Raw genomic sequence first — 261,198 nt, forward strand, 5'->3', positions numbered from 1 at the left:
CACCGATGACAGGACAAATGGCTTATATTTTACTGTGTTTAATGAGGGTACTTCCTGTGAAAGTTTTTGCTGATCTTTGAAATGTGGTATTGTACATGTGTTTGTGGTTTATTAGTAGCAGTAAATCGGCAGTCAAGTTTCCAACCATCAAGGTGTCCAGGGTGAACTGGAACAACTTGTAAAGTGATTGTAATGCAGCCTGTTTTTAAGTTATGTTAACAGTAGTTGGCAATCACACCACCAGCTCCTAATACATTGCAAAATACACAAATGTTTCATAAATGTTTATAATACCATTTTATATGACATGTGGACACTGAACAGAAGCCTGCATTTTTCTGAATAATGTAAAATTTGGAATTTTCCCACTAAATCTGACCTAGTACTGCCTCTAGTCCTTTTCCAGCTGCAAAAAAATCTCAAAATCCAGCATCTGAATCGCTTTATTTGAATGAGCATTAAATATAATTTCTCTAAATCAGAAGGACTTGTCTTAAGCACAGATTAGTTTTGCCTGAGCCAAAGAAGGATCTTGATGAAAAATAGAGCGCACTCCTATAAAACTTGCAGACTTTTCCTGTGGGCTGTGCATTTTTCCCGTATTTTTCAAAACTTTTTTCCAGCCCTTTATATACGCAAATGTCACTTCTGCTCAGAAACTAACATGGCTTCTTAAATTACCTGGTTACATCTACATTGATTTTGTTCTGTGCCATGCACCTTGAAATGCCATTGGTTGTGAACCATTCAGTTCTCAAAGCAAGTGTTTTGCCAAAGGCACACATCACGGAAATGAAACAGAGTAGGTTAATCTTTTTGAGTACAAATGTCTTTTGAAACTTGCATGTTTATTAATTGCTAAAAATGATTTTTCTTTGATTCCAGATTGGCTAAAAGTGCATATTATCTCACTGTGGTTCTCCTCTCTGGTGCTCTCCCATTAACATATGTTCATTATGATTCCCTACATACAGCTCTGCTATCTTGTTTTTAGCCTTCCATTTAATTTTTTTCCCCACCGGGATTCCATTTCATAACTTTCTGTACCAAGTTTCAGTCAAGAGGGCAATATTTTCACCCAATCATTAACCTGTTAATGGATTATTAATGGGACACAACTTTTCTCATCCATAATCACCCTCATTATTTCCACAATATATGTGTCGAGGGAAATTCTCTTGTAATACGCAGTTATTCTATAGATACAGGAGCTGAACTTATTTATATAAATGGTTATATTTGATGACAAAATACTTTGATTTTTGTCATATTGTGGTTACATTCAATAATCATTTACATATAGTGAGTAGATGTAACTGTGGTTAAAGAATCAATACATTTGCTCAAATTAAAAAAAAACAGAAATGATTTAATTAAGCTATAGACCAAGCCTCCAAGAAATATCATGCAGAGGATGTTGAAATAAGAATTAGCTGTTGATTGTTAAAATATAAGTATAACCAAAAGCTGTTTAAACAGAAAAACAGTTTTAGAATCTGTTTCTAGCTACTGACATCCAAACACTTTGAATGCTCCAAATACCTGTGTAATTGTGCAATAATTGCTAGCTTGAATCATATTTATTCTTCCAAAGTTATTTCTCTATATACATAAGATACACTGCCATAATAATAGCATGGGACTGTGAATTAGTTACCACAGTCATAATTATATACATTTTACACTATGAGGCTTTCAACACCAAATGAGGTTCTACTCTTGTTTAAGTTTTCCTTCTTTATCATCTACATAAATAAGGAAGGAATAAAGAATGAGAAAGTCTCTCTGTAAAAGAAGACTAGACTTTTGAATTGAGGCATTTTTTTCAGATCCTCATTGCATTTGATGGAGAAAAATAAATTAATTAAACTTCAGCTGTTTGACGCGAGCTTTGATCACCTTTCCTTATCTGTCCATCTACGATGCCTTTTCTCTTGCATGTCTGTGAAGCTCCTCAGGTGTTCAATCCATAACTAGTTCTGTCAAGGCAAGTAGCATGTAACCTCTGTATTGCCTCATCATTTGCCTCATCTGATAGTAGTGTTCAGCCAAGTGTTATATGCGCTGCTGGCTGATTGCACATCCAACAGAGGGCAGAACAGCCTGTGGGGCTAGCATGCGCTCCAGGTAATCTCCAGCTATTAAAGGCAGCCTGTCCCTCCTAAAGGGGAGCTGCAGTGGCTGAAAGGAAGTTGCTGCTACCAGTACTGCAATTAGGTGCAATTGCAAACAAAGTAAATGGAGTTCCGGTTCAGAGAGAGGGCCTCTAGGTTCACATACATGGTGCTGGAGGCTGCAGGGAGGTCGAGAGCAGAAGAGTGGCCATTTTTCCACACTGAGGTGTTGGGAGGTGGATACAGCACGCCATCATGGAACACGTCCTGAAGGAAATAGGAGCCGCTGGTCAGGGAGATCAATGCACTGAGTCTGGCCTCAAGGACCTGGTAGCGATGCTGGAAAATATTCAATAACCCCAAACGTGTGTTTAACGTCAGTGAATGCACCTTCACATGACATCTTCCAGCTGCTGCACCTCCAACGTTTCATGCTGCTCAATGCACCACAGCACCATCATTAACCTAGGAGTCAGGACTCAGGCTTAACAGTCAGATACTTCACCTCACCCTCACACATCTTCCAAAGATGTCAGCCTCACACCCACCTCTCACTGCCCTCCACATTCCTCCAGCTATGGAGGTATGGCAGGCACAGTGCCCAAGCCCAGTGGAACACAAACACTGACCCTTCTTCCCTCTGTTGCAGGACAAGAGGGAATGCGATAGAAGGGGGCAGGGAAAAAGCAGAATAGGACAGGTGTGCCTACATGCCCTGACTCCTTCAGAGGAAATGGTACTCTGCATCATGAGGCAGGTTGTGACAGAGCCTAAGGTAGCCAGTAGATATAGGCATCGTGGTTGCTGCCAGGATATTGGGCCTTTGATGGCATAATGGTTTGTGCATGGTCACACCCCAGCTGCACATTTGCAGAATGTTAGCCCTTGCGGTTTCTCTACCTCTCCCCATTGATATGAGGGACAAACAGAGGCATGTGTTGACTCCCTAAACCAATTGGAATCCCACTACCCTGGCAAATGCACATGCACGCTCATCCTGCTTCTCTCTGCTTTGAGTCTAGTGATGAAATCATACACAGGGCCTCCGTCGCCTCACGGATACAGCGACGGACAATGTACCGGGAGATGTTTGCAATGTCACCAATTCCTGCCTGGAATGATCCAGTTGAATATAAGTTTAATGTGACTGTGACTGTGACCTTTACGGTCACTGGCAGGGCCGACCACACTCCTGGTGTGTGGCTACACATCCTCTTGAATAAGACAGCACGGTTCTATGACCACCTCCTCGTTGAATATCAGGTGCCTCAAGCGTTGCTTCTGGATGAGGTGGTGGTATGAGAAGTGCTTTCTGAAAACCCGTGGTCTGGGCCTTCTGTAGAGAAGTCTTCTTTCCCTCCCTCTTCAGGGGGCTTTCTCTCTCTGCAGCCTCTGCTCCATTTGTTGGTCATGTTACAGACTCAGAGGCACTCCAGCTACAGTCCCACTGCTTCTTGCAGGTGTTGTATGTACAATTGACCAAATGCCCTGACCTCCCTGAATGGATGCATTAATTCATCAAAAGACCTCAAAAACAAGCCACAGTGCTTCTCCAAACTTTGCCACAGCATTAGTAAATAAAAAACTCTACATCTGAAAGTTAGATGCCTGTCCTTTCTAAATAGCACTATGGTGGGTGAGGAAATGGGGCTCATCATGCAGCTGAACTCTTGTTCAGTTGAGAGTGAGTAACACAAACATTCACTGTGAAGTCCAAGATTCCACAATGTGCATCAAATTGGCTGAAACACCTAATTAGCATCATAATCCAACCACCCCCAACGCTTCTGACATGCACACAGCATGCTTCCTCTAGTACCCTTCTCAGAGTGGGGTGCTGTCCACACTGTGCTGAAAGTGGCTGGGAGTACAATGTGCACACTATTAACAGACCTTGGGGGCTTCTGTAGTACTGGCGCTAGTGCCGCTATGGGGCCCAACTTTGTAGACAAGGTGTTTTTTTTCTCCAGACCACTTTTTCAGCAAAATCAGCTTTTATTGTTTTTTTTAATTTCTTCCACAAAGACTTTTTACTAAATACAAAGCAATCATATTTAAACAATACTGAAGCAAGTAATAATAGGCAGAGTAACACATTTCAATAAAATTATTTGCAAGAAATTTGACATTGCTGCAGCAAAAGATATATATTTAAGCATAATGAAATAAATACAAGAAGTGGCCAGTTCAGTTGATTGCACAAAATGCTGCCAGCATACCCCCTGCAGCTCTTTATATTGGCAGTGCTTCTACCTCGATCATTCATTCTGTCACTGTTGATGTACTTCACCATCCTGATGAACTATTGTTAGAATAATTCCAGCTCAGCAAGGCAGCACAAAGTCTCATGGTTGTGTTCACATTGATCAGATGAAAACAGCACAGGTTTCCAGCTTATTAAGGGTTTTTCCATTTAGTTATACATTTTAAAAATAAGTAGACAATTGGCATTAATATCAACATTGGCAAAAGTGTTGACTTCACCTTATCTCCCATTTTCTTCTCATTTTAATGTACATCTTCACAACCATTGGTGCTATTCACTTTTTATTAGTTTCATCTTTCATGCCGGTGTTACCAACACTGAATGTTCTGTAATTATACTCACCTTCAATATTTGGCATTTTTCTTGACATGCTTTTTTGCACTTAATTGTTCTCAATTTCTTTTGACTAATGAAATATTTTAAATAGAAAGTTAAAAAAATAATCGGACACAAACTGCATATTTTGCCGGTTTTTAGCTGACGCAAGCCTTCTTGATCCTGGGATGTTCTCCGACAAGAGCTGCTACATGTTCCAAAGACAACACAAGCAGCAGAGTGCATGACCTCTGTGGCATACTAGATGTTTGTCTGTGCTGTGATATGATCATTTCTTTGAAGAATCAGTTCTACGTACAATGCAATATGTTTAGAGGTGGCCATTCCACTGACAATCATGATCAAGGGCTCCGTGTGAAAGATACAAATCTTTTTCAAACATTGTTAACCAAGGCCAGTAACAGCCAAGTTGGTTGGGTGTGAAGGTCCTTATGCTGACTTTCTGTTGAGTTATGAAGGTCTCAGAGGAAGTCTTTTCACTAGTGTCAAAGGCATGTCAGGGTTTGGCCCAACATCTGTTTCTCATTTCGCTCTTTTGTTTAGTCCTAAGTCTGTCCTTTAAAAACATGGTCAGAGTGAATTTGTAAGACGGCCTGATTTTGCTACCTGTTACTAAATGCTGCTTAGAGCTTTGATCTGTAAATGCATCCTTCTGCTCATTTTCTTCCCCTGCCTTGATCATCTTTTCCAAGTCACGTTCGTTTTTTTTGTGGACTTCCTTCTTTGTGGAATTGACACTTCACGTTTAGATGGATGAAACATTGACCTTGCCTGCTAGTTAAATGCCAATTAGTTTGCCTTGTGTACTAAGTGGAGCTTTTCATTAACTCTTAACAAGGTTTGATTCGCAGTGAAATTACATGCCCAATTAGACTTTGGATTTGTTCTATCAAACTGCTCAGATATCAATCAAATTCTATCGCCAAAAATGAATTCCCCAGCATCATAATTTCCATATCTTTGTCCATAAAAGTTGCAACTGCTCCAGGGAATTCCAGGCTTCTTGGGTCAGACAGTTTTATAAGTTTTCCTATTACACGTCATGAGCCTGAGGCGAACTCTAAGGCGAGAATTTTAAAAGGATGTTAAAATGTGAAGGGGAGATTCCAAATGCATTCTGGTCCCAATCTGGTCAGCTGCAATTCTAAATTCCAGGCAGTGAGGGTATTGGCCCAAAGCCACCCGGGCAATTATTTAAATATGCAGATTGCAGCTCCAATGATGTCCTCGGAACCTGACTGCTGTTCTTAACTGAAGCCTGAGCCACTGAGGGGTGGCTGTTTCCCCATCAGCCAAAGTTGCCAGAATCCAGACAGAAGGTCAGAAGAGGCCCAGAAAAACGTGATTTTGTTTTACAGGTTTCCTCACGGGCTCGAAGCCAGAGACCCAGCCAGAACTTCCCTCATCCTCTGCATACAATTCCACTCTCTAAGCCCTTCCAATCTACTCCCTGGTGCCAAGGACCACCTCCCTGGGCCTTCAGCAACAGTGTCCGAGTCACCTGATTTTATTGGCTGAGCAGCCATTTCCTGCTAACTGCCCCGCCCCTTTCCTGTAAAGTGCACAACGACAAACCCAATGGAATCCAACCACTGGAGTTGGCAGAACTGCCCTGCCACTGAGAGACAAGACAATCGCTACCTACCCATGTTTCTGTCCAGCAGCGAAACACAATCTTGAATCCTCAGAGAACGTGATTAAAACTAAAACAAAGTTGACACATTCTGCTTACACTTTCCAGATCTTCCCCCTTTCTCTTTTGCTACCTCCTCACCTTTCTCTCTGAGGGCAAAATTCTACATTTTCTGTTACCTTTTTTTTCCTTAAGCCCCATCATTCTGTCTAAGAAATTGCTCTTAATTTGTGGAAGCCCATCTGTAAGAACAGTTTTTCACCCAATCGATACTCAGGACCGTGAAGACAGCCATAACTGCATCAGAGGTGGGACCAGCTTAATCTTGGCTTTATAAAGTGTTAAATTTACAGCAGGATAATTCACCATATTATCCTTATGACACTCTCCTGCCTGGATGAGATAACACAATGCTGCTGTCCCATTGAGGGTTAACTTTAATTGTTTGTCTATACTTCTTAAAAAAACTTGAAATATCCCAAATCCTTCTTGATATAGCTGGTTAAAACAACAATCTTAATATAATGAAGTTGCCATCAACTTATTAATAAAAATCTGACCACTTGTCTTCCATTATTTAGCCCATAAGGAGCAAAGGAATGTATGTCAAAGATCAATGGAAACTGGTGCCTCCAGTCATAATGCGCATAATCTATGTCTGTGAACTTAATCTTTTAATTGCACATTTTTAATAGTATTAATTCCACATCAGCTACAGTAAACAGCTAGTGGCAAGATCACAAGCTTTTGGCGATCAGTTTCACATCAGCATTCTAGACTTCAAATTGCTGCTCTATTCACCTTAAGGCTGCCTGTTCACTGTAGCTGAATCTGAATTTCTTAATTTTTGGGTTCCATCGTACTCAATAGATGTAAAACCCTGGTCCTAGTGTGATGAAATTCCTAACAGTGAGATTTTGTCACACTAAGATTTAGAAACCAAATTAACAGAAAGAATAAGGAGGAAACTATGAAAGGATATAAATATCCTCAACTATGATTCTTTATTGTATTTTTCAAAACTATTTCTCATTTCATAGAATCATAGAACCTGAGCAGATTCTTTGAAAGAGCTGAAAGACATCATAAATTTTGTCACCATAATGTTTTCCTTTAGCAGAGGACAGCTATCCTGAAGACTTTAATTATCTGCATGCTGTCAACTTCCAAGATGTGAGACTCACATTTCCTAACACTGCAGAATGCAAACCTACCAGCCCCCTTTAGCAAAAGACAACTTTTCTTGGGGCGTTTGGATCTGCCTCCAGTGCTCGGTTTTGATCCTTGGTCTTTTAAAGGTGCTGAATGGATCCGGTATGTCAGCTTTCTTTTGTTGTAACACCAAGAGGTATCATACCACAAGTACATGTGATGTGCTGTGTTGGATCAATCCCTGTTCCTGGCTCCTAGACTGATTTTAGCCAAGCTGATTATTTTTTTTTTAATTTTAAAGGAGGAACATACAAAATAGTGCCTCACTCCTTTGTAAGGACATTTTGAGGCAGTCGGTTTAGAAAATGAATCGGGCTCCAATGGGCTGTAGCAGAGAGAAGAAAAAAAAATGACAAAGGGTTGATTTAGCACTGCTCTCCCAAAATCAACAGCAATGTCAATCTGCTTCCTGATAAGCCAAGAACTACATGTGATAGCATCCATCAGAATTTCATCACCCATGTTAGAACATACACCTTCCAGGTTATAAACCTACTTATCTCTCAGTGAGATACGTTAATAGAAAAAAGAGCATTGAATGGGACAATGGAGTGGAGAATGAGGAATAAAGTAGAAAAAGTGAAAAGAGGCCTTGAAGAGGGAGCATAAGCTAAAGATGTGAAAAATGCCTCGTGCAGCAAAACAAACATTCAGTGTGAGAAATATCTGACCAGTGCCGAACTGTACAAAACATGTAGAGGAAATTTAATTTCAAAAAATGAAATTATGTGGAACACAATGAAAAAATGTTGCAGTAATTGGTAAATTTGCATGAAAACGTATGATTAATTCACTTTGCTGTTGGTTATAAATAATTGCAATGCTTACACAAAGTGCTGCTGATTATATGTTTTTTTTTCATAAATTAAAATATTCCCATACTGATTTGCTCAGTTCTGCTTTTTCTAATACTTAGCCTGGGGATTCTCAAGCTGCAGTCATACCGGAAAAGAATCAACCAGATGTTGCAAATTATCAATGCACATCTACACCATAACGGAGGAAGAGCTGTGAACATTGGGAGTTGTAATGTGGGCCTATGGAATTTATATTAGCAATTCATTGTGAGCATAAAGGCTAGCACCAGTGGCAATTGGAGATTACTAGTCAGTAAGTTTAGGAGTCTGTTGCATCTTGCAATGCTCAACTGGCTTCTGTCTGTCCCTCAATTATTGCATCAGTTTTGAGGTTTTATATGCATTGCCTTGCATGTAAGCGTTGTTAACTTTGTTGCAATCTTTACTTTCAAGATTAGTGGTGATTAAGGAGGACGTTCACAAAATCTCACCCTTCATATACCATGTACTCCCTTCCAATTTCCACACATTACAACATACTAGTAATGGCTCAGTGATAGCACTGCTGCCTCTGAGCTAGAGGTTTGTGGGTCCAAGGCCCACTTCAGAGATATGGGGTGGAATTTTACAGCCCTGTCAAGGCAAGGGCGGGGCCATAAAATTTGGTGAGCCATTCAAACGTCCATTGATTTCGGTGGGACTATAAAATTCCACCCATAGTGCTGGATTTAATGTTGGCGACTGGGATCTCAGCCACCGGTTGGAGGACTAGTGGGAACCTTGTGTCATTTCCATGGGGAAGGCCTGACCAAATTAAGTGCCTATCAGTCACTTAACTGGCCAGTGTCGGGCCTTCCCTGGGTTCTCGGACCCTGGGAATGGAAATTCCGCCTGCTGAGAGTTACCAGTTCCAATGCCGGCAGTGCCATTGGGAGTTGTTGCTGCTGCCAGTAATGCTCCAAGGATTTCACCAGGGATTGTCATTGGATCTCTGGACGTGGGTGAGTGAGGCTGGGATAGGGATTGCGGGAGAGAAGGGGGGAGGGGAGTGGAGGACAAGGGCAGGGGGTGGGTTTCAGCACCTCCCCCATTTCTTGATGCCAGGTGTCTCGAGCGTGCATTGAGTGCCTGACACCGAGGGGCACCCCTCCCACTCCTCGTACCCAAGTGACAAACCCAACAGGGTTTACTGGGAGGCCTTCGTTGGGCACAGAAAAGCCATGCAACTCCCATTTAATCCTAAATTCCAGGAAGGCTCCACCTAATCAATATCCCAATGTGAGCAGGCAAGTTTCTCACATTGGCCCCTTCCCACCTCCGACTTAATTGAGGGATGTCTTCCCACCTCCAGCAATCTGACGGTCAACCTCACCCGTAATCAGGTGTGTCCAGCTACAATTTTCCCACCATGACAGCTTGGATTAAATTACACCCAGAAGCACATAATCCTCTAGGATGACACCTAAGTATGACACCGAGCGATTACTGTACTGTCAGCTGTGCCACCTTTAAATGAGATATTAAACCGAGGACCCCATTTTTTTCTCTCCTCTTGAACAAAGATTCCTCAGTCAACACCACCAACATGGATGAGCTGGTCAGTTATCTCAGTGCTGTCCGTGGAAACCTTGCTACATGCAAACTGGCTGCCACATTGCAACATTGACCACAATTCAAATGTGATTCACCAGCTGAAGTGCTTTGGCCATCCTAAGGACAAGCTGACCCAGTTACAGCCTCTTTTAACTTTCTGCTGTACCAGACATCTACGCTTAATTAAGGTTAGATAGACACTTGAAACAAGGTACCTCAGAGACTCTTTAACCTGATTAATGATTCCTTTGTGACAGTGACGCCAAGAACAGAGGCAAAATACAGATATAATGAGGCTTATGGAACCACAAGAATCGTTACTCTTCATATCAATGGCATCTTGTAGTATAGCTTCACAAGTCTGGATTGCTCAAGAGGTACCATCAGCAGAGCCTACTTGGGGCTCCAATGATCATTTGACAGCTGTTGCATGCTCCATAGCTTTGCTATACAAAGTAGCTGCACTATAGGAGGCCAATTCAGAATTGAGGCTAAAAAAGGCAGACACTGATTACATAGGCGAAGCTTGCAAAAGATCAGTGTGTGTGGTGTTACAGATCACCCATGGAATTTGAGTTGCATTGGCAATAAGCACTTTTATATTTTTGTTGCAGTCTGGAGCTATGGATAGTGATGGTAGAGATCCAACTTCCTTTCCATAGCGTGGCTGACCAGAAATCTCTCCCATTCTCACTGCCTGCCATTGGCATGTGTTGGACGGATTTGTCGGTTGATAACCAACCTGTGTGGCCAGGTTACGAATGCACTTTCTTGGCCATCAAGCCCTGGGGTGGAAATGTAGCCCAGAGCTTCAGGGATGCTGCCCCACTGCGCCACAAGACCTCCCAAAAGAATCGCTACAGCCAAGGAAACTGGCACATAAGTTGTTTATCCAAGATATATCCAGCAAAATGCTTGTACTGCCTGTTTTAGTTTCTTAGTAATATCATTGAGTTTGTTGTCTGGGTTTGCTTTGAAATCTAGAGCCGTATTTTACAGGACCCAATATCATGTTTTATAAATTAGACCCAGGGGACATTTGCATATCCATCTGTAGCTTGGAAAGGTTTCCTGCAGTTTATGTGGAATTTAAAAGCAACAATAGACATGAAACTTATCCTTTAAAATCTCCCAAGACTCAAAGCTAAACAGTTTACAGAACCAAAAGCTGTGGTGTAATCAATTTGCAAGATGCTCTCGTGGCACTTTGCTTGTGGCTGGTGCCAATGGCAGGATAGCAAGCCTGAAGATGATCCATGAGGGGGTGGCATTCATGCTACTTTTAATGATAAAGTATGGACATAAACAAGTGGAGGCCACTGAGGTCTGATTTCTTTTTTGGTGACTGATCATATTTTACAATACAAGTTTGTGGATGTGGTTCAGTGGGTTATTCAGATTTAAAAACCACATTTATTTCCGACAAGTTAATAAACTTTTCAAAGCAGACTTCGCAAGAATTATTGCATGACCTGAACAGCAATCTTTTATCCAAATGTCAGTAATGGAGGTAATTTACCGCCACTCCATCTCAACTCAATGTGCCTTCTCTTTGGTGAGTTCACTGCCCTCACATCCTCCTTTAGTCTCTTACTCCAGATAAACTCATCTACTCATATTCATGGCTATTCCCTCATGTCACCTCATGTGGCATCTCTACTCCCATCATGTCAATCACAAGTAAGATCATCTATAATCACTTCTTTGTATCCAGCTCCACTCACATACCTTTTCCCCTAACAACCCCACTTCTTTTTCTATCTGCTCCTGGAACAAAGTGTCACCCAAGCCACTTACACCAGCACTTTCAAACTCCCAACTGTCTAGCCTTTTGCCCTCTGTTCACCACAACATTTCTGCAGATATGAATTTGCTCAATTACACCCCTCACCTCCACCTTTGATGCCTGTGTCTCCATTAAAACCATTAGTCTTTCTCATGCTGGTCATTCCCTTGGTATGCTCTTGATGTCTAATAAATGCAGACTTGAACGTTGATGGCAGACAATTGGTTTAGCCATTTATCCACAGATCTGTCTCGACTACATAAAGCACTATCAAGTCCTGCTCTCCTCTGGCAAACTGCTCACTATTCCAGGAGCATTCTGGAATGCAAAGATAAACTCTAGTTTCCCTTTTCCATGACAGTCTTCTGAACCCAGGCCCTGACCCCTTCACCCTCAAATCCAACAACTGCCAGGAGCACATAGACATTATCGCTAAGATTGAAGTCAACTGTTCAACTGTCTCTGCCAGTTCCTAGCTTGCCCTATCCCCCAGGGCCTATGTTCCCCTAAAGTTTCTGCTGTTATTACCCTATCTCCCATCATGTCCCTTCCAAGTTCACCTGTCAATGAGACCCACCTCCTTTGCCAAGGAAACTAATGCTGAATCAAGGGCAAGGATTCACCAAAGTTAACCCAGACAAAAAAATGAAAAACATAAAGACACTAAAATATAACAAATCTCCAGGTCCAGATGGTTTGCATCCCAGGAATTAGGTGAGAACATTGCAGAAGCCCAAACTATATCTCCCAAAGTGCTCTCAATTCAGGAGTGGTTCCTTTAAATTGGAAAATTGTGCATCCCACACTACTGTTTAAGAAGGCTGAAAGAGGGGGACCAGGGAATTATAGATCAGGTAGCCTAAAATCTGTTATCAGGAAATTATTAGTGTTCAAAGAGTGACTGAACGTCTCAAAAATGTAGAGCTCATCAGAGAGCTAAGACGGATTTGGAAAAGGAGATTGTGGGCTGCATTTTAGGTTGGGGGGAGGAGGGGGTGGGTGCCACTGCTCACCCACCCCAGAAGAAAAGTCAGACAGAAACTACGTATAAAAAGGATGCCCCACCGTGATAATACGCTGCAGGTGGCCTTAACAAGCTGAGGGTTAGACTCCCGCCCTTCATTGGATCAGTTTGCTGACCAGCAGCTCCCATCAATCCCAGTGGTGCCAGAAGAGATCAGTGGATGCTACTGTTGGGCCTCTTTGAGCAGGGTGGGATCAGGCACCTCGGGAGGCATGAGGGAACTGGAGGGCAGCTTTTGAATGCCAGGCAGGGAGGGCAAGTACAATCTTAGGGCGGGGTGTGCCTGATGCACATGGGGCACCTCCTGAAGGAGGTACACAGCCTTCCTTCCTGCCCTTTCACCAACTTCGGTAAAAAAAAAGGCCTTCCAACTCTTGTGCACCTTCCATTGCCCAGTGTATTACGGCAGTGGAGGCGGAATAGGGCCTTAAGTGGCCATTAATTGGCCACTTAAGGGCCTCAGTAGGCTTGAGGGCAATCTTATGGATGCCTTAGCCATCCCCTATATTATGGGGGCTGGGATGGGGGTGGGCAGGAAGGTGGTGGAGTAGCCATGCCACATATTTTACATGACCCCCACGGAAAACACGCCCAGTGGGGGGGGATGTAAAATCCACTCCTGTGTGTGACAAATCTGAGTGAATATCTTGTAGAGGTGACTAAAGCAGTGGACAGGGGAAATCTAGGATGTTATTTATGAGGCTTTCCAGAAGGCATTTGATAAAGTCCCACCCCTCCATCATTTTCACGTGGTTCATCTCTGACAATTCCCTTCCCTTCCTTGACCTCTCTGTCTCAATCTCTGGTGATAGACTGTCCACCAATATCCATTACAAACCCACCGACTCCCACAGCTATCTCGACTACAGCTCCTCACACCCCGCTTCCTGTAAGGACTCCATCCCATTCTCTCAGTTCCTTCGCCTCCGTCGCATCTGTTCCGATGATGCTACCTTCAAAAACAGTTCCTCTGACATGTCCTCCTTCTTCCTTAACCGAGGTTTTGCACCCACGGTCGTTGATAGGGCCCTCAACCGTGTCCGGCCCATCTCCCGCGCATCCGCCCTCACGCCTTCTCCTCCCTCCCAGAAACATGATAGGGTCCCCCTTGTCCTCACTTATCACCCCACCAGCCTCCACATTCAAAGGATCATCCTCCGCCATTTCCACCAACTCCAGCATGATGCCACCACCAAACACATCTTCCCTTCACCCCCCTTATCGGCATTCCGTAGGGATCGCTCCCTCCGGGACACCCTGGTCCACTCCTCCATCACCCCCTACTCCTCAACCTCCTCCTATGGCACAACCCCATGCCCATGCAAAAGATGCAATACCTGCCCCTTCACTTCCTCTCTCCTCACCGTCCAAGGACCCAAACACTCCTTTCAAGTGAAGCAGCATTTCACTTGCATTTCCCCCAACTTCGTCTACTGCATTCGTTGCTCCCAATGTGGTCTCCTCTACATTGGAGAGCCCAAACGTAAACTGGACGACCGCTTTGCAGAACACCTGCGGTCTGTCCGCAAGAATGACCCAAACCTCCCTGTCGCTTGCCATTTTAACACTCCACCCTGCTCTCTTGCCCACATGTCTGTCCTTGGCTTGCTGCATTGTTCCAGTGAAGCCCAACGCAAACTGGAGGAACAACACCTCATCTTCCGACTAGGGACTTTACAGCCTTCCGGACTGAATATTGAATTCAACAACTTTAGGTCGTGAGCTCCCTCCCCCATCCCCACCCCCTTTCTGTTTCCCCCTTCCTTTTTTTTCCAATAAATTATAAAGATTTTCCTTTTCCCACCTATTTCCATTATAAAAAAAAAACCCCACTAGAGCTATACCTTGAGTGCCCTACCATCCATTCTCAATTAGCACATTCGTTTAGATAATATCACCAACTTTAACTTTAACACCTATGTGTTCTATTGTACTATTGTCGTTGACATCTTTTGATGATCTGCTTCTATCACTGCTTGTTTGTCCCTACAACCACACCCCCCCCTCCACCTCTCTGTCTCTCTATCTCTCCGCCCCCCACACACACACCTTAAACCAGCTTATATTTCAGCTCTTTCTTGGACTTGAACTCAAGTTCTGTTGAAGGGTCATGAGGACTCGAAACGTCAACTCTTTTCTTCTCCGCCGATGCTGCCAGACCTGCTGAGTTTTTCCAGGTAATTCTGTTTTTGTTCCACATAAGAGACTGTTAGCTAAAGCCGAAGCCTATGGAATTAAGGCTAACTATTGACGTGGTTAGGGAATTGGTTGAATGGCAGGAGACAGAGGGTAGGAATAATGACCTGATAATCAAATTGGCAGGGATGTGACTAGTGGTGTCCTGCATGGATCGATGTGGGACCTCAAATATTCACTATATTTATTAATGACTTAATTGATGGGATAGAAAGCCACATTTACAAATTTGCCAGTGGCACAAAGGTAAGAAGCATTGTAAGCAGTATAGAAGGAACCATAACTTTACAAAGAAATATTTATAGATTAAGTAAATGGGAAACACTATGGCAAATGGATTTCCATATAGCAAATGTAAGGTCATTCAGTTTGGGCCTAAAAAAGGGTGGAATAGGGTATTTTCTAAATGGTGAAAAGCTAGAAATAGTGAAGGTCCAAAGAGAATTGAGGGTCCAGGTACATAGATTCTTAAGATCTCATGAACAGGTGCAGAAAATAATCAAAAGGCTAATGAAATGTTGGCCTTTTATATATATAAAAAGCCTTGATCAGGCCACACCTGGAGCATTGTGAACAGCTCTGGGTACCACGTCTTAGGAAGGAAGTGCAGCATAGATTTAACTGTTTCTGCTGATTGGGGAGTCCAGGACTAGGAGGCATACTTTAAAAATTACAGCCAGACCTTCCAAGAATGAAATTCTACACACGAAGGGTGCTGGAAGTTCAGAATTGGTGCTGTGAGCTCCCTCTGCTCCATGGCAGCAATGATAACTGTGGACCTGAGACTCACATGGGACTGTCCTGGGATCAGCTCTGAAGCCTCTTGACATGTGCACGCACAATTGTTTACTTGCCTTGGTATGGTGGGTGTGGCCTAATGAAATCAGCTCCCAGGCCCAATCATTGCCTCCAACTGAGCCTGCAAAATAGTAGGTGAAGTAAACATTGCTGCCTCTTCTTCAACCATCCTTCCCCAGCTCTCACAGCTGTACCTCTAGCCACCTACCCCCCCTACCACCCCCCCCAGTCTCACAATGCCACCGCCAACCCGCTCTCACAAATCCACCACCCACTCTTACAAATCTTCCCACTTCCAAAAATCTCCCTCGCCCTCTCATTTCTATCCCCCTCACAACTCTACCCACCAACACCGCCCCCCTCCCCTCCCCACCCACCCGCCCAACTCACACTCAGGGGCTGCTGTATTTTCAAGCTTCAAAATGGAGTCAGAGTGGGAAAAGGTTTGGAAAACATTACATTCAGGGATGATGGGTAAAGGCGTGTGCATGGAATTTAAATCGCAGATTAACCATTGATCTCATCGAATGGGGGAACAGGCATAAAGGGATAAACGGCCTACTCCTACAACCTTTTCTGCAATTCCATGTTTCAATCAGGTTTCCGTCCTTGCTGTGGCATTGAAATAGCACTTATCAAAGTCACAAATGCCATCCTGTTTTAGTAACCATTGCACACTTCCTTTTGGCATAGTTGACCAAATCATCCTGCTCCGTTCCACCATTGACCAACTGAGTGGTTTCATTCTTATCTGTCCAGTTGTAACCTGAGAATCACCTGCAATGGTTTTTCTTCCCATTGCTGTATTGTTGTGTATGGAGTCCCTCAAGGATCAGCTCTTGTTCCCCTCCTATTTCTTGTCTACTTGTTGCTCCTGGCTCATTTAATCCAAAAACACAGGGTTCCACATGTACACTGATGGCATCCAACTCTGCCTCGCCACCATCTCTCTCAACCCTTCTACTGCCTCCAATTTGTCACATTGCTTCCCCGAACTGCAGTATTGGATAAACAGAAATTTCCTGAAACTAAATATTGGGAAGTACAAAGCCATTGACACTGATGTTCACAGGGATGTGATAGGGAAGGCTGGAAAAGGCCAAGGATCCCAGCAAGACTGGGGATACCAGAGCTCCTGTCAAATTTAACGAAAGGCCCTTTTATCATTATTGTTTTTTGCTTCCCATCCAGACAGGAAATCTGCTAGCAGAAGGCCACAACTGGGGACAATTCAGAAGGATGGAAAAGGCTTGAGCCTTGCTGGGGGAGGTTGACCTTAAATGCTGCAGGAGAAAGGCTGTGGTTGGCAGAGAGACCAAAGGCTTTCTTGACAGACCAGGTGAAACAATACTAATAAAGGGTCCTACCTTATGCAACTGATAGCTCCCACCTCCCCTTCATTGCTTGGTTTCCTGATCTTTGAGAAACATATGCAGCATTGCTAAATTTTAAGTTGCCTACCAATAGCGCTATGGAGGCCTGACTTAAGTCGATGAAAAATGGTCCCCCTTTCCATATCAGGACACTTGGATGCCAGAGAATCACCATCATGAAAATAGCAATGTGTCACAGGGCTTTTAAAGTCAAGGTCATTTTCTTCATCCCACCACAAACTCAATTCCCGAGCCACCAATCTTAAGGATTACATTTGTCTGAATAGTGCTGCCTCTAGCTAATCACATATCTATTCTATCATTTTGAAGCAATTTCACTGACCTACAATAGTCTAATTGTTCTGGGTCAATGCTGATAAAGGCTGGCAAAGGAAGGGCAGGAGTTTGGCAGGTTTCATAGTGGAGAAATTGCAGCAAGTTTCTCTCTCTCAGTGCTCACCCTTTCCATTCCTCTACCAGCTGAGCGCCACTGGGAACGTGAACTGACTCCTCATCTTCTGGTGCCCCAAAGCCAACGTTTACCAGTCTTTACACATATGCAGTTCGTCCGACTCTAAGTAATTTGCTCTCTCTTATGGGGCACAGCAGTGACAATGTAAGTTCATAGTGTCTAGAAGCTATCAGTTGTCTACTTCCAGATGCTAATACCATTTTTGGGTCTGCTTGCGCATTTTATTTGCCATTTTAAATCAATAAAATCACGAGTTATAAATCATACCTTCAGTCAAATTTAATTGTATGGCACAGGTCTTTGTAATGCATTCCTGTTCACATTAACTTTCCACACAAAGAATTAGTTGAAACAAGGTTGTTGTAACGTTTCTGTGGTGAAAACATTAGTTTGAAGATATCGATTACCATAGGTGTTGGTGTACAAGCAAACCTTTGAGGCCTCGAAAAATCACTCCAAAAACAGGCGTCGGCCTATACGATGAACATAAAAGTGAACTGCTGGCGTGGATGCTGGTTGTCCCCATTTTGAAATGTCATCAGAATTTGATACAAAGAGTGGGCATGTCTTCAACCACTGCTGATCTTCACAACAAAGTCAATTTAGCCTACTTGATCCCTTGCACAAAGTTATAAGGTACTGACAAGTACAACATGTATTTATGGGTTGAAGAATTGAGGCTGACTACTAATATGAGTGCAGCATGTCGTGGCTGAAAAAGGGAGTCAACTTGTACACTGAGTAAATGCTCAAGCGTGATTTTTGGGGCCAGAAAAATTGGGTCATCTTATATGCTGACTGGATTTATACATCTTGATTTATGGTAATCCTGACCCATTAAACCTGCTTAACTGAATGACAACATCTTTCAACTTCATCGCCTCTCCATTTAGAAAATATATTGTTTAAATAAACAACACTGGGCAAACGCTATGAGCACAATTTTACCTGCCCATAAGTGGCAGGCTAGGCAGTGGGAGGAGGCGGGGCTGATAATATGCCAGAGAGCCACAACGGGAGGGTTCCCCGATGCAGTCCCATTACTGGGCCGTTATACCAGTGGTAGGAACGGCAGCAGCTCTGCCACCCACCAACCAGAGGCAGCCAGTCCATTTAGCCCATTAAAGGCGAAGAGGCAGGCGGCAACCCAGTGGCCTGGGTGGGGGGGTGGGGGGAGGATGTTTGGGGGGAGCGGGCGTCAGTGCCATTGCCTTGGGTTCCATATCCCAAGGAGGGTGGCCCCCTTGTCTTCCCTATAATGCTGGAATGTTACCCCTCTGATTGCCAGGGCCAGCCTGCTTGGTCGCAGCAGAGAAAAATAATTCCGGACTCCCCTGCAAGGACACCACAAAATGGAGATGCCCTCTCATTCTCCTTGCAGCCTGAGCAAAGGTTGCCTCTCTTAACTGAGGCTGCAGAGCTGATGGCCCTCTTACTGGGCCGGCAGTATGGAGAGCCAGTTCATTGTCCTTAATTGCGCGGTAGGCTGGCAGCAGTCAACTAAGAGGCCACTGCTGTAAAGACTGCTGCCGCAGTCCCACTGCCTGTCCACCTGGGCTCAGTACCTGCATATGGTCCCGACATCAGGACTTACCCCCTTTCGAGGAATACTGGCCTTTAATTCAGTAACTGATGGTGATGACAGATAAGGTTATCTCCTGCAGACTCAGATGGCACTGCTTCGAGAGACCTGTGCTTCTCACAAAGGTACTGCAGTGCAGCTTCCTAAGGTCCAGAGCAAGACATATTAACTTTCCAACAACAGCGCCTCTTTTGTGCCTGCATACTAAAGGATCTTTGAACTCTCCATATGTTTCTCAAACACAGAAGGTGGTCTTTATGCTTTTTCTTTTCTATAGATGTTCAAAACATAATCTCCTTGACAGGCTGACTGATCCAAGGTAATTGATGTACTCCTTCAAATTCATCAATACATTTCAATTCTTGTGGAAAAGTTATACGTAAAAATTACACAGAAATACTTAGCTTTTTACTAGACACATTCTCGAAATATGAAACTTATAAACTTCTGGAGCTGTTCCTAAAATAGTTTTTATATAAAAGTACAAAACAGCAGGCTTCAATATTAGTTTTCAGTAATTGTATTTATTTGCTAAGTGCTACAAAATTCAAAGTAATTTAATTCCTTTAAATTATGCTGCAGTGGAAGGTTCCATGGGTCGAATTTGCCAGGTAGCTCCAATAAAGTATTAATTAAACAGGGCCAGGCATTTCCATTACATAATAGGATAACCCTTCCTTTTAACAGAGTTCTTAAGTTTGGGGAAGAGGTCTTTACCCTCCATCATTACAATGTTTGGCTGGGGGGGAATGGGACTCATTAACAAAAGGCAAATAACACCCATGTAAATTGTTACAACCCCAGGAAACAGCAATTTTGAACCCTATGGAGAAAACCAGTCACATCAAACATGGCACTTTCCAACACATTACTTTAGCACATCATTCCGTGCAACTGCAAACTTAAATGGGCAGTGCTCACTGGTAATAACAACTGCTTTTCACGCACACAGCAACTTTTAAATTCAGTTAGGCAATAATTCAGACAAAACATCTGCTTGCATTTCAGGTAATAGCCCAGCAGAATATTTACAGCACTTTAGTGGTTAAATCAGTCCCACCATTCTCTCACTCATATCCCACAATTTCTTTGCAACTGCATCATCCATTGCTTTAGGCAATAATTCCTCTTGCTTGCAGTCTCCAAAATATTTCCCCGACACCTCTTTAACTTCTGGAGAAGTAGCCAGGTAAAGTGAGGTCTGTGCTCCTTGTTCTGGTGTTTTAAAGAATGCCCAGGACACCATCTTGAAAACCGGTAGTCCAAGTAAAGGGATATTGATGTGTCTTCCCAGGTTCGTGCGTACAATGCCTGGGTGCAGCACGTTTGCAGTGACACCGGTGCCTTCCAGCTGTTTGGCTAGTTCATGAGTGAACAGGATGTTGGCCAGTTTGCTCCTGCTGTAACCAAAACTTTTGTTGTAGCTTTTTTCACTGTTCAGATCATCAAAGTTGATTTCACCATACTTGTAGAGTTTGGAGGACACCACTACTATCCTGCTTGGGGCCGAGCGTTTGAGGAGATCGAGGAGGAGATTGGTCAGAAGAAAGTGCCCCAGGTGATTCACCCCAAACTGCATTTCAAAACCATCCTCAGTTTTCATGTAAGGACACTGGAAGATTCCTGCATTATTGATTAGGACATCTAGCCTTGGTTCTTCCTTTTGGGGAGGAGAAATTTAAAAAAAAACTTTTGATCCACTGTTATGATGCATAATTCACAAACAATTAAAAACAATTGGCTGCAATAGGAATTCTCTACCTTCTGCAGGTTTATTAATAATGCTATTTAAATTAGAAATACTTTGCAGGTTGTTCTTGTATTGCACATGCATCTTTTTTTAAAATATGAAAAAAAAACAATGGAAAAGTCCTCATAAGAATGGGAATGGGAATTCACCGCACCTCCCGATACAAGCTATGTCTTACTTGGATACATTTCCAGTTTTGAACCTAGCTAAGTTCATAATCAAATAAAGCTAAAAGCGGTGGGATGGGTGTAAAATGGAAACAAACCAAAAATGAATTCTTTTTTCAAAAGCAAAAATGGAAGCTTACACAGGATGGAAACACACATATATACATTGCAAATATGACAGATTCAACAAATGGCAGCCAATTGGTGCCACTGCTGTCATCAGGTAATAAAGTTTCCTAAATTGTTTAAATGTGACCATATTACAGTTCAAATATTGCGCTACCACTCTTAATTCTGAAGTGTGTGAAACACTTGTACTAAAACCTAAGTATTCTCATTTACCTGGATCTCTCATATTTCTGCACATTTTTTGTATCATTTCACATAAAGTGAACACATGGTTGCTGGTCAGCCTGGCTACACTTTAAAGAAAAAAATGATCACATTAAAATGTATTTTAAATATTGAAAAGTGAAATTGGTTTTGCCCATTCATGTCTAAACTTCCTAGTTCACCAACAGTAAAAAAAAAGTAATTTATTCTAATCTTACCAAGACTTACTCAATCCAGACATGTTAACTCTCATGAATTTATCGTGAGAGACGTGACTTCTCTGCCAAATTCAGCCTCAATCACGGCCTTGCGAGGGGGCTCGGAAAGCTCAGGAATTTTTAGCAGTCCTTCTGTGCACGTGAACCTGATTCAGGACTGCATGCACGCACTCAACCAGTCCCTTCCTGTGCATGCACCTAGATTGCAGATAGGCAGCTGCAGCAGAAGCCAAAAAGTATCGATAGTGACTGGAGAGAGAAGAGTTACTGCCTACATGACATATATTTGAAGAGAAAGTTGCAGGGCAATGGGGCAAAGTGCAGGGGTGTGAAACAAACTGGTTAGCCCTGATCCAACTAAGATTAATAGTTAGTCTTTTGTAAAGCAGTTTCAGATGTTTTGATATAGGTTTTGAAAAGATCTCTGGCCTGCTAGGGATTAAATAAGCCATTAGGGAGGTTTATAAACCAACTGTCAACCTATATTGGTTTATGTTTGCAAATAAAACTTTATACTAAATCTTGATTTTTAAGAGTTGTCTCGTGATTTATGAAATGGTTGGGTTGGGATGACCAAGTTTTCAGGTAAAATGAAATTGGCCAAAATTGAACTGCGTGAAGCCTTACTAAGCTATACCAACCATACTCTGTACCAAAATGTAGCCTAATGGTGATCTCTCCACTGAAAGCAATTGTCTACATGTTGCAAGATCAACTGCAACTGGTAACTTCAGAAGGTGGAATATGGCACTGGGCAAAACAGAAACGCCTGTCGGTTAAGTGGAATGATGTTATGACTGGAGGGAGACATGAGATTTACAACTAGCAAGTTGGAGGTGGGGATAATACAAACTTTAACCAGGCGTGGTTAAACCATTTGACCTCCATTAAACCACCCTCTTATTATAACCCAGGGTTTAGCTGCTCCCAAAGCAGTTTACCCTCAAGAAAAAGTTTGTAGCCATGAAGAATCTCAGAAGAAATAAACATTTAAGGGACACAGAAAAATAAACTCAGAAGTGCAACAACTTTATGTACTGTTATCTTGGCTATGGATTAACAACTGATCCCTATCTTTAAACAGCTGGTACAATTGAGTCCATGTGCACAGCACTGAAGGAAGTAGAATGCCCTTCACAATTAGGACTCGGGATGAGTAATTAGTGGTTTGCTGAGTGCAGTACTGTTACTAACAGTGAACACCAACAAGAAGCAGCAGAACGTGACCATTGGAGCTGAAGTATTTAATAGAACCCTACATACCCAGCAACTGGAATGGAAAATGCTGAGAGCTGATAGAATCAAGAGTTCACACAAAGAAAAGCAGAACGAAAGGATTAAGAGGATTATTGGAAATGTTTAAAGAAAAAATTCTGCTAAATAGCAGTTCCATGCAATAGTCCCTTATTTAAATCTCAAAATCACCTTTTCAGGGCTAGTATCTGAAACATTTATTTCTGTGTAATATATTATATATACTATATATATATATATATATATATATAGATATAAAATATACCCATACACATATATAGATATACATATATAGATTAAAACAGTGTTTAACATCACAGGGCAGATTCACTAATTGATTTCAGAAATATAAAATCCTAAATTGTTAAATAATTAAGTGAGGAACGAGGTGTGCAATGCTATTTATAAACTACATAGATTTTTTATTCAAAGGGACATATGTTATAAGGTTCCTGTGAAAGCCCCTCATCTATATATATATCACTAGCTTCCTGCACTCTGGGGCAGTTCGATTAGGGCTGGAAGGAGGTTCATCCCTATCTTTAAAAACAGAGGCAAGACCTGAAAAACTCCAGGTTCATGAGCTTGACATAAGGAATAGGGAAAATCCTTGCGGGAATCCTGAGGGATGTGAGATATGACTACTTAAAAACACAATATCTTACCAATTTGATAGCACTTGTTGAGTAAGTCAACAACACAGTGGATGAGGGAAGCCTAGTAGACATTGTATACAAAAAACCTTTGGCAAAACACTTCACAAGACATCTCCCTGGAAGATCAAAGCCTCTGGTATTAGTGGTGGTTTATTAAGCTGGATTGAACATTTTGGAAATACAGATCCATCTACAACAACTTAATGTCTATGATCTTCCAACTGACGGTATTCTAGGGGGACCAATATTAGGACTGCAGCTCTTTAAAGTTTTTATGAATGATCTAGATGTCAGTATTAGAAGCATGATCTGCAAATTTGGAGATAAGATTTGTGTGAGCATCAAGATGGTAGACACTGCTGGAATGCTTCAGCTGGAACTTGGTTTATTTGGGCTCATGACTGTAATTTTGAAAAGTGCTGTTTATGTAGGTAGGTAGGCAGGACAAATAATCAACCTACACAAACCCTTCAGTGAAAAGCATGAAAGATGGAGAGAGAAAAGAGACATGGACGTGCCAGTACATAGATCTCTAACGATTCTTGAACAAACCTGTGAAGTGATAGCAAGAGTTAACAAGGTGTTGGGATGCATTCAAATATAAGTCAAAGCATACTGTTTTTGTCTTTACACAAGACCTTGGTCAGGCCTCGGTTAGAATACAGTGTTCAATTTTGATCTCCTTACAAGGTGGGTGATATTGAGGCTTTGGAAAGGGGGGCAGTTGGACTATTTCCCAGTATAAAGCATTTTAGTTCGCAAGACAGGTTAAAAGAGCTGGAACATGGCTATTTACTCCACTCGCTGGTATTTATCCAGTATTTAGCTCCAGATATTTACCCAGTATCCCCTGGGTATTTCCCCTGAATACTTGCCTGTGGGGATATTCTCCCTCCCTGGTATTTACCCAGTATTTACCTCCCCCATGTATTTACCCCCAGTATCCCCCTGGGATTTTACCCATGGGTATTTACTCCTTCCTCAGATAATTACTTGGTATCCTGCAGTATTTATCCAGCATCCTTCAGTATTTACCCAGTATTTACCATAAGGGTGTTTGCCTAGTATTCCCTGGGTATTTATTCCTATTTACCTGGTATCTACCCCTGCTGGTATTTACCCCAAGGGGATTTACTCAGAATTTACCCCTAGGTATTTATGTCGAATTTACCTCCTGCCCCAGTATTTACTCAAGCATTTACCCCATTGGTATTTACTCCCCTTCCCAGGTATTTACCCCCCAAGTATTTGCCTAACATTTACTCCTCAGGTATTTAGCCCAAGTGATAGCCCCCTCTCAGCGACGTACCACCCTCAGGTATGTACCCCCTAGATATTTACCCCACCTGGGCATTTACCCTCAGGCTCCCCCAGGTATTTACCCACAGGTACTTACCCCTCCCGGGGCATTTATTGCCCCAAGGCATTTACCTCCTCCATGGATGTTTACTCCCCCGGGTATCTATCCCTCCCCCCCCCCCGGGTATTTACCCTCCTCCCTGGACGTTTACTCCCCCCGGGTATCTATCACCTCCTCCCGGGTATTTACCCTCCCTATGGGGATTTACCTCCTCCCTGGACATTTACTCCCCCGGGTTATTACCCTCCCCCTGGGTATTTACCCCCACCCCCTGGGTATTAACCTCCTCCCTTGCGTATTTACCCCCCTCCCAGGTATTTACCCACACTCCCTGGGTATTTACCTCCCTCCCCTAGGGGATTTACTCACCCCACCCCACCCCCCCCACCCCGGTATTTAACCCCTGGGTATTTACCCCCACGGGTACATACCCCCTCCCCCTGGGTATTTACCCCACCTGGGTATTTACCCCCACCGGGTATTTACCACCTGGGTATTTACCCCCCCCCCCCGGTTATTTACCGCAACTGGGTATTTACCCCCCCCCCCCCCCCGGGTATTTACCCCCCTCCGGGTATTTACCCCAACTGGGTATTTCCCCCCCTGGGTATTTACGCCCCCTCAAGGTATTTACGCCAACTGGGTATTCCCCCCGGGTATTTACCCCCCCCCCCCCGGTATTTACCCCAACTGGGTATTTCCCCCCCTGGGTATTTACGCCCCCTCAAGGTATTTACGCCAACTGGGTATTCCCCCCGGGTATTTACCCCCCCCCGGTATTTACCCCAACTGGGTATTCCCCCCGGGTATTTAACCCCCCCCCCGGGTATTTAACCCCCCCCCCCCAGGGTATTTACCCCCCCCGGGTATTTAACCCCCCCCCAGGTATTTACCCCAACTGGGTATCCCCCCCGGGTATTTACCCCCCCCCCCCGGGTATTTACCCCCCCCCTCTCCCGGGGTATTTACCCCCCCCCCCGGGGTATTTACCCCCCCCCCCCCCCGGGTATTTACCCCCCCCCCCCCCCCCCGGGTATTTACCTCGATGATCCGCTGACAGAAGCTCCTGACCGAGCTGAGCGAGGCCAGGTCCAGCCTGCGGACCAGCAGCTCCCCGGCTCCCCCCGTCTGCTGCCGGATCTGCTGGGCCGCCCGGGCCGCCGCCTCCTCGTCCCGACAGGCGAGGATCACCCGGGCCTGGAGCCGGGCCAGACCCGCCGCCGTCGCCCGGCCGATGCCGCTGTTGGCGCCGGTGACGACGGCCGTCCGGCCCCGCATCGAGGCCGAGGCCGAGGCCGCCTCCGCCTCCGCCTCCGCCTCCGGGAGCGGGGCCGCCGCCCGCATGAGCCAGCGGAACAAGGGGACGGCGACCGAGAGACCGGCGGCCACCGACAGGCAGAGGATGAGCATCCGGGAGGCCGGTTGGCAAGCGCCGACCTTTCCCCCCCCTCCCCCTCCCCCTCCCCCTCCCCCTCCACCAATGGACAAGCTCAGCCTGGCAGCTGCAGTAGCCCCGCCTACCCGCCTGCTGGCGCCGGTCTTCAGCCGCCCCTGACCACCTCCACCAATGGACAAGCTCAGCCTGGCAGCTGCAGTACCCCCGCCTACCCGCCTGCTGGCGCCGGTCTTCAGCCGCCCCTCCCCCTCCCCCTCCACCAATGGACAAGCTCAGCCTGGCAGCTGCAGTAGCCCCGCCTACCCGCCTGCTGGCGCCGGTCTTCAGCCGCCCCTGAAGGGACGGGTCAGCAAACTGTCAATCATCACTCCAAAGCCAAGGGTGGGTCTTGGCCATCATCTCCTTGGGAGCTGAGCATCTTTGCATAGCCCTGAGGTATACGGCCCCACTCGGCGCACTTTAACACAAGGCAAGCTACCGCCGCACCCCCCCCCCGCCCCCCCGCCCCCCCCCCCCCCTTGGCCTGGCAAGCCTGCTGGTGACTGTGGACCAGGATAGACTTATCCCTTCAGATGATGAGGCTGCTGCTCAAGATGATGGGGCTGCTAGGGAATGAACACTGGCCCTTTTTGTGGGCTCCCATCCATTCATCTGGCAAAATTTTTTTTAAAGAAAGGCCAGGCTTGGGGTCTGGGCCAGCTATGCTATTCAGCAGCTTTCTTCAGCAGGGCCTGTTTTAGGGGGAAGTTTCGGCCAATCCCTAAACCTGGTTCCGTATTAAGGGGATCCCAGGCCAGAAATCTCCTTTTGCCAAGCTGGGGGAATATGTGGGCCAGTAAGTGAGGGCAGGCATGCCCGCTGGTGATTGTGACCATGATAGACTATCCCTTCTCATCCTTCCCGATCTGTCTGCAGCTTTTGACACAATTGACCCCACCGTCTTCGTCTAATGCCTCTCTGCTGTTGCCCAGGTGAGTGGAGCTGCCCCAGTTTAGTTTCAACCTTATCTTTATAATAGTTTCCAGAGAATACACTGTAATAGCTTCCCTTCCTGCTCACACTCTGTTGCCTCCAGAGCTCATCAAGGATCTACTCTCAGCCCTCTTTTAATTTTCATCTATGTGCCAGCCCTCAGCAATACTATTCAAAAACATACCAGTTTTTCATATATATGCTTGTGACACACAGCTCGCTCTCATCACCAGCTCCTTGGACTTCTCAACTGTCTCTGCTTGTCCCATTTCCAAGATTGGATAAGTAGAAATTTCCTCAAACTAAATATTAAGAAGACTGAAGCCACTGGCTTTGGTCCCTACCACAAACCCCATTTCCTGTCCACCATTTCCGCTCCCGATAATTAGCTTAAGTTTAGCAAGATTGTTTGCAACCTGGGCGTTGTGCTTGACTCCCAGTTGAGTTTGCAACTGTATATCCGCATCATTATCAAAATTGCTTACTTCCACATGAATAACATCACTCGACACAGACCTTCCATTAGATCATCTACGGTTACCCGTTGTTACATCTATACTTGACTATTCCAATGATCTTCTACCCTCCATAAATTTGTACTTATCCAAAATTCTGCTTCCCACATTCACTCCAAATCTGATTCAACTATCACACCAAAGGGCTTGACAGGGTAGATTCCGAGAGATTGTTCCCCTCATGGGGGAATTTAGAATGAGAGGGCACTGTTTAAAAATAAGGGGTCTCCCACAAGACAGAGATGAGAACCAGAGCTGGTGATGCCTTTGGGGGGAATCATAAAGTCATGAGAAATAGGAACAGGAATAGACCATTCAGCCCATCGAGCCTCAGAGTCAGTTAGACTTTGGAATTCTCATCCACGGAGAGCAGCGGAAGCTGGGTCATTGACCACATTCAGGACTGAGCTGGACAGATTTTTGATTGACAAGGAAGAATGAAGACTTATGGGGGCCAAGCAGGAAAGTGGAATTAAGGCCACAATCAGATCAGCCATGATCTTATTGAATAGCACAGCAGGCTCGATGGGCTGAATGGTCTACTCTCGATCCTATTTCTCATGATCCCCCCAAAGGCACCACCGGCTCGGGTCTGACATTGGTGGAACTAAGGAGCTGGGGATGCTGGGTGTACAGGGCTGGGTTTGAGCTGGGGCTGTAAGTAGAGGAGGATGAGCCTGGGGTGTGGCTGTGGGAGGTGAGCAAGGGGTGTGGGTTAAAAATGTAGGTGAGTCCCAGGCCGGGCAAACAGCCCAAGGTTACATGCTGACAGATCTCATTCAGAGTATTAGCGTAGGCTAACTGGAGGTTTGGGGTAAAGTCAGTTCCCTGGAACTTCTGGTTCTCTCACAGACCTAAACAGCAGCAAGTCTCTCAGTGTTCATCACTATTGGGACCAGAAGATCTGGGCCATGAGTATGTTTAGGCCTGAAAGCGAAAATCCAAGTATTCCAGGTAAAAAAAACTGATGATCAATTTTTAGGGGCTACCTGCCTGGAAAATGCTGATATTTTAAAATTAAAATGTTGCATTTTGGTTAATTTTAAGCACTTGAATTTCATAATTTTAAAATAATGAAAATCAAAGTGGTATTTCAATTTTGAAGACCAACTCAACTTCCCAAAAGTTATCTGACATGTCTCTCCCACATCCAACTCTCTTGTCTTAGGCCATCACTTGACTGAAACAAGCTCACACTTATTTCCACCCAGGTCCTGGGCTTCACAAAGATGCTCTCTTCTCCTCCGTGAACTTTCCCGGTTCCTAATGATAAGCATCTCCCTCTCCATCCTCAATTCAGACTGGCATTCTTCTCCCGTCATCTCTCCAGTCTCAACTTTCCTTCTCTCATTCCTCAATTGAAGTCCTCTCTCCCACCCATTCCACCACTCCGCCCACTTTAAAAAAATGTAAATAGCAAATATACAAGAACACAGGAAATAGAACAGGAATAGACCATCGGGACCATTGAGCCTGCTCTGCCCATGGCTGATCTTGAGCTTGAACTTCACTTTCCAGCTTGTCCCCCATGTCTTTTGATTTCCTGAGAGACCAAAAATTTGACTAGCCCAGCATGAAATATAGTCAATGATGGATCATTCACAACCCCCTGGGGTAGAGGATTCCAAAGATCCAGAACCCTTTGAGTGAAGAAATTTCTCTCTTCTCAGTCCTAAATGATTGACCTCATATCCATGGGAAACAGCCAGGGGAAACAACCTATCAGCGTCTACCCTGTCAAACCCCTTCAGGATCTTGGATGTTTCAATGCGATCACCTCTCAATCTTCTAAACTCTAGAGAATGTAGGCCAAATTTAATCAGCCCCTTGTAATAGGATAACCTTCTCATCCCAGGGGCCAATCTAGTGAACCTTCACTTTACTGCCTCCAATGCAAGTGTATCCTTCCTTAAATATGGAGACCAAACTGCATTCAGTAGCCTAGATGTAGTCTCACTGAAGCTTCGCACAATTGTAGCAAGATGCCATTCTTCTTATTCTCCAGTCCCCTTGCAATAAAGGGCAACATGCCATTTTCCTTCCTAATTGCTTGTTGTACCTGCATGCTAACTTTCTGTGTTCCTTGTATGACCACACCCAAGTCTCTGTGAACATCACATTTATAAGTTTCATGCCTTTTAAAAAATATTCGGCTTTTCTACTCTTATTACTAAAGTAAATAATCTCTCTCTCTTCCCCATAATATACTGCCACCTTGTTGCCCATTCCTTAAACTGTCTGTATCTCCTTACAGCCTCTCTGTGTCCACCTCACAACTTACATTTCTGCCTAGTTTTATATCGTCAGCAAAGTTAGATATGTTATTCTCTGTTCCTTTGTCTAAGTCATTAATATAGATTGTAAATGGCTGAGACTATAGCACCGATCCTTGTGGCACTCCACTAGTCACAGCCTGGCAACTTGAGAATGCCCCATTTTTACTTCCTGTCTGTTAACCCAATTCTCTATCCATGATAATATATTACCCCCAACTCCTTATCTTGCCTTTTAATTTCTTGTGTGAAACGTTATTGAATGCCTTTTGGAAATCCAGGTATACCACATCTACTGGTTCCTCTTTACCGAGGGAATCTAAGGAATTTTGGACATCATAGCCAGAGCATCCACTATCCCTGCCGCTGTCCTTTGAGAACCCCGGCGTATAGGCCATCGGGTTCTAAGGTTTTGATGGATTTCAGTCCCTTGAATTTCTCCAGTACCTTTTCTCTGCTAATATTGATTTCCTTAGTTTCTTTACTCTTTATGGCACCGAGGTTACCCTCCACTCCTGGTATGCAACTGGTGTCTTCTACTGTGAAGACAGACACAAAATATTTGCTCAATATTCCTGTCATTTCCTCATTCCCCATAATAGTTTCTGCTGTCTCTGCTTCTAAGGGAGTGACGTTAACTTTAGCTACTCTCTTTCTTTTTACATGCTTGGAAAAGCTTGCAAAATTAGTTTTTATATCCTTGCATAAATTCCCAGTGAGCATCACTGGTCACTCTACCTGATGTAAAGCTTTTTTTTTGCATTTTCTTTTCTTTCTGTTTCCTGTTGCCACACCAGTTTTCAATCCAACTGATTAATTATATGAACCTTGTCCCTTCACCATAATTCTGCAGGGTTCCAACCAGCTAGCTCATCAATTAACTATCCCCTCTTGTTTGACTGGGAGAAATGTATCAGAAATTGATCTTGTCAGATCAATTACATACTACATCAATCTTGAGTTCTTTACTCTTTGATTTGCTTAAAAGGCAGATCTTGGAACATACCTTCAAATGTCTTTATTCCCCAACCACAACTTGCAGACATTTTTTTTAATTCTCACTTTTCATCATAAGATTATCTTGCTCTTTGCAGCTTCTCATTTAATTTTAAATATTTTCCAATCTTGTTTCTTCTCAGTGTCATTAAAACCTTTTTATTTCACATAGTTTTCCAATCCTTTTTATTTGCTTTATACTTCTGAACGGCCAATATTAAGTTTGTAAATCTGCCAATCTATCGTCATGGAAATCCGTTTTGCTTGGTCACTGATTCCCTTCAAAATGACATCCTGTAATGACTTCGACAAGTTGAAAGGTCAGCCAAGAAGCCTGGCCCTGCTTGCGTAGACGGCAGTTGGGTCCAGGCTGGTGTGAGGCTGAGTGGCAGCTCCCTTGGGCCTGCTCCTGACCTCGCTATTGGGTTTTTGGTTCTGTTTACCCTCTTTTTTTTTCATTCTTTGGCTTCTCCTCCTCAGCCTTCTCTTGGCATGATTGGTAATGGCACAGCCAGAAGTCTCCTGCATGGGGGCAGTGGGACCAGCCAGAATAACTGCTCCAGCTTCTCTCATCACAAGTTCCCTCTCTCCTGCCCACGTTGCTCCTCCAATCATAGATCCTGGCTCTGGAGGAGCAGCAAAAGTGGGAGGGGAGGGAGCCTGTGATTGGAGGAGCTGGAGCAGCAAACATGGTCAAGACAGAATCTGTGTTTGAAGGAGCAGCTCATCACAGATTTCGTCTCTCCCAAACTCATTACTTCTCCAATCAAAATTATGCATTATTTTTCCACTCCCAGGGATACTTGCCCTTTCAATCTTTCAGCCCTGATTGGACTATGGATGAACCATTATGCAAGGTAATATATAGAGGGGCAACTTTTCTCTCATTTTTCTGCCCCTCAAGCTCTTTCGTAGGCTCTTTTGGGGCTTTTGAAAGCAAATTCACCCACCGCCCTTGTGTATTTTGAACCCTGCAGGAAACTCCAAGCAAGGCCAGTGTCAAAGTAACTGGGTCCTAGTCTATTTATGGCCCTTCTGGTGCCCTCTGCTGGAGTTATACTGGGAAGACGCTAGAAGAGCATGGATTTTTGGTTCCTCTGTCTCAGGACAAGATGTGTTAAGGGGAAAAAATAATAAGATGGTTATTTATTTTTGCAGACAAATTCTATTTTTTGATAAAGATGTTATCACAGTTCTCATTCTGCCTGATCTGTGAGGTAAACTGTAGTCATTTTCTCGGGTAGGATTTTAGTTTTCAGATACAATTATTATAGATCTCATATTTTTGCATGTCCATACTTTATCTTCCAAATTTTTAAATAGAATGAAGATCGGAATAGTTACAGAAATCTTAAGCATCCAATTACAAATCAAACTCAGCCAGTTCACATGTTACTTGATGCAACAATTGTACACATGAATTGACAGTGCTGGTTGGCTATGTTGTTACGGTAGCAAAGAAATAGTTCGAAATGGCTTCCTTTTTAATTAATATCCAGTGATGTGTTTCTCTCCAGAGATACCAGAATAATTTTCTTCCCTACTTATTGGTCATTTGAGAACTGAATGTTGATGATCTCATCACTAAACCTTATGCTGGGATACCTCCTTTGGTTCGAAAGTTGAGCTGATGCAGTGAGGGACTATCAAGTCAGTTCCAGGTAAAAATCTTAACAGGCACAAGCATCCTCTGGAGAATGCTGATTACTTTAATAACCTCCTTCTCTATGAAATAAGTTAGTGCCAATAAACAAGTTTATTGCATTATCACTCAAGGAATTATGACTGTTTCACAGACAATTTTAAAGTGTTAACTTTTATTGCCTGTGATCAAATATATTTGTATGTGGATGTGCAATTTCTTACCCTTGGAGTGAGTGAGTCAATTTTAAATAGCCCAGCAGAAGCCTTTTGTATTTAAAAAAAGAAAAAAAAAGAGATTAGTTTATTTTTTTCACACCCTTGTCCTGGAGGTTATGAAAGAAAACCACGTCTCACTCACTCTCACTAACACGCACAAAGCTAGGTACAGATGAAGATAAAATCAATACTTATAAAAATGGAATCAAGCTCAGCCTCTGTTTGGGCGCAGGCCTGTTGATTCCTTGTCTAGTTGTTATGTTGCCTGAAATGAAAACTTTGAAATTGTGGAGGTGTCTCAGCAGTTGCAGTGGTTCCTTTAGTCAATATGCTGGAGGTTGGTTTCAGAGGTAAGATGGAGCAAGGTAGCAGGGAAGAGAGGAGATACTGTATTTCTCTTTCAAGGAACTACAGTGTGGCCCTTTTTTTTTGCCTGGTTCATTACAGCAGTTCAATGGCTGCACTTGTTGGTCTCTCTCTCCCTGTGTGATGAAGTTTTGTCATGGAGTTCTGTCTGCTTGTAGCAGTTTGCTATATTTTAAACAGGGAGTAAAGATGGCCAGACCATGTAAGGATGGCAGATTTCCTTCCCTTAAGGGGCATTAGTGAACCAGATGGATTTTTACAACAATCAACAATGGTTTCATGGTCACTATTACTCAGACTGGCCACTTTATCGTGTGACCCTTTTATAAATACCAGGAGAGGTGGTAGTGAAATGGTGATGCCACTGGACTAGTAATCCAGAGGCCCTAAAGCAATGGAGACACAGGTTCAAATCCCACCATGGCAGCTGGTGGAATTTAAATTCAGTTGATAAACCTGGAATTAAAAAGATAGACTCGGTTTTGCAGGCATAGTTTTTTCAAAGCCATAAACCATCATGTGACCCTTTTGTAAACAGTCACCAGGATCAAGAGGTTTCCAGCGTCTTTAAAGCTGCTCACCTCTTTTTGTAAAATGCTGTCCTTTCCAGGAACAGCAGCAACCAGAGGCCTTGCATTAAGCCTTTAAAGGACAGTGTCTTTTAAAAACACACAAATTCTTACAGAATGTTCTTAATCCTTGAAGATAAAACATTTTCCATGATTAAAGTGTTTATGACAGCACCACAATCTGTAAGCTTATGGCCCGGCAGATCCCCCACTCTACCATTACCATCCAGCCAGGAGATCAACACTGGTTCAATGAAGAGTGCAGGAGGGCATGCCAGGAGCAGCACCAGGCACACCTAAAAACGAGGTGTCAACCTGGTGAAGCTACAACACAGGACTACTTGCACGCCAAACAGCATAAGCAGCAAATGATGGGCAGAGCTAAGTGATTCCACAACCAACGGGTCAGATCTAAGCTCTGCAGCCCTGTGAATGGTGGTGGACAATAAACAACTAACAGGAGGAGGAGGTTCCACAAATATCCCTCTCCTTAATGATGGCAGACCACAGCACATCAGTGCAAAAGATAAGGCTGAAATATTTGCAACAATCTTCAGCCAGAAGTGCAGAGTGGATGATCCACCTTGACTTCCTCCAGAAGCCCCCAGCATCACAGATGCCAGTCTTCAGCCAATTCGATTCACTCCACATGATATCAAGAAATGGCTGAAGGCACTGGATACTGCAAAGGCTATGGGCCCTGACAATATTCCAGCAATGGTACTGAAGATTTATGCTCCAGAACTTGCAGTGCCCCTAGCCAAGCTGTTCCCGTACAGCTACAACACTGGCATCTACCCAGCAATGTGGAGAACTGCAGGGGATGTCCTGTACACAAATAGCAGGACAAATCCAACCTGGCCAATAACCACCCCATCAGTGTACTCTCAATCAGCAAAGTGATGGAAAGTGTCATTGACAGCGGCACTCGCTCAGCAATAACCTGCTCACAGATGCTCAGTTTTGGTTCCCTTAGGTTCACTCAGCTCCTGCCCTCATTACGGCCTTAATCCAAACATGGATAAAAGAGCTGAACTCCCGAGCTGAGGTGAGAGTGTCTGCCTGGACATCAAGGCAGTTTTTGACTGAGTGTGGCATCAAGGAGCCCTAGCAAAACTGGAGTCAATGGGAGTCGGGGAAAACTCTCCACTGGTTGTAGTCGTACCGAGTACAAAGAAAGATGGTTATAATTGCTAGAAGTCAATCATCTCAGTCCCAGGACATCACTGCAGCAGTTCCTCAGGGTAGTGTCCTGGGCCCAACCATCTTCAGCTGCTTCATCAATTACATTCCCTCCATCATAAGGTCAGGAGTGGGGATGTTCGCTGATGATTGCACAATGTTCAGCACCATTTGCGACTCCTCAGATACTGAAGCAGTCCGTGCCCATATGCAGCAAGACCTGGACAATATTCAGGCTTGGGCTGAGAGTAGCAAGTAACATTCAAGCCATATAAGTATCAGGCAGTGACCATCTCCAGCAAGAGAGAATCCAATCATCTCCCTTTGGCATTACTATCATTGAATCTTCCACTGTCAGCATCCTGTGTGTTACCATTGACCAGAAACTGAACTGGACCACATAAATGCTGCGGCTACAACAGCAGGTCAGAGGCTGGGAATTCTGTGGAGCGTAACTCACATTCTGGCTCTCCAAATACTATCCACCATCTGCAGGGCACAAGTCAGGAGTGTGATGGAATACTCTCCACTTGCCTGGATGAGTGCAGCTCCAACAACATTCAAGAAACTTGACACCGTCCATGACAAAGCAGCCCGCTTGATTGGCAGCCCATCCACCACCTTCAACATCCAGTCCCTCTGTCACCGATGTACAATAGCCATCTACAAGATGCACTGCAGCAACTCAAAGCTGCTTCGACAGTACCTTCTAACCCCGCAACTCCTACCATCTAGAAGGACAAGGGCAGCAGATGCATGCAAGTTCCCATCAACGCCATATAGCTTCCAGACTTGGAACATTTTTGCTGTTCCTTCACTGTCATTGGATCATAATCCTGGAACCCCCTCCCTAACACTGTGGGTGTGCCTACACCACATGGACTGCAGCAGTCCAAGAAGGCAGCTCATCACCACCTTCTCAAAGGCAACTAGGGGTGGGCAATAAATGCTGGCCTAGCCAGCAAAGCCCAGATCCTGTGAAAGAATAAAGAAAGTCATGTTTCAAATAAGACATTATGATAATTTTAATCATAGTTTGACTCCTCCTCCCACATGCTGTAGTGGCTTTCCACATCTTAAGGTGTCTTATCAACAATGTCTTTGTGTGTGAAAGGAAACCATCAAAGTCAATGGCATATATACATTTGTCGAGCACTCATTAAATCCCAAATGTCTTGTATATCTGAAAAACGCTTCCTTTTGTTTCCTCGTGAGATACAGAAGAATAGTTGAAATCCACAAGAGAAGTCATGTGACATCAGACTCCATTTAAAAAAAAATCAAATCTTTAAAATACAGCTTTCACAATTTATTTTGCTGTCACGACACACTGTCATGCCAACTGTACAGCTGGATATTACTCTTGGCAAAAATATTTGCCGAATACTTTATGATCTTACATGATATGTCTGTTTGCTATGGTTACAGAGGGGCCAATCAGTTTACTAAATATCCTGGTTAAAATACAGTGACAGTGTTTGGTCCCTATCATCACAAACAGTAATTTCTCGTCTGATCTTACTTAAGGTTCTAACAATGTTGGCAGAGTGACACCAGTTCCATTTTCACCACTAACTTCTTCCACTTTGATGAGCACGGATTTTAGTACCCAAAAATTTTGCGAATTAGAAGCAACGATAAAGAACCAAGATAATAAGGAATTACTTTTTCTCTGATTTTTCTAAAATATATTTTTGTCCGTTGCTGTTAAAATCGACTGTGAAATATAATGGACACTGCATGAGGACACAGGAGTAGAGTTTTTGCATTGGATGCATAACTCACTTGAAATCACATTGGTTTTCTGAAGTGAAATTATGGTTCAAGTTTCTGCTCAAACTCAGTTGCATAAGCCAAACAAAATTTTCTGTGATCTCATGAAATCGAGCGGTGTAACAGAAGTAATTATTCTTTCTCCCCTTACGTTTCAAAATTCATTGATGTAATAGACATGCAGTTTTTTTCAATGCAGCTGAAAATGGGCTTATCACAAAAAATAAGCAGTTTTGGTAAAGGCCCAATCCACCTGATTGAGTAACTTGATTTTAAAAATGTATGAAATGGACTTTTAAAACCCACCGAACCATTTACTGAATTCATTGGTGTCCATTATCAGTTTCTTAGTGAATCACCTTCTTCCTCAATATTTAAAGATTTTAAAATGTGCCTACGCCTTGCTTTGCATCAAAATAAAAACAAGCTTAGTTTGAAGTGCCTCATCAAAAAACCTGACACTTTGGCAGAAACTTACTTTGCTCATTAACTTCAAGTGAGCATGTGCCAGTTTTGTGGTGCCTCCCAGTGCGATATTTTTAAACCGGCATTAAAGAAAATCGAAACTCAATTTACACGCAATATAATTTGCGCTTAAAATTGCAGGATTTGACTGATTCCAGGCAAATTACAGAGTAGCAGAAACTCTAGGCAACTCAGCTCCTGTGGCCTCTGTTTTGCTGAAAATTTGGGAACATTTGTTGTGCAATATCTATATATGAGAAGTATGTATTAGTCATGTACTTCCCATGATATGTCCCTTGAAGTAGCTTTAAAGAAAGTGGGATTCAATGTGAGATATCTGCTGATTTGTTTATCCATTCTACACACAAAATAGACACTAGATGGAGACTGTGGGCTAATTTTTAAAACATATTTAAGTTTTTGGTTTTAGATTCAGAATCAGTAAAAACAGCTGGTCCCCCACACTGATGAAACAGTAACTTTAAAGAAGGAAAATACTTTTAAAGTAAAATATTTAGCTACATATTTTCATGGTGCACCTACATTTTGTATGGTAAATGTGATATTACTTAACTAAAGCAAATTACAAAGTAATATTGTTTCTATCTGTGTAATAATATGATCAGCAATGAGATTTTAAAAATTACATCGTTTTTCCATTTTTAAAAAGAAAAGTAAAATGGAACAAGCAAAACATTGACTTGATGCACCCAAAAAGCTAAAAATGACCAAGAAACACTAAAAAAAATGGCAGCTAACACTAGTATTAATGTGACCTTAAATGCACAATAAAACAATAAAATCAGGAGGTTGCTGCTGGAGTTGCTCTACTTCTCCAGAAGCTTTGCTACACCGTTGTCTCACCTCATGATTTGCCATTGAGACACATGGAATACAGTATGGTAAAGTTGCAGTACTTCCTGAAACTCACAACCAGATATGTACTAACTTGCCAGAAGAAGTTAGGGTTTGGTCATTCAAGTATAAGTATATTTTTAACGCTGTGTCAAGTCTTAATTAATGCAAAATAACTTTCAGACACTGAAAATTTACTTTTTATAAGTGTGGAGTTTCAATCCTTCAGATTTTAATTATTGTTGGAGATATAATAAAATGTCATTCTTAATTTTTGTGTCCCTTATCAAATCCAATCTTTCTTTCCCTCGCTCTGTTTTGCTTTATGAGCGTGATTTGGCATTGACTTTTTTAATTCTATCTTACACTTCCCATTTCAAATTCAGCATTGCTCATTAAAAATTCTTCAGTTAGATTGGCTAATTTAATTGAACTGTTTGCACAGGTCCCAGATGTCCTGTAAAAGGTGCTGTGCATTTTGGATGGCTGGCTGACAGGAAAGTCTAGTGCAAAACCTCACAAAAATTCAAGGGCAAATGCAAATGCAAGGGAATGCCAGGAAAAGTAACGAATGGCTACTGGCATTCGTTCACCATTGACCGCATAACCTGGCTTATCAGAAACGGTCAATATATTTTGAATCTGAAACAATGGGCAGGATTTTACTGTTTAAATTTAAATTTTCAGGAAGACGGGGGTGCGGCAAAATTAGCTGTGGACCCGCCAACCTGTCAATGGCCAATTGAGGCCATTGACAGATCAAATAAAGTAATTAGTGGACCTGCCCGTCCAACCTTAACGTTGGCGGGCAGGCCAGGAGCCTTTGTGGGGAATAGAAAAAACATGAAACCTCATCTACGGGTGGGATGAGGTTTCATGTAGGGTTCTAAAAAGTTTAATAAAGTTTTCTTGGAAATTATGAACATGTCCCAACTCATTGTCACATGAGCGGACATGGAAGGGAATTTTTTTCCCCCCATTTTTAATATTTTTAAAAGTAGTGGCGATCTCCCTGAGGCTGCACTTAGCCTCAGGGAGATGAATGCGCTCTTTCATGTGCATGCACGAAAGAGCGCACTCTCGAATTTAGGGATTCCCCCCCACCCACACAGGGAGTGCATAGCGCTTCCCTGTGGACGTCACGCTGGGCGGGCCTTAATTGGCCTGCCCATGTAAAATGGCGTCGCACCCCCGATTGGGGGCACTGATCCAAAGCACACCCACACGTGCCAGCCAATCAACTTCTGCCCCCGACCCCCCCGAACGGGGTGGGGGGCGGGGGGGGGGGGGGGGTGGGGGGGCGGAATTCTGCCCAATAAATTCAGTTCTCAACAAGACCAATCTAATAATCATTGCCAATTTTAAAAAAGCTATTTGTTCTTGGGATGCGGGCAACACTGGCAAGATCACACTTATTGTCCATTTCTAGTTGTCCCAAGAAGATATTGATGGGCTTTCTCCTTGAACTGTTAATCTTCATGATAATGGTTTTGCAGCACCACAAGAGGTGATGAGAAACCTTAAAGGAGTAAAGATTCCCTTGGAGACTGCATCAAGCCTCCTACTAAAGATCTCAATTGAAGTAGGAGTTGTGACCTTCAGCAGATAATTGCTGGGCCCAGCTTAGAAAGAGGGGAGGCTGCTAAGAGGCCTTCTCCCCCCACTGGGCCTGCTTGAGGCTTTTACTGAATGTCCCCAATGTGTATTATTACCTTCCACCTGGTATTCATAGAATGTATTGTTAAATGAATTGCAGGGAAGGGAAATTCTCTAAGCATTGTCTCCTTGTCAATATTTGTGCATGATGGGCAAAGAGGACCAGCCAGGAGTGGTCCTTGTGGGAACAGGAGGAGGATAATCCTGCCCAGGGTGGTGAGATAGTGGCAGGCCTCATGGACCAAGTCGTTCCCCGTCCTCTGCTGCAATCCAGCTTGATTTTTGCTGGGATCAGGGAAGAGAATTCCATCGATTTGCTCATGTTCACCACCCCTCTGATAGTTTCAAATCCTGCAGAAAGAGCTTAAAATTACCAGAGAGTTAATACATAGTTTTACAAAAAAGGTGATTTTCACTTGCATGGATTATTAATGAAAAACTCATTGGAGATATGGTCAATTGACAGGTGAGAATTTTATTCCAGGTCAAACATTATGTCAGCTTAATAACTGGAAAAATTCCAAGTATCAATAAAACATATTGGGAATTTGGAGGCAACAGATTTAAATTCCACAGGTAACCCCATCTGCCTTCTTAAACACCTTGGGCAATATCAAGCCAGAAGTGACATCATATTTGTAAATGTGCTCACTGTTGGGTGAAGATTTTTTTAAAATTAAAATTAAAATGCTATGCAAAACGAAAATATGATGGAAATAGCTTTTGTTCCTAGAACTTCTTCGGCTTTAAGAAACACAATGTTTGAGCAGAATTTGTTTGAGGTTTCAGCAAGGTCTTGGCAGGCGTGGAGGCCTTGAAGTTTGGTTGCGCCCTCCACCATGTTGCTGCAGTGCTGCAGGAGTCCAATAAATTATTCAATTGGCTGCAAAGTCTGCATCTTCAGCCTCATGGGTTGGTTTCCTGAGGGTGGAGTGTGGTTGGCAAGCAGAATCACCAGAGTTATCTACCAAAGGGAGCTCTGGGCCTAACCACACAGTTCTTGATTGATGCTGACGCTATGTAACTGAACTTTAGTCCCTAGCACTAACATCCCTCAGCTTGATGAGGACAAGATTCCCAAAAAAAAGTGCAGCAGAAATTTACAAAAAAAAATTAATAAAATTATATTAAGATGATGAATTTTTGCAAGAATTCTCCTGATTCCTCACTGTCACTTCAGTGGAAACCACCTGGCATGGCAACATTTCTAAGATTATTTTCTGTAGCCTTCCTGCTAAATTTATGACAAAGTATAACAACTCCCATCGAAATTCAGCCCTCAAGTTTAAAACTGAAATCAAGTTCTGAATGGATATCATTTGAGCGATCCGATTTTCTTTTTTCCAAATTCAGAATGGGGTTTTATAATACCAGCAAACGTGTATGTGAAGTGGTGAGTTTGCAAAGATATCACTGGATAAGAATTCCTATGCGTAGCGACTGTATCTGGGATGTGAAGATATCCTCTGTTTGGTATTTCTAACTGTTGTGAGCACATTTTAAAATAAAGTAGCTGGAAAGACAAAATGGAATTTTCGATTCCCGGCTGTTGGAGGTGGTTATCATCAGCCTTAGCAGTGGCAGGCGTTGTTACATTAAGCAGCAATAATAGTAACAATGTTCACCTGTCTCTATTGGTGAATTGCTTTGGCCTACAGCTTTTTCAGGAATCTAGTTCACTGTTATTCCATGGAAGCTCCTTCAGAAGATTTTGCTTCTCTTTTTTTTCTAAATTGAGGGAGATCTTGCAAACAAAGTTATATTTTGGAGACACCAAACATAAACTGGGCGACCGCTTTGCAGAACACCTGCGGTCTGTCCACAAGAATGACCCAAACCTCCCTGTCGCTTGCCATTTTAACACTCCACCCTGCTCTCTTGCCCACATGTCTGTCCTTGGCTTGCTGCATTGTTCCAGTGAAGCCCAACGCAAACTGGAGGAACAACACCTCATCTTCCGACTAGGCACTTTACAGCCTTCCGGACTGAATATTGAATTCAACAACTTTAGGTCGTGAGCTCCCTCCCCCATCCCCACCCCCTTTCTGTTTCCCCCTTCCTTTTTTTTCCAATAAATTATATAGATTTTCCTTTTCCCACCTATTTCCATTATTTTAAAAAAAATTAAAAAAAACACCTCCACTAGAGCTATACCTTGAGTGCCCTACCATCCATTCTTAATTAGCACATTCGTTTAGACAATATCACCAACTTTAACTTTAACACCTATGTGTTCTTTTGTACTATTGTTGTTGACATCTTTTGATGATCTGCTTCTATCACTGCTTGTTTGTCCCTACAACCACACCCCCCCTCCACCTCTCTCTCTCTCCGCCCCCCACACACACACCTTAAACCAGCTTATATTTCAACTCTTTCTTGGACTCGAATTCAAGTTCTGTCGAAGGGTCATGAGGACTCGAAACATCAACTCTTTTCTTCTCCGCCGATGCTGCCAGACCTGCTGAGTTTTTCCAGGTAATTCTGTTTTTGTTTTTGTTTTGGATTTCCAGCATCCGCAGTTTTTTTGTTTTTATCTTAAGTTATATTTCAAGCTGGGAAAAAAATCATCGTGATGATTTTTTTAGCAACTTACAAATTAAATTAATCTCTCCATTCTAGTCGGAATGGACCATTTTCCATGTGGGAAGTCAAGACGGGATGTCCAACATTGGCAGCCTAATTAAGGAATCACAGAGTCAGCATGATGAAACTTGGTAGCCTGTTGTTAATGTCACAAATCCCTGGTCACATTCCTTCTGGCATCTCCCTGCGCTGTCTGTTAGAGGGACTTCTTGTCCTGATTCTCCGCCGTTAAGAATACTGTAAATCCCTTCATCATCCCCTCTTAAGGATCTAAAGATCCAAAGGTGAAAAACATGGCTTTCCACTACTATTACAAATACCATCAGTGGAAGACCACAAGTTTAGAAGGAATACATGAGGTAAAAATTGGTTATAGCCCAATTTTGGGCACAGATTGGCATCGTTGGAATATGTGTGAGAGTGAGATTGAGCTTCTTGGACTCGAACTCAAGTTCTGTCGAAGGGTCATGAGGACTCGAAACGTCAACTCTTTTCTTCTCCGCCGATGCTGCCAGACCTGCTGAGTTTTTCCAGGTAATTCTGTTTTTGTTTTGGAGTCCCTGCGTGCCAGGGACTGGTGATGGGGGCGTGATGCATTGAGCAGTTTTAGAGGTTGGTGAGCCTATTGCCACTGAGTCAGGCAGCACCCAAATTTGGTTCTGCCTCCTCATTTGCATGAATGTAACATTGATCTGGGGTGGGGGGGGAGCCCTGCAATTGGCTGCCTGAATGCTGAACAGCATTCACTGATAGCATGTGGTGCAGCCAGTCTGCTGCTCTTAAAGGCAGTCTGTGTTTCGTAAAAGGGATCAGCACTTTGTCAGGAAGTTGCTGCTAGATACCTGTATGGACACAGGCTGTATGTAGGAACTGGACAAAGCTGGAGCACCAGGGCTCCTAAGTCTACCATTGCAACATTGAAGGCAATAGTGGGTGCAAGAGTCTTTTAAAGAACACTCTTTGAAGAGTGAGAGCAGATGATCTGGGAGATCAATATGGTGCATCTGGTCACAAAGCAGTAGTCCAGAAGACGTTTAATGATCTCATGCGGGTGGTCAAGGCAGTGAATGCATCTTCATGTGGCATCTTCCACCCACCCCACCATCAACCTCTCACACTGCATGATGTACCACACCCTCATCACTTGCCCATCAGCACTCCCTAGCACTCAGGACACATGCCTAACATTCAAAACCTCAACCTTATCCTCATAGACATTCCAATGATGCTAGCCTCACACCTCTCAATTCCTTCACATATGCTTAGCTATTTGGTGATGGCAGGCACATCACCCAGATACAGTGCAACAAAATCACTGACATTCTGCCATCTCTCTTGCAACTCAAGGTGGAGAACAACAGAACAAGACAGAGCAGAACCTGTGTGAGATAAGAGCACCTGCACTGCCTGAGCCCTCTGGAGGAGATGAAGCTGCACATCATGTGATTGGTGGTGACCGAGCCCGAAGTACCTGGCGTCACTGAGAATATTGAGGATAACGGTATCTTTCTGTTTTATGTCCCTTCTCAACTCCCAGCTCACCATCACCCTGCTTTCTGACCTGATGTGTAAGCTGCGGATCGTATGACCATAGACAGCATACTCTTAATCCTACCCACCTTCCCTCACTTCACCCTACTCCTTTTTGATTTCCTGCTTCCAGACACCCAAGAACTTTGCTTGTACAGCCACAGGAATCCTGGGAAGGAGAGAGAGAGAGAGAGCAACAACACAACACTTAAAAAAGCCCTGTCACTTGATCTAACACTTGCAGCCAGCAGCTCAGATACTGGCTCTGCACACATCCTAGAGGGTAATACAGAGTTTGAATCAGCACATGGTGAGTCATCAGGCATGAGTGGACACATCACTAAACCTTTTACCTTCCATGTGAGGATGCAGCAACACTCCTAGCCAAATCCAGTAATTCATCACAAACCTTCCAAAAATACTCAAAGTACTTCCAGATGTTTTACAATATCAGAAGTTAATGTAAATCTCCTTACCTGGAAATTGGGCGCCCGATCATTTAAATAACACTAGTGGTGGGCCCCTCTCGCAGCTGAACACAAGTCCTATGGTGAGAGGCAAGCGAATACAATGAATCCTGCGTGGTTCCGAGTTTGGAATACATGTGCCAAATCAGCAATCTGGTCAGTTGGGAACCATCTAGTATACACACAGTGTGCCCATGTGTGTACCCTTCCCAGCATGGGGTGCCATGCGGGCTGGAGGTGATGCACAATCCAATTTGTGGGGCCTCCAGTTTCTGTAACGCTGGCTCCAGTGATGCTTTGGATCCACATTTTGCATCCTACAGGTTTCATAGCCATCCATATACTTTATTCTTATCTTGTGGATAGTTATAATACAAATGAACCCTCACAATACACAGTCTTTGTCTCCTATATGTCCAGCTAACCAATGGACAAAGGATATTCAGCCATTTTGAAATGGTTGTCAAATTAACACTAGAAACAAAATTATATGTAGGTTGTGAGAGGTTGCAGTCCCTCTTCCATTATCTAAGAGCTGCTGCTCAATTTTTGGCTACACTTCAGTCCATGCTCCTGCTCTTTGATCACCTGGTGCGGAGAGGAGCAGGCAGATCAGAGGACCTCCTTGTGGGACTGCTCCTGGGCAGCCATCAACAGGACCAGGCAGCGATGCTCAAGAGGGTTGTTTGGCCTGACTGCCTACCTCTCTTCCATGGAAACGTCTGCACCCAGGTCATCCTTGGAGAGGGAATACCCGGTGTATGCAGGTATCCTAAGGCCTTCTGTGACCAGTGAGCATCAGAGGGAGTTGAGTGTATCATCACACCAGGAATGTCATTTTTGATTTGTTAAGTTTCCTTCAGAGTTTTGCCTTTTTTTTACAGTTAACTAATATGTGCCCCTTTAAGAAGTGGGTTGTCATGACCTCTTTTAATTAGTAGAAAAATCCAATGCTTTGAATAAACAATTTAGAAACCTAGTTAACAAGCAATATGGTGGTTATATTATTGCATCCAGTTTTACTTACAGAGTTAGGCAATGTTTCATGAGTCTGGACACATTTTAACAAATCAGTAAAAGTATCTGAATTGACCTCAGCCCATTTTGGCAAAACTCCTTCAACATTCTCAAGTACAAAGTTCTTACCTCGTTGACCCTCTCACTGGTCCTTCCTAATTGACCCTCATCTTCAATTCAATGCTACTCCTCATCTGGCAGATGACGGCAGTCACAATAGAAGAACATCTGTATTGCTCTTTTTTTGCAATGATTTATGAAAAGCTTGTTCTGTTGGAATCAGCTCCAGGCTGGAACTACGCAGGCTACTTAAGTATACAATTAGATTCAGCTTCCAGTTAATGAGCTGAATTGGTATTTTGACATCAGCTTTGCTAACCTGTTGCCTGCATTAGAAACATCTGTTGTAAACTGGTAACCGTACAGCAGTATAATTTCTGGAGTCCGATACAGCATCCCCACAATCTTTTGCACCTGGAAACCCACCCCTATATTCCACACAAAGGGAATGTTGTACATGTGACATATGGGGGCTGCCAATTTTTAAATAAACCTAGATGAGAACGGAGTTGAGTCAACATCTCTATGAAATTGTAAGGAGGCATCAAAACAATTACAGAATTGGTACAGCAGTAGAACGAGGCCATTCAGCCCATCATGCCTGTGCTGGCTCTCACTGGCAGGTTCGTCTGTCACTAATTAATTATTAACATGACCACCAGCTTCCTTTCCTATAATGGATGAATGAGCTTTAAGATCATTAACAGGATATTTGGTTAAATAAATTCTCTATAAGAATTTCATCACAGTAGTCTCTTCTAATATTTTCCTTGCCTTATCTCCTCATCGTGAATCTCCTGAGTGATTCTATGCAGACAGTTTTCTGATAGACTTCATCAATATTACAAATGTAAGGGAAGAATAAGGGGTAAAGCTGAGATCAGAGTAACCAGCCTTACACACTTCCCTTAACCTAAAACCATTCCTCTTTATTTTAATATAATATTTAATGGAAAAGAAAGACCTAGTAGTTATATAGCAGTTTTTAAAACCAATAAATTTATTTTTTAAAAATGTAGTGACTGTTCTTTTGACTGAGAATATAATCTGTATTGCTGATCTTGATTGTGGATCAATGCTGGCCAATTCACGGGGAGAGCTCAGTGCATTTTGAAAAAGTGCTGTGGAATAAGGTAGGCACTGGTTCAGTTTTAACAATGCAAATGGATAATTGCACCCTCACATTGCCAGGCCTAAATTGTGAACACAAGTTCTGGAGGGTGGTTTGAACCAACAGCCTTTTGACTCAGAGACAAGAGTGCTACTAACCAAGTAATATCAACACTTGGCATTTAGTGCATGAGTAATGTTAACTTTGAAACACACTTTTTACGTGCAGGTAAAGTAATAAAAACAAAGAGCTGAATATTATAGAGGGACGGATGGCTCATACTCCCCCCCCCACCTCCCCCCTCTGGAAGCAAAGTCGGCATGGGGCCAACCCGCTCCATGCCAGTCTGCCCCGTAGCCATAATACACTGCAGACAGGCTAAACAAGGGCCAAGTGGGACTTCTGCTCCTCACTGAGGAGGGTGTCCCACTCTCAGGAGCCGCTGGCCAATCCGATCGGCCGGCAGCTCCATCAGACCTGGCAGCGCCAAGAGCGTGTGAGTGGACTCTGCCAGGATTACCACAGTGAACGAGAAGAAGGGTCAATGGATCCCTGAAAACAGGATAAATCCAGGGTGTTCGTTGGGGAGGGTTTGGGCAGGTTAGGAAGGAGAGCAGGGATGTAGGGGTAGTGGGTTTGCAGGCAGGTAGGAAGAAAGTGGGAGTTCTATCTTGGGGGGTGGGCCCACCTCCCGATTGCCAAGGGCAGTTCCCAAAGATAGAGCCCCTTCCTTTCTTCCCTATGAAGAATTTATTTAAAAGATTGGGCTGCCCACTCTCGCCCAACTACCCACGCCAAACAATTTATGGCATGGGCAGTGTATTATCAGGGTTAATTGGCTTGATAACAATCCTAACTGATTCTTGATTACCTATTTAGTTATGGCGAATGGGCTGCCAATTTCAGCACCTGCTCACCACCCACCACCCCCCATATTATGGGGGTGAGTTGGCGATAGGTGGGAAAGTGGAGGGGTGAGCACCTGCCCTAGTTTACATGCCCTTCTGCCAAGAACTCACCCAGCTGGGGCACGTGAAATGCAGCCCAAAGTTATGGTAATAGTCATAGGACATACAAGATCAACAAATAATGTTTTCTGTCTCAAATTTTCATTCAGAGGATACCATTTCAGGTCTACAGATGCTTACAATAATAAATAAAGCTCTGAAGTCTGTCAGTAAAGTTCCTTTAATTTCCATTGTCACGTACACCTTGCATTGTTCTACATAAGGGCACTACTTAAACTTCAGTATAATTTAAATTGTGAGACGTTGAGGTATTTTGAGAAGAGAAACCGTTTGAGCTCAGTTGATTATCAAAGAAAATATGAGGTTGTACGATGTCTAAGACTGGTTTTTTCGGTGTACCAGCAAGATAGAGAGTTTCATTAATCTCCAGGCCATAGTCGCTAATCATCTTCAAAACTCTTCCTACAGACTTTGTGGGTTCTCTTCCTGTGATTAAGTATGTGCGGATAGGACATTCCGAGCGTTCATTTTTGGCAAAGAACTTTCTCTGGATTTTTCCCAGTAATTTTATAAATCCTTTGATTTGGTTCTGTTTGTGAAACAGGCAAATTACTACTTCAGAAATAGTTGTTCTGTAATATCGTTATAATTAAAATTCCATATTCTTTTGTTTGAGCTAATTAATGCCAATGTCAAATTCAAAAGGAACAGCTGGCTCATTCCTCACACTGTTCCAGTTATGCTCGAATCAAAACCTAATGACAGTATACAAAAAGTTTTATTTAAATCTTTACTAGCTTCGGCTGTAAGTCACAACTCCACCTTCTTAAAAGTGTCATTTGCATTTACACACTCCTGAGAGAAAATGAAAGGCTATACAACCAAATTCCAAAGTTCAGATAACATTCGAAAACAACTTTTGCGTTATGGCCACAAGGTTATAAAGAGTAATTTGCTGATTTTGTGCTTGCAGTAGGAAGCTTTTCCTGCCAGAATCACATATCTGAAATTCTAGCACAGCACTGTGCATGGTTTTGCACCATTCTTTTAAATAGTTGGAGAATCATTTGCACTGCACAGGCAAATTTCCAATAAATTCTCTCAGCAGGTGTGCCACCCCACCAGGAGAGCCTGGTTAGAAAATTATCCCCATGATGTCATCTGAGCCCTTGTAACTCCCAATGCCCTTCTGCTGTGAGTAACCAGTATTCTTAAATTGTATATTCTTGGTTACTTAAAGCTGGAAAGCCCCATTGCCTCCAGAGTAACTCTTACTTTATTATTTACACATTAGATTGTAACTGAAGAAAATGTTTTATAAAGGGACGAAAACATATGTACACATAAATGATTCAACTGAAATAAAAAAAACAGTTAGCAAGCTCCTTATTCCACAGGAAGTACAGGAACATGGATTTTCAGAAGGAAACAAATGAAAAATTGTCAAACTAAATTTCTTAACCCTGTCGGATTTATGGGGTGAACTGTAGGGATTAAATTGCTGTTTGTGTTCCAGTGCTTTTGTGTTTTTAATTGAAGTACCCGATTGTTACAAGAAAGGAACTATATTTTGTGCAACATCCATTGTACCCTATTGTTCAGATTTTTTTTTCTGCCATTTCAAATTGGCTGCTCTGTCTTACAATGGTACATACCCTAACACGTCATGGTAGCCCATATTAACAGAAAAACATTTGACATCTGGCCATCTGCAAAATGCTTCACTGTAAATGAATTACTATTAAAGTGTAATTGCTTTGGTAGGATAAACAAAGTAGCCAATCTGTGTATGACAAATTTTCACCACCCCAAAGAAATACTTCCTTCTTTTAAAAAAATCTAATGCAAACCATAATAAATCTACAAAAAGGCAAAATATAAAGTATCAATTAAAACTGTGACGAGTTTGCCCCTGAACACAGGTGTTATCCATTTTTATTTCTGTAAATGAGTGGGACTGACCTCCATCTGTGCGTATCCCACTCATCCAATCTAGTTTTCTCCTGTTGATAACCAATCAGCTAGCTCATTTCAAGTGGCCAACAGGGGACCTGTGCAATAAAAAGCATGTGTGCTCCTCACACATTGGTCTGATAACTCAAATGCTTCTTAAAACATTGCAGCAAAGTGGTAGCATCATATGTCCAACCAGATTTCACCCAAGTTCAGGCTGCAATGGATGACACCTAGGAAACATTGCAGACTCCTATCGTAAACCCCTGCAATTTTCTTTCTAGAAACGGGTGCCATTCACTGAATGTTAATATTGAGTATGAGCAAGTGTAAAGAATCCTTCACATTCATTGCATATTTGTTGGAAGTTGCCATGAAGCCTTCACCCTTAGAAATTCTGCACCTCCACCGATGATTCAAGGAGCATCGTCAACAGATGGCTTCAAGGTGATGAGGTGTACTGCCCACTCCTGTGATTAAAATTTGCAAGAACAGTAGCTGAGGACCATTGCAATGGGGTCCAATTCACTATTGGTGAGGTCATTGAAAAAATATCAGGTTTTAAAAGGCTCTTTCATTGTCTTTGAATGTTCAGAATACCCTTCTGACGCTCTGCTTTTCGGAGTATTGTGAACCTGGAGGCCAGTGGCCTACTGGACCAATTAATAGGCCAGTTAAAGACCACTTCCAACTCCGTTAACATTTACTGACATCAGGGCAAGCCCCAGCCAGGTGAAACCATGGCGGCCTCTCAGCGGGTTCCGCACTGCTCCAGGGTCCATGGTGGGGACCCTGGCGGCAATGGCTGTCCCCATGACCCCAGTGCCGCTGCTGGAGGGTTTGCCCTCATCTCGCTGGGGCTTGCCTGCCTGGCTCTGACGCATTAAATTTTAAAAACTTACTTGACCTTCGAGGAAGCCTCAACAGAGAGCCACAATCTGCATCTTCTGGGAACCTCAGCAGTGGCCACCTCTATCAGTGGTGCCACCGACGCTGCTGAGCCGCCGGGATTCTAGCTGGGCTGGCAGTTCTGAAAGGTGGGCAGCCATCCTCAATTGGATGGCGGTCCCACCAACGGCCTCTTAATTGGCCGACGTGTGGCGTCGCAACCCGCTCTTGGCCCCTGCAGAGGGACAACCCTGCAGCTAAGAAAATTCCAGTCTTTATCCATAATAGTAAATTTAGGATTAAATAGTTATCAGAACTTGAAATCAGGAAACAAATGACTAGTATTGGTTAGGATTCCCAATATTTCAGCACTTCATTCAGTAGCAGGGTTGAAATATGACACCCTCTTGGTCTGTAAGGCTTAGTACCACAGAACATGGTGCATATACCTCTGAAGGCAATGCTGGTGGAAATGATGTTTGTAGATGAGGGGAGGTGCTGGCCTAGTGGTATTGTCACTGGGCAAGTAATCTAGAGACCCAGAGTAAATGCTCCAGGGATCTAGGTTCAAATCCTACCATGGCAGATGGTGGAACTTGAATTCAATAAAAATCTGAAATTAAAAGTCAAATGATAACCATGAAACCATTGTAAAAATCCATTGGGTTCTGCTATTCTTACCTGGCTTGGTCTTCATGTGACTCCTGACTCTTAAATGGCCTAGCAAGTCACTCAGTTGTAAGAAGCTGCTACAAATCATTTAAGGAATAGAACTGGATGGACCATTCAGTTTTGACTCAGGCAATGGCAAACCCAGCCATGGCAACCCTGCAAGTCCTTCTTACTAACATCTGGGGGCTTGTGCCAGAATTGGGAGAGGTCATAGAGGTCTACAGCACTGAAAAAGGCCCTCTGGCCCATTGAGTCTGCGCTGGTCAAACAAGTAGTATTCTAAGATAAAAGTCTTCTAATCTCATTTTCCAGCACTAGGCCCATAGCCTTGTATGCCATGGCATCGCACATCTAAATACTTCTTAGATGTTATGAGGGTTTCTGCCTCTACCACCCTTTCAGGCAGTGAGTTCCAGATTCCCACCATCCTCTGGGTGAAAAAATTCTTCCTCACATCCCCTCTAAACCTCTTGACCCCTTACCTTAACTCTATGCCCCCTGGTTATTGATCTCTCCACCAAGGGGAAAAGTTCCTTCCTGCCCCTCATAATTTTATACACCTCAATCACGTACCCCCTCAATCTCCTCTGCTCCAGGGAAAATAACCCCAGTCTATCCAATCCCTCCTCATAACTAAAACTCTCCAGCCCAGGCAACATCCTGGTAAATCTCCTCTGCACCCTCTCTCTAGTGTAATCACATACTTCCTATTATGCGGATTCCAGAACTGCACACACTACTCTAGCTGTGGCCTAACCAGCATTTTACACAGTTCCAGCATAATCTCCCTGCTCTTATATTCTATGCCTCAGCTAATAAAGGCAAGTATCCCATCTGCCTTTTTAAGCACCTGTCCCACTACCTTAAGGGACCGGTGGGCATGCACACCAAGGTCCCTCTAATCCTCGGTACTTCCCAGGGTCCTACCATTCATCTTGTATTCCCACGCCTTGTTTGTCCTGCCCAAGTGCATCACCTCACACTTATCCGGATTAAATTCCATTTGCCACTGATCAGCCCATCTGACCAGCCCGTCTGTATCCTCCTGTAATCTTACACTATCCTCCTCACTATTTACCGCCTCACCAATTTTGGTGTCATCTGCAAACTTACTGATCAACCCTCCTACACTCAAGTCAAAATCGTTTATATATACTACAAACAGGAAGGGACACAACACTGATCTCTGTGGAACCCCACTGGGAACAGGCATCCAGTCACAAAAACACCCCTCGACCATCACCCTCTGCTTCCTGCCACTCAGCCAATTCTGGACCAATTTGCCAAATTGCCTTGGATCCATGGGCTCTTACCTTCGTTATCAGTTTCCCATGTGGGACTTTATCAAAAGCCTTGCTGATGTCCAAGTAGACTATGTCAAATGCATTGCCCTCATCTACACACCTGGTCACCTCTGAAAAATTCAATCAAATTGGTCAGACATGACCTCCCCTTAACAAAACCACGCTGACTGTCCTTGATTAATCCCTGCCTCTCCAAGTGTAGACTAATTCTGTCCCTCAGAATTACTTCCAATAGTTTCCCCACCACTGAGGTTAGACTGATTGGACTGTCATTCCCTGGTTTATCCCTTCCTCCATTCTTGAATAACAGTACCACATTGGCTGTCCTGCAGTCCTCTGGCACCTCTCCTGTGGCCAGAGAGGTATTGAAAATTATTTCCAATGCCGCTGCTATTTCCTCCCTTGCCTCACTCAACGTTTCACCCAGACCTGGAGATTTATCTACTTTTAAGCCTGCCAGACCTCTTAGAACCTCCTCTCTTTCTATTTTAATTCCTTTAATTATATCACAGTCCTTCTGCTTGATTTCCATACCTATGTTGTCCATCTCACTTGTGAACACTGACACAAAGTATTCATTTAGAGCCCTAACTACAACTTCTGGCTCCACACACAAATTACCACTATGGTCCTTAATGGGTCCTACTCTTTCCCTAGTTATCCTCTTACTTTTAATGTACTTGTAAAATAACTTTGGGTTTTCCTTTATCTTACCTGCGTGTTTTTCATGCCCCCTTTTTGCTCTCCTAATTTCCTTTTTAAGATCCACCCTACACATTCTATACTCCTCTAGGGCTTCCACTGTTTTGAGCCCTTGGTATCTGCCATAAGCCTCCCTTTTTCTCTTTATTAAACCCTGTATATCCCTCAACATCTGGGGTTCCCTGGATTTGTTGGTCCCACTCTTTGTCTTTACTGGAGTATGTTGGCTCTGTAATCTTTCTATTTCCTTCTTGAATGAGTCCCACTGCTCTGACGCAGATTTACCGAAAAGTAGCTGTTCCCAGTCCACTCTGGCCAAATTATATCTGATCTTATTAAAATCGACCCTCCCCCAATTTAGAACTCCGATTTCTGGCCCATCCTTGTCCTTTTCCATAACAATCTTGAATCTAATGGAGTTATGATCACTACCTGCAAAATGCTCCCCCACTGATACCTCTACCACTTTCCCGGCTTCATTCCCTAAAATTAAGACAAGGACCTCCCACTCTCTTGTAGGACCTTCTACATACTGGCTTAAAAAGCTCTCCTGAATGCATTTTAAGAATTCTGCTCCCTCTAAACCTATCACACTATGACTAACCCAGTTAATGTTGGGGAAGTTGAAATCCCCCACTATTCCTCCCCTATTATTAGCTGCCCCACAGATTAGTCAAGCAATAGCTTGACATAGTCATACTCACAGAATCATACCTTACAAACAATGACCAAGACAGGACTATCACCATCACCATCACGGCAGCATTTGACCGAGGATGGCATCAAGGAACTCGAGCAAATAGGAATCAATCCTCAGTAGGAATCATGTGAAAACTCTCCACTGGTTGGAGTCATACCTAGCACAAAGGAAGCTGGTTGTAGTTGTTGGAGGTTCAATATCTCATTTCCAGGTCATCACTGCAGGAGTTCCTCAGGGTAGTGTCCTCGGCCCAACCATCATCAGCTGCTTCATCAATGACCTTCCTTCTATCATCAGATCAGAAGTTCGCTGATGATTGCACGATGTTCAGAATCATTCACCACTGCTGAAGCAGTCCATCTCCAAGTGCAGCAAGACCTGGACAATATCCAGTCTTGGGCTGACAAGTAGCAAGTAACATTTGCACCACACAAGTGCCAGGCAATGACCACCTCCAACAAGAGAGAATCTAACCACCACCCCACCCACCCCCCCCCCCCCCCCCCACCTTGACATTCATATGGCATTACCATCACTGAACCCCAACTATCAACATCCTTGGGGTTGCCATTGACCAGAAACTGATATGGACTAGCCATATAAATACTGTGGCTACAAGAGCAGGTCAGAGGCATGGAATCCTGTGGTGAGTAACTCATCTCCTCCCCAAAGCCTATTCACCATCTACAAGGCAGAGGTCAGATGTGTGATGGAATACTCTCCACTTGCCTGGATTAGTGTAACTCCAACAACACTCAAGAGGCTGGGCACGAACCAGGAAAAACAGCCAGCTTGATTGGCACCTCATCCACAAACATTTACTCCCTCCACCACCGATGAGCAGTAGCAGCAGCGTGTACCATCTACAAGATGCACTGCAGGAATTCACCAAGGGTCCTTAGACAGCACCTTCCAAACCCACGACTACTACCATCTAGAAAGACAAGGGCAGCAAACACATGGGAACACCGCCACCTGGAAGTTTCCCTCCAAGCCACACGCTATGTCGCTGTCCCTTCACTGTCATTGGGTCAAAACCTTGGAACTCCCTCCCTAACAACACTGTGGGTGTATCTACACCACATGGACTGTGGTGGTTGAAAAGATAGCTCACCACCACTTGCTCAAGAGCAATTAGAGATGGGCAATAAACGCTGGCCTAGCGAGCGATGCCCACATCCCGTGAATTAATAATAAAAAATGAGACTCGGGATGCAGCCTTAACAAAATAAAACTTTATAGTACATGCATTCCATAGGACTGAAATTATGGAGCAAATGATTGGAGTCCCAATCTTTAATATCTGAGCAGATATCTCAGAGAGCTGGCTGGAAAGGTCACATGAGCTGTCAACAGGACAGCCACAGAATCAGGAAGATGGATTCTATCCACACCACTTGTGCTGAATCTTTGCTCCCTATTCCCCTTCACATCGATCTGACTCCATATCCCTGGTAGGAGAGCACCCAGGTCAGAATCCCTGGTCTTCATTTGGACATATCAACCAGGTTTTTTGTTTAATGCTTTCATTGCCCTTTTAAACAGTAGCATGTTATAGATCTTTCTCTCTGTCTCTCCTCCAGCTATTCTAACACCCTCCTCCCAGCAATTAATGCACTTGGACCTAATATGAAAACAGCAGAAATGTCAAGGAAATGCCAGAAGAAATGGGAGTGCTCTGTATATTTGTTCTTGTAACATCCTAAATAATGGCGTTTATTTGGAGGTTGAGTAGTAGTGAGTGTTATCCTGGTTTACAAAAAATGTATTCTCTTACATGTTGCAACACATTTCACTGGAAACAACAGCAGTTGCTCAGGTTGAAAGTCGTTAGTCCAGCATAGATGATCGATTGAGCTGTATGGCTGAGTACTGCACTCAGCAATGCAGCATAATATTCCGATGAAAGGTTATCAACCTGAAATGTTGGCTTGAATTTTTAGGTGGATAGTGGGAATTGGGAAAATTCCCAGTTTGACCCACCTGTCTTGGCAGAAAGTGCCCACAAATGCAGGATATTCATTGCTGGGGGTGGGTGTGGGCTACAGCTAGGCCAGGCAACTCAGGAAGGAGGTCAGAGGCAGCCACATGGGCTGCCGAGTGCAGAGGAGGGTTGTTCATTTAATGTGCCTCAGTGTTGTGGGACTTTGTCCCAGTTAAAATAAAACACAAAGGCCCTCCAGTTCTCACCCCTGGCTGTTTGGGCTCTCAGCCAAGCTTCATTACGTATGCTTGGCTGAGAGCCCAGACATCCATTACACTTGTTGAAACAGCTGCAACCCAGAGAAAACATTTCTTGATTGACAGCTCAGGTTGTTTGCTCTCTGTGGTCAATTTTACAATATGTATTTACACAAGGTTAAGTGGTTTCAGGGGCTTGTGTTTTTTGTTACTATGCGTACTAATACTTTAAAGGATCTGGATGATTGGCACTTTATTGTCTTGTAGAGAAATGACTGTTCAACACAGTGGAAAGTTATGAATGAATAACTTTTAAAACACTTTTTTTACACATACTACTGTTACACTCGGGTTCATTGGTTCTAGATAGTGTACAGTGGGTCAATGTGCATCAAAGCTTGGCATGGGGGGCATGATGGGACATGGGGGTGGGTGGGAGGGAATAGCTTGGCACTGTGGGTATGAGAAGTGATGAGGCTGGTTGGAGTCATAAACTGGCATTGGTGGCATGAAGTGCCATGGGAAGGGTGGGGGCATAGCTTGGCATTGGCAGTGTGAGGGGCCATGGGGTTCCGTGGAGGGGCATGGCTTGGCGTTGGGATATGAGGAGCCATAGGGATGGGTGGGTGGTAGGGCATAGCTTGGCATGGGGCCATGAGGGGGCATAGGGAGTTGGTGGGATCATAACTTGACATTAGTGGTATGATGCTCTGTGGTGTGGTGGGGGCCATTGCTTGACACTGGGGGCATGCGGGGCCATCGAGGTGGGTGAAGTGGCATAGTTTAGCACTGGAGGCATGAAGAGAACCTTTTGAGCTCAACTTTTACAAGGTTCCCTCATGCACACTAGGATTCATGACCCCTCTGAGGGGTTGTGAACTCCAACACTTTAAAAAGCTGGCCCGACTCATGAAAATTGCGGAGGAGTAGGACATGCCTCCCTATGCAATGCAGCCAGCCAGACTGGGAGTGCAGTGTGTGGGCTTTTGACAGGAACCAGCCCGCAACTTTTAAATGCACTCCTGAAACTGGGGTGTGAAAACCCGGAACTGGGACCTTCCCGGCCATTTTTAAAGAGCACCTGTTGAAAGTTTAGCCCATGACTCTGTTTTTCTCTCCACAGATGTTGTCTGGCCTGTTGAGTATTTCCAGCATTTTCTATTTTTATTTCAGATTTCCTGTTTCTGCAATGTTTGGCAGGAGGGATATACTGACCTTGCAGGAGATACAGCACAGATTCACCAGATTATCCAGGCCTGAGGGTTTGCACAAATATTGTTTTCATTGATTTGAGCTTAGAAGGTTGAGGGATGATCTAAGCAAAGTCTTTAAAATGATAAAGGATTTGATACAGTAGATGCAGAAAAACTATTCCCTCTGGTTGGGGAATCCATTTAGGACTGAAGTCAGTAAGTACTTTGTCCCCACGAGGTATAGTGGAAATTTAGGATTGACTCCTCCAAAAGGCTGTTGGTGCTGGGTCAATTGAAATTTTCAAGACTGAGATTGATAGATTTTTGTTTGGTAAAGACATAAAGGATGAAAGGTAGATAAATGGAGTTTACAGAGATATAGATCATCCATGATCTAACTGAACGCTAGAAGAGACTTGAAGGATGGAATTGTTTAGCCCTGTTCCCATCGTATGTTATTCCTATTTTCCTTCATGTATCCTACATTTTAAAGTACTAATAGGAATAAGCCTCTAATTATCATGGAGTAATGAATTTTTTCCCACAGCTTCTGTGAGTAACAGGTTTTGAAGCTTAATGTTCAGAAGGTTCCCCCAGATGAAAATCGTTAGACTTTCCTGAAAGTTAGAGGGAACACTATAAATTAAACCGCACTAACCTCATCAATAGTCTCCCTTACACAAACATCTGATAGTATTTAGAGCCATTTCATATGTAATTGACAATGAAGTATTTCTCCAGTACTGAGAAATACAAGGACTGGAACTACAAAAGTCAAGAATCTGCTATGTCTTTTTCCAGGAGTTGGTATCCTTTTTAGCATGGGTTGAGGGAGGGGTATGGAGGAAAACACTTTTTTTCCTGGTGCCTATTCCTCATTTAGTGCTAAAGGATATAATAGCTGAGGAAGATCCAGTTGTGAACTGTGTTCAGTGGATTATCCCCTTTCAGTATACATTCAGGATAACAGTGAGGACAGAACTTGGCTAACATGCTGAGACTCATCTGGTGAAGATGGTTTGAAATATATGTTCCTAAACGCTGCACTCCAAAAAGAAATTGGTAATAAGAGCTCTGTAAAATATGACTGGTGGATAAGCCTGCTAAATTCACTAAAGCATTCTTGTTTCTTTCTTATTATGCTTTTAGTTGGACACTGAAAAACAATCCTTAGGCTGTTCAATTCAAGTGCCCAATATTGCAGCCGATGCCTGAGGCAGTTCCTGGGAGGTCAAGCACATTTCATAACCTGCTGCTCTTCTTTATGAGAAAGGATTGACATAAGTCTACACTTCTGAAAAGTAGCTACTGATGTAGAGAAATGCAACTAAGACCAAATGTGCATCATAATTGGTGAAGCAAAAGGTCTGAGATCAATTTGTGTCTGTGTCGATATCATTACAACAGCTGTTGATAGGTTGAAGCCATGGAAAGGGTGATGGGGAAGGGTCATAGGTGTCACCCTAGCAAAGGTAATCATGGCCAGGACTTTTCAGTAAGCGTGCGAGGCGGGCCGGACATGCCGGCTTGTAAAATGGCGCACGATGATGTTGGGCGTGTGTCCCGACGTCATCTTGCTGTCTCACGATGTTTTGTTCTGCGGGCACGCACCGGAGTCGGCTGCGCGCCCGCCGATAATTGATAGGCCTATTAAGTCCATTAACGAAGTCATTCATTTCAAGTTTACGCTGCCCGTCCAATCTTACGGTTGGCGGGTAGGCGAAAAGGCCAAGCGGCCTTTACATTTTTTAGGAAACCTTATCCAGGTTTCCTGAAGCGATTACAGATTAAATAAAAAGTTTCTTCTGAAAAATAAAAACATGTCCCATCTCATGTGACACAGTCACATGAGGGGACATGTTTCATTAAATTTTTATGACATTCATTTATTTTTTTCGAAAGTGCTTCAACCTCCCTGAGCAGCTCCGTGCCTCAGGGAGATTGAAGCACTCTGTTGCGTGCATGCGCTCAGTGCTACAGCTCACATATTACACTGGGCGGGCCTTAAATGGCCCGCCCGCATAAGATGGCGGTGCGGAGCCAATCACAGGAGGCAGTCTGCTCTGCAACCACCCCGGCCCTCTCCCGCTGAGCCTGCCTGACATGGGAAAAATTCTGGCCCATGGATGGAGATAAGCTTTCAAAGGCAGTAAACGTTCCCATTAAGAGTTTCCTAAAGGAAATCTCACTGACTGAAGTTCTGCTCCTTCCTTCTGGAAAGTACGCTGGTGCCACATTGTCGTGCCAATGATCTGGAATCAGCTGAAACTGATGTCAAGCTGAACAGACGTTAAATGGAAAGGCTAACTTGATTTGTGCCCAATGAGAGAAAACTGTATACGAGCTAAAGTAATCTCCCCTGATGTATATCTCAAATGCAATATTATGACAGTGAGAACATTTTGAGAACACTCCTATTTTTCACTGAATTCTCTCTGATCTATATAGGAGGAGTGCTTCTCTGTGGAACTGGACCACAAAGCCTCTTTACACCTTGAGAATGAAACTTTGACATTTCTTTATGTAGAGGCGCCTTCCAGTAATTGTTAGATTGAACCCTCTGGACTGATAAAATAACAGAAGCTTACAGCACATGAGATGGCCATTATGTCTATTGCTGAACAAGCTAAAACTAATCCGATTGCCTTCCTTTCTGCCCCACGTATTTTTCTTAGTAAAATATTTACCTATTCTGAGTTAACAAAAAGCTTCAATTTTTTGAGAAGTTGTTTGACACTGGAGAAACTAATAGATGCTGAGCACACTGGATACCAGGAAGGATCCTCAATGACACAAGCAGACAGGGAGGAGTTAGTTAGTTAAATGACTTTGAAGAAAACTGTGCATGAATTTGCAACTTAAAAAGTTAACAAGAGCTCCGGCTTGGATGATTAAGAATGTACAGTAGATGATGCTAGCTGTTTTCAGTGAGAAGATATTACACTTGCTGGGATGGGAGAGAACAGTTAAGTTTGTGCTAACAACAATGAACTAAGGGAACACTCCAGAATAAGGCTTTATATTTATGCCACTAGCACACTGCAGCCGCAGTGAATACTATCCACAGACAGAGTGCATGGCAGTGAATCACCAGGGAGAGAATTTTCATGTTGGCGTGTGTGGGACGGGCCCTGCACACCAACACGTAAAACGACGCACGGTGACATCAGACCTGCGTCCCGACATCACCGCACATCATTCCGATCTCTCGTTTGGCGGGCGCGAGCCGGAGTCGGCCTGTTAAGGCCATTAATAAACCAATTTAGGTAACTGACAAGGCTGGGATGGGGGTGGGGGGGGGGGGGGGGGGGGGGGGGGGGGTGGGGGGGTGGGGGGAGGTGGCAGGCGAAGAGCCCAAGCGGCCTTCGCATTTTTCAGGAAACCTCATCCACGGGCGGGATGGGGTTTTCTGAAGGGTTTATTAAACAAATAAAAACTTTTTTTGACAATTCATAAACACGTCTGAGCTCATGTGGCACTGTCGCATGAGGCGACATGTCTGAATAATTTTAATCTTTCCTTTTTTTCAAACTTTAAGTCTGAACTTAATCTCCCTGAGGAAGCTGTGTGCCTCAGGGAGATTTCTGGGCTCTTTCACGCACATGCACAAAAGACCACAGGCCCCGACCTTTCCCTCCTCCCCCTGCCCGCACAGAGCGCTACCGGGAGCGCGTCACGCTGGGCAGGCCTTAATTGGCTTGCTCTCGGCCAGCCTGCACAACAGGCAGAAGATTCTGCCCCAGGACTTACTTGGAAGCACATCCCGAGTCGGCAACCTTCATCATCTAGAAGAACAAGGGCAGCAGGTATCTGGGAAAGGTATCACTTCGATGTTGCCCTCCAAATTATCATGACTTGGACATCATGACATCTGTCACTCTTTCATCATCATTGCTGTGTTAAAAAAAAACCTTCAGCTCCCTGCTTAATAGCATTGAGGGAATACCTGCATCACACCCGCTGCAGCAGTTCAAGAAGGAGGCTCCCAGCAACACATTTTCAACTAGGGATGAGGGAAAACCTGACTGTCCATGATTAGAATTTCTTGAAGCTGGATTTCCCTCCGAGGATGATGCCAATGTCCTTTTTGTAAACATGAGGGCTGGACAAGTGACAAAGCATTTCAAATTCTACACAGGCCACACATGCACTTGCTAACAAGTTTGACAGACATCTTAGAGCTCCTGAATACAGAATAATGTTCCCTCATCACACAAACACATTAAAATGATAAATGCGATTAAACCATTAAAATAAACAAAAATTTGGAGCGAAAGAATTTGAAGAGACACGCTACAAATTTAACATGAATATTGCACCTGTTCCAGTGAAAATCTCAAAGGGCAGAATTTTATGGCCCCGTTTCGGTGGGGACAGGGCTGTAAAACGCGGCGAGACATTCTAAACCCCGTTGACTTCAGCGGGAACATAAAATCCCACTGCCGTAAAATTCTGCCCAGCGTTTATATTTTACGTAGAAATAGTTATCCCAGTTATGGTCCAGCTGATATTGCCCAAATTTTGCAATCAGCAGCAAATGGATGGTGCTCGCTGTTGATTCCACTTACACTCGCCCACAGACTTCCTGTGGGCTTTTGCACTGGGACTTGCTACAATGAGGAATCTAAAATAGTGCGGCTCCATCTTCAGGGGATCTGGGACCCATGTGGAGCAACAATGTGCCTCCTTAACCAATCAAATCAAAGAATGGTTAATGAACGTGCCAAGTCTGAACCAGGAAGTGTAAGTTACAATAGATAATTTAATGCAAAATCATGTGCAGAGGAAGCAATAAAGAGGGGGAAAGAAATGGGATTATGAGAGATAAAAGAGACAGAAAGAAAATGCAAAACAGAGAATGTTGGTGTTTATTGCTAGGGGAATGGAACATAGTAGTAATAAGGTTTACTGCAGTGGTACGGGACCTTGGTGAGACCACATCTGCAGTACTCTGTACAGTTTTGGTCTCCTTATTTTAAAATGATATAAATGCATTAGAAGCAGTTCAGAGAATGTTCACTTGACTCTTTCCTTGGATGAAGGTTGAAGAAAGGTTGAGCAGGTTGGGCCTATACCCATTGGAGATTAGAAGAATGAGAGCAGATCTAATTGAAACATATAAGATCCTGAGAGGGACTTGATAGGGTGGATACCAGGAGGATGGTTCCTCTTGTGGGGATGACTAAAATTAGGGGACGCAGTTTAAAAATAAGTGGTCTCCCTTTAATGACAGAGATGAGAAGATTTTTTTTCTCTCAGAGGGTCGTTAACCTGTGCAATTCTCTTTCCTAAAAAGCTGTGAAGGCTGGGTCATTGAATTTATTCAAGTTGAGTTGGATAGATTTTGGATAGACAGGAGAGTTAAGGGTTACGGGGGGAAGACAGGAAAGTGGAGTTAAGACCAACATCAGATCAACCATAATCTTATCAAATGGCAGGACAGGCTCAAAGGGCCAAATGACCTACTCCTTCTCCTAAGTCCTATGTTCTCTATAAAAATGTTAATTTTTTTAAAGATTCCAAAATTAATTAAAATCTGAAGGATTCCACGCTTGTAGAAGTTATTCTTCAAAGGTAGAGAGGTGAGGTGGCAGCAATTAAGACTCCTGCTGTTATAAATTCACTTACACTGGAGTGGACAAGCTGTAGCTTTTTCTGACGCGTCTAGGGGTTATCTATCATGTAAGTACCCCCACCTCAGGACATTACGTATGTTTCAATGTTGAGTCTCTTGTTGAAGATTCTGGTGGAGCAGATCAACTCGGATAGTACCCGCTTGATTTCTGCATTCAACTGCCCATATGTGATCCAATTTACTCTTTAATAATGGTGACTGCTGATAGTCTCACCATTATTCCTACTGCAAGAAGCAGGCCCAACTATCATAGTTCATCAAGTAACATTGCAAATGAAATGTAACCAGCATTTGATAACACGTAAAGCAAAAACAGAATTACCTGGAAAAACTCAGCAGGTCTGGCAGCATCAGCGGAGAAGAAAAGAGTTGACGTTTCGAGTCCTCATGACCCTTCAACAGAACTAGTTCTAGTTCTGTTGAAGGTCATGAGAACTCGAAACGTCAACTCTTTTCTTCTCCGCCGATGCTGCCAGACCTGCTGAGTTTTTCCAGGTAATTCTGTTTTTGTTTTGGATTTCCAGCATCCGCAGTTTTTTTGTTTTTATCTCTTTGATAACACGTACCCAGCCAGTGAAAAAGTTAAGTTTCAAGTCAGTTTTTAATCTACAGAAATACTTTTTTTAAATGCTGCCAGTATAGAGCTGGTGCAAAGTGATATTCTGTTAAAACAATTTTCCATCTGGGCTTTTTCCTCTAGAGAATATAATGTCAGTAGATTGTTGTATGCGTAGTGGAAGGTGTAGTTAGGATCCATCAGCAGTGTCTCTTTAACTTGCTTTTGCCATGCACAGCTTATATTGTTATCCAGTGCTGCAGGCATTCATTTAAGGCCTTTTTCATCCCCCTGCCCATTTTGATAATGCATGGCAGCACTCTTAATAACAAGTAATTGCGCTTTTTTAGATCGACGCAATATTAAACATAATGAGGTTGGACTTTTTATAGGAATGATTTTTTTCATTGAAACAACATGGAAGAGTGCTTCATCAGCCTCCTGGCCCCATTTACGAATTTCCTGTAAAATGTTTGCTCCAGTGCTTGTGGGACTTCTGACCATGATTAATTATGTTCAGATAGGGCATTTTGAACATTCATTTTTGGCAAAGAACTTTCGCTGGGTTCCTCCAAGTAGTCCCAGAAATTCTTTGACAGGCGCCTATTTGTGAAATTACAATTTGAGAAACAACTAACTGTGCAACAGTTCCTAGAACTTGATCATCTAGTTAAAAGCTTGCTTCGTGGTATAGTGTATTGCTTTAGGCAATGAGCATCACCAGCCAGTCAAAACAGCAGTGGTATCAGATATCTTTTCTAACTGCTCAAATCAATCACCAGTGATGCCCTATAAATAGCCCAAATGCATTGGGTCCATTTTAATGGCTCTGCCTCCATGCTAAAGAAATCTTGGTACAATTGTACAAGGCTTTGGTGGGACAACATCTGGAATACTGTGTGCAGCTTTGGTCTCCATTTTTAAGGAAGGATATACTAATTGGAGGTGGTACAGTGAAGGTTCACTAGATTGGTTCCTGGGATAAGAGATAAAAACAAAAAACTGCGGATGCTGGAAATCCAAAACAAAAACAGAATTACCTGGAAAAACTCAGCAGGTCTGGCAGCATCGGCGGAGAAGAAAAGAGTTGACGTTTCGAGTCCTCATGACCCTTCAACAGAACTAGTTCTGTTGAAGGGTCATGAGGACTCGAAACGTCAACTCTTTTCTTCTCCACCGATGCTGCCAGACCTGCTGAGTTTTTCCAGGTAATTCTGTTTTTATCCTGGGATAAGAGGTCTGTCCTACAATGAGAGGCTGAGTAAATTGGGCCTATGCTCATTGGAGTTTAGAAAAATGAGAGGTGATCTCATTGAAACATACAAGATTCTGAAGGAGATTGGCAGGGTAGACACTGTGAGATACTTCCCCTTGCTGGGGAATTTAGAACACAGGAACACAATCTCAGGATAAGGGATTGATAATTTAGCACTAAGATTAGGGGAAATCTCTGCACTCAGGAAGTTGTGAATCTTTGGAATTCTCTACCCCATAAGGTTGTGGATGCTCCATCATTGGATATATTGAAAGAAACAGATTTTTTGGTCTCTTAGGGAATTGTGGGATGTTGGAAACAGGCAGGAAAATGGAAGTGAGGCAGAGGATCACTCATGGAGGAGGAGGCTCGATGGGCCATATGATCTACTCCTGCAATTTTTTATGTCTTAATGCTTAGATAACAGGCTGGATTTTGTGGGGGGGGGGTGGCGTTGATGATGATTTGTCAGCGCTTGCCATCATGACCCCTCTGAATCTGACCACAAGCTCAGGATGTGAGGCATGCGCAGATTAGTGCAGAAATCCTGACGTTGCGATTGTCACTTAGTGCTGTGACACAGTCTGCACTGCAGAGGCCCCACTGCCTGCCAGAGTTGGCAATCATTGAAATCAGTGAGAATTTCAACTTTCCTACTGCCAAATTGCTGTCAGATAGCCCAAAAAAGGTTACATCTTGTTTAACCAGATGTAAATGGAGTTTTAACGACGATGTGATTGATAAAATTTGATGAACAACAGAACTAGCCCTGTAATGATAACTTTCTAATTTTGGCAGCTGTTAAGTCACTTCTTTCACAATAGATTTTTTTAAAAAAAAACTTTCTCAGAGTATTTTAATTTCTGCCTTGACCCCCAGGTGATTGTCCCAATCTTTAAGTAGTTCGATGTAAAACATCTGAAAAGGTTTTCTCTTCGTGCTTTTAGTTTCTGGTGTCTTTCAAGTGATTGGTTGCTTGGACAGCGTGATGACATCACTGCTGCTCCGTACTGGGAATGACCAGTAAAGAAGCTGCAGTTACTGCACAATGATGGAGATGAAGTTCTCGCCAGGTATCTCAACGGGACTAATTTCAAGGTCAGTACGAGCACTCTTGCCTCACAGCTGACCACGAGCACCCGGCTAATGTCTGTAACAATGCTGGTTCAAAATGTGCGTAAAATTACACCCACAATTTTAAGCACAGCAGGAAACAAAGCCACCTTTCAGGTGCTTATTGTGATTTTGTGAACCTCCCTACAAATGCAACCTCACTGAGGTATTTCTGTTTTTTTTTTGTTAATGCATTTCCACTCGAGGTTGAATTTATCATGACTATTAATACAATTGGGATAGATAGGGGGGGTTGGGGGGGAGATAATTGACTAGCAAAACCTCAGATCTAGATGGTACGCACACCCATACATTCTCAAGAATCCTACAAAGGAAACAGCAGAGACACTAATTCATATATACAAAAGTTCCAGAGAAGAGTGAGTGGTGCCAGAGGATAGAAAGCTAATTCTGTTCCTTTATACAAAAGTTAAGATAGAATAAAACCTTGAACTATAGACCATCAGTGATGGAAAAGATTCTGGAATCTATACTAAAGGGGGTGCCAGAAGAATATTAGAGATAGACGGTGGAATCATCCCAGATTTGCACTAAGTGCAATAGCAGGCAGGAAAAAGGAAATTTTACCCTCTGGTTGCAATGGCGAGCTTTCACACCGTATTGTCCCGTTCCTGCCTTATTAATTATGCATTCCCGGTACACACACTAGGTTGCTGGTGGGACAACCTCTGATTCGCCCACCCCACAGTCACCTCGATCATTCAGTTAACGTGGTGCCATATTTAAAGGCTGCGCCTGCAAAGAGCTAGTACTCTTCAAGGGATAGGAAGCTGCTGAGAACTGGTGGCTGCTAAAGGGGCAAAGCAAGCTGCCCCTGGATTTAGCAATGCTTTCCTCCAGCGCCTACTGGATGCAGCAGAAGCCCACCAGTAGTTCCTTCCCCTCAAGGAGTCAGGCCGGGGCCTTCCTCCAGCGCCCGAAGTGAGAAGGATTGGCAGGTAGTACCCCTGAGTCATCCGCTCAAGTGTTTCAGAGGTTGTCCTCTCCCTTCGAGCCCACTTTGCCTGTGACCCCCCTCAACCTTATCCTCTGTCACCACAGCAAGAGCAGCTGGCTCACAGGAGGACAGCCAAAGCAAGCTGGGGCCCTCAAGGCCTCAGTTCTCCAGGGTACCCCCACCAAAGTCATCAGAGGCAACAAGGCCAACCATTGCACAGGCTGTCCCTCCCTCACTGCAGATGTCAGGGTAGCACCTAGAAGCGGTAGGCCTAGGAAAATTTCTGATCACAAGTGGTTGCACGGGTAAACACATTTTGTCACTTTATAATCTGAAAATATATTCACTGTCACTGAATAATGTGTAATGGCGTCTTTCAGCTTCGTTGACAGGCTTGGCGAGTCCTCTCCCTGCATCTCCCTCCCCCCACTGCCCCCCCCACTGGCCAGCGAGTGATTCTGGAGGGGGATGTGTGTGTGTGGCAGGGCCTTTCAGAGCCTCGTGTAAGCGATCTCCCACGCACACCGAGCCTTCCTACGTCACATGCATCTCAATGTCCTGAGCATTTTCAATGCTGCCTGCTGGGGTTCTCTTTCAGTTGTCCATCTGAGCTGACCTGCATCTCCACCCGCCCACTCACTGATCATATTCCCATGCTGCACCTGTGTCCGCCCAACACTTTTGATTTTACAAGATGGTTGTTGTAAAGTATGTTTTCAGCTCCCCTGTCCTTTCTCCTCCCCCACTCACCCACGTTCTTTCCCCCATCACTGTTAAGCCCCCTGGCATCAGCTTCTACCTCCACACCGTTACCTACCAGCTAGGACCCATTTCTTTCTGGATGTCCAGGTGAACATTCATGTTCCTTATTTTCCTGAGAATCCCACCCCCATCCATGTTGACCTCCCCAACTTCCTCCTTCTCACTCCCAGGGTACATGTCTGTCTTGGAATGCCCACCAACCACCCTCGCCGTCCCTTCTACTGCTACTGTCGTACCCTCACCCTCCCACCCTACCAGCTCACTTTGTCCTCTCTCATTCTCACCATTCCCTCCGACCATGCCCACCCTCATTTCACTCCCCAGGAGCCGGTCATCGACTCCACAGGTCCCTCCCTTGCACGTTCACCTGGACATCTGCCCTCTTAATCCTTCCTCCACCCTTACTCCTCCCTCCTTTCTAACTTTCTCTTCCCCCTGCTCTCCTCCCCCCCTCCAAACTCCTTCCTCCCCCAAAGTCTTCCCCCCCGCCGAACTCCTTCTTCCCTGGGACACCTGCCTCCCTCCGAACTCTTTCCTCCCTCTGAACTCCTTCCTTTACACCATCCTCCCCCCTTACACCTACCGCCTCAGTTGCTGCATTCTCCACCATTACACCCTCTTCCCCATGTACTCCCTTACCCCTCACAACCTTACCCCACCCTGAAACATTCGTTCCATCTCTCCCAACCTCACCCCTCCCCGGCAAACCCAGACCTCTCTCTCCACCCTCTCGACAATCATCTTTAGCAGACCGTGGCCAAGACACTGATGTCCTGAAGCAGACCCCAGACATCAACGGTGACCTTCCACCTTCCGTGAGCTGCTTCGCAGCAGAGCCATGTCTATCAGAATCCACCCACCACATGTTCCTGCAGGGTCCAATAGCTGTCGGGCCGCAGTATCTTCTGCTCCTTGGATGTCCGCAATGTGAGCAAGGCCCTAACGGCCACTCCCAACTTCTGCACGTCACACTTGTAAGGATGTGTTCTGCACTGGCGTGGTTTCCCACTGACATGGGCGGTAAATTTGACATGGGGGGATAATCCCAGCGAGCAGGGCTTATAACGATATGCAGATGTATTAAAATGACATTCCTGATGTGTGGTGGTGGGGAAGACGGCCCGCCATTGACGGGCAGAGCGGACGATCGCAAACTGGTTTCATGACGTCGTGAAACCGAATTTCTAGCGCTCTCGCTACATTGTCCGCTCATGTCCGTCATGACGCCTGACATCAGTGGGCATGGAACATTCTGGCCAGAAAATATAATTAAGAATAGTCAGCATGGCTTCCAAAAGGCTCGGTCACGCTTAACTATCTGGAAAAATTATTTGAAGGGGTAGTGGAAAGAGTACACAAGGTTAATGCAACACATCGATTTTCAAAAGGCCTTTGATAAGATCCCACCCATTAGGTTCATGAAAATCTGACAGCAAATTGGGTAAAAGTTAAAAGTTAAAGCAGGGAGCAGAGTTAAAGGATAGTTATTCAAATTGGAGGGAGATAGAAAGCAGTGCCCGTAAGTATCCGTGCTGGAATCACTATTATTCATAATTTGCATTAATGATTTGGACAGGAACAAGGAACTCAATATCATATATTGTAGGTGATAGCAAACTGGAGTGAGATGGGCACACCTAACACTGAGGAAGAATGCATATTACAAGAAGACAATTAAACAGCAAATTAACAGATCTCCTATTTTTTCTCCTGGTAGCATCCTTGATTTTCAAGGGTTGCTGAACCATGGCTTATATAATGATTTTACTATGTGCCCGATAAGGAGGTAGGACCCAAATTTACCTCAGCTGGAACAGGAATCAGACCTTGCACTGTTGGCATTATTCTGAACCGTAGATAACTGCCTAGACAACTGACCTAACCACCACCACGCCTGGACCCCATCCCAAAACCCCACCCCTGGACCCCACCCCAACACCCCTGCCCCTGGACCCCACCACAAAGCCCCCGCCCCTGGACCCCACCCCAACACTCCCGCCCCTGGACCCCACCCCAACACCCCTGCCCCTGGACTCCACCCCAACACCCCCACCCCTGGACCCCACCCCAATGCCCCCACCCCAACACCCTCACCCCTGGACCCCACCACAACGCCCCTGCCCCTGGACCCCACCCCAACGCCCCCACCCCAACACCCTCACCCCTGGACCCCACACCAACACCCCCGCCCCTGGACCCCACCACAACGCCCCCGCCCCTGGACCCCACCCCAACACTCCCACCCCTGGACCCCACCCCAACACTCCCGCCCCTGGACTCCACCCCAACACCCCGCCCCTGGACCCCACCCCAATGCCCCCACCCCAACGCCCCCGCCTCTGGACCCCACCCCAACACCCCCACCCCTGGACCCCACCACAACGCCCCCACCCCAACGCCCCCGTCCCTGGACCCCACCCCAATGCCCCCGCCCCTGGGCCCCACCCCAATGCCCCCACCCCAACACTCCCACCCCTGGACCCCACCCCAATGTCCCCACCCCAACACCCCCGCCCCTGGACCCCACCCCAACACCCCCGCCCCTGGACCCCACCCCAACGTCCTCATCCCAACACCCCCACCCCTGGACCCCACCCTAACACCCCCACCCCTGGACCCCACCACAACGCCCCCACCCCTGGACCCCACCCCAACACCCCTGTCCCTGGACCCCATCTCAGCTTATCCCCACCACAAACTTTAACAGATAAATACAATAAAGATAAGTTTTGGTAAGAAAGACAGAAACATCACCTACATTTTAGGAAGTAAGAATTAGAAAGCAATAGAAGAGCAAAGAAATCTAGGGATACAGGTGAACAAATCATTAAAAGCAGCAACACAGGTCAGCAAAGTAATTAAAAATGTTAACAAAGTACTATAGAAAGGACACTGAAACACCTGAGTTAGTGCAGGGAAGATTTACAGGATGGTGCCAGAAAAGAGAATGGAGCTATCAGGGAAGATTGAAAAGATTGGAACATTTTTCTCTAGAAAAGAGAAGACATAGAAGTGACCTGATAAGGGGCATTAAAAATTATGGCTGAGTTGAACAAGTTAGAGGTGGAGAAAGTATTTCCACAATTGCATTTTTTAAACATGCTGTGCTTAATGCGCATGATTGATGGTACATGACTTGCACATGATATTGCTAAACATTTGAGTGCTCTGGATACAGCAAAGACTCTGGATCCCAACAACATTCCAGCTGTAGTGCCTAGCCAGGCTCCATTAAATCTACAAGATTGGCATCTACCCAACAATGTGAAAAATTGCCCCGGTGTGCCCTGCTACAAAAAAGCAGAACTAATCCAATCAATTATCATCAGTCTACTCTGAATCATCAGCAAAGTGATAGAAGATGTTGTTGATGGTGCTATCATGAGGCATTTACTCACCAATAACTTGGTGCTCAGTTTGGGTTCTGTCAGAGCCACTTGGCTCTAGACATCATTACAGCCTTGGCCCAAATATGAAGAAAAGAGCCAAGTTCCAGAAGTGAGGTGAAAGTGACTGCTCTTGGCAACAAGGCATCATTTGGCTGAGTGTAGCATCACCCTAGTAAAATGAAAGTCAATAGGAATCAGCTTTCCTAAGATAAAGGCAAAATACTGTGGATGCTCAAATCTGAAACAAAAACAAAAAGTGCTGGCAAAGCTCAGCAGGTCTGACAGCGTCTGTGGAGAGAAAGACAGAGTTAACATTTCGTGTCCGAATGACTGAAGAGTCTTTCTCTCTACAGATGCTGTCAAACTTGCTGAGTTTTTCCAGCACTTTTTGTTTTTGTTTGGAATCAGCTTTCCACTGGCTGAAGTCATATCTAGCACAAAGGGTAACAGATATAGTGTTGAAAGTCATTTATCTCAGTTCCAGCATGTCTCATCAGGAGTTCTTCAGGGCAGCTTTGGGAGACCTAACCACCTTCATATGCTTCATTATTGACCTTCCCTCCAGAATAAGGTCAGAAGGAAGGCTATTCACTGATGACTGCACAATATTCAATGTTAACGTCCTGAGCGTCACAACTGATAAAAACCACACCTAAATACTGTGGCTACAAGCACAAGTTACAGGCTGGGAACTCTGCAGTGTGTAACTCACCTCCTGACTCGCCAGAGCCTTTAAGCACAATGCAGGAGTGTGATAGAATACTCTCCACTTGCCTGGATGGGTGCAGCTACAAAAACACTCAAGAAGCTCAATGCTATCCAGGACAAAGCAGCCGACTTGATTTGCACCCCATCCGTTCTCATAAACATTCACTTCTCCCACTACCGGCGCACTGTGTCTACAGCGTGTACCATCTACAAAATGCAGCAACTTGCCAAGATAGTATTTTCCAGACCTACATCCTCTATCATGTAGAAGGACAAGGGCAGCAGCCACACGGAATTCCCCTCCAAGCCACTCAGCATCCTGGCTTGGAACTATATCAGAATTCCTTCACTGTTGTTGGGTTAAAACTTTGGAACTCCCTTCCAATCAGCACTGTGGGTGCTACTGCAACACAGGGGCTGCAGCAGTTCAAGAAGGGGGCTCACCACCACCTCCTCAAGCGCAGTTAGGGATGGGCAATAAATGCTGGCCCAGCCAGTGATGACCACATGCCAGAAAGAACATAAAAAAATCATTTTCATTTTCATGCCTAAAGAAGCAATGAATGGTGCGAGTTTCAGTTTTCCTCAGGTTCTCATTGTTATATTAATTTCTACTGTCCAGCGAATGCTCATAAGATTGACAGGAAATTTAGGCACAAATAAACTGTGATAAAGTGGTGCATGAATGGGCTGAATTTCAGACGTAACTTCCCAAAGACTACTGGACAGAAAAGTCCAGACCAGGGCTTCAAGCTGTTGGGCTCAGAGGGTGGGTACAATTGGACCCATGTTCAGTGGTGGAACATGATGCTGGGGGAAGAAGAGATAAAAGAGTGAAGGTTGAATGGAGTGGGTGGTGCAAAGATGCAACAGTGTGGATCAGGCAAAGGCAGAGCAGATTTTGAGATGGGGGTGTAAAGGGAACAAGATAAAGCAGGAAAGAGGGCAAGCGAAAAGCAGAGGAAGAAAGGGCTTAAGGGGAAGCTGGAAGGGGCAGGGTGGGAAGAGAAGGAGTGTTAAAAGGGAGGGAATTTTCAGGAGAGGGCTGAGAGGGATGGAGAGAGACAGGAATAAAGGGGAGATGAGTGCTGGAGTGGGGTGACACAATTTTCTGATTTTTGTTTTTCTCTTTTGCATTTACAGGTAGAATAAGAAACACAAATGATATAGCTTAAGCTTATGTTTCCATAAATTTCTTTCAAATTGTTAAGAATAAAATTCCACCAGTGTCTCGATAGGCACACAGAGGGAATGAGAGCCTTGATAGGGGTGGCTGATGTTGGTTGAGAAAGCCAGCCATTCAAGGAAGCAGCTGGAGAATGAAAAGGAGGGATGGAGGGGGAGAGAGATCACAAGAGGGTTGTGGACAAGATTGCATGGGGGTGGGGGGGGGGAAGACTGCTTTGGAGTGGTGGGGGCTTGGGGTGGTGGAGAAATCGCTGGGTGGGAGAGTTCATAGCAGGAGATCACTGGGGGGGGGGTGCGGGTACTAGAGATTGCTGGGTATTGGGGTGGGGCAGGGGGCATCTGGAGATCTGATGGTGGCATCTGGAGATTGAATCGGTGGGGGTCTGGAGAGTAGATTGCTGGGGTTGGGATTATCTTGCGATCGCTGGATTTTAGTCAATGTAACTGATTATCAGGCAATGCGTATAACGCGCAACTAATCTGATATCACCCATTTTGGGCCATTGCCTGAGATGAATTTCTCCTCATTTACTGTTGTAGTTTTTTTTTTTGCCGACAGCACTAAGGAGCTATGAGATTATATTTCGATTTATATTTAAATATCTGTCCACTGACTAATACTAAATGTTGTGGAAATGCACTTGAACTAGTTTTGCACTGACATACAATATAAACAGGCGTTTTTGTTTATACATTAAACTATAATCAACAGTAAAAGATGAGTATTCATTAAGAAACGTTTAATCTTGCAATGAAAAGTTCATGGCTATTCTGGTTTGGAGAAATATTTTGCAACCGAATGTATAATAAGCTATTTAGTACTTGTTTCATTAAATTTCAGTTTTAATCATTTTTTCTCTGCTTTCCTACCAGCATGAAATTGTTTGTGTAATGTTTATTATAGTGCATCAATATTCTTCTCCCCTCTCCTCTAATCACAGCAATTCTCATTTTTTGACTATTATTCTTTTATTTCTGGATTTGCTGTGATTTGCACTAACTGAATTTGTGAGTTTAAAGGAAAAGATATTTTCAATATTATTTAGAGTCCCATCACCGGAGAACTTTCTGATTTTTATCAATAAGTTAGCGCAGCAGCAACACCAGAAAAGGAAATTTAAAAAAAAAAACCCAGTAAGGGCATTACAACTTATTATTGCTTTTCATTTTCATTCTATGTTTAAGTCCATGCGCACCAACGTTTCTCTATATAAGCTTCTGTCCACATGTGCACTAACTGGGTGGAATTTAAATGTCCCGACTCGAGGCCCATCTACCCAGTCACAACTATTTCCAGAGCCCAGCCGGGCTTCGATCCCAATTGAGCAGCTCGCTGCCCACCATCGGGGATCCTGGATCTTATGGCGGGGGGGGGTTGAAATTTCTCACCTCCTGGAGTTTTCAGCCAATCAGAGGCCAGCGGCTGTTCAGTACCAGCAGCGTCACCGGAAGCAGTCGGCCTCAGGGGATGGGTGGAGCCCTGAAACATAGATAAGTCGCGCAGGCTCATCGAGGTCATTCAGGGATGCCCTGATGGTGGGTGGGGGTTGGAGGGGGCAGGGGGGGTGGGGGGGGTGCTGGGTGGGGGGTGGTGGGTTGTCATTGTGAAGGGCAGGGGATGTCATCCTGTCGGGGCAGCCCCTGCAGTCGGCTAGTCACTCTGTTAGACTCAGGGGTGCCCGAGGGAAAACCTCCAACCCCCTCCCACAACGGTTCACTGGCAGGCCCACCAGCATTTTACCTGGCAGCTAGTCCGCATGGTGTGCCTCCCACCTGCCGCTGGAAGAATACCGGGGGTGCTGGGGGTGAGACCCTTAAGTGGTCCTTTATGGCCTCGATCGGCCTCTGGGCTGGAAAGCCGTTCTCGACCCTTCCCATCCCAGACTTAATTGGCAGGGAGTCGGGAAAGTGACAGACTCTCTCTCCTGCCCCATTATATGACGCCCCCGCATCCCAGCCCGCTCTCACCCACCGTGTCAGCCTCTGACACCTTTCAGTGATTGGTGGATGGTTACTTTTGTTGAAATAAATTCCAGGAGTTCTCCGCCAATGTTCCCTATAGGTATCGCTTACGTGTGACCACGCAACAGCCAAATGGGAGCGTGCTGACCACTCACAGGTTGACCCTTTTGTGTTACCGTGCACTTTGCATTCAAATGATCAGACTGCACACAATAAAAACTGGAGGGCCATTGTCCCCCACCCCACTCAGTTTCTTCACAAGTACAATCTTTGCAAACTGTCTTCTCTCATATTTCCTAAACGATTGAAGATCATTTACAGTTATGAATATCTGCAGCATCTGTGAACCTCTATGTATTCCAAGCAAGAATATTTTCTTGTCCATTATATTGTTGGTATTTCCTAATCTCCACTTTTTAAAGAGTTGGATTACTTCGGATATTTCCCTCAGGAAAAGAAATTAATCACAATTCACATTCAGATTATTCTTATTTCCTTAATTGATTGTGGTCACAACCAGTTACCTAAATTCTTCCAATTCTGGCCTCTTTAAACCCAATTTTCACTGTTCCACCACTGGCTGCCTTGTCTTCAGCTGCCAAGGCCCTAAACTCTGGAGTTCCCTCCCTAAACCTCTCTGCCTCGCTATTTAATATATTGCTTGAAACTTACCTCTTCAGCCAAGCTTTTAGTCATCTGCCCTAATTTCTCATTTTGTGGTTTGGTGTCAAATTGTGTTCAGTAATACATTTGTTTAGCTCTCTACAATATTTTTCAACATTAAAGGCACTGTATAATTACAAAGCTGGGGTATTTGGCTAGTAATCCAGATCTAGGTGGATGAGAAATCTGCAAACATTTTACTAAAAAAAAACTGTTGCCAATGGAATAATGGTGCCATCAGGTCAAAGCCAATGACACTTCAACTCTTTCTTCTGTCTTTTTATTGGCCTCCCCAAAACAATCTTGTTACATTGCTACATGCTAACATACATACATGTTTTAAATTAGTTGCTTGTAAAGGTCTCTTGACGTTTATAAATGTATGATGATTCTCTGTGGAATAAATAGAAAAGATCCAAACTGGCAAACCACTAACTTATAGGGTATTATTATATTTCCATTCTACAAAATTTCTCTTTGTCTGCGAAAATGCAAGTACAGAATCATGGTGGAGAATTTTCAGCATGTCGGGCTGGCTGTGTGGGGGCAGGAGTGGGAGCGGGCGGGTGCGGAGCTGATTGCCCCTGTGATTGACTCTGCGCTGCCATTTTACACAGGTGGGCCAATTCAGGCCTATCCGGTGTGAATCACGGCTCCTGAGGACAGCAGGAGGGGGCGGGTGGCGGTGGGATCCAATGACTGCCGGGTCCAATGGCTAACCAGCTAACCTGTTTAAAAACGGCGCAGGCAGCATTCCAAAGGCTGGCAACGATGGCGCACAGAGGAGTTCTCGAGAGCGCTCTCGGGGAGCAGACCAGGCAGGAGGGCAGGTCGGCGGGGCATTGTGCCCCTAGATTCTCAGATCGGTGCCTCGCTGCCATCTTCAAGGAGGTGGCAGCATGGCGCGACATCCTTGTGCCAAGGGACGGGAGGAGACGCCCCCCCCCCCCCCCACCACATGACGAAACGTGCCTGGGAAGAGGTGGCAGAAGGGGTCACTGCACATGATGTGGTGCGTCGCACCTGGGTTCAGTGCCGCAAGCGGTTCAACGACCTCTTGCGATCAGGAAGGGTGAGTACCGTGTTGGCATGGGCCACAACACGGCAGTTAGGTTGGCAACCCCCCACCCCACCAACTCTGAATGTAGTTCCTGCATTGAATCATTCACGGGGATGTGGCCTTCGCTGGGTAGGCCAGCATTTATTGCCCATGCCTAGTTGCCCCTGAGAGGTTGGTGCTCAGCTGGCATCCGCTGCACGTGGTACACTTACACCCACAGTGCTGTTTTGGGGGAGAGCTCCAGGATCTGTTACCCAAGCACAGCGCTGGAACACCGAAACATTTCAAAGTCAGGCTGCTGAGTGACTGGGAGGGGCACTTCCAGGTGGTGGTGCAGCCGTCCATCTGCTGGCCTTGTCCTTCTAGGTGGTAGTGCTCCTTGCTTTGGAAGGTCATACAGTGTGAGTGGCAAGTGTGATGGAGGCAGCACCCAGGCAAGGGGGTCAGCCCTGGCTGCTTGGAGTGAGTGTACGGCGGCTCCAGAGTCACGAATCTGATGAGCCCTACAATGTTTCACTCAGATGGGGTCGGCCAGGCTGCAATGGTAATGCAGGTACAGGGTGGACGAATCAATGCTCCTCTCTCCTTTCAGGAGAAAACAGCCCACAATATTGCAGAATAGATACAGACTGGCAGAGGGCAGGCCCACATACTCATACTCACCAGATACCAGCAGATAGCTCTCAAGCTGGTGAGGCGCCATGTGCCCAGGTCTACCAGCAGCAGATGGTTGGGGTGCCAGTGGGAGGTAAGAGTGCTGTGCACTGAGGTCACAATATCTATCATTGCAACCATTCCACTGTTGACTTTTTATTGAATTCAGCCTCCAACATGGGATCCCCATTGATAATGGAAGGAGGAGCGCAGTCTGATCTGGGGGCCAGACGTGCACAATAACAGTGTAACAACTTCAACTAATCACATGTCCTTGTTCTTCCTTTCAGCCTCACTGGAGCACGCCCGGACTGAGGAGGCAAGGGACCACCACTGACATCTGTGGGCCCTGAAGACATACACGCACCATCGTCGCACCTTCTCAGCCAGGCAGGCACCAGCGCAGATACCAGCACCTCGGTGGGGATAAGATCATCTGCTAGTGTCCCGGTGCACAGCGGCGAGGCCACTTCATACTCGTTTGAGGTGCAGGCGGAGACAGAGAGTGCCCAGGGCGCTGGCAGTCGGTGGAATGCGGGGGATCAGGAACATGCTCAGTCGGTGGCTGATGATGTGCCTCTGGAGTTGTCCCTGAGGCAGCAGATGCTGGAAGTCCAGCAGGGTCTGCAGGAGGATCTGGCGGAGATGCATGAGGCAATGCGTGGCATGGTCTCTGTGGTGGAGGAATCCACGTGGAGCATCAGCAATGCATTGGACCTCATGGCCAAGCGCTCTGCTTCCTCCACGGAGAGAGTGGCGACTCTCGTGGAGAGGCTCCTCCAGGAGAACAATCAAGGCTTCCTGGGAATGTGTTCAGACCTGCAAGCCCTCACAGCAGCATTGACCTCAGGTGGTCAGTGCCAGTGTGGGAGATGGATCGGGCACCTAGCTGGGATACTGGCCAGCACAGGCTCCATGGGCCAGAGGACGCCTGCCAAGGTCATCAAGGCCAACAGGACATCGGAGTGAGCAGGCTGTCTCCAATGCTGGTGCCAGCGAAGGGGGAGCACTTCAATGTAGCACCCACAACATAAGCGTAAGGCACACCACGTGCTTTTCACTGGTGGTTTTTTGTTTCCCCCTGTATTAGTTGCTTATTAGTCGATGTGCAGCTCAACACCTCTGAATGAACTTTCATTTCTGTTTTGTTGTATAAAATCATTAAACGATTTAGTTCTGAACAAGGCTCAGGGTGTTTCATTACGTCTGTGATGGACAGGAACCCATGATGTTATGAGTGACTTGTTTGTCATTGAGCTTTATTGACAAGTCACATAGTTAATGTTCCTAACCAGGCAGATGTTGCTCTCAGATATCGAGAATGGAGCCTGCGTTGAAGGTCCATCTTTGGTGGGCTAGCTGAAGGAGCATTGGATCAAAGCCCCCTGGGTGCCCTGCCTCCCTGGAGGTTGCCCAGGTCAGTGTCTACCCCCTCAGTGTTCTCCTGAGCATGCCATCCTCAGACTCACTATTGAACTCATTGTCTGCATCCAGAGCATCTGCATCAACATCTTTTTCCTCCACTGTGTCCCTCCTTTCCAGTGCCAGATTGTGGAGAGCACAGCATGCAACCACTGTCAGCAACACATGATCTGGGGGGTGTTGCAGAGCGCCCCCTGAGTGGTCCAGGCATCGGAAGTGCATCTTGAGAAGACCAATGGTTTTCTCTATCACAACCCTTGTGGATGCACGGCTCCTATTGTACCGCTGCGCAGCCTCTGTTCTTGGATGACGGAGAGGCGTCATGAACCACCTTCTGAGGGGATAGCCCTTGTCACCAGAAGCCATCTATCCAACTAGGCTGGAGCGCTGAAGAGCCCCGGCACCTGGGAGTATCTGAGGATGTAGGCGTCGTGGGAGTTGCCTGGGTACCTTGCACAGACTTGTAGAATCAGCATCCTGTGATCACACACTATCTGCACATTCATGGAGTGGAAGCCCTTCCTGTTGATGAAGGCACCGGGCTCACCTGCTGGCGCCTTGATGGCCACATGTGTACATTCTATAGCACCCTGGACACGGGGGAAGCCAGCAATGGCCGCGAAGCCTCTGGCTCACTGTGTTTGGCTGGTATTGTCCCAGTGGTAGTGGATGAAGGTCAATGCCCGCCTGAACAGAGCGTCTGTCACCTGCTTGACACAACTGTGAACAACTGACTGGGAGACTCTGCAAAGATCACCCACCGAGCCCTGGAAAGAGCCGGAAGCATAGAAGTTGAGGGCAGCTGTGACCTTTAGAGCCACCGGCATGGGGTGTCCACCCACACAGTCAGAGCTAATCTCAAGGCCAATCACCTGACAGATGGAGGTGACTGTCTCCCTTGAGAGATGGAGCCTCCTTCGGCACTGCACCTTGGACATATTGAGGTAGCTGCATTGCAGCCTGTAAATCCTGGCAGCAGGTTGGTGGCTTCAACTGCAGCCTTGCACTTCCTGTTGGCCCTGCGCCACTTGTGCCTGCACCTGTCCTCCCAAAGGTTGCTCCCCTGGAGGCTGAATATGGACTCCTGGCCTCCTCCCACTTCTGGCTTTCTCTTCCTCCACAGAGGAGGTGCATCCAGTGGAGAGCACAAAACCCCCCCCACCCCCCAACCCCCCCACCCCCCCGGGTTCCCAGTGTAAGGGAAGGCTGCCTGAAGCCTGCAAGGCCCCAAGAATGATGTTTACTCCAGAGTCCTGACCTGAAGCCTGTTATTCCTGTACAAGCAGCTCTGAAGAGGTTTGAAGTTCTCCTGTTCACACAAGCAAGTAGCAGTAAGCTTAAAGAAAAGGAGCTGACCAATAGCATTCGCAAGCTCACTCACCTCATATCCCGCCCCGCGGATGAGGTTTTTGAAAATGTGACCTACCTGCCTGCCCGTTGTGCCTGTGAGACACTCTGGAAAATTGCACGGGCTCTGAAAAATCTTGGTGTATTAAGTGGCCCATTAATTAACGGCGGGCACGCATCAGAACTCCTAGTGCGCCCGGCAACCAAAATACCGCGATGGCGCACCGTGACATTGGGAGCATGCCTGACACCTTCGAGCGTCATTTTACTCGTCAGCGTGTCGGGCCCACCCCCACATGCCGTATCAAAATTCTGCCCAGAATTTCTAACGCACATATCCGATCAATTGCTTTAATTAACCAGCTAGGAGTAACATAGTAGGTTCCCTGAACCATAATACTGAATTCTGAAAACCCCAAAGGGATAATGTTAGAATTCAACGCAAGTACCAGCTAATCTTTATTTCTCAATAAAGGTATTATTCGGCCATCTAGCTCATCGCTGTTTGTGGGATCTTGCTGTGCGCAAAATGGCTGTCATAGTTGCTGCATTACAACAGCAAACATTTCAAGAGTACTTCACTAGCTGTGAAGCACTTTGGGGCATTGAAATCTGAAAAGATGCTATTAAAATGCAAGTTTCTTCTCTCTTATAAGTTCAGACAATGTCAGACAAGAGGCAACCAATGCAGAAGTAGAGAGCTGATCCAGTTGCTGGCTGGTGCAGATCTGTCAAGGGCTTTGCACAGATAGACGGGCATCCTATCTTGCCAGATAAGGTATGTGTGGGGGTCTCCTTGAGGAAAGGTCTTTCAGATAATGCATGGTGATATAAGATTGAGAGAAAGGAGTTGAGAATCTTCCCTGACAGGCTGCCTTTCAGATCAGACCCTGACAAGCATCTGTTAGTTGCGAATGACACATAAAAGTAATCCACATAGTCGGGTACGTCACCTTAGTTGTTCATATACCAACTAAATGGGAAATGGGGCTTACATAATGTAATTAAAGATATAAAAGATTTGTACTTTTGTCACCCAAAAACAGGGAGGGTGTGCTGTGAAAGTTTCACCTGGAAGGATTTTGGGAAGTTTCAGAAGGGTTAGGCAGATGCCAGAGAGCTTCTGAAGCAAGTCTCCCGAGAGAAACGCGGAACTTAGCAATGTTTCATCAGAAAGAGTCAAACTGTGAAAGTTTACCAGATTGGAATGTAACAATTCCAGTCTTTGAGAAGGGAAAGGGATAGTAAATAAAACAATGATCTAAAATATGGCTATATATACACACAAAATTAACTTCAAAAGGTTGAGAAGATATTTGAGGAGGGAAAGAAAACATTTACTGCAGATGGAAATGATTGGCACATGGCTGGAATTTATGCTTCTCTGCCAGCAGGTTTGAAGGCGGAGACATATTAAATCCAGTAGGATCCACCCACCCCCAACCTGTCTAGAATGTTAGGGCGGGCAGAGAAGGCATCATGCAGCCTGTCTACCCCTAGGCCTATTGAGGCCCTCAAATGGCCAGTTAATGGCCACTTCAGAGCCTCTTTCCACAGTCGCTGGTTATTTTATCTGCAGCAAGGGGAGGCCCAAACCATGCGGGAAGCCCAGTTTTAGCTGCACAGGCTGGTGTCATGCAAGGGGGGTGGGGGTGGGATCTTCTTTGCAGGACCCCTGGGCCCATTAGAGGCAACCCCTACAAAGGCCATCCCCACCTTTAATGGTCATTGCCCGGCCTCTTGGCTCAGGTCCCTCACAACTCCACTCCCACCCCCCCATTACCTGCTCGCCCAGACCCCAATCCTGGATTTACATGGGTCTCTCAGCATGATGGGACTGCCTGTAATCCCAGCAATGGCTAGTGGCCACTAGTGGTGGTACCACAGAGATGCTGGCCAATGCGATTGGTAGACAGCGCTCCAACGCAAGTCTTCCTCCTGAGATAGTGGTGGAAGTCTCACCCTAAAGCAATTAACGCTGCTTGGTGGTGGGGTTGGGGGAGAACTTTGGCACCCTGTAAAATCCAGGCCAACAGAATTTCTAAAGCTCAAACTGCATTTCCCAAATGGAGACAAAACCCTGTCTAATTCTAACAAACTTGCCCTTGAAAGAACAAAGAGTTATGTCTGGGTTTGGTTGGTTTCTGCGGGATGATGGGAATGCAGCCTCAGAACTTTGGTGGCTTCCTGTTAATAAGTGGTCCTCCGTAGTTCCTGTGTGTTGTATAAATTGATCATAAATGCATAAATTATTGTGAATTCTACAATGAAATCAAAGCAACATTTTTGAAAGCAATACAAGAGCAGTGATGTCCATTCAATGTAGTCATGACATGTGGTTGGCAATTTTGTTATTAGGTTATTAGCAAGTCAATGATAATGGGCAATCTCAAAGGTGAAAGGACAACAGAGAGAGCAATAATTACACAGAAAAAATAACCAAAATGGCACAAAAGCCAGAAATTCTTGGAGCGTTGCGCCATTGCGATGGTACATCATTATCATTGAGAGCTTGTATGATGCAAGGGAAAGGGGAAGTTATGGAGTAAATGAATAATGGGGAGAATTTTCTCCATGTCAGACGGGCCGGTTGGGAGCGGGCGCAGACCTGATCACTGCCCGCAAACGGGTCCACGCTGCAATTTTACGCGGGCAGGCCAATTAAGGCCCGTCCAGTTTAGCTCATGACTCCCGTGCATAGCGGGACTGGGCGGGTAACGGTGGGAATGCTCAGACCATCAGGTCCAATGGTGACATGTGGCCTGTATAAATGAAGGCCTGGCAGCCTTGGAGAAGCTGCTCGCAATGGCTGGGCAAAGGGTTCAGCTGAGGGGTAATGTTGGTGATGCAAGTCCGTAGGGTAGGCCATGGGGGCAGGCCAGGCCGGAGGGTAGGCCAGCGGGGCAGCGAGCCCCTCGTTTTTCAGACGAGTGCCCAGCTGCCCTCCTGCAGGAGGTGGCAGTGCAGCCGGAGGTCCTTCTTCCCAGGGACAAGAGGCGGAGGCCTCCCCACCTGACCAAACGTGCGTGTGGGAGGAGGTGGCTGAGAGTTTGAGCTCCCATGATGTGGTGCGGCACACATGGCTCCAGTGCCGAAAAAGATTCAGAGGGATCCCCTGCGCTCGGGAAGGGTGAGTACCATGTTGCCTCATGTCATTTAATGCAGCTGTCACCCTTTCCCCCAAACCACCCCCGTCAAACCCAACCCCCCACCCCCCCCCGCCCCCCCTCCCTCCCCAACCCCCCCCCCGCCCCCCCTCCCTCCCCAACCCCCACCCCCCGCAACTCTGAGCACAGTAACATCATTGAATCCCTCACGGCATGGATCCCTCGCCGGGTGTGACAGCAGAGATTGTCCATGCCCAGTTCACCCTGAGAGGGTTAAGTTAAGATGTGTTCTGCATCTGCAGCATGTGTGACACTGACACCCAGAGTGCAGAATGGGGGTGAAACTCAAGGGTCTGCACCTAGGCAGAGTGCTGGAACCATGAAGCATGTCAGAGTCAGGGTGCCAACATGCTGGGAGGGCAGATTCCAGCCAGCAGGGCACCAATCCATCTGCTGGTCTTTGCGCTTCACATGCTTGCGCCTCCTTAGTAGCAAAGAGACACCTTGTGGTGCCACATGTGAAGGAGGCAGCATTTGGGCAATGGGGGGGGTGGTTGGTCAGCCCTGGTTTGTTTGGGTGAGTGTGAGGCAGCTGCGGGGTGACGAAGAACTGGAGTCCTGCAATGTCCCACTCTGGCTGGGGTGACAGGGATGCGACGGGAATTCAGGTGCAGTCCGGACTAATCAATGCTCCTCTCTCCTTTTCAGGAGAAGACTGCGCACGTCGGAACGAATGCGGACTGGCAGAGGACAGGCCCAGTTGACCATCCTAACGGCTTTCGAGCAGCAGGCCATGGATCTGGAGAGGCGCCATGCCCCCAGGTATACCTGTGGCAGTGAGGCTGGAGTGCCGCGGGGAGGTATGTTTGCTGAGCACTCAGATCACCATGTGTGTCCCAGCAGCCATGGCACTGCTGAATGCTCAGTGATTGAAGTTTGCAACATGGGTTTACCCTTGATTATGGAAGGATGAGTGCATAAAGATCTGGGGGAGCGGCATGCACATTGACATTATCTGCACTGTAACTAATCAAATGTCCTTTTTCTTCCTTTCAGCATCACTGGAGCAGGGCCCGGAGGAGGAGGCAGAGGGCCCAACAGTCACTCCTGAAGCCCCCGGAGCAAATCCACTCACCAGCATCACACTATCTCAGCCAGGCAGGCACCGGTGCAGGTACTAGCACCTCAGTTGGAATTAGAACTTTGGCTAGTGTCCTGGGGCACAGCGGCGAGGGCACTTAACACTCGCTTGAGGTGCGGGCAGAGACAGAGAGTACCCAGGGCGCCAGCAGTCAGAGGAATGTGGGGACCAGGTACATGCTCAGTCGGTGGCTGATGATGTGCCTCTGGAGTCGTCCGTGTGGCAGTGAACTCTGGTAGTGCAGCAGGGTACGTGGGACGATCTGGCGGAGATACATGAGGCTATGGTGCCCATGCTGGAGGAGTGAACGCGGAGCATCACCGATGCAATGAACCTCACAGCTGAGCGCCATGCTTCCTCCATGGAGAGAGTGGCAACTCTTGTGGAGAGGCTCCTCCAGGTTGCGCTCGGACCTGCAAGCCCTCACAGTGGCATTGGACACAGCTGGTCAGTGCCAGTGTGGGAGGTGGTTTGGGTGCCAAATATCCCAGCTCGGTGCCCATTCATCCACGGTGAGCAGGGAGGTCCGAAGCGACCTCACGTCGGCGCAGCAGCTGCCTGTCGTCTCAGGGCGCTCCGGATGAGGGCAGCAGCTCCTCCGCCCCTCTCCCAGTGACCGTGGCATCTGGTGAGGCTGCAGTGACTGGGGAGATGCCAGCTGTGGAACTGGCCGCTCCCTCCCAGGCGGGGCCATCAAATGCTCCATGGGCCAGAGGTCGTCCGCCAAGGTCATTGAGGTCAATAGGACAGCAGAGCGTGCTGGCTGTCTCAGGTGCCAGTGCCAGTGAGGGGACAGCACCTAGGCGTAGCACCCGTAATCGGAAATTTAAGGCACCTTATGTACACCACGGGTTTCTCACTGGTGCTTTTATGTTGGCCCATAATACTTAGTGCAAGACTTGGTGTGATGTCCAACACCTTTTGGTTTTGCTTTATGAAGTTACTTTTGTTTACTCAATAAATTTTGACGTAGCCATGCCTCAGGGTGATTCCTTATTTCTGCAAATGGACAGGAACCCATGATGTTATGAGTGAGTTGTTTAACATTGAGATTTATTGACAAGGGCCTCAGTTAATATTGGCCTCCAGTCTGATTTAGCACTCAGGTGTCGAGTGTGGACTCTGCAGCCCTGGCATGTGTTGAAGGTCCATCTGTGGTGGGCTAAGTGAAGATTCTTTGGATTAAAGCAGGGTGTCTCTGCCTCCCTGGGGTATGCCCGGGTCAGTGTCTACCCCCTCAGTGTTCTCTTGTACATGCTCCTCCTCAGACTCACTGCTGCACTCATTATGTGCATCCGGAGCATCTGCATCTACGTCCTCCTCATCCACTGTGTCCCCCCTTTCCAGTATGAGATTGGGGAGAATGCAGCATGCAACCACTATCAGTCACACATGATCTGGGGCATATTGTAGTGCACCCCCTGTGCGGTCCAGGCATCGGAAGCGCATAAGACCATAAGACCATAAGACATAGGAGCAGAAATTAGGCCATTCGGCCCATTGAGTATGCTCCGCCATTCAATCATGGCTGATAAGTTTCTCAACCCCATTCTCCCGCCTTCTCCCCGTAATCTTTGATCCCCTTTCCAATCAAGAACCAACTATCTCGGTCTTTAATACACTCAATGACCTCCACAGCCTTCTGTGGCAATGAATTCCATAGATTCACCACTCTCTGGCTAAAGAAGTTTCTCTTCATCTCCGTTCTAAAAGGTCTTCCCATTACTCTGAGGCTCTGCCCTCGGGTCCTAGTCTCTCCTACTAATGGAAACATCTTCCTCACGTCCACTCTATCCAGGCCTTTCAGTATTCTGTAAGTTTCAATCAGATCCCCCCTCATCCTTCTAAACTCCATCAAGTATAGACCCAGAGTCCTCAAACGTTCCTCATATGTTAAGCCTTTCACTCCTGGGATCGTTCTCGTGAACCTCTTCTGGACCCTCTCCAGGGCCGGAACATCCATCCTGAGATACGGGGCCCAGAATTGCTCACAATGTTCTAAATGTGGTCTGACCAGAGCCTTATAAAGCCTCAGAAGCACATCCCTGCTTTTATATTCTAGTCCTTTCGAAATAAATGCCAACATTGCATTTGCCTTCCTAACTACCGACTCAACCTGCAAGTTAACCTTAAGAGAATCCTGGACTAGGACTCCCATGTCCCTTTGCACTCCAGATTTCTGAATTCTCTCCCCATTTAGAAAATAGTCTATGCCTCTATTCTTCCTACCAAAGTGCATGACCTCACACTTCCCCACATTGTATTCCATCTGCCACTTCTTTGCCCATTCTCCTAACCTGTCCAAATCCTTCTGCAGCCTTTTGAGATGACCGATGGCTCTCTCCACCACAGCCCGTGTGGAGCCGTGGCTCCTATTGTACCGCTGCTCAGCTTCTGTTCTTGGATGGCAGAGAGGTGTCATGACCACCTTCTGAGGGGATAGCCTTGTCACCCAGCAGCCAACCATCCAGCCGGGCTGGAGCACTGAAGAGGCCCAGCACCTGGAAGTGTCTCAGGATGTAGGTGTTATGGGAGCTCCCTGGGTACCTTGCACAGACTTGCAGAATCAGCATCCTGTGATCACACACTATCTGCACGTTCATGGAGTGGAAGCCCTTCCTGTTGATGAAGGCAACAGGCTCACTTGCTGGCGCCTTGATGGCCACATGTGTACAGTCTATAGCACCCTGGACACGGGGGAAGCCAGCAATGGCCGCAAAGCCTCTGACTCGCTCTGTCCGACTGGCATTGTCCCAGTGGTAGTGGATGGAAGTCAATGCATGCCTGAATAGACACCTGCTTGACACAAGTATGGACAGCTGATTGGGAGACATCACAAAGATCACCCACCAAGCCAGAGTCATAGAAACGTAGGGCAGCTGTGACCTTTAGAGCCACTGGCATGGGGTGTCCGCCCACACAGTTAGCAAAGATCTCAGGGCCTATCATCTGAGAAATGGAGGTGACTATCTCCCTTCAGAGAGGAAGCCTCCTTCGGCACTGCACCTCAGTCACATTGAGGTGGCTGCTTCACCACCTGTAAACCCTGACAGCTGTCTTGCACTGTCTGTTGGCCCTGCACCCCTTGTGCCTGCTCCTCTCCTCCCAAAGGTGGCTCCCCTGGAGGCTGATTGTACACTCCTGGCCTCCTCGCCCTTCTGGCCCTCCCTTCCTCCTCAGAGGAGGTGCCTCCAATGGAGAGCACAACTCCCATTCCCAGTTTAAGGGAAGGCTTCCTGAAAGCTGCAGGCCCTGGGAATGATCTCCACTGCAGAGTCCTGACCAGGGCTTTTACTCCTGTGCTAGCAGCTGGTATGAGTTTTGAAGTCTTCCTGCTCACTCAGGTAAGTATAAGTTACTTTCACAGTTAAATACCCCAAACGTCACATTTACAACCCCACTCACCCCTCTTATTCCGCCCGCGGATGAGGTTTATACAAATGTCTCCTACCCGCCTGCCCATCGAGCCCGTGCAATGTCCTGAAGATTGCACGGGCTGTGAAAAATCAAGATCAATTGCTGCGTCAAGGGCCTTAACTGGCTCGTTAATTGATGACGGGTGCACATCCCAACTCATAGCGCGCCCACCTTCCCAAATATCGCGATGGTGCACGATGACATCGGGACACTCATCCGACATCCGGCCAATGATATTGTTTACAACTAACCATCATTTCCTGGGTTGCACTGCTTACACCCCTCACCAGAAACTGTCAGAGGTCAATTATCATGGCTCTTCTGTCACTCCTACTAAAATCAATGGCAGCGGCCAATTTCCTGAGTTAACTCATTTTCTTATCACTGCCATTCAGGTTCAAAAAGCAGGCAGTTGGTGACCTGGCAGCAGCAGGATTGATGTAATAAAGCTGATTTCAGTTTTGTTCGTGTAAAGGTTCACTTCACAGAATCCTGCAGCCACCTCAATATGTCAGTGCTGCACCACCAGATTGATCGTTAATGGGTCAGAATTTGCTGTAACAGGGCATCCGTCTGCCATTTGTTAAGATTTGCACACTTTGCTCACAAAGCTGCTGGTAATGAGCTGATAACAGCACCGCAAGGAAAACAGGGTCTTTGTGACCAGAACATGCAAGAGGCTATCTCCTTAAATCGATGAGATTTAATCGTTCAGAAAGAAACACAGGAGGGATGAGGAGAGTGAATTAAAATCAGATACAGGAAGAGAAATAAAGAAAGGGAATGAAGTATTGATTTAAGAGGAGGGATAAAAAGACAGAAAGGAAAAAAAAAAGACATTTTTAAAAACCTTCCCAAAACATTCAAAACCTGATTTGTTTGATATTCCAAATTGAAATACAATTTTTGAGAGGTTGATTGGTAACAATTAACAGTTAGTGCATTATTAAAAGGTTACTTATATTTGTCATTGCAGAAGTTAAGGGCTGAATTTTTCGAGTCGGCGAGCGGGGGCGGGGCCCACTCACTGACGCGCGGTGATGTCAGGTGGAACTCACGACATCACCGCACCCCATTTAAATTTTTGGGTAGGCGGGAGTGCATGAAATCAGCTGTGCGCCCGCCAGCCTGTCAATGGCCAATTGAGGCCATTGACAGAGTCAATTAAGCAATTAAAGGACCTGCCCGTCCAACCTTAAGGTTGTCGGGCAGGCCAAGAGCCCCGGCACGAATTAGAAAAAACATGAAACCTCATCCACCGACGGGATGCGGTTTCATGTAGACTTTAAAAAATTTTAATAAAGATTTCGCAAAACTTATGGACATGTCCCAACACTTTGTCACATGAGGGGACATGTAAGGGAACTTTTTCTCTTCTATTTTTAATATTTTTGAAAGTAGAGCCGATCTCCCTGAGGCTGCACTTAGCCTCAGGGAGATGAGTGCACTCTTTCGTGCGCATGCGCAAAAGAGCGCACTTTCGATTTTGGGAATCCCCCCCCGTCTGCACCGGGAGCAGATGTCATGCCGATGTCACGTAAAATTGCACCATGCCTCTGATCGGGGGCGCCAATCAGAAGCACGCCCGTATGCGCCCACCCATTAACATCCCCCCCAACGGGGGGAAAATTCAGCCCATAGTTTCTGTGATGATTTATGGGCATTTTTCGGTAAATGCAGCAAGTTCTTAAAAATAAGGACAAAGATGCCATTTCTCTGAAGCTAACAGGGGAGCAGCAAAACTCAGGCATCAACTTTTGGATATTCATATATCATGGCGCATCTACCCTGTGGTCTGAAGTCTCTATAATATTTACCCATGAACAACATGACTGTCATTATCCTTGCTGTTACTTTGACAGCAAATTTTGGCTCAGGACAAGGAAACAAACTAAGGCACGTTGCACAATTTTTAAAACTTACTAATATACGTTAAGGAAATGTGCGGAGCTGCAACACGTTTCCTCACTGGCAACATGATCAAAATGAGCCGAAACATGTGATTGTGTGCTTTTGTTAATTTGTGTGGAAAGCAAGATTGGCCAAATCGGAATAGTTTGAGGATTTGAGTGGAGTTAGTTAGGAGCAGGAGCAAGAACTGGCCAGCTGCATGGTTTAAATGTGGAGCCGGAAGGAGCACTCCTGCTTTTCCTGTCACCAGAATAAGGTAAGTTAGGAACCTTAGACTGAGTTTTTGGATGGCAGCCTCCAATAGTCTCTAAACACCTGAAGAAACTGACCACAATATGCACAGCAAAATCCAACTTGGCAAAGGAGCCTGAAATATATATTAGGCTCCCAATTTGAACACAATAATAATCCTAATGATGATTACAGGCCACACTTTGTATTACAACAATGCAGCCCTAATAGATGTAAGAGGAGTACTGTAATGAGTGGGTGCTGCTGTCTGCACAATGGACCCTTGGGTGCCTGTAAAATGGATGCAGTGCCATCCAATTTCTAGATCCCCCTTTTTGCGAGTAGATATTTTATGAATTTATCATGTCGCAATTCCATGGAGATGATTATTTTTCAAAAAGAAATTTGAACTTCTAGTTAATAGCTGAATAGATGATACAAGAAGATTTTGCATTTTAACAGACAAAGCACTATTGACTAAACACTATTTTTGTACACAACTTACATTTTTAAACTACAGAACATAACTTTAAACACAACTGAAAAAATCCCACTATCAGGTGTACATTACACTGCCCTTTAAGTAGACATTCAATTCTCCTGGAACCAGTCCAAATGATTTTTTATCTCCTGAAGGTTTAATCCCAATCTCTTCCTTTTCCAGCCTGGAAAAAGTTAACTCCAGAACTGTCTTTCTCCTGGAGACTTCTCCCTTTAGCTAAAGCAAGGCAACTTTTCCAGCCTCATTAAACTCCTGTCGATTTTGGTCTTTCCAATTTGAATGTGATCACCCAACTACATTCCTGCACAGCGGACCATAGAAACTTTCAGTCTGCAGCTGCTTTCTCTCTCCCCGACCCAGACACTGTCTTTCTGTGAGTTTTCAGGGACATCTCAGGAACCCTTCCCCTCTCAAAGCCCATTTCCATGGCAATAAGAGTCCCACGTATCCAGGTGGAAATGTTGATTAGCTATTCTTCAGGCCCTAATTCTATTCTAACTTTGAATTAAATGTACAGCGTAAAGCATGACTGTTTACAACCTGACATTCTCAACACCTCTCTGGGACTTTGGAGACTACCAGACTAACCACTGTAAATGCTGCTGTCATTGCCTCCAAGGGCAGGATTTGCCCCTCGTCGGGCGGGCGCGCACCTGACACGAACAGGAGTGAAATAATGCGTGTTGATGTCGGGCGAGCGTCCACATGTCATCGCGCACCCCCACAACTAAAAGGCCTATTTAGGTTCTTAATCAATTAAGTAAATTTACGTCCAACCACGGGCGGGATGAGGTTTCAGCCAGTGATTTTAAAAAAAACTTTTAAAACTCATCTTTAACATGTCCCTTGTTCGTCTGACAGAGTCACACGAGGGGCCACGTTTTCCTCATTTTTAATAGTTCGGTTTTCATTGTTAAAAATCTTCAGCTCCCCGAGGCAGCCCTGTGCCTTCATGGAGCTTTCACTGCACGCACCCCATGCACTCGCTTCAGAGCTCGCGCTCATCCCCACCCCCACCCCAGCAGCGCTGATGCTCCTGGTGTGCATTTCACACTGGCTGGCCGGCAATTGGCCAGTCGGGGCCAGATTGTGGTGGCAGTCGGTTTCCCCCCTGCTCCTGGGCCCGCCCATCAAACCCGCCCGATGAGGTAAAAATCCTGCCCCAATTGTGAACACCTTACACCTCCTTCCCAGCATAACAATATTGGCCTTCCTTTAATCTTTAACTATCAAAGCACCCAGTCTTGCAGTTATTAGGCAGACTTCAGAACAGGTCACATTCTACCTTAAATTAAAGACACAGTCCAAGAATATGACAGTCATGGATAAACCTCATCACTGGAACATCAAGAGAATACCAGCAATTTCAGCATGCAGTTCTCAATCCGACTTTCCTTATATTATTTGTATCTTACATCTATGATCATTGTGTTACTAAGTACACTTCAAATATAATTATATTGGTATGTCTTGCTATTTCCCCTGGAGAGCTGGAAAGATTTTTTTTTGTTGAAATTACATGAGAATAAGAGTGTAGTTTAAAATACAAGTTGCCTCGGACTGATTCTCTTAGAAACCCTGGTAATTGACTGCATCACTTCTGGTTGGCTGCTATCTCTGCTGTGGCAACTCCCAATCAGCTATCCAGGGTACTTTGTAGGAACTTGACCATGGCAAGATTGACATGCTAAACGACCAAATTTGTGACGTACATCGTATTTAAGTGACTCTTCAATGTTTTGCAGGCTTATGAGCATAAAATGTAGTTCTTGAAAGAAATTCTACACTTGGAAAGAGTGCAACTTACTCTAATTTGGGTGAACTGTGATATCCTAGAAGATAATTTAGTTTGCTTTAACAGTCAAAACTTCCGTCTTCCCATCTGACACATGCAAACTCCCCAACAGTTGCCCACTGAACATTAAAAATAACATCAAAACAAGCACTGACATTTGAGAAACTGTTACAGTAAATCTAATTTCAGCAAAAAAATAAATACTTAAAACAAGTCTTTTGTATCAATGTTGTTTAATATTAAGTCTTAGGGCGGAATTGTCCCAGATTTGCACTAAGTGTGGTAGTGGGCGGGTAAAACAGTGTTTTACCTGCCAGCCATGATGGCGGGTTTTCACGCCATTTCGTCCCAAACCAGTATTACATATGCCTTTCCAGGAAATATGACGTTTCCATGGCGGGCTCTCATTCGCCCGGCACACCATCACGCCGGGCGCCATATTTAAAGTCCAGCCGCGCGCACACATCTCAGTGCTTCCAGCCCACGACTACTGCAGGGAAGATGTCCACAAAAAGCAAAAAGACTGCAGCCCCCAGGTTTAATGATGCGTCACTGGAATGCCCTTTGGCCCACCGTGATACCCTCTACCCCTGTTTTGGACGCAGGATGGGCAGCGGCATCACCAATCCAGCATGGCAGGTGGTGGCAGCAGTGGTCAGCGCCAGTGCCCTGCAAAGGGGGGCAGTCACCCGGTGCTGCTACAGGATGAATTGTCTCATTCGTTCCGCCAGGGTACCTCAGTCTTCTCATCTCACAACTCACGCACTGACAAACCCATCCACAGGGATCTCACACCCCAAGGGACAACACCACTAACTCTCACACACACCCTCACATCTCCATCGGGCTCATTTCCTCTGGAGCTCGTGTCCTCATCCTGTCCATGGCTCCGCTCAGCACACAAACATTCCATGTAGTGCCAAGTGTTTTGCTCACACTCTCTCCATCTGTTTTCATGCAAGAGAAGCTGGCTCACATCAGCAGGGATAGGTCCCAGACCGGGGGTGGAGTGGCCCACATTAGGCCTCTCACTCACTTTGAGGAGCATGCCACTGCGCTGACTGCAGAGGATGTGGACCGTGCCTGCGGCGACAGTGATGTAGCCGCGAACATCCACCTGAGGATCCTACACCACATCATCTCTCTCTCAACACAACTGTGAGTGCTCTCTCTCCTGCTTTTGACTCTGCTGCCATGCACTAATGATCTCTACTCTGGTTCACAGGGAGCTCTGCCAAGAGACTGACACCCTCAGCCAGCCAGTCCCTCAGCTCCATCCAAGTCCTCATCTGTAGCCAAGCGGACTCCTCCTCCAATGAAGAGGTGGAAATAAGCAGCCCCGAAGGCCCGTCACAGCGCTTACCCACACCCTCCACCACCGCAGAGACATACACCTCGGTGGGGCCTGGATCTAGAGCAGGTTTGGGTTCACAATCTGGTGGTCACCGTATGGACATGTGTCTGCAGCAGGAGGAGGCAGGTTCAGCTGAGCTCCCCGGCACTCGGAGGACTGCTGGGGAGGAGGCATCTGTGAGGTCTGAGTCAAAATGATGAACCTCTGGATTTGGCCTTCCAACTCATCCTGGAGAATCAGCAGAAGGCAGGGCAGCATCACACAGAGCTGCTGGAAGCCCTCAACAGAGTGGCTTGCGAGTCAGAGCAGTGCGTCTGCCTGCTCTCTGATGAAGTGGTGCCCATATGTGCGCATCATGGAGGTCTCCATGGGGAGGATGGTGGACGCCATGGAGACCCTGGTATAACAGAATGCAGGATACTTGCAGACCTGCACTCCATCGTGGGAGCCATGGGTGAGTTGCTGCAGTGGCAATGTGAGAGGGAAGCAGGGCACCTTGATATTCCTCCAGGTGCTCCTTCCCCTCAAGGAGTCAGGCTGGGTCCCTTGGGCACCCGAGGGGAGGAGGAGCAATAGCTGGACACTCCTAGGTCATCCACTCAGGAATCCCAAAGGCTGTCCTCTCCCTCCAAGTCCCCTTTGCCTGTGACCCCCTCAAACTCTTCCTTTGTCACCGCAGAGGGAGCAGCCGGCCCATGAGAGATTGTGTGTGTTAGGGTCTCTCAGAGCCCCATGTGAGCACTCTCCCACACACATGGATCCTTCATGTTTCACACTCATCTCCTGAGCACTTTCAATGCTGCCTGCTGGGGTTTGCTTTCAGTTGTCCATCTGAGCTGAACTGCATCTCCACCCACCCAATGATCACACTCCCATGCAGCCCCTGACCTCGCCCACTACAGCTCTTGTTTCACTTTCGATTTAGCAAGCGTGGTCTGGTTTCACAGCATTACGCACTCGCCCGTCTTTTCCCCTCCCCCAGTCAACTGTTTCCTTCCACCTCCCCTCAGTTACCTACCAGCCACAATCCTTTTCCTTTGGGGATATCCAGGTGAACATACATATTCTCTTCCTTCCTGAAAATCTCAACCCCATCCACATTCACCTCCCTGACCTCCTCTTTCCCACCTCCAGAGTCCTTGTCTGCCTCCTGGTCCCCACTAACCGCCCTCACCTTCCCTTCTATTGCTACTATCGAACCCTCACCCTCCTGCCTCACTCTACCCCCAGTCATTCTCACCCTTTCTCCACACCATACCCACCCTTAGTTTGCTCCCCTGGAGGCAGAAACGGACTTATCTGACCCCTCCTGTGCACGTTCACCTGCACATCCCGCCTCCACATTCCTTCCCCCACCTTTGCACCCCTTCCCCCCTTCCACACCCCTTCCCCCCTTTGCACCCCTTTCCACCTCACACCCCTCCCCCCCCGGAACCCCTATCCTGCTCCCCAGTTCTCCCACCTCCCCGCCAGACTGCACTCCCACCCCCGCTTAGTCCCTCCCTCTCCCTGACTCCTTCCTTCACCTTTCCTCTTCTGCTACCCTTAGTAACTCTTCCTCCCGACTCCTTCCTCCAGCTTTACCTCTTCCTCCAGGCTCACTTTTTCCTCCACCCTTACCCCCTCCCCACTCCACACTCCTTCCCTTACACCTTCAACCCCCCTTACACCTTACTCCCCCGTTGCTGAACTTTCCCCCATTAACCCCTCCACCCCCCATTCTACCTCCCTCCAACCTCACCCCCCGAAACCTTCATTCCCCCCTCCCAAATTCACCCCCCGACACCTTCATTTCCCCTCCCAACCTCGCCCCATCATGACATCTTCATTCCCCCTCCCAACCTCACCGCCCCAACACCTCTTCCTCTCCCACCTCCTCGACCATTATCCATTGTGAGTATAAATGGTGACTTTCCAACTGCTGTGCACTGCTTCACAGCAGAGCCATGTCCATGAGAATCCACCCAGCGTGCCTTGGACATCCCTCCAGTGTGTCGTTGCTGCCGAGCTCCAGCATCTTGTGCTCCTCGGATGTCCGCAATGTAAGCAAGGCCCCGGAGGGTAAGTCCTGACTTCTGTCCATCTCACTTGTCAAGATGTGTTGTACCCAGGTGTGTTTGCCCAGCAACGTGGACGGACAATCCAGCGGGGTGGGGGTGTGTGGGGATGAGTCCTGCGGGCAGGGCTAATAATGAAATGCTGATGTATTTCAATGAGGTTCCCAAGGTCTGATGGTCAGAGAATGTGGCCCGCTATTGAAGGGCTGAGCGGACGATCGCGCCACCGAACATGCCTGACCCCGGCGAGCATGGAAAACCCCAGCCCTAAGATTAAAATTACGGATATTAACATTTCGTGTAAAAAGTATTTTTCCAATCATTTCAGAAATGATCCATACTTCACAAATAACGGTGAGAGTAAGATTCACCTTATGTAAGAAAAGCCATCCAGTAAATGAGAAATGCAAATACACTGATTAAATATTTTTTTTTAAATAAAACTAGGAGTTATTGAAGATGACATCCTCCTGAATGAATACTTGTTACTTACTGGGTTTTTTCCTTTGAGGGATTTCACTATCGCCAGATATAATTCAGAATAAAACACACAGCTTTTCATTATTTCAGTAACATAACTTTAATTTTCCTTGCAGTGTACAGTTGGTACTCTTAAAAGCTACAGCAAAAGGATTTTAAAAGGATCACCCCACCCCCTTAACGTGATTTGCATTGTGCGATGGCTGCCGACGTTGGTGTCTGGTCATCAAAGTAAATATGAGGGCTTATTTTGTTTAAAAGTTCCTCAGCCGATAAGCCAGAAAGAATGAATGCCTCGTCAACATCCAGCCCCCAGGAACGAATTGTCTTCAAAGCTTTTACTCCAACAGCTGAACCGCCCTTTTTTACGATCAAGTATATTCGGATTGGGCAATTCAAACGTTCATTTTTGGCATAGAACTTTTTCTGGAGTCTTCCGAGTGATTCCAGAAATCCTACGAGGGTGGCCTATTTGTGAAACAGGTGAATTACAACTTCAGAAACAATTCGCGTGCAACATTTCCAAAATCTGATCATACACTTCAAGTGTTGCTAATTTTATACACTGTCATTTTAGGTAATCAGCCCCAAAAGGCCATTCATCCTTTAGTTTATATTTAGTCTCCACCCTTTTAGGTAATCCTAAACCACATGGCGGGTGGAATCTTGTGAGGCTCCCAGGAGTGGGAAATGATGTGGGCAGGGGCACTTAATTGAGTGTCAGCTTCCCAATGACAGGATGAAAGTTGGTTATTAAATTGGGAATGGATTGGGCGGATCATGCTTTCTGATGACAAGCGATGGAAACCTGTTTCTAATATATTAGCATGTCATGCATGCTCATTAAAACACAACCTGGCAAGATGAAATTATACCTTTGGAATTAAGTATGCAACAAAGGAGAAACACATGCCTTCAGATTCACGACTGGTTAAAGGTTGCATGGAGCAGGCGTTGTAATATTCTTGCTGGACTTGGAATGAGTAGGAGCTGCTTTTCTTGTGTGGGGAGCTTTGGTGAACCGGGGAGAGGGAACATTGATGCATTGAGATTGGGTGGTGGCTGTGAAAGGGGAAAGGAGCATGGGAAGGAGGAAGGTGGCGGACCTATGAAGGCTCATGGGGGACAAAGGGAGGAAGCTGGACTCCAATCTCCACAGATGGGAGGTCAAGCACGATCGTGGGGAGATCAAAGGCAATACAGAGAAGGCCAATGGTGTGGTCCTGAGAGTCGATGGTAACAGAGGGCATATCAAGGTTGATAGAGGGAGGGTTGAGGATGACAGATGGAGTGTCAAAGGGGGCAGTTCCAGTGTGCTGGGGGGGCTGATCGATGGGGATGGGGATAAGCTCTAAGGTGAATGACAGTTGGTCAAGAGGGATGGGGTTGGGTCGAGGGTTATCAAAGGGAGGGCAACGGTGATGGAGCAATGTGCCAGACAGAACCATAACACCCTCATTGCATCCAGATTCCAGCTGAATGACAAGGTATAATTGCTTGTCTGGTGCCATTCAAATATGGCGAGTGGACCTTCAACCCAGTGAGGTAACGGTGGGTCCAACGACTTATTGCCTGTACCGCTGCATGATTGGCCGGGGTCCTCACTTCTGCATATCTAATTGGCTGGCTGCCACGCGATTGCCCGTGCTCAGCCGCTCTGCCATTGAGCCCACCGTCGGGACCCTTGATGCAAGAAAAAAATTCTTCTCATTGTTTCCCATTCATAATTCCCGACAGGGTTCTTCAAGGCTTCTTTCAATGCCAATCCAAACTGTTTTTTAATAGGGGTATAGTAAAGCCCTAGACTGCCTCCTTACAAAATATTTCCTTTTCCTTGTAAACAAGCACTTCACCTCAACACAGTCCCTGCAATAAAGCTCTTCGAGCTGAGAATGGGAGCTGACTGTGGAAAACCAGCAGACCCAGGTTGTAGGAAGGCTCCTATTGCACTGCAGGATTCATTCCCTATTTTAATATACTTACATCATTTCTGTGGCATGTATTTTTCTGCAGAAAAGATCAGAACATTTTCTGGCATTTACCGCAAAGGAAATGCTACTGGGAACAGGGGCTACAGGTCACGAGACTTAAATTTATTTTAGGTAAAATATTTACTATATCCATTGAGCTTTTCCAGTAACATGGCTTCGACCTTTGAAAATATTACACAAAGACAAATCTTCCATAAAGTTACTTGTAGCGCAAGAATGTTCTGAAAATAGCTTTTGTAAAGACACAAAGGGGCTGAAATTCTACGGCACTTCTGAATTGGATGTCAAAGCAAGAGGCCTGACAGACATGGGAGTTGTGACAAGACCTAGGGATGTCAGTCTCCACTCACGATCCCACCCTCTGTTAAATTGAGCAGAAGAGGCTGAGCTTCCGATTGCCCTAAATACAGTCCCGAATGTTAAGAGTGTGTGAGCCTTGGAGAAAGAATGGAATTTCTTTGGCCTTAAACTTTTCACTGTGCAGTTTCATTTGAGTGGCCCAAATGGGGCCCATCTGGGCATGAAATCTGCATTCTCCATCGGTTTGCTGGTAGAACCAGAAAAACCAACCGACCAGTTAACAAGAAGCTTCCCAATGCCAATTTTCACGCTCTCCTCCCAACCCTACGGGGCCTCCAATTCACCATCACTTTTGCCCACTCTGTTGAGTGGAGCGGTGCTCTGAAACCTCGGCCCTGGTTTTTTTTTCAAATGGTTACCTTTTAAATGTGAGTTAAAGCATCTAAATAATCAACTCAAACAACTTTATCTTTTTCTCAGTTACTCACTGTGGTTCATTATCTTTATGCTCTAACAATTTTTCAACAATATTTTTCAATTTAATATTTAGTATAGTACTCTTCTAAATTGCACACAAGGAATCCTGTTGGTGGTGTCTTTGATTCGTCAAGATAAAAACTAGAAATAGCACACACCTAAACTTGTTATCTCACATTCTACTGATACAGGCCATGTTTAGTAATGATGGCAAGGTAGTGATTTTCACTTTTTTTTGTATGGAAGGCACCCTGCTTACATTGAAGCACTCCAGGAGATTCCAACTCTACTAATCCTAGGGACCACCAAGCTCAATTTCCAAATGATAGTGTCAACTATCTAAAGGAAAATAAAGCTATCAGTTCAGAGGGCACTTTTAGCAGCATACAGCAACAGAAATAATGGTCTAGAAATTGGATCATAAATGGTCTTTGATCATGCATGAAACATGGGACTTTGGAGTGGACCTTGTGGACCCCAAACATCTATAAAATGGAATCATTATTCATATCTGATTGACACCTATTTCAATCAGGGCTTTAGAAATCAATAAAAAATCTGGCAGGCTTTCCTATACCTCCTTTAACAACTCAGTATTATTAAAGGGCAGACAGGTAACTTTTGACTGGTCCTGCTTGATAGGAAAGCTTGGCAGTCTCCACTTTGGGGCAGAACTATGTCCTCTCTGCTGAAATCCTGACTCACCTGCCACTGGGCCAAATAAAATGAATAAACGTGATGAGACCATGCCATCTGCATGTGCAGTTAGTGGTGAATTAACGGTATTTGCTCTTTGTTACATTCACAACTGCCCACAGACTTGCTATGGGTTTTTTGCATGTCAATTTATGTTAATTAAAGATCCATTTCAGCACAGCTTCCTCTACAGGGGACTGTGTGAAGATGGCAAGCAAAAACCTGTCTCTTCAGCCACTCAGGCTCAAGAATCCTGAGGCACAAAGAGTCTGAAGTAGGAAGTGTCAGTTAAATATTTAATTCTATGTAAAATCGCGTTCAGGAAGAAAAGTAGAGATAGGAAAGAAAGATGGGATTAAGAGAAAGATAAAAAAGAGATAAAGTAAAACAATTTAACAGATATATTAAAATCTCCATTAATAATCAAAATCTGAAGGCATTACACTCCACACTTAAAAAGTTTAATTTTCAGCACCAGAGGGATTGTTTGTCAATAATTAAGACTTAACACACCATTAAAAATTCACTTATACTTCAATGGACAAGTACTAAGCTATTGTGGCTTATTTAGTGGGTACCTGGTGGTTTAGTATAGAAACTTTACATCTTTCTCATGTTTCAATGCCAAAACTCTCAGCTAGGTACCAGTGTACTGAAACTTGTGGAGGGGCAGAATAACTAATGAGAAACCTCCTGATTTCCTCCTTTAACTGACCAATTGCAAATGCCGAAATGGAGCTGTCCATCTTAATCCATATTAAAGGCGTGTGCTGATAGTCTCAACCACTATTCCAACTGCAAATTGGAAGTTTTATGCTGAGGCATAAAATGAAGTGGGGTGATGTCGGGCACGCGTCCCAACATCACTGCATGTCATTTAGATTTTCATTTGAGAGGAGATTTATAGAGGTGTTCAAAATCATGAGGGCTTAGAGTAGGCAGAGAGAAATTATTTCCATTGGCAGAAGGGGGCAAGAACCAGAGGAAACTGATTTAAGGTGATTGACTAAAGAATCAATGATGGCAAGAGGAAAACCTTTTTTACACAACGAGTGGTTAGGTTCTGGAATGCACTTCCTGAAAGGGTGGGTGAGGCAGAATCAATCATGTCTTTCAAAAGGGAATTGGATAAACTCCCAAAGAGATAAGAAAATGCAGAGCTACGGGGAAAGGGTGAGGGGGTGGGACTAGATAAACTGCACCTGCAGGATGCCAGCACAGGCTTGATATGCCAAATTGCAGGCTGCACACCTACTGAATTGTAAAAGGCCTATTCAGGCCATTAATTAACTAATTAAGGCTATTGAGAAAGCTGCCCGTCCAACCTGGAGATTGGCGGGCAGGCATAGAGCCCAGGTGACTCTGTCACATGAGGGGACATGTCTTAATTTTTTTTTTCTTTATTAAAATTTTTAAAACTTTAAAACTTATCTCCCTGAGGCACCTCTGCATGCGCAAGAGAACGCACTCCTGACTCAGCGAACTCCCCTCCCCCCTTCCGCACAGGGTGCGCACAGCACTTCCGGGCGTGTGTCACGCTGGGCGGGCCTTAATTGGCCCACTCACGTAAAATGGCAGCGCGGACCCAATCGGAGATGCCAGTCAGGTCCGCGCCTGCCCCCGCACAACCCCTCCGATGGGGGGGAAGGTTCTCTCCAATACATTTATTTAAGTTATGTTTCTCTATCAAATGCCTGACTGATGCTTGCCAAGTTGAAGAGCGCACATCACGAGTCTTGGACCTCTTAAAGTTTTGTGGATGTTGGAGGCTCTGCAAAAGCCGTTTTTATATATTCTGGCAACGTTACTGCATTTTGCCCCATGTATTACTATTTTTGGGGAACTCTGTCATTTTCTTTGTTTGATGTCATTGCATTTCTTCAATATTCTTAGTTTATTGCAGGTGTTTAAATTGCATCATCCAAATTTATAGAATCATAGGCTGGTTTCAGCATAGAGTGAGGCAATTTGGCATCTCAATCCTGTGCTGGCTTTCTGCAGGTGCAGTTTATCTAGTCCCACTCCCTCATTCTTTCCCCGTAGCTCTGCATTTTCTTATCTCTTTGGGAGTTTACCCAATTCCCTTTTGAAAGACATGATTGATTCTGCCTCTCCCACCCTTTCAGGAAGTGCATTCCAGAACCTAACCACTCGTTGTGTAAAAAAGGTTTTCTTCTTGCCATCATTGATTCTTTAGTCAATCACCTTAACTCAGTTGCCTCTGGTTCTCACCCCCTTCTGCCAATGGAAACAATTCCTCTCTGTCTACTCTCGGCCCTCATGATTTTGAACAACTCTATGAATCTCCTCTCATTCTTCTCTTCACTAAGGAGAACAAACCCAGCTTCTCCAATCTATCCAAGTAGCTAAAGCGTTCATCCCTGGAACCATTCCTGTAAATCTTTTCTGCATTCTCTGTCACGACTCACTGGGGATAGCGCGCTGTAAGATCAAGGCCCACTGCTCCCCGAGCCACGACAAATGTGGAAAGTTTGATCAAACCACCAGATTGCCCCAATTCTACCCAACTGTTTAATGTGGGTTAACAGAATACAAGCATGAGGTTTGTAAACTTAATAAGTAAATAACTGTTTATTGAACAAACTGTCGTTAACCAGTGGCAAAAGAAAGAAATATGAACTGCTAATTTCTAACTCTATAACCTAAACTTTATCCCTTTTTAAATCCCTATACACGCACACATACAAGACACAAAAGACACACAAAAACATGGATTTTAAGGATGGGATAAAACAATTCAATAGCACCAATTCCGGAGTACAGGATTCGATGTGTTAACTTTGATCGATGTCTTCCAAATTCCATTCAGTTCTTATAGATGACACGAGGTGGTCTTCCAGCACTTTCAGTATTTATTTCACTGGTTGAGCACTTGTCTTTCAATGTCTCCAACAGTGATTTTACCCTTTGCCTCTTGACAGGAGTTTTTAGAGAGACAGAGCAGGTCATAGAGATATGAGGAGAAAAAACCAGCTAGCTATTATTGTGGAATTACTGGAATCTTCCACACACACGAGCAAGAGGTCTTAGGTATTTTTCCTTTCAGGCTAGGAGCTATTCTCTTGCACTGCTCTCACACAAAATATGGTCACCTGGTCACCTGGTCAGCAGCCAATTAAAATGTTGTTGCCAGGCAGCTCCCTTTGTCCAGGACTCCTTTCTGGCACCATCCTGCCTTTCATGGCATGCTATTCCAGAATTGCAACATTATATTTATATATATATATATATATATATATATATATCATCTCATCCTATTCCAATGGACATGTCTTTCAAACTGCAGCCATTGTAATTTTAATCCACGGTCCAACAGAAAATAAAAAGATTTGTTCTTTACAACAGTCCAACAGAAATAAAAAGAGGTGTTCTTTACACCTTTCTAACACCTTCACATCTTTTTTAAAGTGTGGAGCCCAGAATCAGACAGAATACTCCAGTTGAAGCTGAATCAGTGTTTTATAAAGATTCACCATAACTTCCTTTCTTTTGCCTATATTTATAAAGCCCTGGATCCTGTATGTTGTGTTAACCACTTTCTCAACCTACTTGGCAACCTTCAATGATTTGTGCACATATACCTCTTGGTCTCTCTGCTCCTGCACCCCATTTAGTGTTATACCCTTTGGTTTATATTGCCTCTCCACGTTCTTACTGCCAAAGTATATCACTTCACATTTCTCTGCATTAAATTTAATCTGCCACAGGTCCACCCATTTTACTTAAGTCCTCTTGAAGTCTATCACTAATCTTTCTCACAGTTCACAATACTTCCAAGTTTTGTCACATGCAAATTTTGAAATTCTGCCCTGTGCACCCTAGTCTAGCTCATTACTATATATCAAGAAAAGCAGTGGTCCTGATACTGACTTCTGGACCAACTATGTACCTTCCTCTAATCCAAAAAACAATCTTTCACCACTCCATCGGTTTCCTTTCACTCAGCCAATTTTGATTCCACGCTGCCAGTATGCCTTTTATTCCATGGGCTTCAAGTTTTCTGGCAAGACTTTTATGTGATACTTTATCAAATGTCAACTCATGACCTCCACCCATCTCCACATCCCATCACACATCCCCTGCCCCTTACCTCATACCCACATACTTGCCTTGCAGCCACTCACCCAATTTCTACAATGGACTGTTCTCAGAAGCCATGCGGAGATGACAAAAAAAATTTCTAACAATCTAATAGAGCTCTCACTCATGCACACTTGATACAGAAAAAAACCTCTCATTCGTGAAACCCATTTATAGATTTTAAGTCCACTCACATGGACAATCTGTTCTAAAAAAAAACAAACCTTTCAATAACTAGATCAGCGACAGCGATCCTTTAATAACATAGGAACAAGGAGCAGGAGTAGGCCATTCATCCCCTTGAGCCTGCTCTGCCATTTAATGAGATCATGGCTGATCTGATAGTAACCTGAAATCTGCATCCCATCTATCCCCGATAACCTATCACGCCTTTGCTTGACAAGAATCTATCCACCTCCGCCTTAAAAATATTCAAAGACTCTGCTTCCACCACCTTTTCAGGAAGAGAGTTCCAAAGACTCATGACCTTCCAAGTGAAAAAATTTTGCCTCATCTCTGTTTTAAGTGGGTGGCCCCTTATTTTTAAACAGTGACCCCTAGTTCTAGTTTTTCCACACGAGGAAACATCCTCTCCACATCTACCCTGTCAAGATCTCTCAGGATCTTACATGTTTCAATCACGTCTTCTCTTACTCTTCTAAACTCCAGCCTAGTCTGCCCAATCTTTCCTCATAAGACAACCCACCCAATCCAGGTATTAGTCTGGTAAACCTTCTCCGACCTGTTTCCAACACATTTACATCCTTCCATAAATAAGGTGACCAATACCGTAGAAAGTATTCCAAATGTGGTCTCACTAGTGCCCTGTACAACTGAAGCATAACCTCCCTCCCTTTGTATTCAATTCCCCTCGAAAGTAATAATAACATTCTATTAGCTTTCCTAACTACTTGCTGTACTTGCATACTAACCTTTTGTGATTCATGCACTCGGACACCCAAATCCCTCTGCACCCTCTCACCATTTAGGTAATATGCTTCTCTTTTATTCTTCCTGCCAAAATGGTCAATTTCACATTTTCACACATTGTACTCCATTTGTCAGACCTTTGCCCACTCACTTAACTTAGTTATCTTTTGTAGCCTCCTAATGTCCTCTTGACAGCTTACTTTCCTCCCTCTCTTTATGTCATCAGCAAATTTGACAATGACCTCTTCAATCCATTCATCCAAGTCATTTATATAAATTGTAAACAGTTGAGGTTCCAGCAGTGATTCCTGTGGCACAGCACTCAATACGTCTTACAAACCTGAAAAATACCCATTTATGCCAACTATCTGCATCCTGTTAGCTAGCTAATCTTCTATCCATGCCAATATGTTACCCTCTGCACCATGAGCTTTTATTTTCCGCAATAACCTTTGATGTGGTACCTTATCAAATGCCTTCTGGAAATTTAGCTACAGTACATTCACTGGTTCCCCTTTATCCACAGCACATTACTTTCTCAAAGAGTTCCAATAAGTTGGTTAAACACGATTTCCGTTTCGCAAAACCTCTTTAAACTGTCAACCAAAATGTAAACTCAGCATCCGCACTGAGATAAGTGCTTTTGTAGCTTTTGAAATTCAGCCAAACATTCATGATGACCTCAGCGGTAATAACAACCCTTGGGAAATGTCAACAACGAACTCTGTTGAAACTGCAGGAACAGATGGTAATTTATTTTTAGATGTCCTGTCAATCAATGCACTCCAGCAGCTGCTTTTTTTTAACTCTTAGACAGATTCAGCAATGGAATTTTATGGTCCCTCACCAGTAGGTTTTGAAGGTGGTGGGGGCTTGTAAAATCCAGACCATTAGAGCTGGGTCCTGGGTGTTGCTGGTGTATGGCAGAGGAAGGGGGATCTGGGAAGAACTGAGGTGGGTGGGGGGGGGTGGGAGGGCTGCACTTGAAGATTATGGTTTTTAGCCATGCATTGGGCGATGTATTGTTTTCTTTAAAACATTTTTATTCTGATTATATTTTTAACTTTTTCTGATATTTCACTTTTAGGCATAAACCTTGCAGGGATGTGCAGTCTTCTTGGGCAGGCACAGCCTGGGTGTTGGGGATGGAACCCACCCTGGGCTATGGTCGCTCCTCCTGGCTGTTTGCTGAGCTCCTCATTGTTGCTGATGGTGAACTGCAGGTGGTGGAGACTGATGAGGACCTTCTTGTTGTCCCCGGCCATATTGCCCGTCAGCTCCCGGATCTCAGCAATCAGGTACTCAAGAACAGCGGCCAAGTAGGTAGTGGCTGTTAGGAAGGGAGTTCCAGGATTTTGACTCAGTGACAGTAAAGGAACGGTGAGTCAAGATGGTGTGTGGCTTGGAGAAGAGCTTGCGGGTGGTATTGTTTCAATCCATCCATCTGCTGCCCTTGTCCTTCTAAGCGGTAGAGGTCTCAGGTTTGGAAGATGCTGTCATGGAGCCTTGGTGAATTGCTAGCTTTCTTAATTCATTATATACTTTTAAATTTAATTCCATTGCCCTGTTACTCCTGAATAGGTGCCACATTGACCTTGTTACTTACATTGTTGACTCTTTCTTTACAACACCACCTCCCCCATCCCTGGGGATGTGTCCTTTGCTTTTCCCCAGAGTTGGTGATAGCATTATTCCCTTGAATTCCCAAGTGCTTCCAATTACTAATGATCGCCTCCGAATGCAGAAGATCGCTTCCACAACCGTGACAAGCTGCACAAACCTTGAATTCTGTAGGATGGATCTTGTTTTTAAGCGCTTCAATACTCATTACAAATAATACCATTTGAAGTCAGATCAGCAGTGATTGCTTACGAATTTTTATAAACGCTCAATCGATGTCAGATTTTTCAGGTAGGTATGTGCATTACATTTTACTATTGCTGCCTGCTGGCAGCACAGGATCAGTGAATTTATGTTAATACTAAGGCATTTATTCGATAAATTAACTTTACTTGTTATTAATCACTTTAAATACAGCTAGACATTGGATTATATAAAACAGATTGTACATACTACTTTTACATGGGTAATGTGACATTAATGGTCTACAGTAACAATAATCAATTTTACTTTAGCTTGTGGTAGAAATAATTAAAGGTAAAACAGGTAGACCTGGCTGACCAGAGTTGGTTATATCATTCAGTCCTGAGGCTGAGAGTTGTTTGGTGTCTGTTATAGTATTATTTGCATTATTTACATAATTCGAAAGAATTAGGAACTATATTGTTATCCGCATGTATACATTATGTATCTAAGATACCACATCGCTCACTACTGAATTACAGACTGTGTAAAAATGTATCATTCCACAGCACATGGTGAGATCTGAGAAATACATTCAATCTCAGCTTCAGTATTTAGTGTCCAACAGTGGGATTATTTCAAATTTCTGGGAGCCATAAGACATAATATGGTGACAGCAGGTGTCTGAGTAAAATCCAAGCATTATAAAGGAAGTAAATGCTGAATTAGATTGAGAAAAATCAACCTAAATTCATGCCAGAGAAAAAGAAAAAAACCGAGTGAATCATGCAAAAACAAAATGGCCACCACCACAGCAATGAACATACATCTCCAGCTCAGGATGAATTGGGAGGCTTATGATGTGGTAGAGGCATTTGACAAGTTTAAACTGAAGTGCAGATTGACATTCAGTAGTTTTCTAAAAGGCACTGGTGAAGAGGAAAGGGTCAGCAACATTCTTTTGTGAACAGGAAAGGTTTAGATATTTTCAATAGCTGGGAGATGAGCGAGGACAACAGCAAAAATCCAGGCAAATGTTTTGAGAAGTTTAGCACACATCTCCAGCCAGAGTCAAACCATCAGATCCACTGATATGAATTTCAAAGCCTGAGGCAGGAACCAAAGAGCCAATGTTGATGATTTCTTTCCGATATTGAGAAATGTAGCCAGCAAATGTAAATTCAGAGAAACAGATGGAAAGCTGGTGGATCAGCTAATCTGGGGCTCTGCACACCCTAACGTACACAAAATGGGCTTGAAGAGGACAAACGCACAATATCACAGGCTGTTGACACTGCCAGAGCACATGAAACCACAGTTTGACAGATGAAGATGCTGACCACCCAAACAGCCAGCCTTCAGTTAAGTCAAGAGAAAGGCAGTAGGGTTGATGCAGTGATACATCAATAGAGGAATGCACACCAGACAGAGGGATGTTCAAGACTTGTGGACAACTACATAAGTTCACAGACAGAAGGACATGTCTTGCATATGGATCAAACTGCAGAGCTTGTGCAAATCTCAGTCACTGGGAAAATATCTACAGAGCAAAGAAAGAAGGTGGTAAAGGAAGCAGAGCAACAGGGTAAATGAGAAGGAAAAGAAACCAAACCACCCATTCCCTAGAAGATGATGATGGCTCGTAGGATGTTGTAACTGGGGGGGGCACCCCAAAATATACTGGGGAACCACCCACCCCTCCCTGGGCACCCCAAAATATACTGGGGAACCACCCACTCCTCCCTGGGCACCCCAAAATATACCGGGGAACCACCCACCCCTCCCCGGGTACCCCAAGGTATACTAGGGAACCACCACCCTTCCCCGGGCACCCCAAAATATACTGGGGAACCCCCCACCCCTCCCTGGAAGTCCCCACATTAGGATTACACGGCAATCATCAGGGAAGTTCAGACTCCTTTTGGGTAATTGTCTTGCACTGGGAACCATTCGATACTAAGGAAATCGCCCTGATTCCTGCTATTACTGTCTTGCAGTGATAGTTACCCTGAAAAAGTTAGAAGCATTAAAAAACCACTTCTAACTATTGAGTAACTTCAGTAGTGACCCCCATTCCCTGACCCTCCATGGGACTCCCTCCACACCCCTGACCCCTTACAGAACCCCTTGACTGCTCCCCGACTACCCAGTAGGATCCCTGTGACTACAGCTTCATTTACAGGTAAGTAAGTAGGAGCAGAGTGGCAGTTCGACTCTGATTGCCACTCCAAGGAAGTTACAGGACGATGAGTTTGAGGAGACAAGAGATATAGGAACCACACAACTGCATGAAAGATCTGGATGTGGCAGTTCCCAGAAAAATAAATTCACCAACCTTTCAGATCAAGAGGTGGGTGAGAAAAAAGCAGCAATAAACTTGAAGATAAAGATTGGTAAAGGAGCACGAGTAACATCATCCCTGCTCAGACAATAGCAAAAGATCTTTCCTGAAAATTTGAAAGAAAAAGGTTTTCCAAAGAAAGATGCTCTGAATCCAAGCATGTTAACAACATACAGGGGAACTAAGACTCGACAGCTAGGAACAACCCAAACCAGAGGGACACAAAGGAAAAAGATGTTAACTGTATGCTCCATGTCACTGAGATAGATGGTCCTGCTCTCCTGGAGTTGAGCAGCTGATCTCAGTAAACTATGAAATGAAGGAGGTGTCACTGAAGGTTGAAGGTAGAACATCCATTGAGAACCTCCCTCCGAGGTCTGGCCCAAATGTACCCAGAGTGTTTTGAAGAGACAGTTCGATACTTTGAAGACTTTGAGTACCACATTACCATTGATCTAGAGAAGAAACCAATAATTCATTGGGTAAATTCCTTCATTGTATGAGAGAAGCCAAATAGATGGCCATGAACTTACCTGGATCTCAAAGATCTTAATCGGGCAATAAAGAGGAACGATTACCCTACTCCTACTCTAGAAGAAATCATGCCTGTACAGGCAGAGGCAAAAGTTTTCAGCAAGCTTGATGCCAGAAATGGCTATTACAATGTGAAGATATATGAGGAAGCTGTGCTGTTAATGACATTCAACACACCCTTTGGACTGTACTAAATTTCTGCATCTACCTTTTGGGCTTAAAGTGAGCCAGGATGTGTTTCAGCAGAAAGTAATGTTACAACGTGGCTGATGACGTGTGCCAGGTGGACTGAATCCATGAGGGAAACTTGGTTGCGCTCTCACAACAGTTTTACAATTTGTATTTATTACGAGATACATGCACTGAATTCAGAGGCACTATGTCCACCAAGACATTTGGAGATTTTAAAAAATATATATATTTATTAACAAAATAAAAGGTGTCAAACACATACATAAGACTACAATTACTACTATAATAACCCCTAAAATTCCTAATTAACCTGATTCCCAGTTACACTCCCTTTAAGGCAATGGTCGGAAATAGATTTTAGATTTCAAACAGACTCAACAAGTTAATACAACTCCCTGGACAGTGGTCTTCCAAATGACTTTTCTCCAGCTTCAGTTCTGTTAGACAGCAGACTTATGCACAAATGCTGGAGGCTTCATTAAGGCTATTTCACACACTCCTGTTAGATCTTACATGGCCTTCTCCTGACACACAGCCTTTCATTCTCCTTTATATATGTTTCCCTCTTTTTAATATGTAAATTCTATCATTCCATACGTCTTTGAAATTGTATCGCCCTCATAATATAAAAATTTAATTTTGTCACTATGTATTGTCAGTAACCTTCGGGAAAAATAAATACATTCCTTAGCTTTGCTTATCTGGCTTGTTGTAAACAGACTGATATCCCTTTAAAATCCAAATATCCCTTCATTTATCGAAAAATGCAAAATTCCCTTCATACCTGACATGCTAAGCTAGCATCAATATTTACTTGTTAGCATGTCAAGCACCTAGCTTCTTTTGATGATTGAAACTTGCAGTCTACTTGACTCCAAATGTAAGTAAATCACACAGACAGACCCAACTATACTTACCCCCATAAACCTACTTCACGATAAACCAGAAAAATATTATGAAAATTATTATAGTTTCATGACAGTGGATGAGACATACAAGGGATGCAAAGCAGTGATTGGCATAGCTGATGGTATCCAGGTCCACAGTGCAGCTGAAAAAAGACCATGACCACCATCTACATGAAGCCATGGAGAGAACCAGGAAATGCAGACAAATGGATTGTGACGGTGACAGGTTGCCAATTCTTTGGAATGGTTTGTACATCTGGCGTGGTCATGCTAAGTTCCAAAACAGTCACAGCACTCTCTGAGATGGAAGATCCGAAAGAGAAGAACTGAGAAGTATCCTTGGCTTGATCCAATACATGAGTTCTTTCTTACCTCACATGTCAGAACAAACACTAAACCTATCAGAACTAATGAAAGAAGATGATGAGTGCCAGTGGTCAGAATCACAAGAGAGGAGCTTCAGCTGTGATAAGGTTCACGATTGGCAGGAAGTGGGCCCGGGACTGTAGTGCTGCTGGTGGATGTGGTGCCCAGCTACGATGGGGGCTGAAGTCAGGCATTGCCAGGATGTTGGTGCAACCTCTCAAAGGATCCAAAACAGGCCTATGTAACCTTGACCCAGCACCATCTGGAGCATGTGTGTGCTGCAGGGGTTGTACAGTTCCCACGGTGACTGGGCAGGATAGCAGCCTCATTATCTTGGCGAGTGCTATACTAAGGAAGCACTGTCTTTGTTTTTTAATCTCCCCCGTTTCCATGCTGCGATGATCCTCAATGTTCCTGGGTATTTGTTATGTAGTATTGGAGGAAATTCTGGAGTAGCGTGTCAATCAGGCAGCAGCTGAAATGCAGCAAAGTACACTGGAGGAGGCAGAGCACTAAATACAGCACAAAAACCTGCAGTCACATGAGCCCAGAGTGCAACGTAAGCAGGTAAGGTGACAGGTCTGCTGAAGAAGATAAGAAGGTTGTGGCACAGTTAATAAAGAATACTAAGAAGGCTGGATCCAGAAGCAAGCTGTAAAGCGTCTGGAGAAGTGTGCTATTTGGTGAAGATTATGCACATGGAGTAGAGCTGTTGACAGATGAGAATTAATGCCTAACTCCTCAAAGAAAAGAAGTTGGAATTTTAAATTGAGGACATTCAGGGTTTTGAAATAGCTTTTTGAAAGCTATTGAAAGCTTGTGGCTGGAATTCGTACCATATATGTTAAGTGGACTGCCTGATAAATCCATGAGATCTATTGTTGTTGTAACAGCTATCTAATGCTTAATTCATAGTTGACATTGACCACACTTTGACTGTTAATTTATGTTTACTTTACGTTGATTTTGGTTTGATTGTTAAAAAGTTAGAAAAAATGAAATCTCATACATTGGTTTTCTCATTGGGGTTGTTAAGTAAATTAGGTTCTTTTAATTTGTTGGTCTCCATGGGGATCAGAACACAGCCAAGCAAGTAATATGCAAGGAGACAAATCTGTCATATTACAACAGAGAGAATCCTATCACCATGCAAGTAGGACTACAAAAGGACTGGGAGTGACCCTAGTCCAAGACTGAAAGCCGATAGCATTAGCATCCAAAGTCCTAACATCAGCTGAGACCAGATATGCCAACAAAGAGAGAGAACTTCTGGCAGTCATGTATGGATGTGAGAAACCCCATAGTATGTATAAGGGAGAAGCTTCATAGTGGATGGTGGTTACCATCAACTAGAGCAGATCTAGAAGAAAAATCTGTGTGGAACACCAGCAATACTGCAAATGTTACTCTTGAAACTTCAGAGTTATGATTTCACTCTGAAATACAAGCCAGGAAGGGAAATGGTGCTAGCAGATGTCCTATCTCATTTGTCGCTGCACCAGATACACGAGATAAAAGATCTAGGCATATAGATCCATCACCCAGTGAATGTAACATCACCGAAATGGAGTCAAATTAGCAAACATGGAAAGTTATAGATGTTCTCCCAGCAAATGATCCAGGGATGGCTTGATGAAGTGCAGCAAACACAGCGAGCAATACGGCAGCATTGGTCAATCACAGATGACATCTCAGTAGAAAATGTCCTTCTGCTGGCTAGTTCCAGAATTATTGTACCCAAAACAATGCAGACAGAACTTCTCCAGAGGATATATGAAGGCCACAGGGAATGGAGAAGTGTAAGCTCAGAGACAGATCAGTTGTGTACTGGATAGGCATCTACAAAGACATGAATAGTATCAACATGCAGTATATGCCAGAAGTATAGAAATTGACAGCAGAAATAAGAGATAATAGCTCCTGGAGTACTACCCACACCATGGAATACTGTGAGAGCATGTCACAGTAGCAGACTAATACTCAAAAGCCCCTTTTATCAGAAAGGTGAAAGATTTGAGAGCTACAACAATCATCTCAGCAGTACAAGCTATGTTTGCTGAGCAAGGGATATCTGAAAGAATAATATGCAATAATGGAACCCAATTCACCTCCAGAGGGTTTAAAGATTTTGCTGAACAGTATGGGTTCAACATTATCAACTCATCACCACATTACCCAAAGGTACATGGTTTTATAGAAAGACATCTCCAGATGGTCAAGGGACCATCAACCTTCATGAAATACCAAGAAGACCCAAACCTTGCTTTATTGTTACTCCAATCTATATCTCTCAAGGCTGACATGAAATCACACACAGAGTTGCTCAATGACAGAAAGTATAAGACTACTCTGCCAAGCAAAATACATCCTCCACATGATCAGGAGGAAGGAAGATGCCAATTCACTGATACACAGGTAGAAAGAATTCAACACTTCAATGAGCATGCTAAACCCTTGCCTGAGTTGTTGAGAGGACAAACAGTACATGTATAGGACCCTATCCTGATAACCTGTAGCCCAGTTGGTGAAGCAGAGATTCCGAAGGCTTACATTATTGAGACCAAAACTGTTAAGGAAATGAGAAGAAATCTGAGCAGGAAAAGCAGAAAACATTATCAACAACACCAGCAACATCACTAACAAGTAAAACAACACCAACAACAGGTGGTGAGACATTAACAACTTCATTGACAAGCAACACAACATTAGAAAGAGCGAGTGCAACTCCTACTACACCAGGAGCAACACACATAGTATTGCCAGTGCATCACTGAGAACAATGATAACCAAATCCACAAGATGGAGACACAACTTCCTACCAGCTAATCAATACCTTGAAAAATGTTTTTGGGAAAAGAAAACAAGCAAGAAAAAACCATTAGGATGTTCAGTTTAATCATGAAAGTCAATTGTTAATTTTCTTTAGTTTAGACATAGTATAAAAAAACTTGATTGGAACACTTATATTCATATAAAGAGGCACTATATTTTCTTAAAGAAAGAGGTTGTTATATTATGTGCACAAAGATTTGCGAACAGTATTGTTATGTAAATGCATACATAAGTGTCCAGGATGCCACATCACTCAATACTGCACTACAGCCTGTGTACTGAACTAACGACGTATCATTCCGCAGCATGTGGAGTGATCTGAGAAAAATACATTCAACATCAGCTCCAGCATTTATATTTAAAAGTGTGACTATTACAAATTTCTGGGAACCAGAAGACATAACAATATTTTGTAAACGTGTAGTTGAGATACCAGACATTCCAGTTTCAAGTACACTTAAGAGTTTTAATAATCAGTGTCTGTTTCAATGACCAAACACAACATTTTCAATTCCACAATCAAGTTTCTTCGAAAGAATCCAGAAATGCTGAAAAGGCAAGTTGGAGGTTGCAACTATTGAGAAGGTTGCCCTTGTCCCTAGAGATGACCGGAGGAAGTCACCAAGAGGGCATGGGAGGAGGCAGCAGCCCTGGTTAAAAGCCATGACATGGTGCGGCAGACATGGGTGCAGCGCTGGAAGCGCTTCAATGCCCTGCTGTGCTCAGGAGGGTAAGTACTGTGTTGGCATGGGTGAGTGTGCAGAAATGTTAGGGTGTGGCAGTCCTCCCGTGGACCTCAGGAGTGCTAGAGTCTGAGTGCCAACTGTCAATCATGCCGGAGTTTGCCAATGGGGTGAGCTCTGGCTGCTTGGACTGAGTGCCTGAGCTACAACTCGGATGTGCCCTGTGAGGTGTTCCACAGCTGGGGTTGGCCAGGCTGCAATGGCACTGCAGGTAGACAGTGGACTAATCAATGCTCCTCTGTCCTTTCAGGGGAAGGCAAGCCATAACCAAACCAAGAGGGCATGTACAGGCGGAGGCCAAACCAACCTGCTGATGCTCTCCTGGTTCAAGCAAAATGCCCTGGAGCTGGTGAGCTGGTATGCTCCCCGTGCAACCAGGCGGGGGTGCCAGGCGCAGTGCACAGAGGTGAGACTCTCGGATTACGCAATCATTCTAGTGTAGTCTCCTCATTGATGTGAGCCTCAACCCTTGGGGCACCATGATGCAGATCTCCATTGTCCCACCGTCAGGGTGCCTGACATGCACAGTGACAGTGTGATGACTTTAACTAATGACATGTCCTTGTTCTCCCCTTTAGGTTCACCAGCAGACGTCTCATCCACAGACCTCGAAGGACCATTCCTGACGCCGGAAGACCACCGGGCATCACTGTCACCTGCGTCACACCCGCTCTCTGAAGCAAGCACCAGCACAAATACCAGCACCTCAGTGGGCATTAGATGGGCAACTAATATCTTGGTGCAAGTGGGTGAGGGCACTTCACACTTGCTTGAGGTGCAGGTGGAGGCTGCGACTGCCCAGGGTATCGGCAGTAGCAGGAGTGCTGGGCAACAAGACGATACTCAGTCGATGGCTGATGATGAGCCTCTGGAGCCGTCCATTAGGCGACAGATGCTGGATATGCGGGAGGATCTGGTGGAGATCCATGAGGGTGCGCATGCCATGGTCTCTGTGATGAAGGAGTCCATGTGGAGTGTGAGCACTGCGCTGACTGTCAAGGGCAAGTGCAATGCCTCCTGCATTGAGAAAGTGGCAACTCTCATGGAGAGGAAGCTCCAGGGACAGAATTAGGGGTTCCTGGTGTTGCACTCGGGCCTGCAAGCCCTCACACAGGCACTGACTTCGGGCAATCAGTGTCAGTGTGGGAGATGGGTGAGGCACCCAGTATCCCAGCTAGGTGCACGTCCATCAGTGGGGTGCAGGGAGGTCCACAGTGACCTCACATTGGCAGACCAGCTGCCTGTTGTTCCTCTCAGGGCGCTCTGGATGATGGCAGCAGCTCCTCCCCAACTCCGCCAGTGACCATAGCATCTGATGAGGCTGCAGCGACTGGGAGGATGCCAGCAGTGGCACTGGCTGCTCCCTCCCAGGTGGGGTCAGCACAGGCTCCATTGGCCAGAGGGTGACGGCCAAGGTCATCATGACCAGTCAGACAGCAGGGTCAGCAGGCTGTCTCTAATGCCAGTGCCAGTGGAGGGAGCACCTAGACCTAGCACTCGCTAGAGTAAGTTAAAGGCACCATGAGCACAAGAGGGACAGGTCATGGGTGATTTTATGTTAATTTATATTTAATTAATGTATACTGGTCTGGGAATGAAGACCAGAGAAGTTGATGTAAATAGTCTAATTGCCAAAATAATAAATTTTGTTTCTGTTGTCATGGCCTGAGTATGCTTCACCTTTTTATTTTATTGGTGCAGGGTACGCCAGTCTGTAATGCTGGACGGAAGTGGCTCTGAACTTTATTCCACTGGCACAGAGTGCTCTTTGTGTTCAAATGAAAGGGTCCTTTCAGATATCCAGGATGGAGGCATCAGCCCCGGCATGTGGCTGAAGCTGATCTTTGGCAGCCTAGCTGAAGGAGCGTTGGATCAAGGCATCTCTGGTGTCCCTGCCTCCCTGGAGGTTACTGAGGTCTGCCTCCATGCCCTCAGCGTTCTCCTGACCATGTTCATCTTCGGACTCACCACTGGACTCATCATCTGTGGCCTGTGCAGCTGTGTCAAGATCCTCTTCCTCCAGTGGGTCCCCCCTTGCTAGTGTCAGATTGTGGAGAATGCAGCTTGCAACCATGATCAGTGACACTTGTGCTGGGGGTACTGTAATGCACTCCCTGAATGGTCTAGGCATCGGAAGCGCATTTTGAGAAGACTTATGATCCTCTCTACCACCGCTCTTGTGAAGGCATGACTCATATTGTAATGCTTCTCTGCCTCTGTTCTTGGGTGACGGAGAGGCATCATAAACCACCTCTTCAATGGATAGCCCTTGTTACCCAGCAGCCATCCATTCAATTGGGCTGGATCACTGAAGAATCTCAGCACCTAGGAGTGCCTGAGGATGTAAGTGTCATGGGACCTGCCTTGCACAGACTTGTAGAATCAGCATCCTGTGATCACACACTATCTGCACATTCATGGAGTGGAAGCCCTTCCTGTTGATGAAGGCACCGGACTCACCCGCTGGTGCCTTGATGGCCACATGTGTACAGTCTATTACACCCTGGACGTGGGGTAACCCAGCAATCACTGCAAAGCCTCTGGCTTGCTCCGCTTGGCTGACCTCGTCCATACGGTAAAGAATAAAGGTCAGTATCCGCATGAACAGAGCTTCTGTCACCAGCTTGATTCAACGGTGGACAGCTGATTGGGAGACTCCACAAAGATACCCCACTGACCCCTGGAAAGAGCTGGAGGCATAGAAGCTGAGGGCCACTGTGACCTTCAGAGCCACTGGCACGGGGTGTCCACCCACACAGTTGGAGCTGATCTCAGGCCCGATCATCTGACAAATAGAGGTCACGGTCTCCCCGGAGAGATGGAGCCTCCTTCGGCATTGCACCTTGACAATATCGAGGCAGCTGCATTGTCGCCTGTAAACACTGGCAGCAGGATAATGGTGTCATCTGTGACTCCTTCTGCCTTGGACTTCCTGCTGGCCCTGCGCCTCTTGTGCCTGCACCTCTCCTCCCACAGCTCCCTCCCCAGGAAGCTGCACTGGGACACATGGCTTCCTCTCCCTTCAACCCCTCTCTTCCTCCTCAGAGGAGGTGCTACTGACGGACACCGCAATCCCCGTTCCCAGGGTAAGGGAAGGCTGTCTGATACCTGGGAGAGTCCACACGTTCTCAATCCTCCGAGGGCCTTGGAGACAGCAATGAGTCCTGAAATGAAGCCTGGAAATGCTAGGAATGAAGCCCCGAACAGAGATGAAGCTGCCAAGAACCAATAAGAAATCAGCTGCAAACTATCTTCAAACCTATTCACACTGGCAATGCTGCTGACCATTTTTATCCCGCCCTTGGATGAGGTTTGTGAAAATGTCAGCAGGTCGCCTGCCTGTCTTGCCTGTGCGATGAGCAAAAAATCGCACGGGCAATGAAAAATCACATATAATGTGATTGTTAATGGCCGAAAGTGGCCTGTTAATTAATGGCGCGCGCCCGATGAGTGAAATATAGCGTGAGTGCGCGATGACGTTGGGATGCTCTCCTGTTCGGGTCCGGCACGCTCCTGCCTGCGGGATGAAAAATTCAGCCCATAGGTTTTCCTTTAGGACCCAAAGAACATTTTGATTTCCTCTTGCTCTATGCCAAACCCGTATGCTCTAGTCTGCACTGGTTCAGAGATTTGTCCAGAAGATATAAGGATGGAAGAACACTGGTATTTCATCACTGGAAGATGGCACATAACCATGTAAGTCACAAACTGTACTGCTTTCTGTGCTGCTGTGGAGATGGGGACCTGTCTTGTTCACAGCGGTAACTGCTATTGGTGTGAAATAAAATTTCGGCCCACTCCACCAGTGGAAGTAGAGTGGAATATAACCCCCGTGTGCCTGGAGCTAAAGTTGAAGGACAGGTCCTAAATCATGGCAACTTGTTTAGTAGGGTAGGAACACCTGCAAAGATGCATTACCCAATCTACTGACTGATGCCGGAGCACTATACAACCATAGGGGGGCACTGAGGATCTTCCAAAGCCAAAGAAATGCTGCCTGTTACATTGACCTTTCTCTCCTAATATGTGGATTTTTTAAAGTTTTCTCCTGGGAGCTTCTGAAGCATGTCTTGATTCCTTCAATGCTGTTTAGGCCAGCACCCAACTTTTGAAAGCCCTGCTTGGTTCTGTTAAGGGCAGAGTGAATGGAATTTCACAAGGCACCATAGCAATACACCAGATAACCCCTTTACTGGTGTCGAGGTGGAAAGGAGAAGATTTACACATACACCCCACTGGAATTTAGAAGGTCAGTGTATACAGGGTGGAATCCTGATGTAACTCCTAGGAAGGAGTGACCTCCACATGGCAGGTTTGGTGGCAGGGAAGGCATGAGACGGAAGGGTGGCAGGTGGAAACCCTGTGGACAGCCTTCCTACCCACTGCCAACTGGGGCCCTCAAAGTGGGCATTAATGGCCTTATCCCCACCCACCATGGGTATTACCCAGTGGCAGGCCGGAGGGAGCTCACCATGCAGAAAGCGCGGCAAGCAAACCTGCGCGGTCTCCAAGGGGGGTGCATCGTTCAAAGGTATTCACTGCATGATCGCAGGACCTGGCATCGGGAAAGGGGGAGCCACCCCCTGCCCTTGTTGTCAATCCCTGTAACACACCTCCCCTCTGAGCCCCACACCACAAACCCTCTCCTGCCATTACTCAGCCGTGGCCTGGGTCACTCCATGATCCTTGGCCTTGTGGTGGTGTGGTAGAGGCAGCAGCCACCGCCTCCCCGGTGGCACTACCATTCAATAGACCTGCCGGCCTCTAACTGGCCCACGGATATTGGTGGGTGTGACGCCTGCTGTCAGGGCCCTTGATCCCAGAAAAAGCTTGCTGTCGGCCTGTCAGATGCCGGAATGGCACCTGATTTGGTGGCCTTCCCTAAAAAAGATCATGTGGACCTCCTGCCGACTCTCCAGCCGGTGCGTGAATCTCCCATCACCTCCATTGTCCGCAATTTCCAGCCACCCCACACCCTCCACCCCACTGAGTTCCACCTTTTCCAGACACCAAGCCTTTCAAGTTATCACATATCTTTCCATAAGATTACATTTGTTGCAAACTTGGTTGTATATTCCCTTAATTTATGCATTATATTACATGTATAGAAGCAGAAATACAAAGGCCCAGAAACTGCTTGAAAAATAATGGTGAGCTCATGGCATCTGCCGTTATTATTGCATATAAAACCCAGCAATTGGTGGCAAAGAAAGGGTTAGCCATCAGTTCTGATTCACCACATATTACTGGATGATTTGCTCTATCATTCGCCTAGCCAATACCAAAGAAGATTACCATCTTGTCACGAGCATCCCGTGTGTCATGAAATGGTGGAATTTGCATTATTAATATGAATTAATCTTACAACCGTTTTGGTTTGTTCGTTCATACTGTAAGGACCTTGACATTGCGAAGTGGGAGATGATGGCATAATGTTAACATCACTGGACTAATAATCCAGAGACTAATGCTTTGAGGACATGGGTTCAAATCCCACCATGGCAACTGGTGGAATTAAAATGTAATTAATAAAAGCTGGTCTCAGTAATGATGACCATGAAGATTATTGTAAAAACCCAAAAATCTGCTTTCCTCACATGTGACACCAGATCCACAGAAGTGTGGTTGACTCTTTTAACTGCCCTTTGAAATAGCAGAGCAAGCCATTCAGTTCAAGGGCAATTAGGGATGGGCAATAGATGGCCTTGCCAGTAATGGCCATCTTGTATGAAAGAATAGAGTATAAAAAATGTTCCTGGCATGCCACTAAATCTTGAAGGCCCAGAAAGAAAACAATGGAACTGTGAAATCTCATTCCTGGGAGCAATAATTTAAATTTTAAATCAGAATCACAGCTGGGTTTTAGTTTGGAGGTGCATTCCATTCAGGACTGCTGTTTTGAGGTCGTCAAATAACCACCTTTAAATCTTTTTCTGTTGGTTTCCCCATCTTGGCCAGTCGTGATATCTTGAGTAATGCCATATGAAATAATCAGGTTTGCACATTTTAAAATAATGCTCCTGTATCTATAGGAATTAATGTAATACAGAGCAAAGGAATATTTGAGTTGGATGTGGGAAAGAGCGTGGTTAGTTAACTAACCAATGGAGCGTTTGTTTCCATCATTGTTTATCTGATTCCAAAATGACAGGCTTCATTTTCGAATTTAAATTCAAGTACTGTTAAATAAATTCACAGGCCAGTTCAATGTTTGACGTACAACTAATCCACAAACAAACCCTCCCCACAACAACAACAACTTGCACCTGTTGGGTGGAAAATTCTGCAACACAAGGAAGGTTGAGTGGGGATATGGGGGATATCATGCAGGAAAGTACTATCACTAGGGTGGGGTTCCGATTGTGAGTTGGGAGGGGGGGCTACAAGAATATGATGGTGGTCAACATTGTAAGGTGTTGGTCATTAAGGTAATTGTAGTCTTAGGTAGCTCAACAGTGAGTATTTATTAACAATAGAAACTATATACGTAGGTGCAGTTTAGGTCCAAGCTAGGAGCTGTCACCATGCTTGCTTCTACACACAGCTCTGTCCAACACAACACTGACCCCTAGCTGTGGGTCATGTGTTCTCTTACATCACTGTGTGGGTGGTACTATATTCAGTCCCACATTAATCCTTTTTGTGCCAGACTCTTAAACTACAGCCAGGGATGTCTGAAGGTGGACAGGGGTCTGACGGCATGGAGGAAGGGAATCCAATGGGATTGGAGGGTGGGGGGGCACGGTGGGGCACAGAAAAATAGTAGGTATGGGAAGTATCGAATACTTTGTTAAGCCTGGACAAAACATTCCTGCTCCTCCTGGCCTACAAGCAATGCTGTAAAGACACTCATGGATCTCATCCTTCATCATCAGTTAGGTTTTCTGAGCTCTAGGAAACTAGACCAACGTAAGTTAAAAATGAAGTCTTGCAGCCTCAGTACAATATTTAAATGGCCATCTCACCTCCTGTAGCAGCAGATTTGTCACCCTCCACTACCCACCCCTAAGTGCCAAGTCCTTAAAACTAAAAGTGATTGGTTTGAGTTGGGTTGGGTTCCAGTTTTAGATTTTTTTGAATTTTAACTCCTGACCCCATTCCACCCTGCCCATTTCCTGGCTTTACAATTCAGCCTATTGAATCATAGACTAATACTGCACAGAAACTGGTCAATCTGTCTACCGAGTTTGCACCATCTCTATCAAAGAGCAAAGCAAAAAACTGCGGATGCTGGAAATCCAAACCAAAAACAAAAATAAAAATACCTGGAAAACTCAGGAGGTCTGACTGCATCTGCGGAGAGGAACACAGTTAACGTTTCGTTACTGTTCTGTTGAAGAGTCATACGGATTCGAAATGTTAACTGTATTCCTCTCCAGAGATGCTGTCAGACCTGCTGAGTTTTTCCAGCTATTTCTATTTTTGTTTTTGTCTATCAAAGAGCACTCTAGTTAGTCCCAGCGTCCCAGCGTCCCAGCCCTGATATTTCCCCATTTTGCTAAAATGTTCTCCTCCTTTAAGTATTTATTCAATTGTCTTTTGAAGGCAACAATTAAAACTGTATCCACCACCCTATCAGGCTGTACATTTCAATGATGTGCTTGACAAGTTTGTGTTGACTAACTAAGCAAGCCTATTTATTCAATCAGTGGAAATCAGCAACATGATGTATAATCCAATTGCTTTTAAACTATCAATGAATGCCAATCTTAAATTCCAATTAATACTTAACTGGTGGCTGCTCCAGGAGTGAAGCCTATTTTCTTGAACATGCTGTAGCTGTTACTGTTGACAATAACAGCATATGAATACTTAATATGTTGAAATTACATTCCTTTGTGCATTATTTTAAGGAGGCATTATTTTAAATGGGTTATACGACTCTGTTACAATAACATATAAATATTTTGCAAGTACAGCGGTGAATATTTCCAGCCTTAATTTTTAATGAACTTTATTTAAATCATTATTTCACTGTTCAATTCAATTCATGAATAGATGAACTAAAAGAACTTGCATTTATATAACACCTTTCACAGCCTTGGGATTTCCAAGGCAAATTATAGCCAACTGATTACTTGAAGTGCAGTCAACTGTCCTCATGCAGATAGACACACAAACAATTTGTGCATAGCAAGGTCCCAAACAGCAATGAAGTAATGTTGGCTGAGGGAGAAACATTGGCCAGGGCACTGGCAGAACTCCCATTCACTTCTTCAAAAAGTGCCACGGGATCTCTTTCATCCAGCTGAAGGGCAGATTGAGCTTTAGTTTAACATCTCATCCAAAGGACGTAAATAATTCCTCTGTCAGGTTATATACTGATGGGATAATGATATATACAAATTCTGAATGCAGGCAGGTAATTCAATAATCTAAGTCTTTGAGAAAATGTCCACATACATAAACAATAACCTTGAAAAAGATCTTAATATCTGAATAAAATTGTGGGACATTTATTGGTATTTAAAGCATTTAAAGAAGCACCAAACAAAAAAAAAACCACATGCATTTTGCCCAAATTCTCATTCATATAATGTTTTCTCCACCACTTCTATTGTTGAAGTAAGAATTTGTAAATCTAATTATCTTCAAGTGCATCACTTTTAAGTTAATTGAAGTTCAGGTTAGTTGCTTGCTTTAGACAATTCACCTTGAATGTCTGGACCTTATATGGAGAAAATTGGTTGGACATTATGGTTTCCTGGGCTCATTATAATCCTTCATTTTGGATCTTTAAGAAGATTAGGAAACAGTCTGGAAGATAATAATGAGGAAGCAGTGATGACCATTTCGTTTGTCTTCTCCTGAGCCATGGGCTTTAAATACACTAGCCCTGGTGCTCTTTTTATTCTTCTTCAAACACTATCATTGTCCTCACCACCTTCTTTAGTTGAGGGTAGATAAGTCTGAGAATTCTCAACTGTCCTCCTGACAATTCATTGTTTATGGCACATGTCTCCCCAAAGCTGATGCTGAGAATGTGATGGTCAATTAATATTTCTCCATCTGTTGACAGATTTATAGGAGAAATCAATCTGTTGGACTACAATATAATTAACTTCACAATACAGTTAAATCCTCAATGTATGTTCAGATTTTGTAACTATATCTGACTGACTTTCAATTAATATTGCAGATTGCACACAACGTTCTACTAAATAAATTACTTGCTACATCTGTCCTATAAGTTTTGAGTTTCAAGGTAGACAGTTCAACTATTTTTTTCTCAAAATGTAAAAATAGAAAAATTACTGTCAAAATGTCAGAAAAGGTTAGAGATGAGATTAAACTTGCTATGAAGAGGATTAAGTGCATTCACATTAAAGTAAACCATGGCAAAAATAATTTATGACTGACCTGTCTACTGAGCCCTTCTTTGAAGGGCTGCGATGACATCCCGATACATCACAAGCTACCAAATCAGGAAGCAGAAGTGATCCAGAGCTCTGAGATGACATTGTCTGGAAATAGTCTGTCTTCACTTTCCTTGCAGTTCTTTTCCTATGAAAGAGCCTATGGTTCTCATGCCCGCAGAAGGCATCTGACAGCCCTAGTTAGTCCTCTTGACCTGGAAAGTGACATTCACTTTAGAGGCCATCACCTTCCATTTCCTCTTCCTCACTGTTTGATGAGGCAATTTATGGTGTTCCAAATAAATTTCATGATACACTTCGAAACCTCATTCGTCAGGATAACAGTTTGCGCTTTCTTGAATTTGGATTTGTAGTGAAGAGCAAAATTTTACTTTACTTCCCATGGCATTTCTTTCCTTTTGCGAAGCATTTTGCTTTTAATATGAATTCAAATAAATCATGTGCAATTACGGTATACTTTAAATACAAATGAATCCACGGCTTGAAGGATACTAGCCAGCAATAGACTGCTAAATAAGTTTCTCCAAAGCCAGAGTGGAAAGTAATATTTGATTCAGAAAAATCTAAAGGCAAAATCACTTTCTTGTGTTTGTGCATTAAGATTTTTATTTCTACAATTTTGTCAAAAAATCTCTTAAAACTTAAATAGGTTTGAGCTATGGAAGAAAATTTTAAATTCCTAAAAATGTGAAATTCATCCCCAACCCACCACAATAGTTTCTCCTATTCTATTAATCAGATCAACAGCAATTCTACCAATTAGCTAATTCAAACATTATTATATTTTATAATGAAAAGTTGTCCACTATTTCTGTTAGAAAACACCTAGAAAATGCATGGAACAGCCTAATGCCAGTTGTGAAGAGCATATTTAGATAAACGTAAAGGAAAGCTAGTATTCACAGTATATAAGTATATTCAAAAAGAATCTAAAACAAAGACTTGCATTTATTTAGATAGTGCTTTCCTGGCCTCAGGACATCCCAAAGCCCCTGACAGCCAATGAAGCAGAGCCATTGTTGTAAACGTGGCAGCCGATTTCCAAATCCCACAAACAGTAATGTGATAATGACTAGATTATCTGCTTTTGTGATGTTGATTGAGGAATAAATATTGGCCAAAATGCCAGGGAGAACTCCCCTGCTCTTCTTTGAAATAGGGCCATGGGATCTTTTACGCCCAAGCAGGCAGATGCGGCCTTTGTTTAACATTTCATCCAAACAACAACATTTGCAACAATGCAACGCTCCCTCAGCACTGCACTGGCATGTTAGCCTTGATGTTTGTGCTCAATTCCTGGACAATCACTCAAACATGGAACCTTGCGATTCAGAGGCGAGAGTGCTACCAACTCTGCCACAGCTGGCATTCAATTAAAAAATCTAGGTTTAGGACTGGACTGGAAAAAATACCAAAAATGATCTCTGAAAGTAAAAGACACTGCAAAAGTTTATCTCAACCCAAATAAATAATCTGATACAGAAGGTATTCATGACACACCATAAAATATGGCAGAAGGCTGAGAATCTTTCAGTATTCAGATACTGAAGCAGACTATGTCCAAATGCAGCAAGACCTGGATAATATCCAGGCTTGGGCTGACAAGTGGCAAGTAACACTCATGCCACACAAGTGTCAGGCAATGACCATCTCCAACAAGAGAGAATCCAACCATCGCCCCTTGATGTTCAATGGCATTACCATCACTGAATCCCCCCACTATCAACATCCGGGGAGGTTACCATTGACCAGAAACTGAACTGGACTAGCTATAAATACTGTGTCTCCAAGAGCAGGTCAAAGGCTAGGAATCCTGTGATAAATAACTCACTTCCTGGCTCCCTAAAGTCTGTCCACCATCTACAAGACACAAGTCAGGAGTGTAATGGAACACTCCCCACTTGCCTGGATGAGTGCAGCTCCCACAACACACCAGAAGCTTGACACCATCAGGACAAAACAGCCCGCTTGATTGGCACCACATGCACAAACACATCACCGACGCACAGTAGCAGCAGTGTGTACCATCTACAAGATGCCCTGCAGGAATTCACCAAGGCTCCTTAGACAGCACTTTCCAAACCCACAACCACTACCATCTAGAAGGACAAGGGCAGCAGATAGATGGGAACACCACCAACTGGAAGTTCCCCTCACAACAAACCTACTTAAGCACAGAAAGTGTGGGTGTAGAGATTTCACTTGCTTGCAAAGATGGCAGGCATGGGACTTGAACCTGCCAAAATGATGCACCTTAACAATGCTCCCAATTTTCAAGCATGTGAGAGGGAAGTAGAGGGAGGTGGAGGGGAGGGGAGGGGAGGCAGGGCTTCTGCTGGGGAGCCCATCTGAGGCAGGGGTGGGAGGGCATGTAGGCACAGGTGCTGGAAGAATGGAGATAGGCCATGGAGGGCCTTGGAGAACTGCTGCAGAACAGCATGGCAGGAGTCCTCGATGCTGCTGTTACAAAATTGCAAAAATTGAAGGGGAAGAACATTGGACCTTGTTGCACCCTTTCTGGGAGAGGCAACAAATTTTGGAAGAATGGCCTTCCATTTCTGATCTCCCACAAATCTGTGGTGGTTGTCAAATTGGAGATAGGCACCTTTCAAGTATTTAAGGTGCTCCCTTTAATCAAACACAAGGCATGTGAAGTTCCAACTGGCAGCACCACTGGAGATGATGCTAAGGAAGCCTGTCACTCTCCAAGTCAAGTGTGCAGTGCCTTCAGCCATTTCCAGTGTAGCATGCAATGTTGGGTAGGGCACTCGTGGAGACTTGGTGTGGCAAATGTCTCCTAACCTACTGGCTCATTTGATGCTCTATTCACCTCTAGATCTATTTAATGCATTTCCTTGTCACTCACCAAAGTTACAAGAGGGTCCAGTGCTACTGCTATTTAAAGGGCCCGACCCCCAACTAGCAGGTAAGGTGTTTAGAATAACTTCTATCATTTCAAAGTCTCTGGAAGGACTGTGGCGTGCTTGGGAGGTATTGAGGTGAGTTCCTGGATTTGCTAGGGAATATTTCAACATCCTTACACGGAAGGAACAGAGGATTTGGTGAATGTCCACACAACAGGCATGGGATGGGGGCTGCAGCTACAGTGCCTCTGGGGCTGCAGCATGACAGGGAGACGGAGCACTGGCATCGGAGAAGGGAAGCTCTGTGTGATGTCTTCTGCTAAGTCTTTGACCGTGACAGGAGGCTGTCTAGCAGCCAAGATATATGCACCAAAAATCTCAGTGTGCATCCTAATTAGCCTCCTCCTGTGTGCTGCCCCATCAACGTCTTCATCTGAGGCCCCTGTCACAGAATTTGTCTGCAACCTCTCCCTCCAGTGGGCTGGAGAAACTGTTGTTTTACCCAGCCTGGCTGAAGCCCACTCATGCCTGGTCTCTCACCATCCGTGAATCCCTATTCTACACTAACCTTTAAGCTACATAAAAGTTCCAGCTATTTGAACTGGAGGCTCAAAGTATCAGATTAAATGACAGGGCCTCTTCATCAGTGCTGTGTTATTTTTCTCTCTCCTTTTTCTGGGGCTCCTATGGCTGGGCAGGCAATAGTTCTTGGGTGTCTGAAAGCAGGAATTCAGAAAGGGGAAGGTTGGGGTGAGAGAAGCATTGTGGATTGGGAATTATTAGGCCGATGGTCACCCTATCTGTGGCTTACACGCCATGCCAGATTACAAATTGAGGGTGTGCTGGCAGTTGAGAAGGAACATGGGGCAGAAACATCCCATCATGCACAGTGCTCTCAATGACACCAGATGCCAACGGCTCTGTCACAGCTGGTCCCATAATACTGAGAGTTATCTCTGCCTTAGGGCTCAGGAGATGCAGGGGCCCTCGTCTTCCACCAGTTCTCTCTGTTCCTGGTGGCTATAGGCCCTTTTAGCAGGATACTGGTGATCGTGTAGCACTGTGTTTGGATGAGGTGCCTACCCTAGCTGAGTAGCTGGAGGTATGCCGCTTCAGCAGGGGTGGAATGTGAGGCTGGAAGGTGTGTGAAGTTGAGGTAATGTTTCTTGATGTTAGGTGTGAGCCCTGAGTGCCAGAGATTGCTAGTAGCTGAGTGATGGGTTCTGGTGCGTTGAGCAGCATTGAAGTTTGTTGGAGCAGTGGATAGGAGATGTCATGTAAAGATGCATTCGGAGAACTTGACCAGCTATGTGAGCTCATTAAACTTTTTGTGGCCCTGGTGCCTGATGTATGGAGCCTGACTCTGTGCATTGACATCTCTGGCCACCTGCTCCCATTCCCTTCAAAGGGTGATGCTTGATGGCCTCCTGACCCCCTGCAGGAACACGGCTTCTCTTCTCTTGTGCACCTCCATGACTAAGGCCTCCAGGGGGCCCTAGGAGCCCTCTCTCTTCCTTGGTCCTCCATTTGCTTTGCTTTTGCTTCTCTCCAAATCTCCCAGACTTTGCTGCAGCTCTCTTTTGCTGTAAAAGGAGCTGACTGCCTTTAAAAACATAAGAAACAAGAGAAGTAGACCACTCGGCCCATCGAGTCTGCTCCATCATTCAATACGATCGTGACTGACCTTGGGCTTCAACTCCATTTTCCTGCCCTCTCCCCATGTCCCTTAATTCCCTAAGAGACCAATAATCCGTCTATCCCAACCTTAAATGTAGGGAACACCCACAACTGTCTAGGGTAGAGAATTCCGAAGTTTCACAACCAATTGAATGAAGTAATTTCTCCTCATCTCAGCGCTAAATGATTGGCCCCTTCTCCTTAGACTGTGCCTTTAAGACTTTAACAGGAGCAGGCTATCTGCACATGCTCTCTGTGCATGCTGCTCGCGCTCTGTTGAGTGTTCAGGCAGCCTGCCACTCAGGTACCGTTCAGACCAATGCTAAAATCCATGGCAACAGAGGCAGGCAGGTTGCGAATCCATGACCCCAGCCCCCCAAAAATGCGCAGACCAATTTTTAGCTCGGTGTGTCTTTAATAGGCCCAGCATCTGGGTCTGAACACCTGTTTTAGGATCTTTGCTTGAAATTCATCGTCAGGGACAACTGGTGAGTTCCATCAGGACATCTGCTTGGGTGTCCTCTCCTTGCCAGTTTTACACACAAGTGAAGCCTGATGCCCAATTTCCAGCAGTCTACCATTCGACATTTTTAGACATACAATCGCTTTGCGATACCGATTTCATGCAAATACCGTTTCAGGCATTACTCCGATTTCTCAGCCAATTTTTTTAAGAACTGGTCTAACCCTATGAAATTAAATGCATTGGCTTTTTGATACTTTGTATGTTAAAGAGCCTTTCTGCCCCAGCCAGCCTCTTGCCAGGACAACATTCGACACCAGAGGAAGGGAGCATCAGCATTTGAATACCCCTGCTCGTATGTACAGAACTGTTTCAAACTTCCCAACATCACTTCCCCATGGGTAGAATTTGGAATTGGTGTGACATAGTGACAGAGTAGCTCAGGATAAAGTTTTGGCTTCATTCCACTCCCAAGTTGAACTGAGACTCCGACTGCTCATTTGGGTGGACAGAAAAAGTCCACGGCACATTTTTGGGAGTCAACAACCACCCTTAAACCAACAGCAGCAGAAACAAAAGATAAAAGCAAAATACTGCGGATGCTGGAAATCTGAAACAAAAACAGGAAATGCTGGAAAAGCTCAGCAGGTCTGACAGCGTCTGTGGAGAAAAAAAAAGTTAACGTTTCGAGTCCTGATGACTCTTCTTCAGAGCAGAAACAAATGAGCTCGTCATTTCTCTGTGGGCAATCTTGCTACGTGCAAATTGGCTGCCAGGTTCACCCATATAATCACAGTAACTACTTCAAGAGTAAATTGGGAGGCTGTGAAACATTTTGGTACATCCTGAGGATGTGCAATTTGCAAGGTAAATTGAACCTTTCTCTTTCTTTAAGGGACAGGGAATATACCTTAAATGGATTAAGATTTTGAAAAGAAGTGATAAGCAGACGCTTCTTTGGGTGCAGGTACACATAAGGTGGGATTTTCCAGGCCCGCCAGTGGCAGGCAAAGTCATGGGCAGGAGGTAAAAATTTGGAAAGCCTTTAAAATTCACTGGTTCTTCAAATTTTCCGGTCCTGTCTGTGACACTGCCTGCTAGTGCTGGGGCTGGAAAATCCCGCCCATAATTAAAGAGGACATGCCCAGATGATACAGCTATTGAAGAGGCTTCTTGAATGTTTTGATTGCGCATGTAGAGTTACAGGTAAGCAAAGTGATGTTGAACGTGCACAAGGCTTTAATTAGGCTGCAGTTAAAATGTTTTGTGACGAACTCCAAGAAGAAGGTGATGATGAAAACACAGCTCACTCACAGCTGCCAGTTCAGATACTTCCTCTCAACCTGCTCTTCTCTAAGGAGAAGAACCCCAGATTCTCCAATCTATCCTCATAACTGAAGTCCCCCATCCCTGGAACCTTTCTTGTAAATCTTTTCTGCACCACCTCTAAAGTTCATATCTCCTTCCTAAATTGTGGTGCCCAGAAACGGACACAATACTCTAGTTGAGGTTGAATCGGTGTTTTATATAGGTTCATCATATCTTCCTTGCTTTTGTACTCTATGCCTCTATTTATAAAGACCAGAATTCGGTATACCTCTCTAATACTTTCTCAACTGCCCCTACCACCATCAACAATCTGTACACATTTGTTCCTGCACCCCCTTGAGAATTGTACCCTTTATGATGTCTCTCCGTGTTCTTGCTCCCAAACTGTATCACGTCATACTTCACTGCATTAAATTTCACCTGCCACATGTCTACCTAATCCACCAGCCTGTCTGAGTCCTCTTGAAATCTATCTCTATCCTCCTCACAGTTCACAATACTTCCATTTCTTTATGTCAGCTGCAAAATTTGAAATTGTGCCCTTTACACCCAAGTCTAAGAGATTAATTTTTAAAAAAACAGTGCTGCAGCAGCAACCCGAAAGTCCCTGTGCAAGCCTCATACACGTTGTTGCTGTCCATGTATGGCCACACAAAAAATGTTTAAGTAGGTCATACACTTAGTGATCAACCATGCACTCCAAAAAAAAAATAGAGTGAACATTGCTCCTAGTACCGATTCCCGGGGGTCCCCACCGTATATCTTGTTCCCGTCTGAAAAACAACTGTTCACCGTTACTTTTTCCTGTCACTCAGCCAACTTTTATCCATGCTACCAGCGCCCCCCTTATTCCATGACTTTGCTGGCAAGCCTATATTATATGGCACTTTAGTAAATGCCTTTTGGAAGTCCATAGATACCACATCAACCACATCTCCTCCATCAACCCTCCCTGTTACCTCATCAAAAACTCAGTCAAGTTAGTTAAACACTTTTGCCTTTAACAAAAACCCTACAATCAACATCTGGGGGTCATCATTGACCAGAATTGGTCCTGGCACATAAACATTGTAGCTAGAAGAGCAGGTCAAAGGCTGGGTATTCTATGGCGTGTAACTCAGTTCCTGACTTCCCAAAACCATTCCATCATCCACAAGGCACAGTTCAAGTGTATAATGAAATATTCTCCACTTCCCTGGATGAGTGTAGCTCCAAAAACACTCAAGAAGTTCAATATCATCGAGGTCAAAGTAGCCTGCTTGGTGGCTTGTTTTTAACGCCATTTGCTAACATTTGAAGAAATTAGAAATGAAGAACTCTTCAATGTAAAAGGTTGGGCATTTCATATCCATCGTCAAAGATAGGTTTTTTTCCTAAGGATTTTAAAATTTCAGTTTTTGAGGTATTAAAATGTAATTTGACCACATACCCTCACTTATGGGTGAATGCTGCTGTTACTAATTGTTTTTTTCCAAGTAACACCACCTCCTTTCATACTGAAGTAACACCACCTCCTTTCATAGCATTGCAAAAATTAATTGTTGGACTGTTTCTAGAATTGTGTCCCACAAGTGAAAGACTTGTGGATGAGTACAAGACAGATCCCCTAGCTGTTGCCTTTCTGTGCTTTAATGAGTTTCCCAGCATAGCATCACCACAGCGACATTGCTCAAGGTCCCAGACGCACCCCATTGCTATGCCACTTTATATGGCCCCTCCAATATACTAAAGCTTCTCATCTTCCCACCACAACTCAAATGCTTCAATGCTACCACTCGAAGGAGGGTGTAATTTCTGAATGAGAAATTGGCAGACAATTTACATTATAAATGTAGGCACAGAAATTTATCATGAAAATGTGAAAATAAGGACAGAATTTAAGACTTTAAAGTGAGGACTGAATTGCACCTGCCCACCTGGACCAACTTTCTCCCATCCTCTAGCCTTGCTTACTTCATCTGAAGACGTCAGTTTGTTTTGACTCGCTGAAGCAGATTTTGACTTGGTACAATAGTGGAAAATGGTTAAAGGCAAAATACTGTGGATGCTGGAAATCTGAAACAAAAACAAAAAAATGCTGGAAAAACTCAGCAGGTCTGACAGCATCTGTGGAGAGAAAGACAGAGTTAACGTTTCGAGTTCATATGACTCTCCTTCGGAGTGGAAAATGGTTGACAGTGAATCAACATTCCATTTACATCTCTCCCAACTTTTATTCCCATTAAAATTAATGAAAATAAAAATTGGGAGAGATGTAAAAAGGGTTGAAAATTCCTCTATCACTTGTTTTACACTATTGCACGAAGTCAGAATCTATCGCTTCATGTGCAATGATAAAAGAGGTTAACTAGTCTTTAAGAAAAAAAGACAGAATATATCACTAGGTCTTTAATAGACTTCCAGAAGCCTTTCAACTTTGGATGTGAAACTGCTGCAAATAGATTAGACTACTAATAAACATAAATAAAGTTTTATAAGCCATTGCCATATTTATTCATTTGTAGCTACCTAATAAAATCAGACTCAACTATTTAAGTCCAGTAAAATACTGATTTAACTGATAACAATTCATGAAATTCATCCAATGAAAAGATTTCACATACAAAAATCAAACATAGCCCTTACAGTGACCCCAATAACTAGTTTAGCAGACTACAGTCTTGTTTACTGATTGGTCTTGAAGACATGTTTTTAACAAGAAAAAGCTGGTTGCTTCCCACTGAATGTCAAAATGTAGCAAACAGACCAGACCACCCAGGTACCAAAAATACCAACTATTGTAAAATGCATCATATCTCAGAAAATAAATCTCCATTAAAGTCATACAGTCCGTCCAAGGTTTTAAGGTGGTTTCAAGGGATATTCCTGACAAAAAGAAGCTGCTTGTTTCAATCTGGCAACAGAAGCAAAGCCCATTGGCTAGGCCACCCACAGATGGAAATAACCAAATATGGAGGAAAGTGTTATTTTTCCCTTGTGTACAGTATTCCATCAGGCTGGAATTTACCCCAATGCAGTCATTAAGGAAAATGTTATACAGAAAAATGAATTTTTAAGAATAGTTAACAAATACTCAAAGATAGAAAATGCTGACTTCCACCCTGCCCCCACCATGTCTAAAAGCAGAGGATTTTATCGGGTTTATTTGGCTTAACATTCTGATGTACTGACTTTTGTTAATTTTTATAGGAAGTCTCAGGATGGAAGGGGAGTGTTAATAATTGACTTGTTCCTTACTAGATCAACTTTTTAAAAAAAAGCAAAAGATTAATTTTGATTGAAACAGTGGCTACTTTTAAATCAGAGCTACTGTGAGCATAGCACATAGCATGAAATAAGTCCCATTATCTGTTTGCGATCAGGGGAGAGGGTCAGCTAGTTGAGTTGGCTAGATGGCTAGTGATGCTTCAGAACAATGCCTACAATGTAGGTTCAATTCCCATTCTGGTTGAGGTAGATTTAGGACCTGCCACCTCACCCTGCCTCTGAGGGTGTAAGGTTATGGAAAGCCACCACTGAAAGAAATTGCCCATTAAGTGACTCAGGATGAAGACAATGAGCCAAGGACCTGCCTTTGGGCAGAGAACTCATGGGGCCGGATTTTACCGTCGGCAGCGGGGGCAGGGCCTGCTCACCGACATGGGATGATGTCGGGCGGAACTCCCAATGTCACCCCGCCCCATTTAAATTTTCTGGAAGGCGGGGGTGCAGCAAAACCAGCTGTGCGCCCGCCGACCTGTCAACGGCCAATTGAGGCCATTGACAGGATCATTTAAACAATTAAAGGACCTGCCCGTTCAACCTTAAGGAGCCCCAGCGGCAACTAGAAAAAACATGAAACCTCATCCAGCAACATAAAGTTGTTATGGAAATTATGAACATGTCCCAACTCATGTGACATTGTCACATGAGGGAACATGTAAGGGATTCTTTTTTTCTCTATTTTTAAACTTGATGAAAGTAGAGCCGATCTCCTGGAGGCAGCACTTAGCCTCAGGGAGATGAGTGCGCTCTTTCATGCGCAAGCGCGAAAGAGCGCACTCTCGATTTTAGGGATCCCCCCCCATCCCCCCACCCCGGCCGCACAGGGAGTGCGTAGCGCTTCTGTGCGGACGCTACGCTGGGCGGACCTTACTTGACCCGCCCACGTAAAGTGGCGCCGCGCCTCCGATTGGGGGCGCCGATTGGAAGCACACCCGCCCATCAAATTCCCCCCCAACATGGGGAAAATTCTGCCCATGGAATGGGATATGGGTTTGTACTTACTGCTATGGAAGGGTTAGAGTGATTTTGCTATGAACCACCTGCCAAATAAAATTTTGAAGCAATGCATTGCAGTTTTGAGAAATATTCACCTCTTGAAGAAAACCAGTAAATGATGGTAGTGCTCAACACTGCTGTACTCAGTGAGTGTGATATGTCTAAGTATGTTGCGGCATGAATTGTCTGTTAGATAAAGATGATGGAAGAATGTACAGTCAATGGATTGAAATGAGAAGTGGGAATACATGAAGTAGACGTTTTGAACAGTTTTCAAGTACTGGATAATGATGGCTCTTTGGAGAATGCAGAAAGAGATAGGCAGAAGAGTTGTGTGTTTCGTAATGGAGATTTGAAGCCTGGGATAAAACCAGGAAAAGATCAAAGCTACAGAGCAGTGATGATTTGTGAGGCAGGGATTGAGAGAGAGAAGAGATGAAAGCTGTCATGGTGAAGAACTAGAAGCAGAGGATAAACCAGAGAAACAAAACAGTAGAGGCCAAAAATAATCTAAAAACTAATTTAAAAAAAGGATCTGTGTGTTAATGTGAATGGGCACAAAAAGAGTTTTGCATTATGTAGGCATGGCAGCGACTAATGGGGAGGCGGTGGCATAGTGGTATTGTCACCAGACTAGTTTTCCAGAGACCCCGGGGTAATGCTCTGGGAACAGGGTTCGAATCCCACCATGGCAGATGGTGAAATTTGAATTCAATAGAATCTGGAATTAAAAGTCTAATGATGACCATGAAGCTATTGTCGATTGTTGTAAAAACCCATCTGGTTCACTAATGGGAAGGAAATCTGCTGTCCTTACCTGGTCTGGCCTACGTGTGACTCCAGACCCACAGCAATGTGGTTAACTCTTAAATGTCCTCTGAACAAGGGCAATTAGGGATAGGCAATAAACATCGGTCAGCGGTTCCCCACATCATGAACGAATATAAAAAATGCAAGGCATGCAGTGCTCATAAACAGAAAGCAAGACGTTACAGTATGAAACTGTCCGAAATTAAAGCCTGAGGACCAGGGGGTTATTATGGGATGATATCCACTTCCTGACTGGAAGTCACTTGGAGCAAGCAGCCACCAACCCAAAGTTTTACGTTCAGAGGCATAGTGAAGAAGGGTGGAGCCAGAAGCTCTTAGAGGAACCAAGTGTAAACTGAGGGGCTGGTGGAAGCTATCTAATGGATTCAGAACTGAATATGAACAGCTCTGCAAAGGTTGATTCTCAGGTCCAGCAGATCGGTATACTGGCCTCAGGTGTGGGCAGAACTTGCAGCAGATCCAGTGAAAAGCAAAAAGGGAGGTGAAAATTGAGAAATCCACAAAAGTGTAAATTCAAGGGATCAGTGAGGATGTAACTTTTAGCAAGTATTAGAAGAACACTTTTCACAATTTGCACTCCTTGTGTGGAATCTGCCTATCAAGAATGCCTGTTGGAACTTCACGCACAGGATTTCCTGACCATTTGATGACACTCACCATTGAGAGCATAGTTAGAAAATTAGCCCTTAGGTTTATAGGTAATTGGGACTATTTGGGGATGAATAAATTTGGTACAGGAATTTTGGACAGCAGCACCTCAACCAGGCAGAAGTAGGTAGACCAGCTACTGATGTAGAAAATTGACCAACGCACTTCATTTTTAATATGAATGTATGGAATACAGTAATACAATAGGGAGAGGACTCAAAACGTCAACTGTGCTCTCCTCTGCCAATGCTGCCAGGCCTGCTGAGTTCTTCCAGGTATTTCTGTTTTTGTTTTGGATTTCCAGCATCTGCAGTTTTTTGCTTTTATCAATAGGGAGAGGTCTGGACTGTAAAGTACTGACAAATGAAAATGGTAGAATAATGAACTAAGTCACTGAGAGCAATGGCTGCTGCTGGTTATTCAGTGAGGCTTTCATTAGGGATCATTGCTGGATCACTGGAGACAGGTGAGTGTGGGCGGGTTGGGGGTCACAAAGAGGGAGGGAAGGGGTTACATGGGTTTGTCGCCTAGCCCACTCTGGCGGGCTCCATTAAATCCCAACCATAAAAACAGGCTTGAAAATATATTTGTTAAAAGCAGAGTATGTTTCAATAGGATTAACCAAGATAAACCAAAATATGTAACAGGGAGATTAAAATACCAGAGTCTACTGAAGAGGCAGGCATTACAAAGTAACAGGAGAGATAACACACACAGAGAGAATCAATGTGGATTACCACTGAGGATAATAAAGGAAAGAAGATTGTTGTTACAGATGTCCTAAACAAGAGGAAAATATAAACAGGGAAATGTCTTCACAAAGGGAGATCTGTACATGTAGAATATAGTATCGTGGGGGTTTTAAATTACCAGATGTCAGTGAGAAAACAGCAGAGGAAAATCTAAATATCCAGAAACAGTAGAGCAAACAGAAATGATTTGGGATTGTTCTATATGTCAGGGGCTCCTTACAGTTTAATAAGATTGATCCTTTGGGAACTGCCAAAAGTTACAAGGGTCTGAAATTCTGAAATAGGATTCAGCAGCTGTACAAATGCTTTTTCTGCGTGGATTGGGTACCTACCCATGTCTTCCAAAGTTTCCTCATTTACATACTGTTGGTGGGTGGGCCCGTTGTTTGCAAATTACATTCTGGGAATGTGGGTGTCGAGACTACTTGGGCAGAAAATGAAATGTGTAGCTCTTTAAATCAGCACCTGCGCTTCACATTGGTTGCAACTTGTCTAATTCTGATCTTTTTCGATGTTTACTCTGATGAGATGAGTCAGGATTCTGCCTATTCCCAGGGAGAGGTAGGACCGGTCAATTTACTTGTGCGTGCCCAGCAGGTCACCCTGAAAATATTTCCAGCCTGGCAATGTATCATTTCTGGATTTGAGGATTATCCAACTGAGCGATTTGCAAACCGAGTTACTCAGGAAAAAGCACATCAATGCAGGTTCTGGAAGTGGCATGGGTATCCGAGTAAATGAGAAAGACATTTAACACCCTGAAGAAGTTTGTCAAGATAGAGGACTGTGCTGTTATGTTCTAACAGTGTACTTAAATGGCACAGCTACAACACGCTGGATGGAATGATCCCAGGTTTGGCACTAATTGTGGTAGCAGGCAGGTATTTACGTGCCAGCTGCGAAGGTGGGTTTTCACACCGTATCGTCCCAAACCTGCCATATTATTTGTGCATTCCTAGGAAACACGCCATTTCCGTGGTGGGGGGGTTCTCATACGCCCGCCTGTCATCACCTCACTGCTCCATCACGCCAGGTGTAATATTTGAAGTCCAGCCGCGCGCGCGCACACGTCTCCGTGCTTCCAGGTGACAACTACTGCAGGGAAAACGTCCACGAAAGCCAGGGACTGCAGACCCCAGCTTTAGCGACGCATCACCGGAACGCCTTTCGAATGCCGTGGATGCCCACCGCGAGGACCTCAACCCCCACCCTGGCCGCAGAATGGGTAGCGGTATTACTGACTAGACTTGGGAGGCGGTGGTAGCAGTGGTCAGCGTCAATGCCCTGCTAAAGAGGACAGCCACCCAGTGCCACTACAGGATGAATGGTCTCATCCGGTCCACCAGGGTAAGTCACTCTTCTCGTCCCTCTCAACTCAAACGCTCCCAAACCCGTCTCACTTCCACAGGGATCTCACACCTCAAGGGACAACACCACTAACTCTCACACACATCCTCACATCTCCGTCAGGCTCACTTCCTCTGGAGCTCATGACCAGAATCTTCGGGTCGGCGTGCGGGGGTGGGACCCGCTCGCCGATGTGTAAAATGACGCACGGTGACATCGGGCGTGTGTCCCGACATCACCGTGCGTCATTCGGAATTTCAGTTCGGCTGCCACGCACCAGAGTCGGCTGCGCACCTGCCGAACTGCCAAAGGCCTATTAAGGCCCTTTAAATACTAATTAACTCAATTAGCTGAGCTGCCCCGTCCAACCTTCAGGTCGGTGGGAGCGGGACAGGTGAAGAGCCCAGGCATTTTTCATGGAACCTCATCCTCATTCATGAAGTCTTTATAAATTGAATAAAACTTTTTATTACAGTTCATTGACATGTCACATGAGGGGACATATCCTAAAAAAATTTTTTTTTTCTTTATTAAAATTTTTGACGTCAAACTAATCTCCCTGAGGCAGCTGCACAGGGAGCACTTAGCACTTCCGGCTGCGCGTGACACTGGGAGGGCCTTAATTGGCCTGCCCACGTAAAATGGTGGCGCGTAGCCCATCGTGACGATTGGCTGCGCTCTGCCCACCCTCTGATCACATTCTCATGCAGCACCTGATCTCGCCCAACACGACTCTCGTTTCACTTTCGATTTGGACAGCCTGATGCTGATTCAGTTTTACTTTCACTCCCCCAGTCACCCATTTCCTTTCCCCCATCTTAGTTGATTTCCCCGCACCCCACCCCCCCCACCACCCCCACCCCGACCCCCCACCCCCACCTGCATCACATTCCACCTCCCCTCAGTTACCTACCAGCCACAACCTTTTCCTTCGGGGATGTCCAGCCGAACATACACGTTCCCTTCCTTCCTGCAATATCTGCCCCCATCCACATTCACCTCCCCCGGCTTCCTCCTTCCCATCCCCAGGGTCCATGTCTGCCTCCGGGTCTCCACCAACCACCCTCGCCATCCCTTCTATTGCTACCGCGAACCCTCCCCTTTCCACCCTACCGCCTCACTCTGCCCTCGGTCATTCTCACCCTTCCTCCATACCATGCCCACCCTCAGTTCGCTACCCAGGAGGCAGACATGGACCTATCCGACCCCACCCGTGCACGTTCACCTGCACATCCCTCCCTATGCACCCTTTCCCTCCTTTGTATCTCTTGTCCCTTTCGCACCCCTTACCCACCCACCCCCCACCCTGCTCAGACCCTCCCCCTCCCGACTCCTTCATCCAGCCTCTCTTCTTCCTCCAGCCTTACTCCTACCCCCTTCCTGACTCTTTCTTCCACTCTTACTTCTTCCTCCACTCTTACTCCCTCCCCTCTCCTCACCCCTTCCTCCCCTTGGACACCCTTCCATCTCTGCACTCCTTCCCTTGCACCTTCCATTCCCCTTACACCAACCCCGCAGTTGCTGCCTTCTCTCCTGAATCTAAACATCGCCCCTTGATGTTCAATGGTATTGCCACCACTGAATCCCCCACTATCAACATCCTGCGGGTTACCATTGACCAGAAACTGAACTGGACCAGCCATATAAATACTGTGTCTACAAGAGCAGGTCAGAGACTAGGAATCGTGTGATGAGTAGCTCATCTCCTGACTCCCCAAAGCCTGTCCACCATCTACAAGACACAAATCGGGAGTGTCTTGGAATACTCCCCACTTGCCTGGATGAGTGCAACTTCCACAACACTCAAGAAGCTTGACACCATCTAGGACAAAGCAGCCCACTTGATTGGCACCACATCCACAAATATTCACTCCCTTCACCACCGACGAACAGTAGCAGCAGTGTGTACCATAAAGATGCACTCCAGGAACTCACCAAGGCTCCTTAGACAGCACCTTCCAAACCCACGACAACTACCATCTGGAAGGACAAGGGCAGCAGACACATGGGAACACCACCACCTGGAAGTTCCCCTCCAAGTCACTCACCATCCTGACTTGGAAATATATCACCATTCCTTCACTGTCGCTGGGTCAAAATCCTGGAACTCTCTTCCTAACTGCACTGTGGATGTACCTACACCACATGGACTGCAGCAGTTTAAAAAGGCACCACCTTCTCAAGGGCAACTAGGAATGAGCAATAAATGCTGGTCTAACCAGCAAAGCCCACATCCCGTGAATGAATTAAAAACAAAATTATGCTATATGTGCAAATCTGGATGGTGTATGACTTGGAGAGGAACTTACAGATGTTCCCATGATCCTGCAACTCTTATCCTTCTTGCTGGGAGAGTTTGTGGGATTGAGAAGTACTTTTGAAGTAAGCCTGGTGAATGACAGCAGTAATGCAGATATGTAAATACTACAGCAACATAACTGGCTATTCCTTGCAAGTGAGGGTGATTGTCTTCCATAAGTCCACAGATGAGGCCAATTCGGGATTGGCAGACTTAATAGCAGTTGTTGTCATGTAACATGTCTGGTCGTGTGTTATAAGTTCGGTTCATGGTGTATTAATTCTGCTGCTCTCATTTTTATTCTTCATTAGGCCATTGTTGGAACTCAAAGGTTTGCGATCTTTCCCACAGACTCTGCTGCCATCAGATTCGATCCAGGAATTAATGTCAATGTTACATTTCTTCATATTTTCTTTCAGCACACCTTTGAAGTGCTTCTTCTGTCCTCCTCTGGTGCATCTGCCCTGACTGAACTGGGAGAAGTAGGTCTGCTTTGGGAGCCTGGTACCTGACATCCGAACTAGGTGACCAATCCACTGAAGCAGATGGTGAATACTCATAGCCTCAATGATTGTGGTGCCTGCATGTGAGAGAGCACTGATATGTGCCAGTCTTCCCGCTTAATATAGCCAGAGGGTGGTGGAAGGGGTCAACATTGAGTTGGTTGGTAAAGGTGCTAGTCAAGTGCTCTGCTTGATTCTGGATGGTGCTAAGCTTGTTGACTGTTATCACACTTGCACCAAACGAGAAACATAGTGAGTATTTCATCACTTCAGCTTCAGCTTTGTAAATAGTGAAGCCTGTTAAAGGTTGATTATGGTGTTAAAGATACACAGGGGTGATGCGTGTTGTTTGATTAAGGACTAAGAGCACATATAAAGAGAGCCAGCCTGCTTAAGGAGGATGGTCAGGCACATGGTGTGCCTTTGCACCAGAGGGTGGCTTTCCACCTCCAGACCCTGCAGCAATATCTTTACATCGAGCCCCCTCTCAGGTGCCATGCACGAGTGACATATTTCTTCCAGCAGGTGCACGGCCTAAACTATCACCTGACCATCTGAACTGACCCCCATTCAGACGGAATTTCAAATTGGCCCAGGGCTCTGAAACCTCTCTCAGGTAACTAAGCCCACAATCTGAGCCTTCTCGCGGAAATTCCCTCCACACCACTGCACTCGGCATGGAAGGGTTTCCTGTACCAGGCCTCCACTTCCTCACCCTCATTAACAACCCAGACATGTCATGGTGTTCCATCCTGCCATCCAGAAGTGATGGGGGTCCCGGTGGGAGGCTCCCTCATGGAAGTCCTCCCTTTTCCATCGGGTATCCGGAGGTTGGAAGGTGTTGCAGAGCCACAGTAGAGCCGTGCAACAGAAGATTACGATGGCTCACAGACTCCCAGGCCTCTTGTATAATAAAAGCAAAATACAAACGGAAAATGATGGAAAAACTCAGCAGGTCTGGCCCGCATCTGTGAAGAGAGAAACAGGGTTAGCGTTTCAGCCTGCTGAGTTTTGCCAGCATTTTCTGTTTTTGTTTACCCCAGGCTCCCTGTATCTTCTGCGGCCTTGAGGGGTCCGTGTTCCCCGTCTATAAAAGATGGTGTGAGGGTGCAGCCCCTTTTTTTTATTATTTGAAGGGGCTGCTCCTCAATTGTTGGTTGCACTCCAGCCCCAACGCTCCTGATCTTTGGCCGCCTGGTGCAGAGGGGAGGGCAGGCAGAGCGGAAGACGGCCTCGTTAGCCTGCTCCTGGGTCTTGCCGAGGTGGCCATTAACAGGTCCGGGCAGCGGGCAGCTGTGGGGGTCGCTCAGACCAACTGCCTGTCCCTTCTCTGTGGCTATGTTTGTGCCTGTGTGTCCTGGGAGAGGGAGCACGTGGTGTCCACCCATATGCCTTAGGCCTTCCACATCTGGTGGGCATCAGAGGGGCTGGAGTGCACCATCAGCCCCCAAAACAACATTTTAATTTAATTTTGGTGTTTCCTTTGTAGTTTTGCTTCACATTACCCCTTTAAGGGTTTGATCATTTGAGTGTTTACTCAGTTGTTGTTTTGATTGGTCAAGAGTGCAGAAGCAGACTCCAGGGCATCATCAGCCCAAGAAATGTTTTTTTTTAATTTAATAAGTTTCTGTTCTAGTTGCAATAATGTGGGTGTGCCCCTTTAAAAGGGGGGTGTTCACTTGCTTATTTTCATTGGTTTACTGATTTCATCAAAAGAGTATGAAGAGAGTCAGCTGCAATATCGGGTTAGTTGTTCGAAAGTCGAGATCTGTAAAACTGCATTCTGCGAATAAATCCACTACAAAGGAAAAGACTTGTGTCTTGCTTCGTCCTTCACCATCTGCTTGCATCCATTTAACAGAGCCTCTGAGTGGTCAGGAGGCAAGCTACTCCTTGCAAAGTATCCAGCCTCCGCCCTGATCCTGTAACCATATTGTCAACAAAATTGGTCTAGTTAAGCTTCTGAGCAATGTTGACAATGGTGATCTGTATGATATTAGTGTTGGTGGGCCTAGTGATGGTGGTGCCATGAATAGTGAAGGCGGTGTTTGGACCAGAATGTTGTCTGGTACGGGCTGCTTTATTATTAGAGGAATTGTGAATGAATTGAACGCTAGAATCATCAGTGAACAGACCCATTCCTAACTATACAATAGAGGAAAGGTCTTTGATGAAGCAGCTGAAGTGCTGTCTCTCAGCTGTGATATTAATCCACAACAAACACAATTATTTGCCTTAGTATCAAGTATAACTCCAGTCACCGGATGTATTTTTCACTGTCCAACAATGACTTCAGTTTTGGTATGGATTTTTGGTGCTAGGACCAGTTGAATGTTGCTGTGATATGGAGGAAATCTGCATTCCCCACACCTCTGGAATTCTGTTTGTGTCCATGTCTGAATCAGAGCTGTGACAAGGTCTGCAGCTTTGTCTTTGTGTGTCTATAAACAGGTTATTGGTGAATAAATGTAGCTTGACGGCAATACTGTGACTCCTTATACTTTATTGATGATTGAGATTTTAAGCTGATAGATTTAACGTAGGCTGATAATTGGCTCATTTTGTGGATAGCACATATTTTAAATTGATAGGGAAATACCAGTGTCATAGCTAAGGTCTGGCTTGTGGCTGGTTCAGGCATGCTGGTCTTCAGTAATAGAGACAGGATGTTGCTATGATGCACAGTTTCTGCTGCATCCAGGGATCCCAAAAGGTGTCTTGCAGGTTCAAAAATATTTCCTAGGGTGACCCAAGGTACAGCAGCTCTCAGGGTCAGACGTAGATGGCCTGTCCATTTCACATCACACTGCATTACTCACCTCCGCAAACATCAATCGAGGAATAGCCTCCCCAGGAGGCAGAAAGGAGCGTGATATTGAGCAAAGGACGGTAAACGAAACATAACATGAGAGAAAATTAGTGAGCACGGAGGTGGCAGTGGGGCAGCAAGAAGTAGATCTAAGGATCTGTTCCTGGGTAGCTTCAGATGCTGAGCTCTGGAACTGGCGCGATCCAAGGCCCATCCTGAAAAGAAGTTGCTCTTTGGGCACAATTACTTCATTGAGTCACAGAATCACAGCGCAGAAGAGGCCCTTCGGCCCATCGAGTCTGCACCGACACGTGAGAAACACCTGACCTACCTACCTAATCCCATTTACCAGCACTTGGTCCATAGCCTTGAATGTTATGACGTGCCAAGTGCTCATCCAGGTACTTTTTAAAGGATGTGAGGCAACCCACCTCCACCACCCTCCCAGGCAGCGCATTCCAGACCGTCACCATCCTCTGGGTAAAAAAGTTTTTTCTCACATCCCCCCTAAACCTCCTGACAGTCATTTAAGAATGTGCAAGAAAAAAAAAACCTTGCTACATAGGCCGGCTAGCATGGAGGAGTCCACTCACAGAGCTGCAGTCAGCCCAGGAGCATGTGGCATTTCCCGAGCACCCTCCAGCTTAAAGGTCCTATACGTTGTTATGGACCTTCTAAGGAAAGCCATGACTGATACTATGGAGACCTCTGACTCCAATCTCCATAAGACAACGGTTTATTGGATTCTCAATGCTGAGGAATCACCAGGAGTGTACATTGGCACAGGAATTTCACAACAACAGCCGCCTTGTGGTCACGGAGTGACTGCTCACCATTGGCAGCATGACAAGCGAATACAGACACGCTATAAAGGAGTTTCCCATTACAGCTCATAGCCCACGCCACACAGCCACTTCACTCAAAAGAACTGAAGAGCAATCAGAAGATGAGCAGAGCAAGCCAGCGAGCATAATGCAGTAGCAGAAAATCTCCCAGCACTGCTGAAGGATGTAGGAATCACTGACCCCACCCCACCTCACCCCACTTCCAGGAGATCCTCAGAAAAGAAGATAACCCCTTCACTTCATTCTTTCATGATCATTTAGAAACAACACTCAGGATTTAGCAACAGCACCTCATCTTACATTGTCACCAGGGGATGCACTGAGGTTAAAAAAAATCCCCAAAGACCACAGAAGAAGCATTTATATTTCAGGAACATGTTATGCATGTTTGCACTTGAACTTGATGTTAAGAAGCCCTCAGGGTAGGATGTTCCCTTTGTCGGGTGGGACTGGGAACAGCCGTGAAACGGGCCGCCACCCACAATCAGGCCCCCGTCTGCGATTTCACACTGGCTGACCAATTAACAGGCCAGCCAGGGTGAAAGGCGCGCTGAAACACTCAGCACTGCCAGGGTGGGGGGAGGCGGGAGGAGGGCGAGCGTGCGTGGGGGGAGCGCATGCCGAGAGCTCCCTGAGGGCATTGAGCTTCTTCAGGGAGCTGAAGAATCGGACACAGACCGACGAAGATCTTAAAGGTGAAATAAACATGTCCGCGCATGTGACTGAGTCACGTTTGAAATGAAGTTGAAATTTTTTTTTAACTGGTTTAATATTTGCCATCGGAAACCTCATCCCACCTGTGGATGAGGTTTCATGAAAAATGCAAAGGCCGTCCGGCCTATTTGCCTGTCCCACCGAACAGCTGAGGGGTCAGCAAAAAAATACAAATTAATTACCTGCTTAAGAGTCTTAATGGGCCTCTTAACTGTAGGCAGGTGCTGCCGACTCTTGCACACACCTGCCGATGGAAAGTTTTGCGAGAGTGCACGAAGACGTCGGGACGCTCGCCTGACATCACTGCGCGTGGTTTTGCACCCGATCGGGTCGGGCACCCGCCCGCCCAACAAAAGTAAAATCCTGCCCTTAGTGCTGTTGGACTTTCCTACTTCAGCGTCTAACTGAATAGTTTGATACCATGATGTTAGGTCGGACTGGCCTGACAATTCAAGGGAAACACCTATACAAATGGTTGGGCCGGGATGAGGGCTTTAAACTGCTGAGAATTGATTCTCCAGCATCCACCGGAGGGTTTTCAAACCAGGTTGATGCTCTGAGCGAAACTGGCTCAGACTGAGGTTCAGTCTCCTTTCCTGCGCGTTCATCAATGATCCTTTAGTTGCCCCTGCTCTATGGCGTTCTTTTCCAGATAGGGGGGGAAGAAAATTGCAGGGAATGCAACATTATTACGATACCTTTTCTTGGTGGTACAGTAAGAACCTTCTCAAACCCCGAACTGATTCACACAGCAGAATCTAGTTTGAGCAGGCTAATTATTTGTCCCTTTTGATTCCTTGGCGCAGATTTTCATCTTCACCACCGAGCGCAGCTCTGGTAGAGCAGATTGTCCATCCATTCTGAAACTCATCTGAATGGGCAGCCAATCAGTTCAACCAGATTAAGGTCTGTGCCTCATCATATTCAAGGATGACACAGCGGTGTCATCAGCTTGAGCTCCAGATAATCTCTGAGGATCTAGTAAGAAGGCCTAAAGGCCCTGAAACGAGGGGGGGGGATGAATGTAGGGTGGCACCTTCCAGTTACTTGGTATTTATCTACTTGATACAATTCTGACGGTTACCTACAATTGGCATGTTTATCGAATTGGACCACTTCCTCTTTACAAATGCAAACACGTTGTTGAATGGAGCCCACGTTGCTAAAAGAATTACAGTGAGGCTGCTGTGAAAAGCAAAGTGTCCCTCTCTCACCAGTTGGAAAAATGATGAATTCATAAGTTCATTGACCTGACAAGCAACACACCATCCACCTGTTGGAGATAGACAAGAGGGATTGCCAAAGTAATGCCCACAAAACCACAGGGTTCTGGTCCACACAAAACCAAGCTGATCCAAACTATCCTGAATAATAGGGTAGAAATATTAAATCAACTCCAACGGAACAAAGTTGCAATGCAAACAAAGGGAAAAGACCTAAGATATTGTAAATCACTGTCAGGCACATAAGAGGGATTGCAACAGGGCACAATCGATATTGTCAACCTTGTGGCACACACCTGCCAGGCTACTAATACTTGGCCTTGCATCCAGTTCACCACTGAGCTGCAGAATAGCTGCTCAGATGACATCAGTCTGATCACTGAAGACCTGTGGGATATTTGACTGTATTCCTGCCTGAGCCTCTTGTAAGCCTGAAGAATCGGCCCTCCCAACCTGACATCCAAGGCAGCTGTGGGTGCAGCCGTGGTAATACAGGTGAAAAATGTGACTACATTCCCTGATGGTGGACAGAAGAAGCAAGGCAATTCATTCCGGGGTTGCCACATGCTTCAGAGTTGACTGCAGCACTGAACACACATCCATCACGGTGCTACAGAGAACAATGGGTTCCTGCAATAGAAACACCTTCTGAGAAACCCTCTAGTCCTTGTATAGATGAGTGATTCTCTGCATTCATGCTTCTTTTAACTATATGACACCTTAGGTCTATACATTGAGGTTTCATAGCTGAAGGTAAACATCTGACGCTCAGGCCTGAAACGGTTGCCTCCTCATCTTCCCTCTTCAGCATCTCCAGGTCACTCGTGCTTTACATGTCATTTGTTGCATTTTTATCAGGCTCGCTGACCACTTGGCCCCTAGGTGGCTGTCTCTGGGCTGGTGCTTGCGAGGTGAGAATAAATGATAATGGTGCAAAAAAGGGTCAGCCCTTGAAGCAGGAAGGACTTGTTTGCATTTGATGCTCTTCCTCTGTTTGTTGCTGGGACACACCTGGGATGGCACAAAAGGATGCATAATGCGGGACAGATGAGATTCACAATGTCTACAGTACTTTCAGTACAAGGTGTGGCCTTTAATATTCACACTGCATCATGATTGACGGACTACAGGTGCTGGTGAGACATGAAAAGATGAATGTTCTCATCAGCCTATGGCTGCTGCCTCACCTCCTAGTTTCTTAACTCTCAATGCTTCATTTGTATGCCTGCTTGAGATTTGACAGTATTCCTCAACAGATGAAGCGACAGGAGCTAGAGACTGGGCCTATTACCAGCTGCGGTTGTTCTCTGGTATCAATTATCAGCTGCTTTCTCCTTTAAGAAGAAGGTAAATAGTCGGAAAACTTGCCACATGACATCAAATGGAATGAAACTCGGCAGTCAGTTAATAAACTTTAATGGAACAAAAACAAATGCAGGAATGATGTAGCTACATACTATGGGATGCTGTTACTGCTTCCATTTATGTTAGGCTGTGCATGAAGGTGCATTTGTAAGGTAAGAATGTGTTGTATTATCACTTTAAGAGTGATGTCCCTTTAAGGAGCTCAACCTGCAATTGAGCCATGTACCTGATGTCATCATGTAACCAGGAGCCATGGTCACACTCTGCATTGTAGTAGACTAAGCAATAGGATGTGCCTAGATAAAAGCAAACAACTGCGGATGCTGGAAATCTAAAACAAAAATAAAAATACCTGGAAAAACTCAGCAGGTCTGGCAGCATCTGCGAGGAGCAGCACAGTTAACGTTTCGAGTCATACCGGACTCGAAACGTTAACTGTGTTCCTCTCCACAGACTGCTGCCAGACCTGCTGAGTTTTTCCAGAATGTGCCTAGAGATTGCTTTACTACTTGGACTGATCTAGCTGCAAATAAACCCCACCACAGATTCTCAAGCAAATGGAATCCACATATCTCATTTGTGTTACAAATAGATTGCACAAGAATATCACTACATGATGTACAGCGGTGATTGTTCACTATGAAGTGAAAAAGCAGAACAAAGAATACAACCTTGAAGACCAAGGGGAGAAACAGCAGACAAAGTTAAAAATACACTCCAGAAATTCCCACAGTACAGAATAAAGATGAAAACAAGCACCGAAAATGGAAGAAACAAGGCTCACTTACTTCACAGACTGAGTACCTTGGGTTTGGCAAGTCCAGGCAAGCAGCCAGCTGCCTCAGAATGGTGCTATTTAAAGTAAAGCGAGGTTGAAACGGAGCTGAGGGTGCAGAGTTAAACACAAAATGAAAAATGGAAAAGGCACAGCAAATACAATGCTGTCGGCACACAAGGAGTGCATAAAGTCAATTATAAAGCAAGGGAGAAAGCAAAAAGCAGAGAGCACAGCAAGAACACTGCTGGAGGCACATAAAACATTCCTGCATACCAATAGTGTCTGAAAAAGGCTAAAAAACAGAAGGATGGATACAAAACCCTCTTGCGTGAACTGGAAAGTCACCGATGCCCTATATGAATTCAAACCTTTGAAACAAAGAATGCAGCTACGCTTCATAGACCGATCAGTTGCAGAACCGGATAAGCAAGCCGTGAAAATACTGATGGCAATTGGTAATGTGGGGTTACACAGAGTCAATATATCTGGCTTATCCGAAGAGGACCAGAGATATCCCACAAAGATATGGAAAGAGCTAGAAGATCAGCTTCAGGTAAGGGTAAATTTTAAAATTCATCACCTAGAATTGATTTCCTAGAGGCAACAGCCACAGGATCAATAGACCAATTTGTCAGCAGATGCGCAGGAGCAAGGAATGCGACTTTTCAGAGAATGACCTATCAGAGTGAATAATGGAGTCAGTGATTGCCTCAACACCTATCGAAACATTCCAAAAATACCCCTTGGGGAACAAAAGAAAGGTCACAGCAGTGATACACTGCTAGAAGATGGCAGGAAATACAAAGCCTTTGTAGCCAGGCAATAGCATCCTCAAGCACTAGGTGAAGCTAACAGTATCGGCACGATAGACAGGCCACAAAAAGCAAGCAAGCTCTGTGGTAAGTGCAGTTGGTCGTACCCACCGTGAAGCTGCCCTGCAGGATCTGTGCAAGGTGTGTGGTGCAAAAGGACGCTGTGAACCCCTGGGCAAGAAATCTGGCTCCAGAGACGCAGCCAGAGGGCACAACAGGGTGCAAACAATCAGCAGCATGGCAACGGCAGCCAGGAATGTGCAAATGCCAGCCAATACACAAAATTCACAGCAAGACAGACACAAGTCGAGACCCAGAGTGGAACAGCTTTCTATCAGACGACATGCAGACATTCCACATTGTGAATGTAACATATTCCGTGGATGAAGTTAGGCTACTAGAAGCTTTTGCCACAATCAACATCATATGCCCAAAGAAAGTTGGCAAATATGAACTCAAGACCAAGAATGACATGGAAGCTAGCACAAATATCCTAACAGTCCGAATCCTGAAGAACGTGTACCTGGACTGATGGAAATCAATGGTACAACTGATACTTGCTAAATTAACTGCATACAATGGGTTACCAATCCCTTGCATTGTTACACTAGCAATGCAATGCAGCTACAGAAATTTGACTTGGAAACCACAAATATTTCACAGGTAGACACGAGCAGGCTAGCAGTGGCAGGTTTGTCAGCATGTACAGATCTCAAACTTGTGACTATCCACGAGATCACCAAGGTACCAATGGCAGCAGAAGAGACCAAGAACACTCGCATTGAGTTGGTCCAGCAGCTACCACAATTGTACCTGGACACCATTGGAGATTTCAAAGGTGATGCTGTACTGCACCTCAAAGAAGACGCAATTTTGGACATCGGCCTTCCCAGAGAGTGCAATATTCAAATACAAGAAAAGCTTAAGGGCAGAGCTCGTCCCAGTTTTACACTAAGTGCGGTAGCGAGGGTGAGAAAAGTCGTATTACCCACGGCCGCAATGGCAGGTTTTCATGCTGTATCGTCCCATTCCCAACTTGTCCCACCTCATGAATAATGCATTCATGGGAAACGCGCTGGGTTGCTGTGGGCCAGCCTATGATTCACCTGCCCCACCCTCACCTCAGGCCTTCAGTAATCTGGGCACCCTCTCACAGAGCTAGCTCTCCCCAAGAGATCAAAAGCTGCTGGAAAGTCATGGCCGCCAAAGGAACGAAACATGCTGCCCCCAAATTTAGTGATGCCTCTCTCGAGTGCCTACTGGACGCAATGGAGGCCCGCTGTGAAGTCCTCTATCCCTGCTCTGGATGAAGACCAGCAAACAAGGTCACCAACCCAGCATGGTGGCAGTGGTGGTCAGCGTCAACGCCCTGCAAAAGAGGACAGCCACCCAGTGCTGAAAAAGGATAAATGATTTCCTCCATTCCACCAACTTAAGTCACTCTTCTCATCACTCTAACTCACACAGTCACAAACCCATCACACATCCGCAGGGATCTCACTCACTACCAATTCAAAGGACATCACCGTTCGCTCTCTCCCACGCACCTTCATCCATCCTACGGATCGTTTCCTCATCCCACCCATGACACCACTCACCACCCATGCCTGCCTGGCATCCTTCTCATCTGGCCTGGCAGGTGTCCAGGAGGTCACGGACACCATCTTCGCAAAGGCACAGAAATTTGTGCATTTCGACTGGGATCAGGAAAGCCAGGAGACAAGAGCACTGGGATTTGTGCAGTCGCTTTCACAGCCGCTGGCAGTGGATGCCCCCCAGGGCGTCCAATCCTGCAGCAGATGGCACGTGACCAGCCAGTTCCCTAGACATGCGTAGTCTTCGGCGACACTGGTTCTCAGACATCTGCAGGAAGGACAGGTGCCGTCTATAGACCCTGGGACAAGCAAAGCACCTACGAGCGATGGCTGCTGCCCCTTCATCTTGAGGGAGGTGCTCCTCCCTTTGCCAAGCCAAGCGTTTCACTGCTCTCTTCTTTTTCTTCTGCTCTGCTCCCTGTAAGCCATGAGATATGCCACTAAATCACCAGGTTCCATGATCCTGATGTTCTCCTCCTGCAGGATCAAAGAGAGAGACACGTGGGTTAGCATGGATATACTAAGAACCTTTCTCTTGGTTAAGTCTGAAAGCCCCTTCACGCATGCAGGAATGTGCTGGCCACCACTTGGATGGCCAGTGTGTAGTGTGCGCATTGGCTGTCTGAAACCCCACCTACATCTGCCCTACTCCATTTGACCGGTTGGCAGCAGCTTTGCCCATTAGATGCTGTGCTCTCAGCTCAGGTATTCTCCAAACCTGCACTGCAAGGCTGCGCTGTTAGCTTGAACCATGGGGGAGACTGGTCCAAACCTGAATAAAGACATTGCTAGGGGCTGTGAGCACCTCCACCAGTCACTGCACCATGGCCACCTTTCGCAACGGGATTGTACAACTTGCCCAGTCGGCCAATTGTTCTGCTGCCCCCTAAAATGCACATTAATTTGCAGCCTGCGCCCGTGGGGTGAAAGGTTCTGGAGCATTTGGTGGCACTTTCATGTTTTTATGTTGTTTGAGTGGGCAGAGAAGCTTCAGGGGCCCAGCTCCAAGCCTGTCAATGGAGCTGCTGCTGAACAGTCTCAGCTGTGGAAAAATGTTCACTTTTGACAAGCTTTTCCAAGCGCACAGACACTTCCCTCAACACCCCCCCGCCCCCCACCCCAACCATCACTCCAACCCCTCTCCCCACCGGCATATGCTTGTGTACTTCCTTCAGTCTGTGCTACCTCCCCTCCCTCAACCACCATCCACGCCCCTCCATTGGCAGATGGACGAAACAATCGCAAACTGGTTTGACGATGGCGTGAAACCGATTTTTGACCTTCTCGCTATATTGCACCACCACCCCCAACCCCCCCTCCCCACAAGCTATGATGCCCACCACCAATGGGACTGGATGATTCCACCCTAAATGTGAGCTTGATAACATGGAAAACAATGTCATCATCTGCCCTGTTCATCTCCACACAGACTGGTGTAGTTCAATTACTCTACAGGACAGCACAATCAGGGTATGAATGGACCCGAAATGTCTAAACCTCTCCCCAAAGAGATGCTCACACAAGATTCCAACACTTGAGGAACTGAATCCCAGGTTCACAGGAGCTAGACTCTTCTCCAAGCTGGATGCAAAACATGGGCATTGGTCGGTCCACTTATCCAAAGAGTCTCAGGAGGTCACTGCCTTCAGAATGTTATTTGGAAGATATTGTTGCCATAGACTACCCTTCGGCTTATCTGCCAGTCAAGATCTGTTCCATCAGCACATGGACAGATTCACAGGAAGTGTGCCTGGATGCATATGCATGGCCAATGATTTCGCAGTGATGGGCAAAATCAAAGAAGAGCATGATCAAAATCTTCACCTACTGATGGCAGTAACTCACCATGAGGGGCTCATCTTCAACAGCAGGAAGTGCCAGGTGAACGGAAGTCAATCAATTTCTTTGGCTCCATCCATTCAGGTTGCAGAATCTGATCGGATTCCAGGCAAATTCAAGGATGTCAGACACATGCCAACCCCTCAGGACAAAGAAGACCTACAGAGATGCCTTGGATTTTTCAACTTCTTGGCACCATATATTCTGAACTTTTCCAACAAAGCATCATTATTGAGAGAGCTACTGAAGACAGATATACCATATGTGTGGCACGAGGACCACCAACATATGTTCGAGTCTCTCAAACAATCATTGTCAGCAGATACCTGCACTCCACAGTACTGTGACCCAAGGCAGAAGACAATCTTGGAAGTTGACATCTCATAGAAAGGACTAGGAGCGTGCATCATGCAAGGTAGCAAACCAATCGCATTCGGATCCAAAAGGCCTATCTCAAGCACAATCCAGTTACTCCAGCAACATAGAGCACGAGACACTCGCTTTGGTATTTGGGATCACAAGATTTCACACTTACCTGTTTGGTAAGCAGTTTACTGTAGAAGCCGATCACAAGCCACTGGAGAAGATCTGGTACAAACCAGACAAGTGCACCACCTTGACTACAATGACTCCTCGTAAAAGTGCAGGGGTAACAACTTTGACATCTGGTGCGAGCCTGGTACCAAAATTGTCACCTCAGACACGCTGAGCAGGTTGTCAACTCCGAACAAGAATACAAACATTCCAGTAGATCTACAAGTAGACAGTATGGACATTAAGGTGAAAAATGTGCTCAAAATTAATGTTTGATCCGTACAAGTTCAGTCAGAAACAGCCAACGACCCGCAACTGAAGGTGCTGTGGAAAGCTATAATAGAAGGATGGCCCGACACAATAAAATAGGTGCTAGCCAACCTCAGATGTTTCTGGTCGTACAGGGATGAACTCAATATCTCGAGAGGCATAATTTTCAAAAGGGAAATAAGTACTTTTGCCTGAAGCTCTCTGATAAGACATATTGTCACAACTACACCAAGGGCATATGGGCATACAGCAGATGAGATAACTGGCATGTGTTACAGTCTATTGGCCAGTGAGTAATGGTGACATCGAGAAGTTAGTGAGGATGTGCAAGGCATGTCAAGCCACCGGCCACAGAAACGTAAATAACCTCTACACCCTCATGAGGTTCTGTCAGTTCCTTGGTCCAAAATTGCAAATGCCAAACTTGCTTCTCAGGCGACACTGTTACGGTGTGTAACTCACTCCTTTTACATTGGTTATGTTATTGAACAACTTCCAGCATTGAATTATGCTGTGAGTGGAGATGACAATGATTGCCAAAGCCAACTCCTATCTCTGTACCCAGACTATTCCTTGGGTTAGCCTCCTCCCTGCCATGTTACATAACTGCTATATCCTTAACCTTATTTAGGAAAGGAATAAAAGGGAGAGCCTGCTCTTTTAAACTACTGCAGTAATGCAGTTTCCCATTCTGCTTTCCAGAGATCAGTACCCAATAGCAAGCGCCAACTCCACTAGCAGCAGCCCCATATATGACAGCGATTAAAATCTCGGCACATACAATGTGCCTATCTTGGCTAGAAGTGCTGTATTAGTTAACTTTTGATCCAAAGATGTCACAGAGAAAATACAATTGAATTTTCTTTCTGAGATGAAAAAGATGGGTTACTAGTTCGTACAGAAAGAACGCCTGTCCAATATTCCTGCTGCTTTAATCTATTAATCTTCCATTGCTGGGAGAGGTACATAAACTTCAGTCTCATAGAATGAATAAATGTATGCAGGAGCTCCACCCCTCATTTACACCTTTGGCTTATACTGAGTAGTGTAGATTCCTGAAGTTGTCTCTTCATGCATTTACAATACTTTCAGTCTTCCTCATGGTCACAACTGGTCAAAATAATAATCAGTAAGTTCAACATCCACTAATGGACAGGAGATTCAACACTTAAGGCAGAAATGTTTCTGGGAATTCACTGGTGCTGAACCCTTCCATAATCTTCAGATAAAACAATTGTTTAGTATTTTTACTCAAGCTGGGTTCTTAAGTCTAAGCTTCACTGAGGGAAGTAAAGCTGTTGGACTCTACTCCCCCTAGTGTTGATTTTTATTCAGTTTGAGTAAAAGGGCGAAACTACCTTCGGTCACCTTAACATGAAGTGAAACCCAGGTGTCAACGTGGAGTCAACTGCAACCAGCAATTAGTTTCCATGCATAATAGGATGTGTGCATGGAAGGATATGAGTGGTGCGGGGTCAGTTAACTTAGTTGGCTGGATGGCCAGCATGTGGATCAAATTAGTGTCAAAAACATGGGGTTCAATCCCTGTTCCAGCTGCGGTTGATTCAAGGCCTGCCCCTTCTTTCCACCCATAGTAAAAATCATGGCACCTTGCTGTGGTTCAGTGAACTGGACTAACCATTCAAATACTGTGGCTACAACAGCAGGTCAGAGACAAGGAATCCTGTGACAAGTAACTCACCTCCTGACTGTCCGAAGTCTGTTCACCATCTACAAGACACAAGTTAGGAGTGTTACAGAATACTCCCCACTTGCCTGGATGAAGGCAGCTCCAACAACACTCAAGAAGCTTGACACTCTCCAAGACAAATCAACCCACTTGATTGGCACCCACAAACATTCACTCCCTCCACCACCGTCGAACAGTAGCAGCAGTGTGTACCATCTACAAGATACAGGAACTCACCAAGGCTCCTTAGGCAACACCTTCCAAACCTATGACCACTACCATCTAGAAGGATGGAGGCAGCAGACACATGGGAACACCACCACCTGGGAAGTTCTCCTCCAAGCCACTCACCATCCTGACTTAGAAATATATCGCTGTTCCTTCACTGTCACCGGGTCAAAATCCTGGAACACCCTTCCTAACAGCATTGTGGGTGTACCTACACCACATGGACTGCAGCAGTTCAAGAAGGCAGCTCACCACCACCTTCTCAAGGGCAATTAGGGATGGGCAATAAATGCTGGCCCAGCCAGTGAAGCCCATATCCCATGAATGAATTTTTAAAAATTGCTAAGGACAGAGAACTGAAGAAGAAGACCACCTACTTGATACAGCCCAAGTCTGGGTGGTTTCTTCGGGAAAATCAGTGTTGTCAGTTCTTATCTCAGTGAAAATCTGTAAGGATGTGAGTGAAGGAACGCTTGCAGTTGAAGGCTGCAGTACTATGCCACCTCATAGGCACTGATGGGATACAAGTATATCACTTCAATAGTGTGGGAGGAGGTCAATGTAATAAAGCTGCATAGTAAAATATATTCTTAGAAAGCATGAATGACTTCTCTTAACTTGTCTAGTCTGATAAGATCATTAAATGTCTTCCTGTGCTCAGTAGCAGTGAGTGAGTTGTGCAGAGTGCACTATCCATGACAATTATCTCTTCTGGCTCCAAGTTGCTCACTTTGGTGTCCTCTGTGGTCCATTCCAAAAAGGATTTTGTTCCCCTCACCTTTTGTAGGAATAACCCAGATCTGCACTGGGGAATAGAAATAATGATGGAGGATGGATGGGAAGTTGGGTTGTGGGATTGTGCCCTGCATTAGATATTTTCAAATATTGTACGAAGCAGATACTTATGATCACTAACATAAATTTCTCTGATAATACTCAGAACTTTAAGCTGCTGTAGGCGTTTAAGAAAGGCGATGGATTTTGCTTTTACTTTGGATCTTTCCCATTATCAAGATGTCCAAAATATGACAACCAATTTGCACAAACAATATTAAGATAATTGGCAAGACACCAGGATATAGAGAGCTCCCCAACTCTGCTTTAAACAGCGCCATGGAATATTTTACATATACCTCAGTGAGCAGACGGAATCTTGATTTAAGGCCTTATCTGAAAGGGAACACCTTCAGCAGTGCAGCGCTCTGTCAATATTGCACTGTAATTCAGTCTAGACAATGTACCACAGGTTCCTGAATGGAGCTTACATCCACAAACTTCAGACTTGGAAGTGAAAATATCAAAGGCGAAGGTTGACAATTAAATCCTGCAGTAGTGTTACTCCCTATCCTTAAAACTGGTGATCTTCCACCATTTACAACAGTGAAGCACATCAAATTATTCAAATGCAACTTTGGTGTTACTACACTGTCGGCCTCATTATACATGAATGGGCAGATGTCCTGTACTGTACCAGCACACTGCCAACAGGGGAGTAGTCCCCAGAGAAAATCTGAGCTCCCACTGTACACTGAACAATGTCCCCTTATTTACTATCCAGAAACAAACATAGAGTGACAAAATTTCAACATAGTTCTTGCCTTTGGAGGATTAATGAAAATAACAATTCATACTTCATAACTTATTGCTACAACTTCAGGCTTCTCTCTCAGTGGGTCACTTAAGCAGACTTTGTCATTTACATCTTGATGCTGAACATATTTTATATAGAATTTTGTGACTCAAAATTACATTCAATAATCTGATTACTGGATTAAATGGTCTTGTGTTACATTACCAGATACACATTGAATTGCTAGATGCTAAATGCAGGTCAGAGACTACAGTTAGCAGTTGACTGGCATTTTAATTCTCCACCTTGCCCACTTTGACATTTCATTCCATGCTGGCCCACTACAATGCTCCAGTGAAGTTCAATGTAAGTTTGAGGACCAGCAGCTCATCCTTTGATCATTAATAATAATTAATTTAATTTCTGTAATGCAGGGAAATAAGTGCAACCTTTACAAGAAAGTCCTGCGGATCAGGGACTGAAGCACCAGTCTTTCTGGCTGCGGAGCAGCAGGTCATTTATCCATTTTCCTTTTACACCTCCTCCAAGGATGAAGGACTATCTTCCTGTCATTTAGTTGAATGAATCCTCCTCTCTGAAGGGCAAAATTATGCAACACACGTTGAATGTGGGTAATGTTGACAGCCTTCCCAGAGCTACAGAGTAGAACTGCACCTAATCTATCCAGAAAACAGAATTTCTGTTCAAAAATACCAACCATATCTTTCTCAAGAATTTACACAGAGGATTATTATCTTTTCTTTCACCTTGTCATGAACCAATGTGAATAACTGGGAACAGAGGGGGTAGGTAGTTCCAGCCCCTAAGCAGCCGCTTTCTAGTCTGCTTGCTCTTTCCAATAGAGTGGGCACCATGAATAAGTGAAAGATAAAGGTACTGTGGCTGCAGTTGAATTAGTCTATAGTGACTGGAATAATTATGTTCCTGTGATCCAACATTACGTATATACTGACAGAATGGATCTTCTCAATTCATGTATGTCACAGGGCTAATGTTAGATGGCTACATTGGTGATACATAGCAGTGGGTGGAGTAAAGTTTTTCTGGGAATGTCTGCTTGAGCTACATGATCGACACATCAGTGGGGACAGCAGCTACAAAGCGCAAACAGTGCCCTGGCTTCACCATGAGACAGAGCTGATGGTACACAGTGTTTTGGCTAAGGTGGGTGAGTCAAAGGTAGGGCTTTCTCTTTGAACCTTAGGTGTACACGACTGTGTATCTAAATACTGGATAGCTAAAGATATGTTTTGGCCAATGAGGAATAGAGATCTACTTATGTGACCCATAATGCTGAACCCATAAAATCTAGAAACATAACAACCATGTTATTCACCATTACTCCAGTACCAATTTCTAAGGTCTCGCTGTCTCATTTATATCTCACACTTTCAACCAATGCGCAATACTTTATATTTATCAATATTAAAAATGATTTGCCATGCAGCTACCTACCCAATAGCATAATTAATCTAATTCTAGAGTAAATCTTTTATTTCAACATCTGTTCCTTCAACCTGGTCATTGGAATCTGTTGCAATGATCAATAAGAGCCAGAAGAATTAACAATTACATCTCAAATCATTTTTACGATTGCTAAACAACACCCTTTCAGTATATATATTTTATGCTTCTTGTCCGTTACTGTACATTTATCTGCATCAAAACTCACTTTCCATTCTTCATCTCATGTTTCATTGACTGAGATCTTTTTGGATGCTGTATATGTTATGTATGTTATTTGTTATATGTTAGTATATGTTATTTATTCTCATCATATTGCCAGATAACGATATCATCAGCAAAATGTTATAATGGACAAAAGTATTCTTCTCTAACTCATGAAAGAAAAATAAAGACTTGCATTTATATAGCATCTTGTATGACCTCGGAATGCCCCAAAGCACTTTACAGTCAATGAAGTATTTTTTGAAGTGTAGTCAATGTCGTAATGTTGGAAACATTCTAGAACATGTACGAATAATAAACAGATAGCAGGGACCCAGAACAAACCCTGTGGAACTCCATTCGCCTTTACCCTAGAGATTTTTCCATTTATCATAAACATATGCTTCTCAATGCCAAGCCAGTTTTCAAACTAGCTAGCAAATGTGCCAATAATTCCATAATCTTTTTTTTTGACATCTTAAAGGTGTAAATTTATCAAATGCCCACAAACTCCAAAACCCTTACCTATCTTCTCATTTAAATCCAGCTGATTTACAATATGACTTACTGCTTTTGGATCCTTTTGGTGCTCTTTGGATGTGAATCAACAGCATCCTGCATAATATTCTCAAGCATTAATGCCAGCACAAATACGGTTAACAATGCTTAGTTATGTTTTACTATCTCTTCAATGTTGAGGTAACATACTGTTTTCCAGCATGCAAGTAAATCCCTTAATAGTTATTCCCATTGTTAATCTTGTCTATTTTCTCCTTCATTTTCTTGAGAAATCCAAGACCATCCTAATAAGTGAAAAACACAATGTTTCCACATGTTGCTAAGCCCTTATCTTCAGCAGCAACATTAAAACTTAGAAAAAAATGTTTCCACTATTCCAACTCAATAAGGGGAATGTTCGTTCCTTGACACCAAGCCGAATTTTAACCTAGTTCACCAGGTCATTCAATCAGCAAACTAATAGTTGCTTCTTTTTAAACTTCAAATACATTTCAAAAATACAGCTAAATAAGAATCCTTTAAAAGCTTCTATGCTTCCACTTCAAAATGCTGTTTTAAAATACTGCAATCTTCACATCCCATTTATTATCTTCATGTATATTTGTGAGTAAGAGAGACAGGGCAGTGACAGACAACATAGAGAAGAAACTACTCAAAAAGCATAGAAGAGGGTCAGAATAGAAAAAGAGTGCTCACACACATCTACATAATAATTACAGCAAATAGGTTTAACGGAATTTAACTTAATCATTGAATAAACAATTGGGCTTTGGTGTTAAGTGATTATGAGTTGGAAACATAATTTGCTCCAGAGGTCAAACAAAAGGAAATCTGGAGGTTTGAAATTTGAAAAAAAATGTAGAAAGTACCCACAAAGAAAAATACTCAATATCGAATGGAAACAACAAAAATGAAAACTGCAAGAAAAAATAACATCTGTGACAAATCCCTTGGCTTTTCTTTAATAATCCCTGGAATTGGACAGTTTGCTGCTTAGTTTTTGAAATGGTTCCTGAAATCCAGACTTGGCAATCGGTTCAGTTTCTGATCTAATTAACAATATTAGATTTAAAGGTTAGCTGACCATCCATCCTAAATGATTGATAATAGATAAATTATCCTGATCTCAGTGACTACTGAGCTCATCCTAATCAAATCACGAGCTGAGTTTCCTGGATAAGAGCAGGGTTGTTTGTCTACAATGGCTTATGAATGAATTTACTTTGAAACCCTGCTAGGGATATGAACATAAAGCATTGGACTACCCGTTACTTTAAATGAGTTCCAATAGTTGAGGGGAACTTTAAACGCACTACCTGTTCAGTTATCATCCCATTACCGCAAGGCTGCTGTAACTAAATGTGATGCATAAGCTACTAAGCTCTGATAACTTGGTCATAAGTATAGGAAATGCACTAGTCTCAACATGTTCTCATCAACTATCAACAAGAAATGATGGCAGATTATTTTTCCCTGGCTAAGTCAGACATGCCACAGTTTAAATATGTAGTCATATTCCTTGGTGTGCAAGTGTAGAAAGTTCTATACAGATAATCTCTTTCATAATGGAAATTGGGTTTCATTCTTTGATACTTGAGGGCCAGTTTTATGGGCAGAATTTTTACAGCCCCATTTTGGCGGGGACAGAGCCGTAAAATGCGGCGAGACATTCTAAACCCCGCTGACTCCAGCGGGAACGTAAAATCCCGCTGCCGTAAAATTCTGCCCTATGAGCTTATAATTCTAATTGGAGGCTGCAACATTCCATTAATATGGGCAGAACATTTTGTGTTGTTTATCTGTGATTTTCTGATACATGTATCGTGCAAGAAAGGCTCTCTGCTAGCACTTATAAAGTCAGCCCTTTAAAATAAGTTTGAATTTAAGATCCCACAAATTATAAATATGTTCTACGTAAACGTAAACGAGCTTTATGTAAATCACCCAAATACATCATCTACCAAGAATTTCTGGTGTCATAGTGAATCATACCTGTGAGGCTGACTTGGACTCATGATCGTAGGGTGAATTTGACACCATATAACCCTGCATACTTTTCTCATCCTGTTCGTGCTGAACAAGGGAGTCCCCATCAAACGCCACCCTTAGCTGCTTCTCGGAAAGCTGTGCATCCTTGTCAAGATGACACATTGTTGCTGCTGCAATTCCTGGAAGGACAGTAACAAAGTTATAGTTTTGTAAATTTAGTGCTTCTCTTCCATACAAATTACCGCACCAGACAAAACTCAAACTGTTTCCCTCCTTATCATTTTGCGAGTAGTGTTTACCGAGACAAGGAATGAGTGGTGAGCAGTGTGGCAGAATAAAACATCCTTTCCATTCAGTGTCAACAGCCCTTAACTTTATTTCTAGTGCCGAGTAAATCGTTCAAAACTCTGCTTCAACCACAGAGCTGAACATAAACCCTTCTAATTCCTCCAGTTTTTTGTGAGCATAACTTACAGCTTCCTTTTCTTCTAGAAACATGCCACAAGGTTTCCCATCAGCTCCCTTAACAAGGGGGCCAAAATAAGAATAAAATAACTTTTTCAAAGGCAGGGCCACAGTCCAGTCCCCGACCCCTAGGGAGCCCTGCTTTTGTCCCTGGTACAGTTCCTTTTCACTAGGCATACCAAACAGGAGCCTGTGGAAACTGGCAAGGAAGGCTGGAATCCAGTTCCTAAATTAATTCCCAGACCATCACCACAATCCTACCAGATCCATGGTGGGAGTAGGTCAGAAGGGCTGTGGAATTTCAGGCCCCTCTTCTTTCGTGGAATGAATTCAATGGTAATTCATCTTGCATGTTTACTGCATGTGATAAGTTACACCTCAAAGTCGAGGACTGCCTGTTCTGCAGATAAGAGTAAGACTCATTTTAGTGGAATGGGCAATGTCTGCCATGCAGAGGAACCATCAAAAATTGTAACAGGGCACAAGATGTAATGAATGGCATGTAATTAACTAGAAGATTTCTCTTATTAGCTTTGATATTTTCTGTGCTACAGACTGTATAAATAGTAAGTTGCTCCTACTCATATTCTTGTCCTGTGTCAGAGTTATGCATCTATTGCATGATTGTTTTAAATGTAAATATGATACGGTCATAGCCATTTGGACAGATTCACTGAAAGATCAGGGAACCTCGTAATGCACTGGAACCCAGAAGTACTTGGAATCTATTTGTCAGTGATCCTTTGATCCAGCTATAGCATGTGGACCTGGCCTCCAGATTCCCTGAACAATTAGCTCATCCATTCACCCTTTCAGAACATTTTGTTAATCTCACTAATGGAACTCTTCTCTTCCTCCTTGCAGGACAAGAGAGCACAGAACACCAGGGAAAGGCAGAGAACTGACAGTGGCTCTCCAGCCATCCTGATTCTGACAGCCAGAGCAGGAGGCACTCAAGATAAGCTGAGTTTTGGTGATCCTGGTAATAGAATTAAATATCACACAGCTACATGGCATACAACTCTCAGTCATGTTGACCTAATGTCTGCAGTCAGTGAAATATGATCATGTGTACAATGTCTAGCTAAGTCCTTCCAACCTTTGCAGTTCTAAACCATGTTTTAATCTCCTACAGTGCCATTGAGGGTTGCACAGGAGATGGTGCAGGAGGAGGGCAAAGACTCACTCTGAGGATGCACCATCATAGGACTCATTCACACCATCCACCAAATCATATACACACACACCTTGGTGGGGCGAGTGACAAAGGTTGGGATTTCCTGGCCCTGCAATGGCATGTTCCTCCGTGGTAGATGCTGCAAGCCATTCAAACGCCTGTTGAATTCAGCGGTACCAGAAAATCCCGCCAGTAGGAGGGGCCGGAAAATTCCGGCCACAGGTAGTTGGGTGTTCACATGATGTCGCACGCATCACTGGCAAGAGCAGATGTTGGAGACAAAGACAACAGTGGAGAATCCCGATCTCAAAGGATGCAGGACACTCCAAACTCTGCTCAGATACTGAGCCTTGGGGACCAATGACAAAACTATTCCTGAGGCAGCAGCAGATATGTGTGACGTCTGATCAGATTTTCCAGAAGCAATGAGCACTCTTGCAGAGAGATTGGAGGAGTCTGTCTTAAGCATGAGTGCCACGATGTGTCAGATCCTTGCCATAATGTTTTCATTCATGAAATGTCAAATGCAGCAACGCAATGGGTGCTTGGCCAGGTATCAGCAACAGTTTGCACACCTGGAGTGTCACATTAAACAAAACTGATCAACCTCCTGCCTTGAGCCTTCAGTCCCCCACTGATGTGCAGCAGAGTGTACTCCAGATCAGTCGTGTGAGTGGAGAGAGAAAATGGAGAAACGGGGTATGGAAGTAGACGTGAGGACCCTGCTCAAAGCACTTCAGGTTCTTACTCATTGCCCCCCATCTCACTCAGCAACCCACGTGCATCACATCACGATGACTCAGTCACCCCTGTACAGTTCTGGGTGGAGCAGTTTTCAGCAGAACCTTCACAGGCTCCAAAGCGCAGAGGAAACCAGTTAAGAGCATCTCAGCAATGATAGCAGCTTATCTGAGCAGCCTGTTTCCAGTTCTGCTGAATCCACAGGGGTTGCACAATATAGGAGCAACATTAAAATGAAGAGTAACAATTTGCAGGTGCACAAGAGTGGGTGCACAACACCATGCTAGATTGTTAGGTTCCTGTTCATTTTCTTTTCAGTCACACAAGAATGACTTGTTTGCAGCATTTTCCCATCTCACCCATCTTCGCCTGCTGCCTGACACATGCGACGAATGGTAAGGCAAGACTTGGCGTTGAGCAATGGTTCTCTGGGATAGCGATGCTTTGTTGATTGCAAGACTACTTAGAGTTGGGGAAGGGTGGGGCCAAGAAGATCCAACATGTGGCTGCGCTGCAATCGAACTAAATTGTGCAAAGAAGGATGGACTATCTGTGGCTAACTAAGGAAATTAAAGGTGCTATCAAATTGAAAGAAAAAACGTACAATGCTGCAAAGATTGGGAAAGTTTTAGAAATCAGCAAAGGATGACTAAAAAAATAATAAAGAGGGTGAGATTGAAGTATGAAAGAAAACTAGTAAGAAACATAATGACAGACGGTAAAAGCTTCTACGAGAAAATAAAAAGGACAAGAGTAGCTAAAGTGAGCATTGGTTCCTTAGAGGGTGAGACTGGGGAATTAATAATGGGAAACATGGTGGAGGCTTTGAACTAGTATTTTGTATCTGTCTTCACAGTAGAAGATACAAAATGCACTCCAAGAATAGTTGAAAATCAAGATACAAAAGGGAGGGCGGAACTTAGACCAATCGCTATCACTAGAGAATAAAATAATGAGAATATGAATGGGACTTAAAGCTGACAAGTCTGATGGACTTGTTGTCCTGCATCCTAGAGTCTTAAAAGAATTGGCTGCAGAGATAGTGGATGCATTGGTTGTAATCTTCAAAAACTCTCTACATTCTGGAAAGCTCTCGGATTTTAAAACGGCAATGTAACACCTCTGATCAAGAAAGGAGGGAGACAGAAAACAGGAAACTATAGGCAAGTTAGTCCAACATCTGCCGTTGGGATAATGCTAGGACATTTAGAAAAGTGTTATACAATCAAGCCGAGTCGATATGGTATTGTGAAAGGGGAGGTGGTGGTGTAGTGGTACTGACACTGGACTAATTAATCCAGAGACCCAGGAGGATCCAAGTTCAAATCCCACCATGGCAAATGGTGAAATTTGAATTCAAATACAAAATCTGGAATAAACCATTGTTATAAAACCCATCTGGTTCACTAATGAAGGGAAAATCTGCTGTGCTTACCTAGTCTACATGTGACCCCAAACAGGCTGCCTCTGAAAGCCACTCAGTTCTCAAGGGCAACTAGGGATGGGCAATAAATGCTGGCCTAGCCAGTGATGCCCCCATCCTATGAATAAATTAAGAGTTCATTGAGAATGGATAAAGGGGAACCAGCGGATGCTGTGAATTTATATTTCCAAGAGGCATTCAATAAGGTGCCACAAGATAAGAGCATATGTTGTTAGGGATGATATGTTAGCATGGCTAGATAACTGGCTAATTAACAGAAAGTAGAGTGTTAGGATAAATGGGTCATTTTCACATCGGCAAGCTGTAACTAGTGGAGTGCCGCAGGGATCAGTGTGAGAACCTCAACTATTTACGATCTATATTCGTGTCTTGGATGAAGGCATTGGATTGTAGCAGAATTTGCCGATGGTGTGAAGATATGTCGGAAAGCGAGTTGTGAGGAGGTCACAAATGCCCAGATTTTCACCTCGATGGACAGCCTCCCCATCATGACTAAAATAGCAGAACTGCCCAAAGACCATAAGTCACACACCCAAAAAGGGCACTTCCTATTTTCACAGGGGCAGGAATGGGTGGCGGGGGGGGGGGGATGTGGTGGCGGTGTGCGCATTTCACGAAGGCAGCTGGCTATTTAAATTAGCTGTTGCTTCCACTCTAGTTGGATGTTGGTAGCCTAGGAGTGTAGATCCCGAAGTGTGCAAATTCAACCTGGTACGAGCAGGTCTGAATTTGGTGTATTTCTTTGGAGAGCCAGGGGAACCCCCTTTGGTAAGGCCCCCTGTGGAATTTGGCTTAAAGTTTTATTCAGGAAACAAATTCCAACCGCCTTCCCTTAATCCAGGGGAGTAGGAGGGTGGGGCTCCCGGTCTTGCAGGACAACTTTGTTTGCCCCCACTGATTCGCATGCCCAGATGCCAGGAGGAACTTTATGATGGAGATGGGCGTGTAACACTTTGTACGAAGGGACATAGAAGATGGGTATGGCACCCTCGCACACTGAGGCCATGGAAACCAGCCACCCTGAGCAGATGGAGGCCAGAGGGAGGGCAGAAGGTCAAGAGGAAAAGGCTATTGAATGCACACCAGGGAGGGGGAGGGGGAGGAGGAGGAGAAGCAGGACAGCCAGGTACTACCCTGTGAGAAGGGTATACAGACCTAGGACACCTTGCCTCAATATGACAGAGAGCCAGTGTTGAAGGTGACTGAGGCTAAGCTGTGAGGTGGTGACAGGTTATACGTCGCATGGTCCAGCAGCAACTCGAGCCATTATCCATCGACGCCTGTACCCTGGCGGTGGCTGTGAAGATAACCATTGCTCTCAACTCCTTTGCCTCAAGAACTTTCTAGGGATCATCCAGAGACCTGTCTGTTATATCCCAGTCAGCAGCACACAGCTTCATTAAGGCTGTAACTAATGCCCTGTCACTGGTATAGGGGCTCAGCCATAAGTGCCCTATATATTTGGTGTCTCAGATGCAGAGAGTCATGGCCTTTACCCAAATAGCTGGCTTCCCTCAGGTGCAGGGTGCTATTGGTTGCACCCATGTTGCCATAAAGATTCCAATTCGACATGCAGACACAAGTTTCAACCGGCAGTTCTTCCACCCAATGTTCAGGTGGTTTGTGACCACAACAAGGTCTTCCTTCATCTGTGTGCAGGTTCCCTGGCAGCTGCCACGACTCCTTCAAACTAAAGCGTTCCCAACCCCCTCAGCTTTTTCAGCCACCAATGAAGATCTGTGGTTGGATTCATGGGGACACGGGGGCTACCCCTTAAGAACTTGGCTATTGACGCGCTTTAGGGGCCCAGAAATGGAGACAGAGCGTAGCCACAACAGCAGCCATGTTGGCACAAGATGCACAATCAAGCAAGCAATTGGCATTTTATAAATGCACTTCAGGTGCCTCGATCCCTAAGGAGGAGCTCTGCAACATACCCCAGCAAGGGTATGAAAAATAGTATTGGTGTGCGGCATGCTGCACGACATTACACTGCAGAGGGGCATACAAATCGATGATGATGATGATGCCATGGGCAGGGTTCCAACCTCTAAGGAAGAGGAAGATGAGGAGGAGGAGGTCCCTGTCCATTCAAAAGATCCCAAAATGGCTGAGGATGAGGAGACCATCAATGGCAAAGCAGCTGCGTGGCATGGCCGCATAGCCGGGGCTGACTCTGTGCAGGAGGGGACCATTTCCAGCTGTGTCCTTGTGCAAAACAGACTTTTGTAAAGTCCTCCAATATCACAATCGCCATCAGCCAATGCCTGGTGACATATTTCCACCAAAAGACCCTTGTACATTGACTCTACAATTACTCAAGGGACTGCCCATACCTCACAAGGGAGAAAATAAACATTGATGAGTTTGACTCAGTCACATTCCTATGGCTGGAACCCTCACCATCATAACTATGGGTCCCATCATAGTGTAAACACACATGGTAATAAATCATTCACAACTTGGCCTCCTCGCATGAACACCAATGATAGTAAATGAGGGGCCCATGCAGTTTAATTGTCCATAATCAAACCATACACGCAATGCTGGGAGTGACAGAATGTCAGAATTCAAACCCTATACATGCTGATAGGACTGTATATTGTAGAATACATGCAGACAAGGCCCATAACTTTCACATGTTCTTTGCACACCTACATGAGCTGCGTACACATACAAGCCTCAGTACTGAAGCAGTGGTATGTGCCATGTCTCACACCTTAGCTACAGCATGCAGATATGACCCTTCCCTTGGAGCTCTGTGGGACAAGAAGAGCTGGATAGAGGGCCAGTGATAGGTGGAGATAACCAAAAGATGTCACAGACAAAAGGACAAAGTGGTGTTGAAGGTGGTGATATTATCAAAAGGAATGTGCTAATTAAGGGTAGAAAGCAGGACAAGCAAGGTACAGATAGCCCTCGTGGGGGTGGGGTGGGGGGAAGAGATCGAAATAGGCTAAAAGGTAGAGATAAAACAATGGACGGAAATACACTTAAAAATAATGGAAGTAGGTGGGAAAAGAAAAATCTATATAAATTATTGGAAAAAACAAAAAGGAGGGGGAAAATCGGAAAGGGGGTGGGGATGGAAGAGAGAGTTCATGATCTAAAATTGTTGAACTCAATATGCAGTCTGGAAGGCTGTAAAGTGCCTAGTCGGAAGATGAGGTGCTGTTTCTCCAGTTTGCGTTGAGCTTCACTGGAACAATGCAGCAGGCCAAGGACGGACATGTGGACATGAGAGCAGGGTGGAGTGTTGAAATGGCAAGTGACAGGGAGGTCTGGGTAATACTTGCAGACAGACTGGGTGACCGCTTTGCAGAACATGGATTGAGGATTGGTTAACACACAGAAGACAGAGAGTCAATTTAATGGGTTTCAGGTTGGAAACACATAACTTGTGGATTGCCACAATGATCAGTCCTAGGGCCTCAATTATTTACTATCTATATTAATGATTTGGAGGAGGGGGCAGAGTGTAATGTATCCAAATTTGCTGCTGATACAAAAATAGTTGGGAAGGCATGTTGTGATGAAGACATAAGGAATCTGCAAGGGGGCATAGATAGGTTGAGTGGGTGGGAAAAACTTGGCAGATGGAGTTTAATGTAGGAAAGTGTGAGGAGGCTGATCCAGGGTCTGTGTTCTTTCACGCATGCGTGCGAAAGAGCACAGAGCTGCCTCAGGGAGATTAGTTTGATTTTTGAAAATTTTAATAAGGAAAAAAGAAATTAAGACATGCGACAGTGTCATGTGACAGTGTCATGTGAGCTGGGACACGTCAATGAATTTTATTAAAAATTTTTATTAAACCTCAAAAACCTTCATGAAACCTCATGCGGCCCGTGGATGAGGTTTCATGATAAATGCGAAGGCCGCCTGGGCTCTTGGCCTGCCCCCCGCCAAGCTTAAGGTTGGACGAGCAGCTCAGTTAATTCGTTTAATTGTTGTTTAAATGGCCTTATTAGGCCTTTGGCAGTTCAGCAGGTGCACGCCCACCGAACTCAAGATCTGAATGATGCATGGTGATGTTAGGATGCCGGCCCAAGGTCACCACACGTTGTTTTACACATCGGTGAGAAGGGCCCTGCCCGGTTCGCCAACCCGAAGATTCTGGCCATAGTAACAGAATAAGGGGGCACTCATTTAAAACTGAGATGCGAAGGAATTTCTTCTCTCAGTGGGTACTGAATGTCTGAAATTCTCTACTCCAGAGAGTTGTGGATGCTAGATCACTGAAAGTATTTAAAGAGGAGGTAGAATGATTTTCGAAATACTGGAGAGTTGACGGCTCTGAGGAGCTGACACGAAAGAAGAGTTGAGGCTGGGGCAGATCAGCCATGATCTTATCGAATGCTGCGGCAGGCTTGAAGGGAAGAATTTGGCCTACTTCTGTTCTCATTTTTTATGTTCTTATGTTCATTCAATCCCTCCTATGCAGGCTAAATTAATTACTGCTCGAATGCAAAAAAAAGAGCAACAATACAGGCCAAGAAATGATAAGACTCATCTGTCTTATTTCCGTTCTGTAAACTGATTGGATTGATTATCAGATTGAACTGAAGATCATCTGTAAAATAACAATTCTAGTAAACAGTGATCATCTGTACAGTAACAATTCTAGTAAACACTTAGGCCCTGATTTTGCGGTGTTAATAATGGCAAACTGTCAGCATTCGCCAATATTAGTACTCCGAAACTGACACAACTTCTGGAGTCCGTACACACGCAGTTAAACACGGAAATCTAGAAGTTGCTATCAGTAATTCTATGCTTCTCCATAGGGTGTGTTGATGCCCCCTACCCAGACTGCAATAAAGCAGAAATCACTAAGCTGACTAGACCTGTGCTTTTTGCCATTAGTCCCATGGTAAAATCCCTTGAAAATTTTACACCTTGTTGAATAAGGGTTTTTTGAATGGTGTCTTAAGTTTATAAATACTGCCAAAGAACAGTAGTGGCCCTGAAAGAGAATTCTATTTTTGTTGAATGTCAAAATTTTCAATTATGATAAGAAATCCAGCACGCTTTTCAAATAATAATAATGTTCTTCTTTAGAAGCTCTTTTATGATACTTTAGCTTCTACCTTAATCCCACATGCACGCTCCAATCACTTATTTTGCCATCTGTAAAAACTTGAAGTTAAAAGTGAAGGCAATCAATAGTTTTTACTTCCCGATTTGCTGTCTGTGAAGATACTTCAGTATGATTGACTGCTTACCCTGCTTGATACCAGCAATGTTGCCAGCACTTAGACAGCCCTTGGACTTGGTACCAGCATTTACTGGTGTTTCAATAAGTTCACCTCTCAATTTCTCTGCTCCTCTCACCCATTCTCTCTCTCTCTGAACTTACTGCACTCCATTCTCTCAGGTCCAACCCTGACATCGTCATCAAACCCGCTGACAAGAGTGGTGCTGTTGTTGTCTGGCGCACTGACCTCTACCTCGCGGAGGCTGAGCATCAACTCGCAGACACTTCCTCCTTCCTCTCCCTGGACCATGATCCCACCATTGAACATCAAGCCATTGTTCCGAGGGCTGTCACTGACCTCATCTCCTCAGGGGATCTCCCTCCCACAGCTTCCAACCTGATAGTCGCCCAACCTCGGACGGCCCGCTTCTATCTCCTACCCAAGATCCACAAACAGAACTGTCCCGGTAGACCGATCATGTCAGCTTGCTCCTGCCCCACAGAACTCATTTCTCGTTATCTTGACTCCCTTCTCTCTCCCCTTGTCCAGTCCCTTCCCACCTACATACGTGATTCCTCTGACACCTTACGCCACATCAACAATTTCCAGTTCCCTGGCCCCAACCACTTCCTCTTCACCATGGACGTTCAATCCCTCTACACCTCCATCCCCCACCAGGATGGTCTGAGGGCCCTTAGCTTCTTCCTCGAACAGAGGCCCGAACAATCCCCATCCACTACTACTCTCCTCCGTCTGGCTAAACTTGTTCTCACACTGAACAATTGCTCCTTCAACTCCTCTCACTTCCTCCAAATAAAAGGTGTGGCTGTGGGTACCCGCATGGGCCCCAGCTATGCCTGTCTCTTTATGGGGTTTTGTGGAACATTCCTTGTTCCAGTCCTACTCCGGCCCCCTTCCACAACTCTTTCTCCGGTACATCGATGATTACTTCGGTGCTGCTTCATGCTCTCGTCTGGACTTGGAAAAGTTTATTAATTTTGCTTCCAAACTCCAACCCTCCATCATTTTCATCTCTGACACTTCCCTTCCTTGACCTCGCTGTCTCAATCTCTGGTGATAGACTGTCCACCAATATCCATTACAAGCCTACCGACTCCCACAGCTACCTTGACTACAGCTTCTCACACCCCGCTTCCTGTAAGGACTCCACCCCATTCTCTCAGTTCCTTCGCCTCCGTCGCATCTTTTCCGATGATGCTACCTTCAAAAACAGTTCCTCTGACATGTCCTCCTTCTTCTTTAACCGAGGTTTTCCACCCACGGTCGTTGACAGGGCCCTCAACCGTGTCTGGCCCATCTCCCGCGCATCCGCCCTCACGCCTTCTCCTCCCTCCCAGAAACATGATAGGGTCCCCCTTGTCCTCACTTATCACCCCACCAGCCTCCGCATTCAAAGGATCATCCTCCGCCATTTCCGCCAACTCCAGCACGATGCCACTACCAAACACATCTTCCCTTCAACCCCCACCGTCGGCATTCTGTAGGGATCGTTCCCTCCGGGACACCCTGGTCCACTCCTCCATCACCCCCTACTCCTCAACCCCCACCTATGGCACCACCCCATGCCCACGCAAAAGATGTAACATCTGCCCCTTCACTTCCTCTCTCCTCACCGTCCAAGGGCCCAAACACTCCTTCCAAGTGAAGCAGAATTTCACTTGCATTTCCCCCAACTTAGTCTACTGCATTCGTTGCTCCCAATGCGGTCTCCTCTACATTGGAGAGACCAACCGTAAACTGGGCGACCGCTTTGCAGAACACCTGCGGTCTGTCCGCAAGAATGACCCAAACCTCCCTGTCGCTTGCCATTTTAACACTCCACCCTGCTCTCTTGCCCACATGTCTGTCCTTGGCTTGCTGCATTGTTCCAGTGAAGCCCAACGCAAACTGGAGGAACAACACCTCATCTTCCGAATAGGCACTTTACAGCTTTCCGGACTGAATATTGAATTCAACAACTTTAGGTCTTGACCTCCCTCCTCCATCCCCACCTCCTTTCTGTTTCTTCCCCCTTCCTTTTGTCTTTTTTTCCAAAAAAGTATATAGATTTTTCCTTTTCCCACCTATTTCCATTATTTTTAAATATTTTTAAATCTTTTATGCTCTCCCCACCCCCACTAGAACTATACCTTGAGTGCCCTACCATCCATTCTTAATTAGCACATTCGTTTAGATATATATCACTAACTTCAACACCTATGTGTTCTTTTGTTCTGTTGTCTGTGACATCTTTTGATGATCTGCTTCTATCACTGCTTGTTTGTCCCTACAACCACAAACCCCCCCCCTCCACTTCTCTCCCCCCCACCCCCAACCCACAACCACCCCCCCCCTCCCCCCCAACACACGTACACACCTTAAACCAGCTTATATTTCACTCCTTTCCTATTTCTACTTAGTTCTGTCGAAGGGTCATGAGGACTCGAAACGTCAACTCTTTTCTTCTCCGCCGATGCTGCCAGACCTGCTGAGTTTTTCCAGGTAATTCTGTTTTTTTTTTTTGGAGTTCACCTCTCATTCCTCTGAACTCAGTGAGTATAGATCCAACCTGCTTAACCTTTCCCCATAAGACAACCACTTCAGCCCAGGAATCAGCCTAGTGAATCTTCTTTGAATTACCATCAATGCTAGTATATCCCTCCTCAAATAAGGGGACCAAAACCAAATGGAGTATTCAGATGCAGTATCATCAATTCCTTGCATAGTTCTAGCAAGACGTCTTGACTTTTTAACTTCATTTTCCTTACAGGACGGGAGGAGTGGGGTTGGTGTTTGTTTTCAAAGCAGAGGTGGCCATTGTCACAAGTAGGTCCTTGGGGCACATGGTGCCTGATCAGTAGGGACCCTAAGCCCTGCTGGAAAGCCTCCAGGGCACACCTGGCAGCCTCGTTTTGTGACACTGACCCAGAACCCTGCCCCCACCATTGACATAATTCCACTGGCAGCAGTATGAAGCTGTTAGGTGGCCATTCATTGGTCACTCAAGGGCCTCAGTTGGCCCAGGGGTGGGAAGGCTGAACTTGATCTTCCCCACCCTGTCTTAATCAGGGGGAGTTGGGAAGACAATGCGCTCTCCAACCTGCATTCCCACCCGATTATACTTTCCCCCTTCCATTTCCAAGCCAACTCCTGGGGAAGACATTAAATTCTGTCCATTACCACGGGAGTTTTATAAATTACCGAGACTCAGATATTCAAAGTAAGGTGATCAAATTTGTGGATGACATCAAGTAGGACAGCGGAATCAGTGTCAGATGTTCAGAAATTATAGAACGTTGCCATATATGTAAGCGGGTAGAAGAATGGCAGATGGAATTTAATCCCAAAGTGTGAAGTACTGCAAGTATGAAAGGAATATAGTCAACATTAATTTTCCATATCTCTGTTGAAGTAACTAATTATGAAGCCAAGAGCCCCAACATCTTAGTTGTCTTGACATGAAACTTGTCCAATTAATGCAGAGTGGCAATCAACAAAGCCAAAAGGACGTTGAACTACAGTCAAAATAGTAGAAAATAAGTCAGAGGAGATAACAATCACATTTTATAACCCTGTGGTCTGACCAGATCTAGTTCTAGTTGGTGAGAAACAAGAGAAACATTCCAGCTCTGGAGCTAGTGCAAAGAAGAACCATGAGACAGATCTAAAAAACATAGCAAAATACTGCAGGTACTGGAAATGTGAAATAAAAACAGAAAATGCTGGAAAAACTCAGCAGGTCTGACAGCATCTGTGGAGAGAGAAAAACAGAGCTAAAGTTTCGAGTCCATATGATTCTTCCTCAGGGCTCTGAAGAAGAGCCATACGGACTTGAAACATTAACTCTGTTTTTCCTTTGTGTCTTGGATCTGTGTTTGAAGACAGGCTGGAGAAATCTCGCATAAATCATGATAGGGGTATTGAAAACCTGGAATATTATTTTAAATTAAACTATAGGAATTGAACAAGCAGATACAGGTTCAAACTAGTAAGAGATAACTTTAGGACCGATATAAAGAAATTCTTCAGACAGAGTATTGCTGATGAAAAGAGACACGTGGAAGCTTTTTGTCTTGCACTCATCAGGGCACTTCACAAGAGTACCAGTATGAGGGGAAACAACAATTTATACTGTGAGAAGTGAGTGCTGATTGTTTGGCAAGTGGACTCTGCTTGGGAGAGGCATTGCCATGGAGAATGCACCAATTGCTGGTGACTGACAGAGAGAGACGAACATCAAAAATAGATTTTCAGATAGAGCAGTGGAGTAATAAAGTCTAGAATCATTTCAGAAATAACAGGATGTCACAATGCAAGGACATTCAGATTTTTCTCAGTGCATTAATTAATAAAGAATGGATGACCTGCTTCATCCATAATTATCTTGTGATTTCGTGAACAGTCTATTCTGCATAAAACTCCAGGCCCGAGCCTGCATATTCTGTATATCACTTTGATATCCAAGGGCTAATGATGATGGTTGTAGTTCCTTAACATTCAAGCTAGAGGTTGTTATCGCATTGAAACTTTAAGAGAAACAAATATAACTTATATTTCTGCAATGTATTGGTTTATTCATCCTTACCTTCACTTAATGCATTTGCAACTTTTATAGGATCTGATGAGAGGTACAAGTTGGTGTTATACGCTTTTAGATAATTGATAGGACTTGTTCCACCTGTCATACAAAATCTTTCAATTGACAAGCCTAAGAAAAGATAAAAACAATGTTTAAAATGGAATCTTCATTTTCAATTGTTCATTAAATGAACTGGTGCCACCGGTATTATCACATTCCTATGTGATACCTAATCTTTCACAAAATAACAGAAGCGAAATTTTTCCCTCTCCAATTATTGTTATATTTCTTCCATAAATATGCTGCACATGTGGAAATTAATAATTCATGCAATAAAATTAAAGAAACACAAATATGAGGTTGTCCACTTTAGTTGGAAGAATAGAAAAGGAAAATATTACTTAAATGGAGAGAGGCTACAGAATGCTGCAGTACTGAGGGACCTCGTACATGAAGCATAAAATATTAGCAGGTAGGTACAGTAAGTATCTTGGGAGGCAAATGGAATGTTGTCCTTTATTGCATCTGCACCTGTCAGAATGTTTTTATTAAGTGTACATTCCTGTTGCTTCCTTTTCTTCCTAAAATGTATTATTTCACACTTAACCAAATTAAATTGGATCTGATATCTATCTGATTCTTCTGCTAATCTATGTTTTCTGTTCATCCTTTGAGGTCCTTGCTTGCCTGCTTGCCTACTTTTGTATCGTCAAGTTAAAGCCTATATACTCAAGTCTAAATGATGCATCTCAGCCTCCTCCGGAGGTCCCCAGCATCAGATATGCCAGTCTTCAGCCAATTCAATTCGCTCCACGTGATTTCAAGAAACGGCTGAAGGTACTGGACACTGCAAAGACTATGGGCCCTGTCAATATTCTGACAATAACACTGAAGATTTGTGCTCCAGAATTTGCCGTGCCCTTGGCCAATTTGTTCCTGTACAGCTTCAACATTGGGTCTACCCAACAATGTGGAAAAATTTCCAGGTATGTCCTGTCCACAAATAAGCCAGACAAATCCAATCTGACCAATTCTCGCCCCACAAGTTTACCCTCCGTCATTTAGCAAGTTGTGGATGGTGTCGTTGACAGGGCTATCAAGCGGCACTTACTAAGCAATAATCTGGGCCAGGATTCTCCATTTGCCGGGCAGGTGTATCAGACGGGCCCAGGAAACAGCCTGCCGCCCGCGATCGGCCCCCCCGACGACAATTTCAAGCGGGTTGGCCAACTCATGGCCAGCCAGCATGAAAAGCGCACTGAGGAGCTCAGCACTGCCGGGGTGGGGGGTGGGAGGAGTGCGAGCGCTAAAGTCTGCGCCCGTGCCGGGGAGCGCGTGCTCTGAAAGCTCCCTGAAGGCACAGAGCTGAAGAATTGTGGCAACTAAAATAAAGAATTTAAAAATGAGAGAAACATGTCCCCACACGTGACTCAATCACACGAACAGGGGCATATTAAAAATGATGTTTAACAGCTTTTCAAAAAAATTGCTGTTGGAAACCTCATCCTGCCCGTGGATGTGGTTGCCTAAAAAATCCAAAGGCCGCTTGACCATTTTGCCTGCCCGCCAACCACAAGGTTGGACATGGGCAGCGAAAAAGATTGCTTAATTAATTGATAAATGGGCTTAATAGCCTTCTTAATTGTCGCGGGTGTGCAGCTGCCTCTTGCATGCACCCGCTGACCAAAATGTTGAGCCAGCGCGTGAGGACGCCTGGACGCTCGCCCGACCTTATTGCGCACTATTTTACTCCAGATCAGGTCGGGCGTGCGCCCGCCTGCAAGGCATAAAATCCTGCCCCTGCTCACTGACGTTCAGTTTGGGTTCCACACAGGGCCCTCAGCTCCTGACCTCAGTACAGCCTTGCTTCAAACCTGGACGACAAAGCTGAACTCAAGAGCTGAGATGAGAGTGACTGCCCTTGGCATCAAGGTAGCATTTGACCCAGTGTCGCATCAAGGTGTCCAGGCAAAACTGGAGCCAATGGGAATCAGGAGGAAAACTCTCTGCTGGTTGGAGTCATACCTAGCACAAAGGAAGATGGTTGTGGTTGTTGGAGGTCAATCATCTCAGCTCCAGGACATCACTGCAGGAGTTCCTCAGGGTAGTGTCCTTGGCTCAACCATCTTCAGCTGCTTCATCAATGACCTTCCTTCCATCATAAGGTCAGAAGTGAGGATATTCACTGATGATTGCACAACGTTCAGCACCATTCAAGGCTACTCAGATACTGAAGCAGTCCATGTCTGTATGCAGTAAAACCTGGATAACATTCAGACTTGGGTTGATAAGTGGCAAGTAACATTCACAAGTGCCAGGCAATCACCATCTCCAAAAAGAGAGAATCTAACCATCTCCACTTGACAATCAACGGCATTCAACATCGCTGAATCTCCCACTATCAACAACCTGGAAGTTACCATTAACCAAAAGCTGAACTGGATCATTTGTTGGGAATTCTGAGGTGAGTTACTCACCTCTTGACTCCCCAAAGCTTGTCCACCATCTACAAGGCAAAAGTAAGGAGTGTGATAATACTCCCCACTTGCCTGGATGAATGCAACTCAAACAACATACAAGAAGCTTGATACCATCCAGGACAAAGCAACCTGCTTGAATGGTACCTCATCCACCACCTTAAACGTTCACTCTTTCCACCACCGAAGCACAGTAGTAGCAGTGTGTACTATCAACCATATGCATTGCAGCAACTTACAAAGGATCATTTGATAGCACCTGCCAAATCCCCATCTCACCACCCAGAAGGACAAGGGCAGCAGATGCATGGGAAGACCATCACTTGGAAGTTCCCCTCCAAGCCACATACCATTCTGACTTGGAAATATATCGCCGTTCCTTCACTGTCATTGGATCAAAATCCTAGAATTCCCAGCCTAACAGCACTGTGGGTGTACCTACACCACAGGGACTGCAGCGGTTCAAGAAGGCAGCTCACCACCACCTTCTCAAGGGCAATTGGGAATGGGCAATAAATGTTGACCTACCCAGTGACTCCCATATCCTGTGGAAGAATAAAAATGAAATGACCCAGCATTCACCTTGGGTACAACACATCACCCACTTACACCAACTCATCTTGTTTTCAGACTATCCCTGCTCCCGCATTTTCTTTTATGTCACATGACTGAATATGTTTGCCTTGCGACATACCCTATTGAGTGCCTTCCAAAAATTCATTTACACTAGGTTTACAGCATTTATCAACCCAAAACATGACTACACTTGTCAAAACTGACTGGCTATAACAAATGTGGTGCTGGTTGTCAAGATGATTCCATGTATTTCTAAATTCTCACTCATTCTTACCTGAATTATAACCTCTAAGAATATTCTCAAATATTATTGGGCTTCTTGAAGAGAAAGTCTCATTCTATGTTTACTTTGACACTTGGAACCTTTCTGCACAATAAAACAACAAGCTCAAACGCTTATGAAAAAGCATTAACTTCATTGTGTTTCAGTACATGTGTCTAATGAATCACTTTTATCCTCTGTGCGTTTTGGACTTCTTGTTGCTTCTTGTGGTTTTATGTTACCTTAGGGCATGGTAGAGATGTATAACATAATATATGGATTGCAGGAAACCCACTATTGGTATTTATGATAAGCCTAGATACATTTACAGAAATCAGTTCCAGAGTTATCCATTGCTGGAACCAATTTGGGCTCATTGCTTTCAGAAGTACTTAAAGCCACAGTGCAAAGGGCTAGGTGATGCACAAGACTGTTGCTGACTCAAGTGCCAAGTGGAGGTTAATGTGTTTATGCCATTTGCAAACAACATTTTTTTTTACTTACTTCTGTTGAAGAGTCATACAGACTCGAAACGTTAACTGTGTTCCTCTCTGCAGATGCTGCCAGATCTGCTGAGTTTTTCCAGGCATTTTAATTTTTGTTCCAAATAACATCTCCTTATCTTGCTCATTCATTGTAAAGACTGAACATTTAGGATGCCTGTGAGTCATTGATGGTTGCCTGCATCTCTGCAGAAAAGTTGAAGCCTATAAAGATAACTTCCTGGATTTTGCATCCGAACTCTCCCATGTAACAGTGGGAGCAATCAAGAGAGATGCTCCCACTCTGCCGTATCCTGCATAAATCCTGTCCCCACTGAAGACTGCACCTCTGTGACCATCTACTCAACGGCAAATTGCAGTCTAGACACCACTCCTCAATGAAATCATTCATATAGCCCTATAAACAGACAGAATGCAACTGCGGTTGTTGGCTTAGCAGGCATTTTCTTGCAATGTGTAACTGTGTAAATAAATATAAAAGTGTGTAAATATTGGCTCCAGTTTCATTCTTCGCCAACTGGTTTTCCGGAAGAGAACAAAGAATTGCTTCATGCATTGAGGCTGCTTTCCATTCTCCATTTCAAAAGAGACCATCTAAGACTGGCATCCCCATGCAATTCTAGAAGGGCACTCAGGATGCGAAACTTCTACCCTGTAACAGCTCTTCCCTCCTGGTAACTCATCACCACCATCATTATGTAAATCATCCTCCACTCCCTCTCACCATCACCAAAGATACGTATCCTACAGCATTTGAATCTGTGATCAACAACTTCAGGTCATGAACTCTCTCCTCCATCCCCAGCCCCTTTCCGATCCCCGTTTTTCCAATAATTTATCATTTTAAAGATATTTTTCTTTTCCCACCTATTTTTAAATGTATTTCGATCCATCGTTTTATCTCCACCTTTTAGCCCATTTTGATCCCTTCTCCCCACCCCACCCCCACTAGGGCTATGTGTCACTTGCTCGTCCTGTTTTCTACCCTTAATGTCACCATTAGCACATTCCTTAGATAATATCACCACCGTCAACACCCCTTTGTCCTTTTGTCTATGACGCCTTTGGCAATCTCTTCTTTGCCTCCACCTATCACTGGCCCTCTATCCAGCTCTACCTGTCCTACCCCCCTCAACCAGCTTATATTTCACCTCCTTTCTATGCTTCCTCAGTTCTGATGAAGAGTCATACGGAATCGAAACGTTAACTGTGCTCCTCTCCGCAGATGCTGCTGAGACCTGCTGAGTTTTTCCAGCTATTTTTGATTTTGTTTCAGATTTCCAGCATCCGCAGTATTTTGCTTTTATCTTTGAATCTGTGCTGTTGCTTGGTGGAAGTAGGGTTGTGGCCTGTTGGTGCCTCAATGTTTATGGTTCTTCTGACTCCATTAATTTGGGTGCAACCACTGGGCACAATTTTACGCTCCGCTTCTGCCAAGTTTGCAGGCAGGGGGTGGAGCCACGTGGCCTTCCTGCCACCCTCCTGCCAGACTTGTCTGAAATTTTACAGGCAGCCCACATGCCCTTGCCCAAATTGAGGCCTTTTAGTGGCCAATTTTTGGCCACTGGCTTAAGGCCGTTTTCCACCTGGTTGCAATTTTTCGGCCAGCGGGACAAGTTCAGATATTGGGGGTTCGGTGGGGTGGGGGTGGTGGGGAAGGGCGGTGGAGAGACCCGACAGATCACCCTGCTGCTCGCCCCTCAGGTTGAAAAGGGAAGTGGGGCGCCTCCATCACTGGCCCCCTTTCCAGAGCGGATGCCCCCAGGAGTATGCTCCAACCTCCCCCACCCCGGGTACTTCTTTCCCACCTGACCTTGTCATCATGATCCCCACACCCCTCTCCCCTCATCCCCCAGGCCTCCCTTTCATGTCTGCCACGAGATCCCACAGCTGCCTGCTCCTGCACTTAGACTCATGGGACTGCCTGTAGTCCCAACAGTGGCCACCACTCTGGGTGGCGCCTCTGGGACCAGAGAGCTGCCAGCTAATCTGATGGCTCGTAGCTCTCTAAGGGGGGCTTCCTCCTGAGTAAGAGGGGCTGGCCCTACCTCCAGCCAACTACCACTCCTTGGAGAGTTAAATGGCTATGGGGCAGCTGGCATCGGCGGGTATGCGTTCCCTGCTGACCTTTCAGGTAGCAGACTGGGAAACCCCACCATCCAAAAAATCCTGCCCGCTGTGAATGGAAACTTTCATATTGGACTCTATTTTGTGGTTAAGATGACAGTGAAACTGTCAGCGTACACTGTCATTACTCTGTGAAACTGACAGCAACTTATAGCATCCACACATATGCATTCAAACATTCAGAAGTTACCGTCAGGCCTATCGTGCTTTTCCACAGAAAGTGCTGTTGCAGTCTTCAAAAATGCATTAAGCACAGAAATCAAATGTCCTGATTTGCTGTCTGTGAGAATTCTTCAATCTTTTTCGCTGCTCAGCTTGGATAATGATTTCACTGTTCTGGGACACCAGAGCTCCTCTATAAATGGCACCAGGATGAAACTGACATTATATTAAGGGAAATGAATGCTATAGAGCTCACTAGATCTTTGGGGTCAGTTACTTAAGATAAAAGGCACATGCCGTATCTTTACTGCTGATACCACTGATCGCAAAATCCAGGCCATTGCTGAAACAGTAGGGCATCTAATTATGCTATAAATGAGTGGTATGCTCTTCCTCAACTCTACTGATCCCAAATTCTCTATGATTAATACAATCATAGTATCCTCAAGTGCTACTAAAGGTCCCTCCTCTATGTTTACTAGCTAATATTCTTCAGACATTAATATATGTTGGCTTTGATTTTAATAAGAGCAATGAAGAAAGAGGCTACAGAGTGATACAACATTCACACCTTCCACTGCTAGTGCACAGTTGCAGCAGTGTCTACCATTTACAAATTGCTTATGTTGTTAATGTTAATTTTTTTTTAAATTTTAAGAATTTTTTGGATGGCAGTGTTTCCCGGCCTACTACCTGAAGGGTCAGCAGGGAACGCATACCCTAGAAGAGAGTGCGTGGGGAGAACCCTGGGACTGGCAGTCAGAAGCATGTAGAGGAGAGTGCAAGAGGATGACCCCAAGCCAGGCAGTCAGCAGCATCTAGAGAAGAGTGCAAGAGGGGGACACCAAGCCAGGCAAGTCAGCAGCATCTAGAGGAGAGTACAAGAAGGGGACCCTGGGGCAGGCAGTCAGCAGCACCTAGAGGAGAATGCAAGAGGACCATCCTGGGACAGGCCGTCAGCAACAACTAGAGGAGAGTGCAAGAGGAGGATCCCAAGCCAGGCAGTCAGCAGCACCTATCCCTTAACATCACAGGGGAAACATATGTTTGTCGGCTGGTGAGAAACTGCTGTTAGGGAGTGTCATCAAGTAACTGAGAGTTAGAAAAACACTTTCTTATTGAAATGAAACATAAGCAATAGGGAAATAAAGTTAAGTCAAGGCCAGGTAAAATAAAGTTGCATAAGTAAACCAAAGTCAAATAAAATTAATGCAAGGGAAGTAAACTGAAGCCGTGGCAGGACAGCTCAGTCATGTGGAATGCATGTCTTGTAATATGTGGGAAGTTGTGATCGCTACCAGTGTCCTAGATGACCACATGCGTAGGATGTGTCACCAGCTGCAGAACCTTGAGCTCTGGGTTTCAGAGCTCGAGCGGCAGCTGGAGTCACTGTGGCACATCCACGAGGCTGAGAGCTACGTGGGTTGCACCTTCAGAGAGGTGGTCATACCACAGCTTCAGAGCCTGGAGGCAGAAAGGGAATGGGTGACTGCCTGGCAGTCCAAGAGAATTAGGCAGGTAGTGCAGGAGTCCCCTAGGGTCCTGCTCACCAATGACTTTTCCGTTTTGGATACCAGTGAGGGCACTGGTTCCATGGAGAAGTGCAGCCAAAGCCAAGTTTGTGGCACAACAGCCATCTCTGCTCTACAGGAGGGGAGAAAGAAAAGGGGAAGAGCAGTAGTAATAGGGGATTCATTAGTTAAGGGAACAGACGGGTGTTTCTGTGGCCGTAGACGTGACTCCAGGATGGTATGTTGCCTCCCTGGTGCCAGGGTCAAGGATGTCATGGAGCGGCTGCAGGACATTCTTCTTGGGAGGGTGATCAGCCAGAGGTCGTGGTCCTCGTTGGTATCTATGACTTAGGTAGGAAAGAGGATGAAGTCCTGAAAGAAGACTTTAGAGAGAAAGGAAGGAGATTGAAAAGCAGGACATCTAAGGCAGTAATCTCAGAATTACTCCCAACCCCACGTGCAAGCGATTATAGAAGTAGGAGAATTGAGTGAATAAACACCTGGCTGGAAAGCTGGTACAGGAGGGAGGGCATCAGGTTTCTGAAGCATTGGGACCGATTCTGGGGAAGATGGGACCTGTACAAGCCGGGTGGTCTACTCCTTGCAGGGAAATTTACTAATGCTTTTGGGATGGTTCAAACGAGATTGACGGGGGGGGTGGGAGCCTAAGGGCAAATTCAGAGCATGGAAGGGGAGATGGAGAATTAGTAAGTGACTCTGAAAGACAGAAGAAGCACAGGTTAAAAAGTGTACAGCAGAGGAATTTGGCAGTGTTAAAAGGTATATATGTAAATTCAGGGAGCATAGTAAATAAAGCCAATGAGTTGAGGGCACAGACAGATACATGGCAGCATGGTATCTTTGCTATAATTGAAACTTGGCTTCAGGAGGGGCAAAAATGGCAGTTCAACATCCCTTGATATAGAGATTTCAGACAGGATAGGGGGCGGGGTAAAAAAGGTGGGAGTGTGGCATTATTGGTTAAAGAATCAATCACAGCTATGAGGCAGGATGATATACTAAATGTACACCTGGCCATGTGGAAAATTGGCCAGGTATGTCCTGTACACAAAAAGCAGGATAGATCCAACCCAGCCAATTACTGCCCTATCAGTCTACTCTTGATCATCAGCAAAGTAATGGAAGGGGTCATCACCTGTGCTATCAAGCAGCACTTGTTTAACAATAACCTGCTGACTGACACTCAGTTTAGGTTCCACCAAGGCCACTCGGTTCCTGACCTCATTACAGCCTTGGTTCAAACATGGACAAAAGAGCTGAACTCCCGAGGTGAGGTGAGAGTGGCTGCCCTTGACATCAAGGCAGCATTTAACCATGTGTGGCATCAAGGAACCCTAACAATACTGGAGTCAATGAGAATCGGGGGAAAACTCTCCATTGATTGGAGTCATACTTAGCACAAAGGATGGTGGTTGTGGTTGTTGGAGGTCAGTTACCTCAGCTCCAGGACATCACTGCAGGAGTTCCTCAGGGTAGTGTCCTTGGTCCAACCATCTTCAGCTGCTTCATCAATGACCTTCCTTCCATCATAAGGTCAGAAGTGGGGATGTTGGCTGATGATTGCACAATGCTCAGTACCATTCGCAACTCCTCAGATAATGAAGCAGTCCATGTCCAAATGCAGCAAGACCTGGCCAATATCCAGGCTTGAGCTGACACGTGGCAAGTAACATTCCTGCCACACAAGTATCAGGCAATGACCATCTCCAACAAGAGAGAATCCAAACATTGCCCCTTGATGTTCAATGGCATTACCATCACTGAATCCCTCACTATCAACATCTTGGGGGTTACCATTGACCAGAAACTGAACTGGACTAGCCATATAAATACTGTGGCTACAAGAGCAGGTCAGATGCTAGGAATCATCTGATGAGTAACTCACCTCCTGACTCCCCAAAGCCTGTCCACCATCTACAAGGCACATGTCAGGAATGTGATGGAATACTCCCCACTTGCCTTCATGAGTGCAGCCCACATAATACTCAAGAAGCTCAAACCTGTTCGGGACAGAGCAGCCCGCTTGATTGGCACCATATCCACAAACATTCACTCCCTCCAGCACCGACGCACAGTAGCAGCAGTGTGCACCATCTACAAGATGCACTACAGTAATTCATCAAGGCTCCTTCAACAGCACCTTCCAAACCCACGACCACTGCCACCTAGAAGGACAAGGGCAGCAGATAGATGGGAACACCACCACCTGAAGGTTTCCTCCAAGTCACTCAGCAACCTGACTTGGAAATATATCGCCGCCCCTTCACTGTTGCTGGGTCAAAATCCTGGAACTCCCTTTCTAACAGCACTGTGGGTATACCTGCACCACATGGACTGAAGCGGTTCAAGAAGGCAGCTTACTACCATCTTCTCAGGCGCAACTAGGGATGGGCAATAAACGCTGGCCCAGCCAGCGAAGCCCACATCCCGCGAATGAATTTTAAAAAATGAAGCATCAAATAAGGTCATATGGGTTAAGCCCAGAAATAAAAAAAACGGGCAGTCACACTGCTAGGAGTGCACTATGGACCCCCAAATAGTGGAAGGGAGTTGGAAGACCAAATATATAGACAGATTTCAATAGGGCAGTAATCGATGGGGACTTCAACTACTCTAATATCAATTGGGATATGAACAGTGTGAAGGGCATAGAGGGCGCAAAATTCTTGAACTGTATTCAAGAGAACTTTTTTAGTCAGCATGTAGCAAGCCCAACGAGAGGGGTGCAATTCTAGAGTTAGTCTTAGGAAGCGAAGCTAGGCAAGTGGAAAAGGTATCAGTGGGGGACCATTTTGGAGACAGTGACCAAAATATAGTTCGTTTTAGCATCATTATGGAAAAGGACTAAGATAGAACAGGAGTAAAGGTTCTAAATTGGGGAAGACAAATTTTACACAGCTGAGAGTTGAGCTGGTTAGAGTGGACTGGATACAGCTATAGAAGGAAAAATTATGTCAAATCAGTGGGAGGCATTCAAAAGCAAAATTCTACGGGCACAGTATAGACATGTCCCCACAAAGAAAAAGAGTGGCACTGCCAAATCTAGAGCCCCCTGGTTATCCAGAAGCATACAGGCCAAGACAAAGCATAAAAAAGAAAGCTTATGACAGTCACAAACAACTTAATACTGTAGAAAGTCTAGAGGAAAATACAAGGTACAGGGGTGAAGTAAAATTGGAAATTAGGAAAACAGAGAGGATATGAATAAATATTGGCAGGTAAAATCCTAAAGGCAAAGAAAATCCTAAGATGTTTTACCAGTACATTAAAAGCAAGAGAGTAACTAAGGGAAAGGTAGGGCCTGTCAGAGATGTACATAGTAAATTGTGGTTGATGTAGAAGATGTGGGCAGGGTTCTCAATCAGTACTTTGTTTCTGTCTTCACTAAGGAGAGGGATGATGCAGACATTCTAGTTAAAGAGGAGTGTGAACTATATCTACAATAAGCATAGTGTGAGAGGAAGTACTGGGGGGACTGGCATCCTTGAAAGTGGAAAAATCACCAGGGCCAGATGGATTGTATCCCAGCCTGTTGAAGGATAGGGAGGAGGTAGTGGATGGCTCAGAGGGTTATTTTCCAATCCTCACTAGATACAGGTGAGGTCCCAGAGATTGGAAGCCCGCAAATGTTGCACAATTATTTAAGAAGGGTGTGAGGGATAGGCCAGAAAATTATAGACCGGTCAATCTGACTTCAGTGGTGCGCAAATTATTGGAAACATTTCTGAGAGACAGGATGCGCTGTCACTAAGAAAGGCTCAGACTAATCAGGGATGGTCAGCATGGTTTTGTTAGGGAAAGATCATGTCTTATTAACTGCATAGAATTTTTTGAGGAAGTAACAAGGAGGATTGATGAGGGTAGTGCAGTGGATGCGGTCTACGTGGATTTCAGTAAAGCATTTGACAAGATCCCACATGGCAGACTGGTCTGAAAAGTGAGATCTCATTGGATAAAGGGGAAGGTGGCAAATTGGATCCAGAATTGGCTCAGTGACAGGAACAAAGGGTAATGTAGATGGATGTTTTTGTGAATGGAAAACAGTTTCCAGTGGTGTTCCACAGGGCTCAGTGTTGAAGCCCTTGCTGTTTGTTGCATATATTAATGATTTAGGCTGATATGTAGGTTGATATAAGCATGATTGGGAAATGTTCAGATGATACAAAAATTGGACATGCAGTTGATAGTAAAGAGGATAGTTGTCGACTCCAGAATGATAATATTGTTTGGTTAAGTGGGCAGAGAAGTAGCAAATGGAATTCAATCTGGAAAAGGTGTGAGGTAATGCATTTGGGGAGGGCAAACAAAGCAAGGGAATACTCAGTAAATGGAACATTATTGAGATGTATTGAGAAAGTGAGAGACTTTGGTGTGCTTGTCCACAGGTCCTTGAAAGTGGCAGGACAGCTGGACAAGGTGGTCCAAGAAAGCACTTGGAATGTTTTCCTTTATTGGGTGAGGTGTTGAGTACAAGAGCAGGGGTGTAATGATGGAACTGTATAAAACACTGGTTAGGCCACAGCTGGAATTTTGTGTATAGTTCTGGTCACCACATTACAGGAAGGACATAATTCCTCTGGAGAGAGTGCAGAGGAGATTTACAAGAATGTTACCAGGGCTTGAAAATTGCAACTATGAGGAGAGATTGGGTAGGCTAGGGCTGTTTTCCTTAGAACAGAGGAGGCTAAGGGGTGAGCTAATTGAGGTGTACAACATTATGAGGAGTCTGATAGGGTAGACAGGAATGACTTGTTTCCCCTAGCTGAGGGGTCAATTACTCGAGGCATAGATTTAAGGTGATTGGTAGAAGGATTAGAGAGGACATGAGGAAAGACTTTTTCACCCAGAGGGTGGTGGGCATCTAGAATTCACTGCTTAAGTTGGTGGTTGAGGCTGAAACGCTCAACTCATTTAAAAAGTACCTGGATCTACAGCTGAAGTACTGTAACCTGCAAGGCTGTGGACTAGGTGTTGGAAAATGGGATTAAAATGGGAGGCTAGCTTCTTTTTTATCTTTTAGGTCACACAGAAACAATGGGTTGTATGGCCTCTTTCTGCATCATAACATTTCTACAGTTCGATGCTTTGCAGCAACTCACCAAGGCTCTTTCGACAGCACCTTACAAATTCGCTATCTCTACCACCTATAAAAACAAGGGCAGCAGGAGAATAGGAGCACCAGCATTTGCAAGTTTTCCTTGAGGCCATAACCATCCTGACTTCGTTATTTCTTCATTGTCGCTGATCAAAATCCTGGAACTCATTCCAACTGCAACGTGGAAGTACCTTCAACCCAAGGCGACAACTCACCACCATCTTCTCAAGGGAAATTGGGGATGGACAATAAATGCTGCTCTTGCCAGCAATGCTCACATCCGTGCACGAATGAAGAATAAAGTTGAATTGCACAAACACCTTTGCGATGAGTAACAATTTTGATGCCAACAGATGGGGAAAGATTATTGTCCGCGTTCTTCTAGCTCTAATACAATTATAGGATGTCTAATAGGCTGATGGAGCCTTGAATAAACATCTCATCTGAAGGATACCAGCCCTATTAATTCAGATCTCCTTACAGAAACGTACTGGAGTTAGAACTCATAGGCCAAAATTGTGTGGCCCCGCCCATTGGCGGGATCTTCTGGTCCCAAAGCTGACTCGACACATGCACTGTGAGGGAATCCATCACAGAGGGTCTGAAAATCCCACCCATAATCTTCTGATTCAGAGATGCTACCAACAGAACTAAGCTGAAAAGTGTAATTCTGCAATTTTAACTTAATTGCTACTGTTTAATTAATAGCTCTCTATGTCAGATCATAAACCCAAGGACTATATTATTTTATACAAAAAAAATATATGGTTGCAAGATTCCAAAAGTATTGCCTCACAAGTAGTGGTGTGAATGTAATGTTACATGATATAATATTACATGACAGAGATGCTTAAAGATACCTTCTGCCATTGAGGACAAGTTCACATTTTCCCACATTATACTCCATATGCCAAATTTTTGCCCACTCCCCTAACCTTTGTCCATTTGCAGACTTCTTATGTCCTCTTCACAAGCTACTCTCCTACCTATCTGGTGTCATTAGCAAAATTAGCAACCGTACATTTGATCCCTTCATTCAAGTCATTGATATAGATTGTAAATAGTTAAGTCCTCAGCATTGATCTCTGTGGTACTCCACTCGTACCAGCTTGTCAAACCAAAAATTATGCATTTATCCATAATCTCTGTGTCCTATTAGCTAACCAATCCTTTACCCATGCTAATATGTTACCCACCACGCCATGAGATCTCAGTAACCTTTGCCGTGTTGCCTGATCAAAATCCTTTTAGAAATCCAAGAACAACATGTTTACAGGTTCCCTTTTATCTACGTTGTGTGCTACTTCCTAAAAGAACTCTAATAAATTAGTCAAACACGATTTCCCTTTCACAAAATCATGCTGGCTCTGCCTGATAGCATTAAGATATTCTAAATGCCCTGGTATAAGCCCCTTAATAATACATTATAGCATTTTCTCTATGATAGATGTCAGACTAACTAGCTGTAGTTTCCTGCTTTCTGTCTCCCTCCTTTCCTGAATATAGGAGTTATATTCACTATTTTCCAATCTGATGGGACCTTTCCAGAATCAAGGGAATTTTGGAAAAATACAACCAGTGCATCTACTATATCAGCAGCCACTTCTTTTAAGACCCCACGATGCAGACCATTAGGCTCTCGGGACTTGTCAGATTTTAGTTCCAATAGTTCTCTCATTATCCTTTCACTGATGACTGTAGTTATTTTCATTTCCTCCCTTTCTTTCAATGCTTAATTTACAAGCATTTCTGGGAGGTTATTTGTGTTTTCCACAGTGAAGGCAAACACAAAGTTTCTGGTCAACACTTTGCCATTTCTTTATTCCTCAATATTAATTCCTCATTCTCAGTCTCTAGAGGACCAACGCTCCTATTAGTTACTCTTTTCTTTTTTAAATACTTGCTGGAACTCTTACTATCTGGTTTTGTATTTCAAGATAGGTTTCTCTCGTACTCTAATTTCTCCCTCCTATTATATTTTTTAGTCATTCTTTACTGTTATTTAAACTCTCTCCAATCTTCTGACCTACCATTACTCTTCACCGTATTGCATGTTTTTTCTTTCAATTTGATACAATCTTTAACTTCCTTAGTTAGCAACATTTGATGCATCCTTCTCCTAGGGCCTTGCTTTCTCACTAGAATGTGTCTTTGCTGAGTGTTATGAAATATCTCTTTAACTGTTTGCCACCACATCTCTACTGTCCTACCCTTGAACCTAATTTTCCAGTTTGCCCTAGCCAGCTCTGTCTTAATACACTAGGAATTGTCCTTAAGTTTAAAACAGTAGTCTTAGACTCACTCTTCTCACCCCTAAACTAAATGTGAAATTCAATCATGTTATGTTCACTGCTACCGAGAGGCTCCTTCACTGTGAGTTTGTTAATTAATCCTGTCTCATTCCACAATATCAAGTCTAGAGTAGCCTGCTCTCTGGTTGGCTCTAGAAGACGTTACTCAAAGAATCTGTCCAAAAACACTGATGTTCCACCCTGCCTTTGCCAATCTGTTTCGTCCGACCAATATGTAGACTGAAATCACCCACGATTATTGCAGTACTTTCCTTATAAGGCCCCATTATTTCTTTCAGTGTATTCCATACTACAGTGTGGTTTCTGTTAGGGGACTCATAAATGACTCCCACAAGTGACTTCTTACCTTTGTTATTTCTTATCTCTACCTAAACTGATTCTACATCCTGATCATTAGAATTAAAGTCCTCTCACTACTGTACTAGTGTCATGTTTAGCTAAGAGAGCTACCTTTTCCTAGCTTCCTGTCCTTCCAAAATGTCCTCGAATATTCAGATCTCAGCTTTGGTCACCTTGCAGCCAAGTCTCTGTAATGGCTTTCAGGTCACACATTTTATTTCTATTTGAGCTGTCAATTCATCTGTTTTGCTGTGAATGCTATTCAGATACAGATACAGAACCTTTATTTCTGTCATTTTACCATTTTTGCAAACTCTGGCCTTACCTGCTGACTGACTCTTAAGTTTGTCCACTCTGTACCTTTCTGACATTCTCTGATTATCATTACCCTTATTGCGACCTTGATCTAGTGCCTTGGCCCTTCCCTTTAATCTACCACATCTTCCCTCATTTGATCTCTCCCCCCAGTATTTAGTTTAAAGCCTTCTCTACCGCCCTAGTTATACAACTCACCAGAACACTGGTCCCAGCAAGGTTTAGGTGAAAACCATCCCAACAGCACAGCTCCCACTTTCCCAAGTACTGGTGCCAATGCACCATGAATCGAAACCCGCACCAATCTTTAAGCTATGCATTCAACTCCTTAATCATATTTACCAATTTTCTTGTAGCTCAGGTAATAATCCAGAGATTGTTAGCTTTAAGGTTTTTTTAAAAAATTCAGCCCCTAGCTGCTTATATTTCTTAAGCAGAAACTCTTTCCTAGTCCTAGCTATGTCGTCGGTACTATAGCAGTAGCAGTGGAGTTTTGGAGCCTTACAGCACAGAAGGAGACCAATTAATCCATTGTGCATGTGTGGGCAAAGGTGTCCTTAATACTTCAGCGATCTACTTCAATACATGCCAATATTTTGCTAATTTATGGCTCATTTTCCACCAATCAAACAGATCATGGCCTTGTTCCATTACACTGTCTAGTAAAGCTTAGAGCAATTTGTCACTGGTATCTGTTTTCTCTACTGACACAATTGCCACTCTTTCCTAATGCTATGTACCTCATGGCTGCATTAACAAAGTTTGGAAGATTTAAACTAGTTAAGTGATTCATAAGCTCTCTGAGAGCTGGAAATGAGTTATGTCATGAATGGTTGATTTATTTTGCTGTTGCATAAACAAATTGATTTTTGCTGAAATTTCATTTATAAGTTGGGTGTTCTTCCCTTTATGTTATCTATTTATGATTTGAGAAAAGCCTTTCTTCCACCAGTTTATTGTTGAGGTTTTTATTCAAAGTCAAGACACAACTCTTCACCTTGGCATACAATCAGTAAAAATAAATCCATAGGCATTAGTTGTGACTACTAGTAAAAAGGTATATTCTATTATACATACCATAATGATTGATGCTGTTTATCAGCCTCACTCCTACTTGGGCGTGATTATTAGTCATCAGAACTATATCAAATACTTCATCACTGCCAGGATAAAGTTCAAGTAATCGGAAGTTAACTGTCTCCAGTGCCTAGAAATAGCATACAGGTTTTCTCATTATGCCAATGTACTTCAGATGGTAGATATACAAATAACATAAATCTTATGTTTACACATATTTCCTGTTTACAAAGATGTCAAGTTTTTTAGTCACATTTTTATACCAAATTTTCCTGACTGTAAATTCCTACATCCACATTTCCCATTGAATTTCCCTGTCAACTGACTCTTGTTGCTATATAGTTATTTGCCACTAGGTGATGCTGAATTATTATTTCCTTAAAGAGCTACCATCTATCAATGTAATTGCCTTTTGTGTCTCTTAATGCCTTTATTAGTGAATTAACTTGAAGGTCACAGCTTCTTCCAAAAATCTCTGCTTGGACTTGATGTTTGTGTTCTGAGCTATGACACTATCTGCTGACTTTGGGATGCACAAAATGAGCATTGGCAATTTACCCAGGTTCCCAAGATGTAACAGACAGTTGAATAGATTGAATATTTGTATTGAGCTTTAAGCAGTTTTTGATCATTTTGTTTTTATTATTTCTGTTACATACTCTCGGGGTGTGGGCTTCATTGGCAAAACTACATTTATTGGCCCTCTCCAGATAGTGTTAGAAGTTAGTGGGGGGCTGTTAGCTTGAATGACAGCAGTCTGAATGCCAAAGCTGTCATCATCATGTTACCTAAAGAAAAGCTGGAGGCAAATTTCAAAAGCTTTATGTGTGTGTTTGTGTGTGTGAGTGTGTAAAACAGAATGAAGGTGTGCACTGATTACACAACTATTAATTTTTATACACTTTGAAAAATACATGAGGCTGACAGAGCTAGAGAAGAGAGTAAGTCAACTTGCACCAATTTCTGGCACAAAATGGGTGCACGATTGAAATGCAAAACTGAAGGTGTTGGCTGAGTTGAAACCTGGTTCTCATTTGCATAAACTGGTGAATTATGGATGTCAATCAGACACCCTGACATCAAGTCAGCCTGCAAATACTGGGGCAGTATAGGGAGAGGATGGATCACGGAGTACCAAACTGAGAGGGAGGAGCCTAGGATTGCTACAGCCACAGTGTGTTTGGGGAACCAAGAGGAACAGTCTTGCTGCCCCTCATTGCACACAAATTAAAACCATTAAAAAAGCTGTTCCTAACTTTAAGAAGTGTCTAGTGATCCCTGTATGGACTGCTGATTGGCGCTTAATACCTGGAACAATTGGGAGGACCATGTGCTGGGCAAGCTCTCAGCTCTTTTGTGGGTCAATTTCAATCAGATTTCTACAACCAGCATTAGGACACCAGTTTGTATATGTAAGATGCCGACTGGAACACAGGAACAGCAGGAGGTAATTTGGTCTCCCAAACCTGTTCTGCCAGTCAATCAGAGGACGACTGATCTGCGACTAAAACCTCCATAGACCCAACTTTGCCCCACAACCCTTAATATCTTTGGCTAACAAAAATCTATCAATCTCAACTTTAAAATTAACAACTGATGATCAATTGTCATATGCAGAAGAAGTTTCCAAATTTCTACCATCCTTTGCTTGAAAGAGTTTTCCTAATTTCACTCCTGAAAGGTCTGACTCCATTTTTTAGGTTATGCCCCTTAGTCCTAGACTCTGGAATTGGCAGAAATATTCTTTTCTATTCTAACTTATCCGTTCTCCTTAATATCCTGAATACCGTGATCAAATGACCCCTTAACCTCCTAAATTCCAGGGAATGCAATTATATTTTGTTTAATCTCTTCTTATAGCTTAGCCCTGGGAATCCAGGTATCAGAATAGTAAACCTACACTGCGCTCCTTCCAAGCTCAATATATCCTTCCTAAGATGTGGTGCTCAGAAACGTTTGCGGTACTCCAGATACAGTCTGACCAGGTCTGTTTCAGGAGGGTAGTCTGCACCTGTGGAAATCGTCAACTTCCAATCTAGCAGCATTTCTGGCTGAAGGAGATTACAATACAAAATTGCTCCCTTCCCAATATTGGTATAATGCCCAAGAAATGGGTGTGATGATGTTAAGTTTCTTCTGCAGCATGTTTTTCCAAAATAAATTCTATTTAAAAATGTAGTTCAATTTGGAAGCAAATAGAAAGTCTATAATTACTGCAACTGTGTTTTTTTGCAATAAAATTGCTGAAACTTTGGCACAGAGAGGCAGATGAATTGTCGTTACTCACCTTCATATAATTTATTTTTAAAAAGGTACAATCAAGTTCAATGTTGAAAGCAAACAAAATCTTCTTTTGAGGAAAACGGATGGGAAAGGAGAGTTAGAGTGAGCACCTTTAACCCCTCAACATGTGCTCTTTGGAGAGTCAGCGGGGCATAAACATCGGCATAGACCTTTTGGGACAAGTGAGCTGTTTTTGTGCTATCAAATTGCATTCAATTCTATGCAAGAAGGGCTGAGGGTTACATTGGGAGTAAGGAGGGAGGAATGGGAGAAAAGCTGCTGAGAGCCAAATTTTCTCTGCAACTCACTAGTTCACTTAATGCACAGCACTAAACATAAGAATATAAAAATAATATTTGCTGTTGTGTATTTTCCTGGTTTCCCTTTGCACCTTTCATTTTGTAATCACCCTTTTAGCATGTTTTTTTACATTTTCTTAAATCCATTCAATGAGCCTCTTCCCCTCTCTCTCTACAATATTTGTACCTGAACTACTTCCCCTGTTTAACTTTTAAAGGGATAGTGAGATAAAGAGACGAGAGAAAACCAAGATAGATGTCACAGGAAATGTATCATCCGCTGCTCGACATAATACAAAGATGAGGATCAAGATATACAGACATAATTCAAACAGCAAGGCAGCTGTTCTTCCCCCGGGCAGCCTTCCCTCTGATTTTTTAGCCGGAATAGGGTGTCCGGGACCATGGTGCCCCTTAAAATCCAGCCTCATAGGTCCACAGGTTCCTTTTCGTTGCCAGGCATGTTACATTTACTCTGTCATGTCTCAAATTATTTTTCTACTCTATCCCAAAATATTCAGTCCACACCTTAAAATCATATAATCTGTCCTTACTTTGATATTTCCATATTGTTACAAACATGAGGTGTTATAACAGGGTTATGTTTTGAACTGTCTCTTTAATTTAAGGTAAAATGGAGTTCTGAAGCGGGTCATGTGATCTGCTATGAGTTCTACCCTGTGTGGCTTGGTTACCATGGGGACCAGGGTGCCCAGATCAGGTGCTATTGAAATACACGTGGCAGGTTTAGCACCTGAAAACAAAGGCGGAAACAGATCTTGTTATTGCTGATTGTCTGCCTCAGAGGCATTCAACAGGAACAGAGGGAGACAGAAGGGGGAAGAGGAGACAGCAAAACAGCAGTCATTGCGAGGAGCAGGGTAAAGCTGTTCTCTGCTAGCTACCAGGCAGAATGCCCGTGAATGCCTGTCCTCTGGGTAAAGGGAAAGAACCAGCAGAGATTAAAGGTCACTGGAAGCCAGGCCAGGAGAAGGAATCACCGGAATGAGCTTTGTTGTCAGCAGTCAGTTCAGGAATTCTCATAAGTCTGAGGAAATCAGTTTTTTGATGGACGCTGGACATTATAACTCGGCAAAATGGAGAGAAATGAACCCACTGGAAGCTGCGAGTGTCTTTGGACTATTTACTTAAGAGACTGCAATTCTGTGGAAAACATGATGTAAAGTTTATATGTGGCATTGGGTTACTGGTTGCATTACGGCATTAATAAGACATTAATATCTGTTCTTTAGTTTAGAGAATTAGTTGTCTACACAGTAATATTTAGTTGTTGCTTTTAGTTTGTTACAGTAAAAGCCTTAAAACTTGAAATGTTGTAGTGCAATTCCTTTAAGTTGCTCACTGAGAATTCAAATATCCTTTGAAAAGTGATTGCTGTCTTTGGGGGTCGTAACAATATAAATTCCTATGTTCATGTATCTCATGGAAATAGCCTATGCAAATTTGCTACTCTTTAATTAGACCCTCCTGTCAATGGCAGTATTGTTACACTTTGGGATGTGTACTACTGATAGGTTCCTCTGCGTTAACCAACTGAATTAGTAAATTTATTGAACAGGTATCGAACAGGTTCTCTAGGGAGACAGTGGACGCAGAGCAAATTGGATAGGTTTTTTTTGGAAAAAAAATATTTTGTGATAGAGCATAAAAATAATTTGAGACATGACAGAGTAAATGTAACATGCCTGGGAACGAAAAGTTAACTGTGGACCTATGAGGCTGGATTTTAAGGGGCACCGTGATCCTGGACACCCGACCCCAGCGAAAAATTCAGAGGGAAGGCTGCCCGGGGGATGAACAGCTGCCTTGCTGCCATCTAATGGTCAATTGGCTGTTATTAGGCTGGATTTCTGCCCCTCAGGGAGAGGAAGTCCCAGCTCAGAGAGCTGCCTGCCAATCAAATGGCCAGAAGCTCTGTGGTCTCAGCAGTACCAGGAAGGAATGGTGGCCACTGCTGGGATTACAGGTGGTCACCAATGGAGATCATCGCTGTTTCTTCAATAAAGGCATACCACATGACATCTACCCTCTACCTATCCACTTCAGAATAAAACCGCTTTGTGGCAGCCCAAGACATTCCTGGCTTGACTAAGTGGCTGATTCAAACTGCATCCTCTTCTAGCCCAGAGCTCCAACTATTGCTCAGCAACTCAAACAGCTCCAGCTATCTCTTGATCCTAAGCTCACCACAGTAACTCTAAAATATCTTTTTTCCCCTTTGGTCTCTGGTTTCACTGTTCTCACACCTCTTTGAAACTCAAAACCTTCCAAGTATAAAATCCCCCATGTCTCCATCTTGTCTTGGCTTTTGGGTCAATAAAATATAATATCCCCACCATTATTTATGGAACTCCTGCAAGATGCAAACATGTTCCATGGTTCCTCTGACTCCCCTTTGATAGTCAAACAAACTCTCAACTTATCTAAAATTACAATTGTTAGATCTAACCTGTTTACTTGTACCTGAAACTTAACACCACTCTTCTTTTCATGTTTTAAATCCCCCATACAACCTGACTCCTATTACCCTCTTGCCCAGCTTAATTAAATCACACATAGACACCCAATCTTCTTCACAGAATAACACAATATTCCCCAAAAATATTTAAAAATAACATCCATTCTCACATCTCCCTCCTTAGCAAAAAAAAATGAACCATCATAATTCCAAAAAGATGGTTTCACTTTTCAACCCATTTCTTATTCCTTGCCACATTTAACTATACAAACAAAACTATTACATTGTGGTGTAGAGGCATTAACCATGAAAATATATACATAAGTCTTTTGTAAAAATAGAGTTAATTCCTGTCCACTCTCGATTTGCCAACGCCCAACATCTTTTGAATTTCAAGCTCTTGACAACACATCTGCAATCAAATTTTCTTATCCAGCCACATGTATAATTTGTAAATTGAATGCTTGCAATAATAAACTCCACTAAAACAGGCTTGTATTTCTATCCCGAAACTTTTCCAGAAACTTTAAAGGATTGTGGTCTATAAATGTCTCTGAACAACTGTTTCCAAAATACACTTCAAAATGCTGAAAGCTAACACCAAACTTAAAGTCTCTTTCTCTATAGTTGAGTATTTCTTCTGGTGTACATTCAACTTCCATGAGAAATATCCTACCAGCTTCTCAATTCCTAGTTCATTTTTTTATAGCAATATGGCACTCACACCAACATTACTGGCATCAATAGCCAAGTTAAACTGCTTTGTATAACCAGGTGCTGATAGAACAGGTGTAGTTGTAAGTACAGCTTTCAAGCTGTCAAATGCATTCCAATACTCCTGCGTCCATTGGAATTTTCTATTCTTTTTTAATAATCTAGTCAGCGGAGCTAACAAATTGCTGAAGCTTGGCACAAATTTCCAATAAAATCCGCTCACGCCTAAAAATTTCAAGTCTCCCATTTCACTGTAGGCACTGGGAATTCCACAATAGCTTTTACTTTTGCATCTCGTGGGACCACTTGACCATGAACAACTGCGTGGCCTAAATATGTAACTTGCACTTTTGAAAATGCGCTATTAGCCAAATTCACAACCAAATTGGCTTCCTACAGTTGATCGAATAGTTCCTTTAAATAGTGTAAATGCTCCTCCCACGTTTGAATGAATATTATTAAGTCATCAACATACACTGCACAATTGTTCAATCCCTGAGTCATTTTACTTGTTAGTCTCTGAAATGTTGCTGGTACATTTTTCATACCAAAAGATATTACTTTGCATTGATGTAGACCATCCGGCGTCAAGAAAGCTGATATCTTTATTGCCCTTTCCGATAAAGGTACTTCCCAATATCCTTGCAGCAAGTCAATCTTTGTGATAAACATTGGCTATCCCACTTTCTCAATACAATCCTCCAGTCGTGGAATAGAATATGATAGTCAATAAATAAGGCGGAATCATCCCAGATTTGCACTAAGTGCGGTAGCGGGCAGGCCGGCTGACATGGCGGGTTTTCACGCTGGAGCATCCCAATGCATTCCCAGGAAACTCACTGTTTCAATGGCGGGGGGGCTCGCATTTGCTCACCCATCATCACCTCACTGTTTCATCGCGCTGGCCACTATATTTAAAGTCCAGCCACGCGCACTCATCTCAGTGCTTCCAGACCTCAACTACTGCAGGGAAGATGTCCACGAGAGGCAAGGAGATTGCAACTGCCAGGTTTAGCGACACGTCACTAGAACGCCTTCTGGATGTTGTGGAGGCACACTGCGATGCCCTCTACCACCACTCTGGCTGCAGGATGGGAAGCAGTGTGACCAACCAGGCTTGGGAGGTGGTGGCAGTGGTGGTCAGTGCCAATGTCCTGCAAAAGACGACAGCCACTTAGTGCCACAACAGGATGAATGGTCTCATCCGTTCTGCCAGGGTAACTCACTCTTCTCATCACTCTCAACTCACACACTCACAATCCCATCACGCATCAACAGGGATCTCACACCTCAAGGGACAACACTAATAACTCTCTCACGCACCCTCACATCTCCACTAGGCTCTTATCCTCTCAAGCTCCCATCCTTATTCCTGTCCATGGTTCCGTTCACCACACAAACATTCCATGCAGTGCCATGCGTCCTGCTCACAATCTCTCCATCTGTTTTCATGCAGAAGAAGCCTGATCACATCAGCTAGGAAAGATCCCAAACCAGGGGTGGAGTGGCCCACATTAGGCCTTGTAGGACTGAAATCCCCTCCAACTGGAAAATTCATTGGAACTATAAATTTCAAAAACACAAGCTGCAGTCAACAGTACGGGGCTGGGTAGCAAGGGGTTAATTCGGACATTTAGTGAAAACACAGTGACTCAGGAAAAGGGTTTCGACATTGACTAACATGATCAAGAAGCCTGATTACTCAATACAACGGCACAAAGGACATATCATCAATGCAATACACTCAAGAAATTACTCAACCACCACAGACAACAGTACTGGAATTGAAACCCTCATTAACTTTGGAGCCAGGTGCTGTTGCTGTGCTGTTACTGTGCCACCTCAAACAGCAGGAGAAATGCTCATACAGTGACAGCAGGTAATATTCACCTAGATACATCTTCCATGGAAAACCCCGTATTGTTTCAACCAGCAGGAGCTGATGACATTTGTCTGGACTTTGCGTGGAATCAACTAAACGGATATTGGAACAACAGGAAATATGTTTTGACATGTCTGAGTTAAATTTTTATAGAAGCAGAGCAGTCCTGAGCATCTGGGCTGCAGTTGGAAGAAGGGTCGAGTTTGATCAGGCCTGACTCAGGCCTACAGTCAACGTCGGACAGACCAGCCGTGTTCGGGATTGAAAGTTTCAGCCAAATCATGGTGATATTGGTTTGAGGATTTTGTGAAGGTTTAGGGTGAAAATTTGGTGTGTTTTCTTTGCTGGTACCTTGTAACTTGTTTCAGCCATACCTGGTGATATTGGTCTGAGGGCTTTTTCTTAAGGTTTCAGGACGGGACGTGCTGCTTTGTTGATGTTTTTGTAAGTTTTAATGGAGCTGTGATGACTTTGTGTCGGGTATTGGAAATAGGTTGTTTTAAATTTTGGGTTTTGTACTGTGGGGTTTTGGCTGATTCAGTAAAGTAATTGTGAATTATCAGAAGAAACTTATCTCATTGGTCATTTTGTTCAAGCCGTACACTCGTGACTCTGGTGTCACCAACCTGAGTGTGGGGAGAGCCTCTGAAGGAAAAGGGGAACCCCTACGACTCCTCATTCAGTTTGAGGAACCATCGTGCTGACTGCTGACGATGTGGACCCTGCCTGCGGCAACGATGAGTGTTGGCGGCGAACAGCCGCCTGAGAACCCTGAACCACATCATCCCTCCCTCAACGCAACTGTGAGTGCTCTCTCTCCGGCTTTTGACTCCGCTGCCCTGCACTAGTTACCTCTACTTTGGTTCACAGGGAGCTCCACCAAGGGACCAATACCCTCAGCCAGCCAGTCCCTCAACTCCATCCACGGCCTCACCTTCAGCCAAGAGGACACCTCCTCCAGTGAAGAGGTGGAAATAGGCAGCCTGGAAGACCCGTCACCGCAGAGGGAGCAGCCAGCCCACCAGTGATTCTGGAGGGAAATGTGTGTGTGTGGCAGGGCCTTTCGGAGCCTCACGCAAACACTTACCCACACATGCCGATCCTTCACGTATCATATTCATCTCAATGTCCTGTGCATTTTCAATGCTGCCTGTTGGGTTCGCTTTCAGTTGTCCATCTGAGCTGACCTGTATCTCCGCCCAACCACCGACCACACTCCCATGCAGCACCTGATCTCGCCCAACACGACTCATTTCACTTTCGATTTGATCAGCATGGCCTGGTTTCACTGCAAAGTGTCCCCCACCCCCCCCATCTTTTCCCATCCCCCAGTCACCCATTCCTCCACCCCATCACAGTTGACCCCCCAAGCATCCCACTACCCCTGGCATCACCTTCCACCTCCCCTCAGTTACCTAACAGCCCCAACCCTTTTCCTTCGGGGATGTCCAGGTGAACGTGCATGTTCCCTTCCTTCCCGAAAATCCCACTCCCATCCACATTTACCTCCTCAACCTCTTCTGTCCCACCCCCAGGGTCTGTGTCTGCCTCCGGGTCCCTACCAACTGCCCTCACCGTCCCTTCCATCACCACCAAACAGTCACCTTCCAACCCTACCGTCTCACTCTGCCCTCAGTCATTCTCACCCTTCCCCCATACCATGCCCACCCTCAATTGTCTCCCCAGGAGGCAGACATGGACCTAACCGACCCCACCCACGCATGCTCAACTGCACATCCCCCCTCCTCACCTCTTCCCCCATCCACACCCCTTCCCCCCCATGTAACCCCTTACCCCCCCCCCCCCAAGTCCTCTCAACCCCCCGGATTCCTCCCCGCTGCTTAGCTCCTCCCCATTCCTGACCTCCAGCCTCACTTCTTCCCCCATCTTTACTCCCTCCCCTCTCCACACTCCATCCCTTGCACCTTCCACCTCCCTTACACCTACCTCACCAGTTGCCATATTCTCCCCCATTACCCCCTCCTGCCCCTGTTCTCCCTCCCCCCCAAACCTTCATTCCCCACTCTTCTAACCTCACCACCCCCACCCCGAGACCTCTTCCTCTCCCAACAGCTCCTAGCCCTTCTTCTCCCACCCTCCCGACCATCACCCATCAACGGTGACTTTCCAACTCCCGTGTGTTTCTTCGCAGCAGAGCCATGTCCATGAGAATCCACCCAGCATGTCATGGACGTTCCTCCAATGTGCCGTTGTTGTTGAGCTCCAGCATCTTCTGCTCCTCGGATGTCCGTGATGTGAGCAAGGTTCTAGCGGTAAGTCCCAACTTCTGCACGACAAACCTGTCAAGACGTGTTCTACACCAGCATGCTTTGCCGCTAATGTGGACAGATGATCAAACGGTGGCGGAGCGGGGGTTGGAGGGGAGGTGGTGCAGTGGAGGACTCTGGCCAGCGGGCCTAACAAGGCTGATGCATTGCAACAAGGTTCCTGACGTCCGATGGTGTAGGACCATTGGTGGGCTGAGGGATCAATCGCAAAATTGGTTTCATGCCATTGTGAAACTGATCACGCCATAATGTCCGCTCATGCTACCAAACATGCCCGACGCCAGCTGGCATGGACAATCCCGACCATAGTCTTTGTGATCCATCTGGTTTTGGCACCATTTCAATGGATGAACTCCAATTACTGTGACTGGGCTGTATGATGTCATTTTGAAGCATAAATGTAATTTCGTTCCACACTTGAATTAATTACACTGGATTTAATCTATATGGGCTTCGCCTTATTGACTCTGAATTCCCATATCAACATCATGTACAGCTAAGTCTGTTTTTCCTAGTTTCTTTCCACACATTGCTTTGTTTGACTGTAATAGCTCTTTCAAATCGCTCTGACACTTCTTTGGAAGGTCATACAATATTGAATCTAGATTTTTAAGCACTTCCTCATTGTCCAATTTAATCAGAGGAAGATCAGTCTCAGAATCCTTGGGCTGAATTTAACATCCCGTAGGTGGGCGTGTGCCCAACCCAATCAGGTGTAAAATCGTGCAAGAAGATATCGGACAAGCATCCCGACATCATCGCGCACTTGCGCAATGTTTCACTTGGTGGGTGCGCGCAAAGTCAGAAGCGTGCCTGCCAAAGATTAAGAGGGCAATTAAGCCAGTTAACAGCGCAATTGCCTCCCATCCAACCTCATGGTTGGCAGACAGGCGAATTGGCCAGGCAGACTGCATTTTTCATCAAACCTCATCCAAGAGCGGGATGAAATTTCCATTATGAAATAAGGTAGAAATAAATAGCTGTGGGCAACATTTTTTATCAGCTATATTTTCAGGTGATTGATTGTGATGCATGGGCATTCTTTCATCGCTTTTAAAACCTTTGATGATTTTCAGGCCTGCAGCTCCCTGAAGCAGCTGCCTGCCCTCAGGGAGCTTTCTCGCAGCGCTCACCCACTCCCGCGGTGATGTCATTGCCGGCCCTCTTCCCACTCCCCACCCTGGCATTTCAGTGTGTTTCACGCTGGCTGGCCATTAATTTGGCTTTCCGCTTCCCGACTGCTCCTGGGCCTGCTGACCGGGAGCATCAACCAAAGGTAAAATTCAGGCCCTTAATTTCTACCCTGTTTCCTTACTTACTACTACCACTACCACCTCCTATTTATTCTCTCTGTCAAAGTATTTTTTGAGCATATTTACATGGCACGCTCACTGACCCTTCTATCTGGGGTATTTACTATGTAGTTTAGCTCACTCAGTCTCTTTTCAATCTGGTAAAGTCCACTAAACCTTGCCTTCAATGGTTCGCCTGACACTGGTAACAATTCTAACACTTTTTCCTCAGCCCTTTTGTCTGCCTTTGCCTTCATTACTTGTTGAGATATCTTTAAATGTTTTCTAGATAGTTCCCACGCCTTACGCGATCTCTCTCTGAATTTTATCACATAATCCAGGAGAGTTGTTTCAAAACTTTGACTCACTAATTTCTCCTGAATCAGTTTGAGTGGGCCCCTCACTTCATGGCCATAAAATAACTTGAAAGGACTGAACCCTATTGCCTCATAAGGCATGTTCCTAATAGCAAACAACAAGAATGGAATTCCTCAATCCCAATCATGTGAGTCTTGACTATATGTTCTAATCATAGTCTTTAAATTCTGATGCCACTTTTCTAATGCACCTTGTGATTCAGGATGATAGCCTAATGACCTGAATTGCTTTATGCCTAGGCTGTCCATTACTTCTTTAAACAACTGTGACATGAAGTTTGATCCCTGATCTGACTGCATTTCTTTTGATAATCATATCTTGTAAAGAATTTGGTTAATTCCGCTACAATCACCTTTGCTGTAATTTTCCTTAAAGGTTGCTTCTGGAAACCTTGATTGTCAGTAAGTACTGATTCCCTAGTCTTAGGGAGGGGTTCTACACAATCAATTCAGACTCTGTTAAAAGGTTCCTCAAACGCTGGAATTGGAATTAAAGGTACAGGTTTAATCACTGCCTGAGGTTTTCCTATTACCTGACATGCTTGACAGAATTTGACTACATCTTTATGTAGTCTAGACCAATAGAAAAGGTTTGTATCTTAGCTTCCTAATTCTTAAATGTCCAGCCATTGCAAGTTCATGAGCCAATCTCAAAATCTCATTGCAGTACTCAGACAGTATCACTTCTTGGTATGCTATCATCCACTTCACGTTTGCCGGAACATGAGGCCAGCCCCATTTCCTCATTAACACATTATTCTTAATGTAATAGCACACTGGAATGTATTCTGTTTCAGAATAAGCTGTCTGATATAATTGCTTCAAACCCCAATCCTTCTGCTGCAATTCCACTAACTTCACTGAACTAAACACCTCAACCTCATCCTCTTAAGTCTTCTCCTCGTGGGTAATCTTTTCAAAGATTGATCCCACCAACTGAATTTCAGTATCCTCCCCCTGTCTTTTAGATTCTTCCTCTTCCTGTTTAAACTTGTGCATTTGTGATCTCGTCATCACACAATCTGGAAACAATCCAGGATGCTCTTTCTGTAAAATATCTGTTGATTGCCTCTCAGCAGGCTTCTTTGATACAATAGGCATAGTCAATACCTGTGATCCAACTATATCATTCCCTAGAATAAACTGAACCCCTGCAATGGGCAATTTACTACCATCCCAACAATCACCTCTCCTGTTTTCAAATCACTTCTTAAATTTACCTTACACAATGAAATAGGTTTGACTTTGCCATGGATTGCCTTAATATTTTGTCCTGCAACAATGCTTCTGAACAACAGATAGCACTATGTAACACTAAGGACTGGCTAGCCCCAGTATTCCTTAAAATGTTGACATCCTTTCCTGCTCCTCCCTCTACACATGGATATATTTCCACTTCTCATAAAATCTTTAAACATCTCAGCAACTTGCCCTTCAGAACTCCCTTGGGTAAGTTGTGAACATTCCCACTTCTCTAGCTACCGCTGATTCTTCCTGCTCCACCTGTACAAAACCCATTGGTTTTCCGTGTCTCTGGATCTCAGAGCCCATAGCACTCACTTCCAGAGCTTTTCTAAGTTTCCTGTTTGACCTCCAAAACCTTCATCTCGTGTGTCAGCCTTATAACAATGGTAACATATCAGTTTCCTCCCTTCAACTCTACTTTCCACTTTTCCATTTTTAATAGACTGGTGTCCTTCAACTTGATCCTTATTACTGGCATTTTTACCACCACTGGGTTTTCTAAGTCTCCAACTTCTCTGCTGATTTCCATATGTCCCTTTTCCTGTGAAAGATCATGTGTATCGGCTAAAACAGCAGCTTCCCTAATCGATTTGCTTTGTCTTTCATCTAAATATGTATCAATGTTTACTGCTATTTCTAAATTCTTCCATAATCATAACCTCTTACATTTTCAAAAGTCTTATCCCTCCTTTCTTCCTTCATTCTAAGTTTCATTTTAGACACATCATACTGTCTGACTTCTTTCTCTCTCTGAAGCTCTCTATCTCTTTCTCTCCCTCTTTCCTCAATTGCTAGCTTCTCTCTCTGAAGTGCAAGTTCAAGCTTTTGCGTTTCTATCTTTTGCAATCTTTGCTTTTCCTTTTCTTGCTCCTCCTTTTCCCATTGAAGCATTGTGATTTCTATTTCTTTTGAACTGTCTTTTTTTCCAGTTCTATCATTTCTTTTTCTTTCTCCGTTCTTTCTAACTCAAGTTTTTTTTTTCCATTTCCCTTTCTTTTTCCCTTTCTTCCAACTCAAATTTTTGTCTTTCTCCATCTCTTTCTATATCAAGCTGCTCCATTTGCAACTGAAGTCTTACTGCCTCCAGCTGTGACCCACTAGTTTCAGGTATCCCTTCCTCCAACTTGAAGTGCTGGGTAAGTACTTCAACCTTATCAGCCTTACAAAATTCTGCCTTTATCTCTACTTGCACTTGATTTTCTAATTCTTTCAACTGGGTTTTAGTCAGAGATTTCAAATACTCCACAGTTACATTTTCCACTCCCAGAAAAGTTGTAGCAAGTACCAAAGCCTTTTGCATTCTAATCATTTTAAAACCTCTCAACACAAAACTCCCAAGTTCAGCACTATTCTTGTACATGTATCTCTTGGATTCACGGACCCAAGTTGATTAAGGAATTTTAATAATCCTGCAAAAAGCCCCCAAATTTGTTATGATGTCAATTGCTCGGCAAACCAAATCCCAGAGGGAAACTTGGCTTATGGGCCATACCCTTTTTTTCGTATTCTGAAACCGAGAAGAGGATATGCAGATCTCAGCAGTAAGAGGTCCAGAACTCTTTTGGGATTTAAAAAATTATAAGTAAAAGTTTTATTCACAAGAATAAAAGAAAACTTAAGCAAACAAAATTACAACTACACAATCAACGTTAGTCTTACAAACCATTACCCCAAAAAACTCTCTTAGTCAGACCCACAAGTAAACACCTCCAGGCAACACTCCCTTAAAGGTAAGGTTTAACTATGAAAGCCAGTGGTAATACACAAGGCAACTGCTGTAGATTCAATAAAGGTATGCCACATGACATCTACCCTCTTTCACTCTGTGGTGGAATCAACTTCAGAATAAAACTGTTTGTGGCAGCCCAAGACTTTTCTGGCTTGATTGGGTGGTTGATTCAAACTGCATCCTCTCCCAGCCCAGTGCTCCAGCTATAGCTCAACAGCTCAAACAGCTACAGCTATCTTTCTATCCTAAGCTCTCCACAGTAAACTATAAAATATTTTTTCCCCTTTGATCTCAAGTTCCATGATTCTCACACCTTTTTGAAACTCAAATCATTCCAAATATAAAATCCTTCATGTCACTATCTTCTCATTGCTTTAGGGTCAATAAAACATAACATCTCCATTACTATTAACATATGGAACACCTGCAAAATGCAAACATGTTCCATGATACCTCTGACACCCCTTTGATAATCAAACAAACTCTCAACTTATTTAAAATGCAAATATTACATCTAACCCATTTACTTGTACCTCTATCATTTTCATGTTTTGAACCCCCCAGACAACCGGGCTCCTAATACCTTCTTGCCCAGCTTAATTAAATCACACACAGGCACGCAGCCTTCTTTACAGAATAACACAATAATACCCCAATTTTTTTTAAATATCAATTCTCAGAACATTAAGTTGGGGGGGGGGGGGGTGGAGGGGATTTTGCCAGGGCTGAGCTGGCAGACCCTGATGATGAGTGTGATGGGGGTGGGGCCAGGTAGAGGGTAAATGGGAAGTGTGACATTGAGGGCAGGGCAGGGCGGGGCGGGGTGTGTCTCTGATGGGCACAGGGGACCAGCAAAGGAGGTTCCCCCTGCTCGCTCAACACTGGCCTACAAAACTATAACTGCTGGGCTTCCCACACAGAGTGGGTAAAATGTCATCGGGGGCAGGATGGGGCCCTTGACTGGCTATTAATTGGCCAATTAAATGTCTCAATAGGCCCAAGGTTGAGCAGACTCCCTGACTCCTCCACGGCCCTCCCCATAAGATTTCATACAGATCGAGGGTGGGTGGTAAGGCAGCTGGAAGACCAGGTGCTGGATTTTACAACCACCAGGCCTTCAAACCCACTGCCAGAGGAGAATAAAATCCAGACCGTGGTTCCCAAAGCTTCCCACTTTGGAGGTTTTCTCACTTCATATCTGGGTCTGTTGTAAATCAACTGATGGAGACTGATTGCCAGGTTTTGTCAACAACTTCATCATTGTTATATCATACCTGAAAGATTATTGCATTATTAAGACCTGAAAGATTATTGTTATATCATGTGCAGGTGAACCAGAGATAACACAGCCTGATTTGTTTAACAGTTCCTGTGCTTCTATTTCTCTGCTTCCAAAATTAAGGTAAGCTTTCCTTTTTAACCATAAATAACCAATAAGGACAGACTGTGTAATTTTAAAATGGGAATGGAATTATGTCTGTTCACCCATTTCAACTGAAGATTATGATTAATCTGGACCCTGTGTTGTGCCGATAGGCACAACAACCCCATAAAATACACAACCTGTTTCCAAAGGGCTTTCTTCAGAGTTAAAATGCACATAGTGCTGGGCAAAGAGCAAAGTGGCTACTAAATAATCAGCGATGTTTCCAATCGCAATATTTTACATTGATTCCGCTGGCATCCTATTGTTCAGAGCCAACCTATACCCTGGATGAGTCCTAAAAGGACGCTCGAGTCCTACCTTCATTAAGGCGAAGGCCAATCCTTTCTTGAGTGGCTCGTTTTCGTGATCCAGCTGGTATTTCACATAAGACTCCAACCCGTCAGACTCATAGATGGCCCGTTCATCAGCCATGTTGAAGAGGGTCCTGGAGGACACTGCGATGGTGATGGCCTGGTGAGGTTTGTCCTGAAAGCAAGAAACCGGGTTACATTTTCCTCTCCACACTCACTCTAGTTGTATTTTCTCTTGAGTTATACGCAGGTATAAAAAGTTACCCTTCCCCACCTCAAGCTGTACTTGGACTTGATTTTTCTCCCGATCCGTTGACTTGGTCGTTGCATTTGCTCCTCGGGTCTTTTTGGTTGATGAGGATCTTTCTGGAATGGGGACGGAGCAAATGTCCATGTTGTCAAGTGAATAGAGGCCGGTGTCACTCATCGTAACTGGTTCCCTTGGTTGCCTCCCAAGTCAACAACTGAGGCACTGCAGTAGTAGCGAAGATGACCAGAGGAGGGTCGGGGGTAATGTCGGAAACGCTGTCAGGGGCTGAGTCTTTGGGCTGTTCCCCCACCCACCCCTCCAACAAGTTACACACGGCAGCGTCACAAACACTTGTCCCTGTCACAAGAAGAGGCAGTGCCCACGTCTGTACTTTGTGTCACTGGGAAGAGTCTAAGGGCTGTGTGATAGGCATCATTGTCACACTCAGCTGGGGGACTGGCTGTCTGCCTACTTACTATAAGCGTTATAGCGCTTACACCGGCAGTGTCAAACACATTTTCTATTGATGGGAAAGGGTCAAAACCACAGATAAATGAATAAAAATTTTAAAAAATAAGCGGATAAAAAAATGAATGTAACTCAGTCTTCCACACCCATGGGAGAGATGCAAAGGAAGATGAGAAAATTATAGGAGCTGAAAATCGGAATATGGGGAGAAACTTGCAAGGGATATCAATAATTATGTTAGAAGAAAAATGATTGTCTGGGGTAATAGAGACTCTTTTAAAATCAGGGATATAATTTCAAATTAAAATAAAGAAATGAATTGAGATTGTGATAGTGATAAACTATTTTCGGTCTTCACAATAGAGGAAAAGGATGGATTACATAGACTAGTCCTGCATTCCTTGGACTGTAGAAAGATGGAGGTGATTCTATTTTAGCGTTTCAGGATTTAGATAGAGTAAATAGGGAGTATTGTTTTTCACTTGGCAAAAGAGTCTAGGATGAAAGGGCATAACCTTAAACTCCGAGCTAAGGCATTCAGAGAAAAAATAGAAACACCACGCAAAAAGCGGTAGAAGTTTGGAATTCTCTCCCACAAAATATAGTAGATGTTAGTTCCATTAATAATGTTAAACCTTGAGATCAACAGATTTTTACTAGCCAATGAATATGAAACCGGACAGGAGGCATGTCTGCACGAATCCTTATCCTCCAAACAGCGAATACAGGATCAGGACAACATTCCGTGTAGGGATTACATGATTGAAATTATGGTCGGTTGAACCATGGACTGGGACAATAACGGAGGTTGATATCAATTAGACCAGTTTATTGGCAGTCATTCGTCAATATAAACAAATGAAAGTGATGCTTACAGCTGCAGACCATGGTCCAGAACACAGTGATCAAATAATTGTGCTCGGAACCTGAGTAACTATCTTGGTATGGTTTTCTCCAATTCTTCGTGTTGATGGTTGATATTTTTCAGTGCTTAGCTATTCCATTCTCTTCCCCGTTTTTCTTTTATATTTGCCATTGGATTGTTGTGTCTTGCCATACATGAATCATTCTTCTGGTGCTATACAGTTATCAGTTGTTGATTGATTCAAATTAACACAATCCCATTGTCTCTGAACTTCAGCTGTTCCTGAGCAAGTCCATCATGCTCTAGCCCAACTATTCCGTGCTGATCGCTGAGAGGTCTGCACTTCCTTAAGAACGCTATCAGAGGTGTGTTGCTTCCTGCAACAATCTCCAACATACTGCATTTCCTGTTACAGTCTGGAAGGAGCCAAAGGAATAGAAGCAGAGGGCTGCGGTGACTTTAACTGTAATGGGGCTATGAGTACTATCACACATCCTGCAGTTCATTCTTGCATTTAGCAGGAGACTAATGCTGTGTTTGCAACACTTTAATCACATTCCTCATGGACATGTGGAAACAGCATAATAGGGTTCTGGTTTCCAAGGCCAGAGAGTTATTAACTGTGTCAACTTCAGACAAGCCTGCAGCTTTCATGAATCATAAAGAAGTCCACTACATTAATATGCAGCTATGATGTGACCACCAAAAGCACATCTTGCAAGTTCATGTTTCCTTGCCATTTGCAATGACTCAGTTTATCTTATGGTAATCCTCTATCCCTCCCTCTCTTTGGCTTGGAGGAGGATCTGTGTTGCAACCAGATCCACTGGCCAGTTTCCAGTGCCAGAATATATTTGGTTGCTTCCTCCAATACAACCTACATAATTTTCTTCTGGTGCGCAAATGGCCACACTTAGTTTCTTTTAGCGGAAATCCAATTTTCCTATACATTTCTGATCCTGTATCATTTTTGTACATAAAAAGCAGGACAAATCCAACCCAGCCATTTACCGCCCCATCAGTCTAATCTCCATCATTAGTAATGGAAGGGGTCATCAACAGTGCTATCAAGCGGCACTTGCTTAGCAATAACCTGCTCACTGATGCCCAGTTTGGGTTCTGCCACAGCCACTCAGCTCCTGATCTCATTACAGCCTTGATTCAAAAATGGACCAAAGGGCTGAACCCCCAAGGTGAGGTGAGAGCAACTGCCCGTGACAGCAAGGCAGCATTTGACCGAGTGTGGCATCAAGGAGCACTAGCAAAACTGGAGTCAATGGGAATCAGGGGAAAACTCTCCGCTGGTTGGAGTCATACCTAGCACAAAGGAAGATGGTTGTGGTTGTTGGAGGTCAGTCATCTCAGCTCCAGGACATCACTTCAGGAGTTCCTCAGGGTAGTGTCCTCGGCCCAACCGATCTTCAGCTGCTTCATCAATGACCTTCCTTTCATCATAAGGACAGAAGTCGGGATGTTCACTGATGATTGCACAATGTTCAGCACCATTCGTGACTCCTTAGATACTGAAGCAGCCTATGTCCAAATGCAGCAAGACCTAGACAATATCCAGGCTTGGGCTAACAAGTCGCAAGTAACAGGTGCACTACACAAGTGTCAGGCAATGACTATCCCCAACAAGAGAGAGTCCAGCCATCATCCCTTGATGTTCAATGGCATTACCATCACTGAATCCCCCACTATCAACATCCTGGGGGTTACCATTGACCCGAAACTGAACTGGGCCAGCCATATAAAGACTGTGGCTACAAGAGCAGGCCAGAGGCTAGGAATTGTGCAACGAGTAGCTCACCCGACTCCCCAAAATTTGTCCACCATCTACAAGGCACAAGTCAGGAGCTTGATGGAATACTCCCCACTTACCTGGATGAATGCAGCTCCCACAACACTGAAGAAGCTTGACACCATCCGGGACAAAGCAGTCCGCTTGATTGGCACCACATCCACAAACATTCATTCCATCCACCACCGACGCACAGTAGCAGCAGCATGTACCACATACAAGATGTATTGCAGGGATTCACCAAGGCTCCTTAGATGGCACCTTCCAAACCCACAACCACTACCACCTAGAAGGACAAGGGCAGCAGATAGATGGGAACACCACCACCTGGAAGTTCCCCCCCAAGTCACTCACCATCCTGACTTGGAAATACATCGCCATTCCTTCACTGTCGCTGGGTCAAAATCCTGTAACTCCCTCCCTAACAGCACTGTGGGTGTACCTACACCACATGGACTGCAGCGGTTCAAGAAAGCAGCTCACCACCACCTTCTCAAGGGCAACTGGGAATGGGAAATAAATGCTGGCCTAGCCAGCGAAGCCCACATTCCGTGAATGAATAATAAAAAAAAAAATCCTCTGGCCTTTTTGTGGGTCATGAACGCCTACTTTGCAAAATGCACATCTACCCCCACTGAGGTCTGGAAATCAGGTTTCCTCTGGCACACCATTTTTGTCTGGTGGCATGGGGTTTTGGAAGCCCATCATGTCTGAGAGTCCTTGAAGAAAAGCCTGCTGAGGAGTCTGGAACATTCTGAAAGGTAAGTGTAAAGTGTTTTCACACCTTCAAATGTAGCTATTAGGCAGTGTATCGTGGTATAGATGTGTTTTTAATGCAGTGATTCATCACTAGGGATCTGTCCTTTAAAGGTGATTTGATCCTTCTGTTGACCACCAGTTTGCATTTCTTCATATTAGTTTCCAATGGAGAAAGCACCATAGTGCAGTGAAAAAAACATTTTAAAAAGTCCTGTCAGCCTGTTCTGTCATATTTTCTATTGAGATTTTAATTGCTCAATTTTAAAAAAAAATCTGGTTTTGATGCTTATAAAAATCTATACTGAAAAATATCTACACTCGAATAAAACCTACACTTGGTAAAAAGCCAACACTTTTGATGGGGAAAAGCCTACAACTGGAGAAAAAAAACACGAGAGGGAAATACCCTTCACTTGGGGAAAAAAAATAACCACCTGCTCCCTCGCAGCGATTAACAGGCATTGTGCTTTGAAATTGTAATGAGCACCTGCTGTTCCTTCATTTCCAGAAAGTAGCCTATTGTTTGCACAGCTGTGGTCATTATCAATGCTTACCTGAGTTTCAAGAGCTAATGCGTTTTGGCACAGTAGATGTTCCAATAATCTGAGAATGAATGATAATTTCAAGAACTTGTAATAGCAAATTGTCCCTTCAGTGTGGTTTCTGATTTGTTGATACAAGCTAATAGGATTAAGTATTATGTTTTTCATTTGGCAGAATGCATTTTTTTCATTGATTCAATGATAGAGGCTTTTACTAGTTGGCGAGAGGTCTCTTTTCCTCCAAGGAATGAAACATATTTTGCATTGATATTGCATGGAATCAGAGGACTCTACATAGTACCTACTGGTTATGGAGGGTACATAGGGGGGTGGACATTAGAGGATACATGGAGCATACAGGTAACATGCGGTGGAATGGCCAATCTGAGGGGCATGGATTTGAATGAGGGGCAGTGGTGGGGGGGGGGGTGGTAAGGGAGGTGATGTGTGTGGTTTAGGGGGCCTTTAAAACTGTTGGGAGCTGGGACATTGTGTTGGAAAACCAAACATTCACAAGCCTCACACACTCCACATGAGCTAGGTGCTCACTTCCTGGTACTCACTTCCTGGTACTCACTGGGATCGGAGACAGGGTCAACATTTGTCAGGTGAAGTTGCTTGCTCCCCAGTCTAGTGGCCTGGTCTGCCAGGGCTTTCAGGACTGCAGTAAATTTCAGGATTTTTCTGTTTCTCCATTCTAACATTCAATTTTTTCCTTTCAATCCCTTACATTGTTGATGCAAAATAAAAATACCACATTGATTGTGATTTTGTGTAAGCCAGATTTATTGAAATTGAACGAAGCACATTTTAAAAGAAACGCAAAACCAATTGCTGGTAACAAAAGATATAAAAACAGAATGCAAAAAGGTAAACCACAATAGTCCAAATGATTTCCATTCAGTCTTATATCATGATCTTATTACATTTGCATCCAAACAATCCGATAAGTGAGTTAAATAATTTTTGTGAAATGCAGCTAGCTTTTTTTTAAAAAAACAGAATATCCTGAAAATGGCAATTGTAAATGCTGAAATAATCCATGCACAAACTAAAAATGATAGTAATGTTTAACAGCTTTGTATACCTCTTTCTTACTTGATTTAAAATGCAATGTCATTCAGATACAATTTTCTAAATTTTGGTTGCTAGGAGCACCAAGAGTGGAAAATTCCTTCTTGAACACTAGCAAATAAAAGTCCTTTTCCTTTGTTCCGCCATAGTGAGTAAATAGGAGTTCATACTCCTCCTATTTGATATTTACACCACCCATAGCAACCATCTCATTGGTCATTTAAATGAGATTGGTAATTTAGAAAAAGTTCTGTGTTGGTAACAAAACAAATATAAACAGAATGCAAAAAGGTAAACCGCAATAGTCCAAATGATTTCCATTTAGTCTTATATCATGATCCTATTACATTTGCATCCAAACAATCCTATAAACGAGTTAAATAATTTTTGTGAAATGCAGCTAGCTTTTTTGTTTAAAAAACGGAATATCCTGTAAATGGCAGTTGTAAACGTTGAAATAATCCATGCACAAACTAAAAATGATAGTAATGTTTAACAGCTTTGTATACCTCTTTCTTACTTGATTTAAAATGCAATGTCATTCAGATACGATTTTCTAAATTTCGGTTGCTAGGAGCACCAAGAGTGGAAAATTCCTTCTTGAGCACTAGCAAATAAAAGTCCTTTTCCTTTTTTCAACAGAGTCCAGCCATAATTAGAGAAGAGGAGTCTATACTCCTTCTATTTGATATTTGCACTTCCCATAGCAACCATCTCATTGGTCCTTTAATTGAGTTTGCTAATTTAGGAAAAGTTCTGTGTTGTTAGTTTGCATCCAAGCGGGAACTGTGCTGAGGCTTTTCAGACTCATTTCATTCGAGGCTTCACAGAAAAAAAAGAGATTGAAGGCTTTCAGCCCATTAAATCTGATCTGGAACAGAATTCAGTCTGAGGCCAAAAGACAGTACACAAATCTACAGCTCCACCTCAATTATTCCCAGACTTCAATAGTCCTTTGGTAGCACCGAACTTGAAAAAAAGACACATGTCTAAGCTTTTCGTCTTGCACTCATCAGTCACCAATGGTGCATTCTCCATGGCAACGCCACTTGCCAACCAATCAGCACTCCCTTCACATTCCGTATAAATTGTTGTTTTCCCCCTGATATTTGTATTCTTGCAAGTGTCCTGATGAACGCAAGATGAAGCTTAGACATGTCTCTTTTTTCCAGGCTTTCTTTCAATAAGGAAATTTCTACTTGCTTTTTGTGGAGAAGTTAAATAAATGCATTAATCCGAAAACCTTTTACAAATAATTTGTATTGGTTTCTCACAATGTAGCAGCTCATGAATTGAAAGTGATGCTCATAGAACTAAAAACGGAGGAACTTCCAACACATTTTGATTCACTGAGCAATCTCAGGTACTGAGTCCAAGTTATTAAAAACTATACCTCAACAAAAGTTTAAATAGCATTCATTAAATACGTCCATTCTCAAATAAAATCAATTGCACTGTTTGATTTTACAATTCAAAACAAAAATAGGAAATCTTGGAATATCTTCCAAGATTTACTGTACAATTCAGGGATACTCTCTTCAGGTTTTACTCTCCCCGCCCAAGACTCTGTCCTCCAATTTAACATAACTCCAATGTAGTGTCAAATCTAGTTTAAGCACAATAGTGCTCAACAATGATATTGGGAAACAGAGTCATTAGTTAAAAGGTGGAATTGGAGAAACATTATTTAAACAGCAAAGATAATCTGATAAATATGAAGATTTTTTATTAGGTAGAGAGAAACAATTTTTGTTTGTGGATGAATAGAAGGAAAAGATCAAACATTTTTAAGCAGAGGGTTATTAGGACATGGAGAGATTAAACTGAGCCACATGGCGCCTGTTTCTCAGGTGCTATGTGGCCTCAAGACCGCAAAATGTGGTGTAGAAAGCGTGGGCATATTGCCAACCAAAAGTGCACCATTTATCATATTATAAAAAGGTCAAAGAAATACATTCTTTACCCATGTTGGAAACAGGCATTTGGCCCTTTGCTAATGCGAATAAAGAGGTCTAAACCCTGCTGCAGCATTGGTTTGTCCAAAGGCAGCCAGCACCTTAGGAAAAACCTGAATATCAACCAGATTCAAAAAACAACGTCAAGTGTTCACCACAAATAGCCAGTCCCGCAACCCAAAACCTCAGGCCCCGATTCCATTGGCCCGCAATTTTGACTCTTTATCCCACACACCCTGATGCCGAGGTCAAGCCTATAATCTGGACTTGCTGGCCTGCAATCCCCTTACACGTCTACCTGAGTTTAAACCCATTGCAGTGGCCCAAACGTGTAACACCTACCTCCTCCGGTAGCACCATCTTCGTTACAAAGTCCAAAGCCTGATACAAGAGGCTCCTCAAACCTCACCATCAGTGTTCCAGTGAATAACAATGTGCTTGGGGTCCCAGGTGTGGGCTTTCCCAAATTTAACCCCCAGAATGTCCTACCACAAACAGTGACTGGGAAATGGATGAAATGAGCAAAATCATACTAAATATGGGGAAAGGGCAGGGGAATAGAACTATGTGGATAGGTCTTTCAGAGAGCTGGCACAGGAATGGCTCAACGTGTTATAAAATTCTGTTTCTAAGGGGCTCCTTTGACTTTTAAAAAAATTAATCTGGAGTTCATTTAATTTCTAACCTAAGCAAGCAATTTCAATTACATAAAATGCCAAGTGGAACACACAGGCTAAAAGTACACTGTAAAAATGAAAACAACAATTACAATGGTAGAGGGTTAACACCACCCAAAATAGTCATGTTTGCCATTGATCTGAAGTCATCTGCCCACAATCTTCCAATTTATTTTTGTACCAATTTCGGTGGTACAAAAACTTTTGCAGCTGATCTGTTATTTTTTAAACCCAGAGAAAATTCACAAAACTAAGTTACCACTAAAAGATATGGTAAAATAATTTTAAACATTGCCAGTTTTGAAAAGGAAGTCATGTATAATGTGCATTCTTATATCAACAAAATTGTTTCAAGGCTACTGTGGTCAGAATTAAAAATGACATGAAAATGCAAATTAATTACTTCACGTAGCTTTCCTACGCCCTAAGCTTGACAGCATAAAAGATAAATAAGCTTTAATATTAGAAAATTCAAAAAAAGAGATACAAATACTTGGATAGTGCTATGCAGAACAGACCCCACTGACCCAAGTCCAGTTTTTTCATTGCCTTAACAGTACTTTTTTTGACATTGTACTTACAAGTAGCATAGAATTGAAGATGATACAGCACGGGAGTAAATAAGCTGAACTGTTTTTTTTTCACACATATATTTGGTGTTAGTTTATCCTGCTCAAGATTAACTTTTCTTTGGAAGTTCAGTTATGGGAGTGCTCTTATTGTACTTTTGCCCAATGCCATAAGGAACATGTGCTGCAACAGTCCCCAAAGCTTGCGCTCCTTTAATATGGAACATCTGGTCATCAAAGAAAATGTGAGGGCGTATTTTTTCTAAGAGTGGCCCTTTCGGTGCCCCTGCAAGGAAGAGCGCTTCATCAACCTCCAGCCCCCAGCTGCGTAGTGTCTTCAAAGCCCTTGCTCCAGAACTTGCGGCGCTTCTTGCTGTGACAAGGTAGGTCCTGATGGAGCAGTTCAAACGTAAGTCCTTGGCATGGAACTTCTTCTGGAGTTTTCCTAATACTTCCAAAAATCCTTTGAGAGGTCCCTAAATGCAAAATAAATGAGTAAATTACACCTTTCAGAGACAGTTGCTGTGTAATGGCTGCTAGATCAGATATCTTTAACCTCTACTTAAAGATAATTTCTCATTTTACACTTGTCATTTGAGATAATTGCTGGCACTATTATAAGTTATTACCTCAAAAGTACTTTGCTTTACCACACTCCCCTCTGCCGACCTCATGTACTTTCAAGCCAAGGCCAACTTGGATCAATTGAAATTGGCAGCTCTCCCTACACTTTCCTGAAATACTCCCAAAGTATAATGCAAGAAAGATGTTCCTTTTCACCTTACACAGGATAGCAGTCCAATATTACCATGTACATTGCTGCTTCATTTTGTCTTGAATGACAAACTTGATTAAAAATCTGATGGAGTAGGGCAAAGGTAATTTTATCTTATGCAAAATAATCAAAACATCCCTTAATGTTTCTTTTTCCAAATGTTCCTCTCATTTCACTGTGGTAACTCCTGTGTCTGTTTTTGCCAACTAACCAACATAACATATAATCTTGAATAGAATTTTCCTTCCTTGATCTTGATTGATCTGAGTCTTCCCTTCCCTTACTCAGGAAAATTGTTTTCAAAAATGTGAATTTTGTGTTCCACAAAATGAGAGAGATGCTGCTGTAGATGGTAGTTATTGATGGTGTTGGGGCGGGGAGAAGAGAGGGACAGGGAGGTGATACACTGGGTCAAATGATGGTCCAAAGACCTCAAATTTCTTTGCCTGTCACTCTCTTTCTGATCAGCCCCCCCTATTCAAATGGAAATCAATCTCTCTAGAATCATTTGCCATTTTAATAGAGCATTATGGAGTTTACATGCTACCCTGTATGGCAAGTGCTCCTGGAAGATGAATCAGTCAGAAGTTTTTGTAGGAGCCGGTAAGGGGCAGAAACCTATTGGAAATGGGTTCTGCTCCTGTTATCTTCCACTCCCAGTGCATGAGATTTCTGCCCCATATGAGAGAGCAAGTTCTATAGCTGCTTCTGATTGCAGCAGGGTACTACTCCCTGCCTAAATCATTGTTCATACCACAGGTTTGTCTTTTTTTTAAAAAAAAGTAATTCCTGGTTCCATTGGTCTAGCATTTCTCATGATGAGAATTCAGCTGAAGTCTGACATTTGTGAAAGCCATTGGTTAGAAGCAAGATGCTGTCCAAGGAGGATAGGGAAAATTGTGGATGATTTATTCCAACCCACCCTTGCATTCCTCTCACTACATGAATTGCATGCAAACAATCTAAAATATTGATCTGGTAACATCTTTAGAAATGACACTACGTTCAAGAGAAAAAAATTAGGTAAACTTTCCACTTATTCCTGAAAGCAGAATGCAATGGCAAATTGCAATGAAACAGAACAGGAATTCACCAAGGCTCCTTAGACAGCACCTTCCAAACCCACAACCACTACCACCTAGAAGGACAAGGGCAGCAGATGGATGGGAATACCACCACCTGGAAGTTACCCTCCAAGTCACTCGCCAGCCTGACTTGGAAATATATCGGCATTGCATCACTGTCGCTGGGTCAAAATCCTGGAACTCCCTGGGTGTACCTACACCACATAGATTGCAGCAGTTCAAGAAGGCAGCTCACCACCACTTTCTCAAGGGCAATTAGGGATGGGTAATAAATGCTGGCCCAGCCAGCGAAGCTCACATTCCGTGAATGGATAAAAAAAAAATCACTTACTCCTGATACTGTAACAAAAAACACTGCCACTTTGCTCCCCCCAACTAAATAAAGGTTAGCTAAACACTTGATGGGCCACAAATGACCACCAAAAGCGGTGGCAAGAAATTCTGGCAGGCTAACACAACTATAATCTATCTTTTTAAATTGCGACTGGAGGGGCCTTGAGAAGCTCTCATTTGAAGCAGGCTGGAGATTTGGTTGTAAGTGTATACATTGTACATCCACTTTGTGCCATCATGTGCACTGGACACATAAGTCTTCAGCATGTCTAGGAAACCTAGGTGGGAAGGGGCTTCAGGGTGAACTTTCAGGCTGACCTCGGTTACATATAGACAACTCTAGTTAGAAGCATGAATCTATTTACTTACTTATGCTCAGCTCGTTTTGGGATTCCTGCTCCCAGGGGCTTGGCAATAGTTGCTCAGATCCCTTTCAAGGCTGTCCAAAAGCTTTGTTTTTGTGTTTCTCTCCCCAAGTCCCAACTTCCCTTTAGGTTTAGTAACCTCAGCCCTTTAAAATGGTCTTGAACGAATGTCTTCCCTATAACTCTTTTGATCTTGCCCCCATTGTGACTGCTTTATGCAAATAAGTTTAGGCCAAATATTTAAAAGCTATTTGCACTTCCCGCAAGGACTATGCAGAATTAGCATAGAATTGCAGTTGAAAATCCTCTTTGAAACTAAACAGAACAAAGTATTATATAAGTGTCAATTTGACCTGTGCAAGTGGCTTGTCTTTAAACTTCTGCTCATGTTCAAAAAATGTATCTAATCCATGTGCCTTTACAATCTTCTCGGACTCATCGGAGAAAAGAACAGCATCTCCATCAAACGCCACCCTCAGCTGTTGATCTGAAAGGTTCAGGTTCTTCTCAATCTGAAACATAGTGGCTGCTGCAATTCCTGAAATTGGGTAAACAAAGAAAGATAAAATATAATTACAGAGCATAATTGCTAAGTCACATTGCAAGTAAATCATCTAAATACGACAAGAACTGTTTGAGCAATGCTAACGCTGGAATTTACAACTTGCTAAAATAAAATTGGAAAATGACCCGCTGACTCTAAAGGGACAGTGTAATTTTAACTGTATGGGTTAGCGGAGACCTTTCCTAATGCAAGGATAAGCTCACAGTGCAACACAGTTATCTATGGTCATCTTCAACACCGCACTCCACCAACCCCCCCACCCCTATTTCCAGCTGTAACATACTTCTGGGTTTTAGTAAATTCCTTTGAGAAGTAGCTTTTACATGGGGTTACTGCTGCCAACACCCAATATCCAAGTGTCTGGCTAACACAATAAGATCATGAGACGTAGGAGAAATGGCCATTTGGCCCATCGAGTTTGCTCCGCCATTCAATGAGATCATGGCTGATCTGATAATCCTCAGCTCCACTTTCCTGCCTTTTCCCCATAGCCCTTGATTCCCTTACTGATTAAAAACCTGTCTATCTCCGCCTTGAATATACTTAACAACCCAGCCTCTACAGACCTCTGTGGTAAAGAATTCCACAGTCTAACTACCCTCTGAGAAGAAATTCCTCCTCGCCTCTGCCTTAAATGGGCAACCCCTTACTCTGAGATTATGCCCTCTGGTCGTAGACTCTCCCGCTAAGGGGAAACAACCACTCAGCATCTACCCTGTCAAGCCCACTAAGAATCTTATATGTTTCAATGAGGTAGCCTCTCATTCTTCTAAACTCCAATGAGTACAGGCTCAACCTACTCAACCTCTCCTCATAAGAAAATCCCTTCATACCTGAGATCAACCTAGTGAACCTTCTCTAGACTCCCTCCAATGCCAGTATATCTTTCCTTAGATAAGGGGACCAAAACTATTCACAGTATCCTAGGTGTGGTCTAACTAGTGCCATGTATAGCTTTAGCAAGACTTCCCTATTCTTATACTCCATTCCCTTTGAAATACAACCAACATCCCATTTGCCTTCCCTATTGCCTGTTGAACTTGTATATTAGCTTTTTGGGATTCATGCACAAGGACTCCCAAATCCCTCTGCGCAGCAACCTTCTGCAGTCTATTCTTCCTGCCAAAGTGCATAACCTCACATTTTCCCACATTATATTCCTAACCCAAAATAGCTAATAGCTAGCCCAAAGTAAACTTGCTGGCTTTTACAAAGTCAGCCAACGGGATGACTATCATCTTGTTGTTAATCCATTCTTTCTAGTGACTGGTCTTAAAAGACGTGGTAATTTTTTTGGCATTCTGTTGACTGGCCAAGATTTACTCATTGGGAGCCTGCAACACAGCCAAAGGGTTAAACCAATATAAGTGCATTTTTTTTGTTATTTATTCATGGATGTGGCATCACTGGCAAGGCTTGCCTTTGTTGCCCATCCCCAATTGCCCTCAAATGTGGTAAACTGCCAAATTGAATTGCTGCAGTACTTCCCCTTCCCCCCCCATCTCACCATGAAGGAGGTCCATGAAGAAGATTGTCAATGAGGCACCTCCTTTCCTCATCCATTACCACACATGGAAATCTGCATAGCAAATGACAGCAGGAGTCTGGATAGATATTCCTCCCATCCACATCATAGCCACTGGCACAGAGATCATTGCATTACCCCCTACCATTGCTCCAACTGACAAGATGATTCAGCAGTGACCACAATTGAAACTAGCATCTTTCTGCCATATACAATTCTGTACCACATCAGACAGTATATTGCACTTGAAACTGCTGGGATTTTTCAGGGGTGGTAGGAGAAGATTGGGGGCACATGATGCTGCATAAATGCTCCCAGTATTCACCAACTTTGTCCAGGAAACTATACCACGGTTTACAGCTAATATTGTAACTTTCAAAACTTTACATGGTAATCTCAAACTTGTTGCATTTCAAATACTTAACAACCATTAACCAGCCTGAAATTTGTGGTAACTTGTAGGTTTTTTTATTAGGAGAGTGCAATCCTGTGGACACTTATCCCAACCGTGCACTGTCTATTCTTTATTTTCATATTTCTTGTATTTTGTTTCCTGTCTATACAGTAAATCCCCATTTTAAGTTGCTCCGGATATAATGGGGCTGGTACGCACACTTAGCATCAGGATTTCCATTTTAGCATTGTTTTGGATACGGGCTGACACACTGTCACATGACCCGATCGGTGCCATTTGGCAGTGGCCCCTCCCACTCGCCACTTCCTTCCCCCACCCTCCCACTCACAGCTCCTCTCGCTCCCTCCCTCTTGTCGCCCATCTCCCAACGATGGGGTGGGAGGTAAGCAGAAGGAGCTGGCTTATTTCTCTTATATTTTAAAATTTATTTTTTTAAGAGGATTTTTCATTTGCGGATGTAGGAATTTAGGAATGTATACCATTTGAACTTACAGGGTATAATGCTTTATTTTTTTTTGTCTCGGATGAGCAAGGCCCTGCAGAACCTTACCACAGGTGGGATTTTCCATTCTGGTGACTAAGTCCAGTGGCAGGTGGGAAAGTCAGCTTGATTCTCACTGGGCTTCAGCACGTGATCTTCCGCTTTTCAGCTCATTACTTATGGATCAGCGAAGAGCTTAGCAAATCTTGTGGTGGGGCAAGCAGGAAATCGCCCGCCCTGCACTTGCCTCATGGAGGTCGAAGATCCTGGCGTCATTTTTAAAAGGGTACCCAGGCAGCCATTCACTCACTGCAGGCCAGGAGCTCCGCTCTACTCCTCCAGAGTCCCTGCGATCACAGCTCGTACCGGAGAAGCTGGCAGACGTGAGCAATCACATCCCGGAATATACGAGGGTGCCTCCGGCATTGCCTTTCATTCATCTCTAGATAAAAGCGCCACTGGCGTACACCCATGGTTGGGCTAATGCTCACCATTGCAGTGGACCATACCCACAAGCATCTTGACCTGATAGAGGGTTTGCTGCCTCTTGCTGCTCAGGCCCTTGCTCTTCCTGACCCTGTGCCAAATGGCGACAGGCCCTCCTTATCATCTGGATGAGAGCTGCAGGGTAGCCTGCAGTCTGCATCAAAAACACCTCAATGGAGGTGTAATTGAACCGAGTAACTCACCTCCTGACTCCCCAAAGCCTGTCCACCATCTACAAGGCACAAGTCAGGAGTGTGATGGAATGCTCTCCACTTGCCTGGATGAGTGCAGCCCCAACATCATCCAGGACAAAACAGCCTGCTTGATTAGCACCATTTCTACATTCACTCCCTCCACCACTGACGCACAGTGGTAACAGTGTGTACCATCTACAAGATGCACTGCAGAAACTCACCAAAGCTCCTTAGACAGCACCTCCCAAGCACATGACCACTACCATCTAAAAGGACAATGGCAGCAGATAGATGGGAACACCACCACCTGGAAGTTCCCCTCCAAGTCACTCACCAGCCTGACTTGGAAATATATCGATGTTTCTTCACTATCACTGCGTAAAAATCCTGGAACTCCCTCCCTAACAGCACTGTGGGTGTAACTACACCACAGGGACTGCAGCGGTTCAAGAAGGCAGCTCACCACCACCTTCTCAAGGGCAATGAGGAATGGGCAATAAATGCTGGCCCAGCCAATGACACCCACATCCCGTAAATGAATAATAAAAAATGATACATTAAGCATGTCCTTTACAGGTTTCCCTCCATCTTAAAGCCAGCAGGCAAGTGCTAAGCCCTTTATCTGCTCTCCATATAGACATGGCGTCCCCACCCCACCCCTCCACCCCTTACAGGTATTGGGCATCCTGGAGGACCAGAGCTAGGTGTTCCTGCTGTTCATATATGAATGCGCATGGAGACATTGCTCTTTGACCCGGGTGATGAGAGGCTCATGCGGACACTTTTCCGCTTGTCTCCACTACCCTCGGAACTCTATTGAGAGACCATTATCTTGGCAGCATAGACAGACTAACTGTACGATCCCTTGTCAGTCATAAGCATTCAGCCGGGAGGATGGAGGTTTGGAGTCGCGAGTTGGCTGCCCTCCACCAGCTGTGCCCCTTGGACACATTCCACCTCCCTCACTCCCTTCATCCTTGCCTCTGACTGTAGCCGATGGCAAATGGCACAGAATGAATGGCAGCTCCACACCTTGCTGGGGTCTTGATGTCATGAGACCCATGAGGCAGGAACAAACTTGCTGCGATACAGATTTCACCATAGTGAGAACACTAGTGAGCAAATTTGATATCCAGTTGCTTCCTAATTATTAGGATGTCTCTTTACCTGGCCACTTTTGCTGATCTTGAACTTCACTTACCCTCAAGGGACCTCACTGACTGACTAACCACGTGGTCAAGTTCAATCAGTGCGCATCATCTTTCACACCTATTCCAGTACCTTGTTCTTCACCCATCACCCACCAACGTCCCCCACCATCACCCTTGACCCATCCAATATCTCTATTCCTCTCCCCTCTGTTATCCTTGAACCCCACCCACACCCCTCATTACCCTGGACTCTATCACAATCCACCTCGGCATACTATCCCTCGCCTCAGAGCCAACACCCATTACCATCCCCTTGCCCACCCAGATCCTGTCCCCTCCCATTATCTAAGACACATCATCCCCCTCCATGTCCCACCAGATGAGACCTTCACCTACCAGACTCTCACCCTGGACCAGTCACCCTACTGCATCCCATGCCCCCCTCTGACTGTGACTGTTCCCTCCTATCACCAGTACCCTGAGTTGTCCCCCCAGGATCCCACCGATGACACAAGTGACTCACCCTCCAGGTCACACGCCTTACTTTCCTCTGACACACTCGCCCCTCCTGTTCCCTGGACACTTTCCCCACTTCCCCCAACATTCCCCAGCCCCTTTGCCCGGACACAGCCCCCCACCTTTCCTGGACACTCTAACGCTACCGTCCCCAGGCACATTTCCCCCCACCACTCACCCAACCCTTACCCTGGACATTCCCCACCCCCTTTGCGTGAAAATCCACCCCCTTTCCCTGGTCACTCTACCCCCCCCCTCCTACCCCAGGGATATTTACCCTCTTCCCTGGACACACTCCCTGCCGCTTCCCCCATAAGTTTGCCTCTTCTGCCCGGATTTCACTCCACCGTTCCACCCTTCTGTCACTTCACCCTCCCCAACCCCCCAGCCTTTTCCTGTCTCCCTTGTCCAACCCCGGCACAGCATTTGCTAACAGCACTCGAGTGAAGTTATATGAGGTCCCCAATAAGGAGAAAGCAACATCTATGGACCTGAAAAGTCGTGGATGAGATGAAGCTCACCAGGTGCACACCAGTTATGTACAGTCATAAAACTGAACGATCTAAATTCTTGCCGGCAGGAAATTAATTTGGAGGGCAAACTTAATACCAACGAGGAGGTCTTTTAATGAGCATGCATGAGATTTTAATGCATGCAAATGGGATTCCCAACATAGTTCGTCGGGAAGCTTGACCTGCCTTGAAAGTCGGGAGAAAAAAATTCCAACAGTTTTGAGTGAGAGATGAGTGAGTCTAAGACTAGTATTTTAAACTTAAATAAGGGCAATTATGAGGGCATGAAAGTGGAGCTAGTTAAAGTGCGCTGGCAAATGAGGTTAAGGGATAGGTCAATAGAGGCAGTGGCAGGCATTCAAAGGGATATTTCAGAATACACAGAATAGGTGCATTCCAATGAGAAAGAAAAATCCCAAGGGGAGGGCCCACCATCGCAGTTAACTAAAAAATTAAAGACAATGTCAAACTTAAAGAAAAGACATAATTGTGCAAAGGCGAGTGGCAGGTCAGAAGATTGGAAAGAATATAAAGACCAAAGAATGACAAAAAAGATAAGAAGGGAAAAATTAGAGTGTGAGCGAAAGCTATCTAGTAATATAAAGGCGGATAGTAAGAATTTCTATCGATATTTAAATAAAAGAGTTAACAAAGTGAGCGTTGGTCCGATAGGAAGTGCATCTGGGAAATCAATGATGGAAAGTAAGGAGATGGTAGATGATTTAAATAAGTATTTTGCATCGGTCCTCACTATAGAGGACAGAAGTAATATCCTGGAAATAGCTGTAAATCAGGAAATGGATGGGAAGGAGAAACTTGGGAAAATTACACACATCAGGGAACTGGTATTAAGCAAATTATTAGGGCTGTGGGCTGACCAATTCCTGGGTCTGGATGTACTTCAACTTAAGGTCTTGAAAGAAGTGGCTAGTGAGATAGTTGATGCAATTTTCCAAAATTCCCTAGATTCAAGGAAGGTTCCATTTGGTTGGAAAAATAGAAAATGTAACTCCTTTATTCAAAAAGGGAGACAGAAACCAGGAAACTACAGGCCAGTTAGCCTAACATCTGTCATCAGAAAAATGTTAGAAGCCATTATTAAAGATGTTATAGCAGGGCACTTGGAAAAATTCAAGGCAATCAGGCTGAGTCAACATGGTTTTGTGAAAGTGAAGTAAAAACAGAAAATGCTGGAAAAACTCAGGTCTGGCAGCATCTGTGGAGAGAGAAATAGACTTAACGTTTTGAGTCCGTACGACGCATCTTCAGAGCTCCTTTAGCTCAAGTCCGTGTGACTCGTCTTCAGAGTTTCCTTAGCTCTTAAGAAGAGTCATACAAACTTGAAACATTAACTCTGTTTCTCTCTCCACAGATAGTGCCAGACCTGCTGAGTTTTTACAGCCTTTTCTGTTTTTATTTCAGATTTCCAGCATCCCCAGTATTTTGCTTTTATCTTTGTGAACGTGAAATCCATGTTTAACCAATTTATTGGAGATCTTTGAAGGAGTCACATGCGGATAAAGGGGAACTGGTGGATGTACTATGCTTAGATTTCCAGAAGGCATTTGGTAAGGTGCCACATCAAAGGTTATTGCAGAAAATAAAAGCTCGTGGTGCGAAGGTAACATGTTGGCATGGATAGAAGATTGGCTAGCTAACAGGGAGCAGAAAGTTGGCATAAATTGATCTTTTTCTGGTTGGCAGAATGTGACAAGTGGTGTGGCACAGGGATCAGTGCTGGGGCCTCAACGTTTTACAACTTATATAAATGACTTGGATAAAGGGACTGAAGGTGTGGTTGCTAAATTTGTTGATGACACAAAGATAGGTAGGAAAGTAAATTGTGAAGAGGACATAAGGAGGCTAGAAAGTGACATAGATAGGTGATGTGAGTGGGCAAAGATCTGGCAAATGGAAGATAATGTGGGAAAATGTGAAATTGTCCATTGCGACGGGAAGGATAAAAATTAAGCTCATTATCTAAATAGTGAGACATTGCAGAGCGTGGAGATTCAGAGGGATCTGGGTGTCCTAGTACATGAATCACAAAATGATAGTATGCAGGTACAGCAAGCAATTAAAGCTAATAGAATATTATTGTTTATTGTGAGAAGAATTGATTACAAAAGTGGGGAGGTTATGCTTCAGTTGTACAAGGCACTGGTGAGACCACATCTGGGGTGCTGTGTACAGTATTGGTCTACTTATTTAAGGAAAGATGTAAATGCATTAGAAGCACTGCAGAGAAGGTTTACTTGACTAATACCAGGAATGGGCAGGCTGCCTTATGAGGGAAGGTTGGACAGGTTAGGCTTGTATCCACTGGAGTTTAGAAGAGTTAAGAGGTGACTTGATCAAAACCTTTAAGATCCTGAGAGGTTTTGACAAGGTGGATGTGGAGAAGATGTTTCCTCTTGCAGGCTCGAGGGACTGAGTGGCCTACTCCTATTTCATACATTCGCATGTTAGTTTATCCCACCGCGGGGAAACAGATATTTTGCCTCCCACCAAATTAAGTGCCCCTGCCCATCACCACTGGAGGGGGGGGGGGGGGGGGGGGGGGGTGGGGGATGGGAAAATTCTGCCCCATAGCCTATTACATTGATTGTAATGGGAGAATCTGATTCGCTTAATGTTGTTTCATTTGAAGTTTCACCTTAGGGAAACGTAACTACAAGGTTAAGCCAGGAATTATTATACTTGCTTTCACCGTGTTTATTACGTGTATTTGCTCCTTTGGTCATTCAATCTTTGAATGGTTTGAAGAGTTTGGGGCCTTAATTTGTTGTTCAGGTGGAATGGAGGCATCTTATAGTATTTGATTATTCAGTATATACTATGCAGAATTGAATGGGAAATTGAATATTTGATATTTCAAATTTGCAGTGACCACTTTTCCTACAAAAGAGAACATTATTTATTTAGGTCTTGCATGCAGGAATTATATGGTAAGATTCCATCATTTCTCCCCTATGAACCGCCTATCAATATCTAAATATATATTTTCAAATATAAAACTAAATGTTTGGCTGTCTACACATCATTTTTTTCTGTTTCTCCACCTTCTTCCTCGTACCGCCTGTTTGTTAGGTGCTTTTTTCCTACTGCACATGCTGTTTTATGGATGAATACTTGTAGATAAGCTGAATTGCATTTATATAGTGCCTTTCATGACCACAGGACATCTCAAATTGCTTCACAGCCAATGAAGTACTTTTGAAGTATAGCCATTGATTGTAGGAAATGCAACAGCCAGTTTATAAATGGCAACGTCCCATGAATAGCAATATGATAAGGACCAGATAATCTGTTATTGATGCTAGTTCAGGGATACATTTTGGCCAGGACACTGGGAAGAGCAACTCTGCTCTTCTTTGAAACCATGTCATGCTAACTTTGAGATCCACATGAAAGGTCTGATACTTAAGTGTTTCACCTAAGAGACAGCGGCTCTGATTGTGCAGTGCTCCTTCAGTTCTGCACTGGAGTGTCAATCTAACCTCTCTGCCCAAGTCTCTGCAGTGGGACCTGAACTCTCAGTCTTTTGACTCAGGATGCAAGAGTGCTATCACTAAGCCATAGCTGACACTAATTGTATCCACTATGGACTTATTTCACTCAGGCACTGGGTGATCAAATGCTACACGGGATTTTTTCAGTTCCAATTCTTCATCTTCGTACTGACAATCTGCAAAAATTACAGATAGTCATGGCAAAGTTGGTCTTTGCAGGAATTATGAGGTGTTAGAAGGATAAATTTTGGCCGGGTCCTCTGCTCTTCTTGGAAACAGTGTCATGGGATTTTTTTGTGTCCGCCTGAGGGGGCTGACAGGGCCTTGATTTAACATCTCATTTGAAAGATGGTACCTCTGGCAGGGCAGCACACCTTAGATACTGCATTGGGTTGTCAATTTCTGATATTTTTGTGCTCAAGTCCTGAAGTGGGACTTGAACCCACAACCTTCTGGTGCAGAGGCGAGAATGCAACCAACTGAGCCAGGGTTGTCACATCAGAAAGAGTCAAAGTGGGAGAAGAAGCAAATTTAAGCTGCTCATCGCTTCAATCCGCACTAAGATTTTGCTATTTTGTTAATTTGACATGAGCTTTTCTCACCGCCTGCCTGCCACTGGTCATGTAACTTGCTGGCTTCCTTTGTCTCAAGGGCAGTACTTTATCGTGACTTGAAAGAGACGCTGTCAGGATTTACCAGTTGTTAATCTAGTCTAATGTTGGTAGAAAGCAGCGATACTGCACCAATCTCCTGAAGCTAGCCCCTAGAACATAAAAGCAACCTAGTACTTAGCTATTTACCTTCCCAGCACTGCACCTATTTAAAGCAACTTCATCTCCCCTAACATATTTCAGGACTTATTAAAATAGACTTTCTTCCTAAGAATATTCTTTTATTGCGGCTGATTTCACTTTTCTCCTCACATTTTTGTGGTTGCCTTTAATACTGCCCGCTTTAAACTGTTCCACACTCTAACTGCCTTGAGCTATTGAAACAAAAGGCACTGACCTGTATGATTATCAATGGGAAAATTCCTGTGTGACTAATATCTGCCTAAAGGTGTACCGCCCACATTACATGCTCCATTTGTCTGACACAATTCAGCCGCTTATACTGAGGTTAGTCAAAATATGAAAGCTTAGTGTGTTGAACACCGATGTGGATACTACATAAAAACCAAGAATCAACAGACTGTAAAAATGTTAGGGGTGGGGCATATTTAACATGCTTAAAAATACTTCACATGGATCAGTGTTCTAAAATTCAAAGTATGCTGTGGAATAGAAAAGCAACATGAAAACATATACTGAAACCACTGAAATATCCACAATATACAAACAAAAACCTCACTCAAGGCAAATGTATTTAATTTCTAAAAACTGTTCTATATCAAGAGCCATAGGTCCAAATACAAAAGAATGAGCACTCTTCCCTGTTGTATTTGTATGGCTAGCTCTCAATGCATAGCCAGCAGTTTAAGAACAAAACTGGAGATGTTGCTATGTTTTTTTTAATATCTCTATTCCATACTCAATCCATTCCACATCAAGTAGAATGACAGATGTGAGAAGCAACGGACTGCATCAATCATCAGCATCCTGTGGGCTACCAGCTAAATGGAATTAAAATTGCAGATGAGTGTAAATGACTGTTAGGTACATAGGAACAGGAAGGGGGAGTGGTCATTCATCCCATCAAGCCTCTTCAGCCATTCATCGAGATCATGGCTGATCCACATCTCAACTCCATCCACCTGCTGTGACTTAGTGCCCCTTAAAACCCTTGGCTACCCAAAGGTCTATATCTCTAATGTATTATTAGTTGAGGTAGCATCTGCTGCTTTTTTGTAGTAAAGTGTTATAGCCTGATATGCCCATTCAAACAGAAAATTGTAGCTCGAGCAGGGAGGTACTGGCCTGGAATTTCATCCGCGAGGCAGGTTGGGGGAGTCGGGAAAATTCCTGGCTCGGCCCAGCTGCCTCAGGAGAAAATGCCCACCAACGCGGTATCTTCATTGCTGGGGCCGGGTATGGGCCAGCCAACCTGGGAAGAGTGCAGAGGCAGCCACAGGGGCTGCTGGGTGTGGAGGTGATCTGTTTAAAAGGTCCACCGCAGTGAGGTGGTACTTTGTCCAGTGAAAGAAAAAAGCCTCATTATGTACACTTCGCTGAGAGTCCAGGCAACTATTAGAATACTAGAAAAGCTGCCCCCTAGAAGAACCATTGGTTGATTGATAGATCAGGCTCCATTTCACCAAGTTTGTTGATACAAGTTAAGTCTTTTCAAGGGTTTGTGATTTTTGAACCTTCAAGGAGGGCCTGGATGATTGACATTCTTATTTTTTGCCATAGGAGAAAATTACAAATGGATTACATTTCTTCAAAGCTTTTTTTTTGACACATACCACTACACACAATGGTGTTCATCGGTTCTTAAAAGTCTATGGTGGGACAATGGGCATGGAAATGCCAGAGCTTGGCATAGTGGGCATGAGGGGACATGGGAGGTGGCTGGGGGGTTGTAACTTGGCAAAGGGGGCATGAGGGGGATCTTTTGAACTTACTTTTTAAAAGGTCCTCTCATGCACATTAAGGTTCATAACTTCTTTAAAAACTTGGCCCAGCTCCATGAAAATTGAGGTGGAGTAGGATGTGCCTATTCCTGCAATGAAGCCGGCCAGATTGGGAGTGCCAGACGCAGGCTTTTGACAGGAACCAGTCCGCATCCTTTAAAGACACTCCTGCAAATCTCACAGACTGGGAATGGAATCGGCAATCCTGGAATTGGGACGCCTTCCTGCCATTTTTAAAGGGCTCCCGAGTCACCCCCCCCCCCAACTCGGTGAAAATCCAGGCCACTTTGTCTGAATTTGTCATATTCCACACTGGCAGAACCCCATGGTTATGGACCACCTCTGATTACAGCTGGTCCTCTACAGACATTGTACAAAAATTGGTCCAATTAGGCATCCCACCTGCTTTGGGATAAGATTCCTGATCCTCCCAGAATGGTTGCTGTCTCCATCAACCTGGCAGATCATTAATTGGAATTTTCTGCCTCTGAGCAGCCCCTGCTCCCTTCAAGTCAATCCCTGGAAACCCCAGTCCCTCTCTATAGTGTCACTTGCAGAGAACTCCGTGACTACGTGAGTGCAGTCGGAATGGGGCGAAAGAGTATGGAACTGAAGGCACTTTGAGCAGACAGGTAGATTGGGAGGATCGGTGGAGAGAGATGGAATGGAGATAGGTGTGGGGCCCAGCATTTCCTGAAGAACTAGGGATAGTAGCAATGTGGCCAGTGGGAGTGGCACTGAGAAAGGGGCAGTCAGTAAAACGAGGACCTTACTGGGAATAAACAGAGAAAGACTATTTCCATTATTGGTGGATGAATGGGGAACTAAGGAATGGAAACAAAGGATTTTCACTGTAAGTAACAAGGAGGAAGAGAGGAGCATAATTCTTGAACTGAGGACTATTAGACTGTGGGATATTCCACATGTGGCTACTGCAGTGGAAAAACTTCATTTCAAAGAGAATGTGATAACATTCAGAAAGGAGAAATATGAAAGATCTGGGTGGAGATGGAGTTAAAGGAGGGAGTGTCAACACGAGATGGCTGAATAGCCTCTTGCTATAATGTAATTTTTATCAGTTTCATTTATTGAGTAAAAAGTGAAGGAATGGTTTAGAAATGTTGATGTCAAGCAGAGTTTAGAAAAACGTGCCCTGTGAAAAGTGCCATAAAAACTGAGCACACTACCCTTTGTGCAAATCTCTCATTTTGGTTCAGGTTGGTCTGTGGTGCCCAGTTTGGATGAGTGAAGTCCAAGTACTGATCAGCTCTAATAACTTTCACCTGGGAGTCTATCGCCTTCACAAGGAACCAGAGTCCAACCCAAAGTTAAAAGAGATGGGGAAGAAATCATGCCTGATAGGGGTTTTCTGGTTTTGGTTTCAGTGTGAATATCAATGCGTTATAGGATTACAGGTAGGATACAGGGGCATTACACCCATGCTATCAGTTACATGTATCAGTGAATTATCGTATGACTGCTGGGGAATCTGAGTGTCACCACTATTGCAATTAGCAATGGGTGCAATTTTGGTGATATATCATTAGTTACTAATGAAGTCAAATTTTCTTCCACCTCTGGTTTTCGCTCTACAAACTGATCCTCCACTATCCGATTCCCCCGTTTCCTATCTTCTGATTCAGCCCCCCAACCTCAGGTCAAGAAACCTGATTTTTCTGCCTTTAGTTTCCTCTCTTTCCCTACTCACAGATGGCTTCACGGTCTTCGAGCTTGTTGCACAACTGCTGCTAACATAAAATCATGAGCAAAAATACTCAATTATGAGCGACCAAACCTCTCTTGTAAGATAAATCTTACAACATTTGTAGAAGTCATGTGATCAGATGTCATGTGATCAGACATCACATGACCAAATGTCATGTGGTCAGAATGTCATATAATGAAAGAGTTCCTCCAACAAGAGTTGATAGTCTTAGGCTGAAAGCTTCTGCTATAATGTATGATCCTAATCGACCTCAGTCTATGCAATTGTTCACCCATTGAATTTTAAAATGCTCCTTCACTCGAACAAACTTGGACACCCAAGAATGTAGTGGTGCTGAGTTGAAAGTGATAGGAAATATGTTAGCTGATGTAATCCCACTATTTGCACATTCTCTCATTTCAGCCATCCATTATTAGAGTCATAGAGGTCCACAGCACAGAAAAAGACCCTTCGGCCCATCGAGTCTGCACAGGTCAAACAAGTACCTAACTATTCTAATCCCATTTAGAAGCACTAGGCCCATAGCCTTGTATGCCATGGCATTGCAAGTGCACATCCAAATACTTCTTAAATATTATGAGGGTATCTGCCTCTACCACCCTTTCAGGCAGAGAGTTCCAGATTCCCACCAGCCTCTGGGTGAAAAAATTCTTCCTCACATCCCCTCTAAACCTCCTGCCCCTTATCTTAAATCTATGCCCCCTGGTTACTGATCCCTCTACTAAGGGGAAAAGTTCCTTCCTGCCTACCCTATCTATGCCCCTCATAATTTTATACACATCAATCATGTCCCCTCTCAATCTCCTCTGCTCCAGGGAAAATAACCCCAGTCTATCCAATCTCTTCTCATAACTAAAACTCCCCAGCCGAAGCAACAGCCTGGTAAATCTCCTCTGCACTCTCTCTAGTGCAATCACATCCTCCAGATAATGCGGTTTCCAGAACTGCACGCAATACTCTAGCTGTGGCCTAACCAGCATTTTATACCATTCCAGCATAACCTCCCTGCTCTTATATTCTGTGCCTCGGCTAATAAAGGCAGGTATCCCATATGCCTTCTTAACCACCTTATCTACCTGTCCCATACCTTAGGGACTGGTGGACATACACATCAAGGTCCCTCTGTCCTTGGTACTTCCCAGGGTCCTACCATTCATCGTGTATTCCAGTGCCTTGTTTGTCCTGCCCAAGTGCATCACCTCACACTTTTCCGGATTAAATTCCATTTGCCACTGATCAGCTCATCTGACTGGCCCGTCTATATCCTCCTGTAATCTAAGGCTATCCTCCTCACTATTAACCACCCCACCAATTTTCGTGTCATCCGCGAACTTACTGATCAACTCTCCTACATTCAAGTCTAAATCGTTTATATATACCACAAACAGCAAGGGATCCAATACCGATCCCTGTGGAACCCCACTGGACACAGGCATCCAGTCACAATAACACTCCTCGACCATCACCCTCTGCTTCTTGCCACTCAGCCAATTCTGGATCCAATTTGCCAAATTGCCTTGGATCCCATGGGCTCTTACCTTTGTTATCAGTCTCCCATGCGGGACCTTATCAAAAGCCTTGCTGAAGTCTAAGTATCTGTCCAACTTTTGGACAGATGTAATCTATACCCTGATTGCTTCCGTCAGAAAACTCTGGAAGAGCAGGGATAGCAGTTAGAAGATGGCAGAACAGCTGCCAAAAGAATTCTCTAATCCACTAAATTTACAAACAGGAGATGTAACTTCCAGTGGAGAATCCTGACCAATAATTTCATTACTAATTTAAGTTTAGAGACTTTAAGAACATAATAAAATTTCCAAATCAGTACTCATTTTTGTTTTTAAAAAGACAGAATGTCCAATTTGCTACGTAAATAAAACTCCTAAACTAAAAGTAGACAAAAGTGTATTCCATATTATTTTGAAATAATTCGCTCAGTGTCATCATGTGAATAGATCAGAAGACATTTCAATAGTAAGCTAAACACTTTCAGCAAATAATATGTACAATGCAGCAACTACTCGCAATTCAAAACTATTAAGTATAACAAGATAAATTAATTCCTTACAGAAGCTCTTTTGCTAACATTACACCCACACTACATGAACCAAGTGGCTTAACTTCTGTGGCTATGTTGATTAAGGGTTTGAATGTGGTTTCTTACTCATACACATCACAGCATTTTGTTCAGTTGTATGTTGGTTAGTTGAATCCATACCTGCTTCAATTGCTTCCCCTACTTTCTCAGAATCTGATGAAAGGTATAAATTGGTGAGGTACGCTTTCAGATATCCAATTGGGCTTTTTCCACCTGTCATACAAAATCTTTCAATTGACAGATCTGTTTGAAAAAAGAATAAAGGGAATATTGTTTTTAAGATGCGGCTGTTTTTAGGTGGTTTGCTGAAATTATTTTTCAATCTACAAACATGTATCTATGCAATCATCTTTTTCATAATATATAGATATAAATACATATATATAAAATGTGTGCTTAATTGCATTCAATTCCAAACCCAATTCCACCAAATGAATTTTGATATCTGTACGAATAACGGCATGCAGACAATGCAAATAAGTACTTGTTCTGTGTTGAAACCTTGGCAAATCTATACTGCACGCAGGTCAATCTTCAGTATCATTTAGGTATGTGCACTGTATATCAATGTGTCATTCCACCCTACCCCTCCACACACACACCTTGAGGTGACAAATCAACCCAGGTTGAACTGTAACAGGCTAATTGCGCAATTTATCATTAAGTCATGCTGCATTCAAGTTCTGCAATGCCAAGTATAGGTTTGTCTGGCTCCACTCAGAACTCTAACCTGTGATTGAGAGAATGTGTACAATGCTCATGCAATGGGAGGTCAAGACTCCTACGCCAGATACAGGGAAGAAATAACTGGAACAGCATTCTCTCAGAAGCTGCATGGCTATGAAGCAAGTATTTGGGTTTTTTTTTTCTCTTTATTTCATATTTGCTGTTGGCGTTTCAAGTGGGAACAGGAACGTGACCTGATGACACAGTAAAACATTAGTTACACTTGTACCTGTGAACCTCCGACCCGAATTTTAACTGCCTCCACCAGGGGGAAACTGGGTAGGGAACAGTTAGCATAAGACAGGTCACTTATAAGTGGAATATATATTTGCACATATCATCAAGACATAATCAGTAATTTTAGCCTGAGCAGGAGGCTAGTCAGACTGCTCAGTCAGACAAACCTGCTGGGCGATGGATCCTGGCCAGAAAAGGCCTATAAAGTATGTTTTAAAGGTATTGTTCTATGGGGCAGGAGTAAGCCTCCCTTGCACTGGACTATCCCCTCCTCTGCCTTCCAACCTCTGTCAACAGTGTTCACTCCACTTTTCCAATCTCCACCGACAGCTCTCCCTGCAACCTGGCCCATCAACCCTCCTCCTGGCTGCAGCTTCCGGCTTTTAAAATGGCTAGGGCCTCCATATCCCCGGCCTTGTGGGTTCCCAGCTGCCAACGAGCACTCCTGCATTGTCTGAAAACCAAGACCTCAAGTTCTCCACTCTGACCAAAAGAAAGAGGAAGAAACTAGAAGAGAAAAGGAACAGACCCAGACTTGGGTAACCGTGTCCCATGATTGCTTAGGTTGAAATGGGAGGGATCTGTTTCTGTCATTTTCACAACAACATTTCAATGCAAATTTTCAATTAACTTATTATTTTTCAAAACTTTGCTTCTCCTTTATAAAAGTGTATATATGGATCATCTATTCATTGCAATGCACAAAATATGCTGCATATGCATATTTGTCACCCATAATGAAGACATATCTACCTATCTACAAACTAGAGTTAATGGCACAGTGGCATACAGTCAAGAGGAACTGTCCCTGGGAGTCCTCAACATGGATTGGGACCTCATGCAGTCCCGAGACATCAGGAAAAACATGGACAAGGAAACCTCCTGCTGATTACCATCTACCCCACTCCATCAGCTGATGGATCAGTGCTCTTCCATGTTGAACACCACTTGGAAGAAGCACTGAGGGTGGAATGGGCACAGAATGCACTCTGGGTAGGGGACTCCAATCTCCATCACCAAGAGTGGCTCAGGATCACCACTGCTGACAGAGCTGGCCGAGACCAGAAGGGCTTTACTGCCAGACTGGACCTGTGGCAGCTGACCGGGGAACCAACAAGAGGGGAAAACCCTATTAGATATTGCCTTCACCGATCTACCTGTCGCAGAAGCATCTGCACACACCAGCAACGGCAGGAGTGACAGGTGCACAATCCTTATGGAGAGGTCCCGACTTCACTCTGAGTGTACCATCCTTCTTGGTACACTACTACCATGCTAAATGGAATAGACTCAGAAGAAATCTAGCGGCTCAAAAACAGCCATCCATGAGGCACTGTGAATTATATTCAACCACTATCTGTAGCCTCACAGCCTGGCATAGCCTTCACTATAGCACTACCATCAAGCCAGAGATCAACCCATGAATCACAAAAGGTTTGAATGCAGGTACAGCAGGTAATTAGGAAAACTAATAGAATGTTATCATTTATTGTGAGGGAAATTGAATACAAAAGCAGGGAGGTTATGCTTCAGTTGTACAGGGCACTGGTGAGACCACATCTGCAGTATTGTGTACAGTATTGGTCTCCTTACTTAAAGAAAGATGAAAATGCATTAGAAGCAGTTCAGAGAAGACTGGACTAATACCAGGAATGGGCAGGTTGTCTTATGAGGAAAGGCTGGACAGTTTAGGCTTGTATCCACTGGAATTTAGAATAGTAAGAGATGACTTAGTTGAAATCTTTAAGATCCTGAGGGTCTTTACAGGGTGGATGGGGAAAGGATGTTTCCTCTTGTGGGAGGATCTAGAACTAAGGGTCACTGTTTAAAAATAAGGCATCGCTCATTTAAGAGAGAGATGAAAATAATGTTTTTCTCTCAGAGCGTAGTGAGTCTTTGGAACTCTCTTCCTCAAAAAGCAGCGGAAGCAGTCTTTGAATATTTTTAAGGCACAGCTAGATAGATTCTTGACAAGGGGGTGAAAGGTCATTGGGGTGGGCAGGAATGTGAGGTTGAGGTTACATTCAGAAGAGCCATGAACTTATTGAATGGCAGAGAAGGCTCAAGGGGCGAAGCGGCCTGCTCCTGCTCCTAATTCATTAGTTCGTAACCCTGATTCAATGGGCAATGTAGGAGAACATGCTAGGAGCAGTATAGGCATACCTAAAAATGAGGTGCCAACATGGTGAAACTACAATACAGGATATATGCATGCTAAACAGTGGAAGCAGCATGCAATAGACAGAGCTGAGTGATCCCACAACCAACCAATCAGATTAAAGCTCTGCAGAACTGCTACATCCAGTCTTGAACACATCCGGACAATTAAGCAACTAACCAGAGGAGGAGGCTCAACAAACATTGCCATCCTCAATAACGGCAGAGCTCAGCACATCAGTGCAAAAGGTCAAGGCTGAAGCATGGAGCTATTTTCATCCAGAAGCACCTGGATGAGCACTTGCACTTGGCACGTCAAAACATTCAAGGCGATGGGTCAAGTGCTGGTAAATGAGATTAGGTAGGTAGGTAGGTAGGTCAGGTGTTTCTCACGTGTCGGTGCAGACTCAATGGGCCGAAGGGCCTCTCTTCTGCGCTGTGTGATTTTTGTGATAAGGTTACAGATTTGTGGTCATACGTAATTATGCAGCTGCTGGTCCTCAGCGCCGCTTGGATGTGTAGATTGAGCTGCTGCATCTGTTCGAAATCCATCCCATTTATCACGCTGGTGTTGCCAGAAAACACAACGGGGGCTATCCTCAATGTGAAGCCGGGACTTTGTCTTCACAAGGACCGTGCAGTGGTCACTCCTACCGCTACTATCATGGGCGGGTGCATCTGTGACAGGTAGGTTAGTGAGGACGAGATCAAGTATGTTTTTCCCTCTTGCTGGTTCCCTCACCAACTGCCACAGAACCCAGTGTAGCAGCTATGTCCTTTAAGACTTGGCCAGCTGTGTCAGTAATGGTGCTACCGAGGGCACTTTTGGTGATGGGCACTAAAGTCTCCCACCCAGAGTACATTCTGTGCTTTTGCCACCCTTAGTGCTTTCTCCCAGTGCTCAACATGGAGGAGCGCTGATTCATCAGCTGGGGGGGGGGGCTACTTGTTGGTACTTGCCCATGTTTGACCTGATGTCATGAGACTTCATAGAGTCCAGAGTCGATGTTGAGGACTCCCAAGGCAACTCTCTCCCGGCACTGTGCCGCCAACTCTGCTGGGTCTGTCCTGCTGGTGGTACAGGACATACCCAGGGATGGTGATGGTGGTGTCTGGGACATTATCTGTACGGTGTGATTCCGTGAGCATGACTACGTCAGGCTGTTGCTTGACTGGCCTGTGGGACAGCTCTTCCAGTTTTGGCACGAATCCCCTGGTGTTAGTAAGAAGGGTAGACAGAGCTGGGTGTGCCGTTGTTGTTTCTGTCCCTAGGTCAATGCCGGTGATCTGTCTGGTTTCATTCCTTTTAGACTTTGTAGTGGATTAATACGACAGATTGTCTTGCTAGGCCATTTCAAGGCGCATTTAAGAGTCAACCACATTGCTGTGGGTCTGGAATCACATGCAGATCAGACCAGGTAACGATGGCAGATTTCTGACATTAGTGAACCAGATGGGTTTTTAATAACAATTGACAATGGATTCGTGGTCACCATTAGACTAGATTTTAATTCCAGATTTTATTAATTGAATTTAAATTCCACCAGCTGCTGTGGTGAGATTTGAACCCAAGTCCCTAGCCTGGGCCTCTGGATCACTGGTCCAGTGAAATTACCACCATGCCACCACCTCCCACTTATGCTAATTAGCTTTCCAATCTCTCTCTCCTCTTTGCTGAGGAATCTCTCAGGCTGTGTGTCTTGTCTGTTTTCCTTTCTATTGCAATTACTTGTTATCACTAAGGGATTTTCCTTTATTTACCCTCCCCTTCCTTGAGTTGGGCTCACTAGAGCGCCTAGCATAAGGCAGTCATCACAAACTGCACCATTGGAGTTGAAACATGCACAAGCAATGGTGTCCACTCTGCTCTGAATGCACCAAAAGCAGCTTAGCACAAATTAATGTGTTCACTTAATTTCCTTTAAGATGTGTTTCAGTAGAATTAACTTTGTTGCAATACTGCGATTGCATCCGTAACATTTTTTTTCCATGGATTTTACAAGTGCACCGAGTGGTTATGGTCTAGATCATGTGATTAAAGCTACATATGTTTAATAGCTGAATGCATAACACTTAAGTTGGCAATCTTTGAATTCCTATAAATTTGCCTATGTTATGTCAATGGCCATTTTAACCAAAATGACCTCATAACCTTATGAAAAAAATCAAAATGTCCAGCTGAGAGTGTGTATGTGTGTGTGTGTGTGTGTGTGTGTGTGTGTGTGTGTGTGTGTGTGTGTGTGTGTGTGTGTGTGTTTTAAATTCCTCTTCAAACATCTGGCCTTTTGAGTGGTTGAAAACTCCGCTTTTAAAAATCAATGCATAATTACATACTAAGTAAATGTATAGTGACCTAACCCAGAAAATGGTAACTTTTAACTTAAAATCATCTGTCTTTGAGTTTTAAGCAACTTGTTTTATGGGTCTGTAGTACAGTTGGGCACTTTCATTTCATCAGAAGAATGTACTGGCAAGATCAAGTAAATCATGCAAAAGTAAAAAGTTCCAGTCAGCTGTCCATGGAAGCAAAAATTTCCAATATACAGATGCAGACTATCCACCTCTTCTAGCTGAATGAGGAGACACAACATCAGTGGAAAGAGCCTACAGTGTGTTTGGGGAAGGCAGCAGAGGAATCATAAACTTAAAATAAAATTCAATGTGCATCAATACAGGTAAACATACAGAGATCCTATCAACATACCATAATGATTGATGCTGTTTATCAGCCTCACTCCGACCTGAGCATGGTTGTTTGTCATCAAAACTACATCAAATATTTCATCACTCTCTGGGTAAAGTTCACGTAGGCGTGCATTTACAGTTTCCAGTGCCTGGAAGAAATAAATTCATTATATTCCAAAAGAAGACAATTCACCTTTTTACATGTACAAGTAATGATTCAACCTTCAAAGTATTGAAAGGTGTTTTGAACTTTTAAAATTCAAGCTGTTCATGAAAATCCATTAATCAAAGACATTCTAGCTCAAAGAGGCCATTTGGAAGATTATGCCTCAGCTTCTGCTAACTTGCCAATTGTCCTTTCCACAACTACCCTTTTATATTGTTCCTCTTTAAACGTCTTTCTAATTCTCTTTTAAATAATGTTATTCTTCATATTGTGTACCTGCCTTCAGGATAGGACACATTAACTGCATCCCAGTAAAAGCAGAAAATCTGAGAGGGCAGAGCAGGAGCAGGTGGAGGAAAAGAGAACTTAAAATGATCACTATCACTAGAGAAGAGTACTGGACAAACTAATGGGACTAAAGGCTGAAAAATTTCCTGGGCCTGATGACCTGCACCCTAGGGTCTTAAAGGAAGTGACTGCAGAGATAATGGATGTTTTGGTTGTAATCTTCCAAAATTCACTAGATTCTGGTGGAAAAGTCCCAGTGGATTGGAAAACTGCAAATGTAACACTTCTATTCCAGAGAGGAGGGCGACAAAAAGCAGTAAACTACAAACTAGTTAGCTAAACATTTGACATTGGGATAATGCTGGAACCCATTACTAAGAAAGTAGCAGGACATTTCCAAAAAATAAATTCAAGTCGAGTCAACCAGGTTTTATGAAAGGGAAATTGCATTTGACAAATTTATTTAGAGTTCCTTGAGGATGTAACAACAGGACAGATCCTTGAGGATGTAACGAGCATGATGGATAAAGGGGAACCAGTTGTAGTGTTTTTGGATTTCCAAAAGACATTCAATAATGTGTCACATAAAAGGTTACTGCACAAGATAAGAGCTTGCAGTGTTAAGGGTAATATACTAACATGCATAGAGGATTGGCAAACTAACAGGAAACAGAGCATCAGGAAAATAAAGTCATTTTCAGGTTAACAAACTAACTAGTGGAGTGTCACAGAGGTCAGTACTGGGGCCTCAACTATTTGCAATCTATATTAGTGGCTTGGACGATGCAACCAAGTGTAATGTAGTCAAGTTTACTGGTGATAAAAAAGATAGATAGGAAAGCAAGCTGTGAGGAGGACACAGAGTTCACAAAGGGATAATAGATAGTTTGAGAGAGTGGCAAAAATTTGACAGATGGATTATAATGTGGGAAAGTAAGAGGTTATCTATATTGATAGGAAGAAGAGAAAAGCAAAATATTTAATTACTTAAATGGAGAGAGACTACAGAATGTTGCAATGCAGGGAGATTTGGATGTTCCTCTATGTGAAACATAAAATGTTAGCATGCAGGTACGGCAAGTAATTAGGAAGGCAAATGGAATGTTAGCTTGAAGTGCAAGGGAAATGGAATATAATAGGAAAGTCTTGCAACAACTCCACAGGCTGTTGGTGAGTCCACACCTGTACTGTGTATAGCTTTGATCTCCTTACTTAAGGCAAGTTTCAAGATGTTATGAAATAGAAGTTGAGAAATGTATGGAACAAAATATTAGTAATATTCCTGGAATAGATTTTGAAATACTTTCCTGGGTTAAAGTTTTTGGAAAATTTCAGCATATGCAGAGAAACAAGCCACATCCTATTCTGGTTGAATTCCATTAAAAGACTTGAGTGTTCAAAATAACTACTGTTATTTTTTTCTACAAGTTACCCACAGGAAGCCTACATTTTCTCCACAAACCATTCCAGCCTTTCCTTGGAATCAACAGTGCCTCTCGCATGCCTCTTAGGGCCTCACAAAATCAAATCCATCACAAGATCTATGTGGTTTTATGCTGGCATGGGTCGAGGCTACTGAAGCAGTAGGCAGCACGGCCTACAATTCACACCACTGTCCTTTGCCACATCTGAAGGTCCACTTTAGTATCCACCAGGCATCCTTGGAGAGAACGATCGCAGAAACCATCTACTCTGCCTTCATTTGTGTCAAGTTAAACTGCATGTGTAGCTAGGGCAGGTAGCACAGTTTGTCGCAACAAGTCTACATTGAAAGTATAATTTTCAGAGTTGCAGTATAAAATAAATATTACCATGATCAAAGCATGACAATGGTGGTTTGTATCTGAATATATAGATGAAAGAGAGTGAGTAACCATTAATGCTTAGAAATCTGCTCTACCTTCACCAATGGGAAAGCCGGCCCTTTCTTCAGCGGCTCCTCTTCGTGTTCCTGTTGATGCTTCACGTAACTTTCCAGCCCGCTCTGCTCGTATATTTTTCTTTCTTCCACCATGTTAAAGAGGCAGCGCGAAGACACGGCGATCGTGATGGCATCCTGAGATTTAGGCTAGCAAAAAAAGGAATGCCAAGTACGCGAATTATATCCTTGTTAAAAAGGGGCGGGCAGTCGAATGCTCTTGATAGGCCTTTTTTTTTTTCAGTTCATTTCATACTCACGGTCCGTGGCTTCTTTGTGGACGATAGCTTTTCAAATTCCTTCTGTGCGTCTTTCCAGTCGGGTTGTCCATCACCAGGGCCTCCTACGTCCTGCTGCTGGCCTTGAGTCAGGGCACTGGAAGCTTTCTCCTGCTCTTTGACTTTTTCCTCACTCATATTTGAAGCAATTAAGAGCTGAGAACTCGGCGAGCTGGATGAAGGAAACTCAGCGCCTGTAATTGCAATAGGGAAGTGTCAATGCTGCTCCTGGGCGTTCCTGCACCCGTGATGCTCTGTGTGTGAGGCGTGTCATTTCAGCCTAGACACTGTGAGGCACAGGGAGGCTGAGCAGGATGGAGGGAGGAACATTCAATCGGCTCCTATGGGGAATTCCAAGTAGGCGGAACTCATACGTTGAAAGCCTGATGAACTTTCTTCAAGGCAACCCATCAACTTAATCTTCCCTTGCAGCGTCTTTGCAGTAATCTGGTGAATTTGGGGATGTATGTTTTTTTTTATTCCCATATTTCTCTTTTTTTTTTAATGTGATGTGGCCCTCGGTTCTTTCAGGAAAGCACAGAGGGATACAGTGCAATCCCCATAAAAATTTAAAGATCAAACACACAAATGCTGAATAAAAACAGAAAATGCTGGAAATAATAGGGAACAGAGCCAAATTAAGTTAAAGGAATTAAGATAGTCATATTCTATACAAGAATAGCTTTCATACGAACATACAAATTAGGAGCAGGAGTAGGCAAACCTTGCAGGTCAGTGATTCCTGGAAGTGGGGTGTAAAATGGGCATTAGACCTCCAAACTGCCTCATTTCAGCCAGGTAGGTTAGGTTGGAATTAGGGCTTCAGCGTCACAACTCCAGATGCCTCAAATTTCCATGTAGTTAGTTGCACTGCTTTCCTGCCTTAAGAAGAGTTGTGCCGGCTTGAATGCAGTCAGGAGGGGTATTGGCATGAGAATTCCCTATGTCCTATTCGCATTTTCATTGGATTGATGGTGCAGAACGCATGAAACACGAGAATAAAACATTATGTTCCTGTATTACAGCAGTGACGGGACTTCAACAGTATTTCAGTGCCTCTATTGCACTTTGGAATGTTCTGAGGACATGTACTATATGAATGCAAGCCTTCCTTTAAAATACTGGGATGTAGGGAGATTCTTGATAAACAAGGGGTGAAAGGTTATTGGGGGTAGGTGGGAGGTTACAGTCAGATCAACCGTGATCTTATTGAATGGTGGAGCAGGCTCAAAGGGCCGAGTGGCCTACTCCTGTTCCTAATTTGTATGTTCGTATAGTTCCTTTAACTTAATTTGGCTCTGTTCCCTATGAAAGTAGAATGTTGAATTCATAGGATTTTCTTAGTAGTTTTACAAAGGTTTAACATTTTATTTTTAAACCAGGGACAGCCATTGCACTATGAGTGCAGGGCCAAGGTCGCACCATGTCCCTCTCCCTCCACAGTGAATTATCATCTCAGCCAGGCTGTTCCATGAGATTCTTCTCTAGAGTACACCATCACTGTGTTGAAATCAAGATTCATCACACTGACTCCAAACAAACCTATTCTTTGCTAGAACTCCTTGGGGGTGAAATTGGCCTTGAGTGTTAATGTGAAGCGGATGTTCATCTTATACCCAACCCAATTTCCTTTTCCATTGACAACAAATGTCACCCCCTTTAACATTGTTCTTACAAATCCAAGCTTGGTACTACCTACTTACAACTTTCTGATTCCCTTGTGTTCCCTTTTGTTCCTTTCAACCCTGTACCATTATGGACCTTCGCTCTTTTTGGTTCCTCAACTTACAAATGAAACAACTTATCAGGTGCACCCTTATAGCCCGCTTAAGATAAAAATGAGTAAAAAGCAGACTGACCTCTCTATATCTATTATGTTTGAATCCTTCAATCAGGTTTCCGCTGTGCACAATACCAAAAAAGCTATTTCCAAAGTCATGAATGACATCCTTTATGACTGACAAAAGTAAACTTTCCCTCCTCATCTTTCTCAATCTGTCTACAGCCTTGGACATAGTTGACCACACCATGCTATTCCAAAGCCTCTCCACTGTCGTCCAGCTGGGTGGGACTGCTCTTAACTGGTTCCTTTCATATCTAGCTAATCATAGCCAGAGAATCATATTCATTAGCTTCTCTTCCTGCCAGCAAACTGGGGGGAGCATCAGATAGGTAAGGAGCAGTGCCTGGCACAGTGAGCTGATTGGTAGTTAGCTTGACTGCATGTTTCATGAATGTTTTTGGACTACTTTTCATGAGTGCCCAACACAAGAGCAGCTGATACATACAAGCAAACAAAAGGGGCAGGGCCCAGGACAATTCATCAGAAATGGACCTGCGAAAGCTCCTGGATGAAATTTGTTACAAACAATGTATAGCTTCAAGTTTAGGTTTAACTTATATCTTTGTATTCAGGTGTTAGGAGAGGTGAAACCTGGTTTTAGTTTTATTTAGCGGTTTTGTGAGCTGGGTGCCCAGAACTCTGGGGCCCAGTTTGCATACATTCAATTTTAATGAGGCTTTACAACTCTAAAAGTGAAGAGATGGGTTACCAAGGGATTAGTAGTTTAGTGAGGTTAAAATAAAATAAAGTAGGAAAAACTGTTGTTGCCTAATGACAGGGGTCCAGAGGTACACAGAGAGATGGGGAAATACAGAAGGGCAGTTAGTGTGTGTATACTAGAGAGTGCAGGCAGAAGGTCTAATCTCACTAATAAGTAATCCAGCAAGCCTACTGGGGAACTGAGTTTAAGGAACCATGTTGCTCTGAAGTTGAAGTAATAGTGAGTTTGGATTGCATTTTTTGGTTATCTCAGGGAGAGATACTAGCTGAAGAAAAGCATCTAGTGAACACTCAGAAGGCCGCTGGAAGGAAACTGTTTGAAACTAAGCTAACCCAAGCAAGAAACCTTGGTGTTGTGATAGTGGTAAATCTTAACTGTGGTTTTGTGTCTTTAAAGGTTACTGGGATAAAAGAAATAGTGCGAGTGCGAATCATTTTCTGGTATCTGTATTGAAATCTTTCCGACCTTTTTATCTCATGTAATATTGTTCATTTTTTTTTCTGTTTAATAAACGTTTTATTCTTTGTATTAAAAGCATACTGGCAGACTATCGTGAATATGTTATTAACTGACCTCCATGGTTTCAAAGGAAAAAAAATAAAGTTAGGATCGACCAAGCCAGGTTTCACTCTGGATCTGACTTGTTCAGCATTAACATCAGCTGGAATCATAATGAATTAAGCTAAGAAACCATGAACTGCTGGAACACTGACAAAATTGCCACTTGTGCCACATGCAACAAGGTGGCTCTGGCATTGAGTGCAAACTCTCTCACTCTCAGACACTGGCCACTCTCTGTTCTCTTCCCTGTGACCAGCCTAGTCTTCAGTCTCTAAAAGTGACATTTGCACAACTAACTCTTCACAATGCCCTCTGATTATGGTGGTACTAATTTGGGTTCTTACTATATTGCTACCAATCTTCCCCAATATAAGTTACTTTCATGCACAACTCTTGTAACATCCACTCTTAATCATGGATGATTTTAATCTTCACATAGATTGGATGAATCAGGTTGGCAAAGGTAGCCTATGAGTTCATAGAGTGTATTGGGCACAATTTCTTTGGAGAAGTATGTTCCAAAAAAGGAGCAGGCAATTTTAAACCTGGTAATGTGCAATGAGACAGGATTAATTTATGACACAGTAAAGGTGCCTCTAGTTTGAGGGTGAGAAGTGTGGGTCTAACTTAAATAAAGGAAATTACAATGGTATGAGGAAAAGGTTTGCTAAGGTAAACTGGGGAAATAAAGGTTAAAAGGTGGGACAGTAGAGAGATAGTGGCAGACATTCATGGAGATATTTCATAACTCTCAGCAAAAATATATTCCACTGAGAAAGAAAGACTCTATGGGCAGAATTTTGCCCTTGATGTGCAGGATCGGCGAGGGCGGGCAGGGGTGGTCAGGAAGCTGACCGCCGCCTGCAACCGACAGTGCTCTGTGATTTTATGCGGGTGCGCCAGTTAAGGCCCGCCCAGCGTGATACGTGGCTGGGAATGAGCAGGGATGGGGGCATGATGTCCACCGGGTCAAATGGCCACACAGTGGTTGATTCAAATGTGGCCTCTGCAGCCCCTGGAAGGCTGCCACTGAAGGACACGCAAGTCTTGTCAATGGAAACCGTTGTGGGTGGACATGGCAAGCGGGAGGACGGGTCAGAGGGGCAGTCGGCCCCGCGTTTTTCAGACGAGCACCTCGCAGCCCTCCTGGAGGAGGTGGCAGCTGGGAGAGAAACTCTTGTTCCCAGGGACAGGAGGAGGAGGCCCCACCTCACCAAAAAGGCCTGGTAGGAGGTTCCATCCAGGGTGAGCAGCCATGACATGGTGAGGCGCACATGGGCGCAGTGCTGGAAGTTCTTCAATGATTTCCTGCGATCAGGAAGGGTGAGTACCATGTTGGCATGGGTCACTTTGCAGAGCAGTTAAAAGTTGCCCCCTGTGGGCCTCAGAGGTGTTAGAGTGTGAGTGGCAAATGTCAATGAGGCAGGAGCTGGCCAAGTGGGTGAGTCTTGGCTGCTTGGACCGAGTGCCTTGTGGTTCCAGGGTCATGAGCCCTGCGAGGTGTTCCTCAGGTGGGGTTGGCCAGGCTGCAGTGGCACTGCAGGTAGAGAGTGGACTGATCAATGCTCCTCTGTCCTTTCAGGAGAAAACATCACATAACAATGTTGAGAGTTTGCGGACTGACGGGGTTCCCCACACATGATATGAGCAGGAGGCCCTGGAGCTGGAGAGGTGCCATTCACCTCAGCCAAGCAGCCGCGGTGAGGTTGGGGTGCCAGAGGAAGGCAAGACTGCAGTCCACTGGGTTGAGAATATTGGTTATTGCAACCATTCCAGTGTAGTCTCTATATTGATGTGAGCCTTGAACCTGGAATCCCCATTGACAATGGAAAGACGAGGGCACCATGATGCATATCTCTGTCTCATCAGGGTGCCAGGGATGCACACTGACAGTGTAATGACTTAAACTAATGACATGTCCTTCTTCTCTCTTTTAGGCTCACCAGCAAGCAGTCGTCATGAGGAACCTGAAGGCCCACTCTTGACCCCTGAGGACCACCAGGTTCACCACACACCCGCGTCACACCCACTCTGTCAAGCAGGTACCAACACAGATACCAGCACCTCGGTGGGCATAACATCGCCGTGTAGTCTATCAGCCCACATTGGTGTGGGCACTTCATGCTTGCTTGAGGTGCAGGCAGAGGCAGAGAGTGCTCACGGCACCGGTAGTTGGAGGATGGCTGGGGTCCAGGGCATTGCTCAGTCATTGGCTGATGATGGGACTCTGGAGTCGTCCATGAGGCAGCATATGCTGGAAGTCCAGCAGGGGATGTGGGAGGATCTTGCGGAGATACATGAGGGAATGCATGCCATGGTGTCCGTTATGGAGGAGTCCCTGTGGAGCATAAGCATTGCGTTGACCCTCATGGCCGAGTGCAATGCCTCCTCCATGGAGAGAGTGGCAATTCTCATGGAGAGGCTCCTCCAGGGGCTCAATCAAGTGTTCCCGGGAATGTCCTCAGACCTGTAAGCCCTCACACTGGCAATGACCTCAGTTGGTCAGTGTCAGTGTGGGAGGTGGATTGGGCATCCAATATCCCAGCTAGGTGCCTGTTCATCAGTGGCGAGTAGTGAGGTCCAATGTGACCTGATGTTGGTGAACGAGCTGCCTGCTGTCTCTGTGGTCTCCTCTCAGGGCGCTCCAGATGATGGTAGCAGCCTTTTCACTCCCCTGCCAGTCACCGTGGCACCTGATGAGGCTGCGATGACTGAGGAGATGTCAGCTGTGCCACTGGCCGCTCCCTCCCAGGCAGGGCCAGCACAGGACACACAGGCCAGAGGATGCCCGCCAAGGTCATTGAGGCCAACAAGGCAGCAGAGTGAGCAGTCTGTCTCCAATGCCAGTGCCAACAAGGGGGAGCACCTAGACGTAGCACCTCCAAGCAAAAACTTAAAGCACCTTCAGCACAAGATGGCCTGATCACGGGTGATATTTGGTTCTCCCATCTTTCTTTACTTTTTTAAATTGTGTGATGTAAAACTCCAGTTAATGTTAATTTCTGCAATGTTTCACATTTACAAGTAAACGTGATGTTACTTTGTGCAACTGGCCTCTGGATGCTTCATTTGTTCTGTAGATGCAGGGTGAGCCATGATGTTATGATGGACATGTGTCTCCTGAAACTTTATTGCAAAGGCACACAGTGTAGGTTGTTGACCAAGGAACTGGTCCTGTCAGGGATTGAGTAAGGAGCCTGCAGCCCTGGCATGTGGTGGTGGTTCTTATTTGATAGGCTAGCTGAAGGATCATTAGATCAAAGCATCCTGGTTCCTGCCTCCCTGGAGGTTACCCAGGTAAGCATCTATGCCCTCAGTGTTCTCCTCACCATGCTCTTTCTCAGACTGACTACTGGACTCTTCATCTGTTGCCTGTGCAGCTGTGTCAAGATCCTCTTCCTCCAGTGGGCCCCCTCTTAGCAGTGCCAGATTGTGGAGAGCGCAGCATACAACCACTATCAGTGACACATGATCTGGGGGGTATTGGAGTGCGCCCCCTGAATGGTCCAGCATCAGAAGTGCATCTTGAGAAGACCTATGGTTCTCTCCACCACCGGCCTTGTGGGGGTAAGGCTCCTGTTGTACCGCTGCTCAGCCTCTGTTCTTGGGTGGTGGAGAGGCGTCATGAACCACCTTTGCAACTGATAGCCCTTGTCACCTGGCAGACATTCATCCAGCCAGGCTGGAGCACTGAAGAACCCTGGCACCTGGGAGTGCCTCAGAATGTAGGCGTCATGGGAGCTGCCTGGGTACCTTGCACAGACTTGTAGAATCTGCATCCTGTGATCACACATTATCTGCACGTTCATGGAGTGGAAGCCCTTCCTGTTGATGAAGGCACCGGGCTCACCTGCTGGCGCCTTGATGGCCACATGTGTACAGTCTATAGCACCCTGGACACGGGGGAAGCCAGCAATGGCCGCAAAGCCTCTGACTCACTCTGCCTGGCTGGCTTTATCTGTATGGTCATGAATGAAAGTCAAAGAGGAACCAACTATATGACAGGCCATCCTAGATTGGGTATTGTGTAATGAGAAAGGAATAATTGGCAATTTAGTTGTGCAAGGCCCCTTAGGGATAAGCGACCATAATATGACAGAATTCTTCATCAAGAGTGCCATAATTGATTCTGACACTAGGGCCCTGAATTTTAATAAAGGAAATTACAATGGTATGAGGCGCGAGTTGGCTATGATGGATTGGGAAATGTTACTTAAAGGGATGACGGTGGATAGGCAATGGCAAACATTCAAAGAGCACATGGGTGAACTGCAACAATTGTTTATTCCTGTCTGGCACAAAAGTCAAACAGGAAAGGTGGCCAAACCATGGCTTACAAGGGAAATTAGAGATAGTATTAGATCCAAGGAACAGGCATACAAATTGGCCAGAAAAAACAACAGACCTGAGGATTGGGAGCAGTTTAGAATTCAGCAAAGGAGGACCAAGGGATTGATTAAGAAGGGGAAATGAGTATGAGAGTAAGCCTGTGGGGAACATAAAAACTGACTGTAAAAGTTTCTATAGGTATGTGAAGAGAAAAAGATTGGTGGAAACAAATGTAGGTCCCTTACAGTCAGAATCAGGGGAGTTTATAATGGAGAACAAAGAAATGGCTGACCAACTAAATACATACCTTGGTTCTGTCTTCACAAAGGAGGACACAAGTAACATACCAGAAATGTTGGGGAACACAGGGTTTAGTGAGAGGGAGGAACTGAAAGAAATCAGTATTAGTAGGGAAATGGTGTTGGGGAAATTGATGGGATTGAAGGCCGATAAATCCCCAGGGCCTGATAATCTACATCCCAGTGTACTTAAAGAAGTGGCCTTAGAAATAGTGGATGCATTTGTGGTCATCTTCCAGGATTCTATAGACTCTGGAACAGTTCCTACAGATTGGAGGGTAGCTAATGTAACCCCATTATTTAAAAAGGGAGATAGAGAGAAAACAGGGAATTATAGACCAGTTGGTAGTGGGGAAAATTCTAGAGACCATTATAAAAGATTTAATAGCTGAGCACTTTGAAAACAATGGCAGAATCGGACAGAGTCAGCATGGATTTACGAAAGGGAAATCATGCTTGACAAATCTACTGGAATTTTTTGAGGATGTAACTAATAGAGTTGATGAGGGGGAGCCATTGGATGTGGTTTATTTGGACTTTCAGAAGGCTTTTGACAAAGTCCCACATAAGAGATTAATTAGCGTGTAAAATTAAAGCTCATGGTATTGGGGATAGTGTATTGAGATGGATAGAAAACTGGTTGGCAGACAGGAAACAAAGAGTGGGAATAAGCAGGTCTTTTTCCGAATGGCAGGCAGTGACTAGAGGGGTAACACAGGGATCAGTGCTAGGACCCCAGTTATTCACAATATATATTAATGATTTAGATGAGGGAACTAAATGTAATATCTCCAAATTTGCAGATGACACAAAGCTGAGTGGGAGGGTGAGCTGTAAAGAGGATACAGAGATGCTTTAGTGTGATTTGGACAAGTTGAGTGAGTGGGCAAATGTATGGCAGATGCAGTATAATGTGGATAAATGTGAACTTAATTCACTTTGGTAGCAAAAACAGGGAGACAGATTATTATCTGAATGGCTATAAATTGACAGAGGGGAATGTGGAATGAGACCTGGGTGTCCTTGTACACCAGTCGCTGAAGGTAAGCATGTAGTGCATCAGGCGGTAAAGAAGGCAAATGGTAGGTTGGCCTTCATAGCCAGAGGATTCAAATATAGGAGCAGGGGTGTCTTGCTGCAATTATACAGGGCCTTGGTGAGTATTGTGTGCAGCTTTGGCCTCCTTATCTGAGGAAGGGTGTTCTTGCTATAGAGGGAGTGCAGTGAAGGTTTACCAGGCTGATTTCTGGGATGGCGGTACTGACATATGACATATGAGGAGAGATTGAGTCGTCAGGATTATATTCACTGGAGTTCAGAAGAATGAGGGGGGGGATCTCATAGAAACTTATAAAATTCTAACAGGGCTAGACAGGGTCAATGCAGGAAGGATGTTCCTGATGGTGGGGGAGTCCAGAACCAGGGGTCACAGTCTGAGGATATGGGGTAGACCATTTAGGATTGAGATGAGAAATTCCTTCACCCAGAGAGTGGTGAGCCTGTAGAATTCGCTACCACAGAAAGTAGCTGAGGTCAAAACATTGTATGTTTTCAAGAAGGAGTTAGATATAACTCTTGGGGCGAAAGGGATCAAAGGATATGGGGAGGAAGCAGGAGCAGGCTATTGAGCTGGATGATCAGTCATGATCATAATGAATGGTGGAGAGGCTCGAAGGGCCGAATGGCCTATTTCTGCTCCTATTTTCTATGTTTCTGTTTCTATATGCACACCTGAACAGAGCGTTTGTCACCAGTTTGACACAACTGCGGGCAGCTGATTGGGAGATTCCACAAATCCCCCACTGACCCCTGAAAAACGATGGAGGTATAGAAGTTGAGGGCCATGGTGACCCTGAGAGCCACTGGCATGTGGTGTTCACCTACACAGTTGGAGCTGATCTCAGGGCCGATCCTTTGACAGATGAAGGTCACTGTCTCCTTGAGAGATGGATCCTCTGTCGGCATTGCACCTCGGACATATTGAGGAAGCTGCATCGCCACCTGTAAACCCTGGCAGCAGCAAAGTGGCAGCTTCTGTGGCCCCTTCCGCCTTGGCCTTCCTGTTGGCCCTGCACCCCTTGTGCCTGCGCCTCTCCTCCCACAGGTGGCTCCCCTGGAAGCTGAATAGGGACACCTGGCCTCCTCCCCCTTCTGGCCCTCTCTTCCTCCTCAGAGGAGGTGCCTCCAGCGGATACCGCAATCCCCATTGCCAGGGTAAGGGAAGGCTGTCTGATACCTGGAAGGCCCCACGTGGTGTGAATCCCCAGGGGGGCCTGGAAAACAACACCGAGTCCTGAACCGAAGCCTCTAAATTCTCTGAATGCAGCTCTGACGCGAGATGAATCTGTCCTGTTCACAGAAGCAACCAGCAGCAAGTCATATCCTGCACTCCTCACTAACCGCTTTGACAAGGCCACTGACCCCTCTTATCCCGCCCGGGGATGAGGTTTTGCAAATTGTGGCCTGCCCGCCTGCCCGTTTCGCCCGTGCGATGGCCTAAAAATCGCACGGGCTTCGTAAAGCTGGAGAGAATTGCGGTTTCAAGCACTTTAACTGGCCACTTAATTAATGGTGGGCACGCCTCTGTCTCTGTCCCATGCTCACCTAGTGAAATATCGCAAGAGTTCGCGTTGACATCGGCACGCTCGGCCGACATCCACACGCCTTACTTAACACTCGAGCTGGTCGGGGGTGCATGACCGCTTGGCCGCCGAGCTAAAAATTCTGCCCTGTGAGAAGGATCTGCCACCCACGGCTAACTAAGGAAGCTAAGGATAGTCTCAAATCGAAGGGAAAAGCGTACAATGCTGCAAAGATTAGTGGTAGGTCAGAAGATTGGACAAATTTTAGAAACCAGCAAAGGATGGCTTTTAAAAAAGGAGGGAGAAATTAGAAGATGAGAGAAAGTTAACAAGAAATACAAAAATTGATCGCATGAGCTTCTACAAGTATTTAAAAAAGATAAGAGTAACTAAAGTCGGTCTATGTCCCATGGCTAAGGCTCGGGAATTAATAATGGGAATCCAGGAAATGGTGGAAGCATTGTACAGGAATTTTGTGTCTCTCTCTTCACTGTAGAAGACACAGAAACATCCCTAGAATACTTGAAAATCAGGAAGTTAAAGGGAGGATGGAGCTGAAAACAATTTTCCTAAGGAAAATGTATTGGGAAAACTATTAGAACTAAAGGCTAACAAGTCCCCAGGATCTGATGGCTTTCGTCCTGTGGTCTTAAAAGAAGTGGCTGCAGAAGTAGTAAGTGCATTGGTTGTGTTCTTCCAAAATTCCCTTGATTCTGGAAAGAGTGTATTGGAAACTCACTCATATCACACCTCTAACCAAGGAACGAGGGAAACAGCCTAACATCCGTCATAGGGGAAATGCTAGAAGCCATTATTAAGGAGATAATAGCCGGACATTTAGAACATCAAAATATGATCAGGTAGAGTCAACATGGTTTTGTGAAAGGGAAATCATGCTTGAGTAATTCATTAGAGTTCTTTGAGGAAGTAACAAGCAAGGTGGATAAAGGAGAACCTGTAGATGTGGTATATTTGGATTTCTAAAAGGCATTCAATAAGGTGCCACATCAAAAGTTACTACACAAAATGAGGGCTCATGGTGGGGGATGGGTGGATAACATGTCAATATGGATAGAGGATTGATTAGCTAACAGGAAGCAGAGACTTGCTGATGTTAATACTGGACAAGTCAAGGATAAATGGGTTGTTTTCAGATTGATGAGCTGTTGCTAGTGGAGATCTATAGGGATCAATCCTGGGGCCTCAAATATTTATAATCTATATCAATTACTTGGCTGAAGGGAATGAATATATGGTAACTAAATTTGCTGATGGCACAATGATAGATAGGAAGTAAGTTGTCATGAGGACATAAAGGTGTTACAGAAAAGGATGAGAGAGAACTACTGAAACTCCTGTTCCTTTTCCTTACTGTCCATAATCAATGTTTTTGAAAGGAAGATGAGTGTGTTCTTTACCCCTCAGTGTATGGTCAATTTGAATAATCAGCAGCAAGCTTTTTGTGGATTTAAATAAAGAGGATTATTTATTCATGCATTCATCTCAGAAGTCTAATGCAATGCCACCTCTCTCAGCACTCACACACACACACACACACACACACACACACACCTAAGGAAAAATACAGTTAAAAAGAATAGTGTACTTTTACAAATCATAAACAAAAGATTAGATTGGCTCTCCTAAGAAAAAGCACGCTTTGCGGACCAGGTGAAGAAGGCATTTTCACTTCTGAAGGGTAGTCCTGGTGGATTCAATAGCTGGAGTTGTATACCAACATTATTGCAGGATTCCCTCAAAGAGATGGATTTTCAGCAGGTCATGAAGTTTTATTACCCCTCCTTTTGCTCTTTTCCAATTGTTTGATGGAGATTAGTGTAGAGGTAGCTTCACATTACCAAGAAGACAGATTTCTCTACTGGTGAACTTGAAAAGGAATGAGCTTGGAGACCTTATGATATTGTAGTATCCAGGTCTTAAAGGCATGGATGTTGCTGCCCTTGCTGCTACTGTTGACTCTGCAGTTGTTGTTCTGCAGACAGCACTTAAGTTTTCTTTAAAAAGATCGAGCAACATGCCTGCCTTATCATGTGGTCCATCACAGTTCCCTTCCAAATATGGTATTGGGCTTAAACTAATAAACCACAACTTAGGTCTTTGTGTGCAGGCATTCAACCTTGGGCTCTGAGACAAGCACTGTCTTTGTTTCTGAAAAAGACCCATTCAGTTCAGGAAATCTCTTCTGGATGGTCTCAGGATATGAACATTGACACTTCTTAGTCTGGAAGGTGCCCTTTAGTCTTTTCGCGACAGTGTAGTAGTTTTAATCTACAGATCCAGTCAGGTGACTCTTGGTGGCCACCTTTTGAAGCATTTTAATGTCCGGTTCTAAAATAAAAGTTAGTTCCAGAAGATTCCATTTGTTTAAAAGTTATGGATTGGACATGCCTCTCCTGTGCATGACAGGGATTTAGATATGTTCAGTGAGTGGGCAAAAATTTGGCAGATGGAGTATAATGTGAGAAAATGTGAACTTAAACATTTTGGCAGGAAGAATAGAAAAACAGTGTGTTATTTGAATGGAAAGAAGCTGCAGAACTCTGTGGTATATAGGGAGCTGGGTATCCTGGTACATGAATCACAAATAGTTGGTATGAGGTGCAGCAAGTGATTAGAAAGACAAATGGTGTGTTGGCATTTATTGCTTGGAGAATTGAGTATAAATTTTGGGAAGTATTGCTGAAGCTGTACAGGGCTACATGTGGAATACTGTGTACAGTTTTGGTCTCTTTACTTAAGGCTATCAATGTATTAGAAGCAATTCAGAGAAGATCCACTTGTCTGATTCCTGGGCTGAAGGGATTATCTTATGAAGAAAGGTTGTGCAGGCTGGTTCTATACCCATTGGAGTTCCAAAGAATGAGAGGTGGTCTTATTGAAACATGTAAGACCCTGAGGTGACTTATCAGGGTGGATGCTGAGATGATGTTTCCATTGTGGGGTAGTTTAGAAGTAGGGCAACAGTTTAAAATTAGAGGACTGAGATAAGTAGAATCTTCCTTCTCAGAAGGTTGTTAGTCTGTTAAGTTCTCTTCCCCAGAGAGCAGTGGAGGCTGGGTCATTGAATATATTCAAGGTGGAGTTAGATTTTTGATTGACAAGGGAGTCAAGGGTTATGGAGGACAGACAGGAAAGTGGAGTTCAGGCCACAATCAGATCAGCTATGATCTTACTGAATGGGACCAGGCTTGAGGTGCTGAATGGCCTACTCCTGCTCATAATTTTAGTGTTCTTGCATTTAACAGGGTGATATTCCTATGCTACTTGACACACAATTCTTGCTTATTAACCTTCATCTACTATAATAAATTTTGCTCATGGAGAAAATTTTACAAGAGGCAGGTCACTGGATAAGGTGTCCCTAATCTGAAACATCCTAGAGAAGACCATGGAAATCGTGAGGTACCATTCTGTTTTTGTTTTTGGGGATGGCGTAGTTGGGGTCATATTGTCTGCACCTTTATTAACTGAACACCTGAAGTGTTGCTGTCACGACTCTGTGAAGCACCATACAATCACATGATGGGTTTCAGCCTCTGATGCACACCTACCACTGGCTCCACTGGCTCTTAAACAAGATGCTGGTTACCAGCAATCAATGGAAGGCTTCACAGAATGTGGGAAAGAGTAAATGGAATATCAGAGATGCTGCCCTTTGATGCTTTGCGATCCTGTTGACAACAACTCCAATTGACTCCAGACGATCTTTCAAAACCTGAAGCTTTTCTTTGAAGGTTTTCACATTGAGCTAACTGATTTCTCATGTAATGGTGAAACGTTCAGAATCTCTGTGGCTGTTACTTTTTCCAGAATGCCCTGCAGTGAGTTGATCCTGTCTCAGTTGTTAGTGGATAACAGCGCAATGGACTAACACTGTTACCCCAGCCGTTTATTTCACATCTAGGGAAAAGCCACAGTGAAACTTCATACATGTGTGATGCTCTGCTGGTGAACTGATCTTTATAGCAGAACCACTGCAATCATCATTCATTTGCTCTGCAGCCAGAGGCTGATTTATCTTACACTTCCACGAAAGTGTTAAGTTTTAAACCAACTAACTTCTCCAGCCAATAGATGCATTCAATTCTGTCCACTGGGTTCACCAGCAATAAAAATCATCCATGATATTCACCTGCAGATGTCTTACATTAATCCCTGGGTTCTGATTTTAACCTGCTTTTCTATGCAGATGCAAGTGTCAGCTGCTGGAAACCAGCTGAGTCCTTCTATAAACAGGCAGATCAGTCTCCGATTACATTATCATGACCTGACTACTTTTTTAATCATGGGCCTGTGCCAGAGGAAGACTTTTTGGCTTTTCTGCCAGGCCAACCTAATGGGGAGAGGAATCAGGATCAGTAAAGGGGCCAAGAAATAAATGTATCTTCCGTTTACATGGGAAGTTTAGGCTTCTCCTGTCCTGGGCATCTGCCCCACCCTCACCCCACGATTGCCAGGCTCTTCCGAACCTGCTCCCGACAACTTCCAAGTGCCTGGATTGTTCCTTCATCTAATGGTGCACTCCAGTCCGTGCTCCACATTCTGCTGGTTTTTGGCCATGGAGTTGGACTAACTGAGTTGGTCTTACAGAGAGCCAGTGTGGATATAGGATGCCAAATAGTGTCCTTATGTTCTGTAACCATTCAGGACATAAGATCTCCTGAGCATCTCACTGCCAAGGTTCAGACAGTTTGCCTCCACCTGCTCAACTGGCCCCACCTATCTTTTTCCATTCCCTATCAAAATCTGTCATAATTTTATAACAGTAGTCCCAATATGTCAAATCTCTCTCTGTAGCTAGAGCTTCTGACCCTGGCATCATCCTAATGAATTGTCCTGTATGTCTGTGGCTCTGCTATAATAGGAAACTCAGAAATACGTACAGTACTCCCACACTTTATTCCTTGCAGATATGATTATTGCTTGCTTGTAAATGACCCATTCCTGTAATTAAGCCAACTGAATAATTTCTGCATCATACCTAAGCAATGTAGTCTCGGCAGTCCAACCTGTTTCTTACAATGAAGCGTTAAATTCAAAGTGGACTCCTTCAGACCACACACCCACTTTTTTGAGTATTGCATTAAAAACCCTGCATTTACTATATTTTCGAGCAACAAGCTCCTATGGAACCACTCCTCTAACACATCAGAAAGTTCATCCAGTTTAACATGAAACTGCTCTTTACAAGGCAAACCTCTAGTCAGATCGTGAAGTTGGCTGGACCTTGAAGCCATGAGTGTAACGATTGGTTCGGTATAATTATCACAATCTCATGGATTTTCTCAGGTTGGCTTCATTATTTGTTCATGCTTGCAGGCCAGGATGGACATGCCTGTGGAAGTCATCGTCAGCAGGAGTAGAGAAAATGGGCTGATTTCCACTTTTTGTGAGATGGAAAGCTGGTGATAGGTAACCATTTGCCCGTATATAACCCTGCTCAATCTTCCTTCTGCCAAAAGAGGCAGATATTATTTCCATTTTCTGATGCATGTTTGAAGTGGAAGAATTGCAGCAACGCAGGGTATCTTGATTTGGCATCCAAGGGTCCCCACCTGATGGAAGAAATATGTAGGATTGTCTGGCAAGTGGTGTCGTCAGTTAATTATGTAAGCCGATTGACCTGGGGCTAGATGTGAAAAAAGATTAATAGCCTCAGAAAGTCAGCTATTATAAAGCAAGAGAGTATCATACTATGTTAAGTAGATGAACAATGTATGTTAATAGTCTCTTATTATCCTATCGCATCCTAACTGAACCTCATATACCCGCCCTTAAAGCAGCGAAGCTTAATTCACAACGGGCACATCAAGCTGGAACTCTTATTACATGACCATTTTAGAAGTGAGCCTATAATAAAACAAATTTAGTAGACAACTAATCAGCAGGGTGAATATTCAATTACTCACAAACAATTGAAGATGAAGGGTGGCCACTTGATTATCACTGTTTCATGTACTATTGATGGTATTTCTTTGCTTACAGGGTGAATGTACACAAGAGGTTGAGGAGGGGTTACATTTTAGGTCTTTCCATCAATATGAACATACCATGCCTGAGTTAGTGTGCTATGGTAAAAATGGATGTATCCCTGAAACTCAGGTGGCATCCATTTCTTCTTGTTATCCCTCCACCCAGGCACATATTCACAGACATACATTATAGCAATGGATGTAGATCCATGTAGCAACCTAAAACCTTAATTGGTGGTGCTATTCACTTGCCATAGCAACAAATTTGTCTTCTATTTCTAAAGACATGACTAAGTAAGCCCTTTGGACTCCGAGATGCTCACGAACCCAACAGCTCACATAACTCAGTGTTATTCAATCCACTCAGAGTAAACAGGAGCATAGATGCATCCAGCCTGATGGATTCAGGTAATCAGTTTGAGATATGCACATCAGATCAGTCACAGAGAATGAGTATGAAGAGTCAAATGTTGGAGGCATACAAAGTGTAGGCATTTACTGGATATTGCTTCTTTAGCTGCAGAGAACTGGTCCTGGGTGTCGCTGTCTACATTAAAAAGAAGGATACTAAGTGAACATATACAATTACATCGAATTTATGGTACAGAAACAGGGCATTCAGCCCTACTGATCTGTGATAGACCTTAGACACCACATTGGACTGTTTCCCAATCTACTTCATCTATCCCTGTCAGCCTAACTCCTGTTCCTCTCTCTCTCATGTATCTAACTTCCCCTTAATTGCATGTATGCTATGTATGCTATCCCCCTCAAATTCTCCATGTGATAATTGTAATTCTCCAAATTCTAACTAGCCTAGGCAAAGAAGCTTCTCCTGAATTCCTTACTGAGCTTAGAAGTTACTACTTTATATTTATGACCACTAGTTTTGGATTTCCCACAAGTATATGAATCTTCCCTACATCTACCTAAACAAACCATGTCATAATTTTAGAGACCTTTAAAAGATCATTCCTGAGCCACCTTTATCCTAGAGAAAATAGCTCTAACCTATTGAGGCCTTTTTGATAGATATAATAACAACATTCTCTCTACTGAGAGTGCGCCAAGCATCCTCCAAGTACTCAGGACAACTGTGCAGGAGTTCACTATTTGCATCTGTGCATTTGTGAATGACTTTTTGGAACTGCAATTCACTATAGGGCATATGACCACGCTATAGATATCTTCAGAATAGTCAGTAAGAGAAATCCTAACACTAGTCACAGTACCTTGTTTGACCTGCTCAGGCTGCTGCTATTGAGCTCTGTTCTCCAATATCCAACCAACTCTATTTTCTAGCTTCAGCAATGTTCATCGTCCAATTGAGAGCATTTTTTTGCCAGGGCATCACTGATCTCACTCCATGGTCTGCAAACTATTGGGTATAGTAATTGACATATTATTAAGAGATGGAAAAATTATTAACTATGTAAACCAAACTTTATTCTTTTTTGCTTTTTAAAAATTCATTCATGGGATGTGGGCTTCGCTGGCTGGGCCAGCACTTATTGCCCACACTTGCTCTCCTTGAGAAGGTGATGGTGAGCTGCCTTCTTGAACCATTACAGTCCATGTGGTGCAGGCGCACCCACAGTGCTGTGAGGAAGG

The 261,198-nt window shown here is 44.3% G+C and overlaps 3 protein-coding genes across 3 annotated transcripts; all 3 read right to left on the bottom strand.

Annotated features, from left to right (window-relative positions):
* Positions 1-19,686: 19,686 nt before the first annotated feature.
* On the bottom strand, positions 19,687-26,363 carry rdh14a (retinol dehydrogenase 14a). Its single transcript, XM_041187493.1, has 2 exons — positions 25,962-26,363; positions 19,687-20,842 (listed from the first exon to the last, which is right to left on the bottom strand). Exons 1-2 carry the CDS (start codon positions 26,328-26,330, stop codon positions 20,228-20,230), a joined length of 984 nt encoding a protein of 327 aa, XP_041043427.1. The 5' UTR covers positions 26,331-26,363; the 3' UTR covers positions 19,687-20,227.
* A 69,546-nt stretch (positions 26,364-95,909) lies between these two features.
* On the bottom strand, positions 95,910-207,960 carry LOC121277798 (cytosolic 5'-nucleotidase 1A-like). The gene is made up of 10 exons (XM_041187435.1): positions 207,820-207,960; positions 207,541-207,708; positions 191,209-191,338; positions 174,438-174,560; positions 160,921-161,009; positions 146,319-146,339; positions 125,768-125,814; positions 118,118-118,131; positions 99,021-99,050; positions 95,910-96,252 (listed from the first exon to the last, which is right to left on the bottom strand). The coding sequence occupies exons 1-10, from the start codon at positions 207,958-207,960 to the stop codon at positions 95,975-95,977; spliced, it is 1,041 nt and encodes a 346-aa protein (XP_041043369.1). The 3' UTR covers positions 95,910-95,974.
* A 5,026-nt stretch (positions 207,961-212,986) lies between these two features.
* Positions 212,987-243,534, bottom strand: LOC121277823 (cytosolic 5'-nucleotidase 1A-like). Its single transcript, XM_041187491.1, has 6 exons — positions 243,242-243,534; positions 242,964-243,131; positions 240,629-240,758; positions 234,925-235,047; positions 219,405-219,589; positions 212,987-216,969 (listed from the first exon to the last, which is right to left on the bottom strand). The coding sequence occupies exons 1-6, from the start codon at positions 243,395-243,397 to the stop codon at positions 216,604-216,606; spliced, it is 1,128 nt and encodes a 375-aa protein (XP_041043425.1). The 5' UTR covers positions 243,398-243,534; the 3' UTR covers positions 212,987-216,603.
* Positions 243,535-261,198: the final 17,664 nt, after the last annotated feature.

This window comes from Carcharodon carcharias, chromosome 5 (assembly GCF_017639515.1).
Source record: "Carcharodon carcharias isolate sCarCar2 chromosome 5, sCarCar2.pri, whole genome shotgun sequence".
In the NCBI taxonomy this organism is placed as follows: domain Eukaryota; kingdom Metazoa; phylum Chordata; class Chondrichthyes; order Lamniformes; family Lamnidae; genus Carcharodon; species Carcharodon carcharias.

Coding starts and splice junctions, on each gene's coding strand:
- rdh14a (XM_041187493.1), bottom strand. CDS start 26,330: ATGCTCATCCTCTGCCTGTCGGTGGCCGCCGGTCTCTCGGTCGCCGTC. Junction 20,843..25,961: donor TCTGTCAGCGGATCATCGAG/GTAAATACCCGG, acceptor CCTCCCCAAAAG/GAAGAACCAAGGCTAGATGT.
- LOC121277798 (XM_041187435.1), bottom strand. CDS start 207,960: ATGAGTGACACCGGCCTCTATTCACTTGACAACATGGACATTTGCTCC. Junction 191,339..207,540: donor TGGCCTTCGCCTTAATGAAG/GTAGGACTCGAG, acceptor TGCTATTTCTAG/GCACTGGAGACAGTTAACTT. Junction 174,561..191,208: donor AAACAGCATCAATCATTATG/GTATGTATAATA, acceptor ATCTTTTCTTAG/GCTTGTCAATTGAAAGATTT.
- LOC121277823 (XM_041187491.1), bottom strand. CDS start 243,397: ATGAGTGAGGAAAAAGTCAAAGAGCAGGAGAAAGCTTCCAGTGCCCTG. Junction 240,759..242,963: donor CGGCTTTCCCATTGGTGAAG/GTAGAGCAGATT, acceptor TATTTCTTCCAG/GCACTGGAAACTGTAAATGC. Junction 219,590..234,924: donor AGGGGAAGCAATTGAAGCAG/GTATGGATTCAA, acceptor ACCCAATTTCAG/GAATTGCAGCAGCCACTATG.